Here is a 288,358-nt window from a genome sequence, read left to right as displayed (position 1 = left end):
GACTAATCTCCCTCATCAATTAATTAGAAGAATCACAAAAAGGATTAGTGAGAAGGATCACAATAAATCAATCACCAGTGAGAGGACAATTTGTTGACTAAGAATTACGTGTCTCCAAAGACCATAGCTCAAAAGTTCTCCCTGTGGATGGCAGGACTCATTCTGATCAATTTCAGACGTACCTGAACAGATCTATCTGTGGTTCATATTTGGTCAACCACAACGCGAGCACAAAAGAAAAACAAAGCTGAGGAATATGTGTATTGCATGGTTTGGGAACTACCAGAACTAATAATGCCATCACCTTGACAGACACTCAGATGCCAGGCATTAGAAGGTAAGGGCAACATTTCAGTGATATTTATTTGTTTGTTTGTTTATTTTTCAAGTGGAGCGCTGATGGGCATTCTGTGCAACTTTAAAATATTGATATCGTATGTATTTGCATTTGGGCATTACCGTTGTCTTTATGTGAGTATGTCTGGCGATGGAAAGATTCTGGGCAATGCTAGTAAATATTCAGAGATTACAGCCATGTTAGGGCAAACTGGTTTTTACTTGAGCAAAATGTAATATATATCATGGTATCACTTTCAAATCTTCTATGACATGAGAAAATATATATACTTTGAATTATTTTCCAGTTATCCATTTATCCACCCTTCTAAGCCTTTTGTGGTGGGTTTTTCTAAAACACAGTACTATAGGCCAGTCCACTCTCACTTTATGGTCATGTAAAATCCTAGGGCCAATAGGTCCTTATAAACTTTGAACAGGTCAGCTAAACAGCAGAGATTTAAAAAAATATCAACAGTTTATGTGAAAATTGATATCACTTGAGCAGACAGCAAGTATTCTTGGTCCTGAATATTTTTTAAAAGGATGATAACAACTTCCTCCCCTTCCCCATCCATGCCAACCACAGGATGTAAGATCTATCTCCTTTACCCCTTAAACCATGTTTACATCCAGAGGCCAAGATGCCATCCAGAAAACATTAGATTTGTAAACACATTTTGAATGATTAAAACATATCGTTTCACCCATAATTTCACCCTCTCCCTTTAGTTTAAAACACACACTAGAAATATTGTCTATTTAGGTAGGATATTAGCTTTTGTGATACGGTCCAATTATACAGTTAGATTGTAATTCAACTTCTAACACAAGGCTCCCCAGATTTCGAAATCCTTCTTCAAGGATATTCCATGGTTTGGATATAATGTGATTCTGGTTACAAATTAAGATAGGTACTTTTAGGGCACTGTTTACTGCTGTTGGCGATCTAGGATAAATCCTGCTGAATTTAACAATACAAATGAGTCACTTGTGCAAATAAACGCCTGTGTGTGTTGTGACGTGTACTTCATTGTGCGTTCAGCTCCAGCTCCATTTGCCTTTGTATATGTACCAGCAGGGACTTTTACAATTTTAGTGCTGGCTTTGGGAATTTCTCTGGCATTTATCCTTGAAATAACACCAATTTGTACATTTAAACCCACTATGAATCCTTTGAATCTTTTTTTCTCAAAAGAATTGAAAGTTTTACATTAAGCATGAACATTGTTCCATGTCAGTTGGACTATGCACATGTATGAAGTTAACACTTGCAGAAGTCCTTCTATGGACAAAACCTGCTTAATAAAAAAGACACCTTGTTTTCAGATAAACTTCAAAAGAAACCAACATTAAGAGTCCAGAAGAAACTACCTGCAACACCTGAGAATGAAAAATTTACCTCTAAAAAAGACACTCTTTTTTTCTGCACTGAGCAACACATGCAGTACAAAAGTTTTCAATCCAGCAGTTAATTAATTTTCTGGAGAAAAAAGAATATTAAAAGAAAAACTGGACAACTGTTCATGTGTTGCATTTTTATAAATTTTTACCTTTAAGTGTGGAACAGACTCTTTAGTACACATAAAGGAAATAAATTTTGCAGTATGCCACATGTTCTGAAAAGCATAACGTCACACCGGTCTTTAGAAAAGCTACTAACATTCTAAATGTATGAAAGATTGCATTTTATTCTACAAAAATAACACTAAAATAATAATACAAAAAATTGCAAACATTTAAAAAAGTTGCAAAGCTGTTTTAAAACTTCAGTCAGTAAAATAGTAAAATTTCTTGCTCTGCTAATGCAGTGCTTTTAGTTGACCTTAGTTACACCCTGATTTATCAGTTTAGCACACGGTATTTTTCAAAACACTCCAGGGAACTTGAAAAATATTCTTATTCAACATTTTATCTGTAATTAACCTAATTACAGTAAGTGGTACTACTGTGGACCCATGTTTTATCTTTGAATTTCAGGACACTATCACCTTTCTTTATTAAGCCATACAATTACTTGTACAGTGTCTGCACAGTAGATTTAGCAGTATAATCCAAGTTTTTCTTTGCCTTTTGTAATGGATGTACAAAAGCACCATCTAATCTCTTCCATCAGGCTTTGCGAGTGACACAGCAGGTAGGTTGGTTCACTGTCATTATGCTCCAGATAGAAATAATCAGGAAACCAGTAGAAATGTAATAAAACATGTATTTAGTGACTCTATATGGACTATAGTCACCTGCAGTCTTAAGGAGACTTTTCTTATGACAGTCAGGTACATAATAACAGCAAGTCAATGCAGTAAGTCTTAAGTCAGTTGGAAAAGGGACACCTTGCTACTCTTCATGTCTTTGAAAACACCCTGCAGATGCTTTGCTTGGCCCTTAATAAGTTTAGTTTTACAGAATGGGCAGATACTGGGAGTAGCTGACAGCCTACTGAATCAATTACAATCAGTTTCACAAAAGATTTGAAATCACAGCAGATATCTGCCATGGAAAGCCACGACGAATAGCTGTTTAAAGCAGGCTTAAAACTGGAACTGAGAAATATATGTTAACTACAGCATTCAGATTTTAAAAATAGATAAATAGGCCAACCTAACATGCATCTATCAGCAGAAGATTTTTTAGGACTTTTTTTTTTTTTAGCAGTCCAGGTGCTCAACCTTAGGGTAACTCATTGTGGTAATTGCTATTCCAGCATGTGTGTCAATCATTCTGCAGCTGAAGCTGGGGGAAACCCTCCCTTGTCTCCTACAGCCCCACCAAGAACGCGGTACTTTCCAAATTTCCTCCAAAGGCAGAATGTTAAAATAGTATGAAAAATCTACCTTCAGGACACCACTGTGTCTAATACATTTTTCTCCTGCTGCAGAGTGAAAGGAGAAGCATCCATACCATAAAGATTATTGTCTCTCTAGCACGGAGGGACTTATCAAAGAGACATGAATAAAATACAAAAGAAAGAAAAGCAGGAGGAGTTGACAACTCCCTTGCAGCAATAGAGTTAAAGCCAGATGGGACTTTCATCAGCAATATCTTGAGAAAGTGTACTGGTAAATGCAGAGAGCAGACTACACCAGGAACCTTGCTTCCTCCACTGCTCAGGCAGGAAAATGTTAGCCAGATTACTTGCAGGCAATAGATAGCTTAATCCAGGGCTTGCTGCTAAGAATAAGAAGAAACAAAGCAGAGTCTCATATAAAAGTACAAACAGCTAAAAATGTCAAAAGTGTTCAAGTTAGTATCACATTTGTGCAACAGGCCCTACAAACTGCAGTTTATTCTTTGATTTTTAACTCTGCTCCACCAAGCAAACTCAGGCATAGTTTGTGATCAAACTGGAAGGATTAAGAGTAACCAGAAGAGAGGAGCACCTCAGCATCCATTTAGGATGAGGACTTTCACTGGTCAGCAGTGTCTTCACTGATGTGTTTTAGTAGAAGCATACCACTCACTGATCGGTCTTAGCAGCTCCACAGCTGTCCAAATGCTTTTTGTCAGATTGCTGACATGAGAAGTAATGTTTTTAAAATATTTGGCCACTCAAGTCACTTTCTGAAATACATTTAATGGTAAAATGTTACTTTTGTTCTCTTAGCCATTTAGAACAAAATAACATTGTGTTTTGGAGGGTAGGGGAATGACAAATGTTAGTAATCTACTATCCTAAATCATATGGCTTTGTGTCTTAAACGTGCTTTCAGTCAGAGGTTCATAAAAGCAAGCCATTAGAATGCCCCTTCTGTACAGAAAAGTGCACTTCTGATGGCACAGAAATACTTGCAAACTCAGCCAAGTTTCCCACATGATAGTTGACTTTTCACGCTTTTATTCCAAGTGGACAAGACCCATTTAGGAGGTTGATTCTGAGAAAAAACACTGGACTTTTTCCTCAAATAAAAAGTGAGCATTTCTCAGAGGAAGTCTCTCTTCACAAGTGTGGATGGTCCAAATATGTGGTTTAGGCTTTCCAAGGAAAAAAAATAAAGTTTTTGGCCAACTACATCTCCGTGCTCAAAATGGTGAAAAACTCCCTGAGTATGGATTAATCATGAGTTAATGTCTTCAAGCAAATATTGCTCTTCAGGACTGTAAAAGCACTGACAGCCCTTTATTCCCTACATTGTTTCATCTGAAGCTTTAAGTCCTCCATTTGACTACAAAGTTTTCTCAGTGATCTCAGAGTTCACTTATCTATGACCACACTTTCCCTAGCTTTTCTAAGCACAGCATTTCTTCTTTTGTACCCCCCAAATCCTGAGCAGTACTGTATATAAGTCTAACAAGTTGAGGCACTTAAATCGCGAAATGAATATCACTATTAAAATATCAGATTTGACCAGCCATTTTTTTTGACAGCAAAGCACAGATCATGCCCAAAAGACTTGGGAAAAGGCCTTTGTACACAAGAACTCTCAGGTGTAATCATGAAGATCCCTGTAAATCAAATTCTGCTTTATGTATTATGCTTAGGAGTTAACAGGAGTTCTCACAACATTAATTTGCTGATACTTTAAGATCCTTTTCTGTGTTCAGAGAGGTGCAAAGGAATTTTGTTGTAAACAGAACAAAACCCACATCTAACTCAATCTAATGACTAAATAAAAACAACTTGATGACAAACAATTAATCATTTTCAATATGATTTTCAGAGCAACATAGGTGATTTAGCCACACTACCCTTCACTAAAAAGTACACTGAATGACTTCATTATTTCCAGTGCAAAAGTGTGTCTAGACAGCTTTGAAAATCTCTCTGGTGTAATCTGAAAATCAGCACTGAACCATTTTATTAGGTGCTGCATAAATTAATTTACTGCTGAGAATTGTAATAGAGAGTAAAAGCTAAACCAAACAGTAAAGGCAGTATTACTATTGATCCATTAACTTCCATTTCCAATGTAGGGCTTGTATTGTTTCTACAGGACACACAAATGATATGGCTCTGATGGTGTATAACTCAGAACACTTATTAACATGTGGGGTAAATTCTATCCACAAGTAAAATAAATGAATAACACAGGAACCACTGATCTCAGTTCATATTGGCATAAAGTTGACTAGTTTGTCATCCTTGGTTTTGATAAATAGAGACCAAAATATGTCCAAGAAATACTGCATGTATAGGTGGGTTTATATAAGGTATTTCTTTTATTTTAAATTCATTCATTCAATCTGACCTTGTGAAACATTAAGCATCTTCTGTTGGCCCTAAGCCTTCTTTGTCCTACAAAATTGTTGAAATCTGAAGGTGTTCAACATCCAGCCAAAAAGCAGCTGTTAGCTTTCTATATTGGACACCATTTCATGGACTGTGTAATGAAAGCATTTCACAGGTGTACATAACATGCTGTTAATAACTGAGAGATGGTGATGAGGACCGCATCTCTGTGGAATATATTTTTATTTCAGCTGGTGGTTAAGCATTATGCATTTCCACAAAGATCCACAAATGCCAGCTCATAACAAAAATATTTGGAAATAACAGACCAACTTTATTAAATTGTGGGCCTGATCCTAAGTTTGAAATTGGATTTCATTAAACTTGACAGCAAATCTGATTGCAAAGAAAGTCTGCTGTACTGAAGTGCCCCAAGACAGACCTTTGGCTGGATAACATGTGCACATAGCTGAATCAAACACTCCATAACAAGCCATCCAAGCTGAATCAGGTCTTTCAGAGAAAGAAATTAATCTAGGGATTAAAACAGCATCACGAATAAGTCCTTCCTTGTATCATTTGTATTAGCAAGAAAATGCATTACTGTTGCACAGGTGGGAATAAAATAAATTACTTGAAGAAAGTGGATTATATCACTTAGAAGTGGTATCTACAACACTTAAAAAATATAGATCCTAATTCTGTAGTCTTTATGAGAATATTCCTTATCATGCCTTGACAGCTCTAGAGACTCTATGAATAAGTAGTTACACAGGAAAGATATGCAGGAGTTGATCTGCTTCTCCAATGCAGAAATCGTTCAGATATTACTGATAACATCCTTAAGAATATTTCCTATGGGATAGGATATTAACAATAACCTTAAATCTCAGATAAACTTGCCTCTAGAGAAAGCAAGAAGGAAACAGAAAACCCCAAACTGAAAGTCCCTCTGATAATAAGTTATCAAATATATGATGTTTATTATTATGAAGAGCAAACACACCAACAGATGTGCAGATAAGTCTTTTCCAGAAGTTTCTAAGCATAAACTTGATATGTTAAAACAATCACATCTAAACAAGCCTTTTTTCATGGCTACGATAAATGAAAGAGTGATTATGTCCTTCAACAGTATTTAAACAACTTTGAACCATATATGTTATCCTCAAAAGCAACAGAATCCGGGTTATAAAGGAAAAATGTCAGCAAGTACAGTAAGGCAAGAACTACACCAAGCTTTCTGTAATAGAAAAGCCTGTGCTGTAACCCTTATATAACACAAAACTCATACAAGATAAATATATGCATCAGTCATTTTATTTAATACAGAAGCAAGGACTTCAATAAGGTAGAAGAGAGAATCCCATCTTCCTACTAATTGCTGTGTTTTATAGAAGATGAGAATCAAACTGAGAGTGGGGACAACTGATACTTGAATAAGTTGTAAATATGTATTTAAAATATTCCACTGGAAAATCTATCCCCCTGGAAGCACAGAAGGTGTTACTACCTTTAATTGTGTCTGATACTTCAGTATCATCAGAAGAAAAAGACAGTGAATTTATTTATTAGTTACTATCAGAAAGGGCTAGCTAGAAAAAGCAAAAAATTGTAAATAAAACAACTCCATTCGTCCATCCAGAGGAGCGTGAGAGCAGAGCCACACTGTTCAGAGCATGAACTGTGCACCCTGCCACCAACTGAAGTCACCCGAGAGGGCTTGGCTGCGTGTGCTGTTGGAAGCGTGAGTAACAGCTTGCCTACGTGGGGAAACTATTACAAAATAAAGTAGGGTGCAATCTGCACGTATCAAGTCTTTTCCCTATCAATTTACTCCAGAATGGGTCTCAGTGAGGTTTAGCTTATGGTGGGCTTACAATAGGAAATGGTAAGTGCCCTTGTGGGCAGCTCGTAGGGAAAACCATTCCATAGAAACAGGTCAAAAGTACACCCCTGATGCCATTTATGCTAATTTGCAAACTCCAAGGAAAGGATTGAAGAAGTCAGATGCCTTTCTCACATGCAATATATCTGCTGCTAAACACAAGAGTCCTCTTCAGCTCCAGACTGCCCCGCTTCACTCTTTCTCTTGCTTCTTGATTTTGCACTCCAACTTCCAAACTTCTTTATATGCCTTTACAATTGCATAAGGAGCAAAGTGTTAAGGGTTTTTTTCTCCCTGGTTTTGAAGGAAGTAGTTTCTGATCTTTGTCCATCTGCTCACAGAGGTTTGTAAGCAGACAATAAGTTTGTAAGCAGTGCAAAAACTCCGGAGTGAGAGGAACCACAGGAATGTCCACTGTGGTCTTTCAGGATCACTCTTAATGGATCGATTGTAATCGTTCTCATTTCACCACTTCTTCCCCACTTCCATCACTGACTGCCTTCAAATTGCAGGAATGCCTAGAAAACACAGGGAGAGGACCCAGAGTAGCATTGCCCAGGTCTCTAAATCTCCAAAAACTACAAAAAACGAATTTTCTTGTTACATTCTGGTTTTATTTATTTCCTAATGTATTTCTAGGCTTGCAGCTTCCTATAGTCAAAATTCAATAACAGACATCAGCAATTTATTCCAGCCCCCTGATCTTGCTCACAAATGCAACCAGCAACTGCTTATCACAGCAAGTTGTTAACATATTACAATAAATTGTGAATTAATTCATTCTTTTAATTTATTTTCTCTAATCTGCAACTTATTACACCTTAAGTGCTATTGATGCTACAAAACTATGTTTGCTTTTCATTTTGATGTCTAATAACAGGAGATCATGGGATGCTTTGAAGGTAAAACTGTGAACCAATTGGTTAGAAATTTCCAGTGGGGCTTTAAAATAAGAAGGAGAAGCCAGGCAGAAGGCGGCATACCTGGATATTTAGTCATTCCAGCCAAATTGAGATCACAGGAATCATGGATGAAGAATTAAAGGTTGTTTATGATTAGTCTCAGAGCTAGTGGTTGATTAAAAATGAAAGAAAATGAGGTAAGACAGAAAAATCAGGTTATTTGGAAACAGAGAACACATCACACGAACCGTGAGAAATTACTAGGATAACGTTAAGTGCATGTTCGTATAATAATATTGGATTTCATGCTTTCAGATAATACTTCTGGCTCCTTTTCTTTGAAATAATTTCATCTACATTGTACCTGATTTCTTATTAAACAAATTCATGTGCTATTTCACACAGGCTTTTCTCTATTTATTAATACAAAAGAATTTGATTTGTCATCAGAACTACGTTACAGTTAAACAATGCTCATGGTGGATCAGTGTAGCTCTAACTATAGCTGAACACCTGCTGAAGTGAGAATGGCAAGTAAAGCTACAATACTTCTCCAAATAAAAACCTTGCTACTTTAGTTCTGCTTATCTAAGAGAAATCTGAGACTTGGCATGGACTCCTTCCATCTGTATTTAAATTAAAGCAGGTCAGTGGCAGCAAAGACATGGGATGCAGTAAGGCTCCAGTGTTTTCTAGAAGGTTCACACAGATTTACTTCAACTAGAATAAACCATGAGCATCTTAACCAAGGTTTCTTTGTATGGTAAAGGTAAAGGTATGACATATTGTGGAAGGATCAAGCCACCGGATGCTTGCATCTTCCAAGACTTACAAATAAAAACAATTCATAAAGGAAAAGGGTATGTTCACTGCAATCATCCTGCATTTATATATGGCATATTCCAATGATCTCTCCCAAATGATCCATGAAGTCCAGCTGCTCAATTCTCATACCTACTATGAAATGAAAGTAAACCAAAGTATTTCATAGCTTATAAATTGTGCTTATCTAAGTGTCTACAGCAGACTCATATTTGAGATACATCTTTACTACTATTGAATTGGTTTCTCCGTTGTGTTCTTAAAATGTCACCCACTTTTGTGTCAGACCTGAGCCACTATTTGAAACAGGTCCTGAAAACAAGCTGGCTGATGTTTATGCACCAGACTTTCATCCAACATGTACCTTTGTAAACGGACTCCACAGGAAACATGGGGTTTTATTTCTTCATACTGCAGTTGAGAATTCAAAGCTGTATAATGACAGTGCAGAATACAGACAAAAGATGTCCAAAAAGAGTATTTCAGAATAAAGTGATACCCCAATCAGTTGAAACAGATCTCAGATTTCATAAGGACTATTGATTAAGAAATTGGATACACTTTACGTAAGTACCAGCGATGCAGGGGCAATCCCGCTACGGCAAGCAGTTCTGCTCTCCTTACACTTCTACAACACTTTAAAAACAAAACCAAAACCATTCAAAGAATAAGAGGTGCATATCTGGCACACTAATAATTATTTCTACCACCCAACTGGGGAGTGGTTACAATCCTACAGATGTAATCTCTTGACTCAGTGATACAAGTTCTATGAATGCTTATTTTGGCACTCACCTGTGGAAGCCACATAGATAATGAAAAATAGAATTACTTGCTCCCACATGGGGTGTGGACATCATGAGATCAGTAGATGCCTATTAAAAGAGATTGCAAAATATTGTTGTCTGTCTTTTAAAAGCATGTTGAAGACTATGAGGAAGTGGTAGAAATTTTGATCAATTTCACTATAAAACTTAAATCTGGTAGGTTTCATTATGACTGAAATTCTGCTTGATGGATGTTACCACTACAGAAAAGTAGCTACTTTCAAAGAGTTATAAAAACAGCATTTTCAGGAGCGCTAAGATGTGCTGCAGCTATCCTACACAAGATTGTACAGCAGCCTGTCATGGGAAGCAAGCTAACCAGTCAGCTCAATAGTATAATTGGTCCTTCAAATTAGGCACTAACTCAGGTCTCAGAAGCCATATTATTCCATTTACCATTGTTATGTCTAGCTATTTGGTTCCATCTCTCAGAGTAATTGTCAAAAGTCCTGTGCCCCATGCATGTAACTCTATGCCTGATGGGTTCTGAAACTTGCTCGTTCAGTGCCACTTGGAGGATTCTTGCAACTCATTTTAATGCATTGTTTCAGCACCTCCACAGTCTCCAAAGGAGACAAAGAACACACACTTTGCACAGAGTTTGTGCATCTGCATGCCTTAAAACATCTGCATACCAGTGGCAGTGGTAGCATGAAGCTCAGCACACTGCAAACCCTGCTCTCCAACAGCTGCGCAAATATTCATGCAGTGGCCTGCACTGTGCTATGGCTGCAACAGTGACTTTGCCAGCAGCATCCAGTTAGGAAGCTTAACTCAGGTGTGTCTGTAGGAGCTGCAGCAACCGCAGTGTAAACACACCCACCAATCCTTCTAAAAATTCCATTTTCACTGCACTAATTCACAAGCTGAATCTGAAGCAAACCGAATTGCACACTGAAGCATACAACAACTGTGTTTATTACAAGCTAGGCAGCTCTCAAGGGTGCTGGTTGCAGCTGGTTTCTGCATGCATACGCACACAATGTTCAGGCCTTTCCTTTTTCTTCTAGACTTTTAAAAACAGAGACACAGTTTATTAAGGCAATATCCTCAAAACTGCTATTGACAGTTTTCCAAACATCTACTTCCTTAAAGACTTCAGAGAATAATCTAAACAGATACAGCACGCATAATGCCTTATAAATGGATCCTTCCTTTCCCAAAGTTACAAAGTTACATCATTGAAATAAAAAAAATTCCTTCACATATAACAGCAAAATAACTCTATTAATAATAATAATAAAAATAATCTTATTCTGGTCATTCTTATTACCTTATTCTAAAGTTTTCTTAAATGCTCTAATCCAGAAAATACATATGCATATGGCTAACTACGTGTACGTGTGTAGTCCAATTAAATTAAATCTGTGCTGAGACAATACGATTTTGAAATATAGGATCCATAAAGAGAACCCTAGAACAGCATGAATAGATGCTGCAGCACTAGTATTGTTCTTGACCATCTAGATGCAGGACATTATTAAGGCATCAAATTAAAAAACAGAAAAAAAATCAGTTTACATGAACTAGATCCTTTCCTATCTACCTCTATCATTAGCAATATATTGTAGTCATACTGTTGACTCTCATGCCATCCTATAATTCAAAAACCTTTCTGTGGCAGACAACTGTCCAGTACCAATTGCCCAAATTAAAACCCAGTCTATGAGACCTGAAATCTTATTTCTATTAGCAGCACTCCCAAATTTTTATTCAGCTCTGACTTAACTCAGTACCCTCATTAAAAATAATTGAGATAAGGTAGGAACCAATCACTTATAAATTCACAGCTATAAGTAAAAAACTTTAAAGGGGGTAAAGAAAAGAAAGGGAAATTCTAGCTCAAGCATGCAATCCTGACTGCCCTGTCTTGTCTTTTCTTTTAATACTGGTTGGCTACAATAATAGTACAACAGGCCAAGAGTACTCTAAATGAGATGAGACAATCTGAGCTCTCAAACAACACCAACACCCTGGAGAGAAAGTAAAAGGATAATTCTAAAGCAGTGCAAATGAGGTAAAGTGATCTGACACAACACTACCTGCCAGAAGAAAAAGATTCTGCCATATTTTGAAGTGTATTTTATTACTAGTAGCAAGAGCTTTGCCTCCACGACCCTTTGCAATGCTGCTAAATTAAACAACAGAAATTATATATATATTTCATACATATTTTATATATACTTTACATATGACCTTATATAATTTACAGATATATGGAGATGCTATTGAGAATAATCCTGTACATTCATGCACACCACATTTTGACACTTACAAAAGGATCTGGTTTAGATGTCACAGTGCAGGGCTATCAGACTGTTTTTCTTTAGTTCATTCTTACAGACAAGCCTGTCAGTAGTTTGAAGTGAACATCATTTTCTCAACCAAACAAGTTACTTATCCTTTTCATGTTTCTTTATTAAATGCTCAGAATATGCAAGATCATAAGTTGTTTCAAGATAATAATAAAAATTATTACTTCTATTTTTAAAAATTGCCTAGGAAAATCTAGTACAAACATATAGAAAGTTTTCTCCCTTTCATTTCTGTCTGATAGAGTCTTCCCAAGAACTGATGTCAAGGGACTGAACAGTTCATTATTGACCATAGGCCTGGGACCTCACAGCGCTACTGTGTTTTCTTCATCTAGGGCCAAGAGAAGATGCCTCAGCCATTTGGAAATTAATCATTCCTATCAACAGCAATAAAAATAAAATCTTGGGGGAAAAGGGGAGCTTAACATTAATCAAAATTATGAATTGACTAGTAAATGTTAATGAATTCCTTCCAGAAAGCCTAATCTATATTCAGTTAATTTCAAATGGTGCTTTTGTGCTGGCTTCACATGATGACAATAGAATACAGTAAAATATAAAATACTCCTCTCCCCAGCACCTAGAGGTATCACATATTGAAGACTGTATTTTTAACTGGTTTGGCTCTTACTGGGTGTTGTTCTCCAAAAAGTGTGTTTTAACTATTCCTCAGATGCATCTGATTAGAAACTTTATACACCTCCACATGTTTTATCAGATGCAATACCTGTATTATACAGGTAGGTACAATTTAGACTGAGTTTTTTGAAAGCAGCTTTATAAAGTGAATGTGCAATGTATAATAAATTTATAAGATAGATAACAAATTTAGCACATTCCAACTCTATACAAAATAAGGATTTTGTTTATTATAGTAGCTAGTTTTCAAATGTCTCTCTCTGTATGAATTTGGTTCAGTCATAGAAAGTAAATAGCAATTTCTAAATGCATTTTCATTGAATGCTTGCAGTTTGCACAACTTTTCCATGCCACAGTAAAATACCTTTGCTTCACTAGGATTGACTAATACCTGACTAGATAGAGAAAATCCTCATCAAAAGATGGGAGTTAACTTGATGTTTTAAAGCAAGGGTTCCAAGGAACAGATATAAGCATGAAAATAATTAGGTAGAAATACACAAGACACTCAAGCTGAAAGTTTAGGGATGAAAAAATTACCACTCCAATCTACCAGAGACAGCTATAAAAGGAAAATTAACTTATCACACATCCTTTTCACCTCAGACTGAAAAAGGAGAGCTCTAGAAGCACACAATATTTATTCAAACATGGCAGAAAGGCAACAAAAATTCCCGTCCTATACCGCAAAGTATCTCACGTGCTTCTGTGCAACCCACAAAACACAAAAGTACATGCAACCCGGTGTGTTACTTCTCATGGATGTCCCCCCTCATCGCTTCTTTGAGGACAGAGTTGAGAGTGAAGGGATAAACACTACCAGCTGTACAAACCCCAGGGATCCCCAGAAGGAAGCATCCCTGCACGCATGGGCAACCATTTGCCAGATCCAATGGCCATACCACCATTCTGCTTCCATGTAAAGCAAGCTGCTGTTGCTCTATCATCCCAACATATCAGTAGCAGCTGTGGCATGGAGCTTGGCTCTCTTCATTCCTTTCTGACCTTGCTGCTTCACGTAACACCATCCACATAAAGCCCTCAAGGACAGTCATCCCTGAGATGCAAAGACAGATGAACAGCTTTTAGCTTGTCAGACATTGACTGCATAGGCCTGGAGAAAAAGGGAGACCAATAAAGCATGGATACTATGCTCAGATCTTTAAAAGTAACATAACATAACATAAAATAACATAAGCAGAGATTTTGCTCTGTAACCAATTTGGTTGAAGAAAAAGGGAGAATGAAAAGGTCAGGAAGCAATGCTATAACTCTTGGGTTTTCTCTCCATAGTGCTACCATTTAAGAGATCAATTTGAATTGTGAGTTTCATCTGCCTTTTACAGGGGGTCTCAGTATGGCAAAGCTGCCTGAAGCAATACAGCAAGTATGATAACCATCCTCTTGCACGATATCCTTCTATGAAGTCTTTTCCTGATTAAACATGAACAAGACTTCCCAAATCAGTGGTGCTGACAGACTGATGAAGCACATGCGGTTAAACCAAGTGACTTTGCTCAAAATCCAGCACTGTCTTTTTTGCTCATGTCAGAGGAATTCCGCAGGTGTCTCCTGTATTACATAGTTTGTCTGACATCAGTAGGGGCCTCCTAAAACTGCCTCCATGTGTGTAATCCACACAATGTCACTCAAGTAAGGGACATCTTTTCTAAACCTCAGTTTCACTTCCATACAATATCAAAAATCACTGACCTCTCAGTCATTCAGTCGTCATTCTATTGCTCATCTTCAGTGGTCATCTAGTGCAGATGCAAGTTCACAGCAGCTGTGAAAATCACACTATTCACACCAGTGTCAAACATGACTCGCTCCACCCCAAAACTTCTGTCCTTTAGGAGAGCAATACTAGGATCTCTGTTTAAATGCAGAAAACAGAAAAGACCTTTTTATGACACTGTATGTCCTCACCTGAATTAACTGTGTTCTCTGACCCTAAGCTTCCTCATCAGTAAAATGAGGCCATAATACCTACCTACTTAATGACACTTATCAAGCACTTTCTGAGTACAAAGTACTAAGGCCAGTCAGTAATACAGGTGAAAGAGAAATGCGGTTTCTTCTGATTCCTACCTTCACACTCTGGGCACTGAAACTTATAGCAACTTAATTTTCTAAAATTGCAGAAAACTGATATTGGAATTTTGCAAAGAACTGGATAATGAAAACCTACATAGATGGAGCTGTTTGTTTATCAGTCCAGTACTTCACCTTAATAACTATTCATGTCAAGCCTGTATGAACAGATATTTACAAACATATACAAGTATATATACATGTATCTTTCTTTCATGATATACTGTGCTGTAATTTATACACCTATTCTATGTGCAACTTATCCAGAATTTATCAACCTGTGGTCTGAAAAAAAAATGAGTAAGCACAGAGTTAGGGCTCTCCTAATGAAGTAAACCTGTGGAAATGGTAACCCACAAGTTCCTCACTGAAGTGTGTGAGGAAGCTAATATATATTCTAGTCTCACTTTGTGGGAGAATTTCCTCTTTTAGCGGTCAGCCTCATACACACTGTCATTACATTTGGCACATCTGCAGTCTCTTGTAATGCTTCTGCAGGGGTACAATGAAATATGTATTTCTGAGGGTTTTAAACTCCTAATGAAGTACTAGCTGGTAGTTGTGAAGAAGAAACACCCGCCGCTATTACTATGACTAATAGCACAGCTTGATTTGACCTCACTGAAGTCCTTCACCTCTTAATATAAAGAAGGGTAAAACCAATGAATGCTAAACACTGCAACCCTTAGAAGAGGCAAAACACCTAATGAAGGATATTAATCAATATGTATATTACCAGAGTAATATCTGTCATGTAGAGGGTGTGAGTCTGATGTGTGGCTGAGGGAAGTTCTCCTGTTGAGCCATGAGGTTCAGAAAGGACCCCCTTGCTTTCTAAACTCCTTCTCAGGGAGGAGCCTCGGTGCAGCTGTGTCCAGTCTTAGTCCCAGACTTGGTCAATGGTTTATGTCTAAAGGATTATATATAGCCACATGTCAGAGTCCCCTAAAGAGCTTTCACTGAGACAGTTTCACAAAGTTGAAACAGAAAGTTTATTAAAGCAACAGATACAAAGAGTTCAGAAATGCCTTTGATAAATGCACTTCCTGCAATAGCACTAATATATGATTATAATGCCTGAAAAATGCTATCGCAGGTATTGTCACCAAAAAGGTGAAACTGCAGTGCTTACCCAGAAGGCGTCCCTATCTTGGGTGGAGGAGAAGGAGCACAGCCCATCGACTGCCTCTTCTGGGTCTTCAATCGCTTCTCTCTCCCCACGAGGTTAACTTCCTCAATATCCTTCATACCCCAGTCTTAACTGTTCCCCTCCCTGGGGTGACATTTAACATGATTTGGGTGGACAGTCAAGTACTATAGTCATATATGTTTAGCATGTACCTCTTTTAGCTCATTATCATACTTAGGGTTCTCAACTTTAATATTCATTTCATGGGTAATTAAGCAAAAATCTCACTCCAGGCAGCGTGGCCTTCTTTTCGTCTATCTCTTTATTCCATGTTCTTTAGCCAAAACAGGGCCGTCTTGGCACTGTAAGACTCCCTCCCTCGGCTGCTTCTCATATCCACCTTGTGGATCTCTATCCACAACGTTTGCGTAAGAGTTAACTGGACACATTTTTAATCTTGTATGTGCAATTCTTACCATATCTATGGGATCTCACCTTGACTTGAAATGATGGAGGGCCTCCAGCTCCCCTCTGAACACAGAAGCAGGGGTGGAAAGAGAAGAGAGGCAGTCAGCCCACCTGCTGACCTTGCGTCCTGCTCCCCTGAATGACCAATACTGCCATTCCTCCCACAAAGCCCAGCTCAAAAATGGTTATTTTTTTGAATAGGTCAAAAGTGCCAAACCAGGCATTTCTCTCCTCCTTTGGGTCAACTGCCAGGGCCTGCCAGCTACACTAGAGACAGATTTTCTACCCACTAAGAAAGAGCGTGTCCCTCTTTGGCCATCTCTACAGAGGCAGAGCTGGCAGGTGCTCCGTCCAGTGGTCCGCTCAGACTGGGGAATGCACTGATACATGTTCATGGCAGCTTAGTGACCCACCTGAGGGATGAGACAGGTCCATGTAAGCCATAGCCTGGGCCGGAAGTAAGAACTCCTTCAAAGCAATCACAGCATTCATTGGTGCTTCTGCAAAGACTCTAATTTCCAGAATCCACAGGTTGCTAATTAAGTTCGGAGAACTTTTTTGAGGAATTTATTTCCTACACGAAGGAAATACTTTCAGTTTAGAAACTTCTGTTCTTTTATCCCCATGGCTTTCTAAGTCTTGTGATATTTTAAAACACTAGAAATTTCTCTATTTCAGGTATCCACTAAAAAGAAGGAAAAAGCTTCACTAGTTTTCTTCTGCCATGCAAAATTTTGTAGGCTGGCTGCTAACAGTGCTTAGCCTTACACACATTTGAAGAAGGGGGAAAGCGCAGGAGCAAACTGCTCTGTGTTCCGTAAGTTCAATGTGAAGCTGTTCAGCTGTGGTTTGTATTTAAAAGAAGCAAGCAGAATTTACTTTGAGTTTGGAGAGAACAGTGGAAGTGCTGTTCTATGCTAAACCTATGTGAAATGGTAAGTGCAATGTAATGAATTGCTTGCATAGTGAAGAGACACTGGAAAATTGGTTCAATTAGCTGTTCCTCAGGTAAAAGGCTCTTCAGTTTTATTGAAAAGCAACCTTTAAGAAACCACCCGTCACTCTGCAGGCTGGCAGCAGGTTCAAATTTTCATTGTTTTAATATTGTTACTGTGATAATTAACCAACTGGAACATTGGTCATTGAGAGTTAGCTGATATGTGCTATTCATGCCTTTATCTTACAGGTAAATTAATTAATTTCACAAAGAATGTCTTTTTTACCCAGAAAGGAAGGACAAAAGAGAATGTAAGAGCGACAGCCAAACAAGTATTTTACCAACACAAACCATACAGGGTTAAGTAGCTCTTTCATGATCTCTGCGTCTCTGTGTGCGTCTTCTAGATTTCCTGATGAAGGTTGGGAGTTTGGAAGTTACTCACTTTCTCTTTAACTCTTTTCTCCCTTTTGGTCTGCAGCCTCAGTGGCCTGTCTGAAGGTAGTGAAGAAGAGAGATGGGTTGGGGCAAAGGATGCTTCATGCTGTTTCTTATCACTCAAAAAAACCTACTATTGCCTCAAATTGGACTAGCATTCCACAGAAATCAGGATTTCTAGTATAAATTTGAGACTCTCTGTATTTTATTAATGTCCTGTCTACATTATGCTTTTTATCACTTAATAGTCTTCTCAATAAATAGAAAAAAAAGTGAAATCTAAGAAAAAAAATAATTCCATAAACCAAGAATCATCATACAATCTCCTATATATTTTGCTAATTCAAGGCTTTAAAAAATCCTAAGCCAGTTTTCCTTTCCCCCTGCAAATCATGGAGTTAGGTTAAAAGAGCTCATACGAGATTAAAGAAACACTGTTTTTTCATTTGGAAGAAAAGTTCTTGGTAATTTTTAGTTTACAGATATTAGTTCTTTAAAAATCCTTTAACATACAGGATAACAGCTGGCTAAAAAAATGGGAGAATTTTCAGGTCAAAAGAAAACAACAGATGCTCTTAAAAATGAATTAAAACTGTAAAGTGAGAGGAATTTTTTATTCTCTAATTAAAAGTTCCAGAAAAACAGGTAATTTTAATGAAAAATATAATTTAATCACATACTGAATTTTCTGTCAAATTCTAAGGGGAAGTCAGCCCTGACCAGAGGGGATAAAACTGGGAGAGATGGCAGTGTCATGGAGCTTCTAAACTTTTTATAAGCTTTCTGTATCGTTCTGGGCTGCCTTCTTTCTTTCAAGGGACTGAATAAAATAAACCCAGAGTAAAAGCTCACTTTTTGAAATATGTTGGTGAAACAACTATTTACAAACTGCCAGAAAAGTGACTGGAGAAATTTCCCCACATCCTCTCTGTTTGCCTTGCACATGGGACAATAACTTGAATTTATGAATTCTGAGTGAGATCCTTACTTGTACTCTCACATGGTAAAGTTGATGGAAAGAGAATTGTTTTGCCTGAGAAGACATAGATGTAGCAGACCATCTGAGTAGCTTCCCCTGGATCATCTCAGATCTTAATGTAGAGGAGATGGCATACTGCAGAGAATCCAGGCAGCCAAGGGACAGAGCTCTAATTTAAGATACCATCCCCTCCACTGTCCTCACTGCCCAGAAGTCTGCAAATTCTACCAGGGAACTCTTCTGTCTTTGAAGGAGATCAGCACACAGGAAATGCTACTATCTGTGTTCAGAAGACGGTCTGTTTTGGTGGTCCTTTTCTCCAGCTGTTTTCTTCAGTTGTTTGTATTCTTAATTAAAAAAAGGGGGGGGGGAGAAAAAAAAGAAAAAATATTTTACCAAAGGACACCACAGTTGCAGCCCTACATCCATGACCAGGATATCTATAGAATACTCCTCTGATGTTACTTTTCAAGCAAGTAATTGCCGTGTTTCTCACAGTTACGCTGCATTAATTCTGATTGGAAGCAGAGAAAATCTGCTCAACACACGTGAATATTGCCCACACCATGGAAAACACCTGAGCAGCAGCTCCTACAGCCAGAAATGTCAGCAGTAGTCTCAAACCAGACTCAAGCAAGTCGTAATGCACTGACGCAAGTAAAAAGGGATTTTGCATGCGCTGGCACCCTATCCAAGCCTTGCTTGGCCATGGAGTAAACTGATAAGGGATGCTTGTGTAGCATATGTTGCTTCCCTCCCTCACCAAGCAGAAGGTGATTAAAACTAGCATAACTTTAGAGTTGGTAAAAAATCTACTGCCAGTTGTTTTGCAAGACAAAAAGCAGGGAACTAATGGCTATCCTGAGTCGGCAAACTTTCTTCTGGAAGACCATTACAGAGGTCATTAAAGAAAAGCAGTCCACATGTGGCATAACTGAAAATCCCCTTACCAAGGCACCTGAAGATTTTATCTCATTAGTTGCTCTGTCAGTTCTGTGGGTTTACAATTGCCTTCTTTTAATTTCAAAAGAATGTTTCAAATTGCTGTGAGAACACTGCACAAAAGAGCATGGCACTATGCAATTAACGGAGCATAGAAGGAAATATTGAAAATTACTATATACAAAGATTTGATAAGAGTACAAACCAGAACTGGAACAAAGAAAAATGTATTTGCCCAATCACTGCTTTATAATACCATATATTGGAAGTAAATGTAGTTAAATTTAGAAAGTAGTATGATTTTTAATTAGCAGCATGCTTGTCTATGGTGTATGACTGTGTACTTTGAATGAAGGCTCAGAGTTCGCTGTCTCATATAGAAGTGTTACTTTGAAGGTTACACTTTTTTTTAAAAAAAAATTTTAACTTTTCTATATTGCAGCTTCTAACCCAAGCTTTCCAAATGAGTGAGTAAAACACCAATGGAGAGAAATCATGAGGGTTTTCTTTCCATGAGTACATGAGTAACAGGATACAAAACCTGTCTATCTCCCTGCTCTGCTCCACAGGTGTTCACTACCTTTATTCTCAAGTAGCCCAATGGATTACTTAAACAAGTGTATAGAACTTTTTTTGAATTATTTTTAACCTTGCATTTTGCTGCTTCTTTTTAGCCATGACAAAGAACTAGGTCCAAAAGTTTGTCTGCATTTCCCAACTGTGTTGGCAGGTTTGATAAACAACATATTTTCTACACTTACAAAAACCTAAGCCACTTGAGTTAAAAAATAAAAAATTAAAACAATTAAGATGTGGTTGCCTTTACTATGATAAGAACTGTAGAAAGGAGCAGTGGTGTTCATATTCTATATAAGGTGCAATATCTTGCCGATTGCCCTAAAATAAACTGAAAGTGGCAAAAGGTAATGTTGGAAAGATTGTGTTTGAGATGTATCTATTTGAAATCGTATAGTTGCAAGTATACGTGTGTATACCACCTATATGAACAGTCTGTAAGCCCACACCAGGGAATCCACTCTCCCAGTCGTCAGCTGCTGTCGCGACAGGGTGCACACCTGACTCTAGCGTAGCCCCTGAAGCCCGAGCGTCTGTTGCAGTGGCGTTTGCGCACACCTGCGGTCCCGAGTGACCCGCAGGCAGGGCCGCTCCATGCTGGGGGGACCTGCCGGCAGGTTTGGGACAGGTCTGCGTTCGGGACCTGCGGGAGGAAACAGGCTCCCGGTTGGGAGCCAGGTGCCAGGCGGACGCCGGCTCTCGAAGAAGGGGCTTTCAAGCCGACTCTCCTTCGCGGACCCCGCTTTAGCTCAACGGGAGACTTGGCGCCGCGCACAAGAAGTAACACCTGGGATGCAGCACAGCTTAAGGGGAAAAAACAAACAAACAAACAGACCGACAAGAGGGACTGAGAATGGGGGAGGGAACAGAGGGGCAGGACTTGGGGGACGAAACGGAGGAGGGCGGGAGGAGACTACCAGGAAGACGACAAAAAGGCCCTCGGCGGCCTCTTGCCGCTGGCACAGAGCTCTCGGCCCACCGCCGGCCGGCCTGCCCGCTGCGCCCCCACCTCTTCCCGCCTGACGGAGGCGCCCGCCCTCCTGCCTGCCAGCCCCGGCAGGGCTAGGCGTGTTCACCCGCGGGCGCGGACAGCGAATGGGGCCGGGGGCAGCCGCCCGCTCCTGCGCGGCGGCAGCAGCAGGTGTGCGGCGGTGGAGACAGCCGCCCGTCGCGCCGCAGCTCGCCCAGCTCTCCCGTCCGCCGCTGCGGGTACCGACGGGGCTGCGCTGCGGGGCTGGGGCGGGCGGCGCGGCCCATGTGGGACGACCGTTGGGGTCCCCTGAGGGGCCGGGGGCTGCGCGGAGCCCGCAGCTGTCACAGGCGGGGCCGGTCTCGCTTTCCGCGGCCGGGGGCTAGCTGGGGCGGGAAGCTCTCCCGTCGGGCGGCCCAGCCAGGCACCGTTTTGGTTTGGAGGGTGAGGAGCGCGGCATCCCGCGGAAGAGGACCGGCCACGGCGGGCCGGTGACGGCCGACACCCGAGCGCCCTTGTCAACACCTGTGGCCGGAGGCGATGCGAATGGAGGTTTTCCTGTCCCGCAGCCCTTTCAGTGGGCGCGGGGAGCTGGTAAGAAGGTCGCTGGCTTTTCCGGCGGGGCGGAGGTGTGTGGGGAAGGACGCGGGTCTCCCCGGGCCCGCCGGCGGCAGCGGCGCTCGGCTCCCTCCCGCCGGGGTCCCCGGCCGCAGGGGAGGCTCCTCTCATCGGCCGGAGAGGCAAAGTACTAAAAGTCACTCTCCTGATAAGTAGTAATTGCGCTAATACGAAACGGGTATCGGGTTAGCTGGAATGTGCTTAAGGAGTGAACGGTAAGGATTAAAGAATAAACCTCTCTTACCCAAGTAATGGGGAAACAGATGAAGCTGTAGCCGGCCACTACTGTGGTTCTCAGGTGTGGTTTAACGTAAATGCTTCCACAGGCCGACTACTGCATTTTACGGCTAGCCTCTTGTAAGACACACTGTTTCATCTCGTACTTACTTATGTTTAGACCTGTGCAGATCTCTGAAGTATCTATTCCTATAAATACTGTCAGATGTACTGCTTTTTACTCGCATGATGGCTCCTCTGTTGTATTTAACCAAATACTTTTATTCTTGGATGAAATGAAATTCCGTGACTGGAGTTGAAGCCACAGTACAATAAATTTCTGAAGGCTATGGTCTTACTAAGCAAATATATATAAACATTGCAATTTCTTTGCCCTTCTCTGCTATTCTTTCTCCATATATATGTTTTTTATCTATAAGCTATTTTAGTAATACTTTTTTAAATGTGGGGGTTTTTTGCAAGCCAATAATTATTCTGTGCTAGTGTGTTTGAGACATTTCTGATACAGACTGCCACTGACATCTTCATCAGATGAGATCGCTAATTCAGCAAAACAGTGGCAGAGACTATGGATCTGCATGCTGCCCATGGTTTCCTGAAATCTCTGATTTTATTTTTTTGTACTAAAAAGTAACCCCTAAAGGCTATTGTAGTATAACCTCATCATCCAACTTCCCTTTGGCAGTACATCAGTTTTAAGTCCACTTCACTTAGTTTTTCAGAAGACTTCTTAAAATAAACCAGTAGCAGTAACATGGAATTGTTTGCCCTGCACACGTACTCAGGGACGTATAGTTTTAAGAGAGGACTTATTTACAGATTATTTCAAGATAGAACTTGTGTTAGTGATGAATAAAATACTTTCTCAATATACTTCTAAAAAGAAAAGATTTCTGTAACTTTTAATGCTGAGTAGCATATGAGCCCACGTGCAGTAAGGTTAAGTACAAACAGGAGAAAAAAAATCATATTTCTACACCACCTGACTAGCCAAAGTCTATTCTGAACAGGCATAATCTTTAATTTTTTGGTATTTGACATCTTGACTCTAAAGAAGTATCATGGTTGTGTGTAGCCATGGATTTTTTTTAATGCTTCCTGCATCTGGTCTGGGGAGGAGTAAAGGAAAGTTAGATAGGCAATTATAATTAGCCTGGTTTATGATTGAATGCTTGATTTAAATAAAACTTCTCCTCATAGGGAATGAGTTTTATACCTTTAAAGTCAAGAGTGAGTTTTCACTATTGAGTGGAACAAGGTGAGTGTTGTTTTCAAGGCAGTAGTCCCCTTTTTGTAGGCAATAGCATGGTAGTATGTAGAAGCAGAGAAATCTTTAAGTATCTGTAGCTGTAAAGGTTGGATACAACCTTAAAGTTAAAAGGAAGTGCATTAGTACAATGATTGACCTCAGATTTTGGACTTTGTGCAAGTAGTTGCGGCAGGGGTTTTGTGTTTTGTTTTTGTTTTTTTTTTTTAACTTTGAAAAGCAAACAGGCTGCTTTAAATATTTGCAGCACACGCTACAGTTACAGAAGAGTTTCTAGCCTGGGAATAGAATCAGGAATTTTGGTTCAAGGTGGTGTGTGTCAGTGTATTGGGATGCTTGGCTGCACAGCAAAGAAAGAGCCAGTGTTGTGTTGACCTACAGGAAGCAGCCCTGTCCCTGCTTAGTTTTGAGCAGTCCCTTGTCTTGAAGTTTCTATTTCTTTGTGTTTGAACAAAATTATACCAAGCAATGAAGCAAGCTATCCCCTTTTTTGAGGCTTCTTACAACTCTAAAATCTAATATATGGCAATGGTGTTTGTTCTAGTATGTGCAATTTTATTCTTTTATTTCTTAGTGCAAGAGTATTGCATGAAGGAGCTGTGAATGGAAGGAGAAAGCACAGGGCAGGAAGAAATTAAATAAATTATATTTATGAAAAATCTTTATGTAAATCCTAATTGTTGTCTTAGTTAGGAGTTCCTTTTCTTGTGTTATTTCAATTTATCTCAGCAATATGTGTGACTATCATTGTGTCTCCTCAGGAAACCTCTAGTTAAGCAGTACTACTTCTCCTTAAAAATTATTAGGGAGGACAGTCAAGTTCTTGCCAGAACAACAAGGCACTGCATCCCCTCCTGTGATGTAAGAACTAATGTGTCTGGAGGGTGGAAGACTTACAGGATGGGCAGAATTAAGGAATCGCAAGTAAATTTTGGTTTTATTCTTGGCAACTGAGAACCCACAATAAAAGTACAGTTCAATGAGCAATAATACTGTGTGTTTGGTTGCTCTTTGAGAGGGTTGAGGGAAGAAGACAAAGGAATTTGCCTTTACAATGTAGGTGACTTTAATGTTGGGCTCAGCTCAGAATAGCTTTGGCCGTCTCTTCTGTGTCTTGGTCTTCCCCCACTTGGTAGTGATGCTGCACAGTTGGCAGATGAGCGGATGCCGTGAGAACTTTCAGAGGAAAGGTTAGTGGTAGGAGAAATGCCTTTATGGGAAGGAGCTATGAGAAGTTTGAGAATAGAGCAGATCAATGAGTTCTTAAAGTTTGCCTTTGTTTTTAAGAGAGACATGATGCTAAGTGCTGTCCTACTGTATAGTCAGTAAATCTTCCTTCTCTGGATTTTGTCTTTTGCTGCCTGTTTTCAGTGTTAGTAGATGTGTTGATATAAGTTTTAAAATAGCATAAGTCTGATGCCATTCTGTTTTTGGAAGAAATTACATATCTCTCGTGACAAAAAAAAAAAAATTTACAACTTGCAAATACAAGAACTCCTGTTAAGAAATACCAGCATTGGTGGCACAGGCAGGCTCATTTTCTTCCTGCCCTGGGTCTGTGTATGTGCATTTTAAGTGTGTGTATGTGTTGGCAAGCTTGACAAAGCTACAAATTGACTTTTTTCCCCTCCTATTAGAGTTCCACCTTCATTTGGTGAAATAATTATTCTCTACTTTTTTATATCCCTCACCTGGTTTATTTAATCAGGTACTGTATTTTATTTATTTTATCCATTGTGCACCAAAGACCATTTTTTAAATTTCTTACTAAATGTGCATTTAGTACAAGCATTGTGTGTGATTTTTGAGTATCTCATAACAAACTAATTAAATTTCACAAGACCTGCAAATCTTTGGTAGATACGAGGGCAAATAGAGTCAGGTCTGAATTTACTAGCTGGGTTTGAAATCCTGTCCGTGACTGTTTTTGTAGCAAAGCAGAGAGCTTCTCCTCACATCTGTTGGGTCTGTCTGCGTGTATTTCATCCTGGCTATTCAGAAAACAAAGTGCTAACAATTAGCAGGTGTTTGCGAAAACTTTGAAAGAAGTTAGGTCCCAGCTTTGCATAGGAAATGTAGACTTGAGAAAGGATTCAGTTTGCCAAGACGGCTTTCAATGTCTGTAGAGCAAGATAACTCTTTTCCTTTCTTCCGTCCTTTCACATACCACAGTTACTGATTTCCCAGAACATAGTCTTTTGAATGGACTGTACAAGGTAGAAAACTTTTGAAAAGATGTTATATGAGCATATAGCTAGGAACTATTATTAATATAAATGCAAATTTCTTTCTGAAAGTCAGTGAATTAAAAAAAAAACTGAGTTCATATCTGGTAGTAAATAATTATCTGTTGAGACGTGATCTGGTAAAGTACTATGCACCAGTCATTTCCACAGACTTGGTTATCAAAATGAGCCCTGACATTCAGAGGAATTTAGCCAATACTTCATGTAGTAAACTGCAAGAAGCAGTTTTCTTAAAATAGTATTCACAAATTTTCAGGATAACCAGGAGGGTAAAATATGTAAGGTCAGATTGGAGCAAATGAGCAGTGAACTATTACTCTATGAATGCATTTTAAAGTTTCTTTGCTGAAGCCAACAAACATGCATTGGCACTTAAAATTAGTAAAAAGTAGTAAAAACAAAAAAAATATCAAACCCATAAGTGTAGAGTCCAATGTCAATATTTATACTCTTTTAAATAAGTATAGTGTTGATGGTTACTTTTTTTAATGCATGACTACAACACAAAAGAGGATCTTTGGAATACCAAATCCTGGTTTAGTTAACTAGTATGATTCTGGGGGGGGGGAAAGCTATTTCTTCCTGTGACTGTATACATATATATAACCCACTTCAATACACGATAAAATTAATGAGAAAATTTCAATCCATTGTAGGGTTTTTTTAATATAAAATATATGCCTAAAATGACTCCTTGATAGGTTTTGTTCTTTTATCTTAGAATTTAAAAATTCAAATAATGGTAATTCTCTTAATTTCTGAAGAACTGAACAAGCACTAAGTCAATATATTTCTGTAGATTTACTCAGGTAGACCTAGAAAAAGAAGGTAGGTCCATATAAGCAATAGAATGCCATGGGGTTATTTTCAAATCCACTTAGAGGTTAACATTCCTTGGCAGTAGGTATGTAGACTTTCTCCAGTGAGATACTATTTCAGGTGAATATTTCTGTTACTGGGTGCAACAAATAAAGCAATTCATTAACTGCACAGACTTTATGTTAAAACATTATACTGGCAAAATTAGTCATACTCAGATACCTGGATAACATTTATTGAGCATAAAAATCTTGCCATGTTTCTGAACAGGACAGGAGGAAAAAAAATAAATCAGTTTTCTTCTGTTACTGTCTGTTACTGTGCTAGTCTTGACATCACTTGCCTCTCGGGGGGTCTTCTCCAGCAATGGCTGCCCAAGGAATCCTCCAGAAGAAATGATCATTCCCTCTGGAAATTCTTCTGTAGCGATGCCTATTGCATCATAGATAGTGTGTATATCCACCAGCCACACTGCTTGTGTTCCCCAGAAACATATTCTGTAGAGGCTGCTGGGTTTAACCAGTTGTACAGAGGAGGTGGTTCTTTAACCTATTCTGCATGAAGAAGTGTTAATTCCTATGTGCTATCCAAACATTTTTTTACTGGCTAATCATGGTAAACCTTTCTTTTTTCCCTACAATTCTGCTTTGGAATTGCCAAGCTATTGAACGATATATATTTCTTTTAAAACTCCACATTAAAGAAACAGAAAAATACAAGAAAATGCATAATTCCCGCAACAATTTCTGCGTCCTCAGCGTATTGTGACTGATTCACCTAAACTTCCAATAACCAGTCCTATCTTTACTGTCAGTGCGTGAACTGTAGGTCATGGGATGAGTGGAGAGAAAGGTAGTGCTGCAGTAGGTGTTGGACAGCTTTCTACGCAGTAAACTGAAAAGATCTGAGCCCAAAATTGAAAAACAAGGCTTCCATGGATTGGCCTGGAGCAGGATTAAACCATACTTAAAAATCAGAAATACAGATTAACCCCAGTTAATTTGCAGATTTCTTTCTAATAAAGATGTTCTTGACACAGTAGGGAGCTTTACTTAATCAGTGTTTCTTAGACCTACTTAGGAACATGCTGCCCACAGCAAGGTATTTTAAGAACATTTTAAATTGCAAGAACACATTTGCAAGGCACCTGCCCCTGTAAAAGTCATCCAGGAATAGTAATTAACACCTTTCTTTAAAGTGCAGCAGAGAATTTCAGATAGATAGGGTCAGGAGCAGTAAAACAAAACAGCAAAGAACACAGAATAATTTATTTCATAACTAGATTAAATTAAAAAAATTGGTTGCAAAATCACTAATGAATAACGATGTGTTTTCAAATCGGACTCCTTATAAGACAGATGTCTGCACCATCTTTGCAATAATTTGTAACAGGGTGCAGTTCTGGAAGTCCCAGTCTGTGAACTAGAAAATGCAGTAACAACCATTTAGATGGTGGGTAATACAAACATGTTTCACGAATATTATGGCTAATGTGAACCCATCGTAATGCAAAGGTAACTTGATGCACATTGTATACCTGTCTGAGAACTACGCTGCGGCAACTTTCCTGACAACTCCAGTGCTTTCCTATGGTCAATAATCAGTTTCTCATTTCTACACAGTGGAAAAAAAAAAAGGGGCTGAATAATGTGGACAACTGACAGCCTGTGAGCTGCAGAACAGTTTATACCTCATGTTGATGTAGCTGATTTGTATTTCCAGATTTAGTGGTTCATTTGTTAAACTGGGGAGGAGCAGAAGGTCAATAACTAATGCCACTATATGCATACAAGTACTTTATAAATGCCTTATAGTACAGTCCAAGTGAAACCCATAGGGTAGAAATAACAAAAGGCTTAGACATTCTTAACAAATCACTGTGTTCTGCTTTTTGGCTCTATACGTCTTTTGTTAGCTATTATAACCTATTGATGAGAGAGTGGTTTTGTTACGTTTGATTTATTGTTCAGACCTAGTTGAGCCCTTAGTTCAGCAGTGATACATCATGGTGCAGTTAAATATAATTTTACACACCAAAACCATTGTCAAATACCTTACCGTATCCCACGGCCATTCAGCATATGCATCCTACACCATCACATACGAAGTGGGGATTTCCTTTTTAGGGCAGCGGTAGTAACAAAGTTGTCCGGATGAACAGGACGATGTGGGCAACTTCCATGTTGCTACAGCATATTTCAATTTTTCCATCGTGCCTTGGGAGCTACTTCACCTTAGTCTATTTGAACAAATAAAGGAAGTAGCTGAGGCTGTTTCTTCGCTGATAGGGAATATACAAGTATGTAGTTGGCTTATATTTTTCACAAAATAACATTAACCCGTGTTGTTCCACATAAGAGAATTATCTGTCATTTATATCAACCTTTGTTTGGAGCTGAAAGGAAAGATTATCTTGTGAAGCAGCGGGTACAGAAGCTAACTATTAGATCCCCTTCACTGTGGAAGTATATGCTAGCAATATACAAGATACTTCTGAAAAAAAATCACAGCCATTATTTTCATTATTAAATTACTATTAAGATGAGTCTTCCAGGGACAAAGCTAAACTTAATATGAGCATATAGAATGCCTTGTTCCTATTGAAAGATTGCAGAATTTCCCATCATTGCTGTCCTTAATTGTTACAGTTTATTTAAGAACATTTTGTTGCATCTGGCTACTCATTAGCTGACTTAACCAGTTCTCACTGGAGAAAGAGAAATATTCAGAGAATCTGGGATACTTCGTGTTGTGGGTTTTTTGGGTTCTTTTAGTGGCAACCTATTATTTCCAAAGACATACTAATGCCTCAGAGTGTGCTGGAAGGACAGAATTTGTACAGGTGAGTGGAATAGTGTTATGTGATTCTGGTTTCATTCACGTTCTGACTTCCAAAAATAAGTATTAGTCTGTCCGTGCTTCCACACAGTCAGTAGCAAAATCCCATTTACTCAGAAGGCTGAGTTGCCAGCAGCTAAATAATTTGGATGTTTGGAGTTTTCATATCCAGTAAGGAGGAGAGATGTTCATGTAACACTGATTCAGAATTCATATATAGGTTTGAGAAATCCAGGGACCCTTTATTCCAAAATTCTTCTTACTGCACCAGTTTTTAATCTTGAAGACAGTTAAGAAGTTTAACATAATTGTGATAAACATCTTTACCAGATTTCCTGATGGCAGTCATCACTATGTTTGATCTCAAAAAATTATTGATTTAATTTTTTAGAAAAATATTTTTTATGCCTAATTTCGTGCTTAGTCATGTCACTTCCTTTTCTGGTATCTCCTATAAGTTTGTAGTTCAATTTTGGGTAACAGGTATGATGACGTTCTAGGCAAACAAGATTAAATATCTGGAAGTGTAGTATCACTTTTAAAATTTGACATAACGAATGGACTTTATAGATAAGTTGAAAAGTTATTTAAGGAGCTGCATCTATGACCTGCAGTGAAGTTTAATACATATGGCTTTAGTCTGTTTTTTAATGCAAGGGCTGACATTAAAATCACAGGGATTTCTTTTATAAATAAAGACTACAGGAGTATTAGTGTGTCTGTAGCATTGAATATTTTGGCTAGTTATATGTGATATTATCCAGTTCTAGCTGATTCCATTGAAAATGTTTTTCTTTCCATCTAAGTCATAAGCAATGTGGTTCAAAGTTGTTCTTCATGTTGCAGACTTTACCACTGGAACATGCCAAGTGTATTGCTTAATTCAAGTATCGATAAAATGTGTATTTTGTTTATATCTGCTGATATATGAACGTAAGTGAATGAAATTAAACTGAAGTTACACTGTCTTTAAACAAACTCACAGGCCAGTATTTTTTGAAAGCCTCTCCCAGAGGCTTAGAATTCAGCAAAGTCTGAGAAACCAGGCCTCCATGAGATGCTTCGATCTGGGATCTTCCAAATAATCTCATTTTGAAACCACATTTTTCAGTATCCAGAGAAAGACAGATAACACAGCATTTCTCAAAAGACGTCATCTATACTGTGTATCTCTGTTATTCCCACAGCCACCTGTAAGAAGTTAGATATTTTTAAGGACAAAAATTACAATTTAAAGAAGATTAGTTCAGCTCTTGAAATAGTGTCCATTGCAAAGATCAAAGGAGCTCAGGCTAAATTTTTTTTAAAGTAATGTAATTTTTTTTTTTAAGCTAAAAAATTATCAGGGGGATGGATATTTTCATTTGTGAGGGAAGATGAGAATCAGTTATATATAATCAGCTATATGTTAGCCAACTTCAACATGGAGATGTAAAGATCCACAAAAATTTACACAATAAAAAAAATTATTTTTATTTCATAGATGCAAAATAAAAACATACCTTAAAAAAACCCCAAACACATGTAGACCTAATAGACAGAAATTAACTGGAATCTTCTCAGCAGGCATTGTAATCAGATACGTCTTTTGAAACCATGCAGAAAAATGATGTGGATTAGGCTCTGGAGTAATCTCACAGGTGTTCGGAGCAGGAGAGAGAAAAAAGAAACTTTTTAATTTAGAGTGAAGAATACCCATGGAAAACTTAGTATGGAAGAATCCTTCAATTGCAGGAAGAGGACAGTTCTGTTCAGTCAAATCCAATTAGAACTAATAATATTTTATACTCTAATAAGTGAAGAAATATTTCTGGATGAATAATTTATAAAATTTTCTATGGCTAAGTAATTTGGTGTGAGGGAGGAATATGCATGACTTTTTGAAAAAAAAATAATGTGACAACACTTAAGTTTTTCTTCAGTGAGGATTTCAATCAGCTGTATGTTTCTGTTTCCAGCTGCTGCTTTTTTATTGTTGATGCATTCCCAGCTGAAAACTTTTCATGTGAACTATGATTTCAGGATCTGCTAGAATGCAGTTGCCTGTTCATTCCTTTCAACTTCTGCCTGGTGCAGAATGTTTTCAGATTTTCAGAAATCTACCAAATATTCTTTGGGAACCCAGTCCACAGGAGAGCTGCCATGTCTTTGGCCTCGGTCTCCCTACAATGTGGAGCATCTCCTGATTGTTCACCAGTCCTGTAGGATTAAGAGTGTGACTCCTCAGCAGTGTTGTGTGTGCGTATGTTGGAATGGTCTCCTTGAAGTAAAGTAATTCTTTTCTTCAAAAATGTGCTTATTCTGCAGTTAATGGGAAAAATACTTTAGCCAGTGTAATAAATGAAAATTAATTAAAATGCAATTAAGTCAATTTATGACAGACTCTTATCTTTAGAAATTTCAGGCTATTATTCTGAGGAAATTAGGCATAGTCTCTCTATAATTAGTGAGAAAATATACTGAAATGGATAATGCATGTCAGAGGCTGCCAAAATACTTGTTTTTAAAACAAAGATCCTTCAGGGAATGTCCCAAACTCCCAGTTTTATGGAGCTTTAAAATTTGTTTGCAGACCTTTACATTACCAGGCCTGCATAATTACAGGGATTAAACTGTGCCCGTAAGGCTGCCTGTTTTCTCCTGATGCTTTCCCTCACACACACACTGCTTATGCCAGTGCAGCTACTGGTACTGATAGTGGGAGCCCTATCATGGAAGAAGCTCCAGGCAGCTGCCAACACTTTAAATATTGGTTGTCTAAACCTGCTCAGAGCAGGTCTATACACAATAAGCAGGTGATGCTGGGGATTGGAAGGCATCTCTCTACTCTCTACTGCAAGGTTCCCAGTGAATCAGTATCAACAATTGTTATTTCTCCCTTTCTTTCTCCCCTCCCAAAAGCTTAGCCTGCAATGTTCATGTGGAGTTTTGCCTTTGTTTCAAGATCCTTTTATACCTACGGCTTTGCTTCTGTGAGCTGCTGATTCTTCATCTGATTCAACCACTTTTGCTGTTTCTCTTGCCTGTTTCCCTGTTGCAGCATGTTTGAAAACTGTGAAGAGCAGTCTGAGAGTGGGAGAGTCTTTAATGCATCAAATGAAATATAGCCTGTTTGCTTTCCCCTCTCCTATTTTTATCTGCCTGTACTTAAGAGAAGTTGTGTACTGCTGCTGAACTTTTTAACAGAGAGAACAGATGAAGTTGGCAAGTCAATGCACTGTCTGCATTCCCTCATCCCACCTCTGTTTTTTATCAGTTACAATTAAATTTTCTACTTAATCAGAAATGGTTCTTTCAACAGCTGATTTGCTTTGTGCATTTGGTAGCATTTGATGTATCACCAGGTAGTTAACCCGTTTGTCTTGTTAGTTAGTAGGGTTTGTGGAGAAATCTACAAAAAACATTAATTATATTAGATTATTTACTGCTTCCTTTATTCTTTCACGATAAACTTTGTCTAAAATGAGCTGTGACAGCAATGGTACTTTATCAGCAGATTGTCAGAATTGCCCAGTCTTGCAGGCTACTTATGGTAGTTCTACAAGCTTTACATAGCTCTGCTTTCAGTTTCAGTGAGGGAGTTTTCAAAAGACATGTTAACTTCCAGAGGCAGCTTGTTGCTGATGCAAAGCGTAGCCTTGCCGGTAGTTTGAACTAATTAGATTTTGGGTGCCAAAATTTAGTATGCCAAATCCAGATTGTTTGGGTTAGTGGCACAGCTAGGACATGCAGCTTTGAAATAATACCTCCCTTGGCCTGAGTCTAGACTAAGCTGTTGTTCATACATTGCTCTCCAAAACAACAGGCTTTGTTGGGACAGAAGTGATTGTATGAGACATCAGATTGGCAGGTCAGAGAACATCAATGTTAACACACCCTGATCTTGCCTGCTGACACTGCTGTTTAGTTTAATTCTTGTTTATTATACGTCATGTTAGAGTATAAAAGCCCTCTATTGATGTGAGTAGACTTACACACAAACATGCTGCAGAATCAGATCCCAAATATAGGCAGTCTCCAATTCAAAAAAGTCTTGGAAAAGTTGTTAGCTTAAGCAAATGCAGAGATATTGCAAAAGTTTTAGCATAACCACATTCATTTATAAGAGATCTATAAGGTAATGGTAAAGAAAAGTTGTAAATGAACATACTTGATTCAAATATATTTATAGCCTAAATTCTAAAGGCAGAAAGGCTTAGCAAACACAAAATAGTCAAGTAAAGATGTTTTTTATGTATATCCACAATTTTCATGAAATAAACAAACATTTTAAACTTAGAAATTGCTTCCCATTTTGAAGAATTAAAACTTTTTCCTATCCTGAGATACAGTAACCTGAATGGAAAATTCTAATGGCATTCACTGATAATATTTCTAAATGGCAGGTTTAAGAACTTTTCCTTAAACTGGATTTTAAAATAATTCCAAAGGGACTCTTTAAAATGTAGTGTCATTCACATATCGTCAACTCTGCACTGTTTTCTTACAAGAGGATGATTGGGAAAACAGACTTTCAATTGTGTAACACAACGACAGCTTGCATGTCAATTGTAATGTTAATTAAAGACACAAGTGTTAACGAAGACAACAAAAGGTGCTCTCCTGGTATTTTAAAATGTGATAAAGTGCTTTGTTCCATAATGGCTTCTATTCTATTTATGTAATATGGAAAAGTATGCCTTCCTGTCTTCATTGCTCTTTTTGGATATTTCTGGGTTGTATATAGTTAAGTGATTTGATCATTGATAGCACAGTAACGCCTGAAGGAGGCTACATTGTGCAACAGCTACAGCTTTCAAAGGGTTTACTGGAACACAGATTCTTCGAAGATTACTTGCAGAATGTTGTGCTGCCAGAGCTTCTGGTCACTGTGAATGCACTTGTCTTTTGTTAAAGATGTTGCAGCCAATATATTCTTTGCTTTTCTCCTCATGCCCAAAAATCCAGTAGTAATCGCGGGGGGGGGCGGCGGGGAAGGAGGGAAGCCCCAATGCTGATATAACATTAAGGTTTCAGCTTGAATACAGAGTTTGTAAATGAAAATTAAAGGTGCAGTTGACAAGTCCCACAGTTAACAACATCGTCTTTTCAGTAACACATTTGTTACGTATGACTGACCTAGTCAATGTGTTCTAGATACAGTTACCAAATGTCCTTAAGCTCATTAAACTCTTACAGTTCAGTCTTGACGCTTTGGCTACTGTACAGCACCAGGTACACAGTAACAGAAATATATTCAAGTGTCTTCCCCACCCTTCCCCTGCTCCTCTTTTGCTTAAAATACTACTACTACTACTAATACCACCACAGAGAAACCAACCACCAAACAGCAGAAGTGTGGCATGGTGGGCAAAGTAAATTGCACAAGACTGTCTCCTGTCTTGTAATGACTACCACTTTCCTCCTGAAAATGTGTCTCCTTGGCAAATCTGCTGCCCAAAGAAACACCTCTGCAAATATTTGTGCAAATAGAAATAGATGACAAGAAGGTGGCAGTGTGATTTCTAAGTATGAATGAAGCTGCTGGTATGTTTTTATAACAGCAAATGTTTGTGTTTTAAATCTCTTCCTTTGGCATCACTTTTTTGTTTAGGTGAATCTAGGACAAAGAGACAAACCAAATCCAGAAAAGGGGTGTTTAAAATAAAGCCATTTGAGAATTTGTTTCTACTATGGTATATAGGATACATCTCTAGATTGACCATCTCTTGGATTTTGTTGATGCATTGGTAACGAAAGTCCTGAATTTTTTTTTTTCATTGCTTTATGAGAAATAATTAAACAAACACTGTCTCTGCTCTGCAACTGTTATAGACACAGAATTAAGAACTGGGCCCTTTGTCAGGGCTTTTTTTCAGATCTCATAGCCTAAGGGGTAAAAACCAACTCACATTAGAGTTACTGTACTGTGAGATTGATATTCAGATGTTTTACATAACAGTGTGAAGCTTCTAACTAAATTTTGGTTTCCGTTTCAGATCAAACAAATCACAGGAAAAGATTATACAATTCCCACAGATGCCTTTCCAGGAACTTCCTTTATGCAGAACTGGAAGGGAGGCAAGATGTTGGCATAGCTGTTAACCTAAAAACCTGCTATGCCAATGTATTGTCATCTTTCCTGTCTGTTTGCGGCAGAGGGAAATTCTACATTGTCATGGGCATTTGGAAAAGCTTTAGTCTTTATGCGTAACTTGAAATGCTGTTTCTCTGGCCCCACTTTTGAGTCAATGTGGCAAGTGTTTATTAGTTGTATAACTACTGAAAGAGAGACAGAATTGGAAAGATTTTTTTTGTTACTCAGATGACAAACAGCTTAAGTTGCTCTGAAAAAGTTAGTGTATAATAAATATATTATTATTTTACATATATAATAAAGGGGCTGGGGAGGCTTGGGGAGGCTGTCAGGGGACAGAACAAGGATTGCCTGACCTGTATATGTTTGCAGAGAGATTATGAGTTGTCAGTTAGCAGCCTGCATAGCAGTAATTCTGTTTACATATTTTTCCCTAATTCTGATTATATACTCCTTCCCTATGTAGTTTTAATGTTTGTACTTTCTGTTAAGAGCCATCTAGTAAAGGGTTTTGAGCAATGAGAATAGTGGTAGTAAAAACATGAATGACCACCCACTAAAGAAATATTGTAACTACATTTCACTGATCTGTTTCCAATACTTAAATAAGAATTAAAATTTTACTGTTTTTTCTTTTTTTTTTTCTCAAAGGTCTCATGATTGTTGTACAGGAAACCTCAAGAAAAATATAAATTACATGAATGGTGAAATTACTACATGTACTTATTCTACATAAGATGTTACTTCACAAAAATAGAGTTTTGCTTAGACAATCTAAAATAAGATTCTTGATCAGGAGTAGTAGTACTACTTAAGAAAAAAACCAAAACACATAATGAAGCATGACATACTCCAGGTTGTGTACATTTGCTTCCTGAGTATTGAGTTTGACCTGTATATGGAAAAAAAAAAAAAAAAAAAAATCTGTTATGACTAGGTTGTGTCATTACCAAACCTAACTGTGGGTAAGTATCTGTACGCACCATATCAAAAGGATTACAAGTTAAATGTTCCTATCACTTTCAGCTGTCTAGTATTCAATTTTTATTTAATCTCTACACATTAGCCATGTATCTGCAGTGGGAAGTCATGCAGGTAATCTACGAACTTCTCATTTTAGTATTCTAATGCACTCGTGATCACATAGAGCAGCACACAAAATATAGTTGTGGAAAATTCCATCATTCTTGCAAACATACAGAATTCTATCCTGATCCATGCTGAAACTAATATGGTATATAAATAACAAGGTCTGAAGGCCAAAACATCTTACGTTACTTTTGTTCCTAAAGCAGGATGCAAACACAACTAAAAATTCAGCTCGCCTCCTGCCCCAAGCCTAGCCTGGATCCACAGAGCAGCTGTCATCTTTCTTGTAGCAAGACAAGTTCTTGCTCTCTCACAGCATGTACCATCCAATTATTTGAGGGCCTAGCCTGTTGTTATTGGACATTTTATCAGTATTACTGTTCTAATAATAAATCCTACTTGGTTTTCTGAAAGGAAAAAATAGTGGGAAGCTATCTAACCTAGAATGAATTAAAAAGAAATGGAGAAAGGTGTTTTATATAGGAAAACAATGATAATTATCGGGTCTTCATTTTAGTGGCAATCAAGTCTTCAAGTAACTGGTGTAGAACCAGTGTTCTCCCTAGCACCTCACAAGCAAAGATGATGAAACACTTGTTTCTGCAAAGTAACAACTCTTCTTTCTCAAACCTTAAAAGAGAACTTGGGCCTCTGTGTTACTGACTTTTAAATACTGTGTTTTGGCTGGAGCTTAGTGAAATCTGCCTGAGTACCTTGTTCATTACTTTCAAGGGAACAATTTTAAAGCACATGTACACAGTATTCCAGTCCTAAGCAAATTATACCACTAGTGTGATACCTGAGTGCTAGCAATGGAACTGGAGCTGCATTTGTCTTTCATTGCTTCAGGATCATCTTAACTCCGAAAATAACAGAATGGATCATACTTTCTACTTACTGATGCAAGTTTTACTTGCTTACCCAATATTACAGACCTGCTGTCTAGGCAGATGTTGGTTTACTTTTTACAGAAATTCTTTCAAGTTCAGGTGATGTATACACCCATTTGAAGATTGCATTATTTTAAATGTAAAAGACATTATTAAACAGGCAGTGTATGCTTTGAACTTAATAAAATTACACTCCTGCTATCTTCAATAGATTCAATAGAATTTAACCTTGGTATTTTATCATCAAAACAAAAAATTCTGATTTTTTTTTTTGGTAGTTTTGCTAATGTTTAAAACTTAGGCTTTTTCTGTTTAAAACAAAAATTCTTTTTCCAGCATTCATCAAAACCAAATGTTTCTCTGTTTAGAAAACACTTTTTCTGTGCATTCAACAACAGTCATGGCTTAGAAGAGTAGCATAGTAACTCAGCACAGTGCTGTTGACTCCTGCCTTAAGCCAGGGTATGACTATCTGTATGTATGGTGATTGCAGATTCGTAGAGAATGTACTTCCTTGCTGATGAGTTTCTAGGCAATACCTTTCCGGTTTTGTTCCTAATAAGCAGCAGATACAGAATGCAATACAAGTACCAGGAAAAACCAGTTTTTGAGTAGCCATCTAAATAACAGGCCCTGGGTCTTGCAAAATAGAAGTTTGTGTCTAAAGGATAGTTCGCGATCCTAAGAAAGTTTTGGTCACAATTCTTAAGTGTGACAGAGACTCAATATTTTTCCTTTCCCTCCTCTCCTCTAAACTTGCAAGATTTTCAAAAACTACTTGTATTTTTTTCAATTTATGTTCACTAAACATGTGACCCTGGAATGCTTTCTGTATTTTTTTGTCTCAATTTAGGCACAGATAAAAGTCTTTAAGAACCATGTAAGAAAGTAGTTGGGTTTTCCCCCTTCCTTTGTGTTTATTAAGAAGGAAGAAGTTATTTTACATTTGCACACTAATATTTCATTGATGTTTCATCGCAGCTTTTTAATTTTGAGGTCTGTTTATGATTATATTGCTGAATTGTACAAGCTGTGTTATGATAGAGCAGTGACCCTCAGAATAGCCTTGTGATTGTGGGCAGGCATCCTTCTTTCTTCCCAAAACTGCTTCAGAGCCTTAAGTCTATTGTATGTCACCTTATGAGCTACCTAAGTTAGAAGAGGTCTCAAAAAACTCCGACCAAACCCCAAAACCCAGAAAATTGCAACTCCAAATTTAAAGGGAAAAAATTAACGTAATTCCATGAGAACCCTCAAGTGTTTAGCATCAGGCCAAAGACATACAGATGAGCTTTTTCTTTTAAAATTTGGAGTTGCATTTAAAAAAAAACCAAAACCAACAAAACACTCCATGAATAAAATACTCTTTGCCTGACCCTCCTCCCAAATAAATGTCACTGTCATAATGCAAGCATGTTACTCCTACCTTGTAAATTCAAAACATTAAAAAGGATGGTTCTTGGTAAAACAGCATACTTGGATCTGTACTGACATGTAGACTATAGTTTTCCTATACCCTTCACTCTGAAAAACAATGCATTTCAACAGCAGATCATGAAGAAATTTTGCTGTGGGTATTGACCAAACTGACTAAAACCTTAACCAGTTAACTAGATGGAATGAAGCAACATACATTACAAAAGGCAGCATGTTATAGGATGCTTTTGAAGATAATCTGACATATTATAAAATTCCCAGAGTTTATTAGAAGAGGCAACTGTTTAGGTATTTATTTTAGTATGTTAGGCATTTCCTTCTGTCTGCTGCTTTAAACTGGATTTCGTTCAGGTAAGAATGGATTGGAAACCAAAACTCACATCTTAGGAAGCATTCAGAATTCTTTGAGGTTTGCTGCACTGGGCCAAGAAGTTAAAATTTTTTAAACATTCTGGAAAGTTTTGACTTGACATTTCTGAAAAATGGCATTTCAGCCGCACTGAAATGTTTTGTTTCAACTCCAACTTTACACAATGCAATATTCTAGTAATATACCTGTTGAGCCTAAACAGTACTGAGCCTTATCCTCAACAAACTACATAGAAATCAGCATATTCTATTGGGGTGGGCTGACCCTGCCTGGAGGCCAGGTGCCCACCAGAGCCGCTCTATCACTGCCCTCCTTAACTAGACAGGGGAGAAAAGGTATAACGAAACGCTTGTGGGTCGAGATAAGGACAGGGAGAGATCACTCACTAATTACCGTTGCGAGCAAAACAGACTGAATGTAGAGAGGAAATTAATCTAATTTATTACCAAGCAAAAGAGAGTAGAGGAGTGAGAAATAAAGTCAAATCTTGAAACACCTCCCACCACCCCTCCCCTCTTCCCGGGCTCAACTTCACTCCCGGCTTCAAACCTCCTCCCCCCAGCAGCACAGGGGGGCGGGGAATGGGGGTTATGGTGGTTATGTTTCTGCCACTCCTTCATCCTCAGGGGGAGGATTCCTTTCATCGTTCCCCTACTCCAGCATGGTCCTTCACGAACTTCTCCAACATGAGTCTCTCCCACAGGCTGCAGATCTTCAGGACCAGACTGCTCCAGTGTGGGTCCCCCACAGGGTCCTGCCAGCAAACCTGCTCTGGCGTGGGCTCCTCTCTCCACAGGCCCACAGGTCCTGCCAGGAGCATGCTGCAGCGTGGACTTCCCACGGGGTCACAGCCTCCTTCAGGTGCCTCCACCTGCTCTGGCCTGGGGTCCTCCACGGGCTGCAGGTGGAATCTCTACACCCCCTCTTCCTTCCTCCATGGGCTGCAGGGGCACAGCCTGCCTCACCATGGCCTTCACCACGGGCTGCAGGAGAATCTCTGCTCTGGCACCTGGTGCACCTCCTCCCCCTCCTTCTGCACTGACCTTGGTGTCTGCAGAGTTTCTTACATCTTCTCACTCCTCTCCGGCTGCAAAAGCGCTCTCTAGCTTCTTTTTTCCCTCCTTAAAAATGTTATCACAGAGACGCTGATGGGCTCGGCCTTGGCCAGTGGCGGGTCCGACTTGGAGCCGGCTGGCATTGGCTCTGTCAGACACAGGGGCAGCTTCTAGCAGCTTCTCACAGAAGCCACCCCTGTAGCCCCCCCGCTACCAAAACCTTGCCACGCAAACCCAATACATCTATGAAGAGAGGTGAACTACAGCAAAATCTTATTATCTCGGTAGGAAACAACTATGCTGTAGAAACAGTATGTCTGCTATACTATAGATACTGTAAATCATAACTACTGTATCATAAGAAACATTATCCATGACTGTGCTTCAAGTAAAGGATAACTGGTTTACTTGTTTTGTGTGTGCACAGATGTAAAATTTATGTTAAAGGTGGTCTTATATGTTCAGAAGAATGATAAACAGTGCAAAGGAGAGCTGAACAAGAACAAAGAAAATGATCCGTATCTTTCTTGCCAAATACAAGACTGGGCAGAATTGTAAGGAAGGAGAAGGCAAGGGCCTGGGGTGAGATTCCGACCTTGCTGGCGTCAGCATAACTACTGTTCCATCCTTGTTCAGGATGAAGATACAGCCATGGAATTAAGTTTGCTGTTAATGATGTCTGTGTTATAACTTCTCTTCTATGAACTAAAATCCTTACAAATGCCCAGGTATTTTGCTTCACTTATAATCCTAACAGATATTCCTTGTTATAGTGCTTATATACTCTGCTCCCCCTTTGACACAGCAGCAGAGTGAACTTGGAGGCCTCTTTGTGTTGCCAGAGGAGAGAATTTGTTCAAGAGGGAGTGGGGGAATGCAGCACACAAGCACTCCACCAGGCAGGCCAGTGAGTGACCTTCATTAGGCAGCAAGATTCAACAGCAGTAGCTCAGCTACTGTGATCATGGAAGTATGCTATAAATATAGCACAAAGGTTGTCCAAAATGGGAAAGTAACGGGGGGGGGGGGGGGAGAGGAAAGTAACTGGTAAATTGAAAAGTAGTAACACAAGGTATCTTCAAACATAAGTGGAAGAGAAAGCACAGAGGCACAGAGACTTTGTATCTCCAGTGATCCCATGATCCTCTGGACCGGATTTGGCACTTAGATTCTCTGATTTCTCCTGACTACATGTTGTGCATATAGCACTGATTTTACTCTCCCCTGCTACCTGATAATTGCTACCACAATTGAGATATGCAGTGAGGCAAGAAAAGGCATAGAACAAAGGCTTCTGTTCTTTCATTCTTTGTGATCATGGCACAAATAAAAACAACTGCTTGTTTCAGTCTGTTGACTTATATGAAGAGTAGCTGTCAAAATTGTTCTGGAAGAAAAAGGCAGATCACCCAGATCAACTGCAAAACTTATTTTCTGGAGGGACATTTTAATTGTTCTCTCATAGCACACACAGACCTACTGCATAAATCAAAACAAGAAATGCACCTCAAATGAAGCATGGTATTGAAAGCTGTTTATTGACCACTTTGCTTCTTATCTTGTAATTTTTTTTCAGTAAATGGCAAAGATTTTGCTGGCCTGCCATAATGTCCTATGGTATGGAATACCCCTTTGGCTAATTTGGGTCAGCTGTCCTGCCTGTGCCCCCTCCAAGCTTCTCAGGTGCCCCCCGCCTTCTTGTTGGCAGGGCAATATGAGAAGCTGAGAAGTCTTTGACTGCTTGGCAACAACTAAAACCATCAGTGTGTTATCAACATTATTATCATCCTAAATCCAAAACACAGCACTACACCAGCTGTCAGAAATAAAATTAACTCCATCCCTGCCAAAACCAGGACAGTATCCACCCTATATTCTATACCATCTACCATGCCCAGGTCCCACACTTTCCAATAGATTGCCATTTTCCCTGTCTTTGATATATACACAGAGATATTCCCTTAATCAATGGACCACCCCTGTGAAATGTCTGTAAATTGTTCATGAATGTCCACAAAAGGTCCATTGAGTTCCTTTAGTCCATGATGTCAGGCTCCATCTGTCATAACAGTCCCCCAGGGCAGGGGAGATGGTGTGTGGTGTTGGATTGTTACATGCTGCATCCAGAGCTTGTAGCAGATTATCTGGTGTGGTCCACGCTCATGGCCTGTAGGTCGAAGATGTCAATCTTGAGGAAGTTGCTGGGTGCTCATTGCTGAAGCCAGTTTTGGTTTCATCACCTCTGCATTTTGCTTGGTTTCATCAAAGTTCATTCTTCATTAATTTGAATGATTCTTACTGTAATACCATTGATACAGCACATAGCAATTGTAGTAGTGATGACATACAATGGCAGGGTTATTTAACAATTAACATCATACAGTTTAAATCATTGTCTATTCTCACCCAAAATCAAATCCCCTTGAGGTACACATTGGATCTCCCCATCCTTCCGCATCACCCACCAAGTGCACCCAGGTCCTTGAGCAAAAGCAATCCCACAGATGGGTTTGCCTTTGCCCAAGGTAGGAATAACCCAGATTGTCCTCCCTAACATATTCCTTATGTGCGCTACGGGGACTTTATGCCCTTCTACAGTACGTAAAAGTTTTGATTGTGCAGGGCCAGCTCGATTGGTAACCCCCCTAAGTGTTAACTAACCAGGTAGCCTTTGCTAAATGGCTACCACGCATTGCTCTCAGTGTAGTCTTTAACAGCCCATTGTATCGTTTGATTTGCCCAGAGGCTGATACATAGCAGGAGATGTGATACACCCACGCAATGCCATGCTCTTTGGCCCAGGTGTCTATGAGGTTGTTTCAGAAATGAGTCCCCGTTTTCTGACTCAATTCTTTCTGGGGTGCCATGTCACCACAGGACTTGCTTTGCAAGGCCCAGGATAGTGTTCCGGCTGGTGTCATGGGGCTTGGGATATGTTTCCAGCAATCTGGTGGTTGTAAGCACATGGCGCTTGCCTTGGTGGGTTTGTGGGAGTGTGATGTAATCAATCTGCCAGGCCTCCCCATATTTATATTTTGGCCTTCCCATATTTATGTTTTGGTCGTCATCTTCCATACCAGAGAGGCTTTAACCGCTTGGCTTGCTTGATTGCAGCGCATGTTTCACATTCATGGATAACCTGCGCAATAGCATCCATGGTCAAGTCCACCCCTCGATCACGAGCTCATCTATATGTCGCATCTCTTCCTTGATGGCCTGAGGTGTTGCGGGCCCACTGAGCCATAAATAATTCACCCTTATGTTGCCAGTCTAGATCCTCCCGAGCCACTTCAATCTTAGCAGTCTGATCCACCTGCTGCTTGTTTTGATGTTCCTACTTGAGCCCGCTGTGTGATCAGTGTGACCCACTTACTCCACATAGCATCAGCTGCACGGTGTGTAGAGGGGACCCTCCCACGAACATCCAGCCCAGCACTGGCAGTCGGGAGGAGCTGTGCTTCAGTACCAACCACCCCCAAAGCAGCTCAAAGCCCTCCATATGCTGCCACTCTCTTTTTCAGTTGGAGTGTAGCAGGCCTCGGATCCTCTGTATCCCCAACTCCAAAACCCCAGGGGTCAACCTCGAGTGTCCCCTGGTGCTTTCTGCCAGAGACCCCAGGTAGGGCCGTTCTCCTCGGCTGCGGTGTACAACACATTTTGACCTCTGGTCCTGCCTGGACTAGCCCAAGGGCTACTACATGAACTATTTCCTGTTTAATTTATTCAAAGGCTTGTTGTTGCTCAGGGCTCCTTGGAAATTGTTCTTAATGTCACCTGATAGAGAGGGCTTACAACCGAACTGTAATTTGGAGTATGAATCCCCCAAAAACCCACAACACCTAAGAAAGCTTGTGTTTCCTTTTTGCTAGTGAATGGAGACTTAGCTGCTATTTTACTGATCACATCCATTGGGGTATGACAGTGTACATCTTGCCATTTTGTTCCTAAAATCTGCATCTCCTATGCAGGCCCCTTCACCTTACTTTGTTTTATGGTAAAACCGGCTTTCGGAAGGATTTGGACTATTTTCTTCCCTTTCTCAGAAACTTCTTCTGCTGTGTTGCTCCATGCAATGATGTCATCAATGTATTGCAGGTGCTCTGGGGCTTCACCCTGTTCCACTGCAGTCTGGATCAGTCCATGGCAAATGGTGGGGCTGTGTTTCCACCCCTGGGGCAGTCGGTCCCAGGTGTACTGGACGCCCCTCCAAGTGAAGGCAAACTGTGGCCTGCACTCTGCTGCCAAAGGGATCGAGAAAAATGCATTAGCTATATCAATTGTGGCATACCATTTGGCTGCCTTTGACTCCAGTTCATAGTGAAGTTCCAGCATGTCCGGCATGGGAGCACTCATGGGCGGTGTGACTTCATTCAGGCCATGATAGCCTACTGTCAGCCTTCACTCTCCATTAGACTTTGGCACTGGCCATATGGGACTGTTAAAGGGTGAGCAGGTTCTTCTGATCACTCCCTGACTCTCCAGTTGATGAATCAGCTCATGGATGGCAATCAGGGAGTCTCAGTTAGTGCGATGTTGCCACTGGTGCATCATTGTGGTAGCAATTGGCACCTCTTGTTCTTCAACCCTTGACAACCTCACAACAGAAGGGTCCTCCAAGAGATGAAGCAAAGTAGACAACTGTTTTATTTTCCTCTGTTCTCCAAGGCAGCTACACCAAAAGCCCACCGGTAGCCTTTTGTGTCCCTGAAACACCCTCTCTGGAGTCAGACTATGCCAAGGATGCACGGAGCCCCTGGGCCAGTCACAATGGGGTGCTTCTGCCACTCATTCCCAGTTGGACTCACTTCAGCCTCCAGTACAGTCAGCTGTTGGGATCCCCCTGCCACTCCAGAAATAGCGATGGGTTCCACCCCTTCATGGCTTGATGGCATTAGGGTGCACTGTGCACCGGTGTCCTGTAGAGCCTTACACTCCTGAGGGTCTGATGTGCCAGGCCATCAAATCCACACAGTCCAATAAACCCAGTTGTCCCTTCCCTCTACCTGGCTGGAGGCAGGGCCCCTCTAGTCCTGATCATAGTATTTGTCACTCACTTCTTGTAAAAAATGACTTAGAAGTCCATTCAAAAAGATCGTAAGTACGATCACGCCTTCCACTTGGTCTGGAAAGCGTAGGGGCATTTTTTCCATGAAAGATCCCCTTTTGAGATTGTTTTGCCTTGCAGCTTACATACTCATGCCTCTAGGGCTGAGGTTGGTTTTCCATCCCACTTCCTCATGTCCTCTCCATGGTCACATACATAAAACCACAGGGTGCCTCGTGGTGTGTACCTTCTATATCCTCCCTCTTGAGCAGAGGAGTGCTTACTCCTAATAGTGGAGATACTGGTCTGTACAGGCGGGAAATAATATCTACCCTTTTCGAGTTGTTGGACCAGTTTCTCCACAGCTGAGACAAAGGAGGAAATGAGATTTTCTTTGCATTGCTGGAGTTGACTAGCCAATTTATCTACCGTTGACCCCTCTTCACCTTTCCAGTTCATTACGGCTAATGAGTTGATGTACAACAATGGTGTGCTCTGTACAAGCTTCTGTCACATGGGTCGGGTACATTGGACTTCATCAGAATCTGTGGGTAACTGCTTGTTGTTGTCCATCGCTCATAATAAACCATCTCCTGCATGGCTAATTCCCTCAGGTACTGAATACCTCTCTTCATGGTTGTTCACTTGCCTGAACAACATACAATATCTTCCTTGGAGGGATACCTTTCCCTCACACCTGACAGAAGTCGCCTCCAGAGGATGAGGGCTCGTGTTTTTCTCCAATCACCTTGTCAATGCTGAATACACAGACCAAATAATTCTCATGGCTAATAATGTTATATTATCATAAAAGAGTAGTACACAGTGCAGCAAAATGAACATTCTCATCCAGCTCCTGGAGGTGATAAATGGCAGCATAGGGAATACATAGTGCAAGTAAGGACTTACGTGACACAACCATACGAAAAAATAATACAACGTTGTGACCAGCAACTATTAAACTAATATAATGAATGCTTACAATGAATTTGTTTTAACACACTCTAGTCAGATCTGTCATTATCTCAACCTTTTGTGCCCCACATCGGGTGCCAAAAGGACTGTCCTGGTTTAACCCGGCAGGCACCCAAACCAACCACAGAGCTGTTCACTCTCTCCCCCACTCTCCCAGTGGGATGGGGGAGAGAATGGAAAAGGGAAAACAAAGTAAAACTCGTGGGTTGAGATGAAGACAGTTTAATAGGACAGAAAAGGAAGAAGAAGAAGATGATGATAGAAGAATATGCAAAACAAGTGATGCACAGCACAATTTCTCTCCACCTGAAGCCAATGCTCAGGTAGTTCCCGAGCCGAGCTGCCTCCTGGCCAACACCCCAGTTAAATACAGAGTCTGATGTTGTATGGTATGGGATATCCCTTTGGTCAGTTTGGGTCAGCTGTCCTGGCTGTGTCCCCTCCCAGCTTCTTGGGTGCCCCCTGCCTTCTCGTTTGACTTTAGACAGGATAAAGAAAGCATGAAGAAGGATGCAAACGGTATAGATGTAACATCCTTAACTTCAGTACTGTTAAGGAGGCTTATTTGAGTAACTATGATTTCATGTCTTTTCAGTTCCTGGCATATAGCTTTTCAGGGCAGCATATTTCCCTCTAGCTTTTCCACTCCAAAACTGGGACAAAGTTATTTCTAAAAGCAAAAGTCTCCACAGAGTAACCAGCACCCTCTTGTGTTCACGATGTGCAGAGGCCAAACCCTGCACCGGATAACTCCCGGTAACTCTGGAACATCATTGACTGCTCAGTGCACCTTCCCCTGCCCTAAATCTGACGTGACAGCAGGAACCTGAAGGGTCACACATGTTCCTCCAATAGCTGGCCGTTGCCCAGACAGAAAAGCAGTAATTAACATAGATATATGTACCTCACATTAATTTGCAGAAACACCATCACAAATCTTCAATCTGAACAACTTTTGCCCCAATATTTGGAGCTACCACCACCTTTCCAGGCAGCATGGAGGGCTCTCAAAAAAGAGTTTTCACCATGTATTCAAAAGAGGGCAGAAAGTCCTCAATGGGCTCTTCAAATCTCCAGTATTCTGTAAATTGCACAAGAAATAGTGCAATAGTACTGAAATGGCATAAGTAGATCCAAAGCAGAACAAATACAGATTTTTGCTAGGGTACAGCACTAATATCTCAATAAAAACACAACTGTTGCAACTTCTAGTGGATCCATTCTCTAATTTAAAAAATGAAGAGGACTGCTAGCCCCTAAACTGTTCATAAAGATTTTTTTTTCTGTTAAGATTACTTCATGCAGAAAATCAGAATTGCATATAGTTTGTAAAGAGTTCTCTGTAGAAGCTACTCAACAGCTCTAGAGTTTAATAGACAACTGCATATTTTTGCAGCTTTTCAAAATTCTCTTACAGGTTTATGTAGCATATACTGTTCTTATTGCATAGCAGTTATTGTCCAAGAATCTGCCAGTATGATCACCATTTTCTGTTTAATTTTATGGGTTTCTCAATGAATGAAGAAGTATTTTGCACATGAATATAACCATATTTTATCAGGTTTGTATTAATGCTCATCTTCATAGATTTTTGTCATCTTTGCTAGCTGAGCCTTGAATAACTTTTCCACATAAGGATATTAGTAAAACTAGGTAAATTTGAATCCAATTTAAATTCACAAGGTGCCAGATATGAAAAGATGTATAAGAGTTTGTAGTAGATGAGTTGAATACATATAAAATATATTCTGAAGAATATGAGAAGTAACAATAATGTTGAATCCACTCATGAAGATATATTTAAAGAAAAAAAAATACTTCTGGCCACAATAATTAATTCAACATCAGGGAAAAGACTTCAATGAAACTTCTGGGCCTGTGTCATGATTACCATCAAAAGTAATTAAAGCATTTCAAAAGCCCAGCTTTGTCTCCTGAATCACAGTGTTCCTTATGTATGTAATGAGGGTGAAATAATGCACACTAAAAACTGCTAAATCAGCTCAAATGAGGGTGTGACATACTCCAAACTTCCGTCATCTAATGTGTATCAGGAAACCAGCATTGTATGGTATGCGAGGATGAGAAGCTGGCAGCCTCCTCTTGCAGCCTAGGCAGGCCACAGTGCACCCAACTTAGGTGGTCTGTCTTCACATCCACCAGCCTCCACTGGTGCATTATGGAGTACTACCTGTACCACTACTATTTATAATATACCGTCTGGAGGAAAAAAGTCCCACTTTTTGTATGTGTGTGTGTGTGATACCTATTGCTACAAATAAATGAGCTAGTCCATCTTTGATTCTGCACTTTAAGAAGACTTGGAATCATCACCTTTTGCCTACATCCAGACTGTATTAGTCTGTTCTTCATTTGAGTTTAGTAATACAGTTTAAAAAAAAATAAATAAATCAGTGCTCAAATGTGGAAAAGTATCTCCCCCTGCTGGAATTTGTAAAGATGACCGTTAATTTCATGAAGACAAATGAGAGGTGAGATTATAATAAAACTACAGCTTGTATAGCATCCTCCATGTATATGGCACACAAAAAGTTATAATCTCTCATTTGCCTTTTGCTTTTCATTATAATTTTAGTTGCATTTCGTTTAATACATCAGCACATTGTGATCATTAATCTCATTTCAGTGGCAAGGAACGTGCACGTTGGTCTGAAGTGTTACCTGTTTTATGGATAAAGAGAAGCAGACAACAACTGCCAATGTTGTCTCCCAAATTCACAACCAGAATTCAATTAAACAACTGTGTAGAATAAAGAAGGCTTAATTTTGGCCTGGAGGTCAGAGGCAGACTGAAGCAGACCTTTTCATGCTTAGTTACTGCGTTTCTCAATTGACACTGTGGGGCGGTTTCTTTCATTCCGTATAGATGTTATGAAAAGGCAGTAAAAAGAGAAAAAAAAGAAAACCTGTAAAGAAGAGTTCTAAAATCTTGTTGCAAATATTCCTAAACTCACTGACTATTCTGAAGGTAAAAAAAAAAAAAAAAGCTGAACAAATGCATAATTGCTCTACAGATCTTTTTGGAAAAAAACTGATAAATTTCTAGCTGATATGACAGAGAAGAGCATACCTGAAAATCGTGTGCCATTAATTAATTCTAAATGCTCAGTCAGGGGAAATGTACTTTGACCAGATCAGTGCAAATAGTCATGCCAGAATCCAGCTCCAGAAGGGAGTGCCTCAGCACATCTAGTGTGACTTCTAGTGTGAGTAAAGGCAGTGGTGAAGAATGGTAGGGTATAATGTATTTTCACAGAATTGTACAATCAATCATTTGGGTTGGAAGGGACCTTTAAAGGTCATCGTCCATCCCACCTGCAATAAGCAGGGACATCTTCAACTAGATCAGGTTTCTCAGAGCCCCATCCAGCCTGACCTTGAATGTTTCCAGGGGTGGGCATCTTCCACCACCTCTCTGGGCAAACTGTTCCAGAGTTTCACCAACCTCATCATAAAAAACTCCTTCCTTTTATCTAGTCTGAATTAACCCTCTTTTAGTTAAAAACCATTATGCCTTGTCCTATTGCAACAGGCCCTGCTAAAAAGTCTGTCCCCATCTTTCTTATAAGCCCCCTTTATGTATTGAAAGGCTGTATATTTCATTAAACCCATAGAAATTATATGACTTCTAAAGAGAGGAAAGCATGTGTTTTTCCATGACTTAGGCACTACCATTCAAAAATCACCACCAGCAATTCAGTAGTGGGTTAACTGTAAGATCTGCACTGACATGCTAGCATAACTGAAGCCCATGTCTTTGAGGAGATCAACAACATGAATAAATCCTATGTTGTCAAGAGAAATCACTGCAGACTTTCCTAAGGCAGGTGAAAGCCTGCAGTTGTGTTATGTAGCTTTCAAGGTACTTTAAGCCATCCTTCAAGTCTACTTTTCAGGAAGGAAGCATGGTGGTGTTTGCCAGCTCCTGGTTTCACTCAAGCCCACTCAGAGGAAGACTTGTTGTCTATGCCTATTTGACAACAAAGGGACTACCTCCACTAAGACACTGCAACTGCAGGACACTTCTAAGAAGAGTCATTTTGTGGAGTAATCTCAAGTGTCTTAAGGAAGTGTTCTGACTAAAGAAATGTTTTTCTGTGCCATTTTACCCCTAAATCCCATTCCACAGCAGCAATAAACAGCTGTCAAAACCAACAGGATTTTACAGGAAACAAGGACAAGGCGGACAAGGGAAGAGCATGGTGGACAAGGGAAGAGCAACTAACATCATCTACCTGAACTTGTGCAAGGCATTTGACACTGTCCCACACCACATCCTTGTCTCTAAATGAGGGAGACATGGATTTGATGGATGGACCACTCAGTGGATAAGGAATTGCCTGGATGGTCGCATTCAAAGAGTTGTGGTCAATGGCTCAATGTCCAAGTGGAGAACAGTGATGAGTGGCGTTCCTCAGGGGTCAGTACTGGGACCAGCACTGTTCAACATCTTTGTTGGCGACATGGACAGTGGGATTGAGTGCACCCTCAGCAAGTTTGCTGATGACACCAAGCTGTGTGGTGTGGTCGACACACTGGAGGGAAGGGATGCCATCCAGAGGGACCTTGACAGGCTGGAGAGGTGGGCCCGTGCAAACCGCATGAAGTTCAACAAGGCCAAGTACAAGGACCTGCACGTGGGTTGGCGCAATCCCAAGCACGACTATAGACTGGGTGGGGAATGGATTGAGAGCAGCCCTAAGGAGAAGGACTTGGGGATATTGATTGATGAAAAGCTCAACATGAGCCGGCAGTGTGCGCTTGCAGCCCAGAAAGCCAACCATGTCCTGGGCTGCATCAAAAGAGGTGTGACCAGCAGGTCGAGGGAGGTGATCCTGCCCCTCTACTCCGCTCTGGTGAGACCCCACCTGCAGTACTGCATCCAGCTCTGGGGGCCCCAGTACAAGAAAGACACGGAGCTGTTGGAGTGAGTCCAGCGGAGGGCAATGAAGATGATCAGAGGGCTGGAGCACCTCTCCTATGAGGACAGGCTGAGAGAGTTGGGGTTGTTCAGCCTGGAGAAAAGAAGGCTCCAGGGAAATCTAATTGCAGCCTTCCAGTACCTGAAGGGGCCTACAGGAAAGCTGGTGAGGGACTGTTTAGCAGGGAGTGTAGTGACAGGACAAGGGGTAATGGGTTCAAGCTGAAGGAGGGTCGATTTAGGTTAGATATTAGAAAGAAATTCTTTCCTGTGAGGGTGGTGAGGCACTGGCACAGGTTGCCCAGAGAGGTTGTGGATGCCCCATCCCTGGAAGTGTTCAAGGCCAGGTTGGATGAGGCTTTGGGCAACGTGGTCTAGTGGCGGGTGTCCCTGCCCGCAGCAGTGGGGTTGGAACTAGATGGTCTTTAAAGTCCCTTCCAACCCAAACCATTCTATGATTCTATGATGATTGTATGAAACTGTCAATTTGCAGGGAAGTCCCAGGCCTCTACCAGTCCCTCCATAGCAGTGGCACTACTTGCAAAACCTACTCCTTCAGTTCTTCCAGTCTCTCCTCCTCACTCAGCTTCTCCAAGGGTCACATCCAGTCCTTGATAGAGGTCAGCCAGCAAGAGTTTCAAGGGGATGTTTCAGAACAAGTCTTGCAATATCAAGAGTTTCAGATAAGGCTCTGAATGGTCCATCTGATATCATAGAATCATAGAATGGTTTGGGTTGGAAGGGATGTCAAAAACCATCTAGTTCTGGTTGGGAGAAGTAAACACAGCTCCTTCTGCTGAGGAACATGGACTCACCTGGCTTTGAGGACCAGAGCTGATGCCACTGGTAGCTCCCAGCAGTGTCCAGTAAATAATTTCTTCCTAATATCTATTCTAAATCTACTGTCCTTCATCTTAAGGCCATTTATCCCTTGTCCTATCACTACAGGCTCTTGTAAACAGTCCCTCTTTATATTTCTTGTAGGCTTCTTCAGGTACTGGAAGGCTGCTTTAAATTCTTCCTGGAGCCTTCTCTGCTCCAGGCTGAACAACCCCAACTCTCTCAGCCTGTCCTCATAGGCGAGGTGCTCCAGCCCTCTGATCATCTTCATGGCCCTCCTCTGGACTCACTCCAACAGCTCCATGTCTTCCTTTTACTGAGGACCCCAGAGCTGGACACAGTACTCCAGGTGGAGTTGGTGGTACTCCAGAATACAGTTGGCTTTCTGAGCTGCAGGATCACATTACCGGCTCATGTTGAGCTTTTCATCAACCAACACTCCCAAGTCCTTCTCCTCAAGGCTGCTCTCAATCCATTCCTCGCCCAGCCTATAGTCATGCTTGGGATTGCGCCAACCCACGTGCAGGACCTTGTACTTGGCCTTGTTGAACTTCATGCGGTTTGCACAGGCCCACCTCTCCAGCCTGTCAAGGTCCCTCTGGATGGCATGCCTTCCCTCCAGTGTGTCGACCACACCACACACACAACTTGGTGTTGTCGGCAAACCTGCTGAGGGTGCACTCGATCCCATTGTCCGTGTTGCCGACAAAGTTGTTAGTGCTGGTCCCAGTACCGACCCCTGAGGAACTGATCTCCATTTGGACAGTGAGCTGTTGACCACAACTCTTGAGTGCAACTATCCAACCAATTCCTTATCCACCAAATGGTCCACCCATCATATCCAATTCAGAGACAATGATGTCATGCAGGACAGTGTCAAATGGCTTGCACAAGTCCAGGTAGATGACGTCTGTTGCCCTTCCCTTATCCACCAATACTATAACCCTGTCATAGAAGGCCACCAAATTTGTCATGCACAATTCATTCTTAGTGAAGCCATGGTGGCTGTCACCAATCACCTCCTCATTTTCCATGTGCCTGAGCACAGTTTCCGGGGGGATCTGCTCCATGATCTTGCTGGGCCCAGAGGTGAGACTGACCGGCCTGTAGTTACATACATATGTATCTCTAAAAGCACAGGTACGAAGTAGATAAAACATCTTTTACTAACAGCTAATGGGATAAATAATAAAGTTTTAATGGGAATGAAAAAGTAATTACATAAAAGTAAAAGGTAGGTTTGCCACACACACACAGAAGCACCAACATATCAGGGAACACCAGGAAAGGGAGCATGGACCCCTCCAAGGAGCTGACTCTGTGGATCAGCATGAGCACTGGGGTGTTGCAGAGCTTTTCAGCTCAGACCACAATTATTTTGGGGCACAGAGGAGCAGCTGGCAGGATGGTAGTGATAACGGTGCTGGTGGGGCTTTTACTTCTGGAGTCTTGGCTTACCTTCCAGCAAAGCAGGAAAAACTGTTACAACAAAGTGCTAATGAATTTTACATCACTTTAAGCATCTTGTTGGCAAGAGGTTACAGGATAGAAGGGCCCTTCATTGCAGACTGACCCACATGGTGGGCCAGTGAATGTCTTACTCTGGGGCAGAAGGTGACCCCAGGAGTTAATATATGCATCACCTTCCTATTCAAGGTGAAAAAGGGTTGGGGGGATCTTTAAGCCAATCAACAATCGTAGATATGCCAAGAACAGTTTCCTCCTTTTACACAATGAACATTATAATGGTGTTAAGGATCTCAGGAAGGTATTTGGGGTAAGAAAGATTTGTGAGCTTTGTCATCCACCGTATAACTATGGCCATAGCTATAAATATTATTGCTGGCTCTGTTATCACATGACTGTGCAGTTAACTTGGGGACAAGCATAAAGTGCTCTGGCTGCAGGCTGCTGTGCAGATCTGGGGAGTTTTTACAGAGGCACAAGGCCCTGGCTATAGAAAACCAAACTGACTGTTTGGCTATGATTTTCTGTGAGACATGTAAGGTCTGTAAAAAATCATCATGAACCTAAAGGCTGGAAGCATGCAACATGTTAGGAACAGATCTATAATGTAAACAAGCACCAGTGATCAGTAATCATAGACTAATAAAATCAAAGAATCATTTAGGTCAGAAAAGACCTTTAAGATCATTGAGTCCAGCCGTAAATCATGCCCATTATCAAAAATCCAGGAGCAGGGCAGGGTTATATTTTCTATGACATGGAACATATGCAGGAAACTGGGACACATTTCCCATAATACATTTTTACTTGGAGATAGTCCTGGATGACCCTTCAACTGAAGAAGGGGCGGAAAAGAAAACTGAAAGGATATGGGAGTTTAAAGAGGACACATCTTGTGCACTTTATTCAGTTGTTTGTTGACACAGAGTTCAGGGCCACAGTTTCCTAGTGCACAATGCTGAAGGCTTTGATGGCTACTTTACTGTTAGTTTCTGAAGGAAAAAAATGGGTGTGCAATTAATGACCCACAGTGGTAAACTGATATATAGACATGCACCCAGCCTGTGTATATGTTTCATAATGTCTTTAAATCTTTATCCACAAAACCAAGAAGTCTTCCCCATGTTTTGGGTATCAAGAACTGCAAAGGCTCAATTTTTTCAAAGTATCCATTTTTTTCTTTTCAAAACTGCTGAAAAGGACAACCTAAAGAGAATGTGTTTTAACACATTTATGGGCACATGAGTGGGTCACTATGAGAAAATGAGATGGGGAGCTTGCAGAGTGCTTAGCTAGGACCAAACTGCCTACTCTGTTGATCCCCAGAGATGTGCTTTTTGGCAGCAGCATAAATGCCATTTGCATTACAAAGCAGCCCCCTGATTAAAAGCTACATTGCTGTCATTTTACTAGCCTCTATTCCCTCATCAACAAAACAAAACAGTACAATACCCTCTTGGGCACCCAAAAGTTATTTTTGAGAATTTTGACACAGCTCCAACACTCACACCGTACACCACAGGGATGCCTTGAAAACCAGGGAGATCACTGCCAGTCTGGGCTCTATAATAATTCACGTACGTGAATGAGTCAAAACCTTTCTCAAATCTTTATTTTTCTAGACTCTCTGATGTGGTCTCTCTTTTCAAACAGAGGCACAGATTCTTTAATTTTAAACACACCCCCTATATAGGGTTTTACAAACCCTCACAGCGTTTGAAGGGTTCACATCCACATGTTGTGCTCTGATCATTCTGCAGAAGTTATGACTGCTGTTCTTTATAAATGCGGCCAACACATCAACACAGCAAAAAGTGTTGTGCGCTGTAAAATATCTCCACGTCTTGGTTTTAAGTGCCCTGTTAAAATGCTCTGTGACAGAGGATTTTACTCCATTATTTGCCAAAAATATGGTGAACATTTCACTGCTTGAACAGCTTATTTAAATGTTGATTTAAAAATTCTTGTGTGGGGTTGGTCCATAGTTTCTGAGTCTAGTGCTCCCTGATAAAAATTGTTATAAAAGCCCTGGCAAATTCAGAACCTGTTTTGCCTTGTAGACCAATGGCCCAGGCATTCTTGGATAATATGTCTGTCAGCATTAAGTTGCACTGCTGTTGTATTTGGAAGACTGTTGCATGTCCATCAAGTCTGCCTACCACTGTGCATCCACCTCTGCCACAATCACCTTAATTATTTTAAAGTGTTTTCTTGCTGCCTTGTGTAAGCTGTAAGAGCCCTGGTTTGCAAGCCAGGCTTCTCTACAAATTGGCAATTCACCTTTTAGCAGCTTCAAAAAGGGCATTTATACACCCACAGCTTCCCACCTCCTCACGAGCATCATAAATGTCTTTTAACTGAAGTGGTTATGTAGATACGTCTACGGACACATCACTAACTAGACACATGTACAAAATATAACACTGGATTATAACTTTAACACAAATACAGATAAAGTTTATTAACAGGGTGTGAAGGGACCAGAAGAGGCGAGGGACTTCTGGGGCAAAGTATGGCTGCTGTGTGGTCCTTTTGTTGCTCCCAGTAGTGTCTGCAGGAAAGAAGGTATTCCGCCCCCATGCAAAACAGGAGGATCTCCAGTCTCCCATCCAGTTAATTACCACATGCAAAACAGTATTGGCCATTTACTAGGGAGGAATTAAATGGGCAACACTTGAATGCTTAATCAGTATTTATGTTTTCACTTCTGATCTCATTACAGCTGCCACTGCAGACAGACCACGTGGAAGGGCTCCAGGCAGGTCCCACACCCCTTCTGCACAATCTTACCAAAATCATGAGTACAGCCACTGGCTGTAAGAGCAAGCACACGAATGAGCATCTCCTCCAACTGGCTATCCAGGGCTACCAGGCTATTTCCCAGGTAAAGACACTGTGTGAGCAGCACTGAGTTCCCCTGGGCGTGGATGGCCTCATCTTTTGGCTCCTCAACAAATGGTCACCCCCACTAGTTGTGACACAGCAAAGTCCCTAAGTCCCTGCTTGCCACAGCACAGGGGCAGTTAGTTGTTTACTCAAGAAAAAACAGGAGTGAGACTTAAGATTGAACAGCCTTAAGTCTCCCATGGCTGCAGGACCACTTTTCCATTTGTGCCTAAGTGCTGTCCCTAAACATCATCGCAGCAAGGGCTGTTTGCTCCCCAAGGGAAGGTGACCTGGGAGCCAAGGTGGAACCCAGCGAAGGCAGTGCCTTTACCAACAGAGCACAGCTGGGTGCTAGTAACAGGGTCCATCAGCAGTCCCAGAGAAGGCAAGTGAAAAACCAGGTCAAGAACCCAGCTGGGGAGTGCAGTCATAGGAGATGGGGCTGGAGATGGGACTGGAGACAAGCTACAACATCTGGATGAGGGGGTCGATGTAGGAGACAAGATGCCTACAACGTAGGTCTGAACTGCCTCCAGGAGACAGGGTCAGGGACTGAAGACCCATGCCTGAGCTGAAACGGGGCTCACACAGGTGTGGTGAGGGTTCAGGGGGAGGGTTGAAGGCCCCAGTTAAGTCTGCTCAGGTTCCAGTGTCCCTTTTTGTGCAATCTGCCTTCACAGCAAGGGTGTCGTCACACCTTGCAGAGGTCTAGGTTTAAAGGTGACTTGCTGGGGGTTGTAAAGGGTCATAGATTCTCTAGCCAGGCAAAGTATAGCTGTGTGCTCTAACTTGCTTTATAAAAAACCCCACCCAATCCAATCCCCAAAATTGAATAATCCAGCCTCCCATTCGTCACAGTTAAGCTAACACACTCATTTAGATCAGAGACAGCTGCTTGCTGAGAATTTTATTACATTACAACACTGCCATCTACAGTTTTTATTTTGCCCAGCTTCAGCCTGTGGTGGATCTGCCACCAGCACAAAGGCATAGCGACGCCACTGCTTACGTTAAACGGAAATCTTACAAGGAAGAGCAGCTAAGTGGATGCAACGTCATGTACTTCCATACAAGTTACAAACAGTTAGAAAGCCTGAAAACATCCACAGACACGTCACATAAGCGTTGACTGGTACATTAAATGTTTTCTCGGGTAACTCAAAGAACGAGGTACCAAAAGAAAGGGGAAAAAAAAAACCCCCAAACCAGCAAAAACCCCTGAGAACTCAAGCAGCATCAAAATCCACCCTAGCAGAAAATGCCATGTGATTTTTCCAGGGAGTGTGAAATGTACTGTGTCCATGCAACATTATCTCCAAACTCTGTGGCTTCTCCTGATGTGAATCTCAATTATCCTCTCAGTAGTTGCCCCATCTTCTACCCCAGAGGCTGCCACCCAAATGCATATATTTTCCTGATTCTGGTTAATGAAGAGCAGCACCTATTCTGCCTCCACTAGGGATACCAAGCCTGTGAATTGTGTGGAAACCTCCTGGAGAAAACTTGGCTGCAGATGAGCAATGTAAGTTGATCATCTTTGTCTTGGACTTTCTGACTAGGTGGTTTCTGAGAAGATGTTCAGCATGCTCGAGAAGAAGGTGGATCACACTCTATGCTAGCAGGTACAACATGGGGAAAGCCTACAGAAAGCAGGGAGAGGAGACAAACAGCACAATCCAGCTGGGCCACTTTGTGCTGCTGCTTGCCATTCAACTAGCTTATTCGGTTGGGGTTAGACTAGTGACAGAGATGGGTTTTCTGCATGAGTTCTTTGATTTCCAGCACTATATTTAATTTTTATTTCCTTCAAGTAGATTTAGGGATCATTAATAAATAACATCACCTTGAATTAACACTTATTTGTTATGCTTTTTCTCTTTGTTTCAGTCTTGGTGTGTACAGTAGTTAAGAAGGGGTATAATGCATTTAGCCAGACCCAGGTGCCTGGGAGCTGCCAGAAGCCCCAGAAGCTGATAAGGAGCCCAGACCCACAGCAGTGATCCTCTGGGCACTGGGGCCAGCAGAAGTTGCTGGTCAAACAACTGCACAGAAAGAAAGGACCTGCCAGCCAGTCTTTCAGGAGTAGTTTTCTCTTCACATGTCTTTCCAGGTGGAATATCCAATCAAAAAGAATGTTATGATCTTGAAATGGAGTTGTCAGCAAGCAAGTAGATTTACTGTGGTTGAGTCCTAATGGGCTGACAATTGAGGTAGCTGAGGTTTTTTACTTCATGCCCAATAAACACATTATTTCTGAATCATAAGATTGAGTCCAAACTTTCTTACAGCCGTCTCTGCTGTCTAAACCCAAGATGAACCTTCAAAACTGCAGTGCTTGTTTTGAGTGCTCAGATAAGTGGTGTGTAGGGCCCACCTTGGTAGTGTTAGTATGTTCCATGCCCCCCTCACTAATGTCAACTAACACAACCTCAATTTCTGTTCTCATAGGTGCCCCAATCCAGTCACAGGGCTCCATTAGCTTTTCTGCAGAGTCTAGAGTCAGGAGAGGGACAGGATAGTCTGGGAAGGGTTTATTCCTGAATAGTCTTTCCATAACAGGTCAAAACCATGGCAACAGGCATTTGGTCTCTCCACAAGCTGCTCTGGCCCCTTTCTGCTGTCTGCACGATTATCCTCCTGTTTCATCCAGCAATTCATTGAGGAATGTGTCCTTGATGTTGATCTCATCACTGACCTTGGACTCTGGATCAATGCTCACAGAGAAATGAGTAGGAGCTGCTCTGCCCCTTCTCTCTTTTTTTTTTTTTGGTGAGTAGAAAAGTGATACATGCAGAACTCAGACCCTTTGCAAAGAAGATATGAAGCTGAGTCTGCTACAAGGCCATGTTAAGTTCCTGTTGAGCTGCATGGTCCTCAGCTGTGTGGTAGGACCCAACTCTCCTACTTGGGCCAAGAGAGCCTGTCCTGGTTCCTGGGGCTGTTCCTCCCCAGGGCATTTCCCTGTGTTGAACTGCATGGTTTGCTTGGGACCATTGTCCAGGTCATTAATGAAGATGTTAAACGATACTGACACCAGTGTTGCCCCTGGAGTACATCACTGACAACTGGCCTCCGGCTGTCCATCTACCACAGCACTTGTGGGTGTATTCTGTCAAGTGCTGTGGTGCATCCCGCAGGGGCTACTGGGAGCTGGGACCATTGGGGGCTGGCCCCATCATGGCAGGACAGACCCTCACAGCCAGACCCATCTCACACCCCAGAGAGGCAGCAGGGCAGGCCAGGGGGCATCAGGCACCTCCCCAGGGATGGGTGCACATCAGCCTATGGGCCCATGGCTGAGCAGGACAGTGCTGTGGGGAGCTGGAGGCTGACACCCTATGGCATCAGTGGGGCACAGGCTGAGGGCTCCAAGTAGAGCTGAAATGGGGTTCTGGGTGATGGGCAGGGTGAGGAGAAGCCCTGGGGGGGAGAAGGAATGGTCCTTGAGGCCCATGATGGCCCTTGAGGATATTACAACCTTCTGTGCAAAGGACACTGGAGGTCCCCAGAGGTATAGGCACTTCCTTGCTTATAAAACACCATGACAGAGTGTGTCCAAACCAGTCAAAATGAAAGACGAAATCAAGAGATTTGTTAAACGAAAAACGGTGTTATCTCATGTCATTGATTTTAGGAGTGAAAAATATCCAAATGCCAACTTTATCCTGACTGTTACAGCACATGTTTCCCTCCTCATGTGCTTTTTCCAATATGTACAGCAGAAATAACTGTAATGTAATGTAAGTGGTCATGAGCATAATCAAAGTGGTAAGAGCCCTCAGGCTGGTGCACACACCTTGCAGAGAATACTCTCATAATGACAGCATCGTGCAAGTGAACCATAAATCCCAGTTTCCTTAAGTTAGGGTTTAGATTTATAATTTTGATCTTTATTTAATCCATGTTTACAATTTTGAGCACTATGATCAGCAAACAAGAACTATAAAATTAACACACAAGCTGAATAATTATTGGTATATTTTAGTCCAGTATTTCATGTTTCAGTCCAATTTTGTGTAAGTAAACCTTCAGTAAAAATGTTACATGTTGAGATGATCTATACTGGACCTGGTTCATTGAGATGGCTGTGGTACCTGGGGCTGGACTCAGTATTGAGGGGGCCACTGAAGAGCCAGCCTATGTGCTTTACGCCTGAAAGCATCCAGCACCTAAACATAAGTCCTTTTTATTGTAGGGGTGGGGGAAACCAAACCCAGATGCTACAAAAATTATTTAATTATTCCACAAGAAATCAAGGTAAATGCCTCTGGGAAATACCATAAAGACATCCAGAAGCACAGTTACCAATTTACAAAACCTAACACTCCAGTCCTGCAAATGCATTATCACACGTCTCCCCCGCTGGCCAGCACCCACCCACTGGCACAAAAATTGCAGTCACAGCTGGTTGCCAGCTCTGCCCGGAAAATCCCACTGGTTCATCCCTGTTCACTTCATTTCCCTTTTTCTTTGCAAAGTCCTCCCCGAACAGTGTTCCCACCACTTGCACCATGGCTTCTGCCCTACTTTAACAATCCTCTCCTGCCCCCTCCCAACATACACAGCCCCCCATATCGGTACTACCTTGCCTGTGCATGGCATCCCCCAGCCCTGTGGCCCCACCCGCTCCACCAGCCTTCATCCTCTCTCTGGATGTTTCCAGCTGCTGTTTATTTTCTCTTTCTCTGGGCTAAGAAGAACTCATCCCTGTCCTGGAAAAAAAAAAAAAAAAAATGGACAAACAAGCAGTGCATGTCTCTTTTCGCAGTCATTTTTTTCTGTATCTCTTTCAGCCAGGCTTGCTCATGTGCTCTTACTCCTCAGGAGTAAAGCAAGTGCATTACAGAAGTCTCTTTTTTCTCACAAGTCTCTCACCTAAATTGCGCTTTCTTCAGCACCAAATATGAAGCCCGTTTGGAGGAGCGTTTTTCCCCCATGTCTGCCTTGGGCCATGCAGCCCCTCATCTCCCCACTGGTAGAAATAAGAGCTGATGCTGGCACAGACACCCACAGATGAATTGTGAGCCAGGGAGAGGCAAGAAATTCCTTCAGTGATCCCTGTTTTATGGGAATAAAATGCAAAGCAGCAAAGATGATCCAGCAGATGGTGGTTGGCCCCCCTGCATTGCCTCCCCAGCCCAATCCCTGCAGCTGGGATGAAACCTGCCCTCTCCCAAAGGAAAACCTGAGGCCCAAAGCAACTGCATTCATCAGGGTCCCTCTGGGCACCCGTGGGGCAGGGAGCAGCCATCAGCCGAGCCAGAGCCAGAAGACAGGAGCCTCAGTTTCCAGCCCTGCCCCTGACCTGGCTGACAGCCTGACTATGGCATGCAGTAATGCAGGCAGTTGCAGTGATTTTGGAGTAACCCTCAGCCTCTCCCTCTGAGTGCTAGGGATTCCCGTGTGTGAAATTAAAACTTCTTCCAAAACACTGTCATCAGAACAGTGACTTTATTAATGGAGACAAACAAAGGATTAAAACATGTCATGAGTTTGCTGAAACACACAGTGTACCTGTGGAGGACAGACATACTTATATACATCAGTTCATTGTAGAAACGTGAGCGATTTGGTCTAGATGACTAGGATATCCCCTGGTAGTTTGCAACGGATGCAGACAGCTTTTTCTCCGTGGTGGCTCCGGTAAAGCAATGGATTTCCTCCCAGCCCCACCCCAGCCAGGCTAGTGCCAGAGCCCCGAATGCCACCGGTATCTCATGTGGGACTTTCTCCAGCACAGGGTGAGCATGGCTGGACTCAACCTGAAACCGGCGGTATGCCAAGATGGGCCCTCTCAGCTGCAGGGTGAGAAAAAGGGGGTCAGGGTGTTTTGAACACATCCTTCCCCCCACACTCACAACCACCCAGGGGATCCCCTGGCCCCGGCCCCTCCGGCCGGCAGCGGGTGGATGTTCCTCGCCTCGGGAAGGGACCAGACACCCCGGGGCACGGTACGGGGCCGGCCATACAACTCGGCTCTGCACCAGCACGACACTGCAACTCCCGGTACCGGCACCTCTACTCTGCAAGGCACGGGTTGGGTTTTTCCTGGACGGACAAAATCAAACGGGGAAGGAGGGGAGGAAGAAGGGGGTAGGAGAGAAAGAAAACAGCTCCACGGATGTCAGATGTCACGGACGGCGTTACACGGGCGACACGGGGGCCTCTCACTGCGTTTCACGGGCGGACGAGCAGAGGGAAGTCGCCGCCACCGCCCCGGGCCGGCACGTCGGGGAGGGGAGACGTCGGTGCCTGCGCTCCCGGCGGCTTGTCCCGGGGCGCCCCCGCTTACAGGCACTTGAGGAGAAAGGAATTGCACGAAGTTCTCCGGGGACAGTCGCAGAGCTTCCCGATGCGGGCCCCCTTCCTCACGGCGCACTGCTCCCCGGCGTCGCACTGCGGGCAGCGGCAGGCCGTGAGGGGGGCACCGCCGGCGGCGGCCGCCCCGCCCCGTCCCGTCCCGTCCCGCCCCGCCGGGACACTCACCATGGGCACCTGCCCGAACTTCTTCTCGTAGTGCGGGACTCTCTTGCTCTTCAGCTTCTCCAGCACCTCCTGCAGCGCCTCGATCTGCCGAGAGACCCCACAGCCCCCGTCAGGCCGCGCCCGGCCGGGCGGCGTCCCCCGCCCCGGCCCCGGTCCCGGTCCCCCGCCCCACCAGCTCCTTCTCTCTGGAGGCGCCGCCGTCGTTTCCGCCGCCGCCGGGGGTCCCCAGGTCGCGGGCGCGGCGCGGCGGGGTCGGCCCCTGCCCGCGGGCGCCCAGCAGCAGCGCGGCCGCCACGGCGCAGAGCGCCAGCGCCCGGCAGCTCTCCATGGTGCTGCCGCCCCGCCGCCGCCGCCGCCGCCGCCTTTATAGCGCCGCGCCCGCCCCGCGTGCGTCAGCGCCCCCCGCCGCTGCGCCGCGCCTCGGCTCCGCACGGCACGGCTCGGCACGGCACGGCTCGGCCCCCGCACCTCCCGACCGCCCAAGTTTTTGCCCCAAAGCCAGCTGCTCCGGCAGAAGTTGTCCCCCGGCACGGCTCGCCCTCTGTCCGACCAGGCTCGGCACAAACAGCGGAGCCGTCTGTGAGAGTGAACGAGGGGAAAGCGGCCCGCCCGCCCGCCTGTCCGCACGCCGTGTCTTGTCCAGGGCGAAGGGCCGGGCCGCCCCCATGTTGTGCGAAAGGGGTGGGAGGCTCTTCCCACGCCCGTGGGGTTCGGGAAGGAGGAGGGACAGGGAGGCCGATGGACACCTGCAGAAGCGAGTGGAGGTTGGGTTCTGGGGAGACCAGGCTTGGAAATCAACGTAGAGATGAGAAAGAAGGGAGAGTTAGTAGCCTGTGGGCTAAGCCCAAGGGCTAAGGAAAAGCACGGCGTGATGGGAGGAAGAGTCAGGATGGGAGGACTAACCTGAAGGAATTGGGTGTGTGTGTGTGAGATAAAAATGGTGAGGATGGGATGCTTGAATGGGGACAGGTGGGACTGCCAACGTGGTGGGAAGGCTCAGGGCCATGAGAGCAAGGTAAGAAGGAGCATCAAGAGGCCCCGGATAAAAGTAATTGCTGGTACTTAGAGCAGAACTGTGAAAAGGTGCCTGAGGCCAAATACCATATTACAGAGCCGGTGTGTGAAATGAAGCCACCTCCTTTTAGGGAGAGAAGCAGCACAGTCACCAAAAGGAGGCTTGGCATTAGTGCACTCATCTCCCTTCAGACTTTCCTACTGACACTCGGCTTGACAAGCTTGTTGGCCTCATGTTCATCAACACTGTGGCTGAAAAGCTCCCTGGCAGGCCCAAACCTGCCCAAGCCTCATGGTCATGGTGGGGGCAGGAGGAAGACAGGAGCAGCTTCTCCCACTGAGAGAAGCAGTAGCATGCCAAGGGGAGCATGCAAGACGAGGGGCAGTGCTCAGCCCTCTCCAGGCTCACAAATCTGGGCCAAGGCTGGGGCAAAACAGGGGGGACCTGAGCAGCAGCTTTGCTGGCATGAGATGTTTAGCCCTCTGGTTGTGGGGACGAGGGGCAGTGAGCAGGGTTTGCCTGTGTGGAGGCTCTGCTCCCAGCTCTTCAGTGGCGTGGAGATGTTCCTGCCCTCCAAACAGTGGCAGCAGGAGCTGAGCTGGGTCTCCCTAGGTGGAGGCAGGATCATCTGGAGAAGGAGGAATCTCGAAAGCCTCGGTAACAAAATTTTCCTAGCTGGTTGTTTGTAGGGGAGCTAGGAACAGCTTGAAAAGGCAAAGGAACATAAACAAAAAGAAAAAAGAAAAAAGAAAAAAGAAAAAAGAAAAAAAAAAAAAAGTTGTCTAAAGAAAATTAAACAGGTCCAGGGACATATTTTTCCAAAGAGGAAGTCAGTGTTTAAAGGGACCAAGAGGAGTGTGGCTTAACAAGTAATTTTCAACAGCACCATTTTGTTTTAGGCAATAAAAAGACTCTGATCTCTCTATCACGTTGCTAGCTTCCAGAGCTGTGTTCACCACTTGCTCTTACCTCCTCCCACACACTCCTGTTGATCATGACATCCAGCAAAGGTCTCATTTGTAATTGCTGTTCAGAGTAGAGAACCTCTGTGTGTTTGCATGAATCCTCCAGTCTCATTTTGCCACAGGGAAGGCTAAGATGTCAGACATCAGTCTGATGGTAAACCACTCATAGCGAATCCCACATCCCAGGCTGGAGCAAAAATGCAGCTGTGTGAAGTACTGGAAATGATGGGCTTCCTGAGGCAAAGTTTCTTAGAGCAGAGAAATAACACAGGCTAAGAAAAATGCAACACTTCATATGGAGAGGCAGATATATGACCTATCCAACTTTGAACGCAGTGTCTATGAAGCCTGACCAAAAATTCAAGCCATATTTTATAGTATGAGGATTACTCATGCAGTGTTGAAAACACCACAGAGATGCTCAAAAAACATCATTTGCTTTCCAACTTGTACTTCCATGTAAAAAGCTGAGTTTGTTAGCTCCTCTAGTAAAATTATTATTGAATGTGGAGGCAATTACAAATTCCTGTTTCCAAAAGTCATTGCATATGTCTGGCTACAGACACCCACAGAACTGTACGTTTCTCTGTGTGTTGCTGTCTGTATCACACTGTCTTTGCAAACGTCCCTGTACCCTGCTCCCTATTCAGCCATTCTTGTGGACTTTGTCTCCAGCACTAAGGGGTAAAAAAAGTCATAGGATGCAGGATAGCTGAATATTAAAAAGCATCAGAAACTACCATGTCAAGGAGCAGAACAGGGTCACAGGATAAAAACGCAAAATCACTGTTTATGGCTACAAAAAGGGAGGTACTTCATGACAACAGCGTCAGTAGCCAGTCACAAGACAACTGGCTATAATTAGGGGTGTCTGTGGCACTACAGAGCTCAGCTCCAGATAATCTATGTGAAATGTCATCAGACCTCAGAGACAGACAGCTCTGTTGTAGCTATGCATTAATTCAAGCTTCTCAAAGTTAACTTACTTTCTCTGTACGAATGTTATTGCTGATGAGGTACAAACAGGATAGAGCCAATGTGCATTAACATCTGTGTATCAAATGGATAGTCTTTGAAGTTGTACATGGTATATGCTTTTCATAATCACACTCTTCCATCATGATCAATTAATTGAATGTACTTCTAAAAGCAGGAAAATAATGGAGGTTTCTGTTGACACTGATGTCAAAATAATGGAGTATCCATTGAGCAGTTCTGATGCATTTATGCATTCTAGTTTTGGCTTGATGTAGACACAGAGTTGGATGGATTTTATGACTACTTGACCATAGAGATTAGTGTGAAGCAATTGTTCAAGTGCTCTACTGAATCAGAGCCATGAAAGTGGACATCTGGCTTTAAGGCTTTGCTGAAAAGCAGCAGGCTTTTCTAAGTGCTTTGTTGAATTGCCTCAATTTATAAACCTCAGTTAAAAAAAAAAAGTTAATATAATATACCATCATTGGTTTTCTGAATCAAGATATTTCTTTGGCTGAAATCTGGAACAGCAAGGAAAATCTAAGATAAATTAGGGTTCTGCCACATTCAAAGCAATAAGAGTCCAGAGGCATACTTGAAAGATAACATCTGTTTCAGCAGAAGATACCAATTCATCTTGATGAGTAACAGATTGGAAAAATGCCATTTAAATAAAAGATGGGTTCTCATAAGAACAGTACATACACAAATGCCAACACAAACACTGAGGCTACAAAATCCCCATTAAACTAACCCCAAAACGGGTGGAAGATGGGTGGGAACAGTCACCCAGTGGCTTCTAAGAAATTACATTTATAGGCTCTCCATTTCTGCAGGCAGAGCCATTGCAGAGGCCGTGCACTAGCCACATCTCATTGCAGCCTTAGAAGCAGGCACACAAACCTCACAATGATTGTGTACCAGAGGCTCTGCCCTTGATGTTTGTTATGCAAACTGCCACCAATTTTGGTGGTTCCTAGCATATTCCCAGGTGCCACGAGAATAAAAAGGAAAATGGCAATGGGTAGGTTTTTATGATCAATCCTGAATTTACCATCTCAGCCCAGGTAATCTGAGAGTACCCTTGGTTACTGCAACAGTCCCTAGGTACATGACGAGCAGCTTAGCCCACCTCACTCACAGCTTTCCACTTCATTCTATAGAAGCATTTGAAAACACCCTCAAGGTCACAGTATTAGCCCTTTTAAATTCCTTATACTCAAGTGCTGACGTCTCTTAAACAGGCCATGTCCAGCTATCAAAGAGAGCTAGAACTAGGTAACCTCTTGGCATCACCACTGCTCTGAGGCAGGAGGGAGGCATACAGCTGAGATGAGGAATCCCCAAGGTGAGACCAGATGCAAGCAGAAAGGTCCCCTGAAGCCTAGAGCACCGAGTTGGAGGTCCTGGTCCAACACAGTCTGTGCGCTTGATATGGCAAAGCCATTTCCCTTGTTCCTCAACTTCCATCTGAAGAATCAGTGTCATCCTAGGTACCATCCTTTCCAGTAAGTAGAGATTAATGGGTGTGAGCTGCTCTAATACTACAGTGAATAGGTGATACATACCGGAGATGGGTAGGACAAGTCTTGAAATAATCACCCACAGCTTTTATGTTGCCTCTGCCATCAGGAATCTTACGCCCCTGCAGTAGCAGCTACCATTTATTTAGGTTTATGTAACATTTCCTTTCATTAAACATCCAAAAGAGATCCCACTGGTAGATCAATGGCAACAGGAAGTGAGAATGACTGTGTAACGGTAAGTAATGCCCCAGCATAAATAGATCTACCAACATCACCAAACGTGGTATGAGCATGGGGTCCAATCCTCACTCCTGGTGAGTCCACAAAGTTTTTCAGCAAACCTCTGGGTAGCAAAAGGCCATCTCTGCCTTCGGAGTGTCATCATGCACAATGTGTACAGTCAGCACCTACATACGAAGCATAGCGTGTTAACCTGCAAAAGCTTTTCCAAAATACTCTGCTGTGCGGTGGGGGAGTGATAAATTGCTAGTGATTCCTTGAATCGTTCGTCTGCAGTGAAGCTCCTGCTCTATGACCTCCTCTAACCAGAACATGCTGATAGGATGCTAAGCCTGTGCTGATGAGTTTCACCTGATTAACAAGTTTCCAAAGATAAGTATTATTAAGGCAGAACATTCTTATCATTCTCAGAAGCACAAATCCTCCCAAACTTATCTACTTCCATTATGTGTATCCCAGGATTATCTGTTACTGTCTCGAACTCAGAATGATTTTATTACTAGTCTCATTGAAAGAATATATTCAAAGCAAAAATATTATTCCAAAGTGATCAATTTTCTTGGCAGAAAAAGGCAGTACTTCTTATGGCTTTAAGAATAACAGACTGGGGAAAGTGACCCCCATAATTTAGACCAGAAAGACAACAGGTGCCTTAACTGATTACTCAGCCATAGTCAGAGAAAATACAGAGTGTTTCTTTTTATAGGAAGCCATTAATAGCAATCGTCTCAGGGTCTGAAACCTTTGTTCTCCCTGGCCATGTGTTATATATACATATTTAAAAGTAGGGTAATTTTGAAGGCATTTCAGAAGTTCAGCAACCATAAATAATATCACTGTACTCTCAGGATAAAGAAATCCTGGGACCACGCCCGACACATTTACAAATTTGTCTAGTGACACCAGAACAGGAATCAGTGCCACAAACCACAGGTCTCTCCCTTGTTGCCATTTACTGCAGTATTTAAAACCATTACTCCCTGCTAAATATGTATTTAATATGCTAAGAACATGCATAAGCACAACAGTGAGATTACATGTGTGCAGATCTACAGAAGTAACCTTTCTAGTGGTGCAGAACACATCAGATTTTGCCTAAGATTTCTTCTCAGAAAAATGAGAGAAATCTGGTCTTTTAGTGCAATGTAGAGGTGTACCAGACACCTCACAGCTCCATGTATGCCGGGCTGTCTGTATTCTACATTGAAAATCCCCATTGCAAAGAAGTCTTTCATTTTCACTTCTGCATCTGCCTGAGACACCGACAGGGCTAGCAGCTGGCAGACCTTCCTTCCTCCTCTTGGGTCCAAGGGGAACTCCTCTGCCATACAAGTCTAGGAAGACTACAGCTAGTGTGTTATCCAGGATGATTATTCCTATTAGGAATCCTTTTCCTCCCCACAGGCCAGCGCAGGATAGGGCCTCCATCCACGTACATTAACCCTTCCTGGATTTGATTCTCAGTCAAGAATATTTCTGCCTTTTAGCAGTCTTCTAATGGTTATCTGGACACCTGTAGGGCAAAGCTAGATAAAAATCACCTTCCTAGTCCCAGCTAAGACAGTATTTGCCTCCTTATTCTAGGCACACTGCATGCCAAGCATTTAGTTTGTACAAGGTGCAGTATTTCTAAAGAGAACAAATGAAATGACAGACACTGAATTCTTGAAAAACATTACATTGCAACAAACTACAATAAATAAGATTAACCAAAGCACTCCAGCATCTCAGTAGCCCTAGTCAGCGGGATTCAGTCATGTGCCCTGGGTGAAGCATTGATCCATGTAGGGAGAATGCTCTGTCTTCATGAAACTAAAATTGCCAGAAGGATCACAGAAGCAAGACGTTGAAACACCTTTGCAGCCAACCCCCTTCTTCAGAAGTGCTGTCAGCAACCTGCAGCTCCCACAGATATCTGTGTATGCTCCCCAGCTCTTCCAGAAAACACTATGCATCCATCAGGTTCTCTTGTTGTTTTGACTTCAGGGAACTCTACAGAAGAGCGATGCTTTTTGGATGAAAGCCAGAGAAAGGCCAAAAAGCCAACAACTGTGTGAAATCTATAATTTCATGCTGTGCTGCCCTTACAGCATTTCTCTTTTGAAAAAATTATTTACTAGTGAATGTACATTTTTTTGTTGGATTGCAAGAGTATTTCACATTTATAGGAGACATACAAAGAAGAATTAAAAGAAATAAAGGAGCTGATAAGCACCAAATAGGTAGCTTTTTTAGCAGATTTATTTGTATAAAAGATAGTATCAATGATTTCTTGTCAAACATTAAGCATAACATTAGAAGCTGCAGATTATTCATGCAATGCAGTGTTACACAAGCACTGTAAGTGACTGATCTCAGATCAGGATCAAAACAGTGAAGCACTATGTGATGATTACTCAGTGAAAATAAATAATTAGGACATTTCCATTAAAAATAGCATTGTACAAATCTTTATTTTTTAATCACCTCAACACTGTAGTTAGTTTGCTTTCCAACCCCAATTAAAATATACAGAGGTAATTCTGATGAGTGTATGTTTAAGTTTACATCCTGAAAACCCCAAATTCTGTCTTCTTCATAGGTGCATTTAACGCTGCACTGAGACTGAGGCCCAAAACCAGTCTTGTGTCAGCTGGATCAATAATTCCATCATCCCATAATCTAGGGGAAAAAACAAACAACAACAAATCAAACAATAATAATTAAAGGAAATTAACATATAGAGAGGGTAGATTTTCAAGCACATGAAACTAGAAAGAGCTATACTAAAGAGAGTGGACTAAAAAGCTAAATTGTGCTTGAAGTCATGGAGTTAATTTACCTTAACGATCAATGCAATAGACTAGTGTGTATTAACTCCGTGGAATTTGCCTTCTAGAACACAGTATAAATTTTGGATAAATGAACAATGTCAGGTCTACATATTTTAAATGAGATTCTTCATATTTATTTTTAGTATGAAGTCAGCACCTTAGAGAAAAGAGACCCTCTTTGTTTTTTAATATTCACATGGAAAATGACCTTTTGTCAATGACCTATATTCTTCCATTAAGAATACTACTGTTTTAAGGAGTATGTCACATCATTATTTACGTTATTCGGGTTACTTCAACTGCCAGATGAGGATGATACAAGTGTTAATTCTTTCATCATTAAAAGAGCCAGAGAAAATTTCAAGTATTTCCAGTATTTGTTTTATTTACTTCTTCTGAAGTCCATTTCTGAACAACTGTAAGATAACACCCTCCTTAATCCAGTCCTGAAGGCAATTAAATTATGAATGAGCAAACACTAAATCCCCAAACTCACAAACACTTGTAAATAGTCTCTTTGATACTACCCAAAAACTTAAGTACTTGTGGCATCTATTCTAAACAACACCCCCATCCTACCCAAAATAAAAATCCATGTCAAAACCCCCAGCAGGCCACAAAACTGTAAGTATTGTGTAACTACTACCTCCCCAGCAAGATATGTAAACAAGATACCACAGTGCTCATTGCAACCCAAGGCTCACTTAAATAAGCATGCATTTTAATCAGGGTCTGCAAAACATATGCACAATATCTTTGGTTAAGACAGTGATGCTCCTCCTTCATCCCATATTTCCCTGAAGAGACTTATTTTACATTCTTTTTTGAACTTCCTTCAGTGTTGGCTAATATTTAATTCTTTGCCTGTGGAAAATTTAAAAATACAAGAAAGGGTGATGAATAGGGAACCAAGACTAACTCTACCAAGAGAAAGCATAGCCATTCCTTTCTAACTGAAGTTTCCAACTGCAAATTTCCTTTTATTTCAAGATTAATTGGAAAAAATCTAATTAGACAGGAAACAATGTATTTTGCACTCTTCTCTCAATACTAAATGTGCCAACCTCACCCCCAGAAGAAAGAGGACTGCAAATGGTACATAAATACATGCTGATAAGCTCAAGGCAGCAGCAGACACTTCTGAGTGTTTTCCATCCTTGCTTTATTTTATCATTTGCTGTGAAAGTAATACTCAACAAATCCGATAAAAATATTAAGAGACTGACAATGGTTTTTTTTTTTTTTTTTTTTTTACAACAAATACATGTATCTATCCTAGGATGCACAAAGTGGAATTGTAATAAAGGACGCCTGTAACAAGATGAGGCACGAGGGTTCAGACTTGGCTTAGGAGCCTGTTCTCCAACTAGCAGAGAAAGAAGAAAAAAGAGACCCAACTCAGAGAGAAGGTTCTACTATAAATGTATCTTATCATGGCACAGCTCCCCAAGTAGAGGAGACTTACCCTAAATGGAGCTCAAGAGCACAGGTGAAGTACAAAAGGAGCAAGGGGTTTGGAGAAAGGAAGACTTTGGTGTTAATTGGGCAAAATTACACTGTTTCTTTTTTGGGACTGAAAACAAAAGCTTGATTAAAGAAATTTTACACCACAGCAGCTGTGGTAGTCACTGACCTGGCTGACAGGTCCCAACCGGCATACAAAGAAGACTGGAAAAACAAAAAAGAACTTCTTTCAAGGGAAAAAAAAAAAGAAAAAAAGAAAAAAGAAAAAAGAAAAAAAGAAAAAAAAAGAAAAAGCTATAAACCCAGATTACAAATGTGAGGAAACTGTAGCTCTACTTAATCTGTTCTCATTTTAGGATTCTCAGTATCTCCTTTCCAGTGGGCTAGTAAGCCATATGCTGGAATCTTTTAACATCCACGCTTGCGTCTGCATGGCAACGGTACTAACAGCAAATGCAGTTGCCGAAGACACAAGAATTGCCTATACCATATTCTGGATAAAGTGCATGGTATAAGCTCTTGCGGTCTGATTCCTGTGAATAACTCCTTTCCTAACTGTAACTTTAAATTGTAAGTAAAAACTTATGGCATATTTTAACAATACTCCATTGAAAAGAGACTCAGAGTAAGTGCTTCTTACCATACAGCAAAACCAATTAGAAGCTTTTTGTTCAAAATAGCCAAAGGACCATCTATAACTTGGTATTACCAAGACTTACTTAAGATTTATTTGAATTCTTTTGTTTTCCCCCAAGATAGTGGTTATACCTGTTCATATAATCTAGCATGACAGAATGGCCAAAATAGATTATTTCCTATCCTTGAAACATCATGAAGTATGCATTACCAAAGTTTAATGCACATGCTTTTCTTTCCTGCTTTTCTTATTTTAGATCTTGATTTAGTTTTGATTAATACAGTCAGATGAATCCTGCAGAAGGGATGGAGAAGATCCCTATTAACAGTGAAAAGGAAAGTAGCTTTCTGAGATCAAGTCAACCACAATCCCTTTGTTTTCTTAGGACTGTGAAAGAAACAACTGTAAAAACAAATACAGTAATTTCTATTTTTAAGCAAATTTGGGTCTTTTGACTGTTACAGGTTTGTTTGCTCTGCAGATCAACTTTTTTAAATGAACATTTGCAATTAACTTTTTTATTTATGAAACACATTGAAACTGAATGAAAGAATTTATGCTTCTTAGGAAGTGTTTAATAAATCTGCTAAGGGTCTGGAGAGGGAAGGGATGAACCGAATCAAAAAAAAATCACCATCTTAATGCAGTATCTGCCAAGCCACAACTTCATAGTGACTACCACTGTAATAAATACTTCTAAACATGGAGCATGTTTTAATGGCAGATTTGGGGTTTTTTGTAACAACGCAATTAACTTATATTGACAACCACAAAACTTTTATGTTGCATGAAGTCAAGCTGCTTTCATATGGTCACCCCTGGCTTCTGCTTCTCTTTGTTTAAAGAAAACTACATTCTCTACTGGGAGGTAACATTAATAATTAAACTATCTATTAAAAGCCATTGCTAGAACATGAGTCACATCTACACTCATAAAATATTTGTAACAGAGACACTGCGAGTAAAAGAAATGAAATCCACCAAAAGTATATAATTTGTGAAGATGCAAACCGCTGAAATCCTTTTAGAAACCTGTAAGCAAATTAATGTAACTCATTAAAAAGGGCGCTGCCTAATGACTGCTGTTAATTAAGACTGCTCACTGTGAAAGGTTCTATTCAAATAATTTATTAAAGCTTGAGTAGAAAATACAACTGTGGGGAACAGTATTGACATCCTATATATATAACAAGTTATAATTTATAAGCAAAATTATATAAGCAAAGTAAACAGGGAAATTTGCTTGTATTTTAAGATCATTAGGGCATTTTCCTTCCACATCATTATTACTGCTAAAAGCTTGATTTGGAGTTTTCTTGTTGGCCTTTTTGCTGGAGGGATCTAGTTAGCATCTGACAAAACGAAGGCTGTCCAGATTCAGTTTCAATACAGCACCCTGATATTTGGTTGACGGTCAACTGGGTTTTATACCATGCTTAGGACCAGACAGGAAGCATCCTCTAGAGTAAAAGGAACAGGTTACTACTTCTCTCTAACCTATGGCAAATGCTTGCCAATTAGCAGCTGCTGATGTTGGCTCACCAATGGGTTGGCTCCAAGATGCAATGTGGCCAAATCCCTCCCTCAAGTACATTACTTGCTGCAAAAACTGTAATCCTACTTCAGGTCATTGTTTCTGCTTGGACAGCCTACTCCACAGTAATGAAAACTTCTGAGCTATTGGTCTAAGATCTTGCTTCGGAATTAGCAATAAATGAAGGAATAAGGAGCACATGTGGTAATATTGGCAGGAAGGCATGAGATCAGGGCAGAAAACATAGTAATATCTACCGATATACCTAATTATCCCTGTAAGACAGCAGAGAGCAATTAAGAGCTCCCAGACAATGCAGACTGTACCTACACAGATTGAAGAGAGAGAGAAATCAGCCTGAACTATCTTGACCTGAGCCAGTCACACACTCACAAACACTCCTCAGTGAAAAGGGTCATTTCTCTTTCATTGCTTTTAGCCAGATAAACCTCAGCGGGGCTTCAACTCTGACATTTGACTTCCCATCTCAGATGGACTTATTAGCTTGAGTGCAGCATCACATAAACCCAACCATATGCAACCCAGACCCACGGTAGTTCTCAGCCAGCTCACATCTGTGCACGTTAAGTTTCTCTTCCAAGTTACAGGCACAATAAGAAGTACGTAACTACCCTTTCTTAAATGAAGGGCAGGACACCTTGCATTAGGAGCACTTCCTAAGCCCTGGCTAGGCAAACTTAAGTTATTTACTTGAGGTGCCTTCTGGATTTGCAACCTAACTTCACAAAATGGCCAGATATTCTGGAAACATAAACTGGTAAAAGTTGCTCAGTAGAGAGCACAAAGCTGGTGTTAAATACTCAAGTTTCATGTCTAAAAATCACTGGACATTATTAAAAATTTAGAATCTGACTTTTTTTTAATTCTAACCTTAATCTTACATGACTTTGTTGCAGATTAGTAACTTACTGCTATAAATAATGACAATGCTCTGCTGTTTTTTGGGAGAGGACAAGTTTTTATATTGCTAATATAATGATGAATGTTAAATAAATCCAATTATTTTCAATCATGAGTACAAACAGACTATGATTGTGTTTCCAGTGAACATATAAAAAAAAGCAAATGTAAAAAAAAAATCGAACCATTCATCTCCTCCTCCATGATAGGGATTAATCTTAAATACAGACAGCTTGACTCATTTTTTAAATGTTATTATATCAGTGGAAAATTCCTCTCCTTAAAAGCCAGTTATAAAATATGACAATATATGTTTTCCTTTTTCCTTCCTGCCTCAGGGCACAAGGTTTTGTCAGACAGGTATTAGGCTTGATCTTTAAGGGGTACTAAAAGAAATAGCACTAAAGCTCTTTAACAGTTTACATCACCTCTCATTTTGGGGAAAACCCTATGAAATTTAAATCTATTGAAAAGATTAAAAAAAAAAATCAAAACCACTGTGCCACCAGAAAGTCGACATCAATACCTTAGTGAAATCCTGAATTGTTATCTTCATTGATGTGCTGGTTTTGGCTGGGATGGAGTTAGTTAATTATATGTAAAAGTCCCAAAACACTCTAAATTAGTAGCAGTGGGGGTTGTACACATGCATAAAACCTCAAGAAGCTGAGAATATCTGACTCTGCAACACTACCAAATAGGCTTCTGCCAGAAGCAGAGACCAAACAGTGACAAGACTAAAATCCTCCCTCAATCCATGACCCATGCGCTATATGACTGCACCACTGAAACCTGCCTAGATGACAGCACAAACCCTGTGCTACATATCCTACTGAGAATACTTATCGCATCACAGCACCAGCCAGGGCAAAATGGCAAGAGCTTCCATTTGATGAAGTTGTTCATTTGAATACACATTGAAATTAATATGGATCCCCCAGGTGCGATTATTTCAGTTAAGTTCATTCCACTATCCCAACAGAAAATGGAGTAAAAACTACCATTAATTTTATATCTTCCTTCAGATCATGACAAACAATTCACAAAGGAGCTCACTGATGCTATGCTGCTGCTGCATCAAATTTTGTCATACATGAGATTAAGCAGGTATCATTCTAGACAAAAAGGCCCCCAAACTCCTCTCTTACTGGCATCTCTATGACATTGACGGCGTATCTTTGACAGAGTATCTTGCACCCACCTGTTCACATAATTTCTCCCCATGATGCCATATCAAAATGTATCATATCTTAACCACTCTGTACTCAGTTCGTTTCCAGACTTCTCAGCTTGCAGGTAAGAAAACCATCAGTAATTCTAATTCAGCTCACAAAAACATTCAGCAGATTCCACAGTTGTATGAGACTAATATTCCTTCTGCAAAATGAGAAGCCATAGAGGCACAGTAAAGCCCTATTATTATATGCTATCCTCTACGATCACTAGCAGATGAAAGCCTGTGGAGAATTAGCTTTTGGATACCCCAAGCAGAAAAAAGTGCAGGAAGATTAGTACAGCTAGGATGAAACTAACAGACTAACAATCAGAGGCCAAGAAAGCCTTCAAGCTGGTTTCCAGAGGTAACACTCCAGGATGCCACTTTGCCTCAGCCTAACTAGTTCCCTGGCATTTACTAATATTCCATAAACCTGAGCACAAAATGCTGCAAAGGACTTCTCAACAAACGTGAATATGCTGCACCCATCAGCTAACACCCTATCCAAAGTGCTATCATCCAATACAGTCACCTTCCAAGATCATGACCTGAGAGTTGCACACGGCCTCTTCTACTTGCAGAAGACCACTAAAATGAATTCTTCCTAACAGACATGCAGCCACTCATTACACCATTCAATGGGCTTTAGAAAGGTGACCAGATACTACACTGGAGAGAATGATAGAAAACTTACCCAAAATAAAATACATAGAATATAAACTCCATGCTACCACAGCATTACTTATAGAACCAGCAGAATAATTCCTGCAAGTGCATGCTGCCTTCTGGAATAGTACATACTACAAAGTCTCAGAGACCAGACAAACAAAACATTGATTTGAAACTTGTGTTACACTCCTGCACATCAAACACAGTCTTTGTTCCAGATTGCTCTGCTCTGCTGTTCTTCAACACCAAAATTTAGATGTTACTGTTATGTCCTGTGATCACAATTAAGTTTTGGAAAAGTCATTTATATGTTACCTTGCACTTGAGTAATAAGGGTTTCCTTCCTCCTCGAACCTCCTAATGATCGGCTCCTTTAAAGCTGCTTCATCTGCCTCAGATAACTAAAAAACCAGGCAAATAAACAAACACAGATAATATATTCCTTAATATTTTCATCCACAATGACAGCAGAGCTTTATATGCAGCATCAAACAAGAAGAAACTACCTAAATGACCTTCCCAAGTTTTTCCCCCTTTTTACACACAATTATTAATTTAGCATATTTGACAATGAAATTAAAATATCACTTTTCAAAATGGATGGGTGGGAAAAGGACAGTAAAAATATACTTAACTGAGTATAAGAATAATTGGGGATTAGCATCTGAAAATTACTGAAGCTACTGTACTGAATGAACCCTGTTCTGAGCTGTCTTTGGCAAGATTTTTTAATAAAACAAGTCTGTGCTATACTAACACTGGGTTTCTCTACAATCCCAAGTGGTCATCACTGTAATTCAAAAAATTTTCAAGTTTCTAACACATTTTACTGACATTAACTAGAATTATTTTTCTCAAAATTCTTTCTGATTATCATCATGTACATCTTAGGGATGTGGGAAATTAAGACAGAGAGAGATGAGGGTGAACCATGTCCTGGGCTGCATCAAAAGAAGTGTGACCAGCAGGTCAAGGGAGGTGATCCTGCCCCTCTACTCTGCTCTGGTGAGACCCCACCTGGAGTACTGCATCCAGCTCTGGGGGCCCCAGTACAAGAAGGACATGGAGCTGTTGGAGAGAGTCCAGAGGAGGGCCATGAAGATGGTCAGAGGGCTGGAGCACCTCTCCTATGAGGACAGGCTGAGGGAGTTGGGATTGTTCAGCCTGGAGAAAAGAAGGCTCCAGGGAGATCTAATTGTGGCCTTCCAGTACCTGAAGGGGCCTACAGGAAAGCTGGTGAGGGACTGTTTATCAGGGAGTGTAGTGACAGGACAAGGGGTAATGGGTTTAAGCTGAAGGAGGGTAGGTTTAGATTAGATATTAGAAAGAAATTCTTTACTGTTAGAGTGGTGAGGCACTGGCACAGGTTGCCCAGAGAGGTTGTGGATGCCCCATCCCTGGAAGTGTTCAAGGCCAGGTTGGATGGGGCTTTGGGCAACGTGGTCTAGTGGAGGGTGTCCCTGCCCATGGCAGGGGGGTTGGAACTAGATGATCTTTGAGGTCCCTTCCAGCACAAACCATTCTATGATTCTATGAATATATTCTATCCACAGAGAGCCCAAGTATAGCGTAGAAAAAAGAATTGTTGAGATAATATGTACACACCACTTCATTATTCTGAATAACTACTCATGATAAATACAAGCAATTTTAAGACATCACAATAAAATCACTTCTTATGGGACCAAGGCACCAGTACAAACATATACAATATAATTTACAAAACACAGCACAAAAGACCATACTGAGAAACTAGAAGAGATTCTTAAACAAAATACCACTAATTTTCCATCAAAATGTTGAAGTGAGTCAAAACCTTTTCCAAACTTCTACAGCCTTCTGCTGTTACAAGTTTCACAATTCTCAGTCACTGAATAATTTGAAGCTTTCTGTAAAACTGCCTACTTCAAAAATAACTGGAAAGACAGTTTGTTCTCACATAGTCCTCCTCATACACCCAAACCAGGGAGGATCCCTGGCTGCTCCTCTTGGGCAGAAGTAATAATCTGGTGCACAGAATACAAAAAGACGGTATCAGAAATACTCCTGTTTTTAAGCAAAGACAAGCAATGTCATGAAAGTTCTTCACATTTAGAAGATGTAAACAATAACATTACACAAATGCTTCATGTTTGTCAATGCACTAGATGGCATTGGGAGCATCATGGTTCATTGGTACCTCTCTCTGTAACATCCTTTCTTAGTTCATAAAGTAACTCCAGTGAAAGAGTAAATGATAATGACATTACTGCAAATGAAAGAAGAAAGATGTACCTGTTTTCCCTCCCTTGCTTTTTGGTCCTTAGCTATTGTAGCTAGAACGGTTGCAGCTTGTTCCCCTCCCATCACCGATATGCGAGCATTTGGCCACACATAAAGAAATCTTGGACTGAAAAAATACATATTAAATATTAAAATAAGACATTGCTTTATTTCCTAGTAAAGAACTAATTCTCACTCAACTAAGAATTCTTTTTTATGCATGAAAATCTTACAATGTATTAGTTTTGAAAGAATGCAAATTAACATAATTCAATGCTTGCAGCATTATGTTTCAAAATGCGAAAATTCTGCTCACTTCCTATATTCAAGCACCTTAAAAATTTATTTCTCATTTTCCTGAGCCTCTTCCTCTCACACTGCCCCCCCCCGACCTTCCCTGGAATTTTTCTCTTTAAAAATACCCCCAGCAACTTCAATAGTATTGGGGACCTTGAAAAAATGAAAAAAAAAAAAAAAAAAAAAAAGTATGTGAGTCATGTCCAAAGGGTCAAAAAATAAATCCTCAGGGGGTTCTGTAAACATTACTCATAAAAACAAGCTCATTAAAGTGAATAAGGATTTTTTACAAAAGCTGGTACTCTTCATATAAATGCAGAACACAGGACCAGCCCCTACTGCCTAATGATTTTTTAGGGCTGTATAATTTTTCCTCCAAAGAGATAAAACAGGACAAAAGCTTGTCAGCATGCTTACATGTTAGAAGATCTTCTCCATCACCTAATTCAAGGTTAATCACAAGCCTATCAGTCTCTACAGGTTGTTATTTACTTATGACTGTACTCACTCAGAACTGTTTTGTTTTCCAAATAGCACAACTTCTGCAAGAGTGTAGACAGTTTTTCAGAATGGTACTTCAAGGTTATGTTCTCTGAACTTACTCTTATCTCCTGTCATGATCTGAAGTAACACTTACCTATATGCTCTTCCACACATCCCATAGTTTCCAGCTCCGTAAGAACCACCAATAATCACTGTTATTTTAGGTACATTGGCACAAGCTACAGCAGTTACCATCTTGGCACCATCTTTTGCTATCCCTCCAGCTTCATATTCTCTACCAACCATGAAACCTAAAGAATTACAACATGAAGAAAAAGTTGACTAACTTTGTATTATTATATTGTGCAATATGTAATATTATGTGCTTTATTTATAGCACATGAAGAAAAAACTGAAGAACAAATCATAAGACAAGGCCATCACCAGCTGCTGACGGGCTGATTTCAGAACAGGCTGGAGATATAGGTACAACAAAGCACACAAGATGCTGTCTAAAAGTCACAGCCTCAACAGTTAATCACAAAGCCTACAACATAGTAAAACTTCAAAATATTGATCTTATTCACCTGTAATATTCTGCAAAAACACAATGGGAATATTTCTCTGGCAACACAACTGGATAAAATGTGTACCCTGTGGAAAGAAAAAAAAAAAAGAGTAAGCCAACTAAAAGTTGGATCAGCGAAGCCACCGTTACCAGCCCTCTGAAGTCTGTGACAAGTCTCCTTCCACTGAAGTCCATGGAAGTATTTGCATCAGCAAACACTGTACTTCTGCTTCATCCAAAGTCAACTGCAAAACATGTATTCACTCAAGCAGAAATAAGAAAATGCCAAAAAAATGTATGAGTCCAAGGGTAAAGCAGAAGTAATAGCCTTAAAAAGCATTACGGCTCACACTGAAAAGCTCAACTGTTTTGACTCAGTCAATATGTAGTTAAACCACAGACAGCTTCACAGTATGGCATCTGACATCAAGTTTTGTAAGACTGTGTCATGGAAATTAAGACAGCCATTCAGAAAAAACAACTCCCCATTTCCTGTACAAAAGAAAATTACTCTCTGAAATTGGGAAAAGCCCACATACATTATTTGCTCATGGCTCTGCAAATTGCTGTAACACTCCTTCATTTTTCTCAGGGCAGATGCCCTCTCCCCATTTTCTAGGAAAAGACCATCTTCCTAGCAAAGATACAAATAGTAGATTACAAGCTTCTGATTCAAATAGAAATAATCTAAATCAATACAGGTCCTCAGGTTATTTAACACACTGCTGGTAAACACCCCCCCCAACTATGTAGCACAGCAACCGAAAAAAACTCTAACCTCTTCACAATACAAAACCAGCAATATTTACGAAAAGAAAACAAAAAAAGAGAGAAAAATCATAAAGCATAATCTTTAGCTAGCTTTTCCAGCGAAGCACTCGAAAAGCATAGTGATGATCACAGGAAAAAGATGTGTCACAACTCGTTACAAAAATGCAAAAGAAAAAAAGGAATGTTGTTAGATTATCATGTTTACAGAAGTAACATCATGGACAAAGAACTCTCAAGAAGTGAAACAAGTGAAACTTGACCATGTCCTCTTACGGTACTTATATGCCAGCAAAAGTCAGCAGAAGGAGATTCCTTACATTTTTTTCATTGGTAGGAAAAAAGTTACAGTACTAAATTATCAGAAAAAAATGGAAAGTATTAGAAATACTGAAAGTGTTATTTTCAACTTGGAAATAACTATGTTAAAACAAATGCTAGCCAAAACCAATGCCAGTTACTGCAGTGCTCCAAGTTGAAAGTATTCCTTCAGTACATGAAACTCAATTTTGTGTATTATTTTATTACAGCAATAAATCAAGTAAAATTACTTCCTTTCTCCTAATCTCTCATCAAGGCTTCCTTTTTCCTATACATTTTCAGTACTGATTTCCTCACCATTAGTTTGAGGAGCCTGCTAGAACAAAACTACTGTATATAATTGCTCTTACAAAAAATTCAACTGACAGTAGTTTCTTGAAAAATTGAAGAACTAAACCAAACAACATAGAAGAACGTAACCACCCACTCTGCCATAAGTAGAAACTCATTATCACCACCAATCTCCCAAGCCCAATTTGTAAAGCACTGTTAACTGTAATGCAATCACAATATTCCATCAAAGATGCCCTTTAATTCACAAAACAGGTATTTTAGTCCACAGATGTTATGAGACTGCACACGTTTTCACTCATTAGTCCAAGCCAGGAGCTGCCACAGCAGCAAAGTATGAAAATTAAATCTCTGATAAACCAATGAACTAGAATCCAGGTTTGAATTTTTCCAGTTATTACAAAACCAATGTGATTTATTGTATTACTTCACACTTTAGAGGTTCAGAATTATAACTAATAGGATATTTTATGCTATCAGCATGGACATTTCATGCAATAGCTGTAAGTTTCAGGATATACCATTTCAACTGTGTGGTAGTCACACAAATTCAAATGCTGTTTTTCTAACTAGATTTTCCTATTGACCTATCTATTTCATATCAGAAAAATCTGTTTCTAAAATATGGTCAATTATTTTTACAGCTTATTAAGCTATTTCATGTTTACATGAAAAACATGGAGCCAGTCCACTTTCATTATTTAAAAAAGCTTTTCATTTCAAGAGCAAGTTGTCTATCAGAAGTTTTGTCTCTCAAGGGCAAAGAAGCTAATAATCTATTTATTTACCTTTTTTGCTGACTCTGAGAAAAGAACGCCATTGTTTCCAATAATTCCTACCGGATAACCAAATATTCTTGCAAATCCTGAAGGAGAAAGATGAATTTGTAGATTTTCACATACATTTGTTTTACCATAGCATATAAAGGTAACACTTTCTCTTGATAACAGAAACTGCTATTCTTCTGAAGAAAAACATTATTAAAAATATTAATGAGTGAACTAAACAAAGTGAATCCAACTATAAAACCAGTGGGAACATATACAGAATAATTATATTTCTAAATACCTGTAATTAAAGTATCCCCATACAAGGCTTTGAATTCATCAAATTTACTTCCGTCTACAATTCTAGCAATGACCTTAAGAAAAAATAGAAAAATAAAATGAAATTCCTAATCCCTCGTATTTTTTAATTTATTTAGAAAGAAAGACCATGCTAACATATAACTTAAAATAAATGCTTTCCATTTAGAGAACATCAAACAGCCCACCATATAAATAGATGGCAGGCAAAGCCCATTTACTTTTTAAAGTGTGGTTTATCTACATATTTATAAAAAACCAAATTTCAAGATTATTCTAACCAAACAGTTTAACTTACACAGAAACAAAGTTTTCCTGATTAATTAAATTTCAGAGAAAACCTGCTACCTCTGGTTATATTAAACATTAATCAATAGACTCACATTTATTAAGAAAAAAACATATATAGCCATGAGTCACTTTCTTAGAGATAAGTTTATTTTGAGCTTTGCTTAAGTTGTGACGTACAAAAATAATGAACATCTGTTCCGAGGTTTCTCTGAGATGCAAAGGAGCCATTTTATATAAATATAGACCCATTGCTACCAAGATGTTTGCCAGAAGGTATGTGTTTCAACTTTAAAAGAATGTAGATCCAAGCTATTACAACTTTCAAGAGTGTAGTGTGAGACTCAATAAAGTGTTCATCTTTTATTCCCTTAATGCAAAGCAAATCCTAGTAATTTCTGACAAAGTATTTTAAGAAATGTACATACTAAGACTCTTCCTAAAATAAATGCTTGGTTGGTAGTGAAAAAGGCTCTAAAAATGTCATCTATGCAAAATATGAAAAAGGATGTGGTCTTGGATGAAGGTACTGAGGCAAATAATTACACTAGACCTGCAGCAGAGTACAATAGTCTCCCTATGTGGTTGGGAGAGCACTGAATTGTTTGGGGTGCTTATACTCCATAAACATTTAAATATTTGATCTTTACTTTCACAAGATTAAGGGAAAAAGAAAGCTATCATATCACTTGGCAAATCTATAGAATGCTTTGCCAACATTAAGTTTCCTATTTCCTGGCAGCTTTTTCAGAATGTTATCAATCTCTCACCCTTGCTCATCCTTCTTAAAAGTATAACCAAAAAGCATTATGTCATTGCCATTGCAACGGATCCGCTGGACAAAAAATATAAAAGATACATTAAAAGATTTTATGAACTTTAAATATTCACTATATACTCAAATCAGATTTCTGGAGGCAACCTGTGATGATATAAAGAAAGATCTCCTGCACAAAAACTGAGTGCATGCATATATAGGCATGGGAATCGTGCATTTATATTCATACCTCTTTGACATCAAAGTTTCTTTTTAGCTGGTCGCCCACTATTCCATATATTTCATCAGCAGGAAATAAAGGCTCTTCTGATGGTTCTATAGTCACCTGTGGCAATTTAACAATTTACACAACAAGGAATCATTAATCCACATTATGACTTAAAAACCCCAAACATTTACCAACTGCTCTGAGCACAGTCTTGTCTTCACCAACGACATCAAAATGCCTGTTCTGTCTCATCCTCATTTTGCGTAAAGATCATATTTCTTGAACTGAAGGCTGATAACACTTTCTCACTTACTGTTACCTTTATTTCTATTCTTGTGCATACCTCCACATGTGCTCCATTTCTTCCATGTTATCAAAAATTAAGTCTATCCTCCCATTGGCTTACTTTCCCCCTGTGTCCTATTAGGCAGGTAGTATTCTGAAAAACTGATGAAGATTTTTGCCACACAACTGAATACAAAATTTTGCCTTCCTTCAGCTGCTGAGCTTTAATTTTCAATTCACTCTCTCACATCTCCTGCCAAAGTAAGTTAAGGCAATTCCTCCCCCATATGCTATCCATCCTGTTTTCTACAGCAAATTTTTAAATCAACACAATGACATCATTTAGATTTATCCCCTCAGTTTTATACCCTTCATTAATATTCACAGAAAATGTGTATTCAAAAAGATGCTTTAGCAGGTATTTAATTTAAGTCCACGGGAATGATCATGTGGGCTTAAAATTAAATTAAGCACGTTGCAAGACTGGGTTAAAGCACAAGTCTGTCATTCTGAAGCACTGTTCTAGTTGCATGTAATCCCAGTGATTTTATTTGGAATAATGCAGCAGGATTGTAATTGCAGAACTGAAACATGAGAGAAATCTTTAAGGACAGGATCAGTAACTTCCATTTTCAAAGTGTCTAAAGTCAGAGACAAAAAATAGGTTCTATAAATCAGGTGAAGAAAAGCATTCCTAATTTAAATAATGCAGTGTTTTCATATTCTTACATACACTTACATCTACTTTCTTTTGGAGATTTAAACTTCTTACAGCTTTCCTTGCTAGATGAAGTGCATGATTGTCATCCAAAGCATAATGATCTGTTACACCAGATTTTCTGTATATAAATAACAATAGCAATATTAAGACTTAAAAAAAATCTGACAATGAAAATTTGAGGTTTTAAAAATTTTTAAGACTTTAAAACTTTTATATTTATCTTTAAAATATAGATGCTACAATACAGCTCTCCATGTTTTGTTAAAAAATTACTCTCAAAATAAAACCCATGCCTGAACTTTTCTTTGAAACAGTACATTCAAGTTATCAGTCATGACATAAAATAGCAACTCTAGGAAGTAAAAAATCTAAATGACAATATAAAAGATGACAAACATTGTTCAAATAGAAATGAAAATTCTTTTGAAATTATAAAGAAAACATATATTTACAGAAATGTTATGAGCTGTCCTTAAAAATAATTTTTATTCACTTCAATGAAGTAAAATGAAGCATTTATTGTACAGTAATACCTAGCTTTACTATTCTTTTCATTTTAGAACTAGAAAGCGCACAGAATTCTTTGTTTTGATAACAAGCATTCTCTTACAAAAATCACAAGCTATACTGATCTCGTTTGTAGTAAGTTCTAATTGACAGTAAGAAAGACAAAATCTGCAAAATATATTATTCTCAATGTGTATTATGCTGTTAACAGTCAATATTAAACAGTAAAGTCCTCCATATTATGTGTAATGCTGGAGTACATTAGACATGTAAGTATTTTAAAGCGGTAAAAACCATAAGGTAACTATGCTACTCTAATAAAATTATTCATCAGCACCAGATAAGGACAAAGAAAATCTTAATTTTTAAAATCTAAATATAGTAAAAAAACCCCTAAATATAAATTAAGAAACTAAAATAAAACAAAATAAAAATAAAATAAGCTAATCAAAAATAAAATATAAAATAAAAATTAAAAATAAAATACACCCTACTAAGTTAAAAGGGATGGAAGAAATCAACTCTGGGAAAATATTTCTTTAAACCTGCAGTGAAGATCTGCCCCTCCAAGATCCTCTGCTGATACCTCTTCACCTGTTGCTGCTTTAACCTACCACGAGAAAAGGAAAATAAGCTTTAGAGTTGACACTTGTCTTGCATTAATATTTATACTGGCTTAGTTATAAAAGATCTTTGCAAATACGTCTTCATTAATACTATTTCCTCAGTTACTCTCCCTCATAGTACTTAAAATGTGACAACACAGTGTGCTGGTTTTGCCTGGGATGGACTTAGTTTTTGTTACAGTAGCTGGTATGGGGCTATGTTGTGGATTTGTGCTGATAACAGTGTTGATAACACAGGGATGTTTTCGTTCCTGCTGAGCAGTGCTTACACAGAGCCAAGGCCTTTGCTGCTTCTCACACCACCCCACCAGTGAGTGGGTTGTGGGTGCACAAGGAGTTGGGAGGGGACACAGCCGGGACCGCTGACCCCAGCTGACCAAAGGGACACTCCATACCATACGGCATCATGCTCAGCATATAAAGCTGGGGGCAGAAGAAGGAAGGGGAGACATTTGGAGTGATGGTGTTTATCTTCCCAAGTCACCATTACACGTGCTGGAGCCCTGCTTTCCTGGAGATGGCTGAACACCTGCCTGCCCATGGGAAGTGGGGAATGAACTCCTTGCCTTGCTTTGCTTGTGTGTAGCTTTTGCTTTACCTGTTAAACTGTCTTTATCTCAACCCATGAGATTTCTCACTTTCACTCTTCTGATTCTCTTCCCCATCCCCTTGTGGGGAAGTGAGCAAACGGCTGCGTGGTGCTAGCTGGGGTTAAACCACGACACACAGAATCTTGTCACAATTACTTAATTTCTCTGCCTTTGTATCTTTATTCTAGGATTAATATGTAGGTTTTATTAAGAAAGATTCTCCACTTACTGTTGTATTTATTGCTGTGCCCATTATTAGTGTCAGTATACTTACACACCCTTTAGATATATGAACATGCATTTTCACAAGTTTTTTAGCACTTAAGCAATTTCAAACGTGATACTTTGCTGCATTGTTTCAAACAAACAATATCTTAGTTGAAACTTAGCATTCTTTGACTTTGCTTTCTCTACACAAACTCTTCTGTGAATTTTAACTTCTTTAAATATTAACTGTACAACAGTCATTAGCAGTTTTCATTTTTGAAATATTCCATTAAACACACAATAATTTAGTATGGATAATTTTCTTTAAAAAGCATATTAATGGCATAAAACTGCTTGGATCATGTATGATGTCTCCATAAAAATACCTGGAATGCATAATCAAATCCTAGTTATGTCAAATCTTAGACCTGACATGAAAACTCGAGAGTGAGTGAACTTCTTAAAACAAAGCAGTATGATTTACTGCATAGTAAAAAAAAAAACAAAAAAACCAACAAACTTAATGCATTTCTGCTCTACTGTAACTGCTTTGAAAAGGATTCCTTGCAAGCTGGTGAAACCATTACTCATCACGCACAGAGAGTACAGAAGCAGCATAACAGACAAGGGAAGACAAAACTATCATCACTTCCAAAACAGATTCCATTTCCAAGTTTTGTGCCTAAACCCAAAGCACACTAAATATATAAATATAAAAATACATAAATATACACACACACACTTCCAAACTGCTAAGCTTGTAAAATGAAGTATAGAGATTTCTTTACTAGTAGGATTTTTGCTTTTAAATTTGAATGGCTACCCATGTAACACGAAGGTGTGGCATTCTAATACTAATTAACAAAAAAGTTCCTGTCAGAGACATAATTAACTTGCGTCTCCATTAAACAACAAACAGAAGAACATACTTTTAAGAGAAATTCAGAAAAATTTCTTCACCAAAAGGGTTATCAAGCACTAGAACAGGCTGCTCAGGGAAGTGGTTGAATCACCATCCCCTGGATGTATTAAACAATGTGTAGATGTAGTCCTTAGGGACATGGTTTAGTGGTGGACTTGGCAGTGCTAGGTTAATGGTTGGACTTGATGATCTTAAAGGTCTTTTCCAAATGAAATGATTTTATGATTCTATAAAATAATTCTATACATCTCTCTTTATGTGTCTGACACCATATGCAGTTAGAACATACTGTGATTCTGTGACTACTGCAGAACTTTGAACAAATCTGAACGGAGCACTGATTTCTATTAGCACAGAAGACACTTGGAATGCATGTCCAAGTGGAGACCAGTGATAAGTGGTGCTCCTCAGGGGTTGGTATTGGAACCAGTGCTATTTAACATCTTTGTGGGTGACATGGACAGTGGGATCGAGTTATGTCCTCAGCAAGTTCACTGATGACACCAAGCTGTGTGGGGCAGTTGACACACTGGAGGGAAGGGATGCCATCCAGAGGGACCTAAACAAGCTCGAGAAGTGGGCCTGTGCGAACCGCATGAAATTCAACAAGGCCAAGTGCAAGGTCCTGCATGTGGGTCAGGACAATCCCAAGCACAACTACAGGCTGGGCAGAGACTGGATTAAGAGCAGCCCTGAGATACGGAGCTGTTGGAGAGAGTCCAGAGGAGGACCACAAAGATGATCAGAGGGCTGGAGAACCTCTCCTATGAGGACAGGCTGAGAGAGTGGGGGTTGTTCAGCCTGGAGAAGAGAAGGCTTCGGGAACCCCTTATAGCACCCTTCCAGTACCTGAAGAGGCCTACATGAAAGCTGGAAAGGGACTGTTTACAAGGGCATGTGGTGATAAGACAAGAGGGAATGGGTTTAAGCTGAAAGACGGCAGATTTGGATTAGATATTAGGAAGAAATTCTTCACTATTAGGGTGGTGACACACTGGCACAGGTTGCCCAGAGAGGTTGTGGATGTCCCCTCCCTGGAAGTGTTCAAGGCCAGGCTGGATGGGGTTTGAGCAACATGCTCTAGTGGAGGGCGTCCCTGCCCACGGCAGGGGGGTTGGAACTAGATGATCTTGAAGGTCCCTTCCAACCCAAATCATTCCATGATTCTATGTTCTTAATACACTTTAGAAAAATAGCTTTTTTCCTCTTCCACAGAGGTGAAATTTACCTTGTCCAAATCATAGAATTAGAGTTGTGGACCCTGTCAGCCACACTGGGAGATTGTCTAGTTTAACTCCCTGCTCAAAGCAGGGTTAACCAGAGGAGGTTGCTCATGACCAGGTACAGCTGTTTTGAATATCTCCAAGGATGAAGACTCCACAACCTCTCTGGACAACTTGGTTCAGCATGACCACCCTTGCAGTAAAAAAGTGTTTTCTTACATCTAAATAGAATTTCCTATATTTCAGTTTGTCCCTTGTAGCCTCTTGACCTGTCACTAGGTACCAATGAGAAGTCTGGCCCTACTATCTTTACTCCCCCCTGCAAGGTATTCATCCACATGGATAGATTCCCCCGAGCCATCTTTTCACCAGGCTGAAAAGTCCCAGCTCTCTCAGGCTCTCCTCATATCACATATGCTCCAGTCCCTTCATCAGCTTTACGGACCTTCACTGACTCACTAGAGTATGTCTTGGTCTGGAAAGCCCAGTGCTGGACCTAGGACCCCAAATGTGCACCTCAAGGGCTGAACAGATGGGAAGAATGAGCACCCTTGACTTGCTGGCAACACTCCCTAATGCATGCCCAGGATGTTGCTGGCTGCCTTTGTTGCAAGGGTGCATTGCTGGTTCATGTTCAACCAGGACCTACAGTGCCTTTTTTGCCAAGCATCTTTCCAACTAGTTGGTCCCCAGCCCATTCTGTTGTCCAGGATTATTCCTTCCAAGGAGCATTTACCAGCTCTGTTTAACTTCAAAATGTTCCGTTCAGTCCCTTTCTTCAGCCTGTTGAGGTCTGTCTGAAAGGCAATCATTTACTCTATTAATCACTCCTCACAGGTTTTTATCATCTGCAAATTTGCTGACAGTGAACTCTGAACCATTGCCTAGGTCATCAATGAAGATGTTAAACAGTATTGGTCCCAGTACTGACCTCTGGGGTACACCACTAGTAACTGACCTCCAGCTTGAGCCCAGAAGTTCAGCCAGTTCTCAGACCACATCACTGCCCATTTACTCAGTCCATACTTCATCAGTTTGTTGAGGATGTAATGGAAGACAGTGTCAAAAGCCTTGTCAAAGTCAACATAAATAACATCCACTGCTCTCTCTGCTTCCACTGAACCAGTCATCTCAGCATAGAGGGCTATCAGTTTGGTCAGGCCTCATTTCCCCATTGGAAATCCACACTTAGTACTGACAGTCACCTTCCTGTCCATAGTAGTTTTGGAAATAGCTTCCAAGATTATTTGCTCCATCACTTTCCCAGGTACTGCAGTGCTACGGAGTATTCAACAAGCTGTAGTTTAAATAGTACTAACTTTCTTAAACTTAAGAAAGATTAATTCTTTAATTAAAAAAATAATTAAATTCTAACAGACTGCAAATAGAGCCTTGACAAGACGTGGGGATTTTCAAAGAAATCCCTGTTCAAGCTACTTCAGCTAGCAATCATCAGGAGAAATGAACACAAACTTTAGAGAAAATATGCATTTCCCACAATATATCAGGCTGACACGTAGAAGAATCCCCAGCACATAAATATGCAGTAATTTGACAAACGTATCCCTTACCACCAGACCTTCCTTCACCGCTGAGCACAGAAATTAACAATTTTTCCCTGGGGAAGGAAGAATCAGCAGTTTCTGGAATGGGATGGAGAAGCCTACAAGTCAACACAGCATCCTGAGCTACCAAAGCAGTATTGCCAAAGGTAAGGATATAGATTCCTCAGCTTGGGGGTGTGCAGAAGAATGGCCCTAGATATTACTACTACTGTGACACTTCTCTTACTATTGAAATCTATCTGTTCATGAAGTCGTAAGTCCTCACCTTTCTAAAAAGAAGGTCAAGGAAAATTGCACTATAGACTTTGGACTGTACCTGCAATTCACTTTTCTTTAAGAACACACATCCCAAGACTAATTATAACTAACATCAGGGATTTTCTTTTGCTTCCTTAGGATGTTTTGTTTTAGGCAGGTGAGTGATAAAATCCAATCCAATCTTCTTCATATAGGAAAGACATTTTGGGGAACGGAGCATCCACAATAATGGCTACAATATCTGCTACAACATGGAATGGAAGTTTCTATGGGAGTCTGAAGTAATTTTGATGCTTAGAGAAAGACAAGCAAAATATTTTCAGTGAGAATACGAAAAGCTCTACCAAGCAGAAAAGCTGACAGGTAGTGATATTAAAGTTTGATCTATACGCACAAAGATAAGGATCATTACATCTGCAGGTTGCTAAGGAACAAATTAAATTGGAGGATAGCTGTGAAACCTTCCTCTGGAAGTGGTGAAAAGTTTTTCTCCTTTCTAACTTCACAACATTCTTGCAATCACTGATTGCCTAGCCAAGTCTTCCCTTTGAGACCTGACTTGGGCCACCCTTTTTCAGCTGACTATCCAGGCAAAAGTCTCCTGTGCTACATCTCAGTGATACCCACGTATAACCTAAATTTCCTTGTGATGTTAAACGATTACCATCCTCTTAGAACAGAAGAGTCTGGTTCTCTTTTTTTCAGCTTCCTAGCCAGCTTCCTGGGTACTACTGGGTATTAGCTGCCTTATTTTGTACCTGCTTAATGCCGCACCTTGAAAGAAATTGGCTTTGAGTAAGCTCTCCAGGACACATTACTCAGTGCACCCAAAGGGTCTCCCAGGGTCTGATGAACCTTTCCAGCTCTAACATAGAATCACTTGAGGTGTGCAGCACTCTTGTCAATGGAAATGCTGTGTCAGAAGAGCTGAGTTTTCTTACGTCTTTCAGATTTATTAGCTGAGCTTCTGCAACAAATTAATCTGAACCTGAGCAAGCCTCAGAGGCAGTACTGCCACCTTATATGCCACTGGCTCTAAGCTAATGAACTGTCCCGGACCTAGTTTGTACTTAAGACAGCTCAGGTGTTCCTGCAACTGAAGCAGTTATTTGTAACACAGTAACCAAGCTAATAACAGTCTGATGTAAAAGTTCAGTTCTCTCACCATACTAATTTCCTTATCTCAATAAAAAGATGTATGAATCACCCAATGTTACTCACTCAACTAATATTATTCTCGACTGATATCTTCATTTGTATTTATGCCACTTTTCACCACGAAACTCCTAATAGTTAATTACAGTGATAAATTTACAGAAAATTGCTTAATTTTGAGGAAGGATTTGTCTTTGTTTACTTATAAACAACAAGCTGAGACTAATACAAGACAAAAAGGAACAGAGACCTAGTAAGACATTTGAAACAATTGCTGCCAAAGACATTCTAACAAAGAAATTCTAGAATTCTAAATTCTAATGAGCTGCAAATAAATTAGCATGAAGTGACATAGTTGCTATTAATTACTTCATCTGCTTTTGTCGATTACTTTGTTCTGCTTGTCAATTTGAAAGCCTCCACTGAAATAATAAAATACTTCAAGCTAAATGCATTACTTTATTACGGTAGACAACAAAGTGTCTGTACTTACAGGTGTGTGTGTGTGTTCCCACTGCTTTCAATATGCCAGTTACATTCAGCATTTATTTAAGATGTTCTGGAACAGTAATTAGCATTTACCAGCCACAGAAAAGTATGTCTGCATAAATGATGAGACTTTTTTTTTAAGCTGCACAAAAATTAAAAATCCATCTATACACTGAACTTTGGAAGGAAAAAGGGTATAAAATGCTAAATCCACTTTTAGTATCAAGATGACACAGTGGGAAAACAAACATCCTAAAGTAAAGGAAAAGAATGAAATGCAAATAACGTACTGTGGAAATGAGAGCAGTGCTATACAAGTAAACACCCAATGACATCACAGGTAAGTTCAGCATGCTTTTAATGAAATTAACACAATCATGCCTTAGGAACTGGTCAACAAAAAAATCTGTCAGTGGTTGTCTTCCCATAGTTTATGGGACCTGCCGCATTTTCCCAGTATGTTAAGTGGTGGAAAGAATTGAGTTCCAGCAGACTCCCCCTCCTCTGTTACTACAGGAATTGGGTGGAGCAGTATCTTCATTAACAATGTTGTTACAAAGTGATTTCTCCATTTAGGCCTGCTCAAGTTGGAAGGACTTTTGAGAGACATCTGCTTTGCACTTTGCTTTGTCACAGGCAGCACGCCTAAAAGTTCCCAAATGACTATAATCAAAACAAAGCCTCAGACCAGCTTGTTCAATAAGACAAATATTTTGACTATTTTAAAAAAAAAAAAAAAGGCAAGTTTATCCAGCCAGACTTCTCTGAGACTAGAATAGTTTTGCTGGGTGCAGCCCTACCTGTTAGCTCTAGCACTAACATAAGTAGAAATTCCTTCTTCTCATAAAAGTTGTGTTAAGTAAAATAATCTTTGTTAGCAAAGATTATTATTTGTACTAGTATAAAACTGAGCCTACACTAGAACATACACTGGTACAGCTGTTTTTAAAAAAAATAAACCCCCCTCCTGCACTCCTTTTCCTGTTGGAGCCAAGCTACTATAATTTTAAAGCTGTCTTATGCTGCAGTATTTTGCACAGTCACAAATTCCACTGAGTTCCACAATAAAGAAAGTTTTAATTCACAGAAGTTCTTTAGGTCAGTTTCCTTAGAAACAATTTCCTTACTAAGAAAGTAAGGAAATGATGACAAACTCCATCGTAAGTGCATCTCCCTTGTCTGCAAACTGACATAAAATATAGCAGATCATCCTGCTTCTGAAGTTCTCTGATCTTGACTTCGAGATACAATATACATGCTTGTATTTATTTTTTATTTCAAGTCAAACCTAGAGACTAAATAACTGAATATATAAAGCATTTTCATAATTTAAAACATGCATGGCAATCTAAAAGCAGTACCATCAAAACACCTTATCAAAGTCTGATTTATATATACACACCTGTTAACGGATAGAAAAGATCTAATTTAGGATATAAACATTCAGATATACTTCAAAAATGCAAACTAATCTACAGAATATCTGGAAATATCTCACCAAGAAAGGTCTCCATAGTTTAAGCTGTAAAATTGTCAATAGCACAAATTTTTTTGGGGCTATAGCAGTAGAAACTTCTGTGTCCTTACCAGTGGTGGCCCTCCCAGGAATATTGTTCCCTGTTTGCCAACAATAATACTTTCATCAGCCATCGCAGGTACGTATGCCCCTCCTGCTGTGCAGGATCCCATTACTACTGCTATCTGTTGGGAAAACAGAAAACACAAGTTAATGAATTGTCCAACCCTTAAAAATAGCAAATGCACATACTACCATTATAGATTGTACTGATTTTAATAAAGGTTGTGGGACAGCACTACAAGATTATTTTTGCCTAACAGAGCAAACTTTTTATTCATGTTTTAGCTTTTCCTCAAAAAAACAGGGAATCTCTCTAGTTTTCAACAGTCTCTTAAACTATGATCTCCAGGCTACCCTGCAGGAAAATTCATATATGAAGTACCATGAGCTTTGTATGGGAAACATTTGAAGAGGCACACATTCTATCATGAAATTTGTTTTTACTGATGAATGGTAAAAGATTGAAACCTAGAGGCTGCTCCTGGTATTTAGCTTAAGTCAGAGCTTGAGTTGTTGCTCACTGGCATAAGTTCACCAATGTCAACATCCTTCCAAGAAAACTCCTCGCATCTACTAGTAAGTAACTTCAGTTCTTCAATGGATCAACTAATTAACTCTGCCCCTTCAAGATATGTCGAGTATCTTTTATAGGCTTTAGCATGAATAATCTCTGCTTCATCCTTATGACTAATTTTGAGATTAATATCTACCCAATGAACATTTTCTACCAGTAATATTTTGGTGACACTTTTACAAAACTGACTTGACCCCAGACATGATAAATACTGTAGCAGCATATGATCACGAAAGTGAATTTTCTCACTTAACTTCTTCACGGGAGCTCCTCCAAAGACCCTTTCGAAACACCTTGTAAAAGCAGAAGAAATGGAATACTCGTATGGAAAAGGCAGACAATAAGAAAGTAATTGTCTAGTCTAACTCTTTCATGACCACAAAAAAAATATTTTAAATTAAATTATGTTAATTTTGTTTTGAAATATTTCTAAAGTGACATCAAGTAGTGTTCTGTGTTAAATGATAATTTAATATTTGCTCTTCAAAGAAATCAGCATGCAGAAATAAAACTTCCAAATCACATTACCTGTATCTAAAGCAGGAGTAGATGAATTATGTCATCAAATCAAACAGCTTTTTCAGCACAGTTTTCAGTATCTTAAACTATATTCAGAGTCACATGATTAATCTGCAGTATTTCTGTTGTGCATTAATAAATACCTCCAGGTAAATACAAAGATAAGATAAGCTTCTAGAAATGGGAGAAACCAGGAGAAAAAGTTCATTTTTTTTTTTCCCCAGGATTTGTGGGTTTTTCCTACTCTTAATTTTACCGTGCTTATGCTGAAAAATATGCTAGCATTTACACTTCAACTGAGGTGTTACTTTTTCCAATACATAAATTGGAACATGTACGTATTGGAAAACCCCAAATCTACCTGACAAATAGCACAATCTCAAATTCCCAACTAATGTGCTACTTCCTGACTTCATTCTTTGAATTACTGCATAGGAAATTATTTAAAAGCGCAACAAAAATCAACAGTTCTGGACGCACATACTCAGCTTCGTACCCACTGATCAGCTCCCCATTGTATCCATGCAGCATATGGGTGTGAGAGAGCTTAGGAAGCAGTCAATGAGTAGCTAATCAGAGCTTTCTGATTCACAGCCATACACACATCAATGCAATTTAAAGCTGCAGTAGGAGTATAATAAATTAGTCACAGGTAAAAGCGGAAAAGCACCATAGGCAACTGGGGGGAAAAAAAAAAAAAAGGGCAAAATTTTTTAAGGGCAAAATTGAGAAGGGATGATGAATTGATGAAACAGATCTCCAGGCAGGCCACAACAAAAAAGAGCAGGTAGAAAACTAACAACACCCAGACTCCCATGTCAGAAGAATTAACCAGAATGGAAATGAGAGGGAGCATAATTTCCTAACACCATTTCCTAATGAAACATCGTCTCAGACATGGAAAATTATTCTAGCTACCACAGTCTGTTAGCATAGAATCAATAGTAGATTTACGAATGTTAATAGTGCCCTTCTGAAATGGAACAAAGGATAGAAACATCTCCTAAACAAAATACACTTTTATTACATCCTTTAAATGAAGGAAGCACTTCAGTAAAATATTTTTCTTGGTTTCCTGTAAATATTTTAAGAAAATGAAACTTTGATCAGTGTCATACCAAACAAAAATGTGTTTTAATAAAAGGCAAATCTTTCCAACGCTTACTTTTTATTGTATAGGAGTACAATGCTACTCTTAATGCAACACTATATGGTAATCGAAATAAAACCAAATTCAACTTTATAAGGAACTTTACAAATATGTTAAAGTTGTTTCAAGATACTCAGGAAAATACCAGCATGACTTTAGGGCCAGGCATATCTGGAAAGGTCATGCCTAACGCCAGTAATTTCAGTTTTGCAATCTGGGTTTACATATTCGTCTTTGACATAACATCTAAAAACCACCACTCCCATACCATATAATGATTGGAGTCTTCAGCAAAAATAAGGTTTATGAAAACTTCTCCTAAAAAGATAATTCAGCTAAACAGCCCTGTGACCATCTCCTTTGACACCTGCTGTTCCACAAAAATGCTGGGACCAATTTTATTCACATCTAAATCTAAAGTACAACCCAGACTTATCAGTGACTCTGCAGGGTGGCCAGCTTGCAAACTGTCTTTTTGCCTAAATATTTTTACGCAGTGCTTTTCCTCTGGAGACTTAACTAATCACTACAATTGCTCCACTTTTACTGTTGGAAAAAAAAAAGAACTGCAGAAGTTAAATTATGTCAGACTTTCTAAAGAGATTGTTGGAATCTTCAGCCTTGGATTTCACGATTCAAGCAGAGGAAAAGACAGTTGAAGATTTGAAGTCTGACTTGCTTCCAAAATGTGCCAAAAAGGTATTAAGGTAACAAATGTAGTTTCCTCAGAAATTATGCAAAGCCAATGTCTGCCATGTAAGGATGAGTCAGATGGGATACTTCATTCTTGATTGGTGCATCTGCTTCACACTGAAAGGAAGTATTAGCTTCTACTTCTTCCTTTTGGACTAGGAGATTCAAACAAGCACAGCTTCTCACAGAGAATAAATAAAAATGATTCCAGCCCAACCATGCCTCTCAATGACAGATGTTGGTAAGAATGAACAAAATAAGGTCCTATTTCCACTTTACATTAGTGGTGAGTTCGATGGTCGAGTATGTCAAAACAATACGGTGGTGAAATACTTTCATGACAGTACTCAGATGAAACAGCAAGTTAGCTAAACATTTACTCTACTTGAGGTGCCAACACCTATTTCTAAGCCTAATGTTCTAAAACAATTTTTCTTCTCAGGTGGAATATCCTGAAAATTTTTTTCACCTTCTTTCATCCAGCCAGTATACAGTAATAGGCATTGAACTGACAACTACATTTAGGAGAAGGCTCTTGAAATTAAGACAATTCAGTGAAAACACCAGCTTACTGCTCAGCAGTCAAAAAAACAATCAATCAGAGGTGTTAGGAACTACTGGCAAAGGAATAGACAAGAGAATAGTGAATATCATTATGCTATTAAATAAATCCATCACTAGTTGACATACTGATTAGTGCAGTTTGGCTCCTTCATTTCAAAAAAGATATAACGAGACCTGGGAAAAATTTACAGAAGGTAAACTAGGATCATCAAAGGCATGAAACACTTTCTGTAGGAAGGACAGCTAAGTAACCTTGAATTCTTTGGCCTGCAAAGGGGAGTAAGAGGCAGTTATATGAGAGGGCTACGCAACCATATGAAGAGGGTGGGAGTTGACTGACTAGACAGCAGCTCTGCAGGAATGACCCACTTGTCTGCTTTCCTGGAGCGCCCCTTTGTTGAGAGGAGGTTATCTTCAAAGACCATGGACTCCTATGCCCTCCAGGCCAGCCTCTGACAGGTACCTGCTGACAATTCCCTTAACAAGCCCAGGACTACTCTCCTGAAGCCCAGTGTGTTTATCCAGCTACCTACCTTCCTCACCTCCATCGGGACCTTAATACTCTGCCCTCCACTGTCACTGCAGCCAAGGCTGCCATCAGCAATCACACCCCCAAAGAGTTCTACATTCTTCATGAGTAACAGATCCAGACATGCACCAACCCTAGCATGCCACCAGCATTGAAAAACTGACCCCAACACACTCCTGAAATACCCATGACACAAACCCACTTCTAAATCCAGGAACTGTGACTAATGGCAATTCTATACATCATTAATATGTTAGAAAATAACCTCATATCAGTGTATAAAATGGATATATAAATATACACATACCCCTATTAGTAGAAAGTACGTCTCATTTACTAGCTATCATCAAAGGGGTCATCACCTTTACAGCACTGACGCAGAATAATCAACTGTTTCAAGAGATTTCCTAGTGCTTCCTCACATGGCCCTATACACCATGTTGTCAAGTCCCTTTTTCTCCCACTCCAAGATAGGAGCAGGTAGATCATGTCATTAACACTAAGGCCAAGAGAGACAACAGCTTCTTCAAAACTATAATGACTTCTTGTGGACAGTTATTGTGTTTACAGTGCCTCCAATCCCCAGACTGGGCCTTCAGGTCAGCACAACACAGTGCTATCAAAAACAAAGCATGAGTACAAGCATTGAAAACAGATAAAGGCAGTGATCATAAAAACTAATTAGTACATTTCATTCTTAAGTGAAAGCAAATTACCTGTGGAATTCCTTGTGAAGACATGACTGCCTGATTATAGAAAATACGGCCAAAATGATCTCGATCTGGAAATACTTCTGCTTGCCGAGGTAAATTTGCTCCTCCTGAATCAACTAGAGTGAATAAAAATATATTAACATGTCTTTTTGTTATATACTTAAGTCACTGGTAAAGTGTCTTCCCAGTTAGTCAAATGTGGGGACATGTCACTCTCAACAACATTTATTTACAGAAGTAGTGCCTTATCTAGAGGTCCTGAGCTGCTCTTAAACAAAGTACATTTGCTATTTCTGCAATGGGACTTACCCAAATAAAGGCAAGGGAGATGATTTTGCATTGCAATTTCTTGAGCACGTAAATGTTTCTTAACAGTGATGGGATAATAGGTACCACCTTTGACAGTTGCATCATTAGCAACAATCAAGCATTCCACCCTAAAAAAAAAAGTTGTGAGAGAAAAATATTTCTAATGAATAAGTATGTTTGTTGATTAAGAACTACAACATGCTAAGGACCCTTGAAGCCCTGATGCTCAAAAAGAGCTGTCCTCACTTGCGTTCCCTCACATCTGCATTGTAACAACAGTCACAGTACTATGATGTCCTGTTTCACAGCCCCTTAACTCCCTAAAATAATTCTGTATAGCATCATATTTAATTTCAACAATAGCCTTGGAAGTACTTTCAGTGAGCAAAACTAATTCTTAGCCTACAATACTACTCTATTTTTTGAAACTTGCCATACTGATGAACTAATCTATTCCCTTCATCGGACACCAGAAACTTTATATGTGCAATGCTTCAATATGGGATATACTAACTAAAAAAATTGTAGAATCACTTCCTTTTAGCTAAAAGACTGAACAAATTAAGATACCAACTTTGCTGATTTTTTGGGTGTCAGAAATTGAAAATGCTAATAGCTTAATAGTGGAAACTAAACAAAATTGTACCTTCTTCCTTTTCATATCATCAATAATGTAGAACAGTGGTACCTCTCACCCAGATACTCGTCCAATGCCTGTGATAATGCCTCCTGCTGGTACCTCTTCATTACCATACAACTGGTAACCTGCAAACTGGGAGAACTCCAGGAACGGAGACCTGAATAATGACAAATATAACATGATTTTAAAAAGGAATCAGTCATATTTGCCTTTGAATCTAAGTTTTTTAAAATGATTTTTTTTAAAAAAGAGGTATTTCAAAGAACACTTCTGTAAAATTTCAGCTGTGTTATTTGCCAGTGTTTATGGAAACTAAAGAGGAAACAAGCCTGTTGCAGTACTTACCTGCAAAAGAGTACCTGAAGTGTTTTTAAAAAAAGAAAGTACTTACCCAGGATCAATAAGCCTGTCAATTCTCTCTCTGGGTAACAGCTTTCCTCTTGATGTGTGAAGCTTACGAGCTTTTTCTCCACCTCCTGTGATAGAATAGTAAATTGTTAGATTTGCTATGGACATAGACAGAAATATCACCACTTACATTAAACCTCAGAATGGAAGCACTGATGACTTCCCAGTTTTTGAAGTATAGACCTTAATGATTAATTTAATAAATAATGGTTTTCACTTCAAACAGATTTAAGGTATTGATAAAAATGGTTGCTTTTCAGAATCTACTCCATTTCCCCCCTCATTTTAAAAAACATATAGAATCACAGAATCTTTAAGGTTGGAAAAGACCTTTAAGATCATCAAGTTCAACTGCCAACCCAACACCACCATACCTACTAAACCACGTCCTGAAGTGCCACATCAACACATTTTTTGAACACCTCCAGGGATGGTGACTCCACCACCTCTCTGGGCAGCCTCTTGCAATGTCTGACCACTCTTTTGGTGAAAATTTCTAGGTAAAACTTTAATAAACACAGTAGTCTGAAAGTTTCCCCCACTGTTTGGCAATGAATAGAAGTGTTGAAAACACAAACACACAGACAAAAGCACAGCAGTAAGAACTACAAAAAATACTGCTCCCCAAAATTGGTTCAGAATAGCTATGCTGAATCCAATCCTGAAAGACCCAACACAATCTGGATTCATTTCCTTAGATCACTCCAAAACTGTAAGCAGAGTTCAGACACACAGCATTTAACATCAAGTTTATCTTTGTTTCATTTCAACCCTTTACTCATGGTCATCCTAAATCACGTATTTTGCTCTCTACAGCTTTGTGTCATTCAATACTTAAGATTTGTTGACACATCTCAGCCTCTTTATAACAACAGCTTATACAAACATTGTCTATGTAGACAGATCACTGATCCATCCCATCACTCTAAAATTGTCTCCCGCATCCAAAATAAAGAAGGTGCTATTTTGCTAACATTTCTCCTGAGATATCCAGACTTCTTTGTCAGCTAAGTATCACCGAATGAGAGCTTTTAAGCTTCCATTTCAAACCCTTTCTCTCACCCCCTTCCTTGATCACTCTGCACGTTATTTCCTACCTCTTAGGCATGCCAGAAAGCCCACAATTTATTCCCCATTCAGCCTGTTCATAAGGTCTGTATATCCAGCCTAAGTCTAAATCTTGTAAATTCTTTCTGTACAAGTTTCTTAAGATACAACCTCTCATATCCACCCACAGAGCTAATACTCTCATCCAGTTCTCAACATCCCACATCATGACAACTACAACATTTTGTCTGACGTCCATCTTCCCTTTCTCATTTACACCCAGAGTGATGCTGCAAAAATATAATTTTCCATCCCATGATTTTTGTCATCTTTTCGCACACTAATCATAAATGCTTGCCCTCTGGACCCTGTAGCCATTCTATTGAACTTTTCTCTTTCAAGATCAAGATGTTCTCTCTATCCTACACTAGCCTCCATTCTGTAGGCTGGGAGAAGCAGTGCCCCTGACAATGAAACAACCTGGTAGGCATTTAATTTGAAATCCCTTCTTTAATTTCTCTTCACAGTGATGTCTATAAAAACTTCACTGTGACTGCTGATGTGCTATGATTACTGCCAGTCACAGAGACTAAAAGTATCTCAGTTGCTTCTTGTGCTGGTCATCAGAAATCCATGTTGTAATTTATCATAGCCTGTAAATTCTCTGGGGCAGGGACCATCTTCCTGTTGCACAGCCAGGGATTACTCAGTAGAATTTTGTTCACAAAAGCCCTATACACTGAAGTAACAGATAAAGAATGAAGCATTCATTGCAAAGACCTCAAGCAAGAGCTTATCCTCTGAAAGACAGAGGCTCTTACAAAGAAAAAGACGTTGAACTTATTACCTTCAAAAGTATTCAACATAAGTACCTAATTCTTCTCATATAGTTACATGATAGGCAAAGCAATTTCAATCAATGTCACTCAAAATGGTGTATTAACATCCTGGTAGAGCTCCCCGAGATGGAGAAAAGATGAGGACCATGTTCTCATCCTGTTATCATGTAATGGGCAAGAACAGGAAAACATGCAGCAGCGAAGACTGCTGTGATCATTAGTTCATGAGCCCCATAGGGAACTGCTGAACAGTCTCTACACCCTTAAAAGACAGAGGTAGTCCATGGGTTTCTGCATCTCCTCAGGAAATCCTGGAACTTTGTTTCACAGCAAGCAAGCAAAAAAGTAGTAAGCACAAAATCTTAACTGTGCTCCATTCCAGAGCTGTAAAAGAAACCACTATGTAAGAAACAGTGTATGAGGAGATAAACAGTATCATGATGGACACAAGAAGGGGAGAATTAAAGCTGCATGCTCAACCTCTGGCAGCATAGTTAAGCATTTATAAACCATTTTCATTAAGCATTTATAAACCATTTCATTTCATTTCAACTGTAATAAATTCAGGTAGTCTTACAAATCAAGAAGATGAAACACATATTTCAATCTTTTAAACCATTACAGACTTGCTTTTGTTTGCCAGCACAACTACAGCTAGGGTCTTTGAAAATCCTCTTTGCACATGAAGAAACTAACATGCAACTTGAATAGAAGCACATTTGCAAAACCAATTTGTTATAAAAGAAGGCGGCAGTGGATGAAGCAAGGAAGCAGGTGAAGTGGAAAGTGTATCAGTAAAAGTCTTTTATTAATAATCCTATCTATTAAAAAAATGCCATTGAAAACATACATTCTATTGATTACTAAAATCTTAACTGATTAAAAATTAACTGACTCTGAATATCCTGTTTTCACTATCTACTTGCTTCCTTTTGCCTCTCTGACAATGAAATTAATCTTCTGTTTGACTAAATCAGACTTGCTTTCATTTATGTCTGCTTCCAGTAATTTATGGATTTGCTTGCATTAGGATATTGCTCTGATATTCAACTGGCAAAGAAAAAAATGTGTTAACACACTAGATACTGTGGTAAACAAAGAAGTGCTAATACTATGAACATTCTTCTTAGCTAGCTTGAGTTACTTACAAAAAAAAAACAACCCACATTTTGAACCAAGTTAGCTTGGATGTAAACTTTTCAAGATTTTCAACTGACAGAAGGCAGATTTAAACAGATGAGCTAAAATTTCAATGTGACTACATAATCCAGCAAATATGTCATATCTGAGTGAACTGATTCATGAATGTACAGCAATAGGGAAAAAAATCCAAAGAGCAAAACTGTTTTTTGGAACAAATTGAATAACTATTCTAAAATCTACACTATCATACTTACCCAATTTGATTTTTTCTGCTTGCTCTTGGAGTTCAGTTACTAGTGCTTTCATTCGTTCATAGTTTTCCTAAGTGGGGAACAAACCAGCATTTTAAGTTTAACCAAGAGTGACAGTATTATTTTTTAATAAAGAAACACAGAAAGTACAAGATTTATATTCCAATTTAATTTTACCTTATTAAATACTGTCTCTGTATTGTCTTTAGAGTAATAACATTTCTACCTATGTGTTGGCTTTCCTCAAGCATCCCAAAGCATTTAATAAACATGCTTCACAAAAACTGAGTGCATTAGGATTGTAAAAGACTAGTTCCAAATTTAATAAACAAAAATACAATTAGTCATTACAGAGCTGAAGTGCTATTTTTCAGCTTTTGTTAATTACTTGTTACAGGTTAGTTTGCTTTTTTATTTTAATTTTGTAAAAAACATCACTAGGATTCAAAATTAAGTGCTGCTATGTCTCTTGTACCAAAAAAATCAATGACCTAGACCAAACAGAATTTGGTAAACACTTTTTACATTCCTGTTGTTTAGGTAGAACCTAAAGATAACACAAAGCTTTTAAAAAAACAAGAAGTCTAATCTTCTTGCCAATATCCCTCTTAGAAAAACAAAGACTCTTTAGGGTTGAATATGAATGATCCAGTACTGACCTTACCACTTCTATCAGAATTATCACAAACTATGTGCTTATTACAGCAGGTTTTACCATTTCTTAGGAATTAAAAGATATTCGTCAAGCTTAATTTGTTTTTGTTTTTTTCCTCAGACATATTAAGAACTATGTTACCTCTTTGAAAAGTGTAACTGCAATAAAGAAACACAGTAACTGCTGCATAAAAAAAAAATCATACTGTCTTGTCTAATTCTCATTTAGAAGATGTCTACTTTGACAGAAAAAAACCAATCTGGTAACTCTCTTATATTTGGACTCGAACACTCAGAATTAAGGTTTCCTCTTGAAGCAACTAGTGTTGCAGTTGCGTTTATTCAGCTCTAAGTCACTGAAACGCACTAAGATGCAAAGCAAGAAGAACATAAAAACACGTAACGCATTCAAACTGGTTTAGCTGCATAGTAAGATTTCAAAAGAATACGTTTCTCCCTCTCTGTAATTGCTACAAGTAGATTAAGAATGCTCTACTGAAAGGTAAAAACATACCAGGTGAAAACAAAATCAAGAGGCAAAACCTACAGACTAATCCTACAGTTATTGCACGAGCTAAATGAATTATTGCTACACAAGCAAAGCGGCTGCAAGAGCTAATCCTTGGAATCTTCACATAGATTTTCCAGCTCATTTACACAGTTAATACATAAGGTCAGCATTTAGAGGTCGTCCAGCAAGATCAAGGTGACACAGTGAAACAGTTAAGTTCAACTCCTGTGCCTCTGTTGGCTCTTGGGAAGGATTCCCCATGTTTCCTAACAAACTGCCATCTGCCATACAGCTCACAGCCTGCACTTGTATGAATTTTGCACCACCCAATCGCAGCCAACACCTAATGCATCTCAAGATACCAACCTCAGTTAACAGAATCTCTCTGATGTGTGGTGCCACCCTGCAGCCCCCTGACTACTGAGGACGCAGAAGGACAACAAACTTCTGCATCTCCTTCCTCCTTTGTAAGGCTTTATCAGTATGTCCAACACATTATTCCCCTTTCAGTCTATTTCTTTTGATACTTTAATTCTCCCTCTCCCTGCCCCACCCACAGCACCGCTCCAGCACCTACCTCTACAACTGTTTTTCTTCCTCCTAACCAATGAAATCACACTGCAATAACCCACTGGCAGTTTTACTGCTGTCACAGCATCCCAAAAACCAAGAACAAAATAAGCCAAGTCTTGTTAATTTGACACTGCTGCTGACTATGGACAGTAATTGCAGCCACACAACCACATGCAGCACTGAAGAAAACAGAACCTGTTTTTAATCCTTTCCAAAAGAAACTGTTTATAAGTTAACTCTTTTTCCCCTGTGAAAAATCTGAAAAACAGCCATTGTAATTCCATACTTTTAAAAACCTGCAGTTGTCACAACACTTATAATTACAATGTCACAACACGTACAGTTTTATTTATGTGAGTGTTCAGCTTGCCCAGCATGACACATAGAGCATTTTCGCTGTTTCTCCTTGTGCAGTCAGCCTGTTTTCTCTAAACAAACTGACCTTTCGCACACAGTACTGGGCTTAAACCCCCACCTTTACCATAGGAAAGAAAAGCAGCTAAAACTGGCAGAGGAAATTAAAAGAGGCACAGCAATCACAATTATAGGCTTGTTAGATTCCAAATTAACAACTCACTGTAGCTACTTAGGCACTCTATCTAAAAAGTCCTTTCACAGTTTTTCATGTAATCTATTAAAAATATTGTACACAAATATTAGAGTTGTTTAACTTAATTTCTATCCTTATATTTCATGCCTTTAACCAGAACACAACATCATTATACTTTACAAAGGAAAAGTAAAGATGCCTTGAAATCTTACTGTAGGTTTTGAATACAAACAGAAGAGACTTGTCTCAGAACCAATGGTACTAGTTCTACCATGTATTTGTAGGGTCTTCATTAATTAATGACAAAAAGGCCAGTGAAGTAATGTAAGTTCTTTCCGGAAACTGGCCCTTGCACCACTAAGTTCTACAAAATTCTGCTGTTAATATCAGGGCTTCTACAAACTTTAAAACAAAATCAAGAGGCAAAACCTACAGACTAATCCTACAGTTATTGCACGAGCTAAATGAATTATTGCTACACAAGCAAAGCGGCTGCAAGAGCTAATCCTTGGAATCTTCACATAGATTTTCCAGAATTTAGACTTACTCATTTTTAAATTACATTTTTACCTGTCTGGTTTGAAGGACAGTTTACATTATGAAAGCCAGCCTGTCTAGCTGTATTCACAGCCAGAAAGGCAAACATTAGCTAAAGGCGGCAAGACCTTCATGATGCATCATTAAGCCTTCTTGTGTTTGCACTGTTATTCCCTGTATTACTTTTATTTCAGATAGTTATGTGCCTCACAGCAGGTACCTCAGCTCTTCCTGTCTGTAAAGCACTACAAGCATTTACAGTGCTCTATAAATTATTTCGCCCAAATGCTAACACTATTAGCTATTTTACTGCTTGAATGACGTAGCAGATGAATCCAAGCAAGTGGGCTTGTCTAGCACTGCTAGGCAAACTTTTCCTGTCTTGACATCCCATTGGAAACTGCTGCCAAAATACATGAACATTAAAAAAAAGCAAAAAGCCTTGCTTTTTCTTTTGAGATCGAAAGGTACAGACAAACAAATGCAAATGCAGTGACAGCTTCGCTGAGTAAACACATTTATTAAAATATTACTTTTTTGTATGCAAAATATGAATATACACACATATATATATACACACGCTTTGTATGTGTGTGGATATATACACAAATTGAAATTTCACAAAAGTTTCAATCATCTAACTTCTGTCCCAAAGGAAATATTTAGGAAATATTTCAGTATGAATACATGTTGTTGCTTCACTTGCTGTTTGATATTTCAGAACAAATCTGAAAACAAATACATACCCTCCTACTAGTTTTGATCCACACCCAAAACTATGTTTTCCTCAGCCTAACTGTAAACACGATTTTTATCTTGAATATGATGTTAATGCCCCACTTAAAACGATTTACACCAGATACAAGTACTGTTCTCTTCATAAAGACAACTGAAAGTCCACCTATCCATATCCTTCTCAAAAATGATTCTTTCTGCTGCTATCATGTTTTCTGGAGGCATGCCCATAACTTTATAAAACTATTCCACCTGTCTTCAACTCAGGAATCAATTCGCAAAACACTAGACAATTTCTGACTTTGAAATCATCAGACACCACCTCCAACCGCCTACAAACTCCTTGTCTCCACCTCATTCGTACCATATCGACCAGCTCTTCAAAACCAAAAATGCAGTAAGAACTGGCATTCTGATTAAAAGTGTAAAAAAAAAAATCCATAATGAGGCAGACGATGACACAAACCCACTGGTACTTCTACACTCGGCCTGAATGAAACAAACAGAACTTAGCATTTAATAAGCGTGAGAGGGGGAGCAGCACTGTAAAACCTGGCCTGCATGCAGCGTGACCTGGGGCTGACTCACAGAGGCCCATGTTTACCACACACCAGTACATTGAACGGCCGCTACACTACCAGCTATGCAATGGCCACTGCTGTGCTTTCACACAGAGCCCACGTACCCCCGTTTTGTTTTTGTTCTCCCGCGCACGGTCCCGGGCAGAGCACCCCGAGCTCCCGCAGCCCCGGGGCGCTACCCGCAGGCCGCGCCTCACGGCTCGGGGCTTCCCTCAACAACCAGCAGGAGAAAGGCGTAGAAACGGAGTGCGGCCGAGCCGCGGGCCGGGACAAGCCGGGAAGGTCGGCAGTGGCCTGGCTGCGGGAAGGCCAGCCCCTGACTCCCGCGGGTCCCTGGTGCTCGGCACCGCTGTCCGCCCCCAAGCCCCGCCGCACGGGGAGGTGGCCCCCGCCCGCCGGAGCCTCCCCTCTGCGGCCTGCGGCCCATCGGGCGGAGGGAGCCGGGCCCGCCCGGGCCGGCCTACCTGGTAGAGTGCGGAGCCTGCGTCGGGGCGGGAGCCCACCGCCGCCACCGCCTCACCGCGGTAGGCGCGGGCGGGCGAGGCGGCGGCCGCGCGGCGGAGCAACCGCCAAGGGCCCAGCAGCCGCGCCGGGCTCAGCAGCATGGCAGCCGAACCGAACCGAGCCGAGCTGGCCGTCTCAGGCCTGCCGCCGCCACTCCCCCCGCCGCAGCCAATGAGCGGAGCGGGGCCCCGGTCCCCGGGCGCCGGGGCCAGGCCGGGCCTCCCGCGTTCTTGCTCGCGTCCAGAGGTGCCCGTCGGGGGATCCGTGCGGGCCGGCTCCGCCAGCCCCACGGCCTAGCGCCGGCCCCCACCTGCTCCGTCCCGCCGCTCGCGGGGCAACTGCGACTTTGAGAATTAAACTCGTAAAATGCAAAATCCTTGCCCTTCATACCACAGCTGCGTGCTCCATTCAGTCGCCATGGCCCTAGGTGCAAGTTAATGCCGAAGAGCTCCCTTTGAAAGAATTTTGTTGGTACGCTTCACTTTACAGACAGGATTGCATATTCGTGCAACCCGGAAAAGCCCTTGCCATTCTTAGAAATGTGAAGGTTCTGTCATTAACTGCAGAACTGCTGAGATGCCACAATAATAGTGGCAGATTTTTAAAAATCCTAACCTCTTTGCTTGAGTTGCTTCCTCGTTTGAAAGCTTTGCTGTTTTCCAGCATCCCAGTTTTATTGTTTAAAAACAAGGCTGTAGTATTTACATTGAGGTAGCACTGGGAAGACAGATACCATGTAAATTAAGCCCTATTCTAAAACAAAAACCAAACCCACACAGAAAGCCAACCATGTCCTGGGCTGCATCAAAAGAAGTGTGACCAGCAGGTCGAGGGAGGTGATCCTGCCCCTCTGCTCTGGTGAGACCCCCCTGCAGTACTGCATCCAGCTCTGGGGGCCTTGTTGGAGAGAGTCCAGAGGAGGGCCACGAAGCTGATCAGAGGGCTGGAGCACCTCTCCTATGAAGACAGGCTGAGAGAGTTGGGGTTGTTCAGCCTGGAGAAAAGAAGGCTCCAGGGAGATCTAATTGCAGCCTTCCAGTACCTGAAGGGGCCTACAGGAAAGATGGTGAGGGACTGTTTATCAGGGAGTGTAGTGACAGGACAAGGGGTAATGGGTTTAAGCTGAAGGAGGGTTGATTTAGATTACCTGTTAGAAAGAAATTCTTTACTGTGAGGGTGGTGAGGCACTGGCACAGGTTGCCCAGAGAGGTTGTGGATGCCCCCTCCCTGGAAGTGTCCAAGGCCAGGTTGGATGGGGCTTTGGGCAATGTGGTCTAGTGGAGGGTGTCCCTGCCCATGGCAGGGGCATTGAAACTAGATGGTCTTAGAGGTCCTTTCCAACCCAAACCATTCTGTGATTCTATGAAACAACACCACTGTCCCTGTTAAAGTGTATTCAGCCTGTTACCACCATACAAGCAGGGTTGCAGCCAGAAGCCTAGCCATTCATTTATAGTAAGTTAACTTACTATAGCTATAAGCATTTAAAGACTGCAACTGATATTCTAAGAAATGGAAACACAGGTAATATAAAATAATTTATTAACATAATTTACATACAGAATACGAGTACTTTCTTTGAAACAGAAAGCTTATATGTGATGATACAGGGTGTCAGACAACTCCAAGCAAACCAGTCCTATGCCACATCTTTGTAAAAATGCTAAACTAATAGGCATTGAGATTTCAATGACTTTTTCTTACATCCCTCACTATTATAAAACTTTCATACACAAAACAGAACACAAAATTATGTTATCTCTATTAAAATTAAATTTGTTCTTTAAAAAAAAAAACCTCTAACAAAGTGCATGTGATTTACTGCAGGAGGAAAAATGCATAGCCCCAATTAACAAGGGATAAGGCACCTTACATCTTAGTAATGAAACAGGTTGGTTTTTTTTTTTTCTTCCTTGTAATATGAATGCAAGCTAAAATATATGCAACTAAATGCAGAATGGTTATCACTTCAGAAAGTACTTAGGGCAATTATTTTATAGTCACTCCCCACAAATCTATTTTCAGGCTCTATCAGTGCAAGTGATTTAAACATGCCACATGTATCAGGAACTAAACACTTTCATATATAAAATAGTATCTACAAGACATACAATACATAGAGCTTTATGTATAGATTAATCTATTTCATAATGTTTACAGTAAGACAATATTTAGATAAACATTTCAAGTTAAATGGATTAGGCAGAGCACAAATACTGTCTGAACAGAAATGTTCGTGGTGGGGGGTTTTTTTTATGTTTTTTTGGTTGACAGTATGCTTTCAAGTAAGTTGCTTTACACTGGGACTGTTAGTCCCTTTTCCATCACTAAGACGATACTGCTGCTAGCCACATTTGATTGACAGAGGCCTGATAACATAGCAATTTGCAGTAACAGTAGCTTTTCTGTGAATATTTCCTTATTGACAAAATGTTAAAGACTTCTTCAGAAGCCTTGCTAATAACTTCCTAAAAGGCAAACATTCTCAAGCTTCACCAAGTATTTAAAAACTAACTAGATACTTATATGAAAATATTTGCCAGTAAATGATTACCCAGTCCAAAGCTGAAGGTAGGTTTCTTGAGAGCATAACACTACCATTTCAACATCAGTTTCACTTTCATAATAAATAATTTGTTTTGCAAAAGTAACCTGCTGGTATTAAGTAACAGGAAAAAAAATTAGACCACTAAATCTACACACTCATTTTTGTGTAATAAGGAGTTTCAGAATAAATATTGAATCTTTCAGTGACCACCTGACTTTGAGACTGCATGAACCTTGTTAACTCATCAAGACAATCTTCTTGATGAGGCAAGTAAAAAATTAGACTAAAATCTAAAGCTACTGCAGCATTTTATAGCAAGTTACAGTACAAGTAGACATGCAACGTGAGGAAAACCATTCAAATTCAACTGCTTCAAAGCAGCAAATCCTCAAAGAAACCATGTTGTATAGTCATGGTTTAAATCCAATCTCTTTGTGCTACTTTGCACAAAGGAAACCAAGGAAGTCAGCAGAGATATAAACACCTACACATAAAACCAAGGAACAGAAATGGTATTTATCCCCTTGTTTTCAAATTTAGGAGGAAATTAGCATTTATACTAGTAAACATTAACCTCTTCCATTCCTATAGGACACTTACGAAGATAAACATTGTGTAGCATCTTTTAGTAAATTGTGTTTTTCTGGTTGTTCTCAATACATTTTTAAGGAACTAAACCCATTTGGTTTTTCAGGTTAGGATCTTCTAATTTATGTAATTAAAAACTCTTACAAAAATATGTCATTTGTAGATGCTAATAAAAATACCTGCAGTGCTGAACAGATTTATGTATTTACTACACTGCTTCCAGTATTTGCATCCTGATCTACAGAGATTACACTACACATAAAAAGTTCATTCCTCCTTCTAACACACTAACATAACATACTTCACAAAAAGAAGTAAAGAACTTGTATAATCAGTACCATAAGCTTTAGCATTAAAATTCAGAGAGCTACTTGTCACAAGATTAAGCATTTTTTCATCACACTTTTCTGGAAGATAGTCATGCATCCATTATCAGTGTCTAAACAAGTGAAACTATAAGCCAGCAGCCACTGGTCTGGTCCAATGACATCAATGTAGTGGTTTAGATGTGAACATTTTAAAAGTATCCAGGTTGCTTCAGAAGGAAGCCATTTCATGTTTACAGAATTTATTAACAGCTCAGCTGACATGAAGTGTGGCATAATGAACATCAGAACGAATCAGAACTTTTAAAAAATACTCTTTTCTTGTTGCATTATACTCTCAGATCCCAGGTTTTATAAAGTCAATTTGCTATTCTGGATCATCCACTTCCATAAAGATGTCACTGAAAAAATACTCTGAGATTCTGGTTGGCTCTTCTTCCTTCTCTTGATCTTTAGCACAAAGGGGTGGCTTCTTAGATGGTTTGTTACTTGGAACCTAATAGAAAAAGAAAAGGCTATTCTTAACAGTCTTAATATCCGTGTGTGTGTGCGCGTGCGCGCACGCACTTGAGCTTCCAATTTAGATGGGAAGTTTAAACAAAAAATTCAGAGTTTACTGAAAATGGGAAACAAGTGCAGAGGAAAGCCAGCTTAGTTCCTTTGTAAGTTTCCTAGTCAGGATTTATTCAGTGGAACAGGTATGTCTCTCAAAACATGAACACTACATACCCACCTACCCACTCCTGAAATGATTCACTGTTCTTCACATCTCAAAAATGCAAGGGCGTTCAAAGTAAACACATACCATAACTGCAGCATCAGCAGCTACATTCTCATACTCCACAGATGATGATGTGCTTGTAGAGGGAAGGGAACAAGATTCCCTATCATCCTTAGTGGATGGAGTGGGCTTTTTTAGACTTCGCTTTGGAGTCACAATCTTTGGAGTCACAATCCGAGGTTTTTGGATCTTCCCTCTATTCCCTTTGGTATCTTGTGCAGATTCAGACCTACTTTTTTTGCAAATTAAAGATAAAAATCCTAATGGTTTTCGTCCACCCCTGTTCAAAACAAATACAGACAAATACAGTCAGGATGTCATAGGATTGCTCCATAAAAGGAAGATGTAAATAGTATTACAGGAGTCCAATTCACTACACAGGAAACAAACACACATGTCCAGGATCTATGAAAACTCTAAGGAGAAAAAAAAGTAATTCTGAGAAAAGCTTTTGTATTACTGAATATTCTGGCACAAGAGTTTTTTGACATTTCCAACATTTCCAATGACGATTTCCAACCCTGACAACAGGAACCTATTTGCTACTAAACCAGAGCCTGTAACAAGCTACCAGATCTTCAGAAAGATTCCAAGAGGAATGGAGACATACTCCTAAAGAATGAACAGAAAAGAGCACTCTTCATGTAATCAATGGAAAAAAAACCCTGATTCCTAAGCATGGGACCACAGCAGACTGTCTTAAACACCAGAGACTATCTGCCGCAGGGTTTCAGCCTATTAAGAGCATCATACCTAGTACCAGTGAACTTATGGAAGTCACAGTGATGAGGGAGGCACAGAGAGTATCAACTTTTCATATTGTTAAGAGTTTACAACTGAGAAAGTAAACTTTAAGGCAAGGATTCTGATGTTAATGCATCATTACCCAATTGCTGTGGCTGTCCTAGGTGTACATAACCAGTTATGGTACTCACACGAGCACAATGAAAGAGTAAACGACAGGATCAGAAGAGGCCAACGGAGCATCACAATCAAAAGCAGTGAGCGCAAGAGCAATAGAAAGCAGGAACTCAAATACTTAAACATTATAGAAAAGTATATTGAAAATCCACAGTCAGATGGATAGATAAGAGGAATATCCTCTGAGCTGTCAAGACTGAAATTCCTTTGGGGAAATGACACATCTGAAGTTAGTCCTAAAAATCCAGTAACAAATCTTTCTGGCAGAAGGACAAAAATCAAAAGTGGATGGGTGTATATATCACAACATTAGACTGAGCTAAGGAAAACAACAATTATCCTAAATCCGTATCACAGCCAATGGATGTCAGTCTCATAAGAGGCATCTGTCAGTGTCTAAATAGACATACCATACGTAGGTAGTGTCCTTTGGTCAGTCTGCTCATTTAATGATCAAAATAATTCAAATTCCAAAGTGGACAGTTTGATCCTTTCTACTTTGCTGAAGAGGACAGATACTGTAACTCTTAGCCATGTAGGTCACCAATAACAGTACTGCCCTTCTTGTAATACTAAGTGGAAAAAGGATATAAAAACCTCAATAAGGAAAAAAGGCTGACAAAATGTTATTTAATAAATACCTAAGTAATGGAGTTTTTGAAGATGATGCTAGGCTTCCAGTATGTTCCAACTGTCCAGAATCATGCACATCCGCCTGCTTTCCTTGTCCACTTATTTCTTCTTTTCTGTTAGAAGTTAATCCAGATGTCACCTCATCTTCCTGTTTGAATGCTGAATTCTCAAGTGGTGCTTTCCCTAAGTTCTCCAAAGTCTCAAGCTGACTTCTCTCAGACAGTGGTGACATAGACTCAGACATCAACACAGATGTAAGTACTTTTTCTTTTGCTGAAGCCTCTGTTTTTTGAACAGGATTCCCTGTAAAAGGAGTTGAGAATAATTCAAGCAAGGACTTCAGTTACTTAACTTCAGTGGTAACACAACAGCCCAAAAGATGCGTGTGATGTTAAGACGGCTTGCACCATTAGAAAACATGGGCTGAATTTTTGTTCAGGTTTTTTGTCACTTTATTTTTTGAAATCACCACTAAAAATTAAATGTTCAAGATCTACTTTTAAAAAGTCTGTAAGATATTACAGATGTTACGGAAGAAAGCTGGAAAAGCTGGCAGAAATGCAGTTTTACAGCACACCCCCCCCCCCCCAATCCTTTACACCACACCATAGAACTTTGTCAAGTCATCCAGCTGTTTAAGCTTCCACAATTTCCCTTTGAAGTCTTTTTCAGGACCAAAAAGTAGTTCCCCAGCCCCTCACAGGCTCAGATCACTGAAGACTGCATTTTCAGCAATTCTACTTTCCCTCTGATTCTTCAGAGGCAGATTAAGCTTTCAAACAATTACATTGTGCATATATTTTTTTTAAAGACAAATACAAAATAAAATAAAAATGAAATATTTTGGCATAGTATTGTTACAATACCTGTTAATACCTTTGGTTATCAGTGCTTTCCAACAGGTGGAAATATTTGCTTTAGAGAAGATATCATGTTTAGTCCAAAAAAATTACCAAATTTCACGAATAGACTAGCTGCAGCAATGTTTTTAGAACCATTATTAAATTAACAGCCAGTTATGTAATCCAACACATCTAGTTTATAGCAGAAAATGTATGATGATGGTATTAGGGTATTACAAGGAAAATGTAATACTACTACTTTTATAGTAGATAGCCTCAGACAAGACTATTTAGCACAATAACAGCCAGTATTACACTGTGATGTATTATGCATTTACACTCATTATACTTTGTTTTACAAGTTTAAGTTTACCTACCAGAAGCTATCATTGGAGCATTTGTAGATTTAATTGAATAACCCTGCATTTAAAAAAAAGTAAAAAAAAAAAGTTATTTCTCTCAATATAGAAGGGACAATGAAGTTGATAAAGTCCTATCACTTGTGTACAGTTCTAAGAACAGGAATGATATAGAAGACTATATCTTTAGTATAGTATCATTCATCACTTAACTCATTTCCTGACAGGCTTTTCAAGGTGTTCTTATGGCAAATGACTCAAGACAAGGATGTCAAGATGAGAGGTCAAAGAAAGAAGAGGATTGTTATCCAGCTCTTCCTAGAAAAGCTCTCTGAATCATGTGGGAAATAATCATCCATTCCCTCACCCAGACACACTGCACAATCTTAGCCTACTCACAAAAATGAATGGTAGTCACTGCCACAAGCTTGGTCATATTTTAAAAGCACAGAGGGAAGCTGGAAACAAGCTGCCCAGTTTTTCTTTGCTGCTTGTTCTTTTAAACTAATACCCACTACGTTAAAAGAATGGTAGGGACATGTCTAACAACTTCTTCATGCAACAGTCACCACGAGGAATCGTAACATTGTTCAGCAAACCTACCAGTCATCCAGAGTTTCCCTCCCTGCAATGTCATTGTTGGAAAGGGTGTGGAGAATCAACCAAGGAAGACATGTTACCAGTCCGCCTACTAGGAAGCCCACTAAAAAACCTGAAAGCCTACAGATTCTCAAAAAAATTAACATTATATCAACAGCCCAAAAACTATTGTAGAATTCAAAACAAAAAAGCAATCTATGGGTGGTGATTTTCCTTTTAAGTTATACAAGCAGCACACATTTTTAAGCAAGTGACGTTGTTAAACAATAAACATAATTAAAATGTTCTATTACATTATGCACCTACACTATGCACAAAGACTCACCAAATTACCATCTCACCTTGTAAGTGGTTTCCAAGTTATCTTCCACTACAACAGTAGACAGAGTTTTCTTGGCAGGAGGAAAATCATTCTCTTCAAGCTCAGCAGCTGACCTTTTCTGAGTTGTCTGCAAATTTGGAACGGGCTCTACTGATGCACTCCCTAGTTGTTTCGTTTCCATACTGCTGTTTAAAGGTGCAGCAAATTCATCAGCTGCAGTTGTCAAGGATCCAATGCTGTTTATATTTAAAGTCATTAGTGTGACTGTACAAGAAGCCAAAATTTACCTTGTGTAACATTTCTGTATGGAAATTACACATGGATCTACGGTGATACTCTTTCTTGCTTAATATCAATATTAACTTCAAATGTACTATTTACTACCAAGAAACATTTTCCTGTGCTATCTTAAGTCAGAGAATTGAAGTTTTTCTAGTCATAATTGAATCAAGTTACTTTAGAAGCTGTTCTATTTGAACTCCAGTTGGTATTTTCATAAAATGTAAAACTATGACAACTAACTGCTGCCCTAGAAAATCCTAAAATACAGTATTATTTTATATGCACAGTTGAATCTTCATCGCCACACCCTTCTACCCGCTCCCAGTATGATCTCAAAAGACAGCAAGACATCTAGGGAAGCAGCAGAGACTAAAGGGAAATAGGGTAAAGCAACAAGGGACAGTGAGACAGAAGAGGTACCCTAACTCTGCTTGTCAGAAATTCTGTCTATCAGTAGTTGGATAGGAGTTAGAATTCTTATGTGGTGTAGTCAAAATTCATTGAGTAGCCAAAATTCACTCGAAGACCCATCCTTTCAATAACTAAGGGAATGACATTAACATCTGATGTCACAGGGCAAGGTCCTCCACAATGATGTGGAATTGCATCACACCTCCAGTTATGATCTGAGGACTTACATTAATATAGTAACAGGTTTTTTTACAACTTTGCAACACTTCCTATTCTTCAGAATGTCTTTCTCCTTTGATGTTGGTTTTTTTCCTCCCAAACTGACCAGGAGATTTAGTTCAACCTAATGTTGAAATAAGTTTGTTACACTGTATTGAGGAGTACTCCTTGTAAAGGGAACTCAATCCCCCTGCATCACAGTACTGCACACCAGCTATTATTCTCTTGAGTAATTCATTTGTTTGCTTTTTCAGCTCTTCTGAAACAGGGCACAAACTCAAGACAATGATATCTGATTTTATGTTCACTGGTTATCATGTTCTCCAGAAGACCATCTATACAAAAAATCTGGAAAAGCTATTAATAAACAGCTACTTTGCAAAAACATGAAAGTACTGTAAAAATGCAAACCAGCTTAGATTTTTCATTTAAATTAGTTTTCAGTCTAAGTATCCATGGCAGAATAGACTCAGACTGGACAAATGACTTCTACTAAAAAGGAAGACTTGCTCTGAAGGATAAATCAGAATTAAGGCTGACATCAAAATCTCAGCTAACTAAAACACTGACTTTAAACCACTGATGAGAATTTTCTCAAATCTGATTACACCTTTTTCACTTTCTTAATTCTCTGACCAGTCTGCCGAAGTTATTTCCTCTTGCATTTATTTTTTTGAAAAGTTCTAATCTGTAATGCACATTCAGGGAACAATCAAGATTCAGAAAAAGTGTTTCACTTTGCTCAAAAATAAAGCATTTACCTCTCCTCTTCATTCACGCCTGTTTCACTTGCATTTATTGGGCTGACAAGTATTGGGGCTGGTAGTAATGGTTCTGAAGTTTGTTCCAGCAAAGCAGATGCATCAAACTCTTTTGAGTCAGCTGGTATTTCCACCAGTGTTAAAATGAATGTCTGTTCCTCCTCTGGACATCTATGATCATCGTTCACTACTATAATTTTTTCAGGGAAATAAAGAAATAACAAAAACCTGTTATTCAAACTTGAAATTTCACTGTTCTCTTCATGCTCTCCCTACCTTGAGTAATTAAATTTTAGGCACTCATTTCTCCACAGAAAACGGCACTGGGGATATTCTTGAGACAATATACTTCCTTTCTTCTTAGATGAGATACGCATTGTCACCCCCTGGAGCCTATTCATTGCAGTGGAGGCCTGACTACCATTCAGAATGAAGATTATTAAAAATGCCTAGGAGGGATGGAGCTTTTTAATGAGTGTTCTAGCATTAAAGAACAATTTGCAGTTTAATTAAACTTGTGTAATGGTGGTCAAATGGCCCTCTGCCTTCAATTGCAACTGTCAGGTATTAAGAGTTACTTCTTTAAATGGCAGGAGTCTGCTGTTTTGATGGTAAACACAAAGACTTTTGCCCTCACTGCAGACTTGCAGAAAAGGACCTGAGAAATATAGTCTTGAATTTAATAAATGAAAAATGCAAATAATTTAGTAAACAGATGGACATTAACAGATAACTGACAACTGCCATCTGTTAGAATGAATTTAAGGAGAGAACATTTGTAAAGTTTTCAAAAGATGGAAAACAACGGTACTGCTCCATTATTTAAGACAGCTCTCATGCTTGATGATGTAAAGCTGCTGTTATTCCACCCTCAACTCACTTTGGTTCTTTATCTAATTAAAGATGATTTAAGATGCTCCGTCCCAAGATCCTTGCAATAACAGAGCATAACAACAGATGTCTAAGAAGAAGTATTAGCCCTATCTTTTGCACATGCTCAGGAGTTACAACTTTAGACTGCAGTTTCCACGTAAAGTATTCTGGGCTTCTGACACAGCAATTTTCCCATACCTTAGACAAGACTGGTTCCACACTAGCTCCATTTCTATTTGTTTTAGGGAAAAGCAGCCATCACCTTCATACCTTTAATCACATCTGATCAGTTAGGAGTTAATCTGCTGACTCACTACAGCTAAAGAGGGAAGTCTGGTTGTTGTCTTCCTTTTTCTTCCACTCTTTTCCTTTCTCCCCTGCTCCATACTTGCATAGTCCAGCCCTCCTACTCACACAACTCTGACGCTGGCATTCACTCAACAGCTTCACGAGCCATTATAGCTCACTAAGCCAGTGGAAAACTACACAGGTTCTGTCCCTCTGTCACCTTCAATTTCTGACAGATGAGTCAGAGGCTCATAAAGGGCTCTAACAACTGCTAAAGCTAGCACCAGGTAGGCAGCAGGCGCTCACAGCAGGGAGGAGAGAGCAAGAAGTTGCCCTTCCACTGATACTTAAACTTAATGAAGTGCCATTCAAAAAGTTCCCCAGTCTAGTTTGTGTTAATGAAATGTAATGATAAGAGGCTAGCAAGGGGAATGGCACTGTGCTGTGGGTCGCTATTTTTGTTAATGAAACAGATTGATTAATCATGTTGATGAAAGTATTTTACATTTCTTTTATTCTTCTTTGTGTAACGGCAAGATACACAACTGTGGGCTTTTAGCTAACTTATAATATTAGCACATTATACCTGAAGTCTCTTCTGTGCTGCTTACGCATTGCTGTTGAGGATCCTGAGCACCAGCTTCCTTCTAGAAATAACACATTTGAAATAAAACAAGTTAATAAATCTGAGAAATAAATCCAAAAAAACAGGAAAGAAACAAAGCATGTCAAATGCTGAAGAGCTAAAAAATCTAGTGACATCATCATAATTACATTTTGTCAGCTTTTACTTCTAGTTATTCTAGGTTGAAGGATATTAGCCTGACAAGGACAAGAAACACTTGGGCAATATAAAATTTATATGCAGCTCATTGTCTGTATTGATGGTTTGTCAAAATAAATGTATACTTCCTACAGCACAACTCTGTCAGAGACGACTCACATAATAAATTGCTCAGTGGCACTAACACAAATTCCCCCAACCATTACAAAACCACTGAGTACCAAAGAAAAACACCAAGCTCTGCAACTCATCTATCCCTTCCTTTTTATGGCATGTACCTTTGCTAAAAACAGGAATACTCCACTGCAACTTCCTTCTCCTTACACTCTCTGCCAATCCTGTAAGAGCCAAATCATTCTTGTACCTCGTTCTAGCATGAGTTCAGCCTTGACACATCAACGGGTTGCACTGGGGAAACAAGCTACTACCCATCAGCTGTTCCACCCTACCTGCATCTACATTGATCTCAGGCAGCACTAGAAAACCTGAGGGAACTGAGAATGAACCTTTTGTCTCATGAAGAAATAAGATACTTCTTGTTTATACTAGAAGAGGGATACACAAACCACTGCAAAGAAATGGATGTGAAAGACATACTATTTGTCCATGATAATATATATTTAAACTACTTCAGTGGGTTTTGAAATAAATGGGAAAGAGTACAGCAAAATACTAAGTTTGTTTTAAACAAAGCGAATGAAGGTGACAATCAAAATGCTGTGTCTGGCAGTGACATTTGTGTTGGGTTTGCGTGGCAAGGTTTTGGTAGCGGGCGGGCTACAGGGGTGGCTTCTGCGAGAAGCTGCCCCTGTGTCTGACAGAGCCAGTGCCAGCCGGCTCCAAGACGGACCCACCGCTGGCCAAGGCCGAGCCCATCAGCGTCTCTGTGATAACATATTTAAGAAGAAAAAAAAAACAGTTAGGGAGAGCTTTTGCAGCCGGAGAGAGGAGTGAGAAGATGTAAGAAACTCTGCAGGCACCAAGGTCAGTGCAGAAGGAGGGGGAGGAGGAGCTCCAGGCACCAGAGCAGAGATTCCCCTGCAGCCCGTGGTGAAGACCATGGTGAAGCAGGCTGTCCCCCTGCAGCCCATGGAGGAAGGAAGAGGGGGTGTAGAGATTCCACCTGCAGCCCATGGAGGACCCCAGGCCGGAGCAGGTGGAGGCACCCGAAGGAGGCTGTGGCCCGTGGGAAGCCCACGCTGGAGCAAGCTCCTGGCAGGACCTGTGGCCCTGTGGAGAGAGAAGCCCACGCCAGAGCAGGTTTGCTGGCAGGACTTGTGACCCCGTGGGGGACCCACACTGGAGCAGTTTGCTCCTGAAGGTCTGCACCCCGTGCGAGAGGTCCACACTGGAGCAGTTCGTGAAGGACTGTAGCCCGTGGGAGAGACTCACGTTGGAGAAGTTCATGAAGGACTGTCTCCCGTGAGAACGACTCCATGCTGGAGCAGGGGAACGATGAGAGGAGTCCTCCCCCTGAGGATGAAGAAGCGGCAGAAACAACGTGTGATGAACTGACCATAACCCCCATTCCCCATCCCCCTGTGCCGCTGAGAGGGGAGGAGGTTGAAGCCGGGAGTGAAGTTAAGCCCGGGAAGATGGGAGGGGTGGGGGGAAGTGTTTTAAGATTTTATTTTATTTCTCATTCCTCTAGTCTGTTTTGCTTAGTAATAAATTAGATTAATTCCCTCTCTAAGTTTGGTCTGTTTTGCTTGTGACGATAATTAGTGAATGATCTCTCCCTGTCCTTATCTCGACCCATAAGTTTTTCGTTGTACTTTTTCTCCCCTGTCTAGTGAAGGAGGGCAGTGATAGAGCAGCTCTGGTGGGCACCTGGCTCCCAGCCAGGGTCAACCCACCACAACATTTTAACTTAATTTTAATTTAAACAAATATAACAGTAAGAGGTCAGACTGAATGAATACATGAGTCCTAGGTAACTTCTTCCATCAAAACTCTTTAAAAATTGCTCAAAATTTTGCTAATGTATTTATCATTTATTGCTGAAATGCTATAAACTGAGGCTTGTAATGATTAAGTGTGTCTGAAAGATTAAGTTTGGTTATGCCTTTGCAAAAAGGAAAATTTCATTCACTAGCTGAAGTACCAGGTCTTTAAAATGGGTGAGTACATTTGCACTGAAAACCTCTTCCTTTATAGAATTTCAGAAACTGGGCACCTGTAATAAAATTAAGTTCTTTACCTGAGTAAAGTTGATTGTGCATATACTGTGCTCAGGAGGACAAGGATTTTGCTCAGGAATTCCATCCACAGAACTTTGATTTGGATAATCCTCTAGCCCAAGATGAGATTTTTCAGGTTTTGATGATGCAGTTACAGGTCTTAATTCTCCTGAATTTTCACAAGAATCTCTCATCTCTGTTCTGTAAGGTATATATCCAGTTAACTTGAAACCAATACCAAGACACCGTGTGCATGGGATAAATTCTGTATAATTACTTATTAATATGAAGCTTATGCAGTTACAGAGAAACACACCGATTAAAAAACTACATCATTCCACCAAACAAAATGTATAGTCTTTGAACAAGTCTACATAAAGTATTTCAGGAAAAAGCCTCCCTTACACCACTAATTGAGACTTTCCTACTAAATGCATGACCAAGCAGGAAGCCTTACAAGCTCATTAACATTTCCAAATTGATCAACTCCTTAATATTTCCTTTCAGACACAGTTGCATGGTAAACAATTAAGCAGCAAGATGATTACTAAATTCTGAAACAGCAAACATAAGTTAATGTTTTACCTCCAAAAGCTGTAGGACAACAAGCAAGAAAAAACCTTAAAAGTCTAAACCATACATTTATGTGCATAAACACAAATGGTATTTGTAAGCACGCTGTTTCCTTCACAGATGCATACTACACATGCACTTTAGCTGCCTATTTTAAGAGACTTTAGGAACAAACTCCCGTATTAACTGATTATTCTTCCTACCTCTCAGTTTTGTCTACTTACTTGATAAGTTCCATACTTCTTGTTGCAAAATCATGGTGATCTGAAGAATCACCTGCAGCTGGTCTGACCTGTTCTAGGCCCACCTTCTGCATTTCTGCAGTACCTCTCAGGATTGTAGACTCTAAGATATGCAAGAACAAAAATTAAAATATTTTTTTTGTGTGTGCATGCATGTTTATATATATGCATATTATATTTTCACATAAGCTTTTGTGTATTAAAATGTATATATATGTAGATATGCATACATAAACACACTCCAAAATTAACAATTTTGCTGTATATGTACTTGTCTTCTGTAAATGAGACATATACACATATCTCATCTTGCCTTTGGTATGCTGTGCATTTTGCCAGTGATATGAAGGTGATTAAGAGTCAGACCATCTCTTTTTGTAGCTGCTTTAAGAATACCAAAACAGTTCGGTATTATCTCCCCTTTTGGTTTTAATAGAAGGGAAAGACAGTAATAATAGAAAAAAGTACACTGTATTGTACTGTATTTCTGTAATTGGCAGTCCAGTAATTTAAGTAATTCCAGGTAATTTACGACCAGCACAGAAAAACTTGCTATTCAGATTTCATTTAATTTTATACTGAAAAGTATACTTATGTATAAAACTATACCATAAATGGATGCCCTATATTACAGCGGTGATGCATCATCTGTGAACATGAACAGAAAGTGAAGACTACCTTCAGCTTAGTTTCATTTCATAAATAGATGTGAATCCATCAGAAGAAATCATTTTCAGAACCCTAGGATAACAAACAGGCTTACCACTTTGAACCTGCTCTAGTTGTTCCACAAGTACATTTGTATTAAGTGACTTCTGAATTATGTTTTCATTGGACCTCAATACTCCAACGTCTGGCTCAGGCTTCAGGAGTCTGCCTCCTGTCAGTGTCATACTATTCACCACAGGCAAAGAGCTATCAATGCAAGTAAAAAGGAAAAATGCCATCAATACAGTTCTTGATTTTTGACAGTTAGTTGTAAGATGAAATTAGTATTTCCAGCAAAGATCATTGTGCAGAGAAGAGATAAGAGATAGAGCAGATGAGATGAAGAGCTGAAATACAGGCTGCAGCTTGCAGAACAAAAAATAAAGATCATTTGGGAACTGGAACATGCAGGTATACCACAAACTAGCATGTTCCCTACCTACAGAAAAAAAAAAGAATAATTGAAATATTTAAGAAACATGAGAAGATCAGAACTCTAACACTGATCACATGGTAGTAAGTTCTGCTTAATAATATAATAAAAGAACACTGGAGTTAGAGTAAAATATCTTTCATTATAATTTTTCAGAGGAATGTAATTTGTTAGTTTGTTCAAGCAATCAACAAGTTGAATAGTCTTTCAAATTATACAACAGATTTTTTCTGAAAAGGTGTTCCATCAAGCTGTTTCAACGTTCACAAATGCTTGAACAAAATTAAAAAGTTAAAGCATTAAAAAACATAATGATAGAAGATCCTTGACATCCTTTTGCTCTAAATCTTTGATCTACATTCTACAGCAGCAGTGACGCTTAAGCGATTTGCCTTGGCATGGTTAGCTGTAAAGTACTTAGGGAAAACGAGCTTGGTAATTAAGAGTGATCCATACCAACTAAGTTTGAATATTCTTTTCTCCCCCACCAGGGTAAACTTAACTTCAGGAGTGAAAAACAATTTCTACATCCCCAAACTCACATACCATCATCTCATAAAAGTTGTAAGAAAGAGACAAGAGGGTATTACCAGATTACATACCAAATTACTTAAACTGAAAAACCTTCACTAAAGCAAGACTTCTTGCAATTCAGTAAAAATGCCAGAAAGAACCTAGCAGAAGTAAGCAGTGTCAGAGGATCACACCCCCTAAAGAAAATGAAGTAGTAATTTAACCTGGTATCTGTAGCATTTTTCTCAAAATATTCTTCGACATCTATTCTTGTGCCAGTGCTTTGATCCTCTACATTACTGTTGCTTTCATCCTCAGAGGGGACCAATTCCTTGGTGGAAGGGTCTGAAGAAAGCAAATACTGACCAGGAGTTCTATTTTGTTTGGAGTAGGCATGGGTTACAAGGCTATTGGCCATGTCCAACTCATCTTGAACGGGTAATATGTGTGTCCATTCTGGTTAAAACAATAAACAGAAGAGAAAAGCATAATTTAAAAGACTCAGGTTTGGGATATACATAAAGCTATTTTACAGCTGTTCAACTTCAAACCTCATTTAACAAAGTCTGCACTCTCCAAAGATGCAAATTCAAATCCCAGGTAAATGCAGTCCTTAGATCACAGAAACTAACATTCAACCAATGAAAACAGGTAATTGTAAATAAAAGTCTATCAAAAGCTAAACTAAACCCAGGTAATTTCAGCTTGTAGCTAGTTAGGTGGAAAAAGCTATGTTTCAGGTTAAAGGCCTGAAAAGACCACTGATAGTTATGGTCATTTCAGTCTGATTCCTTTCCTTTGTCCAATTTATGTGACAAGATTAATTCAAACATAACCTTCCTAAAACAGGTCTCAGAAACATCTTTCTAGCACACTGATGCAGTTGGCAGTATTCAGTAAGGTGCCTTGCTTTTTCTAGCCAGCCTGCCTTGCCTGGTCTCACTATGCATTACAATTCAGCAGGATTAAAAGTGTAACAGACTTTTGACCTCCTGCTATGCAGCAGCATGTGGAAGAGCTTTGCAGCCACTGCTTTATCCCTCCTTAGGTGGACACGGAAAGTACAAGCAAGGCTCTGTCCCATAAATCAGATCATACCTTCAGTGCTTGTTTTTAACTGGAACATTGGATCACCCATTGCAAGTAAAGTCATGGCAGCTTCAGTGCTTCCATCATTAATTCCTGTTCACACAAGTTAAAAGTCACAAGCATATTAACCAGAAACCCACTTACCCCTATTCAAAAAGCATTTGACACTATCATCAGTATGGTAAAGTACGTATTTTTTTTAATTGTTCCCGTTCATGGATCAAGACGCTTGTAGACAGACAGCAATTCTCATCCACTAAATTGAAACTACCAAACACTGAGCAGCAACATGATTCCCTTTAATGGTGTACTGGGTACAGGTGGCAAGGTGAGGGTAGCAGGGGGGCTGCCCTGGACACAGTTGGTTCCAACTGACCCCCGCAGGATACAGCTGAGCCTGTCAGCCAAGATGGTGGCACCTTTGGGAAACATATGTAAGAAAGGGGAAAATGTTGCACAGCAGTCAAGAGTGAGGGAAAAAGTGTCAGAAATAACCCTGCGAACACCAAGCTTGGTAAGAAAGGAGGGGGAGGAGATGCTCCATGCGTGGGTGCAGAGATGCTCTTGCAACCTGTGAAGAAGACCTTGGTTGAGCACGTAGATATTCCCTGAAGAAACTGCACCCTGTGGAGGACCCATGGTGGAGCGGACTTATCCTGAAGGAATGTACACCATGGGAAGGACCCCACACTGCAGCAGTTTGTGAGGGACTGTATCCCATGGGAAGGATGCCATGCTGGAGCAGGGGAAAAGTGTGAGGAGGAAGAAGCAGCTGAGATGAAGTGTTAGGAACTGACTGCAACCCCCATTCCCCATCCCCCTGCGCTGCTTGGGAGGAGGAGGCAGAGCAATGGGAAATAAAAGTGTGAAGTTGAGGCTAAGAAGGTGGGGAGGAGAAGGTGTTTTAGTTTTTGTCTTTATTTCTCTCCTACTCTATTTTATTTAGCAATACATTAAATTAGTTTTCCCCAAGTTGAGTCTGTTTTGATAAATGATCCCCATGTCTTTATCTCAACTCAGGAGCATTTCCATTTTATTTTCTCCTCTAGTTCTGTTGAGGAGGAGCGGGAAAGCAGCTGGGTGGGCATCTCACAGTTGACCAAAGTCAACCCACCACAAATAGAAAAGAAAGACGTAACAGTTTAATCACAGAAATCCATAACCCACAGTGTTGATCCATATCCCAGTTTAGACTCTCAATTCCTCATCTCTAGCCAGAATACATCCCTTTGCCTATCACTAACTGGTCATATTAGACAACGCATTTCCATCCTCCAAATCTATTGTACTGAAATAAATTGAAATAATAAATTGGCTTCCCCTCCTTCAACTAAGACAGCAGCCCACTCCATTTCCAGGGCTTCCTAGGAAGATGTATTGAGACTGTGTTTACATGTAAAAGTGAAAGCTATTCTAAAAATTAATAGATCCATAAGGGTTTGTAACGTATCTCACACGGAAAGAATATTTACTTCTGGAAGACTGTGATCACGGTCTGTCACACACGCTACTTTACCAGTTTAGGATATTAAAGTCAGAGAAATGACAAAGCAATGAATCTCTCCACTCTTTGTACCACTCAGTCACACATCAAGCAAGCTGCAAGTAAGCACTTGCAAAGTTTCCTCTTTTCCCTGTACAACTAACCACAGTACAGGAAAGTTACAGACGGGACCCACAAAGGGCACATTCTGACTTTGGTAAACAGAACCTTGCAATGCTTGGTCCCCCTGCTTGATAGAGAACAGTAAGAAAGAAAGTGGTTTAAATCTCCTCCAAAACATAAAAGCATCCAGTATCTCACAAGCAGGTTTTTTTATAAAGTATATAAACCTCCAAACATCCAGCAAGAATAACTATGTATTGGTAGCAAGTTCACAGGAAAAGATATGAACAAGATTATTTCATATTTACCTTTATCCACCTCTGGATTTTCATGTACTGTTGTTTCCTTAAATTAAAAAAAAAAAAAAAAGTTCTGTATAAAATAAGTCCACAATTTTAATTTAATGCTTACGAGTAAATGCTCTGCCCAAAGGTTACCCTGGTTTTGAAAGGGTATTTTAAAGGCTGACAATATTTACTTACATTTTACTTACTTATTTTCCCATAGCTGTGTCCCTTGTATCTGCACTGGACAGGTAAGAGTCTATTAAGCTATACTGTTGCAAGCCAACATGGCAACCAGACACTGTCCATGTAGCTTTAGAAGTGCTATGAAACAAACAAACAACATTCTTACAGCTGTTGAGGTGCTTACTTTTTCCTCCTGTACCATCAGCTGGACAGATGCATGAGAGAGACTTTCAGCATCAGTAGACACCTGCACATCTGGTATGTTCACAGATATTTCCAGCTGTAAAAATAATTTTAAAAGTATTTCAGTTCATCAGCCCCAAAAGAAAATCTGTCAAATGCAAATTTTTGTAAACCACATATACTTACAAATCTTGAATGCTTACTGGGATCCTTCCCAAAAATTAAGTCTTATACTACATACGTTCTGATTTAAGAAGACAGTAGTTGTATGAACTGGAGGCAGAACTGGTAGTGCTGCTTGGAACTAACTGGAAGCATCAGACAACCTAAGACCTTGTTTCTAATTGCTTATTTTTCCACCAAACTAAGTTATGTGGCTGAGATCTTTAATGGTGGCTGTTTACCTCAAATGGTTTTTGTTAGTTTTCACAACTTTTCTGCTTTTTAAGACTTCAGGAAAGAAAAAGAGTTCAGCTTTTTTCCAAAGTAAGACTAGGGAACACACATACCTTCCCACACACAGACACCTTCCCCCTCCCATTTTACCTATAATTTTTTTTTTCTTCTTTAACACTGTCTTTTCACTGAGAGCTTCAGACATTTGACATATGCAGAAACAAGGACTTGAAATTTGGCAGAAAGGTTATAATATTTCCAGCAAGGGTCTTATGAAAAACACTGCTTCATCTGGGTAGCTTTCAAAGGCTTGCACACTTACAGGTACTTTCCACTAATCTATTTAAATTTGGGAACAGATGAGTCCTCATGTACCTAACCATATCCCTTACTAGTACTCACGGCTCCTATGTGTTAAACCAAAAAACTTGATCCCCACATGTAACATATTCCACACCTTTGAAATGAAGCGATTCGGCAAAACTTTCCATGCAACAACTTTCTTGTCCATTATTGTTCTAAAGTCTCCTTGGTATTTTGACTGAGCTTTAAATTGTCCTGCTGTTTCACCCAGAGAAAGAAACAGCATGATTAATTCAGGAGACAAAAAAGCAGGATTTCAATGGGAGAAGAGAGGAAGGTGACCACTAGCAGTATGCAAAAAGAACTGGAGTGAATGGAAAGAAGTAGTGATGAAGATCTGAGGCATGAACGGAACAGGTCAGATAAACCGATTTGGAATGAAGCGAAAAGAAAGACAAAAAAGAGCTATGAAGACACATCACTAAGACTGGCAAGAAAGGACAAAAAAAAAAGCAAAGAATTAAGATGAATGATAGGGAAAAAAGTAGGAAAATATCTAAACCTTTGAGCACAATCCCTTTCAAGACCTTGAAGAGAGTCCACTGCTCCTAAACCTCAACAGTTCCCTGATGACAAAAAACTATGCCATTTCCTCTCTAGTGACTGGTCTTAGTAGATATGATACCAAGTCTTGCTACAGTCTTACAGCCTCAAGCTTTACTCTAGTGTAAGAATACAATTAAAACATAGGCCTACACTCTAGGGTTAAAGTTTGGAATTCTACAAGTGGTCTATGGAAGAGTCAAAACATACAGCTTTTGAAAAAAATTGACAAAGACACAGATGGTCTCTCACTGACAGTAGCAGGGACTGAGGCCCACGGATCTGCCCATGCCAGACAGAGCAGGAACTTCCCTGAATGGACCACAGCCCATGGAGGACCCATGCTGGAGCATGGGCAAGGAGTGGAATCCATTACAATGTCAAACTCTACAGCCTGAACCAAAGAGTCAAAAGCTGGAGATTATAATGGATAAACTGTTAAACTTTTTTTCAACCCATCGTTTGAGGTGTATGCTATAGTAAGTACTATAGCAAGAACAACATGAATTAAGACAGACAAGCCTCACAAGAAACCAGGCAGGCGCAGTGGTGATCAACTTGAGCTAGCTTTGGCACCCAAAAACTCAACACAACATGCCACCTCTCCTGAGCAACCACATAATACATGAAGCCCAAGGTATGGACTAAATAACTCAAAGAACATTTGATGGACATTTTAAGGGGATGACCCACAGACCAAGGGAATGATATCTATGTATATAGCAAAGGATAAGAAGAGAAGTTGTTGTTAGTAAGGATGTACTGAATAATGTAGGGCCTGAGTATGACACAAATGGTATAAAATAAAAGGTGAAGATTGTACCGGGCATGGCTGGGATAAAGTTAATTTTCTTCATAGCAGCCCACATAGTACTGTTTTGGATTTAAGATTACAACAGTGTTGATAACACACCACTCTTTTTGTTATTGCTGAACAGTGTTTGTACAGTGTCAAAGCTTTTGTTTTCCTACTCTTTGCACCCAGCAACTATGCTGGGGCTCTGCAAAAGGTCAGGAGAACACACACCTGGGACAGCTGACCCAAACTGAACAAAGGGATATTCTGTATTATATGATGTCTTGTTCAGCAATAAAAGCTCAGGGAAAGGAGAAGGAAGAGGAAGGCATTTGTGGTTATGGTGTTTGTCTCCCAGAGTAACTCTCATGCAGGCTGAGACCCTGCTTTCCAGGAAGTGGCCTGCCAATGGAAAGTACTGAGTAAATTCCTTATTTTGCTTTGCTTTCACATGCAGCTTTTGCTTCACCTATTGAACTGTCTTTATATCAATCTATAAGTCTTCTTACCTTCCATTTTCTCCTTGTCCCACAGGAGAGGGGAGTGAGCAAGCAGCTGTGTGTGTGTGCCTGGCTGCTGGTCAGGGTCAGCCCACCACACAGCTGAAGTTTCTCAGCAAGGGAGACACCACATACAGAAACATTTCCCTCGTTCTCTCATTTCCTAACATTCAAATGTAAAATCGAAATGCTCTATTTGTTCCATCTTGGGCTTCAAAACATGTAGTAAGCATGGTAGTCTGTGCCTACATTCAATCCCAATAAACAAACTGCTGAGCACCCTGCAGACTTATATACAGTTTGTAAATATAACTGTATGTCCTGGTTTCAGCTGGGATAAAGTTAATTTTCTTCCTAGTAGCTTGTATAGTGCTGTGGTTTTGATTCAGGATGAGAACAATATTGATAACGCACTGGTGGTTTTAGTTGTTGCTATGCAGTTGTAGTGTCCACACTAAGTCCAGGACTTTTCAGCTTCCCATGCCCTGCCAGGTGCACAAGAAGCTGGGAGAGCACAGCCAGGGCAGCTGACCCAGGCTGGACAAGGGGAAGTTCCCTACCATATAGCGTCATGATCCCTATATAACTGGGAAAGCAAGCTGGGAGGCAGGATGGCTGCTCGGAAACAGACTGGGCATCAGAGGGGTTTTTTTCCATAGGTGGTAAGCAATTGCATTTGTGCATCACTTTTATATATATATATATATAAAAGACATTTATTTTTTATTATTATTCTCTTCCTTTGTTATCTTATTAAACTACCTTTATCTCAGCCCATGAGTTTTTCTTTTTTTCCGTTCTCCACCCCAGCCTACTGGGGGGTGAGGGGTGAGTGAGCAGCTATGTGGTACTTAAGTTACTGGCTGGGGTTAAACCACAACACTGGACCTTAGACTGATGTAGCATTTGTTCAAAACCAAGTACATGTGCCAAGTAACATCCCTGCTGCTCTCAATGCCATTCTTAACTAATGAAACTAAATTGCAATAAACCCCAAATACTCCGAGATGCAATTAGAATAAAAGCTTTTTAAACAACCAAAACAAAAGTACATATGCAGAACCCAGCTACATGATACCTCCTCCATGGTTTCCTCTATCTGAACAGGAATAGGTTTTGGAGATCGAAGACCTATAGGAACAAATGCTGGAGCTTTGTTTACTTCCTCTGGTGCAAAGCATTCATCCTCATCATCAGGCTCAAAGTCATCTGCCTCCTCTTCCTCCTCCTCCTCTTCCTGAGAAGCCCGGAGAGTCACCAAGGTTATCTTTGAACTTCTGTGCTCCTTCCCAGATTTCTTTCTATGTGTAGTTTTCAAACTTTTGCCTCTAATAACACTCAGTTTATCTTCTTGCCTTTGATTCCCCTTCTCACTGCAATCAGCCTCACATTCAGAGGCAGAAGCAGCAGTAGCAGTTCTTAGCTCCAAGACATGTTTTGGCAGCGCTATCCATTTTGATGACCCTCTGGACTGCCTTCAAAAGTACAGAACAAAAGCATGTTTAAAAAACAATGAAGTCCAAGACATTCTAAGAAAAGAGGTACCACAAATCAAAACAAACTCAATGAATAAAAAAGGATCATTGTGACCAACCATACATTTACTTCCTAATGTATAGTGACAAAAATGCATCCACATACCATTTAATCAGAAATCCTGATTTCTTCGTGTATGTACAAAGTACTGATTGTGAATGTGTATTAAGCAGTTTCAGAGTGTTGGAAAGCTGCACAATTAAATTTACAAGATACATAATTCTTTGATTGCAAAAGTATGAATTAATTTTCATTTTGAGGGACATGGAAGTCACATGCTTTTTACACCATGGGAACATTTCCAGTTCTCTTTTGCTAAAGCTATACTAGGAGCCCCAAACCATGATATTTTAGTTGATCAGACTAATGTCTAGAAACTAGAACTGTTAGATGATAACTAATTATCTGCTCCAGTTTCTCAGACAGCAATCTCTTCAGTAATCAGCTGCCTACTGTTTCCCATCTCAAAATGATGGGCATGAACCCCTTTGAGTACCAAAAGTAATTCCAAACTTCCCCCAAAAAAACATCCTCCTTGGTGAACTGGTTGGGAGGGAAAACAAATAGTGGCAGAGGACACTTCCAGCACAGAGTTTCTGTTTAGTTTAATCCCACAATCAATCCCTGTGCCCCTAATATGGGTACTGTGAAGTCGTCTCCTTTAAAATCAGGAATTTCTGTTGAAACCAAAGGTTTCAACAAACCCTGGGATGGGATGGTGGGAGTGCTGGCTGTGTTCGTTTTATGAGAGTGCAGGCAGGGTAGGAGACATAGGGGTATCTGCAATCATGTGGTAGAGTTCAGATGGAAGACACAAGGACTGACATCCTGCATGTGCTCACATAACACACTGCAGAACTATGGCTAATAATTACGTATTTGTAACAAAAGCCCAAACCAATCAGTTAAGCTTGCAAGCCAGTTAGTTGTTTTACCTTGTGAGATTGTCTGATTTTTTTTCCTGAGAGGTAGAAGGCTGAGAATCATCTTCTTGTTCCACTTGACTCTCACTCTCCGATGATAACTCTGGAGACTGGAGTCTACTATCCTGCCTGATCCTTTTACAAGATGTTTCTTCAACAGAGTGTGTAAAATTGTGTTTTCTTGTAGCCTCTGAGAAGGATGCAGCTTCTATTATGTTACTGGTGTTTTGCTGAACAGAGGAGACAATTATTACCGTATTAAGTGCCAAACATTTTTAACTGGTTTTGGTGACAAAAAGATTTAAAGAACTAAGTTTAAGGTTCTTGAAAACATGTCCAGCTGTCATGTCTAACAGCTTAGGACATGTTTCCCCATTTTCTTTAATTTATGGTTCTAAAGCAGAAGTGTCATTAGATGGTATTATCTATGATGCCTGAGTTCCTAGTGCTGCTGCTACTTAATAGACCAAGGCCATGCTCAACTTTTTAAGAGCAGCAACTCTTCAGAAGCTGGAAAGATGAGTAATTTTCTAACACTACCTATTAAAGACAAATAGGGAAGGAAAAAAATATTTTTTTTCTACCCTGGGAATAACTAGGAAAAAAACTATCAGAGTTTATAGAACTGCATTTAAATATTATTCAAAACACACACCGAGAGAAATGTATCCCAGAACATAAAAAACATCAGGAAGCATAGTTCTGTCAACTATGGATGCTTGGCTAAAATAATACATTAACTGAAAGATTTTAGTGATCTATCTAGAAAATACAGAACACCAGATAAACTTGATTCAGGTATTGTAACTTTAGACAGAGAAGGAACTAGTCTGGGCTAGGTTAGGCCTGTTGAGTGAATTTAAGCAGAAGGTCTGAACTTTGTTCACATACATTTCAACTTGTAAGTATATTTATGTGGATTTTAGGTAGTATCCAATGTTAGACAACTGCCTTAATTTCCATTGTTCAATGAATAACAGACATTAAATTAATTAGTAACAGTGTTAGCATGTATTTATGATAATGCAGACTTCTGACCACATAAACTGTAAAACTTAAGACAACAGTGTACATTTAATATTTCCACAGTTTTTAGATTCTAAGTCCATTTACTCAGCATAATTTCGAATAGTGAATTAAAAAACTTGAAAGAATCACATTAACCTTTCACAGTCATATAGTGGATTTCTGTGCCATCTATGGTTCTAAGAACTTAAACATAAGAATTGAGGTATAAATTGGCTCAAAACACATGATCAGCACTTACCATCGATACATCGGTTTTTTCTAACATCAAACACACTTCTGCATTTCTATTCTCAATGTTGCCGCCTTCTCTGTTTTCACCTTCTTCAGGATAATCTCTTTTTCTAGTAACTCTCATTAGGTTTGGCCCTGGGTTTGAGAGGGTTTCTCTTGCTTGATGTAAAGGTTTTATATCACTCTGTTTCATTTCTTCTCCAGTACTTACTTCATCATTATACCTACAAAAATATTATTCAACTTTTACTTCTTAGGAACTATAAAATACACTCTACAAGCTTCGTTTACTATCAAATATTTTGTACTTCCAGCTAGAAATTAACTTAAGTGTTCTGCATTTTTATTTAGTTAGCTGGTGAAGTTTAAAAAAAATAAGGCAAAAAAAACCCCCAATGCAAAAGGAGGTAATTGGCTTTTCTGCAGTAGTGGACCTTCCTGATTACTTTTGGAAAAATGTTTTGGGAAAAAAACAATATTAAGAAGTCAGGTAGAACAGAAAGTTTCAGCTATACCACCATAAGTCCCCAAAATTAAGCAATCATAGGAATATTATATTAATTAAATTCAGTGCTCAAGGTACTACTGTTTTTAAACAGGATGAAATTCTTACATCTGTTCAAGCACATTCAGCTCAGTAAGACAGAAATCTTGGGCTTTTGAATTCACGTCTCAGGAAAGGGCAAGAAGGAGGATCCAGGGAACTACAGGCCAAATCAGCCTCACCTCAGTCCCTGGGAAAGTGATGGAACAATTAATCCTGGAAACCACTTCCAGACATGAAAAACAAGAAGGTGACTTGGAGTAGTCAGTATGGATTCACAATGGGGAAGTCATGCTTAATCAACTTGATAACCTTTTATGATGAAATGACTAGCTTGACAGATGAAGAGAGAGCACTAGATAGTGCGTACTTTGACTTCAGTAAGGCTTCTAACACTATCTCCCCTAACGTGCTCATAGAGGAGCTGATGAAGTATGGGCTGGATGAGCAGACAAGGAAGTGCACTCAAAACTGATTGGCCAGGCTCAGAAGTTGGTGAGCAGTGGCACAAAGTCTAGTTGGAGGCCAGTAACTAGGAGTGTACCCTAAGGGTCAATACTGTGTCCAGTTCTGTTCAACATCTTCATTAATGATCTGCATGATGGGGCAGGGTGTACTCTCAGCAACTTTACAGGTGCTGCAGAACTGTGGGGAGTGGCTGGTACACCAGAGAGTCATGCTGCCAACCAGAGGGACCTTGACATGCTGGAGAAATGGGCTGACAGGAACCTCACAAAGTTCAACAAGGGGAAATACAAAGTCATGCACCTGGGGAGGAACAAGCCCAGGCATAGTATGTGCTGGGAGCCACACAGCCAGAAAGCAGCTTTGCAGCAAAGAACCTGGGCGTCCTGATGGGGCACCAAGTTGAACATGACCCAGTAATGTGTCCTTGCAGCAATGAAGTGTAATGGCATCCTGGGCTGCGTTAGGAGAAGCGTTGCCAGCAGGCTGAGGGAGGTGATCCTTCCCTCCTATTCAGCGCTGGTGAGGCCACACGTGGAGTACGGTGACCAGTTCTCAGCTCCCCAGTATAAGAGACGTGGACATACTGGAGACAGCCTGTCAGAGGGCCATGACGATGGTGAAGGGGCTGAAGCATCTCTCCTATGATGAAAGGCTGAAAGAGCAGGGACAGTTCAGCCTGGAGAAGAGAAGGCTCAGGGAGATCTCTTTGATATCTATTTAAAAATCTAAAGGGAGGGTGCAAAGAGGACAGAGCCTGGCTCTTTCCAGTGGTGCCCAGTGACAGGACGAGAGGCAATGGACACAAACTGAAACACAGGAGGTTCCTTCTGAACATCAGGAAACACTTTTTCACTGTGAGGGTGATGCAGCACTGGCACAGGTTGCCCAGGGAGATTGTGGAGTCTCCATCCTTGGCAACATTCAAAAGCTGTCTGGACAGGGTATTGGGCAACCTGGTCTAGGTGGCCCTGCTTGAGCAGGGAGGTTGGACCGGATGACCTCCAGAGGGCCCTTCCAACCTCAACCATTCTGTGCATCTCTGAAATTCCGCCATTACAGAAGCCGAGAAGACTGTAAGGTAGGGCCCTTTTCTTGTTAGCACAAAGACTCTGGGATATGATTTCAATGTAAGTTATGGAAGAGATTTCAAGCAGAGGCTCAGAGACAGACGGGAACCAGAAGATAATTTTAGAAAACAGTGAAAATATATTGATTTGACGCTGCTCTGTATCAGTTAAGATTAAACAAAAGGTAGCTTATAACATAACCCAGAACTGTTACATGTAAATGGCACTATCTGCCTCATATTGCACATAGATAAAAAGCATGCCCTCCATCAAAGAACCAGGACTCTGCACACTGTTGCATGAACTTCTCCTGCTGGAAAGAAAAAGTGAAGAGACTCAGAATACATCTTAACAAGCTCATTTTATGTTACTCTACCTACCACTTCCCAATTATAAGCGAGTGCAAATGGCACTGCTCAGTCTTCCTTTCAATGGTCCACATTCATAGTGCACTGCACCCTAAGAATGTATTACTGAGAAATTTAGACGCTAAATTCTGACTACTTGCCTCTACTCTCACCTGCAAAATACCTTCTAAAAAGGAAAGCAGCCTTGAGAAAAAAGCTGTTAAAAACTCTTATGTAAGGATGCCACCTAGTGACCTTCACAGCAGGTAGCATATAACAAATAGTACAGCTGAGAGCCTACACTTCAAAAAGCAAGTGCTGTATGAAAACAACTGGATAAATATACAAAGTTTTTAAAGAGCTTTTTTACTTTGTCAACAGGGAGCTTTACCTTTCTACAGTATCCCGAATACTTCCTACAGCATCTGTAGAAAGACGTTCTTCTTGTTCTCCCTTACTGTGGCAGTTAGGTGATTTTTTAGAGGAACAGAGTGTTTCTGACTTTACATTTTTTGGATTTATGTCTAGATTGTCATTCTTGGCCAAATTTCCCACAAACAACAATACTTCCATGTCGTCCTTATATTTGAGAAAAAATAAACAAACAAACAATATTAGCACAAAATATATCACCTGTAAAATAAAGCATTGCAAGTTATGATCCAGACATTAACCTGAGACAAAACTTTGCTTATAAACTTTCAAATAGTTTATGGCACCCATCACTGTTTCTTGTTCCTTTAAAGAAGGCATTTATCTGAAAAACCCAGATACTATAACCAATATAGTCTTCCATGAGCAACCACCAAGGAGTTCAGAAGAAACCCAGCAAAAGAAGTATGGCATGCAGGTAACTATTCATGTATCATGAAGATGACTGGAATTTTAAAGTTTAAATCAAGTCTTTAGATTTGTTAACAGAAGTCTCTATATTATCAATGTGTCATTAACAGAATTTTAGAAGACCTCATAAAGTGCAAATATTAAACAAGAATGTAATTCTTACTAGTCGAAAATTAACTTATGCGTTTAAAACAGCTTACTTAGATGTCTTAAAAACAGCTGGTGCAGAACCAGGTATAAAGAATAGTCAGAAATATCTGAACACAATTCTCACTTTCGATGAAAGAGGTTCCTCACATTCTTCTACCGCAGGAAGGCTCTCTCCTTTACTTGCTTCTTCCTCGACTGGAGCAGCAAGTTTTTGTGCCATTGGAGATTCTTTTTCACTAAATGCTCTTTCTAAGTTTGGTCTAGTTATCTGAGATCCATTTCTTATGAATTGTCCTGGTTTCAGAGCACTCAGCTTGCTTTCTTGTGAAGTGGATTTCTCAGCACTAGTGAATTTAAGACAAACAAAAGCAAAACAAAATTATGTCACCTGACTTTGGTTGGAAGGGGGAAAAAAGCAATTCTGCATTCACTGAGTTTCGAATCAACACTTATACAAGTGGGTTAGAGACTGATACGTTGTTTGGTTTAAAATCAAGAAAATTATCTTTTCAAATATATATTTCTCATTTTGGGCATTTATGGTTAACATGTGAGAAGGAATAACATGATTTCTTTATGAAGGCATTTTTAACCTCAAGAGAAAAGTTGTGTTGCTAACCATACTAACATTAAAGTATCTGCAGTCTAATACATGCTTAAGATCTTATTTTAACAAGAAGAGCAGTAAAATAGAAGAGCACACTGGGATCAATGAAAGACGGATCTCTGACATTTTGCAAAGTTTATATCTGTTACATGTATGATTGTTGTATGTGCAAATACAAACCAAATAAAAGAAAATCTTGGTCAAAAATAGCTATGAGCTCATACAGACCAAGTATGTACTAGATAAACAATGACAAGTAGTTCAGCTCAACTAAAAATGTGCTCTGAAAACATGGGAAGAAGCTGCCTGTAGACATTGAAAGTTAGATGTTAGAGAAAAACAGGTAACAAGGAACAAAAGAATTGACACTTGCAAAGATATCTCATTATGCACCACATGAAAGTTTTTCAAATGTGATCTTTCTAAACTCTAACCTCACCTGCTTTGTTCACACAGTTTGTTTTCAGAAATACAGGGCACCTGAAGCACCTCTTGCTGCTCCTGTTCCTCATTGCTCAATACATCTGCTTGACACAATACAGCTTCATTTTCACTCTTTAATTTGCAATAAAAAAAAGCATAAAGAAAAAGAGAATCAAGCAAGTTTTTGAAACAGAAGTGTAATTTATAAAAAAAAATATAACTACAGATCTCTGTGCCATTATCTGAATCAAGAAAAGAATCACATTATATTTATTAAGAGTAATCTGCCTGAGTATGTAATTCAATTTATAGGCAAGCAGGAACATTTTTAGTCCTGGGCTACCTAAAGTTAGGCTCTTAAATACTATATGCACCTAAGCATTATGGGCAACACTTTTCTATTCAGCATTCAATCAAGTCTCTTAGTACATTGAGGACTATGGAAAAATACTTTGGCAAATGGAAAAAACCTTTGCAAACTGGACACCGCAGAGCACAGCACAGACACACCTAAGCCACTATAAAATAACCTCAGATTCAGAAGGGTTTATTAGTATTTGCCACACTGGTTCCACAAAGAAGCCATTCAAACACATCCCTCAGCACTTAGGTCTGTGACAGCTTTATTAGTACAGAGGAGCATCAGATCTGCTGTGATTCTACAGCTTTACACAGCACAGAGCAGATGTACATGCATGGTCCACAGGCCACAGGTCTGGAATAGCCAAAGTTGAACCACAAGCAACTATCTCAGCTAGGGCTGAGCTGACACTGTGGCACTGAGAGGGAGACTACAGATGCAGACCACTCGTGCTCCTCTCTGGGAATGCAGCGCATGAGTATCCAAGCTAGCTCTACACAGGTTCAAGAACAAAACCAGCTACAATCACTCCAAAAAATTAGTCACTCTTACAAAGCTTAGCTATATTTGAGATCAAAGGCAAGTCCACGCAGAGACAATTCATGCCCACATCCATGACATGATTAATGAGCAACCCACAAAATGGTTGCAGAGAGTTCCTCATACTATAATGGCTTTTGAGGAATTCAATACCTTTTACAGTGTCTATTAAAGTGTCTGTGGGGATACACGGTCTAGGTGAATGACTAAATTTTACATTTACATTTACCTATGTAAAGTAGACAAGTGTCAGGCACTGTAGTGGTGAAGCCAAAGCTTACCAAATTAGTAAGACCTTATTTTTTACAGAAAAACACCTATCGTCTGCCTTCTCTTTATACTTTATACTAGATTCCTCAACACAGACTTGATTCATCCAAACAGGAAAGATAAAGTGAACAAAAAAGCTATTTTTTAATGTATTGTAATATAAAACACGTTTTTATTCTACAGTTTACCTTAAATATGCATAATCCTTTTTTCTGTCATGCAATCCCACAGAAATCAGACCCTCATTTTCCAGAAGACATTAATAGTACAAGTTGTAGACTTCACTGATTTCATACCTGCAATACCTCAACGTAGCAGGGTTTTGAGGATCTTTTGCATCCTGTATGATGTCTCAGCTTCAGGGAATGCAACTTAAATGTTTTAACTTCATCAAACAGAACTTGCAACATGGAATCATACTTTGGAAGGCAAAGCGCTTATTCTTGTTACTTACCATGACAGTATTGGCAGACTCATCTTTTTGCAATACCAACTGCTCTGCTTCAGGCTTTTTCTCCTTCTCATTTTCTGATATTTTTAATTCCTCCTTTCCAAAAGCTCTTCCTAAGTTTGGCTTGTACCTCTGGAATCTGCTCCGCGTTAACTGGACAGGTCGAAGAGGTGTTTGTTTACCTTCTTCTTCAGTGGTATTTTTGCTATCAATTCTAAGTCAGAGACAAAAAAAAATAAATCTGAAACTCAGTACAAAAGCATGTCATTAACAAACACAGGTTCAACATACTTACCTATAAAAACAGACGTGTTTTTAAAAGAAACCATGTAAACGTAAAGTTCTGCTGAGTTTAAGTTACAAACACAAAACTTTGTTTCAGAAAAAATTTCAAAGCACTGGTCTCTTATCTATGTCCACAATAGAATAAACTAACTTACTGGAGGCATTAACTTATTGTCTGTTTATTACTATAAAACCAAAGCAATTTTTACATGGTGCCTCTGATAAGCAAACTAGTATTGCTCTGCTTACATGAAATGAATTTTGTGTTTCAGATGATGAAACAGTTGTAAAATGAATGCTCATTAATTTAATGTTTAGCGTAGAAGTAACTGGAATTTTACTGTAACTAGTGTCAAAACTATGAGAACTGAGATTTCGTTCAGTATTTTTATTAGATTTTCTTTGCCAGTTAGCAATCCATTGGCACCACGATATCCTCTTAAAATACTTTCATTGTTAACAGTCAAGAAACAAAAGTAGCTAAGCTTACCCTGCATTAGTAGTTGAGGTGTCAGCTTGGTTAATTTCAGGTAGACAAAACTGGAGTTCACCATCCTCTGAACTTGAAAATGTCTTTGGAGACTTACAACTTCGCTTCTCAGAAACCTCCTGAGAGCCCAATGACTTCTCCTTTCTTAAGGGTTCCAATGGTTGCAGGACTTTATATTTTCCTGCTTTCTGAAAAATGTAAACATAGGAACCAGAAAAAGTCATGATACTAAACCAAAAGGAGATATTACGGTGCCCATGACATTCGATACTAATCAATCTCTGAAATGTTTCCTTCAAAAACCCCTCTGTAACTGCTTACTAATAATCTCCTAATCTTTCCCAGACAAACACGTATTTGTTTCTTTTAAACAAAATAGCTTGAAATCTAGATTTCTTCTTTGCCATTTTCTATCAATACTTTTCCTTCTTCACCGTCAACTCTACAAGGTCATCTCAGGTCAGAAAGACATCTGGACACATAACAAGAAATACAGAATGGATGTAATCTTTTACTCCTCACATACAACTAAGTGGAAAATACAGGAATTTTCATGTATAAAAATTTAGCTTTTGAAAAAATTGTTTCAAAAAACATTAACTTTGTATTTTTTAAATAATCGGTATTTTATTTCACAAACCCAATAGCTCACATACAACTAAAGAAAAAAAAAAAGCCTTACATCTCTATCAAGTAGGATGCTACATTCACTGTCACACTTTGTCAAACTTTCATCCTTGGTGGTATCTTTCTGCGATACACCTTTGTTATTTACATCCAGCACTTCCTTTCTACTAGTTGCTGTTCTTAAATTTGGCTTTGGTCTCTGGAATCGACTCCTCAGTAGCCGAGCTGATGATACAACAGTTTTCTCCTCTTCCTTCCGAGGACTAGACTCCCTACAAAAATGAAAGAAAAATTGAAGGCATGGGACGACAGTGGTTCTCCAAGTCATGCAAGACATACTTGTACGTAGCTCTCTTCAATAGAGCAGCCAAGTATAAAACCCTTAGCTTTCTTAGAGTGATAACAAAATTATTGACACTGTGAAAAAATATCAAATAAAAGCAGATCAAACATCATGAAAAACCTATGTATCTTATAAATAGGTGAGCAGAGATAAGTTAAATAAAGATGCCATTTCAGAACAACTGCAACTTCCAGTCACACTTTGAGAGAAATATAAATATTTTACAAATGCCTTTCTTAGTCTAATCATGTTTAAAACTACCCAGTAGATTTACAGAACAGTAGTTGCTTTTTTTAGAGGACACTTCAATAGGAAACCAAACCCTACACTCGAAGATTTACAAAAGCACATAGGGATGCGCTGTTAGGACCAACAGGGAGAAGATAAACACAGGAACTGAGTGTCAGAAAAACATAATTATTTGAAAACTGGGCTCACAGTCTAAACACCAAATCAACATCCAACAGCATATAAATTTAGTGCTTTCGAGCTCTTGGGGTTTTGTTTAAGTCTAGTATTGTCTTGATCGAACATCTCATTATAGATGTAAAACTTGTTTTTAATGCTGGAGTTGAATGTAAAAGTATAGAATACTTAGAGATATTGACAGTTTTGAACCATGCCTTCTCTCCATTTACAAACTAACCTTACCCTGTATTGAAATCTGAAACCTGTTTCAAGACATCTGACAATTCTTTTTCACTTTCATAGCTTTCCGCTTCTGAGGACTTTTCTTGGGAACACTGCCTTCCATGTATTGAGTTCATCTGAGAATCTGTAGAAACATCCCCTTGTAACATCACATTGCACGGCTGAGTGTCTTCATGAATCATCACATCCTAAAAGGAATAAAAGATGAAAGATTTGCTTGACCTCTTTTAGAGGACCAGGGGGAAAAGATAAAGTTTATTTTAGTATCTTTTACAAAAACACTCAAAAAGATCTCTCTTGCTTCCTGTGTGTCCAACTAGTATCAGTAAATACTTTAAAATAAATTTTTTAATTTTTCTATATACTTTCTATCTGAAGTGGCCTCTTTTCCAAGAGACCTTTTTTCTCTGCACTTTTCAGATCACAAATAACACAACAAAGTGAGATATAATCCATCTATCTCTAAAAGAGAATCCAAGTGCAAGCATGAGGAAATATGACAATTCAGTTTACTCTGATAGAATAAACAAAGCATGCAAAGGCTATGCTTACAAATTATGTGGTATGTCCCTAGATCTTTGTTACTAAAGGCTTCTATATATGACCCAGCAAAACAGTGTGCCTAAGCAACTGCTGAAGAAACTTACATTTTTGAGGCATGGATCATTGTTTTCATCCCTATGGCGTATCACAGCTTTTTCTACTTCTCCACCTTTGTTTTTCTCCTCTTCACGATCTTTTTCATCTGTCAGGTCTTTTTGCCTTGCAACACTTCTTCCTAGATTTGGTTTTGGTCTCTGCATTCTGCCTCTCTTTAGAGGTGTTGGTTTCAGCACACTCTGTTTCCTGTCATCTTGTAAACCAGTTGTTTCATTAGACCTGGAAAAATACACAAGATCCATAAGTACATACCACATGTGAAAGTGGAAGGAGTCTTGGAAAAGTGGTATTTTTTTCTTTTCTTTATTTTAAAGACTTATTAACACACACTTATCTAAAATGGAGCTATGCATTACTAACTTCATCAAACAATAAAGTTAGAAGTGTATCTGCTAGAGACTGAAAAAGTACCTGACAAGTTTAAACTTATGTTTGCCCTGTTCTTTTTCTTTTCCCACTGCAGACGGGATACCACACTAGACAGACCTTTTTCTGACCCATAATGGCTCTTCTTGTATTCCTATCTGGTCTAGAGGCAGATGGACCTAATTTAATGAAGGGTTAAAAATCACAAACATTCAGAAAAATACATACATAACTTCACAATTACTAATGTAAAAGTATCAGATGCACATTATTACAACTGTCAGATGCTTCTATGCCTTTTTACCCTGAGCATCAAGTTAGATAGCATGTTAAAGAAAGAAATAACTGCTAAAGTATTTGCTGCCAGATTATCAAACCCAGTTTGCCTCCCTCCATCCTCTTCAACTATCCCCCTTTAACAACAAAAGTCTTGGGTGGTTTTTTTGTTGTTGTTGTTGCTTTGGGTTTGTTTTTTGGGTTTTTTTTTGTTTTGGATAGGGGGGACTGTTGGCTTTTTTGGTTGGTTTTGTTTTGTTTCCTTTTTTGTGGGTTTTGGGGGTTTTTTTTTACAATTTCTCCTGTAAAACATATTCTTCCTTTTACACTACAGCTGCCATTTCTCCACTGAAGAGAAATACAAGAAATACTTCTTAATTAATATGTGCAGTAAATTGCTCACATTAGAATTTTCTCTCCCAATACCAGACACCTAACACTTAACTACACTTTAAGAACAAACAATTATTCCTATTGTTTAAATACTTAGCCACTGAAACTGATGCATTTCAGTATTAAAGCTAGTGGATAGGGCTTGTTTTAATTTTCATAGAACTAACTTTTCAGGTCTTTCTGCATTTATCATGACTGACATTTCATTTAAAATCACTGCTTTAAACCCAAAAATGTTTAATCTACTTGTTTCTTGCATTAAAAAAAGATTCCTACTCTTCCTTTAATTTCTGTCTCATTGCAGAAGTTTCTTCAGAAACATCTATAATTACTGTACTATGTAATACTAGCAGAAGTGAGAGGGATGTCAAATTGCTGGAGAGCAGCAACACATCTTCTCATTTTTCACATACTTACTGAGACACTGTCTCCAGGACTTTATCACCTTTTTCTGCAGCTTCTTCACTGGTAGCATCAGACCAATTACTTTGGTCAGTATTCTGAACAGAAATAGAACATTAAAATATTAACTCTCTTATATTTATAAAGTACAGCATTACCTAACAGACCAGGTAACATAATAGCATACAAAATGGATTGCTTATGACAGACATAGACAGTTAAAGGGTACATTTCACATAGTCAGAAAGGTGCAGTAAAATCTAGATCAAACAACTAAAGCTGTATTCGCTAAGGACATGAAAGATTATTGACATCTATCTGCTGTTTGTGTGACAAGCTTCCAGCTTAGCTGAGGCCTCTAAGCAATATCACACTGTCACTGCAGGTTAAGCTGATTCTTGGTAATACTCAGGGGGAAAAAAGGAAAACAGAAAAAGATAACATTGCATCCAGCAGCTTTTTAGCCAACACATTCTCTCCAGTTGCTTTACTCTATTAAATACCTTTTCAGTTTCCTGCTTAGGCTCTGGATGGGACATTTTATCATTTCCTGCATCTTTTTCAGGCTCTTCTTTCATTCCAGACACTCTTGTAACATTAGGTTTAAATCTCTGTCGACATCCTTTAACTACTGCCTTTGAAATTACAGTTTTTTCAGGTTCTCTGCACAAAAGATCCACAACAGTGACATTTACTCCATAATATTCAAGCCTATGTAATATTCAATGACTTGCACGGCTTTCTTTACTGGAGTTCAGAAGGATTTGCACAAACTTATGCTAGTTTCTTCACATAAGAGCCAAACTTTGTTTAGTCTTACAGAGTATGGAAACTCGATTTATCTACCTACTAAAAAGATATGAAGTTATCAGACAGGGGAAGAACCTAACTAAACTGCATACTATAGCTGCTTCTGCAAGTGTCAGAAGCAGAGCCATGTGCTGGCAACCGAGGGTGGGAAGAAAGTGAAACCACAGTTGTCACTTCCCTTCCTTCCTCCTCCCAAATTCCAAGCATAGATGGTACTTCATAAAGTAATGCTTTCCTCAACTTCCCAGAAAAGAAGTACATACCTGTTACCATAGTACCACTTGGTATCGGCCAATAAAATGCCAAAGTCAAATTTAAGATTTATAATATAACTCCACAATTACTGTTGTCTTTTTATAACAGCACTCTATAAAATAAATTAACAGTTATAGCCAGCTAATTCCAGGAGTGGGAAAAGCAATCTCAATACTTACTCTGATTCAGTATCCAAATCCATGTTCTCTACTTCTGTGGCTTCATTTCTGTTTCTTCTACTGTCTTCCTCAGAGCACTGGAATTGAAGCAATGAGTATTACTTTTGGACAAGTGTACAGCTACCTCAGAGGCAGTTCTCAGAATACTACTTATTAGACTGTAGCTAGTGCACAGTATCAGCACTGGTCAAAACACATACAGCATCAAGAACATAGTGTATTAAGCAATGATCCTCCTTCTGACCTTTTCATCTGTATTCACAATGTTTGGAGAGGAAGTGTCAGCCTCCATTTTCTCCTGGGTTGCTGCTTCTCTCCTTCCCAACGATTTCATTAAATTGGGTTTAGGTCTTTGCAAGCGCCCTCTGCCTGTTGGCTTTTCAGTTTTCCTTAACATATAAAAAGAGGTGGTATATATTATTACCAAAGAGAAACTTAAAGACTTATATGGTCCAAGATGTACTTCAAGAGCACCACAAACTGCTCTTGAGTAATGTAGCGAGACAATAAACTGAAAACAATTATATTACATCTTTCTGATATTAGAACATATGCTACTACTTAATGCAATGTCACATAAACCTTAACAACTTTGCTGGCTTTCAGTGGAATCTACTCAAAAATATCTGAAGGAAGTGTTGCTTGCTGTTAAATAAATAAGAATACTTCTTCTCCCAGGGATTCACAATCGCTGTCACTGTGAACAGGCTTACTGATTTCAATAGAAACAACAGAAATCTCCTCCAAAGTAGAGCAGGTTTCCTGTATATAAAAAATTTTGCATCTGCCCTTCCCGTCCCTCCATCCCTTTTCAAAGCAATCCCACTCATCAAACTATGAACTGCTGTTTTCAAACACCTTGTCCTACTGCCAACATCCATACATTATTCAAGAATGGGGTATATGCATCAATCTCTATGTCCTTAACCATTGCAATAGAGTGTCCTAGGATTCACACATTGTTTGACAGAGCCCCACAGCTTATCAATAATCTTCAGACTGGGAACTAATACCTTTTCTTATATTCTTCCTAGGACAGGATAAATAAAGCTTTGACAGTCCTTACCATAAGAGTGAGATGCCCTTCAAGGAACATAAGGGAAAGACAGAAGCATGAAAAACAATTTAGCATTAACTTGTAGTCCGTCCTTAAATCACCTTTAAAAAACTATCACAGAACAGGAAGCTGCTGATCACACAAAAATGGAAACTTTAGGCACAGACTTGTTCAAACACCACTGCTCAGTTACAGCAATAAGTGTAAGAAACAGTCACAAAGATTAACTTCATAAAGGAATGCAAGACAGAGACAGCTTGGAGTATCTTCTAGAGAGGTGTGTCTCAACTCAGACTTTTGCAATGAGTTCCAAAGAGCAACAGTTTCCCGTTTGGAAGGTATGAATACACCATACATGATATGCACAGCTAATAAGCTTTGATGGACAACTGCAAATTTCAAAGAATACTCTTTTATTGAAAAAAAAATAAAATAATCAACCTTCAGAACCAAAGTTCACCCACAGAATGGCAGAACTTCTTCAGGGAAATCTCTCATTCTTGCTGACAGTAAAGGGGGCAGAGTTTTTCCTAAGCTTAGTTAAGTCTTCCTCCTCATTCCCATGTAACATTTTAAAGTATTGCTCCTCAGTGACCAAAATTTCTACCAAAAAGCTTCACTGAATATGGAAAAAGTTATCATGATCTACCATCTAGTCCAACCCACTATGGATAATTAGAACTATATCTAAATTAAGTAAATGCAGGTTTAGCTCAAGTACCACTGCAAGGTAAAATAATTCTACTTACATGACTTCAGACTGAGAATCACCTTCTGATGCACTGTGCTTTTCATCTGGTCTATGTAAGTCATGTACGTCTTTGTTCTGAGTAAAGGAAAAAAAAAATTGTAGAAATGAAATGACAAATGTAAAACTCTCTGCTGTCAGTTAAAGAAAACCAGAAATAATAACAAGATGCACAGAATGGTTGAGGTTGGAAGGGCCCTCTGGAGGTCATCCGGTCCAACCTCCCTGCTCAAGCAGGGCCACCTAGACCAGGTTGCCCAATACCCTGTCCAGACAGCTTTTGAATGTTGCCAAGGATGGAGACTCCACAATCTCCCTGGGCAACCTGTGCCAGTGCTGCATCACCCTCACAGTGAAAAAGTGTTTCCTGATGTTCAGAAGGAACCTCCTGTGTTTCAGTTTGTGTCCATTGCCTCTCGTCCTGTCACTGGGCACCACTGGAAAGAGCCAGGCTCTGTCCTCTTTGCACCCTCCCTTTAGATTTTTAAATAGATATCAAAGAGATCTCCCTGAGCCTTCTCTTCTCCAGGCTGAACTGTCCCTGCTCTTTCAGCCTTTCATCATAGGAGAGATGCTTCAGCCCCTTCACCATCGTCATGGCCCTCTGACAGGCTGTCTCCAGTATGTCCACGTCTCTTATACTGGGGAGCTGAGAACTGGTCACCGTACTCCACGTGTGGCCTCACCAGCGCTGAATAGGAGGGAAGGATCACCTCCCTCAGCCTGCTGGCAACGCTTCTCCTAACGCAGCCCAGGATGCCACTACACTTCATTGCTGCAAGGACACATTACTGGGTCATGTTCAACTTGGTGCCCCATCAGGACGCCCAGGTTCTTTGCTGCAAAGCTGCTTTCTGGCTGTGTGGCTCCCAGCACATACTATGCCTGGGCTTGTTCCTCCCCAGGTGCATGACTTTGTATTTCCCCTTGTTGAACTTTGTGAGGTTCCTGTCAGCCCATTTCTTTGTCTTTTAATTGGATGAAGCTGGTAACAAGCCTGTTATCAGCCTAAGTCCCTTAGGCAGTATCAACTATCATTACTTTCCAGATGTAGCATTTAAATAATTTTCCTATAGAGCACTGACCATCACTCTGAAAATAAAAAAAATTGACAACATAGCAAACTAATCACAATTACAGCAAAAATTTTATGGAATATTATGGATTCTAGTAAGGTAAAAGCCTACTGCATGAAAACATTATTTCTCTACTTTATTTACCTCTTTAATATTAACATAATCACTTTCCCATCACTGAGTATTTCTAGTTTTAGGCCGGTGATTATGTTCATATACTTTTAAAGCAAATTAACCACAGCAGGCCAAGATAATTAGAACTGACATAAAAGGTCTTTTGAAATTATCAGCTTTAGAGATTATTATGCCTTTTTCTCATGTCAAACAGGCACAATTAATCAGCTAGAGAGTTTAGCTACTCAGGCCACTGTAATAGGCTGGTGTATATGTATCACATTGTCCTGTTCAGTTCATTGAGTTTTATAAATATTATTCCAACTAGTATCAGGAGATTATATTGTTCTAACATTTACAACTACAGGCATTTAGTATTTGTAAAGATCCTAAGTAGCTGATTTTCCATTATGATGAAGACAGTATTTTAGGTAACAGAATCTAAAATAAAGGCCAAAGGACAAATAATTTGCTTGTCACACTAGGGAAACACTAACACTTAGAATTTCCTAATGTCTCACCAGAAACTTTAGCTACAAGATCATTCTTTGTCTTGAACAGCAGAAGACACAGTAATTCATTCCCCCTCAGCACAAGTCTTTAAACAGTATGATATTAAGTTTCAAAAAAGACAATGATGCAAGGACAGAAGGATGATCAGAGAAATGGAATTTTCTCTATATGAGGAGAAATGTAAGATTAGGACTCTTCAGCTTGAAAACAATACTGTTAGAGAGAGGAAAAAGTGGCATTATAAACAAGAATAGCTTGGAGAAGATGAACAGGAACATCATAAAGATGAACAGGAATGTAAAAGTGGAAGTACAGTGCATATTAAACTACCAGGCATCAGGCTTAAAACAATCCAAAGAATTTTTTTATGAAGTGAATAGTTAAAGGAATGAACTCTCAGATACAGTATGCAATTCATGACAAGGGTACAGGTATATGCAAAAAAGCAGCTAGACAAACTCATGAGTAAGAGGTGCCTCAAGGGCTTGAAAAGAAGCCAGACACAGTCTCAGTAAGTTTCTAAACTGCTGGACCTGATTAGAACATATCTGAAGAAAGATCATTCGATCTTGGTCCAGTTTCTTGCATCTGTCCTGAAACACCTCATAGCAGCCAGTACCAGTGGACAAGAGTTTACACAGGTTTCCATTCTGAGGCAGCCCAAACAACCCAATGCTTATCCTGCTCAGATCAATTTCTAACATCGCACTAGTAAGCATACAACAGCAAAATCTTACTCCAAGGTTTTACTTGTTGATATTGTACTGCTTAACTTTTGAATAATAAACTGTTCAGCTGTTTAAATTGTCTATGAGTAAATCAGGCATGCACAGTATACTCTCTGAATAAATTTAGTATAACAGACAACCCATTAAAGCCAGCCAAATGGATAGTATTTACATTCTGGTGATGTTCTCAGGCTTGTTGCCTTTTTTCCACCTAGTGGTAAAAACATCACAAAAACAACCAAAAAAATGGCTTTGATTTACAAAAACACTTTTAATGGTAAACAGGAAAATCTTAAGAAGTAAGAATTACATAAAAATAAAAATACCTTTATTTCTCTAGTTTCTTCAGATTGACTTTCTTTGCTTCTAATCTTTGAAAGTGTTAATTCTGAAATCTGGCGTTCCCGTGATCTATCATCTCTAATATCTAGGGTTCTCAGTTTAGCAGACTCCATTTCTAGTATAACATCATTGCGATCTTCAAAGCTGAAATCAATAAAAGCGCACAAAAAACATTATATTAGTGTATTTTAATAAAAAAGCTATTATTGTCAAGTTGCACAGAAAAATTATGTAATTTTGACATTAAATAACTAGATATGATTCAGAGAATCTGACAAGTTTTAGTGATATTTACAGGATATAAGCTTTAAAACAACTTTTTTACTTTTGCAATGCTATTACAAGAAGATGTTAAAATCCCATCTGAATATTCCAAACTAGACAGTTTTTAAAAACAGACTTTACTAATATAAACACTGTATGCAGAAGCTTTTTTTCCCCTCAATCTTCTGTAACAATCTATGTTGAGTTGAAAGACAAATACTGTTCCTTCATATGCTTCCAATGAGGTATTAAAGCACACAAAAGTTCTGGGAATCTGTCTGAAATAAATAATTACAATACAGCTAAATACAACAATTAACACGCAAAATTCTGAAGTAGCACTAACACCTTCATAATGACTTTTTAAATTTACCACCTTCTTGTATAACGAGTTTAATAAAACAAACATTCACTTTCTTTCTAGTAAAAGAATGCCCAAAATTGAAAGCAAAAGCTTGCCTCCCACTCAAGTTCTGCACCAATAAAGTCCAAGCAACCTTCCTTTCCTTCAAGAACGATCTTATTAAAAATAGATATAAACTCCAAGTGTATAGCAACACTACTTAGCAACATTACCAAGCAGTGCTTTGAGAGAAATATTAGGAGTTAGGATAAGTAAACAGCCTTCATGAACGTCCCCCCAAAAAAAAGTGAAAGCAGTTTTGGATGGGATTTTAGTATCAATGTAAATTAACTTTGCAAGGGCAGTCCATCAGGGTAAATTAAAAATAGCTTACTAAAACCCAGAACAGTCCCCAGGAACCAAAACACTGCCCATGCTGTGCCAGTTAATATGATGGTGAGCATGAATAAAAAACCCAATATTAAAACTTTAAACTGCTTTTACATTACCTAAGCTTTTCATTGTAAACATTACCTGCATAAATTGACATCGCTTTCTCTCTCTGTTATGTCATTCACTGATAAACAGGACTCTGATCTCTCTTCCTCTGTAACAGCAGTCTCATCTTGTTTTCCTTCAATAACACTACCCAGTTCTTCTCTACAGGTAGTATGACCATCATCATTTTGTACCTTTTTTTTTTCTGCTAATGAATAAAAATTAAATCAATTTGCACATTCTGGGCAACATCTTAGAACTCTAATTGTCACCTCTGAGCTACAGTGAAGCAAGAGTTAATTTAAAATAGAAAATCCCAGTAGAAAATGCTTAAGTATTAAGATTTCAGAGAACTGTTCTCAGCAAAATTAAAATGTTTAGATTTAGTATGAAAGCTGATTTTGAAATACATTGTTCCATAACCTTCCGAGGCAGATCAGTCATATAAATCAAAACCCAAGTTCTCATTTTTAAGTTTGCAATGTCTTTATATAAAATTCATATTTAGACATTTGAAAGAGAGCATTTTTGCCTCTTACTTTTCTTAGAGGATTCCCCTTCTTCAGCAATTTTTGAAGGGACAGCCATTTCCTCTGGAAGATTCTCCACTTCCTGTTCAAGATCATCTTTTCTCTTCTTCTTTCTCTTCTTTTTTGCTAAGGCTTGCTCTAATGCAACCTGTTCTTCTGCCTGTTCAGAAATGCCCAAAGATTCCTCATTTTCTTTCTCAGCCATAACAGCATCTGCTTCTGTTTCTGCATCAGAAATTCTGGCTTCCTGCATATCATCTTGATCATCAGTAGCTTCTGTGCTGGCAGCTTTTGCTATTGAGACAATATGGTTCCCGGTTAATAGACTGGTGGAGTATTAGGAGCCATAAATCACTAAGATATTTCCACTAGCAACATCTTGTTAATTCATACATCACTGCCAATATACTGCCAGGCATATGAGCAGGACCATGAGAAGTCGGTCACTGACTTTATAGAAAAGCTTCAGCATAGATTAACTTCAACACTAAATGCAAAATACAATTCTGTATGTGGGACAACACTTCACCAGGGTAAAGTCATTACAGGATGTAAATCCAGAAAAAACAGGCATTGCTATTCCTGAAAAGAATTATCATATCTCTGCAGAAAGACGTGATGATAGTTGCAGAAAGTATGCCATGAAAAAGTAATTTTGATCAATAGATGTGTTGTAGTTAATAATTCTTATTTACATAAGAAAGCTGAATTATTATATAGGTAATAATTAAGAAGTTCTTTTCTGGGTTTAACAAGTTTCTGAAATTCTCATTCCTCCCCTTTGAAGGACTTTTTATCTTGATATTGTATTTATGCCGAACATCAACCACCAAGAAACTTTCCATGTACTTTATATTATTCTTATACAGACTTGTTCCCCTGTAATTAAGAAATCCAAAATGCAAGAGAAGTAGAAAAACATACTTGTATTGCTATACACGTGAGTACCTTTAATCTACCATGGAAGTCTATGAACAGAATTTATATAGCTGTAAGTCATAATAGGTGGCACATTTTACTTAATCAAATCTGAAACCAAGGTTATAAAAATGCAGCAACTATGTCAATTTTAAGAATTAAACAGTGATGTTGCTTCCTAGCTAGCATCCCCTTTAAAAAAGTTGTTCACTTGTTTGTTCCACAATACCACTTACAAGAAAATGGGTTTTTGTGGAACAAACAAGTGAACAACCCAACAGAATTAGCAGGGAATCTATGAAATGGTGTCATTATAACTGTTTTCAATTTAAGCACATCCATGAAGGGTCCTTTCACAGGTACTGAGCTAATAAGACACTATATGGTGATCAATAGTAATTAAACATAAACTTTATCCTTTATTCTGAATAGACCAGAAAATTGAAACAACTTTTACAAGACTCCCTGAAAAGAATCACACCCTTCAGACTTAGGGAGTCAAACTACAATTAAAGGAGAAACAGAACCCTTAAAAGAAAAGGTTTTAAAGTGTAAGAAACATTTAAAAGTCACAGAAGAGCTTGCAAAAAATATGGTTTTAGCACAAGAATTCTAAAAGTGAATTTCTTAGCAACTCATGTAGATATTTATCAACTGTTAAGTTAGAATATATCATTTCAAACATCAGTTCTGTGGAAGAGCACTAATCTCAGTGTGGTCTCACATTTCTGCCTAGAGAAAACACACCTCAGGAAACTGGCTGCTACCAATTATTACCATCCCTTGTATCAGTAAATTACATCTGAAAGAGTTGCACTATGAAGCCAGGATCCTCTCTTCACTGTCCCGAACAGGGAAGGAAAAGATTTCCTATGTGATTTTTCCTCTGCTAGCAACACATTACTGACCACTGCTCTGTAATGATATCTCAAGCATTCTTCTGAAGTACCTTTAGGCTTCTTTCGAGGCCTTGATGGCTTCTTTTCCTTTGGCTTCTGGCTTTTAACAGTCTTTTGCTTCCTCTTTTCCTCATCTGCTAAGACCTTCTCAAGCAGCTGGGCAAAGAATTCAAAATCAAAGGGCCGCTTTTCTTCTATCAGATTAAAGCAAAGAAATAGGAAAGATTTCAAAGTTGATAATTTTTCCCAGTTTCTGCTTTGTAAAATAATCAGTGGTACACGTTATGATATTAAAAAGCAAAGGTTATATAAATTTAAACAGAGATTTGTTTTTGAAAGTATTTTCTGTATTGCTTGAGCAGGGACTAGAGTTGGCATATATATATGGATTATAGTAGCTTGGTTTTAAAAAACAAATAGTGAAAAGATTACAGTACTTAGTGGTTTACAAAATGTAAGAAGTGACAAATATAGAAATTGTACCATAGTATCAAATAATGCATTAACATGCTGCTCTAGGACTTATGTAGTTCATTCGAATAATACACAAAGCCTTTAAGGATTCTCAAAGCAGATTACAATAGATAACTGTGCTAGAAATTCTCATGAATCAGAATAATCTTCAACTGAATATATATAGGAAAGTTTGTATTAATTTCATTTACCAGACATATAGAAAAGCCAGAAATTAAAGCTAAAGGTCTTTATTGTGAACCATGCTTGTTATAAAAAACTAAGTTTCCCCAGCTTCCGAACTCGCCTATAAGCAAAAACATTTTCTTATAATTAATTCAAGCAACACAAAGCACAAAAATTACCATGGAAAAATATGATTACCCGCCCTGGTTTCAGCTGAGATAGAGTTGATTTTCTTCATAGCAGCTAGTATAGGGCTATGTTTTGGATTTATGTTGGAAACAGTGTTGATGATATAGAGATATTTTTGTCACAGAGATGTTTTCATTCCTGCTGAGCAGTGCTTACACAGAGCCAAGGCCTTTTCTGCTTCTCATACCACCCCACCAGTGAGTGGGCTGGGGGTGCACGGGGACACAGCCGGAACAGCTGATCCAAACTGACCAAAGGGATATTCCATACCATATGATGTCATGCGCAGCTTATAAGGGGCTTGGGGAAGAGGAAGGGCAGGGGGGGCGTTCGGAGTGATGGTGTTTGTCTTCCCAAGTCACCGTTACACGTGCTGGAGCCCTGCTTTCCTGGAGATGGCTGAACACCTGCCTGCCCATAGGAAGTGGTGAATGAATTCCTTGTTTGCTTTGCTTGCATGCGCAGCTGAACACCTGCCTGCAGATGGGAAATGGTGAATGAATTCCCTGTTTTGCTTTGCTTGCGTTTGTGGCTTTTGTTTTATTTATTAAACTATCTCAACCCACGAGTTTTCTCAATTTCAGTCTTCCAAGTCTCTCCTCCATCCTGCTGGGGGGGGGCGGTGAGGGGGGAGTAAGCGAGTGGCTGTGTGGGGCTTAGCTGCTAGCCAGGGGTAAACCACAGCAGTCCTTTTTGGTGCCCAACATGGGGCTTGATAGGTTCAAGATAATGACAGATTTTATTAGAATATGCTAGATCGAATTTATAGCTGTTACAGTTGTTTAGCTATTAATTGGTAGGCTCCTGTGCTTGCCATGGGGCTTGCTTGCTTTACTACATAGTAGAATCTAGTGCTCATTAGTCCTGCTTTTTGCTTTTGCAGCTTGCTGTACTGCTTATCATCTTACAGTGCAGTGCCTGGGAACATTTTGGTAACAGCAACGGTGATGCGCCTGGGCTGGCAGATGGCCAGGGCATCGCTGCTGTTTCTGTGTTGCTGTAGTGGACAGGCTGGAACTCCTGTGTGCACTTGAGTTGAAGGGACTGTGAACTGTGGATGAGTCCACATGGGAGCAGGACACCCCAAAGCATCTGTGGCCATGACTAAGTTCACACCAGAGCAAGAATATCTCAAAGTGTCTGTGGTTGTGGTTATGTCTGTGCCACAGCAGATGCATCTCTGAAGGGACTGTTGTCCAAAGGTAAGTCCATGCTGGAACACCTCGAAGCATGTGTGGCTGTGGATAAGTCCATGCTGCAGCAGGTGCACCTTGAAATGAGTGACTGTGCAGGAGGTCATGCTGGACCACCTCAAAGCATGTGGTCACGGATGAGCCCATGACAGGACAGGTTTATTTCTGAAGGGACTGAAGTGACTGTGGCTAAGGCCACGCTGGAGCAGGTATATCTATCTCTGAAGGCATTGTGACCCACGGATAAGGCCACGCTGGTACAGGTGCACCTTGAAGCGACTGTGGCTGTGCGTAAATTGATGATGTAGCAGGTCCCTGGAGAGACTGTGGTCGACAGTTAAGGCTCCACTTGGAGCAGGTACACCCCTAGGGACTGCAGTCTGTGGATAAGTCCAAGTTGGAGCAGGGGCAAGGGGAGGTGTTCACTACAATGCTAAACCTGATGGTCTGGCTCAAAGGGACCAGGGGTGGATATTGTAATGGAAATATCTTTAAATTGTTGTAACCCACGACTTGAGCTGCATGTTACGGGAATTACTATAGCAGGAACCACCTGAACCAACGGAGGACAAGCCTTACAAGAAGCAATGCAAGTGCAGCAGCAGACTTGACCTGAGCTCACTTTAGTGCTCAGTAACTCCATGCATCACACCACCTCTCCTGTCCAGAGTGACTACCCTAAGAGATGGAACCCAAAGTCATGGGCTAAATGAACTCCATGGACATTTTGTGGACATTTTACAAGGGTGGTCCATAGACTAAGGGAATGATATCAGCATATCACATTCTATCAAAGGATGAGAAGAGGCATGATGGTTAATGAGGATGTATTGGATTGTGTGGGACCTGAGCACGACATAAATGGTATTGAATAAGGGGTGGAGAACGTCCTTGTTTCAGCTGAGATAGAGTTAATTGTCTTCATGGTGGCTAGTTTGAGGCTACATTTTGGATTTGTGCTGAAAAGAGTGTTGATAATATAGAGATGTTTTCATTACTGCTGAGCAGTGCTTACAGAGAGTCAAGGCCTTTTCTGCTTCTCACACCATCCCGCCAGTGGGATGGCTGTGGGTGCACAAGAAGTTGGAAGGAGACACAGCCAGGACAGCTGATCCAAACTGACCAAAGGGATATTCCATACCATATGGTTAGCATATAGGGGGCTTGGGGGAAGAGAAAAGGGGGGTGGCAGTGTTCGGAGTGATGGCGTTTGTCTTCCCAAGTAACCATTATGCATGATGGAGCCCTGCTTTCCTGGAGATGGCTGAACACCTGCCTGCCAATGGGAAGTGGGGAATGAATTCCTTGTCTTGCTTTGCTTGCGTTTGTGGCTTTTGCTTTACCTGTTAAACTGTCTTTGTCTCAACCCACGAGTTTTCTCACTTTCACTCTTCCGATTCTCTTCCCCATCCCATTGTGGGAGAGGGAGCAGGTGGCTGCATGGGGCTTAAGTTGCTGGCTGGGGTTAAACCACGACACTACCATTTAATGGCTCATTGTAGGGTGGGGTACATTTACTCTACTTACTGAAAGCTTTGTCTATCCTCCATCCATTAACTTTTTCCTCACGTTTGAACTTGTTCTAAAAGCAAAGGTATATTTGACTTTTTCAGTAAGCAAGAAATGCAAAAATATATTGTACAATATGGTAGATCAAGTTAACCCTTCTTCAATGCAACAAAATTTTCTACCAACTAAAGTTGTTAAATCTTACAGGCACACTCACAGAACACAAATTTGTAATCAATTTTTAAATATAAAATCTGTCACCAATAGGTCTTACCAGTCATAATTTTTTATTATTTTCAACATCTTTGTCCTTACTTCCAACCTAAGCACGGTTTGAAATATCAAAGATTTTCCCAGCTGGATATGACAAAAAAGGTGACACAGAAGACCTTCACCAAGCATCCACTTATGCTTAGCAGCATTTTTCAATTAAAATAAAATTGAGACAAACTGTGTCTAGACATGCTGGATTTACTAGATATGTTGATCAGAATTCAACTGAGTGTATTAATGTTTCAGACACTTACTACCTCTTGGAAACAGGTATTAAAAAAAAGCCTTGCTACAGAGCCAGTTAGCATCAAAATTATCAATACTAATAGAGGAAGCATAGGAATAGAAAATTAGAAACAGAAAAGTGAAAACAGACATTTAATTGCTTTATTGAGTGCTTTAATTTTTACCTTAATTTCTGCTCTGGCTCTATGAGGAAACAGCCGTCCAATCAAGGAGAAGTCTGTTCCTACCATACTGATAGCTAAAAAGAACATGTCTGTTTCTGGAGGGGTGTGGGGTGGGGAAAAAAAAAAGATAGATACATACACTTAAGTATTTAGTTAACCATTCTTCTTGCTATCTAAAATAAAAACACCTTTCAAGCTTAATGCAGTGAGATAGATAACTTTAAAGTTATGTATTTTGGCTGCAAGTTCAGCTGGGCTGAAGTATGTGTGTTATTTTACCTAAGAACCTCTAATAACATTTGCTGAATTAATTATTTACAGAAAGAACTGTCTAACCTATTATAAAACTGCAGAATGTGAAATATGTTTTGTAAAGCTAGTAAATCAAAGCTAATCAACTCCAAATTGCCAATGTTTATTTTTATTATGAACACAACCACAAACAGAAATCAGAAAAAAGCATCTGTAAAAATACCATCTCCATTATTATTTGTTAACAGGAAAAGAGTGCATTCCAAAAGCAGCAGAGTGAATTCTGAGGCTAATTTTTCTATCTACACTTATAAAAAGCATTTCCATTGTAAAAAGTCTTGCACAGTGTTGTCAGCCTAGAGATAATAATCAATTCACAGCAGGCATAATAAAAAAACCAGCCCACCCACTCATAAAAACACAGCTGTCCTCATGCACTGAAATCAGCCCATATAAAGATAGCTTATAGAATTTATTCCTGTCCATGCTGGAAGAACCAAGTAAAGAAGCTGTTAAGAAGTGCCAGTTAATCCATATAGAGCTCAAATATGCAGACATCAGAATCTAAAATTACACTTTTGATAAGGCAGACTAGCATTTCCACAGCATCTAAACATTCATGACAGAAAAAATTCAGAGGCAGCATACATATCATAAGGCACTGGATTTTTTTAAACACGCCAATTTTCACAGTAAATATCAGGGTTTTAAGAGTTTGGAGGGTTGAGACTATGTTACACATAAGTAGATCCATTTACTCCACTAGAAATAATTGTTGAGTACAAAGCATAGGTGGAAAATTAAGATTCTTCTGCAGACTCAAAACTTGAAACTAAAAATGTACTCACCTTTATTTGACCATGGTTTTGTGTAAAAGCTTTTCCTGAAGCTGGAATACGTAGTTGTAGAGCCACGCTCAAAGATGGGATCATTTTCTTCTACAACACATGGACCTTTTGTTCTTAGAACTTCTACAGTTAAACTGGAAAAGCAAATACACAGAGACTCATCTGCAAATATTGCTAACAAGAGACATAGTAAATGTTTATAAGCCAGCTATTCAGATTTTTCCTACCATAAGTCAGAGCTGGTACTGTAACCAGGTTTAATAATTATATTAACATGTATTTTAATGAGAAAATGCAGCAATAAGTCATTAACCTGCTCAGCCTGGGCAAGTAAATTTCCTTTTCCCTTTTTGTAAGATACAGTACAGACAGACATGATTAAATATCTTAAAAAAATACACATATAAAATTGTCTTTTTAACAGTCAAGAAAATTATTTCGCAACACCACAAGAGCCTCTCCATATCCTTTTAGAATACTTTCAAATTCCTTTACCAGGACTGCTCTAGGTTTACACCTTAGGTTACATCTCATGCTACTAATACATTTGGGGAACTCAATAATTTGGTAATCTAATACTTTTAAAAAGTCATAGTCTAAGCAAAGTTCCTGAAAACACTGACAGCTGAGTAAAGCAGCGACATGCAAGATGCAAAGCTGAAGCAAATCACACTGACAACTGAATAACAGCAGACACATGCAACTGTGAGAAACAAGTTAAGACATCTGAAAGCTTGACAAATATTCAGCCTTCATTCACTGTAATAAAATATGACAACTTCCTCTCTCTCTCCTTCTCCAAAAACATTTCTCAGAGAGTTTGCACTACTGAGATGCAGATAACTGCTGCTCATGCTTTGCCACATACTTGCACTGTTTCCTAAGTTAGGATAGCTCATCTCTCGACATATAAACAAACTCACCTTTGTCCCTGTCCAAAGTAACTGTTCTCGATTCAAAAACTAAACAGCAACATAATATATATTGTCCTTGAGTCAAGCACAGAATTTGTTACCTTTCTTCATCCAGAATAATCGAACCATCTTCTGCTACTTTCACACGAGGAACTAGAAGTGGACCGTCCTGACTCTCCTCCCCATTCTCTGCTTCTTCCTCCTCATCTTCCTCTTCATGATCAGGAGTACTTTTCTCTTCCTGTCTACAATTTTAAGACATCAAGCAAAAATATTACTTTTGTTAGTGTTTTGAATTGCTGCTCTGTATGCCAGACATTCAACAATTTAATGAACCACCCAGCAATGCAACCCACCAGCACGTGAGTCGATACATAAACGCTGGAATCTGCTTTTCATTCTATTGCAAAATGGACAAATCCAAAAAAATAAACTTGAAAGCAAAATGCTCTTTAACCACCCTCCCCTCCCAAATTACAGTTTGTTATAAATAAGGGCTGTGATACTGAAACAGTAAAAAAAAGACCTACACTGTTAGTATTACCAAAGAAACATATTTTTTTTCCAACATCAGAAAACCTTTTGACTGTAAGTACATCCATCACCAAGACTTACTCTTTCATTTGACTCAGTGCAGAATTTTTTTCTATTCTCTTTTCTTCTGCCAATGAAGACCTAGAAATTTATAAAAAGTTAGAGATGAACATTTGTACAGATACATTTTTGCTTCATTCCACAAAACCTGCTTTTAGTGGATAATGGACAAAGAAACAAAAAGCTTTTTTTCAATTCTTTAGATTTGAGTCTAGACTTGAGTCTAATCATCTAGATTCGAGTCTATCTGAAGAACTGCCACTGCTTAATACATTTTGCTCTTTTTCTATATAAGCGAGGACAAAAAAAAGCCATTTGATGCAGTAATCCATTGTATGGGCATAGGGAATCTAAGAGCATCTGGTTCATTACCTGCTTAAGGACTACTCAATATAAAAGAAAAAATAACAAGGAAAGTGATAAATAAAACACACAAGCACACAAACATGAACAAGCAGGTGGTAACAGACAATGACAGAAAACTCATTTGCTACTGAGAGGAAGAACAGGATTTGGATAGCTCTACTCATGTTTATGTGAGTGTTTTTGGTACTTGCAGGAAAAAGGCCCTGCTCTGTCTGTGGCAGTCTGTGCAGCCAGCTGTCTTAGTGTTCCCTGTGTATGTGCACCTCTGGGATGCTCGTTCAGCCTTGCTACTGGCAAAACCTGTAAAGGGAACAGTAGCAGCCACATCCATCCTGCTGGAATGGAGATACCTCCTGGGTCTTACAGTGTGTTTTGTGCTTCAGCACCTAGGAAGGAGAAACACTTAGCTTCCTGTAGTCCACTAGATTTGGCAGGCAGTCATACCATCCCTAGCAGCCATAACTGAAAAATCCAACAGCAGCAAGTGGAAAAAAAAAAAAAAAAATTCTATTGTTCTGCATTTGTATAGAGATAAATCAACACCAAGGTCAGGTTCATGTTTTTATATTCCAACAAGTACACTAATCTTCATTCTTATTTCTGTATGTAGATTGAATAGATGTGAAAATATCCAGAAGCTTTTGTTACCATTGCAACAGCACCGCATCTGTGCTAATACTCCAGATTTAAGAATATACTTTTTCACAATTACTAAATTGGTAGAAAAAGAAAAATCATTTAACCTAAGGAGAGAGAAAAAGAGTCATACTTACTTCATAGGATTGTTTTCTGGCAGATAGTATATCAAGTCTCTCATGGTCATTTTAGAACGGTCTGGTGGAGAACGTCCTTCAATTATTGGAGGCCTGTGCTTCAACTGTTTCCATATAAAAATAAGAAAACATTTAAATTCACCCTGCAAGTACTTTATATTTAACAAATGACTATTCTTCTTTGTTTATGAAGTACCCCATTTGGGGAGTTTTGTTGTTCCTCCCCCTCCCCACCCTCCATAACTGAAGTAAGTTTTATCTTAAAAGTGACTCTTTGTCACAGATGAAGCCACAGACCCTTACATGACTTACCCTCTCAGAGAAATTCAATACTTGGCACAGAAGTGAAGAGTTATTCAAAATTACAGAACTTTAACAAAAATCAAGTTGAAAATATATAAGAAACTCCAAATCCCAAGCGTCTTATAGCACACTTCCCCATTGTATTACCAACTGGGAAACTTTAAAAATTGGAATGTCAACCATAATATAATAGCAGGTCTCATGTCAAAAAGGCTCATGGGTCTAATCAAATGAAAAGATAATACAGATTTCACAGGAAATTGTGTATGAGGCAACACAGTACTACTACTGCTTATAAACAAACTAAACCCATACAGAGTTATGAGATATCACAGGTTATTAGCAGTAAGCACCTGATGATCATCACAAAACACTACTGCAAAGAGATAATGTATGTTATGTGAATCACGTCTTTGCCCTTCACAGATCAGCACTGCTTAATGCAGAGGCCTACCATCCGCTCTTTCTTCAGCTCTTCTTTAAGCATTTCTCTTAACTTCCGAGCTTTAAGGATCCTTTCACGGTCAGAACACGTTTGTTTCTCTTTTACAGGAACAAGTTTCACAGGTAGCTTTTCCCCTTGTGTTCCTGTTCTTTCCTGTGTTGGTCTCTCCTTGAGTGGGGAGGGTACATTCTTCTGCAAGGTATCATCATTTTTTTGAGCAGCGACACCTACAGTTTGTTCTTTGTTCACTGATTTTTTTAGTGGGGAAAACTGTGGCACTTGTGGCACGGGTGTTTTCTTTTCGGGCAGCATAGAAGACTTTAAAGAGCTTTCGACATTACTCTTTTCTGATGGAGAAGAATCCTTCTGAAGCGAAGCACTGCCATCAGGAGCCTGTGATGCTTGCCTCTCCTCTTTTGATGCAGAATGTTGAGCAGATGATGGTCCAGTTCTGGGTTTGGCAAGATTGGGCACAGTGGAGATCCGTTTTCTTCTCTGTGTAGGCATCTCTGCAGGTTTACTAGCTGCTCCGGCATCATTTGAGCTATTGGCCTTGTCATCACTGGAAAAATTAAAAGAGTATTCTGAAATACTTTACAGTGACAGATTTGTAACTCTTACTTTCAAGATATGATTATGCTCCAATCAGTACAAATGTAGTGCTACAAAAAAATACAGTTATGTACAAGAAGCCACACTAGACGCAACCTTTAGCTGGTACTTCCTCATAAACTAATCCACTATAAGAACCAGTACATTATTTTCTAATATTAATTACTATTAATGTTGCTGTTACAAGCCAGTGGACCAATAATGCTAAACTCTTATGTTCCTTCCCCCTCACCTCCCCCGCTTTCAGCTGAAAATACCAAACATCATAATATAATAAAGCTTTATAAAGTATAACCCACATAATATATGTGATATATTAAAAACATTTTAATAAAGCTATACGCAACAAGTAGTTTGATGATTTTTACCACAATCAAACTGAACACATTTCTTACACATTTGCAACCAGATTATATGTAAACTGTGAATTCAAAAAAAACCTTAGCAGTGAAAACGGCTGCTGTTATTCTACTGCTCACACTTAATACATTAAAAGTAGCCTTTTAGAGGCAACAACTTTTGGCTTTCCTGAAAAGCTTTCTATTTAAGTATTTTTTGCATCCCTTACATGGAAATAATTTTCAAAGTGTAAGCAAATTTGCCAGCCATTATGACCTTCCTAAATCTGCAGGCTCTTCCAGTGTTTGGCTCCTTGATGTTGCTTACAGTAAGACTGCAGCAGAATTACAACTGAGTCATAAAGAGTTTTTTAATTTTACATTGGAACTATGCCTTGTTTCTGAACATACGGACAACCACACCCATGGTTCAGTTAGCCATCTTCAAAAACAATCATAAGCAAATGCCTTTGAAGGAATATAAGAAAAGCATAAATGCACAGTGAAACTTTTCCAAATCCTCTCCAGCTACTAACCGTCTTGGGCAAATTCTACAAAAGATGTTTTTGTATTTAGTAGCCTCGGCAGACTTTTCTGAATCAATTTGTGCCACACTGTGAGTTCATATACATTTTTAGTACACAGAATATCTATCAGAAAGGACTTCAGCAGCCTTACTACATGGTGCCTGTCTGTGTGTTCTGAATGAGATCCTTGCAAGTTCTATTCAACATCCTCTGTTTTTTGTACAGCGTGGTGAAAAGTAATTCTTCATTCACCTTCTCCATACAAGCTACATTTTGTGGAGTTTGTTTAATCAGAGTGCCACAACACATTTCTGAACAGTTAAATACAATTTAGCAGAAACTGTGTTTAAAAAAAAATAAAATCTTATGCTCAGCAAATATTTTACTTCCTTGATAATCAACAAAACCTGTTCATCATTTAGATAACAAAACAAAGTAACTGACACTATAGATACAGGTTTGAGCAGCTATGAAGAAATGCCTTAGGTTGGAAGGACAAATTTGCAAGATATTTTCACATTTGCCTTTACTTTTCTTGCAGATCACACAACAAACACATTGTGCTGTATGTCACCAGTTACTGCACTCAGGAAAGCAAATTTTGTGACTTCCCTCAAATCCACTCTTCCTGAATCTTCAGAGACACGCTGGCAGCCAATCTTTAAAATGCATCATCTAGAGAGACAGCTCTCCAAGAAGCTAATACTGCAATAAATCCCTAGGCCTGCTCTCTCCTATTTGGTTGCTATACAGCTTCAAACACAACCAAAAACTTTAAGAACCATCTACTCAGTGGAATTTAGGGGGACCAAACAGCTCTCACCTGTGCCTTTACTTGCTCCCAGTACTAAAAGTTCCCCTGAGAGTCTCCCAGCAGTTTTATGTTGGATACTACCTTCTCTGTCCAGCTGAACTTTGGAACCCACCACAGCACTCCAGTGGTCCATCTGTCTCTTCTAATAACTGCATCATTTTCCAAACCTGTACTTCTCCAAAGAAGCTCTTTCCTTGCCACAGCCCACACATTTCACTGCGTTGGCAAACTGAAGAGATCTTCAACGTGAACAACTTCCATTACAAACACTCTTAAATTTCTTATAACTCCTCTACTTTTTCTTTAGAACAGCAGGATGTGGTTTTGTGGATTTGTTCACTCGGATATATTCTGTATTTATTGACGAAAATATTTTATGAGCCTGTTACTTATATGGCAAAGGTCTATTTTTAAAGTCATGTGAATAGATTCCTTAGAATATTCTCCCTTTCACAATAGCATTGGTGTCTAGTTTTGAAACTTACAACTAGATTACACTGAGACACTCATTAAGTTACAAACACAGAAATCTTTAATAAATGTGCTGAATCAGTAACAGTACCACATAATTGAAAAATAGTAACTATATATTCATTTAAGAAAAAAGTTCTGGATAACAAAAAATGCATTAAGCTGATCTCTGCAACACATAAATTTTATTTATAAAATTTGAAAGAAAAATATCCTTACAGCACATTGCAAAACAAGTTTAAGTATAAAGGACAGAAGATACAAGCTGAATAAAAGGCAGCATAGGTTTACCAAAGACGTAAGACATGCCATGTCAATTAGTCTGATATCTGAATATCTAGTCACAGGAAACAAGACTGTAAGAAGACCTTGTATTATGTCATGGAGGACAAGTTTCACCTAAAAGAATAGCAATATTCACGCAAGATGCAAAAACAACTTGTTAAAAGAAGTGAGAAGGTTGCTCTGAAGAGCAATTATGGGGAAATGTCCTGCAGAACTTGTCTGTACTGTTTTTGGTGAGGGCAGAGTTAATTTTCTTCACAGTAGTTCATATGGTTCTATATTTCAGATTTGTGACCACAACAGTACAGATAGCACACCCATGTTTCAGCTATTGCTGAGCAGTGCTTACATTGCGTCAAGACCTTTTCTTGCACCACCCCACCAGTGAGTGGGCTGGGGCTGCACAAGGAGTTGGGAGGGGACACAGCCAAGACAGCTGACCCCAACTGACCAAAGGGATATTCCATTCCACCTGGTGTTGTGCTCAGCAATAAAAGCTGGGGGAAGAAGGAAGAAAGGATGACATTCAGAGCAATGGTGCTTGTCTTTCCAAGTCCTCCATACACGTGGTGGAGCCCTGCTTTCCTGGAGATGGCTGAACACCTGCCTGTTGATGGGAAGTGGGGAATGAATCCCTTGTTTTGGTTTCCTTGTGTGTGTGGCTTTTGCTTTACCTGTTAAACTGTCTTTAGCTCAACCCACAGGTTTTTGCACTTTTGCCCTTCTGATTCTCTGCCAATCCCACGAGGGAGGGGGTGGGGAGGGAGCAAGCAGCTGTGTGGGGCTTAGCAGCCAGTCAGAGTTAACCCATAACAGGGAGGTCCTGAAGGACTGGTCCTAGGACCAACCGTACCACACATTTCCATTGCAATGAAAAGCACTTTAAAAATTGAACAAACAAAAAGGAAAAAGCCAGAAAGTTCTCTCTCACTAATGCATGAAGAAGCAAATACAAACCAGGAAGCACTATAAGAACACAAAATCAAACTCGTTCACTTATGGACTGTGAAGAATTTTTGCTGTACATGGCAAACAAGCTCCCTGATGCTGCGGTGCCAGAAAAACTGAGTATCAGACCACACTAGGCTCCTCCTTTGCAGTCTTAACTTACATATTACTTCAATCACCTGCAGTGCAACCGCAGTAAAGAAATGCCAGGTTTTGCTTAGGTTGCAAACACGTCAAATACCCAGAAGTCACTGTCCAATTATCACATACACAACTGTCACCAGGCACCGTCCGGAGGGCGGTGTGGCACCTCTATTTCAGGAAGCCTTCAAGACGAGACAACTCCAAAGCAGGGACAGTCAGGAGACGATAGGCGGTGACAACAAGCGCTACTGGCGAACCTGCCACCAGTACGTTTCTAGGGGCTTCTGAAGGACGAGCCTCCCCACCTCCCCAGGCCCGTCCCACTCCCAGGGATCCACGGCCGGGCGGTAGCAGCAGCCCAGGCAAGACCCCGCCGGAGGAGGCCCGCCCCCGTTCCCACACCCCGGGCTACTGCGGGGCCTCGGTGAGACTCACCTCTCGGCCCGCTGCGCGACAGGCGGGGGTTCGGCCGCCACACCCGCCGCAGCCTCTGCTTTGGCAGCCGCCGGGGAACCCGAGCCCTGAGGCTCCGGGTCCGCCGCACCGCCAGCGCCAGCTCCCCTGCCCGCGGGTCGGACATTGGGCCGCACGTTGAGGCGGGCCCGGCGGAACATGGCGCCAGCGGCTCACTCCGGACGCTCAAGAGAGACAGGCACGCGCACGCGAGCGAGCTCGGCGTCAGCGGCGCACGTCCCGGTAATACCGCGAGCTCTGTTGCCCCACGGCATGTCACCCGCCTCTGCGCCCGGCGCGGACCGCATCGTCATCAGCGCGCGGCGGAAGGAAGAGGAGGGGGGAGAGGGGGCATGGCCCGGCCCGCCCCGCCCAGTGGTGGGGAAGGCGGTGGCGGAACCGCGGAGCTTGTGCGGGAACATTAACGGTCACGAATACGGCACCGAACCTGTCTTTAATGCCTCAGTAGCTCAAAAGCCATTTATTTTTCCTCAATTCAGACCTCTCATCAACGGCTTTCTAGGCGTTAGCTTTGCCCACGGTGACCAAATTTAAACGAACAAACGACGTTCCTCCGGTTGGGGAAGTGTTTTCCTGCGGGAGGGCTTGGGCAGTTTTAAAAGTAAAGCACCCTCGGATGGGAAAAGTTCGCTTTTGCTCTCACTGTGCAAAGCTAGAAAAGGCAAACATTGCCCAAAGAAAGCAAAGTGGTTTGGGTTTCGTTAACTTTCCTTGGTGATTTTAACTGTGCGATCTGTCGTGATTCTTTTTTCTGCATGTTGATAAAAGGCGACGCGCTCTTACATAAGGGCATTTCGAAAACTATTATTTTACTTCAATCGTACATGTAGAGCCTCCTTTGAAATCTTCCGCTCCTGACCAGAGCTCCCTCAGCTTGCTGCCTTGCCGCCGTGACGTGCTCCGACACCGAGCGTCCCACGGCGTTTCCGTCTCTCGTCACTTTACGGGAGCTTGATTCTCCTACAACTCACCGTCAGGAACGCCGCGCCCATCACGCCCATCAGCCCCGTCCCGTTTGCACGGAAACACTCGGGATCGGAGTAACAAGCCCGCACGCCGCCGGCGGTGACACCCGCCCTGCGTCACTCCCGCTCTCAGGGGCGGGCGGCGGGAGGGGAAGAGACGCCTCCACCCCTCACCGACCGCCGTGTCAGGCCTTTGGGCGGCGTACCGCCCCCCGTGCGCCACAATGACGTCAGGGGCCAGCGAGGCTTTATAAGAGGCGTCAGCGGCGGACAGGGAGGCAGACTGTTCTGGCAGCGAGGCAGTTGTGGGCAATTTGGCGGTAGCGGTGCTGCGCGGCCCGAGCGTCTCACGATGACCCGTGAGTGCTGGCAGGCCTGAAGGGGGCTGCCCTGGGGCCCTGTCGGGGAGCGGAGCGGGCGGTAGGCCTTCGGCCGCTTCACCGTTACGGCGGCGGGCCGGTCGGCTCCAGACCAGCGGAGAAGTGCGGCCTCGGCGCGACGCTGAGGGCAGCCCGGCGGTCGGTCCGGGGGCGGGGGTCGGCCGCGGTGTGGTGCCGCTGTCAGGCCTTGGTCTTTGTGGACTTGGCGTCCCTGTGGGGGGAATTCAGCGGCGAGTGCGTGGGCCCCTGGGGCTGAGGCTTCCCACATCCTGCCGGCCTCCTAGGCTCGGAGAAAAAACATCCTCAGCCGGTTCCCTGGCGTAGCTGTGTTGGGGGGTGGGGAGGAGGAAGAAAGATGGTGATGTGCTAGAACAACGGTAACGCTCAGTTGCAGTCCTGGCTGCTGTCCAGTCTGTAAATAAAGGGCTTTTATATAACTGATGAATACTTAATACTATGTTGATTAAATAGTGGTTGTTAAAGCTGTTGTTGAAAGGGCAACAGGACTTGCTAATCATCACTTTATTCAAAAGTATATCTACACTAAAATGGCGGAGAACTGTGAACCAAACCTAGAATACTCCAGCTGACCTAACTGGTGGAGTTACTCTTCTTGTTATTATTCTGCTTGTTATACTTGGCAGTACAAAAACTGCCTGTGTTTAAGGAAGTGCTTTTACATTCACACTTAAAAATACATACCTTTGAAGCCACATACTGCTGGAAGTGTGGGTGAAGACCTGGGTCATAAACAGTTTGTGCACAGATCAGACCTTGAATGCAAGAAAGGGGCAGGTTTATGGCTTTTGTTGATATTTTTTTCCCTGTTGTGCATGATGCTAAAATAAACATAGCTTAATGTTAAAAAGAGGTGCACCATTCCATGCCTGAGCAGAGAGTCATAACATTTCATTTTAGGATAACCTAGTTTAATACAGTATCTGAAATACTAGAGGTATAAAAGTTGTGATATGCCACCATGCAGTCTAATCTTAGCTTAGTGCATGTTTCCAGAGTTCAGCACTTTATCAGTCAGACCTGGACTAGATCCTGTGATTTCAAATGGACATATAGTAAAATAGAATGAGAATGGATTGCTTATTAACAACTACTTACTGTGCCTCTAAGCTCATAAATTCACAGTGCTTGTTGCACTGCCAAATTTCAGGGTACCTGAACACTGAGTAGATTTGTGAAGATGGTGATGACTAGATGAATTGGAGCGTTTTTTGTCACTTGTCTTCCATTATTATTTTGTGCTTGAATCAAACTGTTCTGTTTACTTTTGCGTTCTATTTTTGGGACATGGTGGTATGCACTTTTCTGCTTTAAGTTCTGACATGTGATTAGATCCTTTGCTGCTCAGAAAGGACTGCAGGAATGATGACCTCAGTAGCCAATCCTTACTGCCATACTCTTTGACCTCCGTACAGTAGAGATGATTACTGCATGTTCCAGTGCTCTTCAGAGGTCTTTTGCTTATCTTTCTCTTCAAGAAGAGCTGGATCTTGGAGTTGGAAGTGCAGGGACAGCTTGAACTAAGGCATATGTCTTGCAGAGGCAGGCAAGGATGGGGGTGCTCAAGCACAGGTATAAGCAGGAAGGGTGTGCTGGCCTTTATGTGGCAGTTCATGCTTGAATTTGACATTACAGGAAGCTGAATTGTCTTCTGTCAAGACTAGGCCACGTGTCATGGAAGATTTACGTTGATGTTACAGAATGTAGAAAACCAGCACCGTCTCCCTTGGAGCTAGGGATACTCATTCAGCATCCCTGGTGAAGTACTGGAGCTAAACAGTCCTTGGCAATGTTTACTTGGAAACAAGGATGGTACAAGTTTCTTTTCAAATAGTCGTCTGGCTCTGTGTGCCTTGTCTGCATACTGTATTGCTCTACTGTCTGCTCTGCTTTGCAGTGTACAAGTGGCAGCCGAGCTATTCAGTGATGCCTCCCAGTTTGCTGCTCAAGTTCATAATTTTGCCATGTGTATGGAATAACTCTGCAGACACCCTGCACAATGTTTGCTTGGAAAGGAAGGCAGTGCATGAAGTTGAGTCAATACTGCTATAGTCAGAATCCATATAGCAGGTATGTTTTCAGTTCCTGCCTCTTTTTCTTCATGAGAAAATAAGATACTTCATTTCTTTAAGTACCACAGAAGTGCTGTTTTATTGCTGATAACTTGTTCATATGACGTTCATGCCTTCTGAGCAACAAGCTCAAGAAGCATTTATAGCCTGGAATGTATCATCTGTTCATGAGTCATCAAGTTCTAATCAACACCACTACTGCCAGAGATAGGTAGCTGTTTTACTTCAGTTTCTGAACAAAGTGGCCCTTCTACGTGGACTTCGGGGACAGGATTTCACTGAATGCTAGTGAGGAGGATGGAGCAGGAGTTCTCTTAGCTTTTTCAAAAGGTACTACTTGATGTCCTGTCACAGATGAGGTTTATCTTCCAAGGCAGGAGCAGCCCTCAGGAAGCAGCAGTCATAACATGTTCTTTTCATTTGGGCTCCTGACACCTTTTGCCAGGTGGTATGCTGTGGTGGGTTGACCCTGTCTGGGGGCCAGGTGCCCACCAGAGCTGCTCTATCACTTCCCCTCCTTAACTAGACAGGGGAGAAAAGGTATAACGAAATGCTTGTGGGTCAAGATAAGGACAGGGAGAGATCACTTGCCAATTATTGTCACAGGCAAAACAGACTGAACTTAGAGAGAAAATTCATCTAATTTATTACCAAGCAAAACAGACCAGAGGAATGAGAAATAAAATCTTAAAACACCTCCCTCCCTTCTTCCCAGGTGTAACTTCACTCCTGGCTTCAACCTACTCCCCTGCCAGCGGCACGGGGCGACAGGGAATGGGGATTGTGATCACTTGATCACATGTTGTTTCTGCTGCTTCTTCCTCCTCAGGGGGAGGACTCCTCATGCTCTGCCCCTGCTCCAGCATGGGGTCGTTCTCACGGGAGACAGTCCTTCATGAACTTCTCCAATGTGAGTCCTTCCCACGGGCTACAGTCCTTCACGAACTGCTCCAGCATGGGTCCCTCCCATGGAGTGCAGACCTGCAGGAACAGACTGCTCCAGCGTGGGTCCCCCACAGGATCACAAGTCTGGCCAGCAAATCTGCTCTGGCGTGGGCTCCTCTCTCCACGGGGCCACAGGTCCTGCCAGGAGCTTGCTCCAGCACGTGCTTCCCACGGGGTCACAGCCTCCTTCACATGCCTCCAGCTGCTCTGGCATGGGGTCCTCCACAGGCTGCAGGTGGAATCTCTACACCCCCTCTTCCTTCCTCCATGGGCTGCAGGGGGACAGCCTGCCTCACCATGGCCTTCACCATGGCCTGCAGGGGGAATCTCTGGCAGGTTAGAGCAGACTAGAACTGCTGTAAGGAGGTGGATACTAAGGAAAGATTGTCAGCTAATGCAGAAGAGTTTGTGATTGTGATGGCTGTGGCCATTGCCTGGAAGACCCTGAGTATTTAGATGGCGAGTTGTATCTGCTCTGAGCAGCAGTTGTGTTGTGCTGGTTTTGATGTCATGCCCTCAGGAATGTTGTCTGATCAAGACTGCATGCCTAACTTGCCAGTGGTTCAGGGGTTTGGTAGTCGTGGAGAAAGCTGGTTGTCCCCTGAAGAGGTGTCCTCTATACTGGGAACAGTGATGTAGTTTTGTGTCTTTATATATTGTGGTAGGTTGACCTTGACTGGATGCCAGGTGTCTACCAAGCTGGTCTATCACTCCCCTCCTCAGCTGGACCGGGGGGAGAAAATAAGATGGAAAAAAACCCCTCATGGGTCAAGATAAAGGCAGTTTAATACAGCAAGAGCAAAAGGCAGCGCAGAAACAAAGGAAAAAGAAAAGATTTAGTCTCTATTTCCCATCAGCAGGCGATGTCCAGGCACTTCCTGGGAAGCAGGGCTTCAGTATGTGTAGCAGTTGCTCTGGAAGACAAATGTCATAAATAACGAATTCCTCCTCTTCCTCCTCCTTTTTCTCAGCATTTATTGCTGAGCAAATGTCATATGGTATGGATTATCCCTTTGGTCAGTTTGGGCCAGCTGTCCTGGCTGTGTCCCCTCCCAAGACCTTGCCCACCCCCAGCCCACTGGTGAGGGGGATGTTGGAGAGACAGCCTTGCTGCTCAGCAGCAGCCAAAACCCTGGTGTGTTACCAGCACCTTGCTGGCTACTGATACATAGCACTATGGGGGCTGCTGTGGGGAAAATTAACTCCTGCTCAGCCAGACCCAGTAAGTATATGTATAAAGTTATGCTTCTCACTTTTGTCGAAAGTGAGGCCAAGCACTTGCTAAAACCATGCTGAAGTGCTGATCTTGATTTCACAGAATCATAGAATGGTTTGGCTCAGAAGGGACTTTAAAGATCATCTAGTTCCAAATCCCCTGCTGTGGGCAGGGACACCCGCCACTAGACCATGTTGCCCAAAGCCTCATCCAGCCTGGCCTTGAACACTTCCAGGGATGGGGCATCCACAACCTCTCTGGGCAACCTGTGCCAGTGCCTCACCACTCTAACAGTAAAGAATTTCTTTCTAATGTCTAATCTAAACCGACCCTCCTTCAGCTGAAACCCATTACGCCTTGTCCTGTCACTACACTCCCTCCCAAACAGTCCCTCACCAGCTTTCCTGTAGGCCCCTTCAGGTACTGGAAGGCTGCAGTTAGATCTCCCCGGAGCCTTTTTTTCTCCAGGCTGAACAACCCCAACTCTCTCAGCCTGTCCTCACAGCAGAGGTGCTCCAGCCCTCTGATAATCTTTGTGGCCCTCCTTTGGACTCGCTCCAACAGCTCCATGTCTCTCCTGTACTGGGGCCCCCAGAGCTGGACGCAGTACTCCAGGTGGGGTCTCACCAGAGTGGAGTAGAGGGGCAGGATCACCTCCCTTGACCTGCTGGTCATGCTGGCTTTGATGTCAGCCCAGGACACGGTTGGCTTTCTGGGCTGCAGGCACACACTGCTGGCTCATGTTGAGCTTCCCATCAATCAATACCCCCAAGACCACCTCCTCAGGGCTGCTTTCAATCCATTCCCCGCCCAGCCTGTAGTTGTGCTTGGGATTGCGCTGACCCACGTGCAGGACCTTGCACTTGGCCTTGTTGAACTTCATGCGGTTCACACGGACACATTTCAACTAAAAATCTTTTGAGATCACCTCTTTAATAGTATTTGAGTGTAATTAATTGAATGGACTAACACCCCATCATAAGCAAAGTAGGTAGAATAGCTGTAACTGTGCCCTTGCTGCCAACTTAAGGGAACACCTACATAGAGAAACCCATAAAATGAAGATTGAAAAAATACAGATGTTGGTTTGTAATGAAATCTAAAAAGCATACATGGGAAAGCAAGCTATGAACAGAAGCCCATAATAGTGCATGGAAGGAGCCTTCCTGAATGCTTGCTTGCAAATTCCCTCAATAGAATGAGAATACTCTTGCATGTGAACAGCATTAGGGTTGTCCACCCTGTGCAGGGACGTATGTGCATAGCTGTTTTGAGAAATTGGTAAGTCATTTTATTCTGAACAAGGTGTCTTGAGGAACTGGAATCTTGGTTGTGTGTTAACTTCAGCTTTGTCAGCCCCACTACTTTTGCAAGGGCCTGTGTGGTATGTGGTAGGTAAACAAAATCTTGGGTTGAAACTCCGTAACTGCCATAGCCTCGTAGTGCATACACGTCAGCTGTCTTGGAGCAACAGTGAATTAAACCTACATACAGCTGCTTGTATGCTATGTGTTCTTCTCTGCTTTCATGGTTCCCAGAGTAAGGCAGCTTTAGCATTTGATAGCGCTAGCTGAGCTTCTGGGGTATGAGTGCCCAATAATACATTACAAACAAATCCTGTGTTAAGTAGTTTCGGGGACTTTATCCACTAAAAAGCAAAGCCCAAGTTCCCATATGTATTAACTGTACTGGTTATCGTCTAAGTGGCATCTGCAGAAATATATACATGTAAGGGTCCTAACTGCTATTACTGAGTAGGAGCAAGGCTTTAAAAGTTCATGGTGCTTGACTGTGGGATGTGGTGGAATTTGTCAGTGATTTTGTATGACAGCACTGCAGACTGAAAGCTGGTGGATGTTTCTGGATTCCAAATACTTACAGCCATTTGCTTTTTGATTTCTTAGAGGACCTTGGGAAGAGCTTGAGGAAGTTTTATAAACTCTCTCAGGCTGCCCTCATTGTAATACTGTTCTTATAGTCTAATTTGCAAACTATATTGGATGCCGGAATCTGTTTGAGAGGATGGCTCCTCCTTGGATGAGTTACGGTCGTCATTTTGCCTGTGCTATTGATGGGATGCTCTGCCTTCAGTCTTCTATGGGAACCTGCATTGCATTTCTGTAAGGAATGCTGGAATGGATTTTGGTGATGTCTTGGATGTGACCTGTAGAAATATAAATGTGAGAACTAACAGGCTTTCATGCCTCCCATTGTGCACTGGAAGGGGAGACTGTGATGGAAGATACTGCCAACTACAGAAGATGCTGCCATATCAACTCTACAGATTGAACCAAATCTCACCACCTTTATTACAAACTTCTACACGGGCAAACTGTGTAAAAAGTGGTAGTACCTGTATAATCTATATTATCTTACAGGTGGGAACCAGCGTGAACTTGCCCGCCAAAAGAATCTGAAGAAAACTCAGGAGATCCACAAAGGGAAAAGGAAAGAGGATAGCTTGTCTGCTTCTCAGAGAAAACAGAGGTAAGATCTAGTACAGCTGAGTGAAATGGTTGGGCAAAATAGGAGGGAAAAATGGGTCAGAAAGAATCCAGTGTCTTAGCTGAAATAGCATTTAAGTCCTTTGCCTTGATTCATGGTCCATTCATAAGCCAGACGATAAACCATGGAGGTAGCTTTTACTGTATCTGCTGTTAAACAGGTTTATTTTTGGTAAGACCTGTAAAGCTTTTTTCTTTTGAGCAGTTTTTTCTGCCTGGTATGAACAGGAAAAGATTGTGTAATACTTTCTTGGAAGATGTTTGATCCATTGTGTCCTTTACTTCTAAAACTAAAAGAATTACATAAAGTCTACTGATCAAGTAACTTGTCTACCTCATGGGGTACTGTGCTGAACCCCCCCCAGGATAATAGAACCAATGTGCTCATGGCTAACCAAGAAATATTATACTAGTCTTTTTCCCTTCTTGAAATGGGGATTGCTAAAAGGCAAAAACAAGCTGGGGGAGACTCTACTTAAAAAAAAAAAAAAAAATCAGTGAGCCAGTATCTGAAATCCAATTTTTTTTCTTTACAGAGACTCTGAAATTATGCAGCAAAAACAAAAAGCGGCTAATGAAAGGAAATCTCTGCAGGCAGGAGCAAAATGAGCTGCCTGTATGGAGAAGATGAGAGCATCAATTAAAGCAAAAGGGCCAAGAAGATCATTAAAGTGTCTGGCCATTGAATTGTTAAACGTCTATCTTGCAGAGTTTTTCAACTAGCATTTGTTTAGAGTATTTTCTGGTTAGCATAGGCTTAGTTGTCCGGAGTGCTATTTCAAAACTGACTATATTCTTCTGCATGCATATGAATAAAAGTACCAAGCAGTAGCTTTACTCCAGCTTTTGCTGTGTTTGTTGGGTTCACTTAATGGTTCCAGTAAATGAATTTCTGAATCTACAGTTAGACCAGATTTTCTTGTCTTAATTCTTGAAGTACAGATCCATTCGCAATGGAACACACTTACAAAATGTGCTTAACCTTACAGAGATCTGAACTGTAAATCTCATCTTAAATTATTTTTACAATAAAATGTTGCATGAAATACTAATCTGAAATGGTTATGCTTGATAATCAATTGATTTCGAAGAAGACACCAAGAACACAAAGAATAGATAGAATTGTGGAGAAATGTAATATAAGTATGTAAGTATAAAAATATAAGGATAAATGAAATTTATTATATGCATATTATAACCAATATAATATGCAGTCATAAGTCTGCACTATAGAAAGATGCCTAGTGAGTTGTGGACCTCATGGGTGTACGCGACTGAATCTACTACTGGCTTGAAGTTAGGGTCGCAGATGAAAGCAGATCTTGAAATTGCTGCATTACTAAAATAATTTAAAATTGCTGCTTAAACTAGACTCAAGAATAAAAATTACTGTAAGAAAAGATGGAGCTCGCTTTACAGACATGCTTGAGTGTGTTGAGTACTGACTGAGGTGAAACTGGTTTAAATCTCTGGAAGGAGAGAACTTTGAAGCTTTTGCTTGTATAAGCGTTAATGAATCTAAGCGGATTTACGGTTAACGGGCCCGTGGCACAGCTTGAGGGGAGTTTGAAGGAAAATGTAGCTGGTTTTGGCAATGTCATACCTGCAGGTGGGGAGAAATTAAGCAGATATTTTTTGCTTGCTCTTAGTTGGCTTGGGTAGATTCCTGCTCTCAAGTGTGCCAGGCTTCTCTCCAGGTGGGTTTCAGGGTGTGAGTCCAGGACACCGGCCCCTTCAGCCAAGCTCCCTCGGGAAAGGGCCGTGCATCCCCATGGATGGGAATTGTTAAAACTGAAATCAAGCGCTTCGCTAGCGTACTGCGCGGCGTCTCCGGTACGGTATTGCCAGATATGGTAACGGGCACGGCGGAGGGGACGAGCTTACGGCAGAGCTGGTCCTGCCGCGGTAGCGAAGGGCGGACGAGGCCCTGCCGGACGACGCCTGCCTTTACCTCCGAGTGGGCAGGGCCGTGGCGCGCCGGAAGTGACAGCACGGCGCGTGCGCAGAAGGCGGTCGCGCGGGGCCGGGGCGGGCCATGGCGGAGCGGGTGCTGTTTCGGCGTGGGACCGGGCAGGTGGGTGCCGGCCGGGGCGGGGGAGCGGGAGCGGGGCTTTGGAGCAGCGGTAAAGCGGTCTGTGGCCTCCGCAGAGCGACGACTCGGACTTGTGGGACGATACGGCCCTCATCAAGGCGTACGACAAGGCGGTGGCCTCCTTCAAGGTAAGGGGGGCGGCCTGGGCGTAGCTGGGTCCTGGGTTGCGGCCGCTGGATTGCCTTTTATTGTTTTCCTTCTTTTTTTTCCCGCAGAACGTTTTAAAGAATGGAGAGTGTTCAGAGCCTTCGGACAAACAGGAGCACCGCCCGGGGACGAAGAGAAAAAACAATAAAAAGAACAGAAATAGAAAGAAGAGCAGCACAGTACCTTTGAAACAGGTCACCTCACCTGTAAATGCTAGTGATGCTCGTGCTGCATGTTGTCCTTCTCCGTGGTACTCAGAAGTAGCTTTTTCATCACCTTGAGAGTAATGTTCTGGGGCGGGGGGATGATAATCTTGTAAACCTTATTTATAGGTTACATTGAGCAATTTCACTAAATACAGAGGAAGAACTGACTGGGTGGGAGCTGTCTTTCTCATGGGTGGGACAAAAAAGCTGTTTAGAAAAAGGCATCTTTCTCTCTGATCATTGGTGTGCCTCTCTTGCTTCTGTTGCAGTGGAAAGTTGGTGACAGCTGTAATGCAGTTTGGTCTGAGGACGGTAATGTGTACCTAGCAACTATTGTCTCCATCAATCAGAAGAGAGGCACGTGTGTTGTTACTTACACGGGATATGGAAATCAGGAGGAGCAGAACCTGTCTGATCTACTTCCTCCAGCCAGCGATGAAACAGTAAATGGGATGGGAAATTCTGGGGAGGTGAGGGACACTTTTTCATTCTTCCAAAAAGGAAAGAGAAAGGAGGGAACATCAACTTTTTTAGTGTTTCTGCTACCAGCGTGGTGTTCAGAGTGCAAATCAATGCTTGGTTCCATTGTGAATGGGCACAAACTGATGGAATGAAAGCGTCCCCTTACTTCTTGAACTTACCATGGAAGAAAGGGAGGGGACAACCAGAAATTAATGAGTGAAAAATAACATAGCTAAAATGTTGAGGAGATAAGGTTATGAGGTTATAAGATGTTTCCTGAATAGGATTGGGAGGCCTAGAGAGAGTGAAGGATGTGGATGGGGCTTTCGAAGCTTTTTCACACTAAAATTGCTTGTTGTAAATTCCTGTTTAGTGGAGCTTATAAAAATGTCTTGATCTTCCAGAATGAAAATGAGACTCCATATTCAACAGATGAAAGTGAAAAATCTTCCCAGTCACCTCAAAACAAAAACAACTGCTCAAAAGCAAGATCCTCCCCCCAAAACCTACGTTTTCCCACACCACCAGCAGGCCTGGGAAGGGTAAGCTCAGCCTTAACTGAAGTAATTCATATACCACTGTTAAGCGTGTTATTATTATAAGTCTTGAGATGATAGGATGATATTTATCATGTGTCTAGAAACCAAATAACAGCATTTTGAGAATGGATATACAGGTATGCATGTTAGAACCTGTTGATAGGTCATTTTATAATTGGCCACAGCATAGCCCTTTTGCTGTCCTGCTGTCTAGTGAGGAAAGCCTTCGCTCTAACTAATACTTGCTATGCAATTGCCTTGTAACTTAAAAGAGGGATGTTGCTCCCTGGACTGTGATAGTGCTGTTAATGATAGCACTGTTGATGTTTTAAGATTGTACTTTTTCTAGCCAATCGGTATGTTTCATTACACAGGACGTTGAAAACAGCAAAAGTGATGTCATAGAAGCTCTCAGCTGTAGCTTCTCTATTGAACTATGAGGCTTGGAGTATTGGTATACCCCTCAGTTTTCCTGTTTGTAGGAGTCTAAACAGCAGTGCAGTTGAATGCAGTGTTATGTTTTCTAAACATACTGTTTGTGCAAGATTTCTTTTAATCTTTTTTTTTTTCATATCAATAGATTTGTATCTAAGCTCATTTTAAAGACTTTCACAAGCATAATGGAATTTAGTCAGCATGTGCCCCCAGCCACACAGGAACAGAGAAATTACCTGTCTGCTTCTGGGCAATATTAGATACTTTCTTCATGTGAGAGTGCAACGACTGACTTCTATTTAGAAAGAAATCTTAAATGCTTGTATTAACTACAACCCTCTTTCAGCACTGTTTACCTCAGTGACACATGTAATGTAAGTTTTACTGTTCCAGTGATGGAATGCTCCACAGAAGTAGCTACTGTGTGTTGTTATTGCAGTTTCATTAAATTGCTGGGATGTGTTGTCTTTAACATTCGTGAATTGCTTCAAATAATTTTCTTAAATAAAATCCTAATGCCTGAAATTTCTTTTAAATTTGCACTATTCATTTTTTTTAATGCAGCTTGGATCAAAATTCAGGGCATCTCCATCGTTTTTATCTTGCTGGCCTCCACCCTTCCCAGCAGGACCACCGGTAAGTGATAGGAGAATAGGAAGAAAGAGTCAGAGATGAGTACTTACGATTGATCTCAAGTTTTCTAACTGAAAGTGGTCACTGCCTGTGATTTTAGAACACATTACTGTGTTAAGAGTCTGTATTTTCCGGGTATGTGATAACATGCAGTTACAAATACTACAAGAATGTAATGCACAAGGTCTGGTCTGCACTCATTTTTGTGACAGCGAAGCCGTTGGTAAGAACATTAAGAGAAAAATTGTTGGAAGAAACTACACCTTACATTTGATTAATAGCATTTCACTGATGCAGATAACTACTTTCCCCTAGTAAAACTTTCTGTGTACAGTCAAGTTACAGGAATCCTATTTCTCCCAGCCTTTGGAAATGACATGTTTTCAGAAAATATCATCTTGTTTGACTCCTTTTCAGAGAAGGCATTGAGGATATGTTCTTATTTTTCAGTTTTGTATTTTGATCTTTTAGAATTGGTTGCTTTTTAACCTGGGATATACCCTACTGAATCACAGACATTTCCTTTGTGATTTCTTAGTTGATTCCTCCTCCACCACCTATGAGGCCAGACTCTCCTGAGGATGATGAAGCATTGGGGAGCATGTTGATAGCCTGGTACATGAGTGGTTATCACACTGGTTATTACCTGGTAAGTGCCACTTTTGTCTTGAAGTGTCTGTAGTTTTGCTTTTGCGTTGCTGTGGCTGTTTTCAGCAAGAAGCTAGACAGGGAGGCCTGCTTTTTAGGTATCGTATTCTAATTTATGATAGCTAAATTTAAGGGTATTTTGTATTGCATAAGTATTCTTGTCCTCAAGTAGGAGTCACATGAACCAGCATATATATATAGTCAGTGATGTCTGAACACTTTGTTCCGCTGGAGGGGTCCCATTAGGTGCTTTCATAGCCAGTGTTTTGTAGCCATTCTGAAACAACCATTTCTGTCTTTGCAGATGGGTGGAGTAAATCTGAATGTTTATTATTCAATAGTCTTCTATGTATTTTCTTTGAGTATGAGTGGTAGTATCAGATTTAGGATCAGATTTGGCATTTTTGCAGAGACTATTCATCAGTAATTGTTTCAGGTGATTGTGAAGGTCCAGCAGGAGCTCTCAGTATAGTTGTGACATGGAGTATTAATTTCTATTTTCCTTTGTGCACTTATGAAGAAAGAAAATTACAGGAGGAATTAAACTCCTTACAGTGGGGAGGTTGGAAAGAGGGGATTTGGTGCCATAGGGTATCTTCAAAAGACTAGTTTTGGAATTTCTTGCTTCAGATAATATATAATTGTGGATTGCTTTAATTTACTTTTAATTGAACAAGAAATATATATCTGAAATTATTCTGTAGAGCCACTGATTATAAAGACGACATGTAGTTTGCCTTTTGTCTGTTTTAAACTGCCCATTCTGATTTCCCCAAGGAGCTGAAAGCTACTCTTGATTTGTAAAGTACTAAAAAAAATTGTCCTAAAATGTTTTTGTTCTGTGACTAAAGCTTTTATTTCCATGTTAGTAAAAATAAGATTTTACTAAATTGTGTCCTATAGGGTTTAAAACACAGTCGAATGGAAGCAGCACTGGAGAAAGAAATGCATGCAAAATAGCTGAATATCTGTCATTGTTTTGAAGGGTTGTAAGTATCCTAATTTTGTGCTAAATGAAGATACAGAGTGCTTGACAAATTTGTTTGAAACTGCTGTTCATTTTACAAGCTCTCAACAAGTTTTGAATTCTGTGCAAAAACTGTGAGCTTCGGGACTTCCATCTGCTCTTATGTCTCTCTACAAAGACTATTTCTGCTGGTATTAATCCTTTCTTTGCTTAGCAGCTGTGGAATAGTATTTTCTTGACCAGAACGAAGGAAAGTGTTTATTGCTGTGATGAGAGGTTTAACTACAGCATCTCTCTGCACCAGGATTAACAGCGCAGCTTACTTGAACTATTAAGAGTTACCTTATTTGTTTATGGGCTACTTTGAAAATAAAAGGTTGTTAAGAGAAATGCAATTTTTGCGTCTATGTACACATTTTTAGAAGCAACTGCTTCTTTATACAGGTGGGGTAGCAGGATGTGTAGCTAAACTTTGTTTTCAGGACAAGATCAACATTTCAGTTTGACATTGTTGAGCAATTCCGTTCTTGTTACTTCAGCACCTGTGCTTTTATTTGAAATCTTTTGTTCAGAATTCTCCAGTATATTGTTCAGTCCCTTCTAGAACAAAACTATATTCTCTTGGGGACTTGTTTTTCTGATTTTCTGTGACAACATGTAATTTCTGTACAGTTGAGTAATTCTTGTTTGTTTAAAAGCAAAAAGCTCTTGAATACTAATTTTTGCTTCTTTTTTAAAGCCAGGTACAAATCTTTCCTATTGAGAAGTGTGTATCGCTTATGCACTGATGGCTGACAGTGAAGATCACAATTTTATCAAGACAATTAATCTTAACTTTTTCTTAACATTGAGCTGCCCCTGATAACAAACAAATAACTTGAGACTAGTAATTATATGTGCATTGAAAGGAGCTATTTCTTAGAGGCCTCTAGTCAAATGCATTTAGAAAGCACTGCAGCAATAAAATATTTTTTACTTCCCTGAAACAATTTTAAATCTTTTTACAACAAGACATTTAAGTCTTTTAGCCCCACATGATAGATTTAATTTATCTCTCATTTTAACACCTCTTGTATTCCTCACACTTTTTACCTGGATGAGAACAACAGAACTAGCAATTACAGTGTATTCTTTTAGGAGACAGTTATGGCAGTAATATATTCTACAGTGGCCACTGGTAGCAATGGCCTGGAAAATGGCACACCATGATATTAAGAGAGATACCTTATGGGTCTGATTAAAATCCTGAATATGACAGCTGGATGCAGAGAAGCTCATTTTTTGTTTCAAATGCTTGTTAATAAAATTCTACTTTTCAAACTTTGAATTTAGGGACGTGGTTTGTTTTGGCGTGTTTTATCGCTTCTCTATCTGTCTGTTGGATGAGTGGCTGAAATACACCAGGTGGTTTTGCTGTGTGGCCTTTTTCTGAGTACCATTAGTAAAAGCAAATTTAGGAAAAGCAGACTGTGGAAAGGTAGCGGTAAGTACGGACTTAGATTTCAGTGCTTACACTCTTAACTCACGTAGAATAAAGGCTGCAGCCACAAAACTAGACAGTAATTTAGTTTAATGCCAGTGTGTTGCTTTTTCAGAGAAACTAGCCAAATACAGGCCCAAACTTTGCTGTGTTCAGTTCCTTTTCCTACTATGGTTGAGTGTAAGAAAATCAGTTTTCCCACAAATAATTGAGCAAAAAGAGAAAGACATAATCTTAACTTCCCTAAGCCACTTTGAAGGCTTTTTCTTAATTTTCTAGCTGAAGTAAATTAAGATTGCTTGCAGTGATGTAAAGCTTCAAAATCAGCTGTGCTGCAGCTCTTCATTGCTAAAGAGACACAACTGCCACCTGCCTCAATCAGCTAGTCCAGTGTTAGTATCTGGCGTTATGTTACAAAAAGTGGTCTTTATTGGTTTTTAACACTAGTAAAATCTAGCATCCAGTATTATTTTTAGTGCAGTCCTGACCATAAAGGGTTTTAGGATTTTTATTTCATAAGTTATTCATGTAATTGATTTCATTGCAAGCAAAACAACTGAATAGAAATAATATATTTTAAATAGGCTTTAAGCAAAATTTTACGTTTTTCTTTGGAAGAAATCACTTTGGTACAATCTATAACCATATTTGCAAAGCAAGTCAGGTATTAGAGTTACATTAATCCTGTCTTCTACTCCTTGATCCATTTACATTAACCTAACCCTGCTGTGGAAGAGACCGGCATGTTTCATCCTGGTAAAAATTTTACAATATAAATTCATGTGCAATGCAGGTGTATAATTCGTAATAAAAGAAGGAGGAGAAAAAAAAACCCCAAAACTACTAACGCTCTCAAACTTTTCTAGTCTTGAAAGTTTGGTGAAAGTGGCAAGACCCATTGCCAAGATAATTTTAAACTCCTAGACTGGGGATGCTGCTCCTTCATGATATCAAACATTTTAAGGTCCTCTGCGTCAAGGAGCCAACCGAACATTACTATTGTCACAAGACCAGGCAGTCGAGAAACACACTGGACAAAAGCCGTCACTGTTGATGCACTGGCTTTGATCTGATGTGTGAACATACGGCTAATGTTCAGCTCTTTTAAAGCAGGCATGTTATTAAGTGTTCTAAAGAAGTTTCTCCAACCAGTTTCTGTAACATCATGATTTACTGACAAATAGAGATTTTCAAGCTTCTGGAAACCGCCACGGTTTGCAACCTTTGCTGCAAAAATAAACAGACATCAGTAAGGATTTAAAGATGATCCAAACCCACGTGAAACACTAATGAAAATACAGTGAAGCCGAGGTATTGTACATTAAAAATAAAAGTTGTCACTATGAAGTTGAAAAAAGTAGAACTTTCAGCTCAACTCATTTACGCATTTTAATACTTCAGACTGAGGAGACTGATAAAATAGAGGCTACTTTTAACAGGCACATTAATGCCTAGTAGAGTAATATACCAGTGTGTTTATGAGTGTTAGAATACCACTTCTGCAGAGCAAAGCAAATACAACGCCAGCCTATGCAACCACTTGTGGTCAGACACCAGATCAGCTTTGCGCAGATGCAGGATACTGAGTTTAACAATCTCCTCCATGCCCGTGCGCCATCACATCTCTGGAGTCTTGCCTTACGGTCAGCCTACTTACAAGATGGGACTCGTCATCAAATCACTATATACTAAAATGTATGTAAAAAATAAAGGGAGATGATATGATGCTTGGCATTTGCTTACAAAAGAAGACATCTTCCCTAGTCTATATACGAGATGGTAGTTTTAAGACTATACTAAATAAGTATTAAATTCAATAAATATTTTGGTAATACACAGTTTTAACAGCGAGGGGATATAAGCTAATATAACTAGCAACAAAGTTATGAAGCTCTATTTTAAGTCAGTCTTTTTTATCACTGATTATTTTTCTTGTCATTTACATTGTTTTGTAGAAGACAAGGGGAACTGAGGCATTTCAAAAGTATATGAGCAGTCTGAATACTCTTTGATAAGCAAGAAATATTTTGGTCTGTGTATAGAACAAACAGGAAGAAATGATACCCATTAAAAATTACAAATAATTTGCAATTGTATACAAACAGAAGGTTAATTGATCCTGAAGCAGTATCTTCTCTACTCAGAAAGGTTATTTCATGTTTGAAGTTCTCTCCTTTAAACTCACCTATTTCTAATAGGCCATCATCATCCAGACATAGGATAAATGAGAAGCATCTGAGGTGCAGCAGGTGTAGACACTGCTGCACAATCAGTTTGGCTGCAGACTTTATTCCCTTTCCTGCAGGAAGGATGAGCTCCTCCAGGTTAAGAACACCACCTAAACTGTGTGCTGCAGAGAGAAGACCACCATTCCTGTTAAGATTAAACAAGTGTACTTTTCCTAAATCTTGTAATGCCAATGAGTGACAGCAGCAGAGCTGAGTAAAAAAACACATTTAAATTTAGATTCTGGGCAATAGGTTACTGTCAGCTTTCTTTTCTCAGGTTCACCTCTGCCATTGTTGTGAACATCACTTCACTCTAACTCCATAGTTTGAAAAGGTCATCAACAGAAAAGGCAGAACTACTTCTCCAGAAAGGGTCTAAGAGGTCTCATGAGTCCTCTACAGATAAAAGGAATCTTCCATGTTGCCAAACTCAAGGGACCCACAGGAAAGAAAAATAAATTAAGGTAATCCTCCCTTCCCAAAATGCAAGCCTTTTCAACCTTTCCCTGTTTCCTATAGACATGGCTTTTGCAGGAGGACCATCTTGGCTTTCAGGGGTGCCGAACACCTCTGGTTCCATAGTTTAGGACAGCCATCCATCTCACTGGGCTCATCCCTTTCAGAAGGATGTGAATGCATGCCCTTCATCAAACTGCTTTGTGAGACCTGATCTAACATTCTAGCTCTAGACACTCTCCTGTATCTCAGATGGCATTTAAGCTGTTCAAGTTATTTCTTAAGATCTCCAAAAGAACCTGAAACAAAATAATTCTGTTTAAACGCAACAAATGCAATCAGCCAAAAGGAAAGATAGGTACAAACCAAAGATTTCACAAGCTTCCTTGTCATCAAAATACTGGCTTCCAAGACCCAACACTTTGAGAGAGACAAAATTGGGCAGAGCAGCAGCTAGGCAGAAAGAAAAAAAAATACACATTGTCATTCTTGGAACTTAAAATTAGTAGTTTCTCTCAACTATTAAGTTTTTAAAAGTTTTCTGTATTAAAAAAATTCCTACCTAAAGAAAGCAAATCTTGATCTCTCAAAAATGACCCAGTTAACTTGATTTCTGTTAATTTTTTGCATGAAGAAATTGCTGTCAGAAGGGATTCAGAATCAAAGTAGCTGGAGCAGTCCAGGTGAAAAACAGAGAGGTCTTGGAAGCTCTTAATAAATTCAACTACAAAATAAAAGTATTGCAACACTGGAGAGTCATTGTGTAAAAAATCAAGAAGGTTCTGCTAGCTCCACCTGTGAACTTTACTGTAGAGGGAAGCATCTTCTATCACAACAAAAGCAAGTGAGACACATAAAAAGCTGAATCATGATGGATCATTCTGGCCTTAAAACGCAAGCAAGTTTTGCTATAGATTCATATCTGGTTTCTTTCACATGTGAAAAATATTCTAGTTTTTCAACATCTAGCGGGACAGAAACTCCTTAAACACCTTTCTGCTAAAGTCATTAATTTTAGGTACATTGTACAACCCTATCCGACAGTATATTGAGGGTGCAGCTCACTGAATGTTGGTTTGCACTGTATGTTTATATTGAAGTACAGCTGGATAGTCATCATCATAGTGTAGAAAAAATTGGTTATCTAAGGGCCCTGGACTGAAAAGTGAGCTTCTTCCTGGAGTAAGGCAGCTAAAACCAGAAGTCAGACCCGCTCATTGATGTGTCAGAGCAGCTCTGCACATGATCTGGACTCAGGTGCCAATTGTGCTCCCTTCTCTTCTTCCTCCCAGCGGACTGTGAGTGGTGAGAAGGGAAAATACTCACTCCAGGAAAGCACAGTCCTGCTTGTTTCTCCATACTAACTTATAGAGATCAATAGCTAACGCACCGAAAGGTTCAGTTCCATTTTTTAGTTGGGGTGGTAAACTCAAGGTAGAAGCTGTAGGGCAGAAGCAATGGGAAGGCAACTCAGAGATGCTACATGCCCGTTAAAGGAGAAATTAAAACTGCTAGTCAGTATTAACAAGTTCCAGTGGAATACAGTACCTAAAGTTTTAAAGTGCACCTTACCCAGCCTAGAGCAGTTTTCAAGCTTCATTCTGCTCATCAACAATTTCTTCATGTTACAGAGATTTTTGAAGCCATCAGGTATTCTATCAAATACATTGCAGTTCTCACACTGACTCACTGACAGTTCCTCCAGGCAGATGAATTTGTCCAAATTTGAAAAAAGTAGTTCTGTGATGAAGCCAGACAAACATACAAAGAAACTGAGTTGATCTGCTTGATCCCTCTGTTCTGACAATTTGCCAAGGCTTTTGTAGCTGAACTTCACTATTTCACATCCTAACATCCTTGGCTTCCATTCTCTTGACTGCTGCTTCCTATCCTCCTTGTACCACTGCCCTTCCCTGCCAACCCATCCTTCATTGAGGCTTCTGTTGCGTGCAGCCTGAGCATATGCCTGGCAGGACCCTATAAATACACCTGCACTGCCCAATATCCTTCTATTTTGAAAAGCCAGCACAGACCCACCCAGATGAAGTGCAGTTCTGCCTCTGTAGTGACATACACCTCTTAGATCAAAAACCAGTATTGAGGTCATAGTCTGAAATTAGTGGCCAGGGTGGAAATCTGTTAATGCAGAATGGCTGCCTATCCCTGGAAATGCACATGGTAGAAGACAGCTTTATTATTCATGGATATGGAGCTATTCAGTTGTCAGGTACCAAGAGGAGAGGAAGAAGGCGGCAACTAGGGAGAAAATTTACATTCTGCCAAAATTCAGTACGCTGTACCTGGTATTTCTTTTTCATCTACCTCAAGACATTCCACAAAAGACATCGACAGAAGTAATTCTTGCTCTGTTGTGCTCAAGTTAAGATGATGTAGACTACATTTTTTAAAATGCTCCTTGTATTGTTCAATAGCAGGTCGGATAACCTCTATGAATCCAGGACTGTTACTCAACCGAAGTTCAATATAATCCGAAATGGAAAACAGTGCCATCAAATTTCTGAGGTCAGCTTCCTGAAAGGAACTGATGTTCGTGAATGTACATTTTAAAAGTGGCATCTTCCTTGTTGTAAGTAGGAAAGGACACGTGATGGAGTCTGGTAGGTGTCTTTGTATCAGAGAAAAAAATCTATTAATGTTTTTTTCTTTGATTTTTTGTGCCATGTCTTTAAAAAGTGTAAATGCAGGAGCGTAATCCCGGTCAATTGTTGGCAGCTCCAGTGAAGAATAGCAAGTGATTATCTCAGATATATTAAATGCTTGTTTGTGTTCACTTCCTTGTACTGCAACCTGAAAACTACTGGGTAGAGACAGTGATTCTGGGTAATCCTGAAAAAACCTCAAGTTAGGTTTTTGTGATAGTAAAAATGAACTTAACAAAATATCTTTGCCTCTTAGGAACTGAAGAATGATTGGGGCACACACAGAGACGGTATTAGTGCTGTAAACTACAGAAGTAGCAAAGTCCAGTAAATACTGAATGAAAACTGGAAGAAGCAGTTTTGGATCAATAAAACTTAACTGGTCAATTAAACACATTCTTATTGGCAGGTCTGAATGGTGCTGCAGATGTTCATCATTTTCTGACTGGCTTTCCAATGAATGCTTGCAGTCAATCAATTTAAATAAATAGGATATAATTTGGGGGACTGCTTTGGAAGAAAAGCTGCAAGCGTAAACCAATAAAAAATTATAGCGCCCAGCAACTTTTCTAAATGTATTGATTTGCTGCAAGTACTGCAGCCCTTGCTCCAGTTTCTCTTTTTCATCAGAAACCAGGAGCTCGCTCAGTCTTCTCCCTGCAAGAAACTCCTGGAATAAGGGGTGAAAGAATTTATAAACTGGATGAAGCCTTTGGGCAGTAAATTTGCTCAGTAAACCCAGCCTAACAGCTTCATCTCCATCAACGCCTGCTTCAGACAGATCATACTCAGTGAACTCAAAGGATGGCTTAAAAAGACCGGTTAAGGCAAGCTCACCACATGAGGAAAACATAGCCAGTACATGTTCTGTTTCTTCACTGTGTTTTAGTAAGTGATAGAGCAGATAGGCTTTAAAAATAGCCTTATCACTGATTATGTCACCCTTTGGGTGCTGTACCCAATACGCAGCAAGAGACACCATGAAAAGTGGTGTTGTTATAATGGTCTGCATAGACTTTTTAAACTGCAGCTGAAAGAGAAGCTGCTCCACAAGGTCGATATTGCAGGAGAACAATTTCTTCAGTATATACAGAGTGCTGGACAGAGGGAACTCTCTGATGCTTAAAGTGGTGGCTGCATACTTGCGAATTTCTCTCATCCTGTTAGTACGGACAGCAACAACCAAGCAATGCTGGTAGAGATGGTTCTTTTGTATAAGTTCCTCTACAGCTTGAGGCACTGAATTCATCTCACTGTAGTCATCCAAAAGAAATAAGACCTGGTTTTTCAGTGGCTGAATTACATCTCTTAGAGTAGTTTCTGTTAGTGGTCCCATAAATCCTACTGGTTGATTGCATATAATATCAGCCATGCTCTGATCTGATCTTGCATAAGTCAGGGAGAGATAAAATACAAACTTAAACCTGCTCAGAATGGGGCAGCAGCCTGAGGCCCAAAGAAGAGCTATTTTCCTGAGCAATGCTGTTTTTCCACTTCCTGCTTCACCTTCCAGCACAATGGTGGAGTTAAGGTTCACAAGGATTTCATGAAGAAAGAGCTGCTGTATTGGTTGATCATTAATATCCTTTGAGACAACTGATAGGTCCCCATAGAGTAATTTCAAATCAATAGCCAAATGGTTTGAGTTCCCAAAGGAAAACAATTTGCTGAAGCTGTTATCGTTGTAAGCCTTTGTAAGTTGTTTGGTCAAGTTCTTTGCTTCTTGAGGACACTGATTTTCAACAACTGTCATGTCTGCAAAAAGGATGACATTAAATAATAAAACCTCATGAACAGTTGATTCTGTACACAAAAGTCAGATATAGTCAGCTGTCCGTTAAATTGGAGTAATAAGAACCTGAGATTTTCTAGATCATGGAAAAAACTGGTATCACTTCTTCTGGATAAACCAAGTTCCCACAATTTCTCTTCATCCTGCTCAGTTGACTTTGCACCCATCTTGTTTAATGTGGGGTTAGTTTGTGTGTAGCAAATATTCAAGTGATAAACTTGAGCTAGAAAGCTCTGCTGGACCTGACCTAGCTCTGTGCAGACACACACTGGTATCCCAGTGCAATGATCCCTAGCCTTCCATGGCCTAGAAAGAATAATTAGCTTAGATGCAGCACTGTGTAAATAGACAACTGAATTGCCAGCCCCACAAGCAGGCTCAGACACATTCAGTTGGCACCATGCAGACAATATAGTGTTAAACCTGACCTAAACATCCTTTCTGGGCTCACATTAGCTTCCTACAGAGCTGTTGAGTCCCTAAACCACACACCAAGCTGTTGCTCTGCCAGGGTTTCTGAGTTCTGGTACAGCGCATCAATTCTGGATAGAGGCAGCTATGTTGTCTATGCCCATAGTACAGTTTATCCACAAAATAGATAATCCGCCCCAAAATAAATGTGTGGGAGCTGTACTTTGGTATTTCCAAACAGCTGAAATAAGGTAAATGTACTTTTACATCAATGTAATTATACAAATATGCAGTATATGTATTGCCAAAAAGCCCCACAGTACTCTGTTATACCAAATGAAGCAGTACCATTTTATTCTTTGCATATTCAACAAAAGCGCAATGAACCCCAGAAACGCTCACTGGTCCTTCCTGCACCTGACTAAGAGATGACACCAGAGAGCTGCTTTTCTGAAGAATTTCAGACAATATAGGGTATATTTATGCCATAGCCTGGAGAACTAGGACTTCCTACCAGAAACAGCCACAGTCCCTTTCAGTACAATGGAGATGTACATGGTGAATACAAAGAATGAGCAAGCATCTTCATTAATAAACTGGCAACTGTGACTTTTATTGTTCCCTTCACCATTTCAGTACCATGAGGTTTAAAAGTATTACTATGCTTTCTGAGTTCTAAAATGTGCTTCTAGTGCCTTCAAAAATTACAGAATGGCTCCATCTGATACATATATTCCAATAATTTTGGCATTTCTGGGAGGTAGTAATAGCCGGCTTTGGATTAACATAAGGCTGTGAAAGAAAGCATCTGGGCAGTGCCGCTACAGCAAATTTACTTTTGAGTTTATCAGCTCTGTGCTTGCACATCAATACTGTTCTGCAGCAACGCAGTGTGAACTCATTGTGTATGAACTCTTCCCTCAGAAATCCACACACATGAATCAACAAAACCACTCCCTTGAAATGGCCTTAGCATTCGAAAAAAGGAAGGATCAGAAGCAAAAGATAGTGGAAGGTTATTCCAACTTACTTTCTTTTGTATCTAAAAGCATGTACATATAATATGTTGTATGCAGCTGATACACATTTGCAATTTTCCAAAACAGGAATGAAAAAAAATCATACCATATTGTTACAAATTATTTTAGTTTGCTTATATGCCTCATCTGCACAGAGGTGACTTTTGCCCGCTAAAGGGTTGGTTTATATTTATAGATTACAAAAGCAAGTAGTAGCTGACAGATTCTCTACTATTTGTTGTCCCTATATATGGACAATCCATAAATCCTAACTCATTCCTTACTTCAGTGAAAATTTTATCTTACTAAGTAAGGGCCAAATCCAGAAAACCATTAACAATCCTCTCAAACTAAAATGTAAATTCAACACCGCCATCCTTGCAAGTGAGGCTGCACAGTACTTACCAGCTCCTACAGAACATAGGGTTGCTTTCTCTTCAAGATGTGCTTTACACTGAGTTTGCTAGAACAAAAATAAATCCAGTTATACTCCCTTAAATATTTATTATTTAGTTCAAACTGAGTTGCTTAGGTGCCAGCAAGCACCAACAGCTACAAGGGCAATTTACAACAGATGCAGTACTAGCTCTGTATTTTTCAACACTAGCAATATTCTTTTACTCCTCCCAGAAGCAGGACCTCAGCCATATGCCTCATTATATTTCTCTCTCTCTCTCTCCCTGTAAGCTTCTTCCATCCCAGAGTTTTGATGCCTGTCTGCTAAGGACATGAAGCCCAGCTCTGGTATGACACAGATGCATAACCTTGATGCAGACATCCGAGAGAAAGCCGTGAGACAGTCTGCAGAACTGCAGGGAAGATACCACTGCAGGCAGAGGGAGAGACAGGGTGGCTGATGGCCTGAGGACTCTGTCATGTGCCTGCCCAGCAGAGACTCTTCGTTTGCCTGAGTGGGGCAGTGAGCTTGCTAATGCTTAGCCTCAGAGCTCATAACATGCCATCTGTCTTTAGCATGAGTTAGCCAATAAAGAATTGCTTTGTACTTCCCAGTTATGTATGTCCTCATCGAACAAACCGATCCAAGAGAGGAGCTGTGAGATCTCCCACGATAACACATGCTACACAAAACCCCTCCACCAGCCTCTCTGCAGTCCCTCAAATTTGGACTCAGCTTTCCCCCTACCACCAGCCTCTGCAGTGGCCCCTCGACAGCCCTGCAGTTCCCGTGGCTGTGGCCAGCACCCCGAACTGGGGTACTTTGCTACAGACAGAGCAGCCCGGGGGCCCAGGGGCTGTTGTGCACAATACAATTTGCCAGCAAAGGATGATTGCTGTTAATTACTGAAAAGCTGATTGCCAGTAGCTGCCCTGAAGAGACAACTCAAGTCAGTGCCTGCAGGCAGGCAGCCACTATTTGGGGATACGTGTTTGAACACCACAGGTACCTGAGCCACGGGGCTCAGAAACACCCTCACAGAGGCAGAGGGGAGCTGCCGCTGCCTGCACTACGCCGATGCAGGTCACGTTCCCCTACATATTCAGCTACCTTTGAAATGCGGTGCATTCGAAAGGCTGGCTGGTATGAAGAACTGCAATAAGCTGCCGTTGCTGCTCGTTCTGCACACACATGCGCAGAGGCTCCCTCTAACCGTCATTTAAAATTGCAAAGCATGAATATTGTTTCACTAACAGCAAATAGTGCAGACTAGGCCAAACCTGTACAGACGGTAATGTCGATGGGCTTTCTGGTTGCTCTTCCAGTGACTTTCCAAGTACTTCCAAGCAGTTGGAACTAGAATGATGTTTTCAGAAGACAGAGCAGTTAGTGCAATGCGTTGCTTCAATTACTTACATTTGGCAGAATGATGAACTATTTCACAAACATTCTTTTTTTAAAAAAAAACTTTTACTGAATTTCTATATTTAAACATTAATAGAAAAAACCCCAACAGTTTTCACAGAGGCACAATGCCCTATAAAGTCAAGAAACATATAGTTATTTATATATATTTAAAGTAGTATTAAAAAAAAAAAAAAAACAGCAAAAGTGTATGGCAACTTTTATCACACAGCAGGAAATTGTCTTAAGATACTCAGTCACTCACTCAGGGAACCATTTTGCATGTTCTTTCATTGGATCTTCACCTTTTTCCCATTCCTTTAAGCAACCTGCACAGTTGAAGCACTGTACCTTATCACCTTCTCCTGCAAGCAAGAAATTACACACCTCAAAAATGGTCATGTACGTGATTTTTTTTTTTTCCTTACTAACATGCCAGTAGCATAAAAACTGCAACAATACACTTGTTTCATGAGTTTACTTCGGTGACTTCTATCTGTTACTGGAATTACATGCTTTTAAAATCATGAATAATAAAAATTAAATCAAGGAAAATCACAGAATTGAGAGATGTGCCATTATTGTCCTTTTAGTAACACCAGACAAATGAATATACAAATGCCCAGATAAATGCTTTCTCTTTTCTAAAAACATATCCGCCTTGCAACTCTTCGCTCTGGCTTTCACCTCAGACAGGTCATTCCATTTTGATTCACTTGCTCCAGCTTTTGCAAAAGCCATTCTGATTTTGCAGCTGCAGTACTCTACTTACTGAAAGCTAAAGCAAGATTTTAATTAGGTACCAGGATTATCTCGAACCACTGTTCCACCTGCATTGGAAAGTGGACCTTTTACTTGTCCTGTGTTTATATAGCTAACAAACTTGGTTCAAACCTGTATAGAAAAACCCGGCTTTAGCAAGAGCAGTGGCTTCAACATGGGCTTCTGCTGGCCAAGTTTTAAAAGAGTCCAGTCGAACGCCTTCATCCTCAAAGATGTTCAAGATGAGATCACCTTTGCAACCAAAGATATTTGATTTGTTAGGAAAGCTTTAACCTGCCAGCAGATTCTCCAAAGCAGGAACAGAACTAGGTTGCAAATATCTCAGGCTTACAACAAAGCAAAAACACAACTGCAGAACTGTATCTTCCAGACATTATAAATGTGTATTCTGGATTTATAGTACAGATTAAAATCTCATTTTTTCTTTCAAAGCCTTCAGGTTTCTTTTATTTTTCACCTCTTTCTTACACAGGCAGATACAAGTGAGATATATCTACCTAAGCAGCATGTTTTATATTTAGATTCTATAAAGAACAAACAGAAATACAGAACAAATAATCTTTCACACATGTAATCTTGCTTCAATAAGAAACAACAAACAAAGCAACAGTCTGGAGCAGCTTTCATTGTTAATGGCGATGTACAATAAAAATATGAAGGCATTATTTTCTAATGAAAAGCTAACAGTCAGTATACTCTATTTTTTACCTGTTGCAGTAGATAAATTCTCCTTCATAAAGGAAGCTGTGAAATGCCTCCCCTAAGCAGAAAATTAAAAATTAATACTTATTTCTATTATGCATTCTATTTTAATTTCACTCTTCAGCTAAATGAGAGAAATAATCATCATGTATTAACAGGGCTAGTACTAAGTATCAACATTTTAATGCTTTCAGTTTGAGAGAGAATTTTCTGAAACAGAACTGACTAATGACAGGTTACTATTAATGAGAAGAAATGGCTCTCCTCAGACTTTAAAGAAAGAGAGATAGCACTGATGCTCTTAAGATATCTGAGATGGTGTTTTCCAAGCAATACTTGCAGTCCTGTTATCTTACATCAGCTAATGGTTTTAGCTTCCAGAAGTTTTGAGATTTTTGAGGCACAGGGGTTTTAATCATGAGAGTTCTCACATACATTATATTTTTTTTCTGGTGAAAGCAAGTCCCCCAAACAAAGATAAAGGCATACAAGACGAGCTGACAGGGTAGAATTCACCTAACCTGACTCCAGCCATGCAGAAGTGCTTAGTTTAGCATATTAATCTGCTTAGTTTAGCATATTAATCTGCAACAATCTTCCTAATAATATATATGTATAAGTGCCATGAGGAGTTAATTCATCTGTCTGCCTTCAAGTAGGATAAATGCCAATTAGAGGTATGTTGCTTTTCATCAGTGGAATTCCTAGGTACTGCCTAGGCAAGCAGCTTGGACGTACGCATCAAAATAAACTTACATAAAAACAAATTCTGCCTAGAGTCCATAGTGTTAATCACATATGCAATTATATACAGCTTTTGGGTTGTTGGGGGTTTTATTTTTTTTAGGAGTGAGAGGATGGAAATCAGGGTCAAGGCCTAATTTGCCTGTCTTCAAGTCCCAGATAATGCCTCCTTGAGGTGTATTCCATGATAACGGAAGATTGAAATAGATTACAAGATTACCACCACTCCAACAAATCCACCGTAGGTTTCAATGTACTTTTTAATTTCCTCACTTGATTTCTTACTTTGAAGGAATTCACACCTATTAAAAAAGCCCAAAACATTATTCCTAAGCATTTATTCCAACTAATATTCTGCAAGCAGTGTTTCAGTTAAGAAGTGCATACTCAGGATTTTTCACAACAGAAACAAAGGCAAAATTTTTGTTGCAATTAACGTTGCTCATGCAACATAGTGACTGAGAATAATCAGCTAGCTTTTTCCCAATGAAAAGCCCATGGGAGATCTCTAGAAAGTATGTAAAACAATAAAACAATATATACAGAATAATTATAAAGTTAGGGATAGCAAAATTATAGTGTTCAGTTCTCAGAAATAAAGATCTGCTGATATCAATTGTCTGAATATAACAACTTTGAAGACAAAAATGTGGGATTTTTTGTTTGCTTTCCAGCTGAAGATAAAAATATATATATATATATATCAAAGCAAATCAACCTTTTTGTACATATAAAAATATTTCTAGGACAGTCAGCCAACTTACTCAGGAAACCATTTAGCATGTTCTCTCCAAGGATCATCACCATCTTCCCAATTTCCCAGACATCCACCACAAGTGAAACACTGCACTGTATCTTTCTTGCCTGCATGTAAAGGGTTACAGATCTCAGAGATAATCACACATTTGTGTGTTTTACTTGCTCACACTCTAGCCACATGAGCATGAGTATACCAGTGTATATCATTGATCCAAAATTTGTAGCTAAGGGAAGCCTTTTTCTTAGATTACAGCAACTGAAATGAAAAAAGTTTACAAAACCGCTTAGATTTCCATTTTATTTCAGTTGGGTCAGTCTGGGTCTAAACTTGGTGCAGATCCAAGAGTGAAAATATAAGGTAGATCTTTCCATCCAAATAAAACTCCAGAGATATCTGAGAAATTGTACAGGCTTGATAAATAAACTTGTCTTTTCTGGTTGTTTGTTTGCTTTTGGGTTTTTGTTGTTCTTTGGGTTTTTTTAAATTTTGCATTCTAGCTAGTCAGTTTATTTGTAGAAGTTCAGTAAATGAATAATTCTAGAAACCAATGGACTAAGAAGGGAGAACTAGAATTTCTGTCCCTAAGTTACCATATTGATAGTCAGCATAAACGTGGAAGACAGACTGGTCAGTCAAATGCTGTAATGCCAGTATATAAAATATTCAGGGAAAACTGAGTAAACAGTGCTAGAAGGAAATGGAATATCAGATCTTAATGATATCTTAGAACAAAATTGAACTAACCAACAAAGAGCAAAGATTTTCTACAGACTGGAATTTCAGTTCTCTATTGCAATAATACTGTTCTTGGTCCGTATTACCAGCCAACCAACCAGTACAACAAAACTGAGTAATGTAATACTCAAAGAAATGAGAGAGACACTGGGCAAGAAATAGAATTGTACCCAGTGACTCCAGTTATCCCCCAAGTGGATGGCACAGATACCACCCTGAGATGCAAAGTAGAGAGGACTTTTTTTTTTTTTTTAAAGAGGCCATCAGGCATAATCTCATGGGGCAGCTGGTTAGCAAATCTACAAGGCAATGTGACTTGCTATTGAGAAATGCACTGGGAACAGCTCCAAGTCTCATAGTGGAAGTGTCCCTGTGTAACCATGACTGTAATTTACTTAGATGCAACATCCCCCCCCAGAAACAGGGAACCTACTAAGGCTTGTGTTAAACTTCAGCAACAGGAACTGTGTAAAGCTAAGGAAGCTGAAATGTCTGACTAAATAAAACCAACCAACCAAAAAAACCAAAAGAGAACACCTACCCCCTCATGCTCCCCCCCACCCCCAAACTCTCTTACAGGCATTTGAGAGTTTCCTGAAATATGTTTTACTGGAAGTGCAACACCAGTATGTGCTATTTATTAGAAAAGACTTATGAAAGGTTATGGGAAATTAGTATCACTGCTAGGAAAGAAAAAAGAAAATCAGATTACAAGAATTAAGAAGGTATCATTCAAAAAGCTGAAGCTTTTAACAAAGAAAATAGAAGGCTCAAAAACTCTGGCAGATGAAGTGTGAAAATAAAATCAGGCAGGCTAGGAAAAAAAAGTCCAAGAGTAACAAGCTAAAGCAATCAAAACCTTCTTCCAGATAGTAGGAACAAAAAGCCATTGAAAAGAGCTGGTAGAGCCAACTGCTAACCAGGCTGTAAAAGAACCATTCAAAGGGGGAAATGCAATTGCAGAGGACTTGAAGTGACGTGCTCTGCAATATTTGAATTCATGTTCACTGTAGAAGAATTCAGGGAGATTCCCATTGTCTAAACCAGGGGGGCCATACAGCAGAAGGTGGATCCAAAATCTAAGTAATTACGCAATAGGTTATGGCTGAGTGGGGAAAACATAATGCCAATCTTTAAAAAGCACTCTGCACCTTTGGGGGAGAGGAAAAGACATCAGATCTCTAAGCCTGGCATCGGTTACAGACAAATAAGCAGTAAAAAGTACAATTATGCCACTGTACACACCCATGATTAATCCACATCTTAAACAGTGCATGTGATTGAGATCACCCCAACTCAAAAAAATAGTGTATTAGAACAGGAAAAGGTGCAGAGAGCAGCAAAAAGGATAAACAAAAATGTGGAACACCTTCTGCATAAGGAACTGTTGAGGTGCCTGTGCTCTTCAGCCTGGGAAAGCAAGCATTGATGGGGGATACAATACATTACAAAATGATGAGTGGCATGCAAAAAAAATCATACCCATTCAACTATTGTAACTAAAGTCACACCATTTTATAAACCAAACCAGAAATCTCTCCAAACATTGCTTCTAATTACCTGTAAAGAAAAACCCAGCTCTGGCAAGCAAGTTAGGCTTTGTTCCTCTGGCATAAAATGGCCACCTGTCAAAGGACTGCAGCCTCGCGTCCTCCCCACTGTACCTGTAGGCGTGCTCTGCTGACTTCTCCAGCTTCTGAACACGTATGTCGTACTTTGAAATATTACCCACCTCTTTGCCCAGGACAAATTCACAAGTAGGACGAAATTTCTTGTGCTGTTCATATGGGGTACATCTAACCTTTGTGGTAAATAAAACTAATCCACAGCAAAAACACTGCACACTGGATTTAACAAGCGTGTGATAAAACCCAGCAGCTGCCATTTCTGTCAAAGACCATGATGAATGAGATGTATAGGACAAGAAGGACTTTAATCTGTTGTGTTCATTTCTCATGGTAGGGTTGTAACTGTTCTGCAGCTGTTCACGGAATTCTTGGAATTCTGCCTCCATGTCTTTGGCAAACTTGTGAAAATCAAAGGCTGCATGCGGGAAAAGAGCTTGCATTGCAGAAGGATTCAGCTCATGTATTTCATTGTCACTTGTCTCCACTGTAGGGTCCTCTTTGGCAGACATTTTCTAAAAAAACAAGGAAGACTACCAAATTATATTACCCGTATCTGTTAGATAATATTTAGTCATCATCTCTGTTACCTTAATAACATGGTTTCTACAGCTTATAAACACTTGATTTCACCTTACTATTAAGAGATAAGGTAACTAGAGAGTTTATATAAGCAAGACTATTATAAATCTGAGTTGCCAAATTGAGATTTCTGCAAACTGTGATTGACCACAATGACAACACAATTATCCTGAAGCATTTACAACCAAAATAGAGGGAAAGAAGAGACATAAACAGGTGACATTTGAGTGAGATGACACAGATCAGTGGCAGATCCTAAGAGCTTCATCTTGTAGCTTGAAAACCCAGAATGGCCTTGGTAAACCAACATGCCTCTATTATCTCAATTCTTCCATCTCAAAGCCACGACTGAATGTTGCTAGCACGCTTTGAATTTCTCCTTAAATGAGGAAAAAAACTGAGGTGGCAAAACATACAATGCCAAATGGAAGATGGCAGAAAGTGAGAAGTAGGAAAAAAAAAGTATCAAAAAAAGCAATTGTTTTATTGTAGAATTTTAAAATTTCAGCTCTTTTCAATATAGGTAGTGACTAGCAGGAATTGCATAAAAAGGAACTGAGATTTCATCATCTCAAAACAAAATTAATTTGGCAATAAACTTCATTGCCAAACTCATACCGTCAATACTTCCCTAATAAAGTCATTTTATTAAATGTTAGGTATTTACACTAGGTTTCTCAAATTAGATTGTCTTGTAGAAGTAATAACGTTTTGTTGTTATTAGTACTGTGGTAAGACAACCATAGGAAATATTTTGCTATGTGATGGTTCAGAATGCAGCAAACATGTCTACAGTTCAACTCCATATGGTTAAATTCTGCTCCCACACGTCTCCAAACAGCTTTGCTTTATTTCCTCAAGTAATTGAAGGATCTTAAGAGATTCACAACATTTAGCAAACAAATTAATCCTTAAGAAAAATATTCTGAATCCAGGATCTCCAATCTGTTGTTTTTACTCTTTTACACTGGTTATAAAAATCTCATTCTCCTCTTGTAGGAAAATGTGTGCTAAACAATTTAAGTGCTTTCAAATCCCAAGGCAAATAGTGCTGCAAATGTTGTAAAAGTCTTCAAGTTCTATTACATTTTGAAAAACTATTTTCATGAATTGCACTATGGGTACATTTCTTTTTCCTAAATATGAAGATGTGATTCTTATTCAAACATGACGACTTTTACAACAGAATTCATCTACTCTCATTTCTTCAGCTAGGAGCCTGCACAATCCAGTAATGCTTCAAAGTTAGTACTTTATGGCATTTTTTTTTCATCCATAAGCTAAATCACAATCTAGAATTAAAACTGTTTCTCATATTGCATGAGCTAGACCAGGATACCATGTAAGTTCTTCCGGAGTTGTGGTTGTTACACAAAAGTAAAACCAGACATTTCTTTTACTCATATTTTAATTAATGTATTTTCAGCATTTCCAGTATTGGAAATTAGTTACAACCGTTAATACAGATGGTAACTTTTATTCCTGTAAGGAAAATATAAAGTGGACAGTAAAGCAAAGGCACTCACCTTTCTGAAATCCCCTTCACTCCACACGACAGTGAGCTGTAGTCTCACTGTGCCTTTCAGCCTCAAACCTCTTGCCACAATTGTGTCCTCAACCCCACCACAGCATGTTTTTGCTTTTTTGCCTCTTCCCTCAACCCTTTATGTTCACACTGTATTATGCAACATCTTCAGGAAGTGTAAGCATTTCTCACAGGCCTGCTAATAACGTCACTGATTGACTAATCTTCTGGCAGATCTCGTAAATGAAAATACAAGAACGAGAATTAAGCAGGTTGTAGCTGCTCACTAGCAAAGGAGACTCGAGATCCAGTGAATCCTAGTCAGATTACAGATGAAGGAAGCATTTGCTCCATACTGCTTTAAATAGAAAGGCCACAGCTGAAATTCTTTATACATCAGGGAAATGTTGCCCTGAAAGCAATTTTTCAGGACCTAGTTTGCACACCCAATGAGAAGGGTGGAAAAGTACAAGCCAAATTATTATTCAGACCACCAGCAGATTATGGAGTATATGGCCACAACCTCTACACAGCTTCTACTTCCAAGTATGTTATTTTGGTATCTAGCAAAAGAAAAAGCTAGAAGAGTTTTAAAGTGGTTTTTTTTTTCCATTACGAAACGCTGATTGTGAAAATGAAAATATTATCAGAAAACATATACCTAAGACCCAGATTCTTAGGGCATTCCTTTGGCTTGGAATGGTCTACTAGACCACACCAAAATCCATAAACATGTCCTTTTTCTACTAGTTTTTAGGACACCCTTACTGTAACAGACACTGCAATCACCTGACAGCACAAAGGGTTTATAGGGATTGTTTGACCCAGCACAAAACGAAACACAGATGCTGAAACAGTCATTTTTCCACCAACACAGTAGAATTACTGCATTCTAGTCAACCTGCAGGCATAAATAGCAGGAAAAGCACAGGACCTATGCTAACAATTGAGAATTTGCATATTTAAAGTACTTGAAATGAAAACTGCCTGTGAAAACGGAAAAGTAGCATGTACTGTTTGTATGTGGCGAGCATGAAAAGCAGGGAAGTAACTTAAGTTTGCTTTTTTTGTTTGTTTGCACTTTTAAGATTCAGTGGTAGGTTAGATTATTGCTGACCCTAATCTGACAGATGAATCACAATGTTAAAAATAAAGTCAGATACATCAGTGACTCGAGTTACTCTGGATGTATTACAAATGTCACAAGATGACTTTAGAAAACCAGATGTGATGTACTACTTTATACACTGTGCCATCACAACCTCCACTTACTGAGGTATAGCATGGAACATTCTCACAAGTTCAAATCGTACAGACACTGTAAAGTGGCAGAGTGTCTTGCATTTGTCTCAGTTTCCATTCTTCCATGTTCAGATAACAACACATGCTTCCCCTTCTCCCCCCACCTTACTGTCTGTTGCTTTGGGGGTTTAGCCAAGGAGAGAAGATGACTTGCAGTTCTGGCAATTCAATCAAAATAGCATCACTGTCTTCCATACTTTGACCATCAAACAACAGTTTGTATAAACTCAGGTCTTACACCTTTGCAAATTCATTGCCTTTCAGTAACCTTACACTCCTACAAGAAAACGAAACTTAAACCACACAACTACAGACACGCCAGTAATAGAATTCAATTAGTTATAAATTGTACCATTAAAACCTAAAATGTGTTTTCAGCACATTTAGAACAGCTGTATTTGAGCTGCCTTACTGAAGGCCAAGGTGAATACCCACAATGCTCGAAATTAATATTTGAAATGTCCCCCAATTAATTGCTCAAAACCATCTTTGTTAAATTCTTAAAAAAAAAAAATTTTGATATATAAAATTCCACCATCCACCAAACCCAAGAGCTTATAACAATTGATATATAAAATATATTTTCAGGGCTTCTTTCCTGAACAAATAACAAAACAAAGATGAATCCCCACATTATCATACAAACCAGTTTTATCACTTTCACATTTACAAATATACATGTTACAATAACATTCTGAAAAAGCCAGAGCTTTTCAGATAAGGACAAAGAAAATAAATGAGATACAGATACTTCAGTAATATATTAACAGTAATAAAATCATTAATACATCAGGTAAAACTTAAAATTTGCTCTGAAGCCAGTGTTCATCCTTCTGTAATCACCTAGTTCCTTGTTCTGAGATGCCTCAGCGAAAGCTGTGGCTGAATAAACAAAATAGATTTATGCAAGAATGACATAGATATGTCAATTTCTGAAAAGAGATGACATCATACAGATATGAGAGCAGGGTGCTTGTGAATACAGCCAGGACAGCAGTGCAGGGAATCATGAACAAACAAATCGCATTCCACGCAAAATGCATTCTGACACACTTTACATATGTAAACCTGTGTGGAAAACAGAAAAAGAAGTCAAATCAGAAAAAAATTATCACCATGATAGCACTACAGTAAGGCAACAGTTTTGTCATCAAGACAGTGTAAATAGACTAAATACATTGCTCCAATCACAGAAACCCAACTGAATTAAAGTTTCAAACAGCGAGTATGTCCAAAGGGCTGAGCTTGAGTCATTGTAGATGCTTCTATATGGCTAAGAGTGGAAGCTTATTTATGCAACTTTCTAGGAAGTCCCTTTGCATCCTTTCGTAGACTTTGCAGTCTAAAAGGCATGACAGAGAACTCTAGTTAACCATGAGATAAACCGCCACAAACATTTTTCTGGTCTTTAAAAGACTATACTGAAGGATCATCTTTACTTCTGATACCCCTCAATGCAAATTCCAATGCAGTTCAACATACTTACATTTTGATCTTTCATTTCTCCCTGGCAGCCTTGACAATACCTAAAAGCAAAATTGTGTATTTTAACTGAAAAAAGTCAGGATCATGTAAAATAGTTTTAAAAACCATCTCATACATAGTAACAATTTATGGTAATTATTTCAGATAGTCAACTGAACACACAGGATAACTGTTAATGGGAACTACAAATGTTTCTTATTGTCAGAGGTGCCCCAACCTGCCCAAAAATTCAACAGTGTCACCAGCAGCAAAGAAGCTGCTGCCACCTATTCTTACTTTTGTGACAAAAAAATTGCAGGGTCTACAAGTACACTCATTATCACAAATATGATTTGCATACCGTTCCCCCTGATATTCTTCCAGGGGAACTTCCTGAAAGGCATCCAAAGGAAACAAGTGATGGTAAGACCGGGCCAGGTGAGGTGCAGACACTAATGTAAGACCTGCAAATAAAGAGAGACATCAAAATTATTACAAGAGCGGACTTACTGAAAATCTTTTCTGTATTAAAAAGGAAAAAAAATTATATTACTCAGTGGTTCAGAGCTTTTAAGTATTAAAAATCATAAAATTATTTGTTAGCTTCCATAGCCCAAACCTGTAATTCTTTCCAGAATTAAATCCAAATATAAAGAACAAGAAAATTGCCCAAATTTCTAACTAAAAGGTTTAACTCACTCTTTTCACATTTATGATGCACAGTTGTAAAGTTATTAAGTTTTTTGTCCTCAAGCCATAAACAAATGCAACTATAAAACGAGTCTTCCGATTAAATCTAAATGCACAACTACTGTTTGACAACAATGGTTCTGCTGTTTCACATCACCAGTGATGATCTGTCTTCCTAAGTGATCATTACATGTGATGGAGCCCTGCTTTCCTGGAGATGGCTGAACACCTGCCTGCCTACGGGAAGTGGGGAATGAACTCCTTACTTTGCTTGGCTTGTGTGTGGCTTTTGCATTACCTGTTAAACTGTCTTTAACTCTACCCACAAGTTTTCTTACTTTTACTCTTCAGATTCTCTCCCCCATCCTACCAGGGGTAAGTGAGTGAGTGGCTGTGCAGTCCCTAGCTGCTGGCTGGGGTTAAGCCATCACAACAGGCTGGTGTTAGCTGGGGCATGGGCTGGCACTAACTTCTTCATTGCTCACTCACACGCAGTGTAAACTTCCGAGCTCTCGTTCTGCTGACAGCTGCAGCTATGGAGAATCTGTTGCTGACACATACAATTCCTCCAGTTACATTATTAGCTTGCTGAAACAAAACTCATGCTGATATGAAAATCTTTACATGAAGCTAGGACAAGGTGACCCCAAACTAGAATTATTTCATCCTCTTGGCAAATACACACATCTTAATACCTATCACGTTTTAGTCATATGCCTGTAGAAGCTAACAGAAGGACAGCTGTTGCTCACACAATATTAATACTATAAAAAATGCTAATCCTCCCTCTTACCCTCATTAGAGGGGAGGGGGGGAAGGCACCATTGGTTGCACAGTCCATTAACAGTTGCAAGACTGAAGGGCTTCCATTTACTACTTTCACGTGTCACTGTGCAGCTTGCCCTTGGGTTCAACTTTAAAACTTTTTGTCCGGAGGTGAGGGGGTACTTCTGTCCTTTTACTCCAAAGCACTCTTTATCTTCATGGCCTTGCACTGAGCAGTCTGACACATTGGTGTGCCTGTTAAATCAGGATTCTTGAGGAAATGATTACCATTCATATGTGAATCACCCTTCTTCCCCCCTTTGCTTTAGGGCTTTTAGTTTATAACCTTACACTAGGGAATATGATACAGCTCTACTGTTACAGGCATAGTCCTGAAAGTCCCTTGTACGAAGCTGACAACCCAGAACATAGGAATGCAGGCTTCTTAAAGCAGAGCTGGCTTGTAATTCCTACGTATAGTTGAATTTTTCTACCCTTTAACTCTCTTACCACTAACACATAATGCATCTGCTCATCTTTTCTTGTTACTCACCACAGACTTTGCATTCCACAGGAAGTTCACAGTATTTGGCTCTGCACTGGGGACAGAAATATCCACCCAGTGTAAGACCTGGCTCACTACTGTTTTCCAATTGCCTAGAGCAGAGAGAGACAATGTAATACCTAAGAGATAACACCATACTACTACATAACTACAAATACTACATAGTTCTCACAACATAGTTTTAAAAGTTTCAGTAGCTTCCATGCAACAATTCCACGTGTTTGGAAGTGTCAGTAAGCAACTGATAGGGTGAGATATCAGTAAGCACATTTTCCCACAGAAACAGAAAAAGACCCAATTTTCCCACATCAAGGAGCCAATATTTCTTTAAAAAAATTATGAAAGATAATGGCATTAGTATTTCTACTTACACACACAAATATTCTGTATTGACTTTAAGATGCAGATTAGTACATATTCTTTCAAACAGCAGACACTGTTTCCTTCTGAAAATTCAGAGTCCCCTATCATCCCTGAAAACTGTGATTCTTTTCATTGAGAAGAGCACTGGTACACTAATCAAATGAGGTGTCTATTTAAACTTCTCTTTAAAGTCGCATTAGCAAATACATAAAAAATACTTATTCCAGATGATACCCTTCATCCTCATCATTATCTTTATAGTGATAAAAACACTTAAATCAAGAAATGCAAGTAAAACTGGTAGTAGTTACTTTAATACCTTGTAGCACCCTTGAGTTCTAATCACTGCAGAACACAACTAAAAGCCATTTACTACCTTCAAAAAATTTTAAATGTAAATTTTAAAAGGCATATTTAACAGAGGTAACATGGGCACATACCAGATGTGCAAATGGAAATAAAATTTCTAGTGAGAAGTCACAAGACATTACTATTTTTTCATGTTATTTTGCAATATTTTCACTGAAAAGCAGATTTTCTAAATACTGACTACTTATCATTGAATCCCCATCAGCTCATTGAATTCTAATCAACTCTACTTACGCCATGCTAAAGGATGGCTTTGCCTCTTGATCGGCTGCAGAAGCAATAGTATGCTGAGGAAAACCTTAAGAGAAAAACATCCCATATTACCAATTTTAAACATGCAAGTAATCTTTCAGTTTCTTACTTCAATGGAAAAGTTCAAAGATTATTCTAAACATTAAGGTCTGTATCTTTGTTTGTTTGTTATTACAGGATAAGTAATATGCTCTTAATAGGTATCAAATTCTTCCTAAAGGTCTCTACCTACACCCACCAATGAATCCCTCATTGTATTTCCCCCCCAACTGAAAAAAATCTTTCCACAGACTTCATATTAACTGAAGCTCACTGGAATCCCATTTTTGAAGAACACCAAAAAGAAAGTTATATGCAATGGCAGGAAAGCAGAAAAAGCACTACATTCACTTGAACGATGGTTTCTAATTAAGGGGAAAATATTTTTTATATGCAGACATCAAGTATATATTCATCTTCCAAGTGCAGTATATGACAGATGAGACTATAGCACTCTGTGAAGGCTATAACAGATACCATTCTTTCTACCACTTATTTTTTATAGCTCGTGTCAAGTGGGCAGTTCATTTTTCTGACAACTGCTCAGGCTTTGCCTATAAAAGGCAAATCTCTTCAGTATTTAAATCTACACATAAAAATATATACATTTTATCTGTGAAAAAGGGGGGGATGAAAGTGAGAAATTAATGCTCTAAATTGTGGCATTAAGGTTCCTATTCTGGTTTAACTCCACACTTAAATTTATCGAGAAATACATCAGGAGAAAAAAAGGTACCTAATCCATTTGTTGAAAGAACACCACAACAGTGCTCCTAACACTGTGGCCAAACAGATGGCTCTTACAGGCAATTAAGCTTATAATAATTGCCTTCTGCAGGGAAAAAAAAAAACAGAGGGAGAAACAAAATAGTTTTTCATCCTTCATTTCTAAGTATTACATTTACACCAATTACTGTACAAGCAGTATCATTCCACTTGATTGTTTCCAACTGCAGTTGAGTAATTTGTCATCTTTGTTTTAATTCTTAATTTTATTTAAAAGGTGACTACTTTGCAGTAATGACATCAAGAAAATTGATATCTATTTGGAAAAATAAAAGTTAAAATAAAAAAAACCACAATTGTGCAATGTCTTTATTATGCTTCCAACTATTCCGAAGCATAGATTTGCACAGAAGATGCAAAGAAAGAAAAATACAAGATTTGCACATCTTCTGCTAGGACTTTAACAAAACCATATCCTACCCATTCGAATAAGGGAGCACTCAGAACTTGAACTGGCGGGTGGAGGACTAACATGATGCATCAGCAGTTCCTTATAATGACTTTCATCTAAAATAACGTGGTATGTTCCTGTCATGAAAAAAGAAATGCTTTACTCTCAGTTTATGAGCAGATAAGAAAAACATATTCTCCAAATGACAGAAAACAAGTAAAGAAAATAATTTAGCTAAGCCTGTTCCTAAAAACCAGTCCTATTAATGCTACTGAAAACAATGTTTTAAAATTAGCAACACCAGAATGTTTAATTAGGTATGAAGGCCTATAGCTTTTTCTCCAACATTACACTGTAGTAATGATATTGCAAGAGTTACCACTGTAGTAATGCAACATGTTGCATTAAGTTCCACATCACATAGCTTTACATGTGGAACACTAGGTTTTAAAATATGTGTACTTCTTCTCTCTAGAGATGCAGTTACCAGCTGATAATAATTTCACTAAGTACTGTGTATTTTGTAGATTTGGGAAAACCTTACATTTTCTGCCAGCACAACAGAATATTCATCCTTAAATATCAAAATGCATTAATGAATATATGACAAGTTACTTATTTTCAATTTTAAACTTGTATTAGTAGTATAACTACTGAACTTGAAATACATACCACCAGTTTCTCGGGCCAGTACTGTACAAACTCGAACTTCAGCACTTAGGCCGATGACAGATACTCTGATCTTAACTGCTTTTAAACACTTCGAATGGAAAAAGAAAGCATACTCAAATTCATATGCAGAACAGAAAACAGTAAAAAGGTTCAAAGTTTGAATGAAAATTAGTTGGCAATGACACTGCAACTGTCTGTTTTTAGTGGAATACCTTGGATGTTCAAACTTCACTTCTGTACCTTAATTAGATCATAGATGTTGGCTGGATCACATGTTGTCAGACTGCTGAAGACTACCAAAACCTCTCTGCTCGTATGTCCTGGCATGTGCCTAAAGAAAGTATACAGTTAATTTACTTCTGTACACTGGGCTACTTGTATGCTAAAGTTTTCAAAGACTTTAATGTACTAAAGTAAGAAGACTATATGATATGGAATTCCCTACAAATTATAAAAGACTGTAGTAAGATCCTTCTCTGAGCATCAGAATTTCACCTGCCAAAAGCCAAATCTTTCCAGTATCTAAAATACAGTATTTGATTGTGTAGCTGCTGTCTGATTGTTTAATGCTTAAGTTATCCCTGTACCTTATCTGTACTCTCACAGGTAAAATTCACCTTGAAACTAGTAACACTGCAGTAAGTCTTCCTGACTTCTTAAAATAAAAATCTCTAGTCAGTTTATAGGTGTAAATCCGGTACTTTTAACTACTGTCTTTTAATTCTTAATGGAAAACTCTCTCCCAACCAGTCATTCAACTAATTTTTTATGACATTGACTATTAGCTTTGTTCTGCCAGCGTTTCCAGCTATAATTAGGTGTTTAAACAGTCTTCCACAAATGTTTATGCCATCTCAATACCTCACATAGCAAAAAAGTTTTTTATATCTATCTTACCCAAAAAACTACCTCTCAAAGTATGCCAAAACTCCCATCAGATTATTGTGATTGAATGCTCTTTCTTTTCCTGGTCTCTTATCATTATTAACCCGTAACTCTGCCCTCTCTTCTACCTTAGCCCTCTAGTAAAAAAAATAATTGCAGGGTCTTTCACCACCATATTCATAAACAACATAAAATAATTTACTTCATTTTAAAATGCTGCTGATTTTTATAAGCAGCACACCTCTAAATAGAAGCATCTTGTGTTAGAAAATGAACTTCTGCACTACTAGCATATTTAAGTTCTTAACAGTTTGTATTGTAAGAGGAGAAAAAGCTGTCTTTAAAAGACTCGGGTGAATACAACGCAACATGCTACTTATAAAAAAATACTGTCTCTGCCCCTCCAAATATTCACCATCAGCATTATACTGATTATGGAAAACAAGGAAACAAAAAAACCCCTCCATGTATGTACTAACTTTAAAGTCTGCATGGCCAAATTTAGGGAATTGTATAGAGATGGCTCTCCAGTGCAGTTCATATCCACTGCTTTCTTCAGAGCGGTTACGTGCTTTTTTGAGTTACCTGTAAGTGAAAAAACAATCCACTTAAACCCACAAGTTAAAATAATTGAAATATTTAAACTGTATATTTAATAATGCGTACCTATAGAACAACAGTTTTTAAAACTGTGACTTGTAACTCTATGTTTCTCCTTAGAAACTGACCTACCTCTTGATCAGAAAGTAGAAAAAAATAAAACAATATATTAAAAGAAAGACATTTACTCTACAGGGACTCAACTGCTAGAAACTTTAAGAGGTCAAAAATAATAAAATCACTGTTGTGTATCATTAAGCACTTAACATGAGTGTGAAGTGACTCACAAAGTGTTTCAGCAGAAACAGAGTTTAGTTTCCTCTGTTATCCTCAAAGTACTGTTCAAGGATTGATTGATCCTCAAATTCCTAAATAAAATTGCTCCAGTTTTACAGGTGAATAAAGAGAAAAAAAGACTTCATCTCTGAAGCCACACAGATGGCTAGCAACAAAAGGCAGGAACCAAAGAAACCTTGCTTCTTAACATCTGGTCAGATCTCACAGAATACACAGATGTCATAAAACACAAAATTAACAAATAGGATGAGAAATTAACTATAGGGGAAATAAAACATATTTCAGTTGCAATTTGGATAAGACCTGATCACAAGCAAACATGCAATTACAATTCTAGATCAAAACAGATCAAAATAAAGACTGATTTCTGATAACTTGCAATACCTTCTCTTTTAAATTAAAAATATGATTTTAACACTACTTCACTTTCAGCAGTGTCATCCAGGAAGATTACATCAATGCAAGAGATTAAAATAAATCTCCAATTTTAAAAAACCAAAACAAACTCCCTCCCTACCTGAAAGTTCTGTCATTTTTTCAGCTCTTTTACTCTTGGTTACAATTAAGCCAATCTGGAAAAGAAAAAAAAAAAAAAAAAAAAAAAAAAAGCAAAACTTTTCTTACCAAGTTTAACAACAAGTTGATTTACATTTTTCCTATATTTTGCCTAATACTCATTTATGAATGAGAATTATTTAACTCTACAGGTTTTCTTGTAAGTGTAACAACAGCAGCACAACACCATGCCTCAGTTAACATACATTCCTGTATCCCCTGTGCTTTTGCCACAAGGTACAAAAATAAGTCTTCCAAAATTCTAAATGCCTCAAAAACCCCAAACATATAAGCAAGTCTTCTGTGTTAGAATTTGTTTAGGAAAAAGGGAATAGATGGGTTCATATTTTCATTAGTTCAGGCAGAAACAAGAATGTCACCAGACGGATGAGGAAGGGATGGGAAGGAACACATCAATTGAAAACAGTTTACTAGACAGTGTTAAAACTAACTTTTTAAATAGTTTCCAGTTACTTGTTTCTTGCACGGTTATACATACCTGACTAATAGGATTTTGGTCAAAGTACTCTTCAACAAAATATTCCAATAACTGTAAAAAAAAGTTAAGACTGTTAAAAAATATATAAAATTTTATTCCATATGCATTAAGTAGGTGGTACTTGCAAACATCCAGTACCACTTGAAAGAAAAAAAAAAAGTTGGAAAAAAAAAAAGGAAGGAAATGAGCCCTTCCCTTCCATTCTCCTTTCACCCTAGCACTTCCATCCTTCTCCTTCCTCCCGTGTTACCACTGCAAAGTAAATTTCAGAACCTAGCCACACATTTTATTCACTTCACCTCTTAAAGTTCTAGATTACTACTGGTTCAAATGGAGTTTTAAGATACACTGAAAAGCACTAATCCGTATAAAATCATCAAAACCCAGCATTTCAATGCTTAGTGTTATTAGAGAAGACCATACAGTACAAAATGCACAGTTCAAGCCCTTCACAATCTGAAGCAGCAATCCAGCTCCTATCTAGCTTCCATTCGAACCAGAATTAATCAAAACACAACTGTAGGAAAAAAGAATTCTAGATGTGTCATGAAAGCATGTTTGTTCTTCTTATATCCCTCATTATGGGTTAACACTTCAGCTTAATTTCCACATACTTTTCATAATGTGTCTTTCCACAATATGTCCTTACAAAGTGTTTTCACTGCAAAGAAGTACTCATGCAAGGCAAGCTAATGTCAACACAGATTTACTATTCAAAAAAACAGGAAAATTACAGACTAGCAACTAGAAACAAAGGGGGAAAAAAAGCCGGGACGAGAGGAGAGATGAGGCTATAAAAGTAATCTAGTCACAGGAGACTGCCATTCTTTTAAATACAAAATGGAACTGGTTTACAGAGAAACTGTGGATTAATATGAGAAAACTTCTGAGTACAGGAATACCTTCAAAGTGCAAGTAAGTCTGTTCGGTTTTAAATCTTGGTCCTCCATAGTTCTTGATCCATCAACAACCACGTAAAGGTGACGCATCTGCATTATTGCCATAAGTGATCATCACTTACAGAACAGATATTTAAATGAACTGTTCATTATTCCATTTACTTAAACATTTCCTCTCTCAAACACGGAAAATCCAGTACACTGAGCTATGGAATCAACAGCAACTGAAAGAGTAATGCATTTTTTCCACTTTTCCTTCAAAATGAAAAAAAAAGACTATCTTAAAAAATGCACACTGTTCTTTTCCTCTCACAATAAGCTACAAAACATTCATAGTCTTCACCTTCATCTCTTCATGTGAACAGCTCAGTGTTGTATAAAGTAATGCTGTTATTTACAACTCATTTACATTATGCCCATTTTTCACATGAAGATAAATCAGCAGTGCAAGCATGTGTGATCTGACTGATGTTGCAAAACATGCCCAAATACAGCGAACACGCCAAACCTCCACCTCTGAATACTTGTGCTTCACATCCCACATTGCCAATGAACAAAGAATGTTAAAAAAAAAAAAGTTTGGTGGAAAATGCAAGCTTTGGTCTCAAGCACATTAAGTCAGCAAAAGTGCATTTTAGATTAAGCATATCACCTCTATTCAAGTAGTTTTGGACTCAGGACAAACAAGGGTTAAGACATTAACATACCATTCCAAGTCGAACTTGTCCATGGTGTTCACAGAGTCTAAAAAGACCACAAAAGGATCTAAGTAAGGTGCAAATGAGTGAATACTTCCTAAAACAAAAGTCCAGAACAAATCCAATACTAGACTTCTGGCAAATATGAGGCAATAACAAACCACAGACACTTATTTACACTGAAAAAAAGACAATTCAACTACAAACAGATTTCATGCCTCTCAGAAAACAAACAAGACCTATTTCTTACTACAAGGTTTAATGGAACTTTAAAATTTTATCCAAATTTGAAGCCTTTAACATAATCTGAAATAAAACAAATCTAGATTTTATCTAGCAATTCTTCTGACAATTTGAAACATTCATCTGGTCCCCTAACACCAAAACCCAGCTTGAAGCAAGATTTCTATATTAAAAAAATGTTGAAGGATTTTTTCTAAGCAGTGCAAATTGCAATTGCTGTGCATTGCACTGTGTTTCACCAGATCAAGACCTCACTTCTTTAGCTAGCATACACCTGGGGTACCTAGCCTGTATACATTCACTCTTAAGATTAAAGATAAATTTTAAAATGTTTTCTGGCACAATTAATAAGCATCACGTGAGAAGCATGCATCTGGAGCTCTGAAGGGGTAAGAATACAAAAATATATCGCAGGCATGCCAACACGCTCATTCAACATAGATGGCCCAGTTTCAGAATGACTAAGTCCTTACAACTGACCAAATCAATACTATCAGCAGGCTTGTGGCAACACACAGTACCTTTTCCTCTTTGCCTTGAAAAGAATGTCCTCGACGGTCGCTTTCAGCGATCCGGATTCATCTTCTTTAAGAATTTCCCTAGGCAGAACAGATTGTTATTGAGGAGAGGGGAGTTTTTCCCTCGTCTTTCACCAGTAAGAAGGTGAGGAGGGAGAAGGAAAGCCTACCATGTTCTTTCGTAGCCTCCTTCCCAGCGCTTGGTCCGTTCGGGTTCGTCATCCATCTCCGCGGGTTCGCTCTGCCGCTGCGGAGCACAACGGCGGCCGGGCTCCCGACTACACCGAACGCCGCCGGCCCCAGCCGCGGAGGCGCTACTCCCGCCTGAGGGGAAGCCCCGTTACGGTGCCGCAAGGTGGGTGAAGGGGCTGTAGGAGGGACCGACCCCAAGCGGGCTGCCGGCGACCGGGAAAGCTGAAGGAAACCCGACTCACACTCCGCCCGCGCCTGCCGTCAGGCCCAGCCGTCCCACTGCGCCGACCCGGAAACGCCAGCGCCCCCCCCCCCCCTTCGGTGCGCAGTCAACCCCTCCCGGCTGCCGCCCAGGCCGCGGGGCGATCGTTCCGGGGAGAAGGCGCAGCACTCCCCGGCGGCCCGGGACCTGATGTCCCCGTGCAGGAGAGCGCGAGGCGAGGCCCGGTGGCTGTTACCGGTAATGCCAGGTCTAACTCGCCCCGAGCTTCAAAACGCTCCGAGGGCGCACTCGCCGAGCCCAGTCTCACCTCCAGGCGGGACACGGACCCTCGAGGGAGGCAGGAGCGAAGCTGTCCGGCCTCTCAGCGGCTCCTGTGGACGGGAGACCCTCGGCATCTCAGACTGAGGAAAATACCTCTGCCGCTACAATTAAAAACAGGACATTTTTCACAACAACATCAAAATACTCCCATTAAATTATTAAAGGATGGTAGCATAGCGAAAACGCATCGCAGATCCTTCACTAGTCTGGGCCTGGAGCCCGCGGTAAGTTTCTGTCAGGTCAAACCGGCCCTGGCTCATCTTTGTTAACAGGACCAAGGCACTCTCTGGGTTTACATGGTATTTCTATGATTAACGCAAGTACTTTCAGTAATTAACAGGAAACTCCAAGAGCCTGGAAAAAGACCATTATTTACATCTACTGCAGCACTGAATTTTAATCCATAATTACGCTCATTAGTTACTTAATGAAAATAACTGCCAATTATCCCAGTAGCAAAAGCATTGATTTAACACTTTTCTAAAATACAGAACTTGGAATGTGTTCATTGCTGCAAAATTTAGGCTATATTTTCAGTGATTTTAATGTGCTCATGGAAGCAAACTATGTCGTGGAGTAACACAAGTTTTTGCAAATGTGCAGAATAATCTCATTGTATTCAGAATTGCCCTTTTGAGGCTGGGTTCTTGTTTCACTGCAATAGCTTTCTTTGGGATTTATTTTAATAAACTATCACTACAAAGCTGTGAACAGTTAACTGGTAATTGCATTTAGAAAGTGAGTCAGAATGCTTTATATTCCATTGAGTGAGCACGCTAATTGTTCTGACCAAAGGAAATGCAGTTTTTCACGAAATGTTGTGTACATTCCATTCTTCAGATATCTTTAAATTTACTGTTTGTCTCTTTTGCAAGCATACAATTTATGTTTAAAGGTGGCCAGAAAGATATAAGAAGGACTGTACTTCATATCTAGCACCTCTTGCTATTACAGATTAGAGCACAGAGATTTTGAAACATTGATTAATGTAGTAAACCAGTGCCGGGTCAAGACACTGGGCTGGATAAGTTCTAACCATACATGCCAATGCAACTTTGAAAAAGTTTATTTTTGGTCTACAAAATAGCACAAATCTAGGCTAGAAGATGTTGAGGAAGTCAATGAGGCCTTCTACGGACAGCTGAAAGTAGCCTCATGATCACAGGCCCTGGTCCTCATGGGGGACTTCAACCACTCTGATATTTGCTGGAAAGGCAACACGGCCAGGCGCGCACAGTCCAGAAGGTTCCTGCAGACCATTGATGATAACTTTTTGACACAGGTGGTAGAGGAGCCCACGAGGAGAGGGGTGCTGCTAGACCTTGTACTAACAAACAAAGCAGCACTGGTTAAGGATGTAAAGATTGGCTGCAGTGACCATGAGATGGTGGAATTGAGAATCCTGAATGGAAGGAGCAGGGCAGTAAGCAGGATTACAACCCTGGACTTCAGGAGAGCTAACTGGCCTTTTCAAAGACCTGCTTGGGAGAATCCCATGGGTTAGGGCTCTAGGAGGTAAGGGGGCCCAAGAGAGCTGGTCAACATTCAGGAACCACTTCCTCCAAGCTCAGGATGGGTGCATCCTGAAGAATAGGAAGTCAAGCAAAGGAGGAAGGAGACCTGCATGGATGAGCAAGGAGCTGCTGGAAAAACTCAAAGGGAAGAGGGAAGTTTACCAAATGTAGAAAAAGGGAGAGGCCACTTGGGAGGAATACAGGAATGTAATCAGAGTGTGTAGGGATGCAACAAGGAAGGCTAAGGCCCACTTGGAATTAAAACTGGCAAGGGATGACAAGGACAACAAGAAGGGCTTTTTCAAATACATCAGCGGCAAAAGGAAGACTATGGAAAATGTGGGCCTGCTGCTGAATGAGGTGGGTGCCTTGGTGACGGAGGATGCAGAGAAGGCAGAGTTACTGAATGCCTTCTTTGCTTCAGTCTTTACTACTAAGGCTGGCCCTTGGGAACCCGAGACCCTGGAGGTAGGAGAGAAAGTCTTGTGAAAGGAAGACCTTCCCTTGGTTGAGGAGGATTGCGTTAGAGAACATCTAGGCAGTCTTGACATCCACAAATCCATGGGCCTAATGGGATGCACCCACGAGTGCTCAGGGAGCTGGCAGATGTTATTTTAGGCCGCTTTCAATCATCTTTGAAAGATCATGGAGAGCAGGAGAGGTGCCTGAGGACTGGAGGAAAGCCAGTGTCACTCTGGTCTTCAAAAAGGGCAAGAAGGAGGACCCAGGAAACTACAGGCCAGTCAGCGTCACCTCCATCCCTGGGAAGGTGATGGAACAACTTATTCTGGGGGTTATCAATAAGTATGTGGAGGAGAAGAAGGTTATCAGGAGTGGTCAACATGGATTCACCAAGGGGAAATCATGCCTGGCCAATCGGATAGCCTTTTATGATGGCATGACCAGCTGGGTGGATGAAGGGAGAGCAGTGGATGTTGTATACCTTGGCTTCAGCAACGCTTTTGACACTGTCTCTCATAACATCCTCATTAGAAAGTTTAGGAAGTGTGGGTTGTGTGAGTGGACAGTGAGGTGGGCTGAGAACAGGCTGAATGGCAGAGCCCAGAGGGTTGTGATAAGCAGCGCAGAGCCTAGTTGGAGGCCTGTATCTAGTGGTGTGCCCCAGGGGTCAGTGCTTGGTCTGGTCTTACTCAACATGTTCACCAGTGACCTGGACGAGGGGACAGAGTGTACCCCCAGCAAGTTTGCTGACAGTACAGAACTGGGACCGACACACTGGAAGGCTGTGGTGCCATTCAGCGAGATTTGGACAGGCTGGAGAGTTGGGTGGAGAGGAACCATATGAAATTCAATAAGGGCAAGTGTAGGGTCCTGCATCTAGGGAAGAACAACCCCAGGCACCAGCACAGGTTAGGGGTTGACCTGCTGGGAAGCAGCACTGCGGAGAAGGACCTGGGAGTGCTGGTGGACAAGCTCTCCATGAGCCAGCAATGTGCCCTTGTGGCCAAGAAGGCCAATGGTATCCTGGGGTGGATTAAGAAGAGCATGGCCAGCAGATCGAGGAAGGTTATCCTCCCCCTCTACTCTGCCCTGGTGAGGCCACCTCTGGAATCTTGTGTCCAGTTCTGGGCTCCCCAGTTCAAGAAAGACAGGGAACTACTGGAGGGAGTCCAGCGGAGGGCTACAAAGATGATGAGGGGACTGGAGTGTCTCTCGTATGAGGAAAGGCTGAGGGAGCCGGGTCTGTTTAGTCTGGAGAAGACTGACAAGAGATCTTATAAATATCTAAAGGGTGGATGTCTAGAAGAAGGGGCCAGACTCTTCTCAATGGTGCCCAGCGACAGGACAAGGGGCAATGGGCACAAACTGAAACACAGGAAGTTCCATCTGAATGAGGAAAAACTTCACTTTCAGGGTGACTGAGCACTGGAACAGGTTGCCCAGAGAGGTTGTGGAGTCTCCTTCGCGGGAGATATTCAAAACCTGCCTGAACGCAATCCTGTGCAACCTGCTGTAGGTGATCCTGCTTTAGCAGGGGGGCTTGGACTAGATGATCTCCAGAGGTCCCTTCCAACCCCTAGAGCTCTGTGATTCTGTGTTTCTGTAATGTAGGAATTGCTTGGAGATGAGAAATTCCCGAAACCAGCTTTTCCTTTTTACTTGCTTTTCAAAATAGGGCAACAGGCTATTTTGTTTGCACGCACAAAACTGACTAGATGCTAAAAGAAAGCATCAGGAAGAAAATCAGTCACAGTTATAGCACCCAGTAGAAATACTGGGTTTTCAGCTGGTACATAGGTCTGGGACAGGCTTTTATTGTTCTCTCCAAAGAAGAATCTGAAGCACTTGTAATAGTGATTATCTTCATGTGCAGGCAGAAAACAAGTTGTGGTTCTCACACTGAAAATGCACTGTTAATTTTATAAATGTTAACTAATCACCTTTCACAACTACTGTAGTAAAGATTACAAAACTATGTTTAACTGTAACAGTAACTTTCTTCTATTATCCCTTCTTTGCTATGCCCAGAAATTGACAAAAAAATCTGTGGTAATATCATACCAGTTGATGCCAAATGAAGCACAACATGATCCCTACATTTGGGAATTTACAACAGCAATTAGTTTACTTTGTTAAACCTAGAGGATGATTTGTTTAAATGCTCGAGAAGATAACATGGTGACGAAATGTTGTCATAAGTTGGATTGGCCTTTGTGAGAATGAGGCAGCAGGGAAAAAACATGCATACAAGGGACAGAGGGACAGATTTGTTACCAGAACTATCTTGCTAATAGAAAACCAGGATCAGAACTATGAAACACTCAAAACTACCAAGATCTGAAATCTGCTGTGAAAAAGAAAAAACTTATTTACATATAATTTACCCATGCCTATATATAATTTTTGTACATCTCCAGAACAGAATACTACACACAGTGGTAGAAAAGGAAAATTACTGTAACTACTCAGTTTTAGATAGAGGGGAAGAAACCTAATAACATGTACAGAGTGCACATAATTTAGGAGTAGTAGGGAGTAAGCAATCTTTCAGGATGAAAGAATACATCACAGCCATTTTACATGTTCTGGTAGTTCCATGAGGTCTTTATCTATATTTAAACATGATTACAGTGCAGGTTCTAGAACTGTATAAATGTCTCAAATTATTTGTTATTGTAATGTTACGTGATTATGTTTTGCTTCTACCTAAAATAATGCCGAGCAGTACTGATCCATCTTATGTCACCAAGAGCTTCCATTTCATAAGCATCATGGTGAGGATTAGCTTGATAAAGCTAGAGATAGTTTTAGCCAATTTCTCTGCAGAGCAATCATAACTTTACTGGATATGGTGGAAGTGTGCCAAGACTGCGTTTGACCTCTTGAATTACAGGAAAGTTGCTGAGCATCCGTTTCTAAGGGGTGTCACTCTGCATCCAAGTAAGACAATAAATGAGGAAGAAAACTTTTCAGCAGTAGTAACATTTCCTTAAATAGGCGTGGGGAAAAACTTAACGCTTCTGTATCCTTCAGCCTGTCGCATTTATCATGAGCAATTTATAAATACAGGGAAAACAGAGGAGAAATGAATTAGCTTTCAATTAAACCATACCTGGGAAAAATCCAAGATATTTTGAAGGAAAGCAGTGAAAACTACTGAAGACTACTTGACTCTTTAAGAAGTCAAAATTTGCTTCTAGGGACAGAAATAAAGTTGTAGTTTGATCTACTCCCATTAGATCACATGCCATCCTTTCTTAAGAAGGAAAAAAGTCCAATTTATAAAACATTGAAATGGAAAAATGGCTCTAAGCTGACAATTTTCACAGACAAAGAGAGAAATAAAACTTCTTTTAGAACAGGGATATTCTTTATTGTCAAGGCCAAGAATTTCAGTGCTGGACAGGAACACAGGATATACAATCATTTTGTAGATTATGATTGTCCAAATGCTTCAAATCGCACCACAATTTTGAGATTAATAAACTAAATACTGGATAGTTTATTCGACGATTTCAAATCAATTAGTTTTTTCATTGTCATGAGTATTTTTAGTTGATAAGTTGTCACAAAAGCTAGTGCACCCTACTATGTGATACAACGTTTTTGTTATATGCGTTAGGCGCTGCTTTATCTGCCCTGCAAAAATGTACAGATTAGTAAAGAGTATGCAGATTTTGTCACAGTTATCTTCAGCAAGGATATCTAGCCATTTATCAAGACCAAAAAAAAAAAAAAGCCCTTTTACTGATTTATTCAAGTCCAGTTTGAAAACCATTATATTCCTGGAAACTGTACGTCTCTTGCATGTTTGCCTTTGTTGATCTGTGAAGCCAGGTGGGCATTTTCTAAGAGGAAGACAAGGGTAAGTTCTTGTTACACTCAGTGTTCCTGGGACTGGCTGTAATTGAAAGTGGATGCTGTGTGCCCATTGAGGCATTATTAGGGCATTATTACTTGATAAGTTTCAAACGTTTACTACCTGCAGCAAAACCCCAGTCACACCAGGGAGACCACATAGCAGACTGTTTACATGTACATGCAACAACATAGATTCACAGAGGAGAGAGACTGCATAGAGAGACCTAGGTGATAATCATATAATAACTTTAGTTTTGTCTGAAACATACCTTCTTTAAAGATATCGAGAGACAACTTTCCCTCATAGTTCTGATTGTAACTAATTATTACTCAATTTTCTCCTAATTTCTGTCGTGCATTTGACTGGCTTGAACTTCCAGCCATTAATTCTTATTTCATTAATCTGAATTTGTCTGAGACATAGAAATGTTTCTTATACTAATATTTTTTTGCTTTGGCACATTCAGAGCACTGCTGACAAGTCCCTTTTCAGTCCTCCATTGATGGATTAGAGCAAACCCAGCTCACCAATTGTATGCACTGGAAGCGAGTGCCTGATTAGCAGCGTTGAGGTCTGTGAGAGATCCAGGACTGAGCAAGTAATTTACTGTGATGGTTGCAATGTGTTGCCTTGCTCGACTTCCTAAGCTGTGAAGGTAAATGCCTTCTCCTGGAGCTCCATGCTCAGCATACTTCACTGCCATGCACTGCACTAATCCCATTTCAACCTCAAAAGGCTGGCAGAAGGGAGTATTCCTACCTATCTTCTCTCTCTAGCTTTTGGAAAATTCCCTCAGCCACACCTGTGGCACTTTGCTGGGAAAGATGGAGCAATCCACACACATTGCTTGGTGTATTTCCTTGTTCCAGCCACAGGCATGGTGTTCCCCTTCTCCAACCATTTGTTGGAAACTTTGCAGGAAAGGAGAAGCAGGATGGTTCTGCAGAGGCTACACAGGCACTGTCTGAGGGGCCAGGAGCCAGTTTTTCAGATGCTGAAACTCAGACCACTGTCAAAGGGAGCCTGGAGCTGGGTCTCAGCGTCCTATGGAAGGAAGGCTTATCAAGGGTGCAGACTGTGGATCTTCCAAAGAAAACATCAGAGTCAGCTTCTTTTTAGCACTTTATAAATATCAGTTGATCCTTAAACTTGGATTAATCTTCTCCTGGCACTGACACAATGCCTAGAACTCCCACTGAGAAAAAATGAGAAACCTAAGTGTACAATGAGAGGTCATTTAGGCTGCAGGGATTTGGACAAGGACCTCTCTTACAAAGGAAAGTTTAACAAGCATAGAGCACAATAGGTATAAAACACTTGGCCCAACTCTTTTATAAGGTAGAGAGGTTTCCTCCTCTTTGAAGAGAATAGAAAACTGAACCAGAGGGCACCTGAAAAGAGAGAGAAAGCAGGGGATAGCACTGTCATCTGATTTCAGACTGATGAAAATACTGAGACACCTTCCAGGTAGATGAGACTGAAGGCTTTCAAATGAAGAGGTGCCAAGTCTTCAAATTCTCTCAGTGTTCCCATGGTGCCTTGTGTTTTTTACTTCATCTACTAAAACTCTTGGCATTAAGTGGCTGATAAAATTGGAATGTGAACTTTGTAAATATGAAGGTGGGTTTGTAGCCATTAAGATTGCAGTGTGAATGATAAAGGCTCAAAAAGCAGAAGGGATATAACTGCCAGACCATGGTATATTAATGCATTTCCAATACTGAAGAACAGAGATAGTACTACCATCACTGTTTTAAACTGCAAACGGCTTTCCTGATATCTTGGCCTTTAAATTAAGGCAAAAGTTGAAAACTCTCTTTTAAAGAAAAAATGATTGCTAAGAAAAATTTGAAACAATCAGAGCACCTTTTTCTAACAAAAATGCCTTTATAAGCAATAGAATAACATGTCTACACTGGTGGGGTGTTTTCAAATTAAAATGTATTTCAGAACAGACAAAATGCAATTGTAGAAAACTGTACAAAGAAACTACCAATGCTTCTAACAATTTTAGTAAGTAAAAAAGTAAACAAAGATGTGGAAAAGGATACAAAGAAAATTTACTGGCTTATGAAAATGTTTGCACATACAAACCTATCCCCAAGATAAAAATATAAAAATGTATATTGAATTTATGCATTTATACTGTGGAAAGCATGTCTATTAAAGCATTTTACCTGTCTTTTAAGAGATACTCATAATTTATACATTCAGTGAGAATTAATTTTGCTGTACTTTCTCTCTGAATGCCAAGTTCAAAAACAGCTGCTGCCTAAACAAAAAGTACTGCTACTTGCTGTTGAAGAATGAAGCGTTTTGCCTTTAAACGGATGGATTCCTACTAAGATGACCCAAAAAAGGTATGCAGAGCATACTGGCCTATAGCAACACTAAAGGAACACTAACAGGAGTCTCATCTTGTGCCTCTATTCCTTTAAGGCCTTGTATAAATTTGTTGCATTGCCTTTAAAGAGGGGAGTTAAAAAAAAAAAAAAGAAAAGAAACCAAAATCAAAACAACAAAACCCCAACACAACCTGCCCTCCTCCCCAGTATGATATGGTTGCTTAAATAGCAAGTTATTTTGCATCTCTTGTTGGGTGTAATTCCAGATAATTTCTGACATACAGCAGAGCATTTGGAAATACAATAAAAAAGTCTTATTAAATTTATTTTTTACTTGCCAAAATTATTCAGTATGCTTAAGCACTCCACCAAACCCCGGCCAGAGAGCACAGCTCAGCTCTTTCTGATATCATTAAGATGTCGCCTCTAAATAAATCTGAAATTGTTAATGGCATTTCTGTGCAAACTTTTGACATGGTACTTAAAACTGCTTTCTCTGGTGGGCTTTGCAAGTTTGCAGATACAGTATTTTCCACTAAAGTGTTCACATTTAAGAGACCAGGGTGTGTACTGTCTAATAAAAGCAGAATGTTAGCACAGGTTTTCTAAACTTATCTGAGAACTTCATTACATCGATTTAAAATTAGATTTGCATACAAAACCTACCAGTAATGTACAACAGCTAAATACATGACAAAGTGATTAAGTAATCCCCATTGGTGTGCTGTTGTGACAGTAAATAAATAGTTTAAAATACACATATTGATTTAAAAAATAGAAAATAGTATCCACAAAGTGAAGGTATAGCTAAGTTTCTACATTCCAATTCATAACTTTATCATAGTCCTGAATTCGTTGTTTTATGTGAGAAAGCTTATTCTTCAGGTATTCACAACGCTCCTTTTTCTCCATGAATGCAGGATCCTGCAAAAAATACAAACCCCTTTACATTAATATATTACACATTTCAGACTCTTCCAAGAGTAGTATCAGTTATGTTCTTGATTAAGGACAGTATATAAATAATCTCCAAAAATCACATTCTTTTCCCTGTGGCCATAATTTCTTACTTCCTGCTTCTCTTTCATGAAAGGCTGGAAAGAGAGGGTCTGCTTTTATATGCTGTAGTTACTTAGGAAATGGAGCAGTTTTTAAACAGAAATCTGCAAATATAAGTGACATCCTACTACATAATTTAGATTTTATAGGTGTGTTGTGGTATGTCTAATAAATCCCTCCTCCCAAAAAAAAGCAATGAAGTTTAACTAACATGGACACAAAATTTGAATTCCCTGGGAAAAAAATAAAAAGGTATTTGTAATGTATTACACAGGTACACATTTACTGCCTGCATTTAAAAATGACAAAGTGAAACCTCTTGAATTACACTGAAAATTTCTTTTTGAGAATCTAGGTTCCATGCCACAAAGAAAACACAAAACTTTTCAAGGGTAAGACTATGTTTCCTGTTGTTAACTTATCTGATGGCTGTGTCAGTCAGTGAATATAGATGAACTAGATCCCCAAAAATAGCATTCTGCATCCAGAAGACTGGTTAAGAGATGAGACATACTCTCAGAAGACGAAAATGCTTAACTGTTGGTTTTGGTCCCGTGTGTCGTTGTGTGTCCCCCCCCCCCCCCCATCTGGCTAATGGAATCATTATTCTCAAAACAGATTGTTGGCATGAGCAGAGTCGGTTGAGTCTTAACTTTCCCAAAGTTTTAAAAGACAAAATACACAAAGCCCTGTAGTACCTACGGATACCCTAAGCTAGCAAATTGCATCTAGTGTCAGACATGTTGGCTATTTACACTCTCTGCTATTATTTAGATTCACTAGTAATGTAAAGCTGAAAACACTCACGTTTTTCTTCTTCTTGTATTCTTGCAGAACTTTTGATATCCTTTCCTGTTCCTAATGAGAGAGATGACACATTTTTAAACACTTTGAGTGTGCTCTATATCTTCATGTAAACTCTACAAAATACTCATCAAAAGAAAAATTCTCATTTGATCAATCCGTTGTAGTTGTAACATTTTAGTTGTTGATCTTGTACTTGAGAAATAATGAAAGTATGTAAATGTAATCTACTCAAAACTTGAAAGGTACTAGCATGGAAAAAACCTCGAAACAACACCAACAGAAAAACATGTATACAACTTAACTGCAACTTGGTATCCTTGACTGATGACCAAACAAGAAATAACATATTTGGGGAAACCTTCTCTCCCACCAAGTCATCGCCAGCATTACAAGACATTGTGCCCTAGCTAAAGACACTCAGAAACTGACTAAATACCACACCTGTTTTCCATGAGCCCATTTCACAGGTACTTACATATATGCTTTCAGCATGGTGAGGAAGCTGTCTCATCAATGCATCCAGCTCATCAAATTTTTTTAATACAGCATGAACTTCCACAGACAGTTCTTTATATTCAGCAAACTGATCATTGAATACTGCTTTGTACCGGTCTCGCATTTCATTTGTTTGGATTGCTGGGTATTTCCTTTTTAAAAAAAAAAAAAGTTTTCAAGGACTAGTTTTAGAAGTAGGCTCCTTCACCTTGATAGTGTATTTCTGCATTGTTTGCTCATCTTGTAACCTGCTGAAATTTACATGTATGTAAAGCACTGAAATCACAGAACAGCTGAAGTTGGAAGGGACCTCTGGAGGTCATCTGGTCCAACCCTCCTGCTCAAGCAGGGCCACTTAGACCAGGTTGCCCAGGACTGTGTCCAGGCAGCTTCTGAATATCTCCAAGGATGGAGACTCCATAATCTTCTGGGCAACCTGTGCTAAACCTCACAGTGAAAAAGATTTTCCTAATATTCAGGTGGAACCTCCTGTGTTTCAGTTTGTGCAAACAGTATAAAAACTCATACTTCACCATGGAAAGGCCTACCCTTTAAAAGGGAGCATATTATAGATTCAGCATTTACAAAGTACAAGAGTAGTCAAATTTCAGGGGCTAAAAAGACAAATAGTTTTATTTTTTTCTAAATTGTCTGTGTTGTGGTCTTCTGTTCCTTTGGCAATTACTGTACTTGCTAGATTATAACATTCTGCAATTACATTTGATGATTTGGTGGGGTTTTTAAATTTAAGATTCTGTATTTATGTTGCTGGTTCTGTGCCATTGATACCAGTCCCCATCCTCTGTATTTTTAGCATTAACTTAATAAAGAATTTTGAGTTCCCGTAGCACATGCAGGACAGAGAAACCATGAGTGTATATATGAGAAATGCTGAGTGAACAACATCATTCAAATATTCTCCATTAAGTTTGTTCATCAAAGTCAAGTCACTTACGCTATGTAGTCTGGCATCACTATAGGTTTAGGAATGTGGCCTGCAGGTATATGACCATTAAGTAGTTCCGGTTTTCTTTCCACTGATTTAAGCTGCCTGTAAGTAACCTCTTCTCTTGGTCTGTCATCACTTTCATACTGTTTTAAAAGAAAAAAGTTCTTAAGTCACTTTTACTTCAAATGCAATGTTCATAGACCACAACTGCTCAACTCATTTGAAGACAGAGATACAAGTACTGAGCAATAGTAGAAGCAAATCATAGATATTTCTTACAACCCTTACTGTAATTAGAAAATTAGCAAAGAGTTCCGGTAATGTTTCTCAGACAGTACCTATCTTCAGTTTATCCTAACAGCAGTACCAGTTACAGATAAATACTTGTTGGGGCTTGGAATGATTTGTCTTGTATGTCTTAAAAAAATAATTTAAGGAACTTTCCTTGGATATCCATCTACTTTGTGAATTAACAGGAATCACTTAGTTCTCTGGACTTCCCTTTTCCCCTTGTTTCCTATTGCACAATTTATCCCTTGATCCAGAAATAAAAGCATGCGAAGTCTTGTTGTAACACATAGAGAAGGATCCTGATCTAGTACTGAAGCAACAGAGAAAACAGTGGTAGGAAATTCACAGTATCTAACAGGAGACATTTAAGACTGAAGTAAATACACCATAAATTCTCGGAATCATCAACATCTGCTGTTAAGATCCTGTACAATCTTTGTTGTGTATGCAACCGCATCTTTGTGTGGCAAAAGCACTAAAATTGCTGATACTTCAGAAGCGGCAAGGAGGTCTTTGGAGCAGTCTCAGAGACACAAGAACAAGCTCAACTCACAGAGCACCTACCACTCTGCTTCCCCTGGCTCTCCTCCAAAGTAACCAGACAGCCAGGAGGAAAAAGTCTCTAAAAACTACAATGCATCAGGTGTCCTGCTCTTCTAGCCATGCCTGCCAAACTCTGTGGTAAACACTACATAACTTGTCACTTCATGAAAAAGGGTAAAAGCACATACAGGGGCAGACATCAGATTTGCTGTTTACAGTAAATTTTATAACCTAGCCTAATGAGTACTAACTTCTTTACAAGCTTCTTCCAAATCTTCTAAGTAGGAAAATGTTGTCTGGTCTATGTTAAAGAATTAAACCTAATCTGTTCCAAACCAAGTAAGTCAATAAATAGACAGGTAATCAAAATAATCACAAGAGAAAGAACAACCATTTGGAAATACCAGTAAACAGAAAAGTAAATTACTATTTCCTACCTTCTTTTCTGGAAAAGAGGACTGTGTTTTCATCTATCAAAAAATGGGGAGAACTGTAAGTTTTATTTTCAGCAAAAACAGTATGCAAAAGCACAGACTCATCTAAACTTTTTCAAAATCATGCTGTACTGAGAATTACATTTAGGTATGAAGAAATTTAGCATAAGGAGTATTTTCAAATAAATTGATTAAAACACTGTTTAAGAATGGTGAAAGAAAAACAACTATCCAAAACCCAGAACAATGACAGGATCTCCCAGAGCATAGCTGTAAGGAACAGCTTGCAGGAAATACTCCATCTACTTCCCAGTCTCCTTTATTATTTCACATTCCAGCCTGCATTAACTCACTGACACTCTGCAGCCTAATTCATTGCCCAGAGAACACACCTGCACACTAACAGGTAGCTCAATCAGCAGCTATTTTGCCCAGCACTCTCCAGAGCGTAACTTGTATTATAAAAGTATTCCCTTTAGAAATATTAAGTAACTGAAATAAAAGAACATGGATAGTAACAGGGAAGTGACTGAACACCTTCCCTATAATTCCAACAATCACCTCATTCTTGCAGGACCTACTAAAAAGTTGGTTAAAAAACTTTTATCAGAGTTGCGATGTACTTTTCAAAAGGGAAGTCTCAGTTTTATGCAGAATGGTGCAATGGAAACCAGTGTTAAATGAAAACACTGCAAATCAGACTGCTGTAACAAAGTAGAGGAAATGCAACTTTAAACTTGCTCTCTCCTACTAAAATCACTTAAATGCTGCCCCTCCTTAAACTAGGCTTACGTAGGCTTCACGTACATTAATTTTTATGATACATTAAAATGTATTAATTTTTAAAGGTTTTTTTGGTGGTGTTTTCATGTGAAGGAGGTTTTACACAAATGACTTTGTATTCTCTAGTTGACAGTGGGAAGTCTCTACTATTACAGTTTATCATTAACCAGGTGAGTACTGAATACTTCTAATAAGGGCAAGGTCAGCAGCAAAGCTTGATGTGAAAAAGATGTGAAAAAGATGAAGCTGATTAAAATCTCACCAACTCTGTTATTACTATTATTTTCCAATACCTGTTGCAAAGAAAACGGAAGAGACATAAAGAAGTAGATTGGAGTTTTGCTTGCAAAGTAAAAATAAGTATTTCATGTTTTTATGGTCATTCACACTAGCACTTAATGTGCTGAAAGCACAGTCTTCAAAAAAATGCCAGGTGGCTTTAAGCCTAACCCTTCTGATAGCTGAACAAGCACATTGTTAATTTCTTCCTTTGTTTGGAAAATACACACCAGGAAGTAGTTCATCAGCTGACGCAGGAAGGGAGCTGAGTATTACAAACAGAACAGAGCCAGCTCCTTAACAAAGTGAATCAAAAAAAAGAAAACATCCAAGAATTTGGATCAGACATCTTAAAAAAACCTTTCATTTGGCAATCTTAAATGTTGTTAAGACTGGTGGAAAATTCACCCTCAAAGGCTATGGACCTGCTGCTGAGAAGTCACCTGATATGACTCCATCTACAGCATGGAAAGATCTTACAGCTGCTCCCCATCACAACATACCCAGGTAGACACGACATGATAACTCATGACTTACCTCCCGTTCCATCAATTCCCTGTGCCTCCTAGCTCCTTCATGCCTCCATAACTTTAGAGAAACCACTGCACTAATGAGATAGATGATCACCGTGACAAACAAGAAGATGATTGCCGCTGTCTGACCTCCCTCTACGCGGCAAAAAGATGCATTTATTGGCGTCTTAAACAACTGGTAATAGCAGAGCCCACCTCGGTTGGTATCGTTCACGTACACTATGGCAGCTGACATGTACAGAAAGAACAAGGCCACGTTAATTCCGAATTCGGTCAGAGGCCACCAGTTGGAATCGAGGAGGATAGTCCGGTAGTACATTGACATGCCCAGGACCAGCAGCACTATCGTGACTATCCATGCCATTCCCGCCACCACCAGGATGAAAGGCGTTTTGGGTCCGCTGTAGGAGTAGCCTCCGTAGGCGCTGCCAGGCCCATAGCCATAGGGCTGCGAGTACCCAAACATGTTGTACCACTCGTTATCCTTGTGCACGTAGGCTGTGACGCAGGCGAAGACGGCGGCACCCAGCAGCAGCTCCGCCACGCAGAGGATCCTGAGCAGGCCAGCCCAGGACTTCATGTAGGCGTATCGCTGGTTATAGGCCTCCACCCGCTCGCTGTATGTCTGGCCGGTGGTAGCGTGGTGCTCCAGCGACCCGAAGGGGTCCCCGGGCAACATGGCTTCGCCCTCTTTCCGCGAGTCGTAGGTCCCGCCCGATCCTCCGTAAGGATCCTTGTAGGAGCCGGGCAGGGACTTGGGCTCCGACCGCAGAGGGGGCGGGGAGGGCGGCGGCGAGCATTCGACCCCGTCCGAGACGTACCTGATGTCGGAGGCCGTGCTGTCCCAGCTGGAGCCGTTGTTGCGTCTCCCTTTGAAGAAGTTCTTCCACGAGTCCGGAATGAAACGCCGGACCGGCTTGAGCTCGGCCGGCCCCCTCGGGCCGGGGCTGGCCTCCCCGGGGTAGGCGTCGGGGCCGAAGGGGGGCTGCAGGGGGAGCGGAGGCGGCGGCAAGGAGGCGGCAGCGGCCACCGGCTCCGCGTCCCGGGGAAGCGGGGAGCCCGGGCTGGGCCCACGGGGCAGCAGGGACCTGCCGGGCCGCCCGCCCTCCGAGCCGGCGCTCCTCGACATGGCTGGCGCTCGGCCCGGCGTCAGGCGGTCCCCGGACCCGCTCAGCCGCCTTTCGTTCACTCGACGGGAGAAAGCTGCCGCCAAGTCCAAAGGGGGGCCGGCGTCGGGCGGAAGAAAAGGGACGATCCCACCGGAGAGTGCGTGGGGGGCCCGGGCCGGGGACCACCCTGCGCTCCGCCCCCAGCCCCGCTTTCCGCCCGGCCACCCTCGGCACCTGTACCGCCCCGCCCAGGCAGCCTCACCTGCAGCTGCCGAGCGGCCCTCGCCCGGGGAGGCGGGAGCTTCCGGCTGGCGAACGCCGGCGGAGAGCGGCGGGCCTTCCCAAGGCGGGCGCGGCGAGCCGGCACGGCGGGAGCGGTCGCTTTCCCGGCGGTTGCACCGCTGCTGCGGGTCGGCGGGGGAGCGGGGGCGCGGCCGCCGGTGAGGAGCGCCGGGGCCCCGCAGTATCGATGAACGTGGTGAGTCATGAGAGGGACCGGCCTGGGGCCGTCCCGGTTACGGTGCAGCTCTGCAGTATTGAGCAAGTGTTCGGACAAACGAAAACCACTTTATCCTGAGAGTTATCAAACGTGGGGTTGTTCTTTCCCCCAGCACAACGGCAGTTTAAGGGGAAAACCGGCATGCCACACCATTAACTTCTGCAGAATGCAAAGGACACGAGGACCTCTGCTTAACCCTCTCTGATATATTATGGAAATGTTTTCAAAAATTGAGTCCATAATAATCAGTCATACAACATGTATTCAATTTATATTTTTAAATATTTTATTTATGTTTATATTTTATATCTTTTGTGTTCACATAAAATATCTGTGACAAACAGATACAAACCAGCATCAATGCAGTTGGAGTTTCATTTACATTGTCAGTATAGGATAACAAAGTTTTTACATATACACTACAGTCTCTTCTTTCAGAAGGTTCAAACTTCCGAACAGCAATTTTTTGAAGGTATAAATTTCAATAAAACCTTCAAATGCTGCCAACTTATAAAATGTAGACTCCAGAAACATGATGTACAAATGCAAAGTAAAAAAAAAAAGTGTTAAATATAAAAATAAAGTGTCAGTACCTATCTATAGTCTCTTTCTAATTCTATTAGTCTTAATTTATTTTTATCTCTTTTTATAAATATGGATAACTTTCATGGCCCAGAACAGGCAGGGAATGGCTTGTCATTTAGTATTCAACTCAGGTTGATCCTGCAAAGCTAAGGGGAAGCTGAGGAAACTTACCCTCATGCTGACTTGGCCTTCTAGCCCACCTACATAGTGGAAGGAGTACTTTTGTGCAGACTCTGCCCTCTTTAGCAAAGGTCTTTGTAGCATATTAATCTATTCTGGTGAGTTAGTGGTTGATATTTTGTTATATTCAGTCACTATCTTATTCCTCAATTTTTCATTCATCTTCCTTCATGATTGCTTGAGCTGCAGCAGACAGAGGCTCACTGCAGGGCAATTAATTTCCACTGCACTTCTCGAAGCAAGGAGGAATCCATCCCATTCACTCTGCTTTTCTGCATCTGTACAGCCATAGCATTCACATCAGCAGGGTCCTCCTCATAACTGACAAATAATTCTGGCTTGCCACGATCTTTATCAGTAAGTGTTTCAAACTTTGACCTGTAAAATTATCATACCAACGGTAAGTTACTATGGGAAAAAATGTTTCCTGCTGTCTTGGCACAGAACCCGCAGTACAAAGAACTGCCCACACACAACACAAGTCTCTGCCCTTCACTGATGCTCAACTTTTCTGGCAGTAATAACCTCTATTCACCACCATTAATTCAAGTCTTATGCATTCTTGTCTTACATCACTACCATCAGTATTACATTTTATGGCGCTCTTGACATCTTCCAATTATAGGTATTTGTACCCAGAACTCAACACTATATAACTTACATGAGAACCCACAGAACATATTATAGTTCCTCTCAGATAAAGCCTGAAGTAGTACAGACCCAACTTACTAATGCAGATTACTAGTATTTAAATGTATGCTGTGGTCAAAATTAATGGCATAAGGAAGTCTGCAATTAATTTGTAAGGTTATAAACATTTTGGCTTAGACGAGGGAGATTGCAAAGAAAAACACCAGTTTGGGATACCTTCCATTCTTCCTGACTAGCAACCAAAAAGGCATTTAATACATCTATTGGGGTACCGGGCAGTTCTTGGGTAATGCAGCCTTAGTCTTACATGCTGATATTTCATATGTAAACTCAGACAGCAATAGTACAGTGATAAATATGAAATACTTTGTAAGATGCCCTGACAAACTCTCTCTCTTGGCTAAGAAAAGGAAAAGTTAGTCTTGTTTCAGTTCACTGTGATCACGGTCCTTTATTAGAAAAGACCATCACAATTAAGTCTCTTTTTTGATGTCAGAGATATCAAGGTTATAGAAATGTAACTGAGGCTTTACCGGTTTAAATGGTCCCTATGGTTCAAAAGGGTCCCTACAGTCCCAGTATAGCATGTCGTCCTGTGTCACCCCATCAGTGCTATACAGTCTATAAGTAGAGCACTACAGTATCGCAACTGAACAAAATTAGTATTTTTTCAACGTTCTAACATCTAAGACAGAGGCACTTCAGCTGCTGTAGGTTTATAAAAAACTTCATTTTAAACAAAGTTGTAGTCTGACAGGCAAAAATTCCATAAAATAAAAATCAGTGCTGCTATCTAATTTCCAAAGAAGCGGTCGTTAAAATATTTTTGCAGTTACATAGGTGTACAACTGCTTCAAAGGAAAGAAGAATAATTTCCCACTATACCTTCTTTATTACACCTCTCACTAACACAACATGTAAATAGAGAACGTTCTATCAGAATTCCAGAGGAATGTTTTGTGTCATGATAAACAATGGGCAAAGTGCATCCACACCCTCTGTATCAGTTCTGTTTGATTCTCACTGAAATCTTTGTCTTTGCAGCCCCAAAGATTTCATCCAGATCGTGCACTGGACAAAGAGACCTATGCTTAGGTCAGAGGACTAATATTTGATACAATGCAAGAGAAAGCTAAATGAAGATTAAAAACAAGACTGTAGTTAAAATATTGCTACTAACATTGTAATTGAAAGTAGATTTGAACTGAAAAAAGTGTTGAGCCAAAATATAAAATATAAAATTATAAGGCTGCAAGTGAGGGAAAATGTCACATTACAGATGTGCACTAAAGATGTTTCTGTATTAAATGTTTATTTTCCTTACTTTATTAAGAAAGAAAGTTTACCTCCCAAAATGTCTTTTCAGTGCTAGCTTCCCAACTTCTTGGATAAAAGCAATCTGAGCTGAGAAAAATAATTACCAGCATCATATGAGGTAGATCACAATGCACATAGAATTAAAGACACTGGAAAATAAATAATTCATATGTTTAGTTAAATGGTCCTGTATATATTTGCATTATTTTTGATACCAAAACAGTTTACATATATTTTAAGTGTTTATCACATTACTACAACATTTTACAGATTGCCTCCACAGAATAATAAATGCCTACTGTCTGTTAACTGTATATTTATTATGTAGAGTTATTATTACATAGCCTGCAAAATTAATTAATCTGGATGGTAAAGCCTTAGTTAAGATGGTTAAAGCCTTTTATTAGAAGTAATTAACACAGCATAGGTGACACAGCTGTCTGAACAGTGATTTTTGGATTACATACCATATGCTGTAATCACCTGCTACTGCATTGCCTCATGTTACACTTGGGTTTTTTTAATGCACTGCAAACTTTGGTTTTGTTTACTTTATCTGGGAAAGACTTTTTAAAGACTTTTGAGTCTGTTGATGTTACTTTAAAGGGATCAGTAAGCAATGGAGATCTAGTTAATATAGTCTAGGGATTTCCAAAAGGCTTCTCACCAAGTCCCCTAAAGGCTTTTAAAAGAAAACTTAAGCCTTAAAAGAAGCCTTAAGCCTAAAAGAATGATTTAATAGTGAAGTCTGATAAATAATTAACAAATAGGAAATGGGGGAGGGGAGTATGAGTTAATAATTAACTCCTGTAATGGAGGGGAGTTGCCAATGCAGTTCTGCAGAGATCAGTGCTAGGACCTGGGCTATCCACTACATTCCTAAATGTAACCTTCTGAAAAAAGAGGGTGAAGAGTGAGACCAGCAACTAGGGGATGGTCTGCATCTCTCCAACCTTTGATGTAGTTTAGCATTCATTAACAGTTCACTGTCAACTATACTATATAAGATGTTTGAAGCGATACAGCTTGTAAGAAAATAATTGTCTTCTATTGTTCATGAACACTTAGAGAAAAATCTAGAAGTTCAATTTCAGAGTATAAAAAAATGTAAATATAAAAAACTGACATTTACATTCCTATGTACCATTCCTACAAAGGACATCAGCAGTGCTCTAATATTCATTGGCTTTCACAACATCATCTATATCAGGAAAAATAATCTACATAGCTCTGGTATAGATTAAACATGCTTGCAGACATACGTGATTTTTCCACAATATCCTATTTAAAAACAACACCCAAACAACAACAAACAACCCAAATAAACAATTTTTTAAAAAATCAGTTCAGGTTTTACACATTGTAAAAGGAAAGACATCCTATAAAAGTTAGGACACATTTAGATGGTTTCAGAGCTGGCACTCATAACCTGCAAAGTGATGCTCATAAACAAGAGGTAGGTTGGTTTCTTCCCAGAGGAGGCTAATGGTGACAGAACCCATTGCTGTCTTCAGCTCTCTAATGGGTGGTAAGAGAAAGGTGAGCTCAGATTCCTCCTGGCAATGCAGAGCAGAAGGATGAGAGGCAACAGTCCACTTACTACTTGACACAAAAGGCCTGCAGGGAAAGAGGTGAACTGATTTCCAGCTGTGTTTCTATAGGACGTACTCCCATCAGGACACAGATACAGAAATGAATCTGTTTAGATAAAGAAGATGCTATCATTACACTAAGCAGGAAGGAAAGTCAATAAAGCAGGAAACCAGACCGGAGGTAATGAGGAAAGTAGATAAAGGGAAACTGAGCCAGAGCGACAAGATGAGTTCTCATCAGACCTCTCCAAATAAAAAAAAAGTTCTATTCTTGAATTACTAATTTTCATAAAATTATTCTATTTCCATGACCCTAGAGCCTTCCATTACTACCTCATTACACTGCGAGTCTTTGACAAAGGTACCACTGTCCAAAATAAGTCATTTGTCAAGACTCCCAGCTGATGGTGGTGAAATTCCTAGGATGCTGATTGTCTGAATTTTTAAAGCTAGAGTCACAAATAGAATTATCAGCATACGGACTGTGCAGCTTGCAGCTCTGTTTGGGTTTGTGGTAGAGTTTGATGCTAGCCTGCATGACTTCAATCAGTTTCAGGGCCTATCAACTGGCAGTTACTGTCTGTTCAACTTTCAGAAAATAAAGTAACTGTAAAGGAATAAAGCAAAATGATGATCAAGGTGTAGTCCAAGGTGCCCAGACTCTCATTTCTCTGACTAAAACCCATGTATCCATTATAGATATTCCCATTGACAATCCCTGAAACGTGATGCTGTCTCTGTAAGATGACCATGTGAGGCAGGGAAAAAGAGCAGTGCTTCATTCAAGAGCTCTGCTCTCTCTGTACATTTATCAGATTTGTATCTGCCAACTTTAGCAACAACAGCAAACCAGAAACTGGGTTTTAATCCATCTTTTCCTTCTTTGGGACTTGGTAAACAATTCTGCCAGAGATTCTGCTGACAGCAAATGGCCTGAAAACATGTGATACAGCTACACATGAAAAGAAAAACCCCAGCCAGTTCTGGAGGTGCATCCTCCAGTGATGTCACTTATTGCTATTACAGCAATGTAACTATGTTAGTAAAATGAAGCTAAGTTTGACAGCAAAGGATGACAAGCTGGGCTTGGGATGGCAAATGATGCAAGAGATTATAATTTCTGACAATATGCTTGGGATATTTAATATGTAGTGTATTATTCAGGTGGGGAAGTAGTAATAATATGTAGTGTATTACATATTTAATATGTAGTGTATTACCAAGGATGGGGAAGATGACAAAGAAGGTTGTCCAAAGCATCTCTCCTTATTATAACACACAAAAATCACAAGTATAACCAAGCAAAAGGTGCACGCAACAATTAATATAGTCAGAGTTAACATAGGTCCCACCTTGTTCCTTCTGATAACCTGTAATACATATATACATAAAGTACGAGGATTAGAAGGGCGGGATTATCCACCGAGTACGAATATGACGGTCTTTTCCATGAGCGTCAGTGGCTAACCACATATAAAGACTTAGTGGGGTTTTTAGAATGAGAGGTACTTCTCCTGTAGTTGGTGGATCAACCAAGACCAGCTGTTCTGGGTAGTGAAGGGGTTTTATTGGATTTCTGCTTTCTCTTCTTGCTGGTAGCCAGGAAGGGGGGTCAGGACAGAAGGCAGTAAGTTTAGGACACCCGTTCTTCCCCCACCCGTTATCAACCTTTGCCACAGCATCTGGAAGTCTTGCAGGCCACCCGGCACGGTGTAACTTGAGGGCAGGTTTTAACAATCCATTCGTTCTTTCTAATATGCCTTTAGCTTGGGGATAGCAGGGGGTATGGAATATCCACTGAATTCCCTCCTCTTTCGCCCATTCTTGGACCACCCGGGCAGTGAAATGGCTACTATTGTCAGATTGGATAGGCCTTGTGCTTCCCTCTGCTGTGCAACCAAGAGAAAGCCACGGCGTGCAGAAACTGTTTCCCGATCCTGATAGCCTGAAATGTTTCTGTGGGCCTATCTGGAGGGTACTGCCCTAGCATCAACACTGCTTATAAGACAAATCTTATAAAAAGATCCCTTTCAGATGGACGAGACATTTTGTACTGAAAAAATACTTTAATTTTGACTTTGTGCAATTAACTGGCATTCACAGCTCAATATATTTTGGAATGTTTTGCTGTTGCCAGAATTTTTCTGCTTCTCGCACTCCCCCTTGCTCAAAAGAGAGTGCTTCTGAAATGCATAATTTTGCATTTTATCCTGGAAAAGCCTTCGCCCAACGTTTTTCCAGCAAGCTTTGATGCTTCTCTGGGGAATCAGAACACAGTGGTTCCAGTTCTCGTTTTTTCCACTGTGCAGCCGATGGTGACTGGTGAGGCAGTGACGGTTTGGCAAAGGCACCCGCCGTGAGCGCGAAATGTCTTGGGAAGGAGTTAAACGCACGGAAACAGTGACGCCCTGCAGCCTGGAAATGGGGGGCGATTTATGGCACCACCTGGTGATGCCAGTGCTTTTGAGTTTATGCCCTTGTTGCGACTGCTGCTCAAGAGAGGAAAGATGGGTTGTGGCCAGGCTGGGAGGAACTGAAGAAGCATCCTCAGGAGCAGGGTGTTTTCAGATTCCCTGTTTGGTCTGTAATTTTTTGGTGCAAAAGAGAGACGTTGCAGCTGGAGCATTGTATTGGGTTTGCGTGGCAAGGTTTTGGTAGCGGGGGCGGCTACAGGGGTGGCTTTTGCGAGAAGCTGCTAGAAGCTTCCCCTGTGTCTGACAGAGCCAGTGCCAGCCGGCTCCAAGACGGACCTGCCGCTGGCCAAGGCCGAGCCCATCGGCGCCTCTGCGATAACCTTTTTAAGGAGGGAAAAAAGAAGCTAGAGAGAGCTTTTGCAGCCGGAGAGAGGAGTGAGAAGATGTAAGAAACTCTGCAGGCACCAAGGTCAGTGCAGAAGGAGGGGGAGGAGGTGCACCAGGTGCCAGAGCAGAGATCCCCCTGCAGCCCGTGGTGAAGACCATGGTGAGGCAGGCTGTCCCCCTGCAGCCCATGGAGGAAGGATGAGGGGGTGTAGAGATTCCACCTGCAGCCTGTGGAGGACCCCAGGCCAGAGCAGCTGGAGGCATGTGAAGGAGGCTGTGCCCCCATGGGAAGCGCGTGCTGGAGCAAGCTGCTGGCAGGACCCGTGGCCCCGTGGAGAGAGGAGCCCACGCCAGAGCAGATTTGCTGGCCAGACTTGTGACCCTGTGGGGGACCCACACTGGAGCAGTTCGTGAAGGACTGTCTCCCGTGGGAGGGACCCCACGCTGGAGCAGGGGCAGAGTGTGAGGAGTCCTGCCCCTGAGGAGGAAGGAGCGGCAGAGACGCCATGTGATGAACTGACCACAACCCACATTCCCCGTCCCCCTGTGCTGCTGAGGAGGGAGGAGGTTGAAATCGGGAGTGAAGTTAAGCCCGGGAAGATGGGAGGGGTGGTGGGAGGTGTTTCAAGGTTTGATTTTATTTCTCACTCCTCTACTCTCTTTTGCTTGGTAAAAATTAGATGAATTTTCTCTCTACGTTCAGTCTGTTTTGCCCATGACGATACTTAGTGAGTGATCTCTCCCTGTCCTTATCTCGACCCGCAAGCGTTTCGTTATACCTTTTCTCCCCTGTCTAGTTAAGGAGGGGCAGTGATAGAGCGGCTCTGGTGGGCACCTGGCCTCCAGGCAGGGTCAACCCACCACAGCCTCTTTTTCCGTTATCTGTCCATTCTCAACATTATTTTGGAATGGGATGAGAGCAATAGAAGGCTTTCATGAAGTCACTCAGCTGATGACTGTACCGTTAAACTGTTGATGTGTCTGAAGATACAGCTAATACTCCTGGAAAAGGCAAGAGAAAGAACTTTAAAGATGATGTTGTCTTCTTTTTAAACAGCAATAGAAGGCTTTCATGAAGTCTCTCAGCTAATGACTGTACCATTAAACTGTTGATGTGTCTGAAGATACAGCTAATACTACTGGAAAAGGCAGGGGAAAGAACTTTAAAGATGATGTTGTCTTCTTTTTAAACAGTCCACAGAGATTTAGGATTTGTATAATTCATACATATTTTTAGTTATTCAAACAGTTCTGTAGCCTGAAGGGGCTTTCATTCACTCAGAAATGAAGGTGTAAACGACTGAAGCTTGCTAGCACGGTACCCTTCAAATGCTTAAGTCTTGAGTCTTCGCTCCTAGAGAAGCTGGCGGCTCATGGCTTAGACAGGTGCACTCTTTGCTGGGTAAAAAACTGGCTGGAAGGTCGAGCCCAGAGAGCTGCGTTGAACGGATTTAAATCCAGTTGGCGGCCGGTCACAAGCAGTGTTGCCCAAGGCTCAGTCTTGGGGCCAGTCTTGTTTAATATCTTCATCAGCGATCTGGATGAGGGGATTGAGTGTGCCGTGAGTAAGTTTGCAGATGACACCAGATTGGGCAGGCCTGTCGATCTGCTTGAGGGTAGGAAGGCTCTGCAGAGGGATCTGGACAGGCTGGATCGATGGGCCAAGGCCAAATGTATGAGGTTTAACAAGGCCAAGTGCCAGGTCCTGCACTTGGGTCACAACAACCCCACGCAACGCTACGGGCTTGGGGAAGAGTGGCTGGAAAGCTGCCTGGAGGAAAAGGACCTGGGGGTGCTGGTCGACAGCCAGCTGAACATGAGCCAGCAGTGTGCCCAGGTGGCCAAGAAGGCCAACAGCATCCTGGCTTGTATCAGGAATAGTGTGGCCAGCAGGAGTAGGGGTGTGATTGCGCCCCTGTGCTCGGCACTGGTGAGGCCGCACCTCGAGTCCTGTGTTCGGTTTTGGGCCCCTCACTACAGGAAAGACATTGAGGTACTGGAGCGTCTCCAAAGAAGGGCAACGAAGCTGGTGAAGGGTCTAGAGAGGAAGTCTTAGGAGGGCGGCTGAGGGAACTGGGGTTGTTTAGTCTGGAGAAGAGGAGGCTGAGGGGAGACCTTCTCGCTCTCTACAACTCTACCTGAAAGGAGGTAGTAGTGAGCTGGGTGTTGGTCTCTTCTCCAAAGTAACTTTCGAAAGGACAAGAGGAAATGGTCTCAAGTTGTGTCAGGGGAGGTTTAGATTGGATATTAGGAAAAAATTCCTCACTGCAAGAGTGGTCAGGCATTGGAACAGGCTGCCTAGAGAGGTGATGGAGTCACCATCCCTGGAGGTGTTCAAAAACCGTGTAGACGTGGCACTTCAGGACACGGTTTAGTAGACATGGTAGTGTTGGGTTGACAGTTTGTCTTGATGATCTTATAGGTCTTTTCCACCCTTAAAGATTCTACGATTCTATGATTCTATAAGGTTAGGACAAATTTTCAACAAAAGGATGTAGGACCGAAGGAGAAGACAAGTATAGCTGCACACGCAGAACTGTGAGGAGCATTTGTAAATTAGCAGATTTACTTTATTCAGAGGCCTAGATGCTGTAATTTTGAGGATGTTCTTCTCATTTGAGATCTGTTCTCAGGATGGAGGCCTGTCCTTGTAAGCATGCAGATGAAACAACTTGTGCAAAAACAAACTGCAGAGAGAACTCATTCCTGGGTTTGGTATTCCCCTACCGCTAGACAGCAACAAGAGGACGATTCTACTGGGCAAGCAATACAGAAGAATTGCCCAGCCCTGCAAATAGAAGCAAAGTGTCCTTGTGCGCATCACCCCCAGTCCAGTGGGGCTGTAGAGAGAAAAATCTCTGACTTTAAAACCAAACTGACCAAAAATTTGTGTGCAGAGACTGGCCGGAGACGTCTGCGCGTGTCTGCCTTTCCAATTGCTGTAGACGAGAAGCACTGCAAATGGAAAATATGGGCTGTCACCTCACGAGATTTTAATGGGCAGACCCATGTGGCCGACCTACGCAGCACCCTGCACCGTCACACAATCAAACTCAAAACTAACAGGTAAAGCTCTTCTAACAGAAAACAGAAGTGCTTGGACTAATGACTCTCAATGACTGTAAGAGCTAGAGGCAAGAACGGATGATGGCACAGCACGGCCCACGCGGTGATCGATCCTGGGCTCCCCAGAGTCGTGAGCAGGGCACCTGCGGCCCTTCTACTGTACTCTGGAGGGACAGCAGCTACCACTCCTTCCTGCATCTAGAGGGTCAGGCCCCATCGCTAGTGCTTGTGAGGACCAGCAACGCAACAGTTGGCCAGGAGCACCAGCTACCCAAAGCGTGGCAGAGTCGGTAAGCAGAGAGGGAGCTGGCACTGTGGGCAAGTGCCAGCGGGAGTGGATGCGGCTGGAGCAAATTGGCCCTTTAGGCTTCTCCCTGCTGGCGGGGGGCACAACCCAGCAGGGTGGGAGACTCTCACCCAGGGCTGGCCTCTGACCACCCAGGTCCCTCCTGAAGATCCCGGCATTGCACAGGGAAACGCAGCCAGATGGGGAAGGCGTCATCCAGCCACGGGCAGTCCACGCTGACTGCTCCCACCACGCTCCCCTTTGCAGGAGACATCTGCAAGGCCTCAGGAGTGGGGACGAGACACACAGTCATGGGCGCGTCTTGCAGGTGACCAAGAGATTGCAACACGAACATGTAGAAGTAGAAAACAAGAAGCGATACTTTCTTTTTTTCTCCTGATATTGTGCGCCTGCAGAAGCAGAAGGCCCACTGTGACATCAGTGGGTGGTGCAGGCTGACATCAGCGAGTGGTGGACTGTGAGGTCACCGGGCAACAGAGTGTGACCTTGCATCCCTCGCTGCTTATCTTGGGGTGCCGGCAGAGGCTGGCCCAGCCTGGCTCGTGCCTGGACTCCTGCCAAGCGTGCCTGCGAGGTCTGGAGGGTCGAGCGAGGCTTCTCCCGGTGCTGGGTGGTGCTTTGGGGGCTGCCGTTGGCAGCTCTCGGTGCCCGTCCCGGAGCCGTCCCCTGTGTTTCCCTGGCCCTGCCTGGTTCAGGCAGCTGGGCACTGCAGGGCCAGCTTGCAGTAGCGGAGGTGAGCCGTGTGGGGAATGTGCCCCCAGGGTGGCTGTGGGGCAGGTGATGGGGCTTGAGGAGCCGCGAGCAGGGAAGGTGTCCTTCTCGAGGGGCCTGGGCATCTCTTCCTCCCATCCCCTCCCTGCCACGAGACAGCGAGTGACCGTGGCCTCTCTCCATTTTGCAGCACACGACACCCTTTGGGAGTGCCAGCACCAGCAATGGGGAGCTACTTCTCATCCTCAGCTCTTCCCAAAAGGCCGGAGAGCGCAAATGTGGCCACAGAGACAGAGTGGGGCTGCCCCATCTGCTGTGGTGCTCAAGATGATGTTGCTTATGTGATGCCCTGTTTCCACCAGTTTTGTGTGGGCTGCATCGTGCGGTGGATGCAGGAGACACCAGTGTGCCCACTCTGCAGAAGACCGATACAGAGTGCCAGGTTTTCTGTGCTGGGAGAAGACGACTATCTAGAATGGGTCGCCACAGACCCTGAAGACTCACCAGATGCCAGCAGCCAGTCAGGAAATGCCTCTGGCCACCTGGCCGAAAACAGCCCCCATCGCCCTGTGGTGTCCCCTCCATCCTCTCCGCAGGGGATACTGTCACCAGCCGAGCAGGGGGCTGCAGGGCCTGAGGCCGTGGGTGGCCTCCTCCTCGAGGTCTGGGCAGCACTTTTCCAATGACAACAGTGTCTCCTCGATCCCGTGCTGCCCTGGCTGCACCAGGAGCTGGAGGCAATATGTGGGGCCCAGTGGTGGCTGGCAAAGAATGCGGAGAGCATCATCCTGCACGCCCTCTGCCTCTACGGTCCGGATGGGGAGGTCATGGTCCAGATGCTGCAGCCTGTGCTTGACGAATACACAGCACCACTGGTCCATGGCTTCATCGCTGTCATCATGCACCGGTGCAGCGAGGAGGCCCGGAGGCTGCAGCGGTCCCATGCTGCTGGGGAGGAGGACAACAGCCCTGCGGCCAGCTCCAGCCACACCAGCCCCAGCCACACCAGCTCCCAGGAGAGGACTACCACCCCAGAAACAGCCTCCTCCAGCAGCCCTGCAAGCTCCAACAGAGAGGAGGAAGCTGGCATCTCGGAGGCCGCCCTGCATGGGTGTTGCAGCCGCCCCCCATCTGTGCCCGCCCCTGCAGAGCAGGAGCAGCCCCAGGAGCATCCGGGGGAGGTGGTGACAGCAGCAGGTCCCTCTGCCCGGGGCTGCAGCTGCAGCCCCTCCGCTCCTGGCCGGGGCAGGAACCGCTCATCCAGGGGACACCGGCGTCCCCCAAAGAGGAGGGCCCCCAGCCCACAGGACTCCCCCCAGCCCTGCAAGAGGCCACGCCGCCGGCGGCACTAGCAGGGCTCCATCAACCCTTCTTTCAAGGAAAAGGAAATAAATTCCTATTTCCCTGACACAGTCCACGTCTTTGATGTTCTTTAAAACTTTGGAAACGGTTGTCAGACACATTCTGTTTGTATTTTGGCTGATCCTTTTGTCGGAGAGCAGGAACTAATGACTAAATGCAGCCAAAGACGGAAGGAAGAAGTAGTCACATGTAGCACCTCATCTTTTTGTTTCTGATATTTCTCCAAAATCCCTAACACAGGTAATTCTGAACACAGAGAAGGGTAGTGTATGGGATACGCTGCAAACATTGCAGCTTTGAGACCTATTTGCAGCAAGCAGCGAGCACAGTAACTGAACAGGTAGTCACTGTTCCGCCATGTGCTCCTGGCCGCAGTGAGCCCCTGTGGCCACCCTGTTAGATGTGCCTGAGCCATCTGCAGACACGATTCAGCCCACAAAAGCCTGGGTGGCAAGAAAGTGCTCCCGGGAGGGCGGAGAGGAGCTCAGCTGGGAAACAGCCTCACACAGGCAAGATGCAGAAGGGGAGCAAGGGAACAGCTTGGGAGGTACTCCTCGCTATCCCCCCCGGAAGAAGCAAAGTGCAGGAACTGACCAGTATCCCTGTGTGAGGAACTTGGAGAGAAGCCACTGTAAAAGTCACGTGGATGTCAGATAGAAAGCGGGTATGTGACAGCGAGGGAAATGTTAGGTGAAGGGAATGCAAGTGGTGCAAAGAATTTGACATCTTTTGAAGGTGCGCAACATCTCTCAGCACTGGACACTGCATTCCGCCACTTCAAACACCAGACTAACAAGTAACAGTGTGTTTATGCTACAGCCCAGGTCCTTCATCTTTTACTTAATTTCAGTTAGCTTAGTTCCAAGGATTTCAGCAGAGTTGTATCAATTTCTGCTTCTTGAGAATCTGGCCTGCCACATTTGATGACATGGCTCTCTTTCTGTGATTTATTTGGGATTTCATGTCTGAGGAGTCTCAGTCTTCTGAGAAAGAGCAAGAGTGCAAAGTGCCTTAGAGAATACCTCAAATTGTGCTGGGCGTTACTTGGAGGAGGCGGGAAGGAAGGACTTCAGGAAGTGTGGGAGAAAAGGAAAAGTCTTGTTTTTCAAGAGAAGCTGCTGTTCTCATGCACTTTGGCCAGTGGCAGAGGCCAGAGTCTCTCCTGGGCAGATGAAGGAAGGAGACAGTCCTTCGAGGCTGATGGAGGGGGACAGTGCTCCTTCCCAGTCCGTTTTAGAAAGCAGCACATCTCTAAAGGCGAGAAATTAGACAGCATTGCGTGTTAGCAATGGGCAAACCTTACTGAGTTCACAGGCCTGGGAACACAGCCCAACTGCCTCTTCATTTTTCCATCCTTCTCACCACCACTGCCTTCTGAAACAGGAAAGATACTGCTCTTGCAGGCAGCAGAAGAGCCTGCTCCACACCTTGTCTGTGATGTAGCACTGTATAGACCCGAAAAATCCATTTACGTGGCCTCAGGGCTCTTTACATGTCAGCTCCTCTGATGCAGGTCTTTTCCAGGCAGGTTGTTTTTCTGCTATTCAATGCCAAACCAAAGGTATGCTGCATCACCTCAGCCTCCTTCAAACAGTTGTCCATTTGTGCCCACTCATTTCCTTCTGTTTAGCTGAAGGCCTGATCCCTGAGGACGTGATGGAGAAGCGTGGCTCGTCCTGTACCCCAGAAGGAGGAGAGCTGGGAGGAGCAGTGAAGTCTAGAGCTTTTAAATCACCAGTATTTTTCTACACAGTTCCATCACAATAAATTTGCAAGTCTCTTACAGGGTTGTTGATATTTCTGGAGTCACCTGGCTTATTTCTGTGGAAACACCTCTTTTTTCCCCCCATGGCCTAGAAGTTGCACACACTGGTACCTCCCAGCTCAGGGAATGCAAGCTGAGCAGCATTTCCAGCACGGATCACACTGGAGTGCCCGCCATGGCCAAGCATCTCGCAAGAGATGAGTCCTGCTGCTGCAGCCGTTTCCTGCTTGAGCGGACCAAGAGCCTGGCAAAAGAGAGCGTCTGAGAGTCGTGCAGAAGCGCCGTGCCGCGTGGCTTGCCACAGGCTTGCCGCACAGGCCAGCTTCGATGGCGGGGTAACGCTGTCACGGTCCCCGACAGCTATTTCACAACCGCGGTATCTTTGTAAACACCTGTGTGTCCTTCTTTCACAGGTTACTGCTAGAGGGACAAGTACCACCATGTGGGTGAGCCTGCAGGCCCCTGCGCCTCACCCTGGGGATGCCATCTTGTGGGCAGGTGGCCATTAGCCGTGGGCGAGCTGGTCCACGTCCCGCCCTTCTCCTCCAGAGGGGTCCCGGGCACCCAGGGACTGAGGAAGCTTTGTGTGTGCACCGTGAGCTTGGGCTATGGCTAATGAGGTAACACCCCCGCTCTGCAGAGGGTCCAGGGTAAAACGCAGCTTTGGCGGTAGCAACAGCTTCGTTGCCTCATGGCTGTGCCGAGGGTGCCTGAAGGGACCCGCCTGTCCCCACGGCGCTGGGTGGCGGTGGTTCATCTGCTTTCCAACGGTGCATAGCCTCAAGGGCCAAGAATGCCTCGGCCAGGGCCCACCATATCCCACCATCTTGACGCAGTGACGGCGAGACTGCCACACGTCCAGGGATAACATGACATATTTTTCCTGTGAAGACATGCGTCGCAGCCTGTACATCCTTCTGGCTGTAAGCAGTGTGTGGCTGACCATGGGCAGCTGAGGGGCAGCCTGTTCTTCATCACAGTGTGTGCTTCAGCAAGAGGCCTGGGTGAAGGCAAAGTCTGATTAATGGACAAGCTGAACCATAAGCACCTAACAGTATGTCACCACAGGAAGAAATGCAGCTGTGGATCAGTGGTCAAGACCGTAGCAATGCAACGATGGCTTTGAAATCCTCTACATCTGTGTTGATGTGAGTTTCATGTGGGTTTGGTGTTAGTTTTTCTTTTTAACAAGTAATTTCATCTCTCTTTTTCACCACTCCTTTAGTCTTTAAATGTGGACTGAACGTCTCCATACTGCATGGACTATAAATGAGGTGCAGCTTGGCACACTTGTAAAGTAAGTGTGGAAAATGACTGCAAGCCTGGGAGTGAAAGAGCTGAGACCTGGGGGAGGGAAGTCTGCGGGATGGTGAGTTTGCTGCATCTGCCACTGATGGGGAGGTAAGGGCGGGGAAGAGCTGCTGCTGTAGGATGGAGGAACCTTCTCACGCCAGTGCTTTGTGCATGCTCTGACTGTCTCTCAGTAGCAATTTATTGTGCATGGACATCCTCACATAAAAACTTCACGAGCTCGTGCACATCATTCCCCGCTACGGGCCGTTGCTCTGCGGTGCCAGGGATCTCCCCGCTTGCTGCTTACCTCTTGTGGGAAACTACTGGGGAACCCCCGCTGGGCCGTTGAGGTAATAAAAGCCTTTTGATCATCTGTGCGTGCATTGTGTTTGTGTATCCGACCCTGTTTGGGTCTGGTTCGGTGTCACCACTGGCGGAGGCCAGTCGGGTGCTGCCACCTGGATCTGACAAGTGGCGTAGTCGGCAGGATACACAAGCAGCAATGCCATGGTTGAGAAAGGTGAAAGGGGAAGGCCAGAGCTCAGATGGAGCTGCACGTCCGCACGGTGTGCCAGGGTGGCCCCAGATGCAGCTGTGAGGGTCGGTAGCCGCGTTGCTTACTAAGCTGGCCGGTCCGGAAGATTGGCCAGAACTGGCAAGGGGGGAAGAAGTAACCCCGAGGGCGATTGAATTGGCTATAAGAAGCCTGCCTTTCCGCAATCCCTCAGAGGCATCCTGGAAGTTGGTGGGAAAGTTAGGGTGGGCTCTTCTCACTGGGATAAAAGCATTGGATGATGATATAACAGCTTTACAACAACGTGTGAAAGAGTTAGAACGGGAGAATGGGGATTTACAGGATGCGAAAATTATAGTGCAAGAGGTTATTACTAACCAAGCAGAAAAGAGTCAAGATTTAACCCACAAGATTGAGCAATTGATGTTGAGAGTAGAGAATAAATGACAAGGGCAATATGGGAAGGCTCCAGCCTGGACTCCTGCCGAGCGTGCCTGCGAGGTCTGGAGGGTCGAGCGAGGCTTCTCCCGGTGCTGGGTGGTGCTTTGGGGGCTGCCGTTGGCAGCTCTCGGTGCCCGTCCCGGAGCCGTCCCCTGTGTTTCCCTGGCCCTGCCTGGTTCAGGCAGCTGGGCACCGCGGGGCCAGCTTGCAGCAGCGGAGGTGAGCCGTGTGGGGAATGTGCCCCCGGGGTGGCTGTGGGGCAGGTGATGGGGCTTGAGGAGCCGCGAGCAGGGAAGGTGTCCTTCTCGAGGGGCCTGGGCATCTCTTCCTCCCATCCCCTCCCTGCCACGAGACAGCGAGTGACCGTGGCCTCTCTCCATTTTGCAGCACACGACACCCTTTGGGAGTGCCAGCACCAGCAATGGGGAGCTACTTCTCATCCTCAGCTCTTCCCAAAAGGCCGGAGAGCGCAAATGTGGCCACAGAGACAGAGTGGGGCTGCCCCATCTGCTGCGGTGCTCAAGATGATGTTGCTTATGTGATGCCCTGTTTCCACCAGTTTTGTGTGGGCTGCATCGTGCGGTGGATGCAGGAGACACCAGTGTGCCCACTCTGCAGAAGACCGATACAGAGTGCCAGGTTTTCTGTGCTGGGAGAAGACGACTATCTAGAATGGGTCGCCACAGACCCTGAAGACTCACCAGATGCCAGCAGCCAGTCAGGAAATGCCTCTGGCCACCTGGCCGAAAACAGCCCCCATCGCCCTGTGGTGTCCCCTCCATCCTCTCCGCAGGGGATACTGTCACCAGCCGAGCAGGGGGCTGCAGGGCCTGAGGCCGTGGGTGGCCTCCTCCTCGAGGTCTGGGCAGCACTTTTCCAATGACAACAGTGTCTCCTCGATCCCGTGCTGCCCTGGCTGCACCAGGAGCTGGAGGCAATATGTGGGGCCCAGTGGTGGCTGGCAAAGAATGCGGAGAGCATCATCCTGCACGCCCTCTGCCTCTACGGTCCGGATGGGGAGGTCATGGTCCAGATGCTGCAGCCTGTGCTTGAAGAATACAAAGCACCACTGGTCCATGGCTTCATCGCTGTCATCATGCACCGGTGCAGCGAGGAGGCCTGGAGGCTGCAGCGATCCCATGCTGCTGGGGAGGAGGACAACAGCCCTGCGGCCAGCTCCAGCCACACCAGCCCCAGCCACACCAGCTCCCAGGAGAGGACTACCACCCCAGAAACAGCCTCCTCCAGCAGCCCTACAAGCTCCAACAGAGAGGAGGAAGCTGGCATCTCGGAGGCCGCCCTGCATGGGTGTTGCGGCCACCCCCCATCTGCGCCCGCCCCTGCAGAGCAGGAGCAGCCCCAGGAGCATCCGGGGGAGGTGGTGACAGCAGCAGGTCCCTCTGCCCGGGGCTGCAGCTGCAGCCCCTCCGCTCCTGGCCGGGGCAGGAACCGCTCATCCAGGGGACACCGGCGTCCCCCAAAGAGGAGGGCCCCCAGCCCACAGGACTCCCCCCAGCCCTGCAAGAGGCCGCGCCGCCGGCGGCACTAGCAGGGCTCCATCAACCCTTCTTTCAAGGAAAAGGAAATAAATTCCTATTTCCCTGACACAGTCCACGTCTTTGATGTTCTTTAAAACTTTGGAAACGGTTGTCAGACACATTCTGTTTGTATTTTGGCTGATCCTTTTGTCGGAGAGCAGGAACTAATGACTAAATGCAGCCAAAGACGGAAGGAAGAAGTAGTCACATGTAGCACCTCATCTTTTTGTTTCTGATATTTCTCCAAAATCCCTAACACAGGTAATTCTGAACACAGAGAAGGGTAGTGCATGGGATACGCTGCAAACATTGCAGCTTTGAGACCTATTTGCAGCAAGCAGCGAGCACAGTAACTGAACAGGTAGTCACTGTTCCGCCATGTGCTCCTGGCCGCAGTGAGCCCCTGTGGCCACCCTGTTAGATGTGCCTGAGCCATCTGCAGACACGATTCAGCCCACAAAAGCCCGGGGGGCAAGAAAGTGCTCCCGGGAGGGCGGAGAGGAGCTCAGCTGGGAAACAGCCTCACACAGGCAAGATGCAGAAGGGGAGCAAGGGAACAGCTTGGGAGGTACTCCTCGCTATCCCCCCCGGAAGAAGCAAAGTGCAGGAACTGACCAGTATCCCTGTGTGAGGAACTTGGAGAGAAGCCACTGTAAAAGTCACGTGGATGTCAGATAGAAAGCGGGTATGTGACAGCGAGGGAAATGTTAGGTGAAGGGAATGCAAGTGGTGCAAAGAATTTGACATCTTTTGAAGGTGCGCAACATCTCTCAGCACTGGACACTGCATTCCGCCACTTCAAACACCAGACTAACAAGTAACAGTGTGTTTATGCTACAGCCCAGGTCCTTCATCTTTTACTTAATTTCAGTTAGCTTAGTTCCAAGGATTTCAGCAGAGTTGTATCAATTTCTGCTTCTTGAGAATCTGGCCTGCCACATTTGATGACATGGCTCTCTTTCTGTGATTTATTTGGGATTTCATGTCTGAGGAGTCTCAGTCTTCTGAGAAAGAGCAAGAGTGCAAAGTGCCTTAGAGAATACCTCAAATTGTGCTGGGCGTTACTTGGAGGAGGCGGGAAGGAAGGACTTCAGGAAGTGTGGGAGAAAAGGAAAAGTCTTGTTTTTCAAGAGAAGCTGCTGTTCTCATGCACTTTGGCCAGTGGCAGAGGCCAGAGTCTCTCCTGGGCAGATGAAGGAAGGAGACAGTCCTTCGAGGCTGATGGAGGGGGACAGTGCTCCTTCCCAGTCCGTTTTAGAAAGCAGCACATCTCTAAAGGCGAGAAATTAGACAGCATTGCGTGTTAGCAATGGGCAAACCTTACTGAGTTCACAGGCCTGGGAACACAGCCCAACTGCCTCTTCATTTTTCCATCCTTCTCACCACCACTGCCTTCTGAAACAGGAAAGATACTGCTCTTGCAGGCAGCAGAAGAGCCTGCTCCACACCTTGTCTGTGATGTAGCACTGTATAGACCCGAAAAATCCATTTACGTGGCCTCAGGGCTCTTTACATGTCAGCTCCTCTGATGCAGGTCTTTTCCAGGCAGGTTGTTTTTCTGCTATTCAATGCCAAACCAAAGGTATGCTGCATCACCTCAGCCTCCTTCAAACAGTTGTCCATTTGTGCCCACTCATTTCCTTCTGTTTAGCTGAAGGCCTGATCCCTGAGGACGTGATGGAGAAGCGTGGCTCGTCCTGTACCCCAGAAGGAGGAGAGCTGGGAGGAGCAGTGAAGTCTAGAGCTTTTAAATCACCAGTATTTTTCTACACAGTTCCATCACAATAAATTTGCAAGTCTCTTACAGGGTTGTTGATATTTCTGGAGTCACCTGGCTTATTTCTGTGGAAACACCTCTTTTTTCCCCCCATGGCCTAGAAGTTGCACACACTGGTACCTCCCAGCTCAGGGAATGCAAGCTGAGCAGCATTTCCAGCACGGATCACACTGGAGTGCCCGCCATGGCCAAGCATCTCGCAAGAGATGAGTCCTGCTGCTGCAGCCGTTTCCTGCTTGAGCGGACCAAGAGCCTGGCAAAAGAGAGCGTCTGAGAGTCGTGCAGAAGCGCCGTGCCGCGTGGCTTGCCACAGGCTTGCCGCACAGGCCAGCTTCGATGGCGGGGTAACGCTGTCACGGTCCCCGACAGCTATTTCACAACCGCGGTATCTTTGTAAACACCTGTGTGTCCTTCTTTCACAGGTTACTGCTAGAGGGACAAGTACCACCATGTGGGTGAGCCTGCAGGCCCCTGCGCCTCACCCTGGGGATGCCATCTTGTGGGCAGGTGGCCATTAGCCATGGGCGAGCTGGTCCACGTCCCGCCCTTCTCCTCCAGAGGGGTCCCGGGCACCCAGGGACTGAGGAAGCTTTGTGTGTGCACCGTGAGCTTGGGCTATGGCTAATGAGGTAACACCCCCGCTCTGCAGAGGGTCCAGGGTAAAACGCAGCTTTGGCGGTAGCAACAGCTTCGTTGCCTCATGGCTGTGCCGAGGGTGCCTGAAGGGACCCGCCTGTCCCCACGGCGCTGGGTGGCGGTGGTTCATCTGCTTTCCAACGGTGCATAGCCTCAAGGGCCAAGAATGCCTCGGCCAGGGCCCACCATATCCCACCATCTTGACGCAGTGACGGCGAGACTGCCACACGTCCAGGGATAACATGACATATTTTTCCTGTGAAGACATGCGTCGCAGCCTGTACATCCTTCTGGCTGTAAGCAGTGTGTGGCTGACCATGGGCAGCTGAGGGGCAGCCTGTTCTTCATCACAGTGTGTGCTTCAGCAAGAGGCCTGGGTGAAGGCAAAGTCTGATTAATGGACAAGCTGAACCATAAGCACCTAACAGTATGTCACCACAGGAAGAAATGCAGCTGTGGATCAGTGGTCAAGACCGTAGCAATGCAACGATGGCTTTGAAATCCTCTACATCTGTGTTGATGTGAGTTTCATGTGGGTTTGGTGTTAGTTTTTCTTTTTAACAAGTAATTTCATCTCTCTTTTTCACCACTCCTTTAGTCTTTAAATGTGGACTGAACGTCTCCATACTGCATGGACTATAAATGAGGTGCAGCTTGGCACACTTGTAAAGTAAGTGTGGAAAATGACTGCAAGCCTGGGAGTGAAAGAGCTGAGACCTGGGGGAGGGAAGTCTGCGGGATGGTGAGTTTGCTGCATCTGCCACTGATGGGGAGGTAAGGGCGGGGAAGAGCTGCTGCTGTAGGATGGAGGAACCTTCTCACGCCAGTGCTTTGTGCATGCTCTGACTGTCTCTCAGTAGCAATTTATTGTGCATGGACATCCTCACATAAAAACTTCACGAGCTCGTGCACATCATTCCCCGCTACGGGCCGTTGCTCTGCGGTGCCAGGGATCTCCCCGCTTGCTGCTTACCTCTTGTGGGAAACTACTGGGGAACCCCCGCTGGGCCGTTGAGGTAATAAAAGCCTTTTGATCATCTGTGCGTGCATTGTGTTTGTGTATCCGACCCTGTTTGGGTCTGGTTCGGTGTCACCACTGGCGGAGGCCAGTCGGGTGCTGCCACCTGGATCTGACAAGTGGCGTAGTCGGCAGGATACACAAGCAGCAATGCCATGGTTGAGAAAGGTGAAAGGGGAAGGCCAGAGCTCAGATGGAGCTGCACGTCCGCACGGTGTGCCAGGGTGGCCCCAGATGCAGCTGTGAGGGTCGGTAGCCGCGTTGCTTACTAAGCTGGCCGGTCCGGAAGATTGGCCAGAACTGGCAAGGGGGGAAGAAGTAACCCCGAGGGCGATTGAATTGGCTATAAGAAGCCTGCCTTTCCGCAATCCCTCAGAGGCATCCTGGAAGTTGGTGGGAAAGTTAGGGTGGGCTCTTCTCACTGGGATAAAAGCATTGGATGATGATATAACAGCTTTACAACAACGTGTGAAAGAGTTAGAACGGGAGAATGGGGATTTACAGGATGCGAAAATTATAGTGCAAGAGGTTATTACTAACCAAGCAGAAAAGAGTCAAGATTTAACCCACAAGATTGAGCAATTGATGTTGAGAGTAGAGAATAAATGACAAGGGCAATATGGGAAGGCTCCAGCCTGGACTCCTGCCGAGCGTGCCTGCGAGGTCTGGAGGGTCGAGCGAGGCTTCTCCCGGTGCTGGGTGGTGCTTTGGGGGCTGCCGTTGGCAGCTCTCGGTGCCCGTCCCGGAGCCGTCCCCTGTGTTTCCCTGGCCCTGCCTGGTTCAGGCAGCTGGGCACCGCGGGGCCAGCTTGCAGCAGCGGAGGTGAGCCGTGTGGGGAATGTGCCCCCGGGGTGGCTGTGGGGCAGGTGATGGGGCTTGAGGAGCCGCGAGCAGGGAAGGTGTCCTTCTCGAGGGGCCTGGGCATCTCTTCCTCCCATCCCCTCCCTGCCACGAGACAGCGAGTGACCGTGGCCTCTCTCCATTTTGCAGCACACGACACCCTTTGGGAGTGCCAGCACCAGCAATGGGGAGCTACTTCTCATCCTCAGCTCTTCCCAAAAGGCCGGAGAGCGCAAATGTGGCCACAGAGACAGAGTGGGGCTGCCCCATCTGCTGCGGTGCTCAAGATGATGTTGCTTATGTGATGCCCTGTTTCCACCAGTTTTGTGTGGGCTGCATCGTGCGGTGGATGCAGGAGACACCAGTGTGCCCACTCTGCAGAAGACCGATACAGAGTGCCAGGTTTTCTGTGCTGGGAGAAGACGACTCTCTAGAATGGGTCGCCACAGACCCTGAAGACTCACCAGATGCCAGCAGCCAGTCAGGAAATGCCTCTGGCCACCTGGCCGAAAACAGCCCCCATCGCCCTGTGGTGTCCCCTCCATCCTCTCCGCAGGGGATACTGTCACCAGCCGAGCAGGGGGCTGCAGGGCCTGAGGCCGTGGGTGGCCTCCTCCTCGAGGTCTGGGCAGCACTTTTCCAATGACAACAGTGTCTCCTCGATCCCGTGCTGCCCTGGCTGCACCAGGAGCTGGAGGCAATATGTGGGGCCCAGTGGTGGCTGGCAAAGAATGCGGAGAGCATCATCCTGCACGCCCTCTGCCTCTACGGTCCGGATGGGGAGGTCATGGTCCAGATGCTGCAGCCTGTGCTTGAAGAATACAAAGCACCCCTGGTCCATGGCTTCATCGCTGTCATCATGCACCGGTGCAGCGAGGAGGCCTGGAGGCTGCAGCGATCCCATGCTGCTGGGGAGGAGGACAACAGCCCTGCGGCCAGCTCCAGCCACACCAGCCCCAGCCACACCAGCTCCCAGGAGAGGACTACCACCCCAGAAACAGCCTCCTCCAGCAGCCCTACAAGCTCCAACAGAGAGGAGGAAGCTGGCATCTCGGAGGCCGCCCTGCATGGGTGTTGCGGCCACCCCCCATCTGCGCCCGCCCCTGCAGAGCAGGAGCAGCCCCAGGAGCATCCGGGGGAGGTGGTGACAGCAGCAGGTCCCTCTGCCCGGGGCTGCAGCTGCAGCCCCTCCGCTCCTGGCCGGGGCAGGAACCGCTCATCCAGGGGACACCGGCGTCCCCCAAAGAGGAGGGCCCCCAGCCCACAGGACTCCCCCCAGCCCTGCAAGAGGCCGCGCCGCCGGCGGCACTAGCAGGGCTCCATCAACCCTTCTTTCAAGGAAAAGGAAATAAATTCCTATTTCCCTGACACAGTCCACGTCTTTGATGTTCTTTAAAACTTTGGAAACGGTTGTCAGACACATTCTGTTTGTATTTTGGCTGATCCTTTTGTCGGAGAGCAGGAACTAATGACTAAATGCAGCCAAAGACGGAAGGAAGAAGTAGTCACATGTAGCACCTCATCTTTTTGTTTCTGATATTTCTCCAAAATCCCTAACACAGGTAATTCTGAACACAGAGAAGGGTAGTGCATGGGATACGCTGCAAACATTGCAGCTTTGAGACCTATTTGCAGCAAGCAGCGAGCACAGTAACTGAACAGGTAGTCACTGTTCCGCCATGTGCTCCTGGCCGCAGTGAGCCCCTGTGGCCACCCTGTTAGATGTGCCTGAGCCATCTGCAGACACGATTCAGCCCACAAAAGCCCGGGGGGCAAGAAAGTGCTCCCGGGAGGGCGGAGAGGAGCTCAGCTGGGAAACAGCCTCACACAGGCAAGATGCAGAAGGGGAGCAAGGGAACAGCTTGGGAGGTACTCCTCGCTATCCCCCCCGGAAGAAGCAAAGTGCAGGAACTGACCAGTATCCCTGTGTGAGGAACTTGGAGAGAAGCCACTGTAAAAGTCACGTGGATGTCAGATAGAAAGCGGGTATGTGACAGCGAGGGAAATGTTAGGTGAAGGGAATGCAAGTGGTGCAAAGAATTTGACATCTTTTGAAGGTGCGCAACATCTCTCAGCACTGGACACTGCATTCCGCCACTTCAAACACCAGACTAACAAGTAACAGTGTGTTTATGCTACAGCCCAGGTCCTTCATCTTTTACTTAATTTCAGTTAGCTTAGTTCCAAGGATTTCAGCAGAGTTGTATCAATTTCTGCTTCTTGAGAATCTGGCCTGCCACATTTGATGACATGGCTCTCTTTCTGTGATTTATTTGGGATTTCATGTCTGAGGAGTCTCAGTCTTCTGAGAAAGAGCAAGAGTGCAAAGTGCCTTAGAGAATACCTCAAATTGTGCTGGGCGTTACTTGGAGGAGGCGGGAAGGAAGGACTTCAGGAAGTGTGGGAGAAAAGGAAAAGTCTTGTTTTTCAAGAGAAGCTGCTGTTCTCATGCACTTTGGCCAGTGGCAGAGGCCAGAGTCTCTCCTGGGCAGATGAAGGAAGGAGACAGTCCTTCGAGGCTGATGGAGGGGGACAGTGCTCCTTCCCAGTCCGTTTTAGAAAGCAGCACATCTCTAAAGGCGAGAAATTAGACAGCATTGCGTGTTAGCAATGGGCAAACCTTACTGAGTTCACAGGCCTGGGAACACAGCCCAACTGCCTCTTCATTTTTCCATCCTTCTCACCACCACTGCCTTCTGAAACAGGAAAGATACTGCTCTTGCAGGCAGCAGAAGAGCCTGCTCCACACCTTGTCTGTGATGTAGCACTGTATAGACCCGAAAAATCCATTTACGTGGCCTCAGGGCTCTTTACATGTCAGCTCCTCTGATGCAGGTCTTTTCCAGGCAGGTTGTTTTTCTGCTATTCAATGCCAAACCAAAGGTATGCTGCATCACCTCAGCCTCCTTCAAACAGTTGTCCATTTGTGCCCACTCATTTCCTTCTGTTTAGCTGAAGGCCTGATCCCTGAGGACGTGATGGAGAAGCGTGGCTCGTCCTGTACCCCAGAAGGAGGAGAGCTGGGAGGAGCAGTGAAGTCTAGAGCTTTTAAATCACCAGTATTTTTCTACACAGTTCCATCACAATAAATTTGCAAGTCTCTTACAGGGTTGTTGATATTTCTGGAGTCACCTGGCTTATTTCTGTGGAAACACCTCTTTTTTCCCCCCATGGCCTAGAAGTTGCACACACTGGTACCTCCCAGCTCAGGGAATGCAAGCTGAGCAGCATTTCCAGCACGGATCACACTGGAGTGCCCGCCATGGCCAAGCATCTCGCAAGAGATGAGTCCTGCTGCTGCAGCCGTTTCCTGCTTGAGCGGACCAAGAGCCTGGCAAAAGAGAGCGTCTGAGAGTCGTGCAGAAGCGCCGTGCCGCGTGGCTTGCCACAGGCTTGCCGCACAGGCCAGCTTCGATGGCGGGGTAACGCTGTCACGGTCCCCGACAGCTATTTCACAACCGCGGTATCTTTGTAAACACCTGTGTGTCCTTCTTTCACAGGTTACTGCTAGAGGGACAAGTACCACCATGTGGGTGAGCCTGCAGGCCCCTGCGCCTCACCCTGGGGATGCCATCTTGTGGGCAGGTGGCCATTAGCCGTGGGCGAGCTGGTCCACGTCCCGCCCTTCTCCTCCAGAGGGGTCCCGGGCACCCAGGGACTGAGGAAGCTTTGTGTGTGCACCGTGAGCTTGGGCTATGGCTAATGAGGTAACACCCCCGCTCTGCAGAGGGTCCAGGGTAAAACGCAGCTTTGGCGGTAGCAACAGCTTCGTTGCCTCATGGCTGTGCCGAGGGTGCCTGAAGGGACCCGCCTGTCCCCACGGCGCTGGGTGGCGGTGGTTCATCTGCTTTCCAACGGTGCATAGCCTCAAGGGCCAAGAATGCCTCGGCCAGGGCCCACCATATCCCACCATCTTGACGCAGTGACGGCGAGACTGCCACACGTCCAGGGATAACATGACATATTTTTCCTGTGAAGACATGCGTCGCAGCCTGTACATCCTTCTGGCTGTAAGCAGTGTGTGGCTGACCATGGGCAGCTGAGGGGCAGCCTGTTCTTCATCACAGTGTGTGCTTCAGCAAGAGGCCTGGGTGAAGGCAAAGTCTGATTAATGGACAAGCTGAACCATAAGCACCTAACAGTATGTCACCACAGGAAGAAATGCAGCTGTGGATCAGTGGTCAAGACCGTAGCAATGCAACGATGGCTTTGAAATCCTCTACATCTGTGTTGATGTGAGTTTCATGTGGGTTTGGTGTTAGTTTTTCTTTTTAACAAGTAATTTCATCTCTCTTTTTCACCACTCCTTTAGTCTTTAAATGTGGACTGAACGTCTCCATACTGCATGGACTATAAATGAGGTGCAGCTTGGCACACTTGTAAAGTAAGTGTGGAAAATGACTGCAAGCCTGGGAGTGAAAGAGCTGAGACCTGGGGGAGGGAAGTCTGCGGGATGGTGAGTTTGCTGCATCTGCCACTGATGGGGAGGTAAGGGCGGGGAAGAGCTGCTGCTGTAGGATGGAGGAACCTTCTCACGCCAGTGCTTTGTGCATGCTCTGACTGTCTCTCAGTAGCAATTTATTGTGCATGGACATCCTCACATAAAAACTTCACGAGCTCGTGCACATCATTCCCCGCTACGGGCCGTTGCTCTGCGGTGCCAGGGATCTCCCCGCTTGCTGCTTACCTCTTGTGGGAAACTACTGGGGAACCCCCGCTGGGCCGTTGAGGTAATAAAAGCCTTTTGATCATCTGTGCGTGCATTGTGTTTGTGTATCCGACCCTGTTTGGGTCTGGTTCGGTGTCACCACTGGCGGAGGCCAGTCGGGTGCTGCCACCTGGATCTGACAAGTGGCGTAGTCGGCAGGATACACAAGCAGCAATGCCATGGTTGAGAAAGGTGAAAGGGGAAGGCCAGAGCTCAGATGGAGCTGCACGTCCGCACGGTGTGCCAGGGTGGCCCCAGATGCAGCTGTGAGGGTCGGTAGCCGCGTTGCTTACTAAGCTGGCCGGTCCGGAAGATTGGCCAGAACTGGCAAGGGGGGAAGAAGTAACCCCGAGGGCGATTGAATTGGCTATAAGAAGCCTGCCTTTCCGCAATCCCTCAGAGGCATCCTGGAAGTTGGTGGGAAAGTTAGGGTGGGCTCTTCTCACTGGGATAAAAGCATTGGATGATGATATAACAGCTTTACAACAACGTGTGAAAGAGTTAGAACGGGAGAATGGGGATTTACAGGATGCGAAAATTATAGTGCAAGAGGTTATTACTAACCAAGCAGAAAAGAGTCAAGATTTAACCCACAAGATTGAGCAATTGATGTTGAGAGTAGAGAATAAATGACAAGGGCAATATGGGAAGGCTCCAGCCTGGACTCCTGCCGAGCGTGCCTGCGAGGTCTGGAGGGTCGAGCGAGGCTTCTCCCGGTGCTGGGTGGTGCTTTGGGGGCTGCCGTTGGCAGCTCTCGGTGCCCGTCCCGGAGCCGTCCCCTGTGTTTCCCTGGCCCTGCCTGGTTCAGGCAGCTGGGCACCGCGGGGCCAGCTTGCAGCAGCGGAGGTGAGCCGTGTGGGGAATGTGCCCCCGGGGTGGCTGTGGGGCAGGTGATGGGGCTTGAGGAGCCGCGAGCAGGGAAGGTGTCCTTCTCGAGGGGCCTGGGCATCTCTTCCTCCCATCCCCTCCCTGCCACGAGACAGCGAGTGACCGTGGCCTCTCTCCATTTTGCAGCACACGACACCCTTTGGGAGTGCCAGCACCAGCAATGGGGAGCTACTTCTCATCCTCAGCTCTTCCCAAAAGGCCGGAGAGCGCAAATGTGGCCACAGAGACAGAGTGGGGCTGCCCCATCTGCTGCGGTGCTCAAGATGATGTTGCTTATGTGATGCCCTGTTTCCACCAGTTTTGTGTGGGCTGCATCGTGCGGTGGATGCAGGAGACACCAGTGTGCCCACTCTGCAGAAGACCGATACAGAGTGCCAGGTTTTCTGTGCTGGGAGAAGACGACTATCTAGAATGGGTCGCCACAGACCCTGAAGACTCACCAGATGCCAGCAGCCAGTCAGGAAATGCCTCTGGCCACCTGGCCGAAAACAGCCCCCATCGCCCTGTGGTGTCCCCTCCATCCTCTCCGCAGGGGATACTGTCACCAGCCGAGCAGGGGGCTGCAGGGCCTGAGGCCGTGGGTGGCCTCCTCCTCGAGGTCTGGGCAGCACTTTTCCAATGACAACAGTGTCTCCTCGATCCCGTGCTGCCCTGGCTGCACCAGGAGCTGGAGGCAATATGTGGGGCCCAGTGGTGGCTGGCAAAGAATGCGGAGAGCATCATCCTGCACGCCCTCTGCCTCTACGGTCCGGATGGGGAGGTCATGGTCCAGATGCTGCAGCCTGTGCTTGAAGAATACAAAGCACCACTGGTCCATGGCTTCATCGCTGTCATCATGCACCGGTGCAGCGAGGAGGCCTGGAGGCTGCAGCGATCCCATGCTGCTGGGGAGGAGGACAACAGCCCTGCGGCCAGCTCCAGCCACACCAGCCCCAGCCACACCAGCTCCCAGGAGAGGACTACCACCCCAGAAACAGCCTCCTCCAGCAGCCCTACAAGCTCCAACAGAGAGGAGGAAGCTGGCATCTCGGAGGCCACCCTGCATGGGTGTTGCGGCCACCCCCCATCTGCGCCCGCCCCTGCAGAGCAGGAGCAGCCCCAGGAGCATCCGGGGGAGGTGGTGACAGCAGCAGGTCCCTCTGCCCGGGGCTGCAGCTGCAGCCCCTCCGCTCCTGGCCGGGGCAGGAACCGCTCATCCAGGGGACACCGGCGTCCCCCAAAGAGGAGGGCCCCCAGCCCACAGGACTCCCCCCAGCCCTGCAAGAGGCCGCGCCGCCGGCGGCACTAGCAGGGCTCCATCAACCCTTCTTTCAAGGAAAAGGAAATAAATTCCTATTTCCCTGACACAGTCCACGTCTTTGATGTTCTTTAAAACTTTGGAAACGGTTGTCAGACACATTCTGTTTGTATTTTGGCTGATCCTTTTGTCGGAGAGCAGGAACTAATGACTAAATGCAGCCAAAGACGGAAGGAAGAAGTAGTCACATGTAGCACCTCATCTTTTTGTTTCTGATATTTCTCCAAAATCCCTAACACAGGTAATTCTGAACACAGAGAAGGGTAGTGCATGGGATACGCTGCAAACATTGCAGCTTTGAGACCTATTTGCAGCAAGCAGCGAGCACAGTAACTGAACAGGTAGTCACTGTTCCGCCATGTGCTCCTGGCCGCAGTGAGCCCCTGTGGCCACCCTGTTAGATGTGCCTGAGCCATCTGCAGACACGATTCAGCCCACAAAAGCCCGGGGGGCAAGAAAGTGCTCCCGGGAGGGCGGAGAGGAGCTCAGCTGGGAAACAGCCTCACACAGGCAAGATGCAGAAGGGGAGCAAGGGAACAGCTTGGGAGGTACTCCTCGCTATCCCCCCCGGAAGAAGCAAAGTGCAGGAACTGACCAGTATCCCTGTGTGAGGAACTTGGAGAGAAGCCACTGTAAAAGTCACGTGGATGTCAGATAGGAAGCGGGTATGTGACAGCGAGGGAAATGTTAGGTGAAGGGAATGCAAGTGGTGCAAAGAATTTGACATCTTTTGAAGGTGCGCAACATCTCTCAGCACTGGACACTGCATTCCGCCACTTCAAACACCAGACTAACAAGTAACAGTGTGTTTATGCTACAGCCCAGGTCCTTCATCTTTTACTTAATTTCAGTTAGCTTAGTTCCAAGGATTTCAGCAGAGTTGTATCAATTTCTGCTTCTTGAGAATCTGGCCTGCCACATTTGATGACATGGCTCTCTTTCTGTGATTTATTTGGGATTTCATGTCTGAGGAGTCTCAGTCTTCTGAGAAAGAGCAAGAGTGCAAAGTGCCTTAGAGAATACCTCAAATTGTGCTGGGCGTTACTTGGAGGAGGCGGGAAGGAAGGACTTCAGGAAGTGTGGGAGAAAAGGAAAAGTCTTGTTTTTCAAGAGAAGCTGCTGTTCTCATGCACTTTGGCCAGTGGCAGAGGCCAGAGTCTCTCCTGGGCAGATGAAGGAAGGAGACAGTCCTTCGAGGCTGATGGAGGGGGACAGTGCTCCTTCCCAGTCCGTTTTAGAAAGCAGCACATCTCTAAAGGCGAGAAATTAGACAGCATTGCGTGTTAGCAATGGGCAAACCTTACTGAGTTCACAGGCCTGGGAACACAGCCCAACTGCCTCTTCATTTTTCCATCCTTCTCACCACCACTGCCTTCTGAAACAGGAAAGATACTGCTCTTGCAGGCAGCAGAAGAGCCTGCTCCACACCTTGTCTGTGATGTAGCACTGTATAGACCCGAAAAATCCATTTACGTGGCCTCAGGGCTCTTTACATGTCAGCTCCTCTGATGCAGGTCTTTTCCAGGCAGGTTGTTTTTCTGCTATTCAATGCCAAACCAAAGGTATGCTGCATCACCTCAGCCTCCTTCAAACAGTTGTCCATTTGTGCCCACTCATTTCCTTCTGTTTAGCTGAAGGCCTGATCCCTGAGGACGTGATGGAGAAGCGTGGCTCGTCCTGTACCCCAGAAGGAGGAGAGCTGGGAGGAGCAGTGAAGTCTAGAGCTTTTGAATCACCAGTATTTTTCTACACAGTTCCATCACAATAAATTTGCAAGTCTCTTACAGGGTTGTTGATATTTCTGGAGTCACCTGGCTTATTTCTGTGGAAACACCTCTTTTTTCCCCCCATGGCCTAGAAGTTGCACACACTGGTACCTCCCAGCTCAGGGAATGCAAGCTGAGCAGCATTTCCAGCACGGATCACACTGGAGTGCCCGCCATGGCCAAGCATCTCGCAAGAGATGAGTCCTGCTGCTGCAGCCGTTTCCTGCTTGAGCGGACCAAGAGCCTGGCAAAAGAGAGCGTCTGAGAGTCGTGCAGAAGCGCCGTGCCGCGTGGCTTGCCACAGGCTTGCCGCACAGGCCAGCTTCGATGGCGGGGTAACGCTGTCACGGTCCCCGACAGCTATTTCACAACCGCGGTATCTTTGTAAACACCTGTGTGTCCTTCTTTCACAGGTTACTGCTAGAGGGACAAGTACCACCATGTGGGTGAGCCTGCAGGCCCCTGCGCCTCACCCTGGGGATGCCATCTTGTGGGCAGGTGGCCATTAGCCGTGGGCGAGCTGGTCCACGTCCCGCCCTTCTCCTCCAGAGGGGTCCCGGGCACCCAGGGACTGAGGAAGCTTTGTGTGTGCACCGTGAGCTTGGGCTATGGCTAATGAGGTAACACCCCCGCTCTGCAGAGGGTCCAGGGTAAAACGCAGCTTTGGCGGTAGCAACAGCTTCGTTGCCTCATGGCTGTGCCGAGGGTGCCTGAAGGGACCCGCCTGTCCCCACGGCGCTGGGTGGCGGTGGTTCATCTGCTTTCCAACGGTGCATAGCCTCAAGGGCCAAGAATGCCTCGGCCAGGGCCCACCATATCCCACCATCTTGACGCAGTGACGGCGAGACTGCCACACGTCCAGGGATAACATGACATATTTTTCCTGTGAAGACATGCGTCGCAGCCTGTACATCCTTCTGGCTGTAAGCAGTGTGTGGCTGACCATGGGCAGCTGAGGGGCAGCCTGTTCTTCATCACAGTGTGTGCTTCAGCAAGAGGCCTGGGTGAAGGCAAAGTCTGATTAATGGACAAGCTGAACCATAAGCACCTAACAGTATGTCACCACAGGAAGAAATGCAGCTGTGGATCAGTGGTCAAGACCGTAGCAATGCAACGATGGCTTTGAAATCCTCTACATCTGTGTTGATGTGAGTTTCATGTGGGTTTGGTGTTAGTTTTTCTTTTTAACAAGTAATTTCATCTCTCTTTTTCACCACTCCTTTAGTCTTTAAATGTGGACTGAACGTCTCCATACTGCATGGACTATAAATGAGGTGCAGCTTGGCACACTTGTAAAGTAAGTGTGGAAAATGACTGCAAGCCTGGGAGTGAAAGAGCTGAGACCTGGGGGAGGGAAGTCTGCGGGATGGTGAGTTTGCTGCATCTGCCACTGATGGGGAGGTAAGGGCGGGGAAGAGCTGCTGCTGTAGGATGGAGGAACCTTCTCACGCCAGTGCTTTGTGCATGCTCTGACTGTCTCTCAGTAGCAATTTATTGTGCATGGACATCCTCACATAAAAACTTCACGAGCTCGTGCACATCATTCCCCGCTACGGGCCGTTGCTCTGCGGTGCCAGGGATCTCCCCGCTTGCTGCTTACCTCTTGTGGGAAACTACTGGGGAACCCCCGCTGGGCCGTTGAGGTAATAAAAGCCTTTTGATCATCTGTGCGTGCATTGTGTTTGTGTATCCGACCCTGTTTGGGTCTGGTTCGGTGTCACCACTGGCGGAGGCCAGTCGGGTGCTGCCACCTGGATCTGACAAGTGGCGTAGTCGGCAGGATACACAAGCAGCAATGCCATGGTTGAGAAAGGTGAAAGGGGAAGGCCAGAGCTCAGATGGAGCTGCACGTCCGCACGGTGTGCCAGGGTGGCCCCAGATGCAGCTGTGAGGGTCGGTAGCCGCGTTGCTTACTAAGCTGGCCGGTCCGGAAGATTGGCCAGAACTGGCAAGGGGGGAAGAAGTAACCCCGAGGGCGATTGAATTGGCTATAAGAAGCCTGCCTTTCCGCAATCCCTCAGAGGCATCCTGGAAGTTGGTGGGAAAGTTAGGGTGGGCTCTTCTCACTGGGATAAAAGCATTGGATGATGATATAACAGCTTTACAACAACGTGTGAAAGAGTTAGAACGGGAGAATGGGGATTTACAGGATGCGAAAATTATAGTGCAAGAGGTTATTACTAACCAAGCAGAAAAGAGTCAAGATTTAACCCACAAGATTGAGCAATTGATGTTGAGAGTAGAGAATAAATGACAAGGGCAATATGGGAAGGCTCCAGCCTGGACTCCTGCCGAGCGTGCCTGCGAGGTCTGGAGGGTCGAGCGAGGCTTCTCCCGGTGCTGGGTGGTGCTTTGGGGGCTGCCGTTGGCAGCTCTCGGTGCCCGTCCCGGAGCCGTCCCCTGTGTTTCCCTGGCCCTGCCTGGTTCAGGCAGCTGGGCACCGCGGGGCCAGCTTGCAGCAGCGGAGGTGAGCCGTGTGGGGAATGTGCCCCCGGGGTGGCTGTGGGGCAGGTGATGGGGCTTGAGGAGCCGCGAGCAGGGAAGGTGTCCTTCTCGAGGGGCCTGGGCATCTCTTCCTCCCATCCCCTCCCTGCCACGAGACAGCGAGTGACCGTGGCCTCTCTCCATTTTGCAGCACACGACACCCTTTGGGAGTGCCAGCACCAGCAATGGGGAGCTACTTCTCATCCTCAGCTCTTCCCAAAAGGCCGGAGAGCGCAAATGTGGCCACAGAGACAGAGTGGGGCTGCCCCATCTGCTGCGGTGCTCAAGATGATGTTGCTTATGTGATGCCCTGTTTCCACCAGTTTTGTGTGGGCTGCATCGTGCGGTGGATGCAGGAGACACCAGTGTGCCCACTCTGCAGAAGACCGATACAGAGTGCCAGGTTTTCTGTGCTGGGAGAAGACGACTATCTAGAATGGGTCGCCACAGACCCTGAAGACTCACCAGATGCCAGCAGCCAGTCAGGAAATGCCTCTGGCCACCTGGCCGAAAACAGCCCCCATCGCCCTGTGGTGTCCCCTCCATCCTCTCCGCAGGGGATACTGTCACCAGCCGAGCAGGGGGCTGCAGGGCCTGAGGCCGTGGGTGGCCTCCTCCTCGAGGTCTGGGCAGCACTTTTCCAATGACAACAGTGTCTCCTCGATCCCGTGCTGCCCTGGCTGCACCAGGAGCTGGAGGCAATATGTGGGGCCCAGTGGAGGCTGGCAAAGAATGCGGAGAGCATCATCCTGCACGCCCTCTGCCTCTACGGTCCGGATGGGGAGGTCATGGTCCAGATGCTGCAGCCTGTGCTTGAAGAATACAAAGCACCACTGGTCCATGGCTTCATCGCTGTCATCATGCACCGGTGCAGCGAGGAGGCCTGGAGGCTGCAGCGATCCCATGCTGCTGGGGAGGAGGACAACAGCCCTGCGGCCAGCTCCAGCCACACCAGCCCCAGCCACACCAGCTCCCAGGAGAGGACTACCACCCCAGAAACAGCCTCCTCCAGCAGCCCTACAAGCTCCAACAGAGAGGAGGAAGCTGGCATCTCGGAGGCCACCCTGCATGGGTGTTGCGGCCACCCCCCATCTGCGCCCGCCCCTGCAGAGCAGGAGCAGCCCCAGGAGCATCCGGGGGAGGTGGTGACAGCAGCAGGTCCCTCTGCCCGGGGCTGCAGCTGCAGCCCCTCCGCTCCTGGCCGGGGCAGGAACCGCTCATCCAGGGGACACCGGCGTCCCCCAAAGAGGAGGGCCCCCAGCCCACAGGACTCCCCCCAGCCCTGCAAGAGGCCGCGCCGCCGGCGGCACTAGCAGGGCTCCATCAACCCTTCTTTCAAGGAAAAGGAAATAAATTCCTATTTCCCTGACACAGTCCACGTCTTTGATGTTCTTTAAAACTTTGGAAACGGTTGTCAGACACATTCTGTTTGTATTTTGGCTGATCCTTTTGTCGGAGAGCAGGAACTAATGACTAAATGCAGCCAAAGACGGAAGGAAGAAGTAGTCACATGTAGCACCTCATCTTTTTGTTTCTGATATTTCTCCAAAATCCCTAACACAGGTAATTCTGAACACAGAGAAGGGTAGTGCATGGGATACGCTGCAAACATTGCAGCTTTGAGACCTATTTGCAGCAAGCAGCGAGCACAGTAACTGAACAGGTAGTCACTGTTCCGCCATGTGCTCCTGGCCGCAGTGAGCCCCTGTGGCCACCCTGTTAGATGTGCCTGAGCCATCTGCAGACACGATTCAGCCCACAAAAGCCCGGGGGGCAAGAAAGTGCTCCCGGGAGGGCGGAGAGGAGCTCAGCTGGGAAACAGCCTCACACAGGCAAGATGCAGAAGGGGAGCAAGGGAACAGCTTGGGAGGTACTCCTCGCTATCCCCCCCGGAAGAAGCAAAGTGCAGGAACTGACCAGTATCCCTGTGTGAGGAACTTGGAGAGAAGCCACTGTAAAAGTCACGTGGATGTCAGATAGGAAGCGGGTATGTGACAGCGAGGGAAATGTTAGGTGAAGGGAATGCAAGTGGTGCAAAGAATTTGACATCTTTTGAAGGTGCGCAACATCTCTCAGCACTGGACACTGCATTCCGCCACTTCAAACACCAGACTAACAAGTAACAGTGTGTTTATGCTACAGCCCAGGTCCTTCATCTTTTACTTAATTTCAGTTAGCTTAGTTCCAAGGATTTCAGCAGAGTTGTATCAATTTCTGCTTCTTGAGAATCTGGCCTGCCACATTTGATGACATGGCTCTCTTTCTGTGATTTATTTGGGATTTCATGTCTGAGGAGTCTCAGTCTTCTGAGAAAGAGCAAGAGTGCAAAGTGCCTTAGAGAATACCTCAAATTGTGCTGGGCGTTACTTGGAGGAGGCGGGAAGGAAGGACTTCAGGAAGTGTGGGAGAAAAGGAAAAGTCTTGTTTTTCAAGAGAAGCTGCTGTTCTCATGCACTTTGGCCAGTGGCAGAGGCCAGAGTCTCTCCTGGGCAGATGAAGGAAGGAGACAGTCCTTCGAGGCTGATGGAGGGGGACAGTGCTCCTTCCCAGTCCGTTTTAGAAAGCAGCACATCTCTAAAGGCGAGAAATTAGACAGCATTGCGTGTTAGCAATGGGCAAACCTTACTGAGTTCACAGGCCTGGGAACACAGCCCAACTGCCTCTTCATTTTTCCATCCTTCTCACCACCACTGCCTTCTGAAACAGGAAAGATACTGCTCTTGCAGGCAGCAGAAGAGCCTGCTCCACACCTTGTCTGTGATGTAGCACTGTATAGACCCGAAAAATCCATTTACGTGGCCTCAGGGCTCTTTACATGTCAGCTCCTCTGATGCAGGTCTTTTCCAGGCAGGTTGTTTTTCTGCTATTCAATGCCAAACCAAAGGTATGCTGCATCACCTCAGCCTCCTTCAAACAGTTGTCCATTTGTGCCCACTCATTTCCTTCTGTTTAGCTGAAGGCCTGATCCCTGAGGACGTGATGGAGAAGCGTGGCTCGTCCTGTACCCCAGAAGGAGGAGAGCTGGGAGGAGCAGTGAAGTCTAGAGCTTTTGAATCACCAGTATTTTTCTACACAGTTCCATCACAATAAATTTGCAAGTCTCTTACAGGGTTGTTGATATTTCTGGAGTCACCTGGCTTATTTCTGTGGAAACACCTCTTTTTTCCCCCCATGGCCTAGAAGTTGCACACACTGGTACCTCCCAGCTCAGGGAATGCAAGCTGAGCAGCATTTCCAGCACGGATCACACTGGAGTGCCCGCCATGGCCAAGCATCTCGCAAGAGATGAGTCCTGCTGCTGCAGCCGTTTCCTGCTTGAGCGGACCAAGAGCCTGGCAAAAGAGAGCGTCTGAGAGTCGTGCAGAAGCGCCGTGCCGCGTGGCTTGCCACAGGCTTGCCGCACAGGCCAGCTTCGATGGCGGGGTAACGCTGTCACGGTCCCCGACAGCTATTTCACAACCGCGGTATCTTTGTAAACACCTGTGTGTCCTTCTTTCACAGGTTACTGCTAGAGGGACAAGTACCACCATGTGGGTGAGCCTGCAGGCCCCTGCGCCTCACCCTGGGGATGCCATCTTGTGGGCAGGTGGCCATTAGCCGTGGGCGAGCTGGTCCACGTCCCGCCCTTCTCCTCCAGAGGGGTCCCGGGCACCCAGGGACTGAGGAAGCTTTGTGTGTGCACCGTGAGCTTGGGCTATGGCTAATGAGGTAACACCCCCGCTCTGCAGAGGGTCCAGGGTAAAACGCAGCTTTGGCGGTAGCAACAGCTTCGTTGCCTCATGGCTGTGCCGAGGGTGCCTGAAGGGACCCGCCTGTCCCCACGGCGCTGGGTGGCGGTGGTTCATCTGCTTTCCAACGGTGCATAGCCTCAAGGGCCAAGAATGCCTCGGCCAGGGCCCACCATATCCCACCATCTTGACGCAGTGACGGCGAGACTGCCACACGTCCAGGGATAACATGACATATTTTTCCTGTGAAGACATGCATCGCAGCCTGTACATCCTTCTGGCTGTAAGCAGTGTGTGGCTGACCATGGGCAGCTGAGGGGCAGCCTGTTCTTCATCACAGTGTGTGCTTCAGCAAGAGGCCTGGGTGAAGGCAAAGTCTGATTAATGGACAAGCTGAACCATAAGCACCTAACAGTATGTCACCACAGGAAGAAATGCAGCTGTGGATCAGTGGTCAAGACCGTAGCAATGCAACGATGGCTTTGAAATCCTCTACATCTGTGTTGATGTGAGTTTCATGTGGGTTTGGTGTTAGTTTTTCTTTTTAACAAGTAATTTCATCTCTCTTTTTCACCACTCCTTTAGTCTTTAAATGTGGACTGAACGTCTCCATACTGCATGGACTATAAATGAGGTGCAGCTTGGCACACTTGTAAAGTAAGTGTGGAAAATGACTGCAAGCCTGGGAGTGAAAGAGCTGAGACCTGGGGGAGGGAAGTCTGCGGGATGGTGAGTTTGCTGCATCTGCCACTGATGGGGAGGTAAGGGCGGGGAAGAGCTGCTGCTGTAGGATGGAGGAACCTTCTCACGCCAGTGCTTTGTGCATGCTCTGACTGTCTCTCAGTAGCAATTTATTGTGCATGGACATCCTCACATAAAAACTTCACGAGCTCGTGCACATCATTCCCCGCTACGGGCCGTTGCTCTGCGGTGCCAGGGATCTCCCCGCTTGCTGCTTACCTCTTGTGGGAAACTACTGGGGAACCCCCGCTGGGCCGTTGAGGTAATAAAAGCCTTTTGATCATCTGTGCGTGCATTGTGTTTGTGTATCCGACCCTGTTTGGGTCTGGTTCGGTGTCACCACTGGCGGAGGCCAGTCGGGTGCTGCCACCTGGATCTGACAAGTGGCGTAGTCGGCAGGATACACAAGCAGCAATGCCATGGTTGAGAAAGGTGAAAGGGGAAGGCCAGAGCTCAGATGGAGCTGCACGTCCGCACGGTGTGCCAGGGTGGCCCCAGATGCAGCTGTGAGGGTCGGTAGCCGCGTTGCTTACTAAGCTGGCCGGTCCGGAAGATTGGCCAGAACTGGCAAGGGGGGAAGAAGTAACCCCGAGGGCGATTGAATTGGCTATAAGAAGCCTGCCTTTCCGCAATCCCTCAGAGGCATCCTGGAAGTTGGTGGGAAAGTTAGGGTGGGCTCTTCTCACTGGGATAAAAGCATTGGATGATGATATAACAGCTTTACAACAACGTGTGAAAGAGTTAGAACGGGAGAATGGGGATTTACAGGATGCGAAAATTATAGTGCAAGAGGTTATTACTAACCAAGCAGAAAAGAGTCAAGATTTAACCCACAAGATTGAGCAATTGATGTTGAGAGTAGAGAATAAATGACAAGGGCAATATGGGAAGGCTCCAGCCTGGACTCCTGCCGAGCGTGCCTGCGAGGTCTGGAGGGTCGAGCGAGGCTTCTCCCGGTGCTGGGTGGTGCTTTGGGGGCTGCCGTTGGCAGCTCTCGGTGCCCGTCCCGGAGCCGTCCCCTGTGTTTCCCTGGCCCTGCCTGGTTCAGGCAGCTGGGCACCGCGGGGCCAGCTTGCAGCAGCGGAGGTGAGCCGTGTGGGGAATGTGCCCCCGGGGTGGCTGTGGGGCAGGTGATGGGGCTTGAGGAGCCGCGAGCAGGGAAGGTGTCCTTCTCGAGGGGCCTGGGCATCTCTTCCTCCCATCCCCTCCCTGCCACGAGACAGCGAGTGACCGTGGCCTCTCTCCATTTTGCAGCACACGACACCCTTTGGGAGTGCCAGCACCAGCAATGGGGAGCTACTTCTCATCCTCAGCTCTTCCCAAAAGGCCGGAGAGCGCAAATGTGGCCACAGAGACAGAGTGGGGCTGCCCCATCTGCTGCGGTGCTCAAGATGATGTTGCTTATGTGATGCCCTGTTTCCACCAGTTTTGTGTGGGCTGCATCGTGCGGTGGATGCAGGAGACACCAGTGTGCCCACTCTGCAGAAGACCGATACAGAGTGCCAGGTTTTCTGTGCTGGGAGAAGACGACTATCTAGAATGGGTCGCCACAGACCCTGAAGACTCACCAGATGCCAGCAGCCAGTCAGGAAATGCCTCTGGCCACCTGGCCGAAAACAGCCCCCATCGCCCTGTGGTGTCCCCTCCATCCTCTCCGCAGGGGATACTGTCACCAGCCGAGCAGGGGGCTGCAGGGCCTGAGGCCGTGGGTGGCCTCCTCCTCGAGGTCTGGGCAGCACTTTTCCAATGACAACAGTGTCTCCTCGATCCCGTGCTGCCCTGGCTGCACCAGGAGCTGGAGGCAATATGTGGGGCCCAGTGGTGGCTGGCAAAGAATGCGGAGAGCATCATCCTGCACGCCCTCTGCCTCTACGGTCCGGATGGGGAGGTCATGGTCCAGATGCTGCAGCCTGTGCTTGAAGAATACAAAGCACCACTGGTCCATGGCTTCATCGCTGTCATCATGCACCGGTGCAGCGAGGAGGCCTGGAGGCTGCAGCGATCCCATGCTGCTGGGGAGGAGGACAACAGCCCTGCGGCCAGCTCCAGCCACACCAGCCCCAGCCACACCAGCTCCCAGGAGAGGACTACCACCCCAGAAACAGCCTCCTCCAGCAGCCCTACAAGCTCCAACAGAGAGGAGGAAGCTGGCATCTCGGAGGCCACCCTGCATGGGTGTTGCGGCCACCCCCCATCTGCGCCCGCCCCTGCAGAGCAGGAGCAGCCCCAGGAGCATCCGGGGGAGGTGGTGACAGCAGCAGGTCCCTCTGCCCGGGGCTGCAGCTGCAGCCCCTCCGCTCCTGGCCGGGGCAGGAACCGCTCATCCAGGGGACACCGGCGTCCCCCAAAGAGGAGGGCCCCCAGCCCACAGGACTCCCCCCAGCCCTGCAAGAGGCCGCGCCGCCGGCGGCACTAGCAGGGCTCCATCAACCCTTCTTTCAAGGAAAAGGAAATAAATTCCTATTTCCCTGACACAGTCCACGTCTTTGATGTTCTTTAAAACTTTGGAAACGGTTGTCAGACACATTCTGTTTGTATTTTGGCTGATCCTTTTGTCGGAGAGCAGGAACTAATGACTAAATGCAGCCAAAGACGGAAGGAAGAAGTAGTCACATGTAGCACCTCATCTTTTTGTTTCTGATATTTCTCCAAAATCCCTAACACAGGTAATTCTGAACACAGAGAAGGGTAGTGCATGGGATACGCTGCAAACATTGCAGCTTTGAGACCTATTTGCAGCAAGCAGCGAGCACAGTAACTGAACAGGTAGTCACTGTTCCGCCATGTGCTCCTGGCCGCAGTGAGCCCCTGTGGCCACCCTGTTAGATGTGCCTGAGCCATCTGCAGACACGATTCAGCCCACAAAAGCCCGGGGGGCAAGAAAGTGCTCCCGGGAGGGCGGAGAGGAGCTCAGCTGGGAAACAGCCTCACACAGGCAAGATGCAGAAGGGGAGCAAGGGAACAGCTTGGGAGGTACTCCTCGCTATCCCCCCCGGAAGAAGCAAAGTGCAGGAACTGACCAGTATCCCTGTGTGAGGAACTTGGAGAGAAGCCACTGTAAAAGTCACGTGGATGTCAGATAGAAAGCGGGTATGTGACAGCGAGGGAAATGTTAGGTGAAGGGAATGCAAGTGGTGCAAAGAATTTGACATCTTTTGAAGGTGCGCAACATCTCTCAGCACTGGACACTGCATTCCGCCACTTCAAACACCAGACTAACAAGTAACAGTGTGTTTATGCTACAGCCCAGGTCCTTCATCTTTTACTTAATTTCAGTTAGCTTAGGATTTCAGCAGAGTTGTATCAATTTCTGCTTCTTGAGAATCTGGCCTGCCACATTTGATGACATGGCTCTCTTTCTGTGATTTATTTGGGATTTCATGTCTGAGGAGTCTCAGTCTTCTGAGAAAGAGCAAGAGTGCAAAGTGCCTTAGAGAATACCTCAAATTGTGCTGGGCGTTACTTGGAGGAGGCGGGAAGGAAGGACTTCAGGAAGTGTGGGAGAAAAGGAAAAGTCTTGTTTTTCAAGAGAAGCTGCTGTTCTCATGCACTTTGGCCAGTGGCAGAGGCCAGAGTCTCTCCTGGGCAGATGAAGGAAGGAGACAGTCCTTCGAGGCTGATGGAGGGGGACAGTGCTCCTTCCCAGTCCGTTTTAGAAAGCAGCACATCTCTAAAGGCGAGAAATTAGACAGCATTGCGTGTTAGCAATGGGCAAACCTTACTGAGTTCACAGGCCTGGGAACACAGCCCAACTGCCTCTTCATTTTTCCATCCTTCTCACCACCACTGCCTTCTGAAACAGGAAAGATACTGCTCTTGCAGGCAGCAGAAGAGCCTGCTCCACACCTTGTCTGTGATGTAGCACTGTATAGACCCGAAAAATCCATTTACGTGGCCTCAGGGCTCTTTACATGTCAGCTCCTCTGATGCAGGTCTTTTCCAGGCAGGTTGTTTTTCTGCTATTCAATGCCAAACCAAAGGTATGCTGCATCACCTCAGCCTCCTTCAAACAGTTGTCCATTTGTGCCCACTCATTTCCTTCTGTTTAGCTGAAGGCCTGATCCCTGAGGACGTGATGGAGAAGCGTGGCTCGTCCTGTACCCCAGAAGGAGGAGAGCTGGGAGGAGCAGTGAAGTCTAGAGCTTTTAAATCACCAGTATTTTTCTACACAGTTCCATCACAATAAATTTGCAAGTCTCTTACAGGGTTGTTGATATTTCTGGAGTCACCTGGCTTATTTCTGTGGAAACACCTCTTTTTTCCCCCCATGGCCTAGAAGTTGCACACACTGGTACCTCCCAGCTCAGGGAATGCAAGCTGAGCAGCATTTCCAGCACGGATCACACTGGAGTGCCCGCCATGGCCAAGCATCTCGCAAGAGATGAGTCCTGCTGCTGCAGCCGTTTCCTGCTTGAGCGGACCAAGAGCCTGGCAAAAGAGAGCGTCTGAGAGTCGTGCAGAAGCGCCGTGCCGCGTGGCTTGCCACAGGCTTGCCGCACAGGCCAGCTTCGATGGCGGGGTAACGCTGTCACGGTCCCCGACAGCTATTTCACAACCGCGGTATCTTTGTAAACACCTGTGTGTCCTTCTTTCACAGGTTACTGCTAGAGGGACAAGTACCACCATGTGGGTGAGCCTGCAGGCCCCTGCGCCTCACCCTGGGGATGCCATCTTGTGGGCAGGTGGCCATTAGCCGTGGGCGAGCTGGTCCACGTCCCGCCCTTCTCCTCCAGAGGGGTCCCGGGCACCCAGGGACTGAGGAAGCTTTGTGTGTGCACCGTGAGCTTGGGCTATGGCTAATGAGGTAACACCCCCGCTCTGCAGAGGGTCCAGGGTAAAACGCAGCTTTGGCGGTAGCAACAGCTTCGTTGCCTCATGGCTGTGCCGAGGGTGCCTGAAGGGACCCGCCTGTCCCCACGGCGCTGGGTGGCGGTGGTTCATCTGCTTTCCAACGGTGCATAGCCTCAAGGGCCAAGAATGCCTCGGCCAGGGCCCACCATATCCCACCATCTTGACGCAGTGACGGCGAGACTGCCACACGTCCAGGGATAACATGACATATTTTTCCTGTGAAGACATGCGTCGCAGCCTGTACATCCTTCTGGCTGTAAGCAGTGTGTGGCTGACCATGGGCAGCTGAGGGGCAGCCTGTTCTTCATCACAGTGTGTGCTTCAGCAAGAGGCCTGGGTGAAGGCAAAGTCTGATTAATGGACAAGCTGAACCATAAGCACCTAACAGTATGTCACCACAGGAAGAAATGCAGCTGTGGATCAGTGGTCAAGACCGTAGCAATGCAACGATGGCTTTGAAATCCTCTACATCTGTGTTGATGTGAGTTTCATGTGGGTTTGGTGTTAGTTTTTCTTTTTAACAAGTAATTTCATCTCTCTTTTTCACCACTCCTTTAGTCTTTAAATGTGGACTGAACGTCTCCATACTGCATGGACTATAAATGAGGTGCAGCTTGGCACACTTGTAAAGTAAGTGTGGAAAATGACTGCAAGCCTGGGAGTGAAAGAGCTGAGACCTGGGGGAGGGAAGTCTGCGGGATGGTGAGTTTGCTGCATCTGCCACTGATGGGGAGGTAAGGGCGGGGAAGAGCTGCTGCTGTAGGATGGAGGAACCTTCTCACGCCAGTGCTTTGTGCATGCTCTGACTGTCTCTCAGTAGCAATTTATTGTGCATGGACATCCTCACATAAAAACTTCACGAGCTCGTGCACATCATTCCCCGCTACGGGCCGTTGCTCTGCGGTGCCAGGGATCTCCCCGCTTGCTGCTTACCTCTTGTGGGAAACTACTGGGGAACCCCCGCTGGGCCGTTGAGGTAATAAAAGCCTTTTGATCATCTGTGCGTGCATTGTGTTTGTGTATCCGACCCTGTTTGGGTCTGGTTCGGTGTCACCACTGGCGGAGGCCAGTCGGGTGCTGCCACCTGGATCTGACAAGTGGCGTAGTCGGCAGGATACACAAGCAGCAATGCCATGGTTGAGAAAGGTGAAAGGGGAAGGCCAGAGCTCAGATGGAGCTGCACGTCCGCACGGTGTGCCAGGGTGGCCCCAGATGCAGCTGTGAGGGTCGGTAGCCGCGTTGCTTACTAAGCTGGCCGGTCCGGAAGATTGGCCAGAACTGGCAAGGGGGGAAGAAGTAACCCCGAGGGCGATTGAATTGGCTATAAGAAGCCTGCCTTTCCGCAATCCCTCAGAGGCATCCTGGAAGTTGGTGGGAAAGTTAGGGTGGGATAAAAGCATTGGATGATGATATAACAGCTTTACAACAACGTGTGAAAGAGTTAGAACGGGAGAATGGGGATTTACAGGATGCGAAAATTATAGTGCAAGAGGTTATTACTAACCAAGCAGAAAAGAGTCAAGATTTAACCCACAAGATTGAGCAATTCATGTTGAGAGTAGAGAATAAATGACAAGGGCAATATGGGAAGGCTCCAGCCTGGACTCCTGCCGAGTGTGCCTGCGAGGTCTGGAGGGTCGAGCGAGGCTTCTCCCGGTGCTGGGTGGTGCTTTGGGGGCTGCCGTTGGCAGCTCTCGGTGCCCGTCCCGGAGCCGTCCCCTGTGTTTCCCTGGCCCTGCCTGGTTCAGGCAGCCGGGCACCGCGGGGCCAGCTTGCAGCAGTGGAGTGAGCCATGTGGGGAAACGTGCCCCCGGGGTGGCCGTGGGGCAGGCGATGGGGCTCTGGGAGCAGGGAAGGTGTCCTTCTCGAGGGGCCTGGGCATCTCTTCCTCCCCGCCCTGGGACAGGGAGTGACCGTGGACTCTCTCCATTTTGCAGAGTGTGACACCCGCACTGCAGCACCAGCAAGAGGGAGCAGCTCCTCATCCTCAGCTCTCTCCAACCCTCTGCAGAGCACAAAGATGGCCACGGAGGCAGAGTGGATCTGCCCCATCTGCCGCGACGCTCAGAAGGGCATTGCTTTTGTGCAGCCATGCCAACACCAGTTCTGCCTGGGCTGCATCATGCGGTGGGCAAAAAGAACATCAAGTTGCCCAGTCTGCAGAACCGTGATGGAGACGGTCAAGTTTTCTGTGCGGGGAGGAGATGACTACCTGGAGTGTGTCATCACACCCCCCACACAGCCGTCAGTCGCCAGCAGCCAGGCAGGCAGAGCTCCCAGCAGGCCCCAAAGCCCTGCGGCGTCCGCTCCATCCTCTCCGCAGGCAATGCCGTTCCTGGAAGAGCAGGGGGCTGCGGAGACAGAGGGCAGGGCTACTGTGGGTGGCCTCCTGCCCGAGGTCTGGGCAGCACTCTTCCAGCAACACCAGCATCTCCTCTACCCCGTGCTGCCCTGGCTGCGCCAGGAGCTGGAGGCAATCTATGAGGAAGAGTGGTGGCTGGCAATGGCAGCAGAAAAGCTGATCCTGCACGCCCTGTGCTGCTACGGGCTGGATGGGGAGGCCGTGATCCAGCGGATGCAGCCCGGCCTTGAGGAAAATACAGCACCGCTGGTCCATGGCCTCATCAATGTCATTGTGCACCGGTGCAGCGAGGAGGCCTGGAGGCTACTGTACTCCTACGCTGCTGGGGAGGAGGACAACGGCCCTGCAGACAGCCCCATCCCCACCAGCTCCCGGGGGGATACTCCTGACTCCCACCCGGCCTCCTCCAGCAGCCCTGCAAGTTCCGACGGAGAGGAGGAAGCCGGCACGTCGCAGGCCGCTCTGCGAGGGGATTGCAGCCGCCCCCCATCTGCGCCCGCCCCTGCAGAGCAGGAGCAGCCCCAGGAGCAGCCGGGGGAGGTTGTGGCAGCAGCAGGTCCCTCTGCCCGGGGCTGCAGCTGCAGCCCCTCCGCTCCCGGCCGGGGCAGGGACCGCTCATCCAGGGGACACCGGTGCCCCCCAAAGAGGAGGGCCCCCAGCTCACAGAACTCTCCCCAGCCCTGCAAGAGGCCGCCCCGCCGGCGGCACTAGCAGGGCTTCACCTTCCCTGAATTGAAGAAAAAGGAAATAAATTCCTATTTCACTGACACAGTCTCTGGGTGCTGCTTTCTCCCCCTTCTCCTGGGGCCTCTCCCTCCCCCTCGCACCCCACCGTGGTGGCACCAGCCTGCTGGGGGGCATGGCCATGGGCCCCTGGAGCCCCGGGCCATGTCCATCCTGCTGGAAATCCTGCTGCAGCTGTGCACCTGCAGTGCAGCAGATGCCAAGGGCAGAACGGGCAGGAGGGGAAGCTGGTTTTGTCGCAGGTCTGATGGGGACCCACCTGGGCATCACCCCAGGTCTCCGCTGGCAGCCCCTGGTGCCCCCGCCCGATCCCAGTGCCACAAGGGCCATCCTGAGCTTTGCCCGGCCGGAGCCCTGGAGCCTGCTGTGGGGTGTCGGCGTGGGGACAGTGAGAAGGGGTCCCCTCAGCCTGGCTACGACTGAGGGGCCTGTCAGGGCTCCCTCTCCCAGCTGGGCGCAGCGGATTGCAGGCCTACGGCCGGAGCACTCCCACTGCTGGCAGGAGGGGTGTACAAACGGCGGGGGACTGGTGAAGCTCTTCTCCTGGGGGTGGCTCGCCAGCGTGAAGCAGTGCTGAAGGGACGCCAAAATGCTTGTGGGGAAAAAGATCCTCGTGTCTGATTTTGCAAGCTGAGCTTCCTATCGCCTTCCAAATCCATTTGGTCTGATCCTTTCAAAGCAGCTTTTCTTGAGAGAGAAAAGGTCTGGCTTGCGGTTCACTGTTGCACTGCAGTCCTTAGGAAATCACTTGCTTTGGGGACATCTTTATGCTCTCTAGACCAATAAATAACGCTTACTGTGCTCTACCAGGCACTCTGAGTACAGACAGGATACCACAGGTTTTACGTTCCTCTGACTTCAAGCTCCACTTGCCTTCCCTTCCCCCCACCCCCCTGCCCCAAACTGCTGTATATTTTAATATTGACTTGGGTGTTTCAAAACTGCTCTGCCCTCACTTTTGGCTGCCATGTGGCTGGGCAGAGGTAGAACCATCAAAGGAAAGAAAGGACCATGTACACAAGTTGAAAGTAGCATTAAAAAGAGCAAACGGTTAAAATAATGAAAAAACAAATGCAGGCTGATACTCTCCTCCCAAGTAACTAACGATAGGACAAGAGGAAATAGCCTTAAGTTAGATTGGATATTAGGAAAAATTTCTTCACCGAAAGAGTGGTCAAGCATTGGAACAGAGTGCCCAGAGAGATGGTGGAGTCACCATCCCTGGAGGTGTTCAAAAACGTGTAGACGTGGCACTTTGGGACATGGTTTAGTAGGCATGGTGGTGTTGGTTGACAGTTGGACTCGATCATCTTAGAGTTCTTTTCCAACCTCAATGATTCTATGATTAAAAAAAAAAATCTGCTGAGCTTGAGTTCTGTTATTGTCAGTAAAAGGAGTTGGGGTGAGCTACAACCTTGCCACCTCCAGCACTTGTCTCTGCACGTGACAGAGTGCGACCAAGCAGGAGCTTCTCCAAGGTGGGTAGGTGTTTGTCCTGCTGGAGGTGTCTGTGCCTGTGCCGGGGGGTTCGTGTATGTGCATGCAGAGCTCAGTTCCAGGCGTCTCTGGTAGGCAGTAAAGAAGCCAGGTATGGAAGGGAGCGTCCTGCCAAGGAACGGGCTGAAGAATCCCCTGAGCAGTCCCCCTGTTTCTAATGATCCTCACCTTCAACAGCTGCTGACAGCACCAGTTCTTCAGCGCTCGCATCTGGCGTGCTAGTGTATTGGAGGAGCAAGTGTCGCAGCCATTTTCCCTGCCGCGGATGGCCTGTGGATTTGTGGCGGTGTAGTTGTGGAGAACTTTCACAAGGGGGTGCAGAGAGCTGATCTTTCTACTGCTGGTTTTAGCAGCTGGCATGCTGGCTGGCAGTAGCAATCACGGCAGCATGCTCCTTTGTAGATGTCTGCTTGCTTCTCTCCCAGAAAACAGCATTTTGAAGACTGCTTTATGACACAGGTTCCTTCCTCCTTTGGATGTGCCTTGGCATTTGGAGGAGCCCAGCTACTTTCACAGGACATGGGACGGCATAGACACACGCACAGAATGGGCCCATCCATAGACCTCATCCCGGCACGGTGCAGAGAAGCAGTTCCCCAGGTGAACCAGAGCTTACCGCCCAGGAAATGCTTTGTCTGCTTTCTGCCTGTGGCTCTGAGACACTTTGGTTTAGGAGAGGGGTGACCTGAAATCAGGAGTAAGGGACTGGTTTTGACAGAGGAAAGATTTTCCTAACGTCACCCTCTGCTTGCACACAAACCCATCCTCGCCCTCCCTCACTGCCCGAGCTTCCTGGGCAACCACTTCTTGCTGTGCTTTTGGGAATGCAAGAAATGATTGGTTTCAGCATAGGCGAGATCTGAGAGTCAGAGCTTCTTCCACAGCTCTCTTGATTCTGCTTTCCCAGCTGAGGAACAGATGGATGCTTGTGGTGTGTTGACCCTGCCTGGAGGCCAGGTGCCCACCAGAGCCGCTCTATCACTGCCCCTCCTTAACTAGACAGGGGAGAAAAGGTATAACGAAACGCTTGCGGGTCGAGATAAGGACAGGGAGAGATCACTCACTAAGTATCGTCATGGGCAAAACAGACTGAACGTAGAGAGAAAATTCATCTAATTTTTACCAAGCAAAAGAGAGTAGAGGAGTGAGAAATAAAATCAAACCTTGAAACACCTCCCACCACCCCTCCCATCTTCCCGGGCTTAACTTCACTCCCGATTTCAACCTCCTCCCTCCTCAGCGGCACAGGGGGACGGGGAATGTGGGTTGTGGTCAGTTCATCACATGGCGTCTCTGCCGCTCCTTCCTCCTCAGGGGCAGGACTCCTCACACTCTGCCCCTGCTCCAGCGTGGGGTCCCTCCCACGGGAGACAGTCCTTCACGAACTGCTCCAGTGTGGGTCCCCCACAGGGTCACAAGTCTGGCCAGCAAATCTGCTCTGGCGTGGGCTCCTCTCTCCACGGGGCCACGGGTCCTGCCAGCAGCTTGCTCCAGCACGCGCTTCCCATGGGGGCACAGCCTCCTTCACATGCCTCCAGCTGCTCTGGCCTGGGGTCCTCCACAGGCTGCAGGTGGAATCTCTACACCCCCTCATCCTTCCTCCATGGGCTGCAGGGGGACAGCCTGCTTCACCATGGTCTTCACCACGGGCTGCAGGGGGATCTCTGCTCTGGCACCTGGTGCACCTCCTCCCCCTCCTTCTGCACTGACCTTGGTGCCTGCAGAGTTTCTTACATCTTCTCACTCCTCTCTCCGGCTGCAAAAGCTCTCTCTAGCTTCTTTTTTCCCTCCTTAAAAAGGTTATCGCAGAGGCGCCGATGGGCTCGGCCTTGGCCAGCGGCGGGTCCGTCTTGGAGCCGGCTGGCACTGGCTCTGTCAGACACAGGGGAAGCTTCTAGCAGCTTCTCGCAAAAGCCACCCCTGTAGCCGCCCCCGCTACCAAAACCTTGCCACGCAAACCCAATACAATGCTCCAGCTGCAACGTCTCTCTTTTGCACCAAAAAATTACAGACCAAACAGGGAATCTGAAAACACCCTGCTCCTGAGGATGCTTCTTCAGTTCCTCCCAGCCTGGCCACAACCCATCTTTCCTCTCTTGAGCAGCAGTCGCAACAAGGGCATAAACTCAAAAGCACTGGCATCACCAGGTGGTGCCATAAATCGCCCCCCATTTCCAGGCTGCAGGGCGTCACTGTTTCCGTGCGTTTAACTCCTTCCCAAGACATTTCGCGCTCACGGCGGGTGCCTTTGCCAAACCGTCACTGCCTCACCAGTCACCATCGGCTGCACAGTGGAAAAAACGAGAACTGGAACCACTGTGTTCTGATTCCCCAGAGAAGCATCAAAGCTTGCTGGAAAAACATTGGGCGAAGGCTTTTCCAGGATAAAATGCAAAATTATGCATTTCAGAAGCACTCTCTTTTGAGCAAGGGGGAGTGCGAGAAGCAGAAAAATTCTGGCAACAGCAAAACATTCCAAAACATATTGAGCTGTGAATGCCAGTTAATTGCACAAAGTCAAAATTAAAGTATTTTTTCAGTACAAAATGTCTCGTCCATCTGAAAGGGATCTTTTTATAAGATTTGTCTTATAAGCAGTGTTGATGCTAGGGCAGTACCCTCCAGATAGGCCCACAGAAACATTTCAGGCTATCAGGATCGGGAAACGGTTTCTGCACGCCGTGGCTTTCTCTTGGTTGCACAGCAGAGGGAAGCACAAGGCCTATCCAATCTGACAATAGTAGCCATTTCACTGCCCGGGTGGTCCAAGAATGGGCGAAAGAGGAGGGAATTCAGTGGATATTCCATACCCCCTACTATCCCCAAGCTAAAGGCATATTAGAAAGAACGAATGGATTGTTAAAACCTGCCCTCAAGTTACACCATGCCGGGTGGCCTGCAAGACTTCCAGATGCTGTGGCAAAGGTTGATAACGGGTGGGGGAAGAACGGGTGTCCTAAACTTACTGCCTTCTGTCCTGACCCCCCTTCCTGGCTACCAGCAAGAAGAGAAAGCAGAAATCCAATAAAACCCCTTCACTACCCAGAACAGCTGGTCTTGGTTGATCCACCAACTACAGGAGAAGTACCTCTCATTCTAAAAACCCCACTAAGTCTTTATATGTGGTTAGCCACTGACGCTCATGGAAAAGACCGTCATATTCGTACTCGGTGGATAATCCCGCCCTTCTAATCCTCGTACTTTATGTATATATGTATTACAGGTTATCAGAAGGAACAAGGTGGGACCTATGTTAACTCTGACTATATTAATTGTTGCGTGCACCTTTTGCTTGGTTATACTTGTGATTTTTGCATGTTATAATAAGGAGAGATGCTTTGGACAACCTTCTTTGTCATCTTCCCCATCCTTGGTGAGGGAAGAGTAGAGGAGTCTCAGAACCTTGCATGGGGACTAATTGAAGGGTTCGTGCACATCTGGAACCACACTAATCAAGGAATCGTGTCCTAATTCCTGAGTCTTCAGGAGAAGCTATTGGCTTCTCTGTAGTGAATTTTAACCTCTAAAATAAGTTGTATAATAACTGTACTGCCAGTTGTACTTGGGGAAGAGGGAGAGCTTTGTTTTGAAGATTTGCCTGATGCAAATTTGCGGAGGTGAGCCGTGTGGGGAAGTGTGCCCCCAGGGTGGCCGTGGGGTGGGCGATGGGGCTCCGGGAGTCAGGAGGGTGTCCTTCTTGAGGGGCCTGGGCATCTCTTCCTCCCATCCGCTCCCTGCCCCAGGACAGCAACTGACCATGGCCTCTCTCCATTTTGCAGCATACGACACCCTTTAGCAGCACCGGTGCCGAAAACAGCCCCCATTGCCCTGTGACGTCCTCTCCATCCTCTCCACAGGGGATACTGTCACCAACCGAGCAGGGGGCTGTAGGCCCTGAGGCCGTGGGTGGCCTCCTCCTCAAGGTCTGGGCAGCACTTTTCCAACGACAACAGTGTCTCCTCGATCCCGTGCTGCCCTGGCTGCACCAGGAGCTGGAGGCAATATGTGGGGCCCAGTGGTGGCTGGCAAAGAGAGTGGAGAGCATCATCCTGCACGCCCTCTGCCTCCGTGGTCCAGATAGGGAGGTCGTGGTCCAGATGCTGCAGCCTGCGCTTGATGAATATGCAGCACCGCTGCTCCATGGCCTCATCGATGTCATCATGCACCGGTGCAGCGAGGAGGCCTGGAGGCTGCAGTGATCCCATGCTGCTGGGGAGGAGGAGAACAGCCCTGCGGCCAGCTCCAGCCCCACCATCTCTCGGGGGGGAAATCCTGTCCCACACCCAGCCTCCTCCAGCAGCCCTGCAAGCTCCGACAGGGAGGAGGAAGCCAGCATGTCAGAGGATGCCATGCGCAGCGGTTGCAGCCACCCCCCATCTGCGCCCATCCCTGCAGAGCAGGAGCAGCCCCAGGAGCAGCCAGGGGAGGTGGTGGTGGCAGCAGGTCCCTCTGCCCGGGGCTGCAGTCGCAGCCCCTCCGCTCTCGGCCGGTGCAGCTACTGCTCGCCTGGGGGGCCCCTGTGCCCCTCAAAGAGAAGGGCCCCCAGCCTACAGGACTCTCCCCAGCCCTGCAAGAGGCCATGCCACTGGCGACTCTAGCAGGGCTCCACCAAGTCCTTGAGTCAAGAAAAAGGAAATAAAATTCCTACTTCCTGACACAGTCTCTGGGTGCTGCTGTACAAATGAGTCTGTGTTGACCTCTTTGCTCTTCTTGCGGAGAAGAGAGTAAGGAATCACAAGCAATTATTTTTATCTGGATGGGAATTTTCCTGGAAGTAGAACATTGGTTTAGTGTTGTTGAAATCGAGGGTGGTAACGTGAGCAGTTGCATGGGCTTACTTAGAGGAGTTAAGTAACTTACTAGTTAAGAGCACCCTCCTTTCTCCCTAAGAACTCTCATGTGAGGTCTTTCTTGTGTTATTGCAAGGAATGGCACAGACCCATGCATGAAGTGGAGGGATGGTCAGCCAGAGCCAGGACGTCAGAATCTGGCTATAAATCACGTCAGATAGAAGAGTCAAATGCAACACAAGCAAACAAAAGGAGTGTGGAAGCAGGTGGGATTAAGCTGGAAATGACACTGGTGGTCTTGTTGAATGTAGCTTTGAGGAGGTGTATTCTTTACATGCAGTATGATGTCTGCAGTATGATGTCTGGAAACTTCCCCCCCTTCCAAAGTATGGAGCAGAATGCAGTTTGCACTGACAGCCAGCTGTACCACAGTCTGTTTTCACCGTGAAGGCTAAAACTGGTGTAGCTTTTTTAAAGCCAGAGAAGCCCATTCACACCCAGACACGTAAGCATTATGGCTGAAGAGGAAGCCGGCTGTCCTCGCTGTCCCAAAAGATACAATGCTTTAACTTTTGGTCAGCCCTGAAGGAGTCAGGCAGTTGGACTAAATGATCGTTGATAGGTCCCTTTCAACTGAAATATTCTATTCTCTTCCAGTCTAGTCTAGTGTATGCTGTGGTATGCTACGCTATGCTACGCTATGCTACGCTACGCTACGCTAAGCTACGCTAAGCTATGCTACGCTATGCTACGCTACGCTATGCTAAGCTATAAAGACGACAGCATGGGTTGATGGCATTAGTTTCTACAGCTGTGCAACCTGGGCTCAAAAACCAGCTCAACCCAACCCAAATGAATGCAACTCAACCCAGCGCAACTCAACTCAACCCAACCCAACCCACCCATGGTTGTACTTTCTCTCATAGCTAGTGCTATTAGGATTTGGCTCAGAAGAGGACACTTCCCTACCAAAGCCCTCCAGGTGCCGTAACTGTGGGATTTTAGGAGAATGTGAGTGCACGGGTGAGTGCACTTTCTCTGTTGGCCAAATGAGAAGAGAAATGCCAGCCTGCGTGAGGGCAAAGCTGAAGGATTTGTTTTTCTTGCTAAAGGCTTGGGCTGGAAGAAATCACTCTGTGTTTGCCAAGGCTGTTACCCCAAGGCTTACCTTTGGCTCAGATGCCGTGCCCGTTGTTCATGTCTCCTTGACAGCCCTCCCCATAGTGAGATTGCCCTGGATGATGTCAGACAGTGCAACCAGAGCAGAAGTGTCGCTAGCTGGGCAGAGAGAGGGACCGGATGCAGGCTGAGGCCATTGGACCTGCGACAGAACCAGCTTTGCTTGCCTCCTGCCCGCTCTGGCCTCGGCATCTGTTCCAATGCGGTGCGTGACTGCAGCAGGATTTCCAGCAGGATGGACATGGCCCGGGGCTCCAGGGGCCCATGGCCATGCCCCCCAGCAGGCTGGTACCACCACGGTGGGGTGCGAGGGGGAGGGAGAGGCCCCAGGAGAAGGGGGAGAAAGCAGCACCCAGAGACTGTGTCAGTGAAATAGGAATTTATTTCCTTTTTCTTCAATTCAGGGAAGGTGAAGCCCTGCTAGTGCCGCCGGCGGGGCGGCCTCTTGCAGGGCTGGGGAGAGTTCTGTGAGCTGGGGGCCCTCCTCTTTGGGGGGCACCGGTGTCCCCTGGATGAGCGGTCCCTGCCCCGGCCGGGAGCGGAGGGGCTGCAGCTGCAGCCCCGGGCAGAGGGACCTGCTGCTGCCACCACCTCCCCCGGCTGCTCCTGGGGCTGCTCCTGCTCTGCAGGGGCGGGCGCAGATGGGGGGCGGCTGCAATCCCCTCGCAGCGCGGCCAGCGACGTGCCGGCTTCCTCCTCTCCGTCTGAACTTGCAGGGCTGCTGGAGGAGGCTGGGCAGGGATCAGGAGTCCCCCTTCGGGAGCTGGTGGGGCTGGAGCTAGTGGAGCTGGAGCTGGCTGCAGGGCTGTCGTTCTCCTCTCCCACAGCTTGGGGTTGCTGCTGGCCCAGGTGCCGGCGGATCTCCCTGCCACACAGGTGTACGGCGGCGGGGATGAGCCGGTGGACGAATGTCCCTGTATATTCGGTCAGGTAGCCCTGCAGGTGCCGCAGCAACGCCTCCTCGTCCAGCCCGTAGAGGCACAGGTGGACCACAACGGTGCCCTCTGCCGCAGCCACCTCCCACCTGCGATCCTCGAACACCACCCTGAACTCCTGTTGCAGCCACGGCAGCAGGGGCCTGATGTTGTCTGGGTGGCTCTTGAAAAAGTCCGCCCAGACCTCAGGAGTGAAGCCGCCCACCTCAGGCCTGGGCACCGGTCCCACAGCCCCATGCTCCTCCTGGCGGTCCTCAGCCGGTGGCTCAGTGGGGCCTGGGACGTCGAACATCAAATAATCGTCATCCGACCGCACAGAGAACAAGATGGTTGTCGTCACCGACCTGCACAGGGGGCAGTTTGGCTTCTGCCGTGCCCAGCGCAGCGCACAGCCTAAGCAAAATTGGTGGAGGCAAGGGGACATGTAGGCAACGTCCTCTTGATCGTCACCGCAGATGGGGCAGCTCCACTCTGTCTCCATGGCCGTGCTGCCTGTGCGCTGTGGTGGGCTGGGGAGCGCTGAGGATTACAAGCTGCTCCCTCTCGCTGGCGCTGCAGCGGTGGGTGTCACACTCTGCAAAATGGAGAGAGTCCAAGGTCACTCCCTGTCCCAGGGCAGGGAGTGGATGGGAGGAAGAGATGCCCAGGCCCCTCGAGAAGGACACCCTCCAAGCTCCCAGAGCCCCATCGCCTGCCCCACAGCCACTCCGAGGGCACATTTCCCCACACGGCTCACCTCCGCTGCTGCAAGCTGGCCCCGCGGTGCCCGGCTGCCTGAACCAGGCAGGGCCAGGGAAACACAGGGGACAGCTCCGGGACGGGCACCGAGAGCTGCCAACGGCAGCCCCCAAAGCACCACCCAGCACCGGGAGAAGCCTCGCTCGACCCTCCAGACCTCGCAGGCACGCTTGGCAGGAGTCCAGGCACGAGCCAGGCTGGGCCAGCCTCTGCCGGCACCCCAAGATAAGCAGCGAGGGATGCAAGGTCACACTCTGTTGCCCGGTGACCTCACAGTCCACCACTCGCTGATGTCAGCCTGCACCACCCACTGATGTCACAGTGGGCCTTCTGCTTCTGCAGGCGCACAATATCAGGAGAAAAAAAGAAAGTATCGCTTCTTGTTTTCTACTTCTACATGTTCGTGTTGCAATCTCTTGGTCACCTGCAAGACGCGCCCATGACTGTGTGTCTCGTCCCCACTCCTGAGGCCTTGCAGATGTCTCCTGCAAAGGGGAGCGTGGTGGGAGCAGTCAGCGTGGACTGCCCGTGGCTGGATGACGCCTTCCCCATCTGGCTGCGTTTCCCTGTGCAATGCCGGGATCTTCAGGAGGGACCTGGGTGGTCAGAGGCCAGCCCTGGGTGAGAGTCTCCCACCCTGCTGGGTTGTGCCCCCCGCCGGCAGGGAGAAGCCTAAAGGGCCAATTTGCTCCAGCCGCATCCACTCCCGCTGGCACTCGCCCACAGTGCCAGCTCCCTCTCTGCTTACCGACTCTGCCATGCTTTGGGTAGCTGGTGCTCCTGGCCAACTGTTGCGTTGCTGGTCCTCACAAGCACTAGCGATGGGGCCTGACCCTCTAGATGCAGGAAGGAGTGGTAGCTGCTGTCCCTCCAGAGTACGGTAGAAGGGCCACAGGTGCCCTGCTCACAACTCCGGGGAGCCCAGGATCGATCACCGCGTGGGCCGTGCTGTGCCATCATCCGTTCTTGCCTCTAGCTCTTACAGTCATTGAGAGTCATTAGTCCAAGCACTTCTGTTTTCTGTTAGAAGAGCTTTACCTGTTAGTTTTGAGTTTGATTGTGTGACGGTGCAGGGTGCTGCGTAGGTCGGCCACATGGGTCTGCCCATTAAAATCTCGTGAGGTGACAGCCCATATTTTCCATTTGCAGTGCTTCTCGTCTACAGCAATTGGAAAGGCAGACACGCGCAGACGTCTCCAGCCAGTCTCTGCACACAAATTTTTGGTCAGTTTGGTTTTAAAGTCAGAGATTTTTCTCTCTACAGCCCCACTGGACTGGGGGTGATGCGCACAAGGACACTTTGCTTCTATTTGCAGGGCTGGGCAATTCTTCTGTATTGCTTGCCCAGTAGAATCGTCCTCTTGTTGCTGTCTAGCGGTAGGGGAATACCAAACCCAGGAATGAGTTCTCTCTGCAGTTTGTTTTTGCACAAGTTGTTTCATCTGCATGCTTACAAGGACAGGCCTCCATCCTGAGAACAGATCTCAAATGAGAAGAACATCCTCAAAATTACAGCATCTAGGCCTCTGAATAAAGTAAATCTGCTAATTTACAAATGCTCCTCACAGTTCTGCGTGTGCAGCTATACTTGTCTTCTCCTTCGGTCCTACATCCTTTTGTTGAAAATTTGTCCTAACCTTATAGAATCATAGAATCGTAGAATCTTTAAGGGTGGAAAAGACCTATAAGATCATCAAGACAAACTGTCAACCCAACACTACCATGTCTACTAAACCGTGTCCTGAAGTGCCACGTCTACACGGTTTTTGAACACCTCCAGGGATGGTGACTCCATCACCTCTCTAGGCAGCCTGTTCCAATGCCTGACCACTCTTGCAGTGAGGAATTTTTTCCTAATATCCAATCTAAACCTCCCCTGACACAACTTGAGACCATTTCCTCTTGTCCTTTCGAAAGTTACTTTGGAGAAGAGACCAACACCCAGCTCACTACTACCTCCTTTCAGGTAGAGTTGTAGAGAGCGAGAAGGTCTCCCCTCAGCCTCCTCTTCTCCAGACTAAACAACCCCAGTTCCCTCAGCCGCCCTCCTAAGACTTCCTCTCTAGACCCTTCACCAGCTTCGTTGCCCTTCTTTGGAGACGCTCCAGTACCTCAATGTCTTTCCTGTAGTGAGGGGCCCAAAACCGAACACAGGACTCGAGGTGCGGCCTCACCAGTGCCGAGCACAGGGGCGCAATCACACCCCTACTCCTGCTGGCCACACTATTCCTGATACAAGCCAGGATGCTGTTGGCCTTCTTGGCCACCTGGGCACACTGCTGGCTCATGTTCAGCTGGCTGTCGACCAGCACCCCCAGGTCCTTTTCCTCCAGGCAGCTTTCCAGCCACTCTTCCCCAAGCCCGTAGCGTTGCGTGGGGTTGTTGTGACCCAAGTGCAGGACCTGGCACTTGGCCTTGTTAAACCTCATACATTTGGCCTTGGCCCATCGATCCAGCCTGTCCAGATCCCTCTGCAGAGCCTTCCTACCCTCAAGCAGATCGACAGGCCTGCCCAATCTGGTGTCATCTGCAAACTTACTGACGGCACACTCAATCCCCTCATCCAGATCGCTGATGAAGATATTAAACAAGACTGGCCCCAAGACTGAGCCTTGGGCAACACTGCTTGTGACCGGCCGCCAACTGGATTTAAATCCGTTCAACGCAGCTCT

At 42.6% G+C, this 288,358-nt stretch overlaps 8 protein-coding genes across 21 annotated transcripts; 2 read left to right on the top strand and 6 right to left on the bottom strand.

Moving 5' to 3' along the window:
- Positions 1–62,242: 62,242 nt before the first annotated feature.
- On the bottom strand, positions 62,243–63,364 carry CARTPT (CART prepropeptide). The gene is made up of 3 exons (XM_054809502.1): positions 63,184–63,364; positions 63,012–63,095; positions 62,243–62,921 (listed from the first exon to the last, which is right to left on the bottom strand). The coding sequence occupies exons 1-3, from the start codon at positions 63,337–63,339 to the stop codon at positions 62,814–62,816; spliced, it is 348 nt and encodes a 115-aa protein (XP_054665477.1). The 5' UTR covers positions 63,340–63,364; the 3' UTR covers positions 62,243–62,813.
- Positions 63,365–69,958: 6,594 nt separating this feature from the next.
- Positions 69,959–108,750, bottom strand: MCCC2 (methylcrotonyl-CoA carboxylase subunit 2). 2 transcript variants are annotated; one of them, XM_054809493.1, is made up of 17 exons: positions 108,450–108,672; positions 103,848–103,914; positions 100,548–100,632; positions 100,212–100,313; positions 99,517–99,644; positions 99,211–99,323; positions 94,474–94,587; positions 86,397–86,461; positions 85,363–85,462; positions 84,360–84,455; positions 83,048–83,120; positions 82,768–82,844; positions 80,619–80,685; positions 80,186–80,342; positions 79,264–79,378; positions 77,305–77,390; positions 69,959–70,396 (listed from the first exon to the last, which is right to left on the bottom strand). In XM_054809493.1, exons 1-17 carry the CDS (start codon positions 108,588–108,590, stop codon positions 70,279–70,281), a joined length of 1,704 nt encoding a protein of 567 aa, XP_054665468.1. In that variant the 5' UTR covers positions 108,591–108,672; the 3' UTR covers positions 69,959–70,278. The 2 variants fall into 2 exon arrangements, with proteins under 2 accessions (XP_054665468.1, XP_054665470.1); XM_054809495.1 differs by lacking the exons at positions 69,959–70,396; positions 77,305–77,390 and adding an exon at positions 77,436–78,995 and having other exon boundaries at positions 108,450–108,750.
- Positions 108,751–110,055: 1,305 nt separating this feature from the next.
- BDP1 (B double prime 1, subunit of RNA polymerase III transcription initiation factor IIIB) lies at positions 110,056–167,802 on the bottom strand. Of its 5 annotated transcripts, none has more exons than XM_054809481.1 (43): positions 167,462–167,802; positions 162,897–163,449; positions 162,140–162,243; positions 161,022–161,081; positions 160,508–160,651; positions 159,493–159,626; positions 158,393–158,487; positions 157,728–157,782; positions 154,230–154,373; positions 152,372–152,656; positions 151,869–152,040; positions 150,712–150,871; positions 147,956–148,032; positions 146,394–146,538; positions 146,150–146,226; positions 145,409–145,568; positions 144,921–145,003; positions 143,456–143,687; positions 142,809–142,996; positions 141,870–142,086; positions 141,188–141,375; positions 140,416–140,626; positions 138,807–138,922; positions 137,885–138,104; positions 137,159–137,346; positions 134,349–134,565; positions 133,094–133,311; positions 131,701–132,097; positions 128,026–128,121; positions 127,680–127,716; positions 125,775–125,858; positions 124,901–125,132; positions 123,786–123,937; positions 123,005–123,125; positions 122,228–122,408; positions 121,420–121,500; positions 119,830–119,890; positions 118,083–118,272; positions 116,429–116,645; positions 115,506–115,548; positions 114,295–114,589; positions 112,757–113,012; positions 110,056–112,447 (listed from the first exon to the last, which is right to left on the bottom strand). In XM_054809481.1, exons 1-43 carry the CDS (start codon positions 167,638–167,640, stop codon positions 112,319–112,321), a joined length of 7,194 nt encoding a protein of 2,397 aa, XP_054665456.1. In that variant the 5' UTR covers positions 167,641–167,802; the 3' UTR covers positions 110,056–112,318. The 5 variants fall into 5 exon arrangements, with proteins under 5 accessions (XP_054665456.1, XP_054665458.1, XP_054665457.1 ...); XM_054809483.1 differs by having other exon boundaries at positions 116,429–116,594; XM_054809482.1 differs by having other exon boundaries at positions 151,869–152,037.
- Positions 167,803–168,532: 730 nt separating this feature from the next.
- Positions 168,533–176,659, top strand: LOC129199279 (small EDRK-rich factor 1-like). Its single transcript, XM_054809504.1, has 3 exons — positions 168,533–168,824; positions 175,475–175,583; positions 176,137–176,659. The coding sequence occupies exons 1-3, from the start codon at positions 168,818–168,820 to the stop codon at positions 176,207–176,209; spliced, it is 189 nt and encodes a 62-aa protein (XP_054665479.1). The 5' UTR covers positions 168,533–168,817; the 3' UTR covers positions 176,210–176,659.
- A 942-nt stretch (positions 176,660–177,601) lies between these two features.
- On the top strand, positions 177,602–183,053 carry LOC129199277 (survival motor neuron protein-like). 3 transcript variants are annotated; one of them, XM_054809500.1, is made up of 9 exons: positions 177,602–177,674; positions 177,749–177,820; positions 177,908–178,045; positions 178,315–178,488; positions 178,912–179,049; positions 180,046–180,117; positions 180,653–180,763; positions 181,666–181,751; positions 182,469–183,053. In XM_054809500.1, the coding sequence occupies exons 1-8, from the start codon at positions 177,636–177,638 to the stop codon at positions 181,720–181,722; spliced, it is 801 nt and encodes a 266-aa protein (XP_054665475.1). In that variant the 5' UTR covers positions 177,602–177,635; the 3' UTR covers positions 181,723–181,751; positions 182,469–183,053. The 3 variants fall into 3 exon arrangements, with proteins under 3 accessions (XP_054665475.1, XP_054665476.1, XP_054665474.1); XM_054809501.1 differs by lacking the exon at positions 182,469–183,053 and having other exon boundaries at positions 177,908–178,033; positions 181,666–182,124; XM_054809499.1 differs by lacking the exon at positions 182,469–183,053 and having other exon boundaries at positions 181,666–182,124.
- NAIP (NLR family apoptosis inhibitory protein) lies at positions 182,999–202,853 on the bottom strand. 6 transcript variants are annotated; one of them, XM_054809487.1, is made up of 15 exons: positions 201,034–202,853; positions 198,861–199,440; positions 196,570–196,669; positions 196,026–196,107; positions 195,068–195,119; positions 194,471–194,590; positions 193,842–193,941; positions 193,453–193,528; positions 192,181–192,238; positions 188,194–190,308; positions 187,466–187,633; positions 186,456–186,641; positions 186,260–186,346; positions 185,395–185,559; positions 182,999–184,436 (listed from the first exon to the last, which is right to left on the bottom strand). In XM_054809487.1, the coding sequence occupies exons 2-15, from the start codon at positions 199,435–199,437 to the stop codon at positions 184,072–184,074; spliced, it is 4,251 nt and encodes a 1,416-aa protein (XP_054665462.1). In that variant the 5' UTR covers positions 199,438–199,440; positions 201,034–202,853; the 3' UTR covers positions 182,999–184,071. The 6 variants fall into 6 exon arrangements, with proteins under 6 accessions (XP_054665462.1, XP_054665463.1, XP_054665464.1 ...); XM_054809488.1 differs by having other exon boundaries at positions 186,456–186,617; XM_054809489.1 differs by lacking the exon at positions 187,466–187,633 and having other exon boundaries at positions 186,456–186,617.
- A 114-nt stretch (positions 202,854–202,967) lies between these two features.
- GTF2H2 (general transcription factor IIH subunit 2) lies at positions 202,968–214,377 on the bottom strand. 2 transcript variants are annotated; one of them, XM_054809497.1, is made up of 15 exons: positions 214,055–214,377; positions 213,888–213,965; positions 213,133–213,169; positions 212,429–212,515; positions 211,527–211,577; positions 210,990–211,044; positions 210,055–210,160; positions 208,931–209,021; positions 208,691–208,778; positions 208,048–208,155; positions 206,785–206,848; positions 205,807–205,910; positions 204,160–204,262; positions 203,821–203,860; positions 202,968–203,402 (listed from the first exon to the last, which is right to left on the bottom strand). In XM_054809497.1, the coding sequence occupies exons 1-15, from the start codon at positions 214,108–214,110 to the stop codon at positions 203,283–203,285; spliced, it is 1,188 nt and encodes a 395-aa protein (XP_054665472.1). In that variant the 5' UTR covers positions 214,111–214,377; the 3' UTR covers positions 202,968–203,282. The 2 variants fall into 2 exon arrangements, with proteins under 2 accessions (XP_054665472.1, XP_054665473.1); XM_054809498.1 differs by lacking the exon at positions 212,429–212,515 and having other exon boundaries at positions 214,055–214,353.
- Positions 214,378–219,957: 5,580 nt separating this feature from the next.
- MARVELD2 (MARVEL domain containing 2) lies at positions 219,958–230,466 on the bottom strand. Its single transcript, XM_054809496.1, has 6 exons — positions 228,981–230,466; positions 227,385–227,417; positions 226,120–226,256; positions 225,145–225,316; positions 224,670–224,720; positions 219,958–223,727 (listed from the first exon to the last, which is right to left on the bottom strand). Exons 1-6 carry the CDS (start codon positions 230,103–230,105, stop codon positions 223,611–223,613), a joined length of 1,635 nt encoding a protein of 544 aa, XP_054665471.1. The 5' UTR covers positions 230,106–230,466; the 3' UTR covers positions 219,958–223,610.
- Between the last annotated feature and the right edge of the window lie 57,892 nt (positions 230,467–288,358).

This window comes from Grus americana, chromosome Z (genome assembly GCF_028858705.1).
Source record: "Grus americana isolate bGruAme1 chromosome Z, bGruAme1.mat, whole genome shotgun sequence".
Lineage (NCBI taxonomy): Eukaryota > Metazoa > Chordata > Aves > Gruiformes > Gruidae > Grus > Grus americana.
This window is presented reverse-complemented; position numbering and strand designations above follow the sequence as displayed.

Bases quoted from the DNA above. Each gene is read 5' to 3' on its own strand.
- MARVELD2 (XM_054809496.1), bottom strand. From the start codon at position 230,105: ATGTCGAGGAGCGCCGGCTCGGAGGGCGGGCGGCCCGGCAGGTCCCTG. The intron at 225,317-226,119 runs GTAAGTGACTTG...TTTTTTAAAAAG, and splicing joins GTGATGCCAGACTACATAGC to GAAATACCCAGCAATCCAAA. The intron at 223,728-224,669 runs GTGAGTGTTTTC...TATTTTTTGCAG, and splicing joins AATACAAGAAGAAGAAAAAC to GATCCTGCATTCATGGAGAA.
- NAIP (XM_054809487.1), bottom strand. From the start codon at position 199,437: ATGTCTGCCAAAGAGGACCCTACAGTGGAGACAAGTGACAATGAAATA. The intron at 194,591-195,067 runs GTAAAAAATAGA...TTGGTTGCAAAG, and splicing joins GAATTTATCTACTGCAACAG to GTGATCTCATCTTGAACATC. The intron at 187,634-188,193 runs GTACAGCGTACT...GCTTCATCACAG, and splicing joins AGATGAAAAAGAAATACCAG to AACTACTTTTTTCAAATTTG.
- LOC129199279 (XM_054809504.1), top strand. The intron at 175,584-176,136 runs GTAAGATCTAGT...TTTTCTTTACAG, and splicing joins GCTTCTCAGAGAAAACAGAG to AGACTCTGAAATTATGCAGC.
- MCCC2 (XM_054809493.1), bottom strand. From the start codon at position 108,590: ATGCTGCTGAGCCCGGCGCGGCTGCTGGGCCCTTGGCGGTTGCTCCGC. The intron at 86,462-94,473 runs GTAAGGACACAG...TTCTCGTGGTAG, and splicing joins TCCTGGGAGGGCCACCACTG to GTTAAAGCAGCAACAGGTGA. The intron at 80,343-80,618 runs GTGAATAAGATC...GTAATTCTTTAG, and splicing joins GTTTTTGCAGAATATTACAG to GTTTCATGGTTGGTAGAGAA.
- LOC129199277 (XM_054809500.1), top strand. From the start codon at position 177,636: ATGGCGGAGCGGGTGCTGTTTCGGCGTGGGACCGGGCAG. The intron at 178,046-178,314 runs GTAAATGCTAGT...CTTCTGTTGCAG, and splicing joins TGAAACAGGTCACCTCACCT to TGGAAAGTTGGTGACAGCTG. The intron at 179,050-180,045 runs GTAAGCTCAGCC...TTTTTAATGCAG, and splicing joins CACCAGCAGGCCTGGGAAGG to CTTGGATCAAAATTCAGGGC.
- GTF2H2 (XM_054809497.1), bottom strand. From the start codon at position 214,110: ATGGATGACGAACCCGAACGGACCAAGCGCTGGGAAGGAGGCTACGAA. The intron at 208,156-208,690 runs GTATGTATTTCA...TTTTCATGACAG, and splicing joins ACTGGCCCGAGAAACTGGTG to GAACATACCACGTTATTTTA. The intron at 203,861-204,159 runs GTATGCAAATCA...TTTTGCTTTTAG, and splicing joins GAAGAATATCAGGGGGAACG to GTATTGTCAAGGCTGCCAGG.
- BDP1 (XM_054809481.1), bottom strand. From the start codon at position 167,640: ATGTTCCGCCGGGCCCGCCTCAACGTGCGGCCCAATGTCCGACCCGCG. The intron at 161,082-162,139 runs GTAAGTATGACT...ATAAATTTCTAG, and splicing joins CCAGAAAACAATCCTATGAA to GTCTTCATTGGCAGAAGAAA. The intron at 141,376-141,869 runs GTAAGGCTTTTT...TACATTTTTCAG, and splicing joins GCATCCTACTTGATAGAGAT to AAAGCAGGAAAATATAAAGT.
- CARTPT (XM_054809502.1), bottom strand. From the start codon at position 63,339: ATGGAGAGCTGCCGGGCGCTGGCGCTCTGCGCCGTGGCGGCCGCGCTG. The intron at 63,096-63,183 runs GTGGGGCGGGGG...GTCTCTCGGCAG, and splicing joins CCTCCAGAGAGAAGGAGCTG to ATCGAGGCGCTGCAGGAGGT. The intron at 62,922-63,011 runs GTGAGTGTCCCG...CGCTGCCCGCAG, and splicing joins AGTTCGGGCAGGTGCCCATG to TGCGACGCCGGGGAGCAGTG.